Genomic DNA, 209,477 nt, shown 5'->3' with positions numbered 1-209,477 from the left:
GTATGGCACATATCACATTCACTGTTTATTGATGATGGAATGACATTTCCTAACATCACTCAAGACCCTCACAATTTTCCATAAACAAATGATCCACAACCATTAAACACCTACTAAAGCTCCAAATCTCTGCTGAAAGAACTATTGTTGTTGGTAATGTGGTAGTTTGACATAAATATCATCTTCCTCTGGAGAGCTTCACTAATACTTTGTATATTTTAATCATTAAATGAGGAAATTGTATCTTAAGTTTCAAAAAGTATGAGTAAACAAATTTTAAGGCAATCTCTTTGAAGCACCTTCTCAATGAGAACAGGGGCGATAAAACCATTATTATATATCATACATAAGTTGGCCTCATGGAGACCACAGTGCAGAATCCAAACCCAAAAATCACTCTCCTAGACCTTACCAGGACACACTGTTCAACTGATGATTGAACCTTCAAAGTTTGTCAGCAAATACTAAAAAAGGCAGATGTTTTGCATATGTGTTGTTGTCACTTGACATATGCACGTCTACCAATGTTTTTAAACTCAAAACCTATCCTATGCTCTGATTCTGTTTATCATGTTTATCATGTTATTATCATGATATTTGTTTCTGAACCACACAACTGGTTCAACAACAAGAGTTAAAAAGTTTACACATCCAGTCTAACACACCCACAGCTATAAACCCAAGAGGTTAAAGCTGTTCTGTTCATGCTACACCAGCTGTTCAAATGGAAAGTTTACTGTAAGCTAAGCCATGGACAAGGTGCTCTGACATTATAACTGCATAATCCAATCATGCCTTTTGGAGGTATAAGTAGCAGGTTTTATATGCAAATAAATCCATGTGGTAAAAACTGATGAGAAACATTTTATTGTCTGACAGTACAGAAGCTTACATAAAAAATAACAAGACATTATTATTTTAAAAGCATCATTAGTCCTGACTATCAAAATTTTCATATCATTTTATATTAAAAGTTGTATGAACATATATATAATTTTGGTTATGTTCTCATGCATCGCGGAGCAAAGAGGACACTAACAACGTGCTGAAAGACAAGATAGAGCAGGTTACTTTTGGTATAAAACTTTTTTTTTTCTTTTCTTTAAGGAAAATCGTTGTTTGTAAGAAATTTGTCGTGACAGATCGTTGTAGCGTCTCAGTTCAAGTAGCACTTGAACCCGCCATCTTTTTCTCTTTTAATAGTTATAGCACAAAATAAACATGAATGAACATCAAAAGTTAACTTGTTTCAACCACGTAAATATGTCAGTATTTTTTTTTTTTTCAAGTTCAAGTCCACAGACATTAATCTACTCTCCTGCCTGGTTTGGGTGTCAGACAAAATGGCAGATTCAGCTTTATGATTGGTCAGATTGTCAGTCAATCATTGATGCTCTCGAGAAGGATCCATTGTTCATGTAATTTGTTGACCTGTAAAAACTATTAAAATCTTGTCAAAAACAATTAGTACCAAAGCAGTGAAATTTATGTATCCAGTTCCATCACTTACAGTTAAAAGCAGATTAAAAAAAAAATAAAAGTGGTCTAAAACCACTCTTACTGCAAAGAGAAAACCAGACAAGCATTTACAGATACACTAGTCTAAAATTCAGAATAATAGTGTAATGTCTATAAATTATTCATGTCGTGCTTACAAATGGCTGCCTCAGGCGTTTAATTATCTAAATTGCTCATTTGCAAAAAAAAAGGTTTGATTATTTGTAGCTGAATATGTTTATTGTCCTATCCAGAAAGCGAAAAGGATTTCTTTTTAGGGCTGCCATGGTTGATCTAAAACCTGCTTTATAATCACAGTAATTAGCCCATGAAATTTGCTACTGAAAAGTTAAGCTTAGCGACACAGAGGCGCTATGTTGTCACGTTAACCAATGCTCCATGTCTGACCTTTCTGCTTGAGTGTTGAGAGAGTGTGAGAGGTTTAGGCTGCCTGCTAACAGCACACACAGATGGCTAAGGTCAGGCTTGGGGTCTCAGTGAAATAAACACAGGAAAGCCTTTTTTTATCACCCGTTTTTGGTTTACGTGAGCCCCATCACGTTAGCACATGCCTCCCACCCTGCAATTCCCCTGGTTGTAAAATGCTGAAAAGAAACATGATTGCATGGAAAGTTTGGGCAGCAGGGACAAAGTTTTATCTGGTTTAAAGCGTATTTTTTAAACACTTTTTTTAATACACAAATAATGTTGCTATGAGTGGATGACATATCTTACGTTTACTAAAATTGATTATAATACATGAACAATTTTTTTTTTTTTTTTTTGGTAACATTTTAAAATATGTCTGTGTGGAACATGTAGTTGTTCCAAAAACAGTAAAATGAGAAGAACGATTAATGAACAACAAAATGAGCAATTGTTGAGATTGGCTGCCTTGCACTGAACAAACTTTTCACCACTACCATGATTTGAACTGCAATTTCTTGCTATTTCTTGCTATTTGCTATTATTTAAACAGCAGCACCAAGTTAAGTGAACAGTATGACGCAATTTATTCATTGTGTTTCTTCTTGACAACTACGTCCAATGAGCGATCACGACACACACTTGACCACACATGAAAAAGTGCCAAAGACAGGGAAGTGAAAGAGAGGTGAATGCCTGCAAAGCCTTTAATTACAGGAAAAAGTAATTTCTCTCCATTCCCAGAACAACTGATCGGCCAGCCTGTCAGGTAATTTAGCCTTGGAAAAGGAGCAGAAGGGCACGGGCCACTGAAGGACTCTTTTGTTCAGGCTGTAAAGGTTTGAATTAATATTATCTGCTCAGATTGGCCCCTAAACTCATAAAAAAAGAGTTCAGTCATATAGTGTTCACTGCTTAACAATAAGATTTACAGTTTAAACATTTGAGGGTCTGTAAGATTTTTTAATGTTTTATAAAGATGTCTCTTATGCTCACGCTAAGGCTGCATTTATTTGATTATATATAAAAATTACTCTACCATCAGTTCTTGAAGACAGTCTTCTAAAAATATGTTCTACATAATATTACAGCATTATATTGTGATAAATTCTTAAGCAGCCTAGGGTGCCTGGGCCAGATCAAAGGTCACACACAATAAACAAAGCACTTTTCAGGGTCAATATTGGCATTGCCTGGTTTCTGGCCAGAGGGAGGTATGGTCCATTTTGAGTTCATGTACAGTGCTCTTAATAAAAATGGAGATGGACTTTGTAGATTCTCAAGAAGGAATACAAGAGGGCTTGAATAAAGAAAAGAAAGAAGAGTTTCTATTCAGGGGAAAGATAAGCACGACCCTGATTTTGAAGGATTTCAGAGCTAGGGGAATAAACACATTTCCAAATTCGGCTGAGCAAACTAGAGACAAAAAGCAGAAAAGTTGCCATCATGTCAAACAGGGGTTAGAGCTGCAAGCTCTCTGCAGAGAAGAGGAGGGTAGGAAGGGGAGAGTCTTCTAGCCCTAAGACTTAAAGATGCTGAGATATTCTGTCTGGGTATGGAGGGATGGTCCATGTCAATCACTCTCTACGTCACGTCGTTGACCAACGAAATTGGGTTATCGCTTCAATAGACCAATCAAGAGCAAGAACCACTTCAAGCAGTAGTTTGAGGATTACAGTGGTGGCAAACTCCACAGGGAACCAATCCTCTGGGGCCCTCACTCCTCTTGCATCTCCAGTCCAGTGTAGCAACCCACAGAACATGTCAACATGCTTCAAAGACCGTACCAGTGGATTCCAGTGGGCCTCCCCCTGACCAGATGTCAATCTCTGCTTCGGAGTGAGAGCTGTCCGATGAAGATTCGGCCACGCTGCTGCCCTCCGGGACTGTGGCAAAGCATGAATCAGATCCAGAGATGACCATCCCAAGCCCTGGAGGCGGGATGATTTGTTTATTGAGGTGGCTTGCGCAGGTACTCAGAGCCCCACCATGGTGCCTTTCTTTTCTAAAATGTATGTGCATGACGAGCTCACCAGAAACTGGTGAAACTGACAGTTTCTTACTGCCAAGAACTGGCCAGTGGGCTCCCCTTTAATGGAGGTGCAGCGAAGGGGTATTCAGTGATGTCCCCCAGTGTAGTGGGGAGTAGTGACGCAATTGTGTAGGGAGGCATTTGTCTGGTGCTATCCTTCTTGAATACATTCAAGGACAGGTCAGCGGTTCCACCGAAACTCTTTTACAGGCTCTTGGGCAGCTGCTTACACTGTTCCGCCTGTTACATATGAGACTGCTCCAGGACTGGCTTCAAGACCGAGTCCCGAGGTGGGCGTTGAAGCACGGCACTCACTGGGTCCAAGTTACTCACCGGGTCCAAGTTACATCGGCCTGTCGCCAAACCCTCACCCCATGGTCAGATCTTACATTTCTCCAGGCAGAGGTGCCCCTAGAACAGATCTCCCGGCATGCTGTGGTTTACATGGATGCATCCACCACTGGCAGGGGGTTAGACTGGCACGCAGCTGCACTGGCATATCAGTTGCCTAGAGTTGTTAGCAGTGTGCCTTGCCTTGAACCGTCTCAAAGATCACTTAAGAGGCAAGCACATACTGGTCCGGACAGACAACCCAGCGACCATTGCGTATCAGCCAACAAGGTGGTCTGCGCTCCTGTCGTATGTCACAACTCGCCCGCCACCTCCTCCTTTGGAGTCGGATGTTTCTGAGGTCACTTTGTACTGTTGACATTCCACTACACCCTTCAAAGACCAAGTGGTGAACCTGCAAGCACTGCCCCTGGAGGAGACAGACCCAGCCCTGGCTTTGCTCTGTCCCGTCTGAGCTTTGAGATGCTATGTAGACCAGACACAAAGCTTCATTGTTGGATTGTGGATGCCATAACCCTGGCTTATCAGGCACAGTCTGTGCCATGCCCATTCAGGTTGCTAGTTCACTCAGCTATAAGTGTTGCATCCTCCTGGGTGCTGGCTCGTGCTGCTTCGCTGGTAGATTTTTGTAGAGCTACAGGCTGGGCAACTCCTTACATGTTCGCTAGGTTCTATAGCCTTTGTGTTGAACCAGTTGTGCTGCTCCAGAGTGTCCGTACTGTAGACCCTGTTGAGATCATCCATTTCCCTAGGCAGCTGGACACGGCAGAACATCCGGTGCCATTGCCTTCATGATGAATCCGTACCATAGAAGGCTGGGTTCCATACTGAGTCCTAAGCGGTATTCATATGCGTATAGTCCCACCTCCTTAGAGCCCGTGTTTCCCTGGCAGACTTCTGCCTTCCCAAGAGGGTTTTAATCACCTCAAATTTCTCCATATACACTTAAAAGGATGCTATATGTGTATTTGTTCCCAAAAACTCTTTCGGGAAGGATGGGGCTTCCAGAGCGTCCCTGTTCCAAGCAGAACGGGTACGTTGTCCCAGTGTTATCCAATCTCAACCAGTGAGCTAGCATTTTGACAATGGAGAGTGGAGCTATTTGTTCCGAGCCTCGGCCTACACCTACTAGGGGCACAGGCGGCTCGCACAGGGCACTGGAAGGGGCAACACCCATGGCGCTTTGGTAGGGATGCCAATTTCTGAAATGGAACGTCTTGGTTATGTATGGTAACCCTCGTTCCCTGAAGGAACAGTTGCTGTACCACCGCTGAGCCGTGAAAACCTTGTATGCATTGCACCTGCTGCTTTCTTATATTCACGCTGTGATGAGTGGCAGCTGGATACAATAATTGCATGCCAATGTGCATTGGCTTGTTTAGTTTACAATCAAGGTTTGTCTATCGAAGCAATATCCCAATTTCGTTCGTCGCCGATGTGACGTCAGGGAACGAGGATCACCATACACCATATTTTAAAATATATCTTAGGCCAGGATCTTTTTGCACTGGCAAAAAAACAACAATATACAGTATGCAGAAATTGAGCTTGTATGGCTTTTTGCTCAACTTTAAGACAAACCATACTACTATTATTAGTATATACAAAATTTTAAGTATGATAATAGTTTAATGATAAAAGAATAATAATGTTAATATATACTAAATTCCCAAAACTATACAAATATCCCATGCATGTGCACACTTTTTATTTAGTGTATATGCATTATACTAATTTTGTATGCATTTTGTATGTACTACCAGCAAAATGAATGCTGTACTTTTAAACTCATTGAAAATGTATTTCCTAAATAAATAAATAAATAAATAAGCACAACTGTTTTAAACAGCAAATCAGCATATTACAATAGTTTCTGAAAGATCATTATGTGGCACTGAAGACTAGCATCACGCCAGCTGAAAAAAGAGCTTTGATGTCACGTGAATAAATCATTTTAGAATCATTTTAATAAGTAACAATTTTTGCATCAAATTGTAACAATATGTCACATTATTATTGTTTCGCGTTTGATCAAAAAAATTGAGCCTTGGTGAGCATTCAGTTGACTTCTTTCAAAAAAGAATAAAAAGAACAAAGAAATCCTGTTAAACCTTTGAATGCCAATGTGATATTTAGTGGGGCTACCTTGAGTTCAGCTTTCTCACTCAACTATTACCCTTGAGAGCTGTTACGCACCCACACATTCACTCAGAGTCAACACAAACAAACTCCAGGACCCATCATTCCTCCTCAGCAGTACTTTTATTGAGCCATCACTGTCCTTGCCAGTTCACCCAAGCAATTAATTCATTTGAACTCTCACTGTGTCGCTTTCCCATTCCCTTTGACTGTGGTGTTCTTCTCTGTTCCATTACTGTAGGTGTTACAGTGATGAAAAATGAGCACACATCATGTCATACATCACAGAGCCAAAAGGAATGGGACAGTAAAGCTGATACAGTATATTAAATATATCACGGGGGACAGTCTTGCTCCATTGACCAAGATGCACACATTCATGTGTCTTGGTAGCTCAAGATCACAGTGTTCAAGGCAATTTCCCTACAGGCCACAGAAATAAAACTCACTTCACTGATCTTAAGCTGCAAATAAAAATAGTACTGTACACAGTGCTGAAAATTTGTCTTCTGTTGTACATGGCTTATTATGAGGATCTTTACAGTCTTAAAATAAAGGGTTTAAAGGGTTTTTTTCAACATTAATAATAATGAGAAATGTTTTTTGAGCATCAAATCAGCATATAATAATGATTTATGTGACATCATGTGACACTGAGTAATGGCAGCTGAAAATTCAGCCAACACAATAATAAAGTACATTTAAAAATATATTAAAATAGAAAATAGATATTTTAATTTGTAATAATATTGAATAAAATGGCTTTTTACTATATTTTTGATCAAATACATGCAGCTTTGGTGAGCATATAAAATTTCTTTCAAAATTTTTTTTTTAAATCTCAATAAAATAAAATAAAATAAAATAAAAACTGAAACCCTTGAACAGTATTGCATAATTATAAAATTATAAAACAATTATAAAATTATAATTAATTGAATTTTCTTTTGATGCATGTAAATTAATTAATACAATGTTCAAAATGTATAGTATATGTAGAATTTACCTTTAACATATTGATTAACAAACTAATTAAAAGTAATGTTCATTGTTAGTTCATGTTAGCTATTGCATTAAAGGTATAGTTCACCCCAAAATTAAAAATTCTGTAATTTATTCAAACTCAGGTTGTTCCAAACCTGTATGACTTGTTATTCTTGTTGAACACAAAAGAACACACTTTAAAGAAAGTTGGTAATCAAACAGTTGACAGTAGACACTGACTGAAAAATATGAATGGCTACTGTCAAATTTGCTGTAGTTTTATGGTAACGTTTTAAAAATGTACCATAGCTAACCTACAAACCCTGCAAAACAATAAATACTTCTAATAATATAGTCTTTGTTGATCCTAAGGTGTTGCATGTACATGTTGTTACAAAATCAATATTTTATGAAAATATTGATGGTGGGGGTACCGGTACATACTGTAAACATATTATGAAAATATTTAAACAATACTGAAAAAGCATAAAGCTGTCTGTGTTGATTCAGTTTTATCAATGAGATAGATACCAAATATGAGAGGAGAGCTTCTTTGTGGCGCATGTTTAGAGATTTTTTTAAATGGGACACACTGTTCAGCATGGTCCCCTGTGGGGCAAGTGAAAACTCAACCCAGCTAGTTTCTCTGCCTATGGGAACCATTTTTTTTCCCTGCTGCCTCACATTTCTACTGACAAACTGACTCCACAGGCAATACATCCTGCCCATAATGATGCTACCATATGCTGATTCTCCTTTTACTTTAACCCTCTAGGTGAAGAGCCCACAGGCCCTTTATATTAATTATTTTTTTCCATCACCCATAAGTTTCAGTACTCCACCTCCAAGTGTTTAACCCTGTCTTCAGGGAATGGGTCTTTCTAGACTGTTCTAATTCTTTCATTTATCTGACACCTAAGAACCTGAATGGGAATAAAGCTGCTTTGATCTAGAAACATTTGTTTTGACACAGCAAGGCCAGTAAGGGGAGCTCCACTCACATAACTCACATAACAGTTACGACCAGTGATGTTGTCGAGACCAGCTCATTCGAGTTCGAGTCCAGATCGACTTCAGAGAGGGCCCGAGTCAAGACCGAGACCAGAGAGGGTTGAATCCGAGTCAAGACCGAGACCAGGGCTGAGTCCGAGTCAAGACCGACACCAGAGAGATTGGGTCTGATACAAGACCTAAAGAAATCTTCAAGAGTATGTAAAATGTTTGATGGAAACAATAAAATTGGTACCATACTCAAACAGTATATAAGATATAAAATGGCATGTACACTGTATTTTATTTACTTGATATAGGTATAAAGAATATTATCAGTTAAGGGTAAAAAGGCCACATATCACAGAATGTTTCTTTTTTAGTTTTTGAGTCTTACTGCACACAACTCTTTGTGGCTCTTATATGCAATCTAAATAATAGATGATGTAACAGACGTTTTAAAAGGTTAATTTGTTAAGTTCATGAGACATCCTGACCTGAGTTCTGCTGCCTCTGCACTAACATTACACTAACATCTCACGTCAGAAGAAAATCCCCAATCATTGAACGTGTCAATCATAGAGCCCTATGAAATCCGTTTTATTTTTTCCAAAATGCATTTTTTTTCTGTTTTAATATTTCTCAACTTCTTTTTAATGGTTAATTTAATTGTATTAATCAAAAAGCATGTCTAATTAATAAAAATCATAACACTTACACATTTTCACAACAATTTATTAAAAGTTTAACAAAAATTACATGTTTAGGGCCCTATGAAGTGTTTTATTTTTTTTCTTCACCATATATTTTATTGTTACCTAATTCTGTGTTTTAGCATGTCTAATTATTTAAATGCATAAAACAACTTAATTTATTCCTTTGTTTCTTCTTAAAATAGCATTATGAATTTTTTTACCCCTCAGAAATTCTGTTGTGTATTTACAAAATTTTCTGGTTATCAAATGAAGACATAAAACAGTCATTTAAAGGTGCTGTAGGGAACTTTTGTAAAAAAATATTTTTTACATATTTATTTAACCTGTCATTATGTCCTGACAGTAGAATATGAGACAGATAATCTGTGAAAAAAGTCAAGCTCCTCTGGCTCCTCCCAGTGGTCCTATTGCCATTTGCAGAAACTCCATCGCTCCCGGTAAAAAATAACCAATCAGAGCTGCGGTCCGTAACTTTGTTTGTGTTCAAAATGTAGAAAAATGTATATAATAAGCGAGTACACCATGAATTCATTTTCCAAACCGTGTTTTTGGCTTGTCCTGAATCACTAGGTGCACCTATAATAAGTGTTTATATTCGGACTATTTTAGATTGCTTCGGGGGTACCACGGCGGAGTAACCCAGTACCTTTGTGATTCTTCATAGACATAAACAGAGAGAAGTAGTTCCGGCTACGATGTTCTTCCGCAAGACGCAAGCAGTTCTGTTTATTAACTGCTAGAGTGTCAAAAGTTCCCTACTGCAGCTTTAACCTTTCTTTTAATTATTGAAAATTTTTTTACTATTAAAAATAAACACGGAAGAAAACATGGAAGAAATATTGTGTGATTATTCCTTAAAAAATAATGTTTGTTTCCATTTTATTAGTAGTAGTAGTAGGCTATGTACATTCTACTGAACAATAGTAATACATTATCCCGGACTTTTATTTTGACGAGTTGCCGTGAATACTTTTACAGTTCTGTGTATGTGATATGCTCTAGTTTTACTCAAATCAAATGGTCAAATGCTCATGAAGTGACTCTCAGTGCAGTTGTGGAGATGTTGTTCATGTGTTTACGTCCTCATTTAGTGAGATGCTTAAATCACCATGTCACGAAGGATTCATCCAATCAGAGTGCAGTTTATTAAGTGACCTCAGTCAGTGCCTAGTACTCAGCTAGAGACGAACTGTGAATTCTCCTACACCTAACTAATCTCTCCTTTGCCTTTATTAGTGGTCTTATGTGAGCGAGTTAATGCCTAGAAAGTAAGTTATTTATATCCAGTTATCATATGATCATTTCAGTGTGTTTGAAAGCAGTGTTGCTGTCTTTGCATTACAAGCTTGTTATCGCAGAAATCCGCGTTAGCACCTAAGCGCCAAAGTTTGTCTTTTACAATACGTATAACTAAGCCTGAGTACCACTATAATATGAGTAACATCTCTGAATGGCAATTTATAGTATAATTTGTTTATATTTGTGTTTATATTATATGACACTCAGTTTCCCTGACATGTTGCAATGACATCTGTCATATCTAATGCCATGAGTAAGCTCGCCACCTTGTGGACAACTGTGTACTGCAACAACTTTAATAATGTAACCTGTATTATTGCTTGTGTGAATGCTATTTAATCTGCTGTATACCTAATATTTCTTATTATTTTTTGATATTTTCAGACCACTCACTGTTACCACTCTACCTGATCAACAGTAAACTCCTAACTTTGATGAAATGAAATAATTTGAAACACATCATGAAATAATTTGTTTGGGACTTGAGTGGACTCGGAAATAAGTCAGATTCTTAATATGTTTAAGTCCGAGTCAATACCAAGTCAAAATGCACACGAGTCCATGACAAGACCAAGACCATTAAAATACGCACTCGAGACCGAGTCTGAGTCTCAAGTACTCAACACTTCTTACGACACAGCTCTTTCTGGATATCAGCTTTAAATAATGAGGTAACACTTGTCATTTGTTAAGGGCAGATATCTTGCAATGTTCTACATCCCTTGAGTTATATTTCACTTTAATCCTCGCCTAATCTAACATTTAGTCTCACAGCAATTTGTCTCTGTATCCTCGTGTCAAGAGAGAAGAAAAGCCAGGTTTATTCCACAGAATTTTAGAGTTGAATTTAAATTTGTGGGCATTTCTTACCATATCTAAAAGAGACACAGTGGAACAAATTGATTATGGCAGAACATTTAAAATGGTAAAGTTTGATTCTTTTTCATGTCAGTCCTTTTCTTTACTGTTTTATTCCACCAGAATGGGTACACTTATTCTTTGTTGGTTTTTTTTGTGACTTTTTGTAGGATGCAGATATTTTAAGGTCACCACAAAGCACTCAAATCTTCTCAGTGTGTGCTCAGTTCCCAAGTGCCCAGCTCCCCACTGGTTTGCTTTGTTCTCTTAAGCCAGCAGAGGGCACTATGCACGTTTCATTTAGTTTATTATGATCTGTTGGGAAGCAAGTGCTGCTCTTTTGATCAGATGTGTCTTCATCAGCACTTACAGCTAGATGTTTCAAGTACTTTCCGAGCTCAGTCGAGCATTTCATCAACTATGTGCTTAGCTTTCTCTTAATGTTTTTGAGGAAACCAAGATTTTTATCAAGATTTGTTGAAACTTTTTAAAGGCACATCATTAATTGTACAGCACTTTTCATCAATTTAATGCATCATTACAAAAAAAAAAATAGCAACTTTTTAAAAAACTTACTTGCCCAAACTTTCTAATGGTTTTCACAAGAATATAAAACAGCAGAAACATAAATATTGATAACGATATGTTTGTGTGTCTGTTCTCTCAAAATTATAGTTTGCGTTCACCTACGGAAAAGAAAATCACATCTGAAAAAAAGAGAAAATCTCTTGATTGTACTTATATATGTATATAAGCATAGTGAAGAGAGAGAGGTACTTTGCTGCTTTACCTAATGGTGCCACTATTCACTTCTCTTCAGAATCAAAATCTGAAGGGAGAGGAGGAGCAATTGAGGTCAGCTACTGTATGTGTTCACTGCAGCTCTCTGGCCTTGAATTATTGAGAAAGAGATAGAGAATAGAGAGAAGTGAGGAAAAAAAAGTGTCAGTTTCAGATGGCACAAACATATTTCTGACATAAAGACCGTTGCTACCCTCTTTCTGCCTATTTCAGTTTGGAGTGTCTACTTCACTTACATCTTACAGAAGTCTTGTGGTTTACACGGTATTGTCCCGATATCTGTTTAAAGGAATTGTTCACCTAATGAACAGAAAATTACCCCGTGATTTAGTCTCAAGCCATCGTAGGTGTATATGACTTTCTTTTTTCAAACGAATTCAGTCAGAGTTAAATCAAATAAAAATGTTCTGGCTCTTCCAATCTTTATAAATGGCAGAGAATGTTTTGCTCTCTCATTTGTGCTTATATATATATATATATATATATATATATATATATATATATATATATATATATATATATATTTTTTTTTTTTTTAAATGTTAAAGGGTGGGCAAGATTCAAATTAGATTCGATTCTTCACAGTTTAAAACACTAGAACAAGTGTTCTAAGAACCTACAGTATGGACCTACAGTATTTACTTAAGATGTGCAGTGAAAAATTAGTGCCGGAAAGGTGTGAACACAGTTATTTTTGCGACTAACCTTATAAAATATAAATGTGTAAGAGTTTCTGTTTTAGACACAAAATTTATGGTAGGATAACATTAAAATGAATTTGCACCATTATTTAAAGCACCCCCCCAAAAAAAAAAAAAAAAAAAAAAAAAAAAATGTCTTAAAGCAGACGCTAATTTGCAATGCTTTTGGTACGGTAGATTGTACTGGTCATTATGGAAATTATCTGGCTGTGTCTGTTTTCTTTAATTTGCGCATTGTCAGTAAATCAACCGCAGAAATTTCCACTCCCATTAGTGCTTTTTTTTAGGGTATTGCACTCTCATATTATTTGCCCTGTTTAATAAATCTGGCCCTAAATGACTTAAAAATGATTCAGAGCAATACCAGTGGACTGCATGGTTAAACTGAAAGAGCTTGCTGCAATTATTACAAAGTCACTTACTTTTAAACATTTTTTAAAGCAAAACTGTGAGTATTGATATAAATGTCACATGTGTGCTGGTGTGTAGAGTAACGCGCACGATCAAGATATCAAAAGAGTTCTTTTAATGCTCACGGGAGAATAAAGCACATCCAACACAAATCAAACATAGAATAATCACATTAATAGCGGCCAAGGAGGAAGTAAACAGACAGGGTTTTTAAACACCAGGAAAGTAATCAGGGGAATGGAAACAAGTGGGGATTAATCAATTAACAAAACGAGGAACGGAACATGACCAAAGAGAAACACAAAAGGAACAGAAAATCTATGATCTTGACAATAAATGACTGAACCTCAGTTTGTTTTGTCATTTCAGAAGTTTCAAGAACTATATGCTTTTCAATATAAAATCATAAATGTATTTGTAGTTATTAGTTATTGATTTAATAGTTGAGAAGTTATGCTTCCAGAAACAAGGTTAACTTACCTCATATACCCTGAACTCTCAATTGATTCAACAAAAACCTTGCTTACTTGAGGTATGCTGGTTCCAAAAATGTCAGAGTAAGTTCACGGTTGACACACAAGACATTCTCAACAGAGCAACGACACAACGAGTCACCATGGAAACTGATGCTAAGAAAAATAATGCAATGCTGCTTCATTCTTCTTCTTTCATTCATTGGTCCTTTACATACTTACTGTATATCCTCACCTAATTGATGGTTGTGAAATAATTTTTCAGTCATTTTATTTTAATCTTTTAATCACTGAGAATAAGAATTATATTGTTTGTTTGATGCTTCTAAGATATATCAAATGTGTATTTTTTCACAAATGTATTTTTGCATTGAACAAATGTATTTTTATAATAGAAATACATTATAGAAAATATATAATGCCTAATATAATTTGCCTTGTTGAACTGATTTCCTGTTTGTCACGCCTGTCTTCATGACTACAGAAGTGCCTTGTTATTTGGATTTGTTGTTGAGTGTTCTTAAACTTCCCAATATTGGATCTTACACTGCCTCCATATGTCTTACGCTCTGGAACAGGTTATGTTCAGAGAATAAGTAGCTATGGCTAATTAACTACCTTGAGAGTTACCACTTTGTTTTGGAACAGAAAGTAAGTTTATCTGCTTACTTACCAAATACCCAGGTATGACACATAACATGCTTTCTCGAATACCCCCAGCATTAAAACAAATATTTTACCAAAAAAATAAAAAATAAAATAAATAAATAAAACACACAAAATTTTAAACAAATGCCATGAGAAGTCAGAAATACTATAACAGATCAAGAAAAAAAAAGACTTGAATAAACTTCAGTCAATTATCATTTGGTTATTGAAGGCTTTTCAATATTACTTAGACTACAAACCATATACTGTAAAACAAACTTTCCTGTCAACACAATTTATCTCCTTAATCCAGAGAGTCAAAAAAAGCCTAAACAATCCATCTAGACAGAATCCTGCTGACTGCTGATAAAACTAAAAATGACTTTGCAAGGTCATATAATCAAACCTCAAAAAATGTATTTTAAAATTCAAGGCTGAGGAGAGAGAAACTAGTACATTTGCCTGAATTCAGAAATAAGGACTTAGAGGTCACAGGGATACACGGCTCTGCACTGTGTCATTAATTACAAGATGATGATGTAAACTCAGGCTGCATCAAATATGAATCACATGCTCTAAAATGGCATGGAGGCATGCTGGCTCCTGTGAAATCAAAATATAGTGTTATCCAATTAGAGCAAGGAAATTGAGGGAGACAGGTCAGGTGAGGGAAGGGCAAGGCATGCTTTGAATTATTTGCTTGTGTATATGTGTGTGTGAGTCTGTCTGCACCAGTGTGTGCTCTCATTAGATCATGCAGCACTTTGGGTAATGTTGCCAGAGAGGCTTATTGGTCTTCAGAAAGTAAACAACAGCAGGGCAGAGACTGCAGCAGGTGGGATGAGATATGCACAAGCATTATGCAGTCACACAACTTTGCCAACTTCTGTGCCTGTGTTTTAATTTATCTAACTGTGACTATGACAGTAACCAGTATTTGCACATTACAATGCTTTCATCCGAGCAATTAACGCAAGCAGGCATGTGATTTTCCTGCAACTTCAGAAAAGCCAAAAAATACTTTTTTGGGAACTGACTGAGAGATGACGTATCTGTTCACACTTTGGTTTGATTAAAACAAATTTTTGTCCAACTTTGGTTTCTGTGAATGTGACCGCTGACATCTGATCATTGATGCTCACCAAACAAGTAGGTTAAAATTATGTTTTTCAGCACTGTTATGGATATTTGGTATGTTCCATTGCAAAATATACATCACAAAAGCAGTCCGATCAGGGTCAGGTTGTGACCTTATCCTTATTCCTTTAATGTTGTATCTTTAGGTTTGGTGTTAAATATGTTATTGTGAATGCAAACCAAACCAGGACTAAATGTATAATTTTCTGTTTTTGTCCAGACCAAAAGAACCAAGAGAATCAAGAGAATGTGTGTCTCCAATGGGTTATCATATTTTGTCGTATAAGCCATACTACTTGCAATCTGTCAATACAAATATGTAATTATTGAGAGGAACTGAAGAATTACCTGCACACTACTTTCAGTATTTATAGATTCTTGTTATCTGTGGCTGACAGTTGCTTTATAGAATGAAGGGTATTTCCAAGATAGCTAGCTAACTTCTAGTTACTAGTTTGTGGATGGGAACATGTTAGGGTTTTATTTATTTATTTTATGAGCAGTGCATAACAGTGTCTGCCTCCCAGGGGAGCTAAAAAATGTGCTGAATACATGGGATCAAAACAAGTCAATGGAAGAGATGCCTCAGTATTCGGCATATACTGTGAAAATTGCTGTTTTATAAGGGAGGTCACAGACGATTTTACAACAGACAGGTTGCATTTTACAACACACATATATATATATATACACACACACACACACACACATTAATTTAAATGGAATAATCATTGATATCCTGTTGTAAATCTCTGGAAGCTATGAAATTACATCAAGGCTATAACGTGACTCTGACAGATGTTTTGTAATGTTCTGAGCTGGAATTTCTTATTATTTTATTGAATTAAAAAATATAAAAATAGAATATATAACATATAAATGTCCTTGCTTACCAGATTATATATGTCATTGTTTTAACATCGAATCTGCCTTGACATTATTATAATTACAGTCAATACTGAATGACGTATTCAATACCCCAGATTAATAATATTGCTTGCAATTCTTACCTTAACTTGATTCCAAGCCATGAGTCAACAAAACTGAAGATTTTTGTATGTGTGTTTGTCTCTTAGTGGGAATACAACCCCAAGATACACAATTAGTTTCAGTTATCTGTCCATCTGTCACTGCTCCACACATCCAACACCACACTGACTCATACTTGTATTTATTTATTTTTAACACATATAACACTTTAACTCTGAACATACACACACACGGGAACTTTTACAACTGGCTTTGATCATGGGGGTCCTCTAAATTGTAAGAATTCAGTGTAATGTGTGTTAAAGGGGGGTCATGCATACTGAGTTTTTTACACTGTTAAAGAGTTGGATTCCCATGCCAAACATGGACAAAGTTTCACAAATTAAGTTGTACGTTTGAAGGAGTATTTTTGTTCCAAAAAAAAACCTCTTCCGGTTTGTCACAAGTTTCGGAAAGTTTTTTTCGAGTATGGCTCTGTGTGACGTTAGATGGAGCGGAATTTCCTTATATGGGTCCTGAGGCACTTCTGCTGGAAGAGCGCGCGCTCCTGTATAGCGAGGCTGAGCACAAACATTTCACTGATCAGAGCGATTCACTGATCAGAGCGAAAGCGTCGCGAAAAGTCACAAAAGAAGTGTGTTTTTGGTTGCCAGGGCAAGACAACCCTGCACAGATTACCAAAAGAGAAACAGCATTAAGGGACAAGTGGATGGAGTTTATTTTTACAGAGCATCAACGGAGTTGTGCAAGTGTTTGTTTTGTTCCCTGCATTTCGAAGATGCTTGTGTCACGGTAGGAAATCCAGTGTTTCCTCCGTGTCATGTTTTGTTATTGTTTTTGTACTTACGTTGTCTCCATGTGTTCGTTTAGTTGATTGTCATCACCTGGGTGTTGATTGTCTCGCTCCAGCTGATCGTCATCATACCTCTGCTACTTATACTCACCTCGCTCTCTCTCTGTTGTCAGATCCTCTCTTATGTCTCCACGTACTAGCTGGATTACCGTCTTCCGTGTTTGTGTGCTGGTTGGATTCGTGTTGTCGTCCGCGTGTCAGTGTTCCGGTCTGTTCCTGGTTCTAACCATTGACCACCTTCACCTGCACCGCTGACTTCACCATCCCGCTCTTCGCACGCCACCGTAGACCTTCCTTGCCATTGCCAACACTCTGGACACTCCTTATCAATAAACAACATCTGATTGCCTGCAATTGCTTCCTCCTCTTTTATCTGTCGTTACAGTAGGATCTGACCATCATGGAAGCAGCAGGCGATCGCTCCCCATCTCATCTCGAAGAATTTCTGCAACGAGCTGTGGGTCGTATGGATCGCCAAGACAAGGCGATAGATGAGATGGGTCGAGCCTTCCAAGCAATGGTGACGAAGGTGTCCGAGCTCGTTCTCCAGACGCAACAACAACAACAATCGTCACCCGCTGCGCCTCCCACGCCACCCACACCGCCGATCGTCTCCGGGGGGATTTCCCAGCCCGATCCACGCCTCCCCATCCCGGAGAAATATGCGGGTGAGCCAGAGTTCTGTCGATCTTTTCTGTCTCATTGTTCTCTGCACTTCGCCCTGCAGCCCCGCACGTTCTACACCGAGGAAATGAAGGTGGCATTCGTCTTATCTCTACTTACGGGAAGGGCTGCCCTCTGGGGGACGGCGGTGTGGGAGAACCAAGACAGCTGCTGTGCCTCGTTCCACGCACTTTCGGAAGAGATGAGACGGGTCTTCGACCGCTCCGCCGCCGGGAGGGAAGCGGCTTGGCTTCTCACGGACTTACGTCAGGGGGAAAGGTCCGTTTCTGATTATTCGATTGAGTTCCGCACCCTGGCGGCGGAGTGTAAGTGGAACGAGGAGGCGCAGTGGGATCACTTCCTGCATGGGTTGGCTGACCGCATCCAACAGGAGATCCGCGCCGTCGAGCTCCCCACTTCTCTCAACAGTCTGATTGACCTAACCATCAGAGTGGAGAATCGACTCGATCAAGCCACCAGACGGAGGGGGAGAGCAGTTCTCACGAACAGACCGGAGGCTCAGTATCAGCGCTCAGATGTTGCGGTCAGCCCACCGGGAGATCTTGAACCCATGCAGGTGGGGCGAGCTCGGCTCTCCCGGGAGGAGAGGATCAGGCGGAGATCCCTGGGACTATGTTTATACTGCGGCAGTCAAGAACATCACATCCAGCGTTGTCCGGTAAAAGACCAAGCCCGATAGTAAGACGGAGGCTACTATCGGGTGGGATCTCTGCCAGAAAGACCTCTTCTACATCGACACTCCTTCCGGTGAGTCTACGGTGGTCCACCCACGCACTCGAGCATCACGCCTTGTTGGATTCTGGGGCAGAGGGTAATTTCATGGACTTCCAGTTCGCTAGTAAGCTTAACATTCCTCTCACCTCCCTCAAACACCCCATTGCACCCTTTGCTCTCAATGGACACAGACTACCAGTCATCACTCAGACCACCTTACCTGTTTCCCTCACCACATCTGGCAATCATACTGAGGAGATATCATTCTACATTACGGACTCACCTTCATCCCCCATCGTTCTCGGTCACACCTGGCTTCAGAAACACAACCCCAGCATCAATTGGCGCCTTGGATCTGTGGTTAGCTGGAGCGAGGAATGTCATTTGTCTTGTCTTTTGTCTGCTGGTGTTAATGTTTCTGAGTCTGTGTTTCAGGGGGAAGCAGTGGATTTGGCTAGCGTGCCCGCGGAGTACCACGACCTGAAGGAGGTGTTCAGTAAGTCTCGTGCTGATTCTCTTCCTCCTCATCGTCCCTATGACTGTGCGATAGAGTTATTGCCAGGTACTTCTCCGCCTAAGGGCAAGTTATATTCTTTGTCTGTTCCAGAGACGGCGGCCATGGAGAAATATATATCCAGTTCTCTAGCAACGGGGTTTATCCGCCCTTCCTCTTCTCCAGCGGGGGCGGGGTTCTTTTTTGTGGGAAAGAAGGACGGATCCTTGCGACCTTGCATTGACTACCGAGGGCTGAACAACATAACGGTAAAGAATACCTATCCTTTGCCGCTTATGTCTTCAGCTTTTGAGAGGTTGCAGGGAGCGTCCGTTTTCACTAAATTGGACTTACGTAATGCTTATCATTTGGTCCGCATCAGGGAGGGGGATGAGTGGAAGACTGCCTTTAACACCCCTAGAGGCCATTTTGAGTACTGCGTTATGCCGTTCGGGCTAACCAACTCGCCGGCAGTCTTTCAAGCACTCGTTAATGACGTGTTGCGAGACATGGTCGATCTGTTCATATATGTTTACCTGGATGACATATTGATCTTTTCTTCGTCTCTCCAGGAACACGTGCAACACGTACGACGAGTGCTTCTGCGGTTGCTAGAGAATGGATTGTTTGTCAAGGCGGAGAAATGCGTTTTTCATGCACAGTCTGTTTCTTTTCTAGGACACATCATTTCGACTGAGGGTGTTCGCATGGATCCTGAGAAGGTTAAGGCTGTGGTAAATTGGCCATCCCCAGAGTCTCGCAAGGCCCTGCAGAGATTTCTGGGGTTCGCCAATTTTTACCGGCGTTTCATTCGCAATTTCAGCCAACTAGCCGCTCCTCTGACCGCCTTGACCTCCCCTAGTTTGACGTTCAGGTGGTCAGACGCAGCTGAGGCTGCGTTTGCCAAACTGAAAAGCTGCTTTGTTTCAGCTCCCATTCTCGTCACCCCTGATCGCTCACGTCAATTCATAGTGGAGGTCGACGCGTCAGAGGTGGGGGTAGGAGCAGTGTTATCCCAACGCGCATCCTCAGACGGAAAGGTGCATCCGTGCGCGTATTATTCTCACCGTTTATCTCCTGCAGAAGTTAATTATGACATTGGCAATCGAGAGTTGTTGGCAGTCAAACTTGCACTGGAAGAATGGCGTCACTGGCTTGAAGGGTCGGGTGTACCTTTCATTGTATGGACGGACCATAAGAATCTCGAATACATTAGAACCGCCAAAAGACTTAACTCCAGGCAGGCTCGGTGGGCATTGTTTTTCGGTCGTTTCGATTTTACACTTTCTTACCGGCCGGGTTCCAAAAACATCAAACCCGATGCTTTATCCCGTCTTTTTGAGCGTTCCGATCGTACTGCTACTCCCGAGCCCATTTTACCGGGGACCATCATTATCTCCGCGCTCAGATGGGAGGTCGAATCGAAGGTGTTGACCGCCTTAGAAGGGGTAACGCCCCCGGCTCGTTGCCCACCGAACCGATTGTTTGTTCCGGAGAGGTTACGGTCAGACGTTCTCCAGTGGGGTCATTGTTCCAGTGTTGCTTGTCACCCAGGGGTTAGTAGAACTAGATTTCTGGTCAAGCAACGATTTTGGTGGCCTGGTATGGCTCGTGACGTCCACGATTTCGTCTTGGCTTGTTTAGTTTGCGCTATTGGTAAGACTTCCAATCGACCTCCAGATGGGTTACTCTTACCGCTGTCTGTCCCTTCAAGACCCTGGTCCCACATTTCGCTAGATTTTATCACCGCCCTCCCGCCCTCTAAAGGCAATACGGTGATTTTAACCGTAGTGGACCGGTTCTCGAAGGCGACTCATTTTATTCCCTTGCCCAAATTACCTTCAGCCAAGGAAACAGCGGTAGCTGTCATTGACCACGTCTTCCGCATACATGGCCTCCCGACAGACGTGGTTTCTGACAGGGGTCCCCAATTTGTGTCCAAATTTTGGCGAGAGTTTTGTAAATTGTTAGGAGCGACTGTTAGTCTTTCTTCCGGGTTCCATCCCCAGAGCAATGGTCAAACCGAACGAGCCAATCAGGATGTCGAGAGGGTTTTGCGATGTTTGGTTTCCAATAATCCTTCGTCCTGGTGTCAGCAACTCTCAGTTGTGGAGTACGCACACAATTCTTTGCCAGTGTCATCTACGGGCATGTCTCCATTTAAGTGTAGTTTAGGGTACCAACCACCTAATTTTGTTAGTACGGAATCCGAGGTTTCGGTCCCCTCCGCACACGCATTAGTCCAGAGGTGTCACCGCACCTGGACCAGAGCTCGCAGAGCTCTGCTCCAGGCTAGGTCGCGCACCAAGGCTAAGGCCGATCGCCACCGGTCGAAGCCTCCCCGTTACGTCGTCGGTCAAAGAGTGTGGCTTTCTACCCAGAATATTCCTATGCGGTCCGTTTCTAACAAACTTGCTCCCAAATTTATTGGCCCGTTTTCTATTACCAAGATTATTAATCCGGTTACCGTGCGTCTTAGCCTTCCTCCGGCGTACAGGAGGATTCATCCCGTGTTCCACGTCTCCAAAATTAAATCGGTGATTTCTTCCCGTCTTAATCCGCCTGCTCCGGTTCCCCCCCCGCCTCGTCTCGTTAATGGGGAAACCACCTATTTGGTTAATCGTATTCTGGACTCTAGACGGAGGGGACGCGGTTTTCAGTACTTGGTGGATTGGGAAGGTTACGGTCCGGAGGAGAGGAGTTGGGTTCCTGCTCGGGACATATTGGATCACCACCTTATAGATGATTACAATCTACAGGTAAAGCAGGCTGGGAACGTCAGGTGACGTCCTAGGGGAGAGGGTACTGTCACGGTAGGAAATCCAGTGTTTCCTCCGTGTCATGTTTTGTTATTGTTTTTGTACTTACGTTGTCTCCATGTGTTCGTTTAGTTGATTGTCATCACCTGGGTGTTGATTGTCTCGCTCCAGCTGATCGTCATCATACCTCTGCTACTTATACTCACCTCGCTCTCTCTCTGTTGTCAGATCCTCTCTTATGTCTCCACGTACTAGCTGGATTACCGTCTTCCGTGTTTGTGTGCTGGTTGGATTCGTGTTGTCGTCCGCGTGTCAGTGTTCCGGTCTGTTCCTGGTTCTAACCATTGACCACCTTCACCTGCACCGCTGACTTCACCATCCCGCTCTTCGCACGCCACCGTAGACCTTCCTTGCCATTGCCAACACTCTGGACACTCCTTATCAATAAACAACATCTGATTGCCTGCAATTGCTTCCTCCTCTTTTATCTGTCGTTACAGCTTGTTTACAAGGCCCAGTTTGACGACGGATTTGAACATCGTTTATTTCTTAAGGATAATGCAGTCCCAACGAAAAAGGGTCACGATCGTGTGTTGGAACCGCATGCGGTGAGTAAAACTGCTTCAAATCTCTGTGTTGTGAACTTAGCTATCGGCGCGTGAGCACATCAATCAATCACCTTTATTTATATAGTGCTTTAAACAAAATACATTGCGTCAAAGCACTGAACAACATTCATTTGGAAAACAGTGTCTCAATAATGCAAAATGATAGTTAAAGGCAGTTCATCATTGAATTCAGTTATGTCATCTCTGTTCAGTTGAAATAGTGTCTGTTTTTATTTGCAATCAAGTCAATGATATCGCTGTAGATGAAGTGACCCTAACTAAGCAAGCCAGAGGCGACAGCGGCAAGGAACCGAAACTCCATCGGTGACAGAATGGAGAAAAAAAACCTTGGGAGAAACCAGGCTCAGTTGGGGGGTCAGTTCTCCTCTGACCAGACGAAAACCAGTAGTTCAATTCCAGACTGCAGCAAAGTCAGATTGTGCAGAAGAATCATCTGTTTCCTGTGGTCTTGTCCTGGTGCTCAAAAAAAAAAGTAAACAACATGCGATGTTGTCATCAAACTGCACTTTCCACATGTACAGCTTAAAAAAAAAAACAAAAAAAAAAAGACGACATAAAGTGGAACTTAGTCATTTTCCAAAACCGCTTTACAGTTTCAGTACATACCAAATAGAGACGCATTTTGCTGATGCTGCTCTTGTTAAATTTCAGCATCTGGATCTGTGTCACAGCTTCCACATGCTCTCAACTCAAAAGCCTACTGGCGCTCGTGATTCTTTAGCTCCGCCCACACGTCACGCCTCTAGGCGCTCGTGTTTTTCCGGGAAAAATCGGTTCAGACTATCTTTCTCTTATAAATATAATAAAAATAAAGACTTTTTGGAGTTATGAAGGGTGCAGTACTACTCTATAGGTACTCAAGATTAACAGGATATTGAGTGAAAACTAGCATTTCACCCCCCCTTTAATTATTTATTTTTGTTTCTAGTTAATGTAACAATATGATTTTAATTATCAACTGATTACTTTTTAGATAGTGTTGTAATTTTCCTTAAAAAATAATTATATATGTACATCAGCTAATATATGTGCAATAGAGGTCTATAGAGGCTCGGGCTCTGGCTCATTAAGCTTCTCTCCTGTTATTGTGCCCATATACGTGCAGAGCACACATAGGCTACTGTATGAAATACTGTTACAATGATTAAAGGCTATTATAAATATTATTCATCGCCTACGCAACTCATATATACGCACACATTAGCATACAGGTGAAAGTTGACCATGCAGAGCATCAGGGAGAAGTTGGAGCGTGGGGGGGGGGGGGGGGGGGTTATTAAAATTTCCCAATGCTTCGGGAAAAGCTGCATTTTGAAAGAGTTTTGATTTGATTACCACGACAAACAATGAGCCAATTGGATCATCTATACGGATTATGATTATAATAAAATAGTTTTTGTTTTAGATATGTTTTATGTTAAGAACTCATTTAAAGCTTTCTATAGATATATTTATAATGTATGTGAAGCATATTCACTGGGTTTATTTTTGTGAAGCGCTCCTATTCAAGACCAGATTGCATAAAGCGCATCATGTTAGTTTTATTTATTTTATAAAAGCACAACGTTTTATTGATATTGTGAGCGAACAAAAATAAAAGTAGACCTTTTACAGTTATGAATGATGAATTACTCATTTTATGAGCAAAAATGATGGTGTATCCACGGAAAACAGGTGATCACGCTAGTGCTTCCATGTCCTGCAAAGCGCACATAGCTTCCACTCTCTGCACAAACCATTGGATGAGAGTGAGTCATTAATGACATAATTTAAAATTTTCAGTGAACTAACCCTTTAAGTGAATGTATATAGGTGGGTGAAACCAGATATGTATATATTACATCCATGCACCCGAGAATGCATGATTTTGGCAATCAGTAAATAATAATAATAATAAAATATCAATAAATTGATAAATTTGGTTACGACATGTATGCAGACTGTACGGTGATGTCACCAACATGGGTGGCCAGAGTTAATACATTGGTGGCCATGGCTCCCTTGGGGTGCCCCTGTCTTTGTGGGGTAATATATAAAGAGGTAGAAGGGATTAGTTGTTTCTTTTTATAATTTTATTCATTAATGTATTCCCACCCTGCTGTCATCAAAACTCTCGATGTTGTAATATCCTGATTACATATAATCCCTAATCTGAACAGAAAGTCTACACAGTTTTTTTTTTTTTTTCTCTGACATATGGACATACAGAGCTGAATCATCCATCACTGTAATGCACCCACTCAACACCAACAAATTGTATCTCACCAAAAAAAAAAAAAAAAAAAAAGAACATTGTTTGCTGCTAATGAAATGAACAGTTGGTCATGAATTAATTAAGTGATTTATGTGTGAATCTCACTTCTATGTTGAAAATGAGTCCTGTGAAACTGCTTGCTTTATTTAAACTGTTGTGAGGTACAGTAAAGTTTCACAAATAGGAAAAAAAAAAATACAGGGAGAATGCACAAAAAGGTAAGCAGGAAACCTAAACTTAATCGTCTTTACCATTTTTATAGTACTTATCTACTGCTAAAATTAAGTAGTTCATCTTAAAGACACATGGGACATCTGACATAATTTAATGCCACACTTTAATAGAAGTGACAAGGCATGCTGATGAAAATCATGGTGTGACATTTTTTTGACTTGGGGTACAATAATAAATCAGATTTCCCTTAAATCATTTTCATTTTAGTCTTCTTTTTCATTTTTTGATGTGACTTTGATACTATCCCAGTACTATCCAATTACTGGAAAACTGGAGGAGCCATTTAAGTCATTTTAATGTGGGAGCTTTCTGTTTGTCTTTGCCCATTATGAAAGTCCAATTCCTTAAACTACACTTCAGTCTAAAAGGTTAAAACCATGTTTTATGTAAATTTGCCCTTTAGATAGCTTGTTAGCTAGTTCTAGTGGTATGCTGACCCATTCACTATATTAATAATAAAATATGTATTTCTGAATACATGTAGTCAATAAAGTGAAGAAGAATATGCCAGGGCAGCAGGAAGAGAGATTTTGAATCACTAGATTCTAAATTTAGATAATTATTTAATAGATAATTATAACAGTTAAGATAATTATTCATTTTACTGATTACATTTACAGTACAATTAAAAGTTGTATTGAAAGGTTTTCCATTTTGCAAGTGATTATGCAAAAATTCAATATGCATGTCTGTGGAAGCAAAAGTTCTTTGAATCTAATATTTAGTTTTTTTTTTATCTGTAAAGTGACAAAGTTCTTTAGCTATTTAAAGTAGTATTGAAATGTGCAACATTTTAACAAACAGTATTACATATAATATGAATGCATCTCATCTGTATTTGCTCTATTAAAAAAAAAAAAAAAAGAAAGAAAGACAAATGCAAATTCACATTAGTTGTGAAAGTCGTGATATTTGCCAAGTATGGTAAGCCGTACCCGGAACTGGTGCTCTGCATTTGACTTATCCAAGTGCACACACACAGCAGTGAGTAGGGAACACACACCCAGAGCAGTGTCAGCTATATCCAGCACCCAGGGAGCAACTAGGGGTTCAGTGCCTTGCTCAAGGGCACTTCAGGGGTATTGAAGGTGGAAGAAAGCACTGTTCATCTACTCCCCCACACCTACAACTCCTGAGTGTTAATCTTTCTGTGAGCCTCCTTGGGTGCTGGCCTGATTAAAAATGTATTAGGCTTCCTCTTTCGCTTAAAGTCCTCCGTTGTTGAAAAGCTCAGGCCTATGATTGTGTTGCTATTGTAGGGTTGAGGACTCCTTTAGGTCTTTGAATAAGCTCAGCCAATAAATCACTAATCCTTTCATCAAGGTGGGTATACCATTCCCCATAGCGCCCTATAGGAGAGGCAGTGTGAGTTCCCATTCGAAAGGGAACATTTCAGATTAATCATGTTAGGGGAACATGATGATGTGTCGCTTTGCCATGCTTTAGGAATTCCTTAATGTCTCCTTCAGACAAGAAGTGGATAACATATGAAAACCGCTCAGTATTAGAATAGCACAGTGCAATAAACATTAAAACTATTTACACTGACTTGACAGATGTCCAAAAGACAACCACTGACACCTTGCACAAGGAGGGCAAGACACAAAAGGTCATTGCAAAAGAGGCTGGCTGTTCACAGAGCTCTGTGTCCAAGCACATTAATGGAGAGGCGAAGGGAAGCAATAGGGATAACTGCACCCTGGAGAGGATTGTGAAATAAAACCCATTCAAAAATGTGGGGAAGATTCAAAAAGAGTGGACTGCAGCTGGAGTCAGTGCTTCAAGAACCACTACGCACAGACGTATGCAAGACATGGGTTTCAGCTGTCGCACTCTTTGTGTCAAGCCACTCTAGAACAACAGATACCATCAGAAGCATATCGCTTCAAAAAGGACTGGAACTGATGCTGAGTGGTCCAAAGTTATGTTCTCTGATGAAAGTAAATTTGGCATTTCTTATGGATATCAGGGTCCCAGAGTCTGGAGGAGGAGAGGAGAGGCACACAATCCATGTTGCTTTAGGTATCATTCTTGCTCACACTAAAGAACTAGGAATAAGACTTAACGCTGAGAAAAGTGTGCTCCAGTACAGAGAACCACTTATATGGGTGTGGTGTGGGATTCGACCACAATAGCCGCATTTCCACTGTCGGGCCAGTGCGAGCCAGGGCATTAAGTGGGCTGGGCGGGGCTCATAGCCTCGGGCCAGTAGCACCGAGGCCAGAATAGCGCAGGGTTTCAACAGTGGAGCCTGAAGCTCCACTGCGCGTCACTAAAACACACCCTTTACACGCCTCTCAGAACAACGTCATGCAACCTCATCATTTCACCAACAAAGATAAGTAATCAGAAAACTAAGAAATAAGTCACTGGTACATGCGCGATCACAAAACGAAGATGATAAAAGCGGCCGTTTGTTTGCATGCTTTGTATATTCAAATTCAAAAGCATCAATGTAGAATAAGTGATACATTGATCATATTTATTTAATTTATCAGGACTTAAAATTAATCACACATAAATACACTTATTTCTATTTTATTTATTTATTTTTAACGCTTATGAAAATAGCCTGCTTATTCAGTCGAGTCTGTTTCTGTTTATTTGTAGCCACAGTAGCCTATACTTCACATTTAGAATGAATGATAATATCTCTATTTTTATAAAAGCTCCCGAACAAAAATCATTATTATATTTTGTTATGATAGGCAACGTGAGCTAAACTCTCGTGATGAGGCTTGTGACAGATAATATAATTTACCAAATAAATACACGATTGTGATAGAGAATAAGAAGCTGACATCTGATTTCTTCAAGCGGTCATATTTACCATGTTTACTATGGTAATGTTAATACCTAGCCAGCATACTTTTGCTTCGCTTATAAATATTTCTGCCTTGTATGGTGATTAAAATCCACATTGGATCAAGTTATAGATTAAGTGAGTTTTGAGCTCGACTTATAAAAAAAAAAGTGTTTAATGCTGGCGTTAAAGCTGTTATCTTTCTGAAATGATCCACACTGATGAGCTCTCCAGACACGGAGAAACTCCGCCTTTGTTCATAACCCCTCCTCTAGCCCCAGCTGGGCCGCTTTGGCCCAAGGTTTTCGTCGGGCCAAAAATCCTGGGCGTTAGCCCAGTGGAAGCCCCGGCGAGGGACGATCAAGCCCCGGAAGTGACAGTGGAAACGCGACTGGCCCTGGCACGCACTAGCATGCCCTGTTTAAGCTCGCCAGTGGAAACGCGGCTAATGAAGGCACAAATGTCTCCTGCACGGATCAAGTCGATCCTTAATGCAGTTACAAGAGTCAGAGAAGGCCAGTCACTCACTATCAAGCTGTTCCAGACTGCTGGGTCTCATGGCAGCTGCGTCCAATGTGAAAACTCTTGGCCTGCTATACATGAGACCCCTACAGTGGAGGCTCAACACCAAAGGGTTCTCCCTGAGGGGAAACCCTCTTTGCATGCTAAAGTTCATGTGGAGGTCCTACCTTATTATATGGAGGAGACCTTGGTCATTGTTTCAGGGCCTGGTGCTGGGAGCTCCTTGTTGCCGTCTAATGCAAGCAATGGACGCATCCCTCACCGGTTGGAGTGCGGTCATGAGTGGCCACCCTGAGGTGGTAAAGCAGATTGGAGAGTGTTTGGCCAGGCTCAGGTGGACCTGTTTGCGACTTGAGAGACATTGCACTGTCCCCTCTGGTTCACTCTCTAACTCTTCCAGCTACATTGGGGCTGGATGCCATGGTACAGAAGTGGCTGAGGCTTCGACTTTACACCTTTCTACTGATTTCTCTGCTCTGGGGACTTCTGGGGTTAGTCTCTCCATTCTGGCCGGGCCGATTGGTACAGTTCTGGAGTCCCTGCAGGCCCTTCTTTCTGCACTGTTGACCCACTCCACACTTCTAAATACAAAATACTTCTATAATGATTTATTCAAAGCAAGAAACTGTGACATTAATTGCATGGATGACCTATTAAGAAATTTGCCAAAGCTTACTGATCATCAGAGACAATCACTTGGCAGACATTCAATTAGACAAAATATCAGAGGCTGTCAAGCAACTCCTGACATCGATGGACTTCCCTCTGAGTTTCATGAGCAATTCTGAACTCTTTTAAAAGAAGATTTACTTGATGTTTTTAGAATTTCTCATAGGAACAATTAACTGCCAACAAGTTGTAGAAGAGTGGTTTTATCTTTACCTAAAAAGGAGACCTTCGAATGTCAACCCGAGTTGGCTGGTGCTGAGCCAGAGAGAGATGTGGACTGCTCTTGTAGTATTATCACAACTATGCAGTGTTATTAACCACATAATGCATATTTTAGGTTTCAGATATTTAAATACATATAAATACTAGTAAAATAATACATTTAGAGTTTGAAAAATACACATCTCTATGGAAGCAAAAATAACAATCCATTCAAATTTAATTTGAAAATGTGTTTTATTCATATCAGATACACATAGTGTAAGTAACTATAAAGTTCACTCTATTCTTCACCCAGTTCACCCGCCACTTATTACTTGTATTTCAGGAGAGATTGATAAATTTATATGCTGTAAATCTGACTGACAGGATGTGAACAAACATGGTGGCGCCCATCCCACATTACAGATCACGATTAAGATAATTTAGAAAGGTTTTTATATGACAAAACACACCCATTTACACATATTTATGAATTGGAATATCAGATTGTTCATGACATGGTATGCAAGTTTGTGAATATTTTTAATAAAATGTTGTGTATGTTTTTAAGGGTCTACTAAAAGTAAGTATAATTTTGGATTATTTATTTTACAAAAACTATGAAGAATATTGAATATTTTGAAAATGTATGGGATTACAAAAATATGTTACGCTCTGTTAAGGCTGGATAACAAATTTTTGCTAAGTGTCTTGAATGACATCTATGTTTGTTAATTGTTTTTAATGGTGAAAAATAAAGTGTTATAAAATCTCTCTCTCTCTCTCTCCCTCTCTCTCTCTCTCATACTCATGATAGTAGACTCATCACAGAAATGGAATGTGCTCCTACCATCACCATAGCTTCATCCTGCCAATTATCCAAATATATTTAACATTATTTTATATCTCATTATTATTTTATTTATTTAGTGATAAGCAATATATTTTACATGTATTATGCCTTGCTTGATTATTAGCCTGTTGTTTTGTGATTCTTGGAATTTGACATTGATATGACAAACAACACTGACCATTTTGGAACATCTCTATATTATTTATCCCCGCAATTAGATTCTGGAACACTGAAGGGGGTTATACAAATGTTCCTTCAAGGCAATATAGGCAGGCAATAAAACTCAATGAGCACAGCAGAAAGTACAATTATTAGCACAACAGTAGACCAACATTTAGCTGCCTCATTACAGCTATCAACTAGAGTCCTGCTTAGATTTAATACCACTTAATGATCCCACCTTTTCTTCAGGCATCACCCTGCTTTAAACTACTCATTAAACACCACATAAAAAAGACAAACTCCACACTTCACGTCTCCATACTTCAGATCAACGCCTTGGCAGTGGACAGTATCATACATTTTTGTGGGCCTTAAGCAGAGGTAGATATGTATCAGATGGCTGTTTGCTTGAAAATTTCAGCCAGGTTTGCTCATTGGCAAGGGCCAAGAAAAAGCTCTCGCAGATGAGTATGAATACACTCACAGCTGCGAAGGACAGATGTCATGTTTGGCTGTCAGCATAAGATGAGATCAGTTCAGACATGGAGGACTGCCATGTAACGCAGTTAGAGTAGCTAACGTCATATTTTCTGGACATAAATTGGAGGGAATTGTTTTAATATGAAATCACGGGGAAAGAGTGCAAACCACTGTCTCTCACCTTTCCTTCTTCTCATCAACATCTGCCTCTTCATACATCACTCATGTCTTTTCTTTCATGCATAGCATGTCAAGCTACCATGCGACATTCCAAGCTCAGACATGTCAAGTTAGACATAAAGACATTCCCAACACCTCTGACCTACAAGGCTCAGAACTGGTGAACCAATAAGTAATGATACCACCATTGTAACATGCTGTAACATGCATGTTGTGCAGAAGAGAGCCAAATTATTAATTCATAACTCTCAATCACAGCTGATGATATATATATATATATATATATATATATATATATATATATATATATATATATATATATATATATATATATATATATATATATATATATGAAGGAAAAGAGATATTTACTGTGCATTAGATGTCAGATTATATAGCTCTAAACACAATAAAACTGTGGCAGCACATGCTCCCCATCTTTATGATGCTTTCTTTCTCTGTTGTAGATTGTGGCAAAGATCTAAATCATTTAAATTATGATAGATCCTAATTAGAGTTCTCAGTAGGAGCTCACATGGCGCTGATTGCTCTTTGAGAGAGGTTCAACTTGGCTGATTTCAACGGTTCCTATACAGAAAGGGATTTGTGTGCATGCTTTTCTTTATGTCTCAAACAAACGACAGACGAATGAATCTGGCATTGCAATGAATTGGTTGGAGAGAGAGGGATGAGCTAATCAGAAAAGTTTGCTTAATGATTCAAAGATGGAGACAGACGTTACAAAAGCACTAAAAGAGTTGAAAAGAACTTGATGAGGATACACTAAAAATAAAGTTTATCTCACAAAGTCTAACTCTCTTTTATTTCCTATATAGATCACACACTTTATCAGTCGTGCAAGAACACTTTCTAATATGAAAATCTCTTAATGTTCTAATGGCTGAATTTTCTTTTAGCTGCAAAAGTAATTTTTTGACTGTCTGAATGATTTTGATGTAATACAATACAAACAATCACAGCAAAAAATAAGTAAATAAAACAAATAAATAAAGTGTACCTCAGGAACAAAAAAACAAACAAAAAAAAAAAAAAAGAAAAAGACAAAAAAAAAACACACACACACTTTACTGAGAATAGCTGTAAAAAAATTATCTCCTTATGTTTCATCTCTGTGAATATTCCATTATCTGCTACAATTGAAAATGTTCTCAAATTAAATGAATCACTTTTATAACCCCTCTTCCCACCACAGATTAGAGTACTTGAATCACAGGAGCTGTTTTATAAAACTTCAGAAGCCCTGGAAATGTTAGACATTAAACTTTGATGTGAGAGATTAGAGGAAGACAAATGGGAAGTGGGAGGTGGTTTCTGATGTGAGACACAGGCTCATTGCACATTTATATTCCTTTGTTGTGATCTCTGTCAAATAAAATGCCAAATATAGTGCTTATTTTGAAACCAGGTAACAGTTGTTTAGAGAATTTTTAGGCTTGTGTTTAAATAGTTTTGAATCCCCAGGAAGTGGTGGTCTGGTCCAGCTCTGCATATCACACTGTTGAATCCAAAAGGGCTTTTTATACTAAATTAATATTTCTGGGCTATCTTCTAAATGCTTATTGTGATTTTAAAATCGAACTGAGCCTAAGCAATCCCTAAGCAATCATTATCCTAACAAACATGAAGTATTCTTATTTTGCAGCCTCTTATTTTTTAAGCCTGCCACCAGGTTCTTTGAAGCAAACTCATTTGAGTATTACAAGTTCAGGTCTCCACACTAATTCATCCACTGTAAAGTACTTCCAGGCAGCCATTGGCTGCTGAAAATGGGGCCTTATAATGAGTTCTGGCTGGAAAGAGTGAGCGTTACTAGCCTCTGAGTACCTGCAGCTGGAGGGACAATTGGAAAACAGGGTCCTCCTAAGCAGGGAATATTACCATGAAAGCCTTTTAATTACACCTACTTAGAATGAGGTTTAGTGTAGAGAATTCCCTTCACGAGCAGTGCGGGTGGAATAACAGAGTGGGCATTGAGGAAGCTGAGAATGGATTGGCGGTGATATGGAAAGCGAGGGCACGAGAGCAAACAGGATGCAGAGCAGGAATCAGAGAGGAATCACAGCGACCAGGACAAACCTCTGTGCTCAGGCTTTTTCATTCTGTCACAGCAGGCCTCGAGGCCTGAGGTGATGTTGTTGTGCTGATGTATATATATATATATATATATATATATATATATATATATATATATATATATATATATATATATAATGAGCTTTGAAGCTAAATGATTATGCCTACATATCCAGAAGGTTTGAAAATGTAGCAGATGCACTGATGTAATTTCTCAAAATATTCTCTAATCTACTAGCTTTCATTAAAAACATGATTGTATAATACACATTTGTTGCATCTGTTTTAAATAAATAACAAATGTTAGTCAGGACTTGAACTGGAACCTTCTCACTAGAAGATGACAGTTGAACCACCCATCACAGCATTGTAATATCTCAAATTTATGCATTTTCTGGTTATAACTATATTTTGTAGACATCCATGGTCAGTTTTAATATACATTTATATTCAAAAGGATTTAAATTCAGACTGTGTCCAAGAATCTGCTGACACTGCCTGTCGAATTGCTAATAATGTCTTGATTATTCAGCTGTTTAAGATACTTTATTTCTGACATGTTATGTAGCTGGAAATTTGATTTATAAATTAGCATTTGCACTGTGAAAGTAATGAATGCACAAACAAGTAATATGAATTTGCAGCGAGACTTTGTTTGCAGAGCTTTATTGGCATAATATTAGACTTGATGTCTCTTTGACTTTGCATTTTATGCCTCATGATTTTTTCTGGAGTATCATTAAAACCATTTGATGTCCTTCGGCAGGCTGACAGTTGTAATTATTTTGTGATGCCATTGGTTCACAGTATGTAAATACCAAACCTCATCATTTATTTTACAATGTGCTGCACTCATAGATGCCACATTCAGTATCTCAAAATATAAATATATATAATGTGATTTTAATTGGTTCCAAAGAGAGCATGGAGCAGCATGCATGTCAATCGATGCATAGCATTTGATGCCGACAGGACAAAGGGCATTAATTTTTTTTTTTTTTTTTCTTCATATAAATGTTATGTGAGGTAGTTCTAGATCTCTGCTGGTGCCTTATTTTTGTTTTATTTTCTCAGTCAGTTCACGTTAATTAATATTTTTAATTGGATCAGTTATAACTTGTCCTCCTTAACTGTATCAGTTCAACATAGATCTGTACATTTACATTACATTTACATGTAGTCATTTAGCAGACACTTTAAGCCAAAGTGACTTAAAAATGAGGACAATGGAAGCAATCAAAATCAACAAAAGAGCAATGATATACAAGTGCTATAACAAGTCTCAGTTAGCTTAACGCAGTACACATAGCAAGGGCTTTTAAATAATATAATAAATAAAAACAGAAAACAGATATAATAGAAAAAGAATCGAACAAGCTAGTGTTAGAGGACTTTTTTTTTTTTTTGCTTTTGTGAATTGTATAATAAATGAAAAGAAAACAGATTGAATACTAAAATATTAGAAAGCTAGTTAGATTTTTTTTTTTTTTTACATTTTTTTTTTAAAGAATAGAATTAGAATAGTGAGTTCTAAAGTTATAGGGTCAAATAATGATGGAAGAGATGTGTTTTAAGCCGATTCTTGTAGATTGCTAAGGGCCCAGTTACTCGGAGTTGGGGAGGTCATTCCACCAGGAGGGAACATTTAATTTAAAAGTCCGTAAAAGTGACTTGTGCTTTTCTGGGATGGCACAATCAAGTGACATTCACTTGCAGAACGCAAGCATCTAGAAGGCACATAAGTCTGAGGTAATTCATTTAGGTAAAGGGGTGCAGAGCCAGTGGTGGTTTTGTAGGCAAACATTGAACATGCCCTGAAATTTATGCGAGCAGCTATTGGTATCCAGTGCAAATTGATAAACAGAGACGTGACATGCATTATTTTCAGCTCATTAAAAATTAATCTTGCTGGCGCATTCTAGATTAATTGTAAAGGTTTGATAGAACTGGCTGGAAGACCTGCCAAGAGAGCAATGCAATAGTTCAGCCTGGACAGAACCAGATCTTGAACAAGGAGTTGTGCAGCATGAAAGGAAGGGGATGATCTTCTTGATGTTGATTAAAGTAAATCTGCAGGAGTGGACAGTTTTAGCAAACGTGGTCTGAGAAAGCTGATCGTCAATCATAACTCCAAGGTTTCTGGCTGTTTATGGTGTAGGTGACCCTTACTGACTATCACATATTATATTTATAGTGCCTTGAATCCAAATAAATGGACAGTCAACGAGGGAGCTTCTCAAAAACATTGCACAAACTTAGACACTGAAGAATGAAATTATGTGTCTTTTGTGAAAATGTGAAATCTGCTCTAATACTGCATGTCACAGTATTTTCCCCCCCTTTTTTTTGCATTTATAACCCTTTTAAATTAACCTCTAAATTCAAGGACAGTAATTAAATGTGAAGCTAGAAGTGAGCTTTGAAATGAACATGCACTGCCAGCTCAGTGATTTAAAGGGTGATAATATTTCATTTATGAGGCAAAAGCTCAAGTTATTTTATTATACAGAAAACACAAAGATATAAATGACCCTACATTTTTTTTTACATTATATAAATGTTAGCAGAGGTGTTCCGAAGATGTTTTCACAATGGTGTGATTTGATTTTAGGTTGAAGGATGTTGAGGATGAGAATATTTGAGAGCAAATAAATGACAAAAACTGCATGCCATTTCATCCTATTGCATCGCACTTAACTACAGGTTGCTCCATAGGGGATTGTTTGTGCAATGTATTTTAAGTTGCTTTAGATAAAAGGCACATGCTAAATGTCAGCCAAAATCAAAATGCTCATTAATAGATGTTTTAATAATGTATCTTCTAGGACATCAAGGTTATTTTCATATGAAAGATTTCTCACTGCAGTAATTTCTCATTTGAAATAGGTCAAATCTTTTCATTAAGTGCATTCATCTAATCCTTGTGGAAAAACGATCTAAGAGTATATTGGTCAAGGAAAACCTCATTCAGTCTGAAAAAAAAGAGTTCACATTAGACCCACTTTCAATTTGTAAAAATACTGAAAAATGGCATTCAAATCTGCATTCTGTGTACAAAGTCAGCTTCATTCTGTCAGTGACTCCCGGAAGACAAGACAATTATATAATTGTCTTTCTATGTGCTTTGCTTGTTTTTCTGTTCATGAAGGCTTTAGCTCTCACAGTAATAATAAAAAATCTACAATATGAAAAGAGGCACACCACAAACAGTAGCACATCTCAGATTCAATTATTATGCAGTTTCAAGTTTCACAAAAACTGTAGGAGCACCTCACAATGAACTCATCTGTAAACATCAGGCAGGCTGTCACCGGAGATGGATGTGGAGGGAATTATCAGTGAGGTCCAGAGATATCTTAGTGTGCAACACACAAGGTACAAGCACATCACTCAAAATGATATATCTCATCTCAGTGATAGCTCTGAATATGTGAATAAGAAACCTCCAGGGGTTCTTTTGCATATGCCCTGAGATCTGTCTGCTGTTCACACAGACAGCATTTGTCTTGTATTAATAGTGCTGGTAAATGTAATATATATATATATATATATATATATATATATATATATATATATATATATATATATATATATATATATATATTACATTTACCTTTAGTAATTCATAAGATGTTTTATCCAAAAAACTTACAAATGAGGACAATGAGAATGACAATGAGAGAGGCGATTTCTGATTTCTTATTAATGTAGGGCAGGTTTGTAAAGAAGGATAGAAAAAATCTGGCAGAAATGTTTAAACTTCTAACATAACTTACAGCATCTTTAAAGATGATGAAAGAAGAAGAAAGATTAAACAACTTTTTCTTTTATTTTATTATTTCTCTTTTCAGCCATCTCCATGGAGACAAACTGTTTTTTTATTTTCTGTTAATTTAAGAAAGACTTTTCATGTTAAAATCATCATGTAAGCTTTGGCCTTTTTAAAAGATCATTGGAATGCAGAGGGAGAGATATGAAAAGAGAGAGAGAGCAGCTCAACAAATGTCATTGTGCTGATAAATGCCATTATTTACCCGACCTGAGACAGTGGGGTCAATTACTGAATTTGCCATATTGATCCTCTTGACATTCTCAGAAACTGTCCTTGAAGCTTCAATAATAAACTACTCCAGAGATAAGTTTATGGGGTCAGGGTTGCATTTATGATTCAACAAAGCTGTTTTCTGTTTATCATTTAGTTCCTCTTCCGCTTTGGGGAACGCGGCCAGCGTGCGCGACTCTGAATATTGTGTGAAATCAGACCAATGGAAGAGCGTGACGTCACCGGCGGAGTGACGTAAGCGACCAGGAAGCTATAAAAGCATGTGCCACGCAGCTGGCGTCAGCTTCGCGTCTTTCAGTAAGTGCTGTGTGTGAATGTCAAACTGTTTGTCTTGTGAGTCTTATTTACTGTTGTCTGTCCAGTTAAGAGCTCCTAGACATGCCAAAGAGCAAGGCGAAAGTTAAGCACAAAATGTGTAGACGTGGCTCTGGTCCCCCTGCGCATGCAGGGCATCCGCATTCTCAACTATATCAACGATTGGTTGATCTTACCTCAGTCAGAGCAGGTTGCAGTTCGGCATCGAGATGTCATCCTCGCACACATGGGGGAGCTGGGTTTGAGACTGAACACCAAGAAGAGTGTGCTTTCTCCGGTTTAGAGAACCACCTATCTAGGCGTAGTATGGGATTCGACCGCGATGCAGGCACGATTGTCCCCTGCTCGTATCGAGTCGATCCGCATCTCAGTCGAGAGAGTCAAAGAAGGCCAGTCACTCACTGTCAAACAATTTCAGAGATTGTTGGGTCTGATGGCAGCTGCGTCCAACGTGATACCTCTTGGCCTCCTGTACATGAGACCACTACAGTGGTGGCTCAAGACCAAGGGATTTTCCCCGAGGGGCAATCTACTTCGCACTATCAAGGTCACGCGGCGCTGCCTCCGTGCCTTAGACATGTGGAAGAAACCTTGGTTCTTGAAACAGGGCCCATTGTTGGGAGCTCCTTGTCGCCGTGTAACACTAGCGACGGACGCATCCCTCACCGGCTGGGGAGCAGTCATGAGTGGCCACCCTGCCCGTGGTCTATGGAGCGATCGCCATCTAACATGGCATATCAATTGTCTAGAAATGCTAGCAGTTTATCGTGCACTGAAGCACTTCCTCTCTGACCTAAGGAGTCACCATGTGTTGGTGTGCACCGACAACACATCGGTGGTCTCTTATATCAACCACCAGGGAGGTTTGCGTTCGCGCCCTTTGTACAAGCTGGCGCACCAGATCCTGGTGTGGTCCCAGAGCAAACTCCTCTCATTAAGAGCAGTATATATTCCTGGGAAACAAAATATGGGAGCAGACATACTGTCGAGGCAGGGGCGGAGGCTCTGGGAATGGAGACTTCACCCAGAAGTAGTGAAGCAGATATGGAGAGTATTTGGCAGGGCTCAAGTAGACCTATTTGCATCTCAAGAAACGTCACTATGACCCCTTTGGTTCTCTCTAGTTCATCCAGCTCCTCTGGGACTGGACGCCATGGTACAGACTTGGCCGAGGCTTCGTCTGTACTCATTTCCCCCTATCACTCTGCTCCCGGGAGTTCTGGCGAGAGTACGCCGGGACGGGGTCCGTCTGTTGTTAGTAGCCCCGTTCTGTCCGGGCCGAGTATGGTTCTCAGATCTAGTCTCGCTCCTCGACGGCTCTCTGTGGGAGATACTGATCAGGACAGACCTACTCTCGCAGGCGCAGGGTATGATAATTCACCCTCGCCCGGAGTTGTGGAATCTGTGGGTGTGGCCCCTGAGGGGTCACAACTGTTAGCAGCCGGTCTCTCAACCGATGTTGTTGAGACCCTTCTCCAATCCAGAGCTCCCTCAACGAGGAAACTGTACACCTCATGGTGCAGAGACCGCCAGTTAGACCCAGCAAACTGTCCGGTTGGTACAGTTCTGGAGTTTCTACAGGCTAGGCTCTCTGCAGGGTTGACCCACTCCACGTTGAAGGTCTACATGATGGCCAGTCTCTTGGGAAGACACCCCCTAGTTACACATTTCCTCCGCGGTGCGCTAATTTTACACTAAAATACTGTTAAAATAGCAGTTTTTGGAAGTGAAAAGAAAAAGTAATTGTATAATTTCCAGTGAAAAACCATTAAATTCTCTACATGACACTTAATTTTGTTTGTTGTTGTTGTTGTTGTAATAACGGTTGAAATAATCAAATGTTTTTAAATGAATGTTTATTGCATTATCTCAGTATTTTGTGTTTGACCATGGTGTTAAGTATTTTTCTGAATGACGCCGACACTCATATATTAGTATTTCCCTTATCAGCTTGTGAAAAATCTATTAAGTGATGAACTTTGATTCATCATGTGACTTTCTTATGACCACCTGATTTTGGTGGTTATCAGTGTATTACAATGGTTCAAAACAGATATTAGTACTTCAACTGTTTGTTTTATTAATACTAATAAAAATATGTTTTATTATTGTGAATACCAGTTAAGTCTGTAAAACCAAAAATGTTGCCATATTTTTTTTATGGTAAAGTTTTGGCAACCACAGTTGCCGGTACCATAAATGTAGGGTTTAATTAGTACCTGGGACATTCCAGAAGAAAGACCTCGACCAATGCCAAAACAGCATTAGGAGATTTTCCCTAATGCTTTCCTGTGGAATAATAAAAAGTTTTTTTGGAGCAGCAGATGCAGTTTGTCCACTGGTTTTGTACAAAATGCCTGCCACAAGCATTTAGTCAAATGTATTTTATTTTCAGTGTGGGTAGATGAACAGATGGCATTGTAATCAACATTGATACATGCAGAATTGCTCTCTGAAAGTCACTGCATAACTGTATACCTTTATGACAAACAATTGGATTGGAATAGTCTTTGTGCTGAGACTTTATGACATGGTGATGGGAGCACAAGCCTGAACATTCTTGGTGGTCTTTTTGGGATTGGTCTCACAAACCTTTTGAAAACCTCTAATAAAATCTGGCAAAAGTGAGCCTACCTTGGCAAAACTAAAATCTGTGGGAATAATTTATAAATATGAGAATAAAATGTAATAGCATCTTAATGACTTGACAAGGGTTACAGTATGAGTCCAATGCATTACAGCAATGCTTGGAAAAAGCTTTTGCAAACATTTATAAAATGCACCACTTATTGATCAAAAGCTGTAAATATGGATATAATTATTGATTTCTCAGTCTGTAATTATGGTAATTGCATCATCAGACTCTTTAGACCCAGTTTAGTGCATTGTGCACACTGATATTCTCATGCTCTGTAATTGCTGTTCACAGATATTATTTTGTTATGAAACCATGGTTGTGAATAAGTATATATATATATATATATATATATATATATATATATATATATATATATATATATATATATATATATATATATATATATATATATATATATATATATATATATATATATATATATATATAATACTTTTTGTTCATGAAGAAAACAAAAATAACTAGACCTCATGAAACAATAGTCCCATAAGATCAGGGTTGAGTTGTCCTGTTTCAGCTGATAAAACACAATAATATATGTTTCCCTATCAGATTTTCACGTTTTGCATCACCAGACAACACTCATGCCAGTAGTGTATTTGTAGATGTGGCAGCCAACAACTAAAAGAAAAAATATCTCATGCATTTAAGATTCACTGCGGGTCATGTCATTTAAACATGGCAATATACACTGAGGGGTGACCGTACCCTACATTATTAAGACTATTTTTATAGAAAACTATTATGAGTTCAGTCTTGATTTCATGTGAGTACAATGCACCAGTTAGATTACGTTGCACAAAACAGTTTATTTCTCAATGTGTAAAACTTTTTAAATGAGCACCAAACTATTGAATGCTCGTTTGAGATTTCCAAGACCTATGACTTATTGACTGAAGACTTTAATCTTCTGCCAGTATGTGATCTGCATGTGTAGCACACAGCTGTGTATCAATCTAGGATAAGACTGATTGTCTTTACTGAATGATGCCACAGGCAGAGGCAATCAGCTGTTACAACTGAATGCAATTCTAATTTACAAATGGAAAATCAAAATGGAGCAGGATAACCTTTATTATGGAAGAGATCCCAGCATGGTTGCTAATCACACACCCTCCATTTCTCTTAGCTTTTTGCTTGTGACACCATACCCACCTCCTGCCTTCTGCTGGTAAAGGAACGGTTTCCTAGCAATAGATTCATGCTAACATTAAAAGCCATTGTGCTCAGAAATGGGCTGATTGAGAATGCTGATTTTAGATTGCATGGGTTTCAAACCAAGACAGCTGTATAAAGTCATTGTCATTAAGTCATTAGAGGCATTGTCACAAAGATCCTAAAACAATTGTGTGCTTTCTGTTTATCCACATAATCTATTGCACTATTGCAATACAGCATATATTATGGAGGCCCAGTTGTGCACAACACAATGAAATCTCCACAACACATCAAAATCGCCACAACACATCGGAAACAAGCCTCAACACAACAAAATAGCCACAGCACAACAGAAATTAGCACAACACAACGGAAAAAAAAAGCCAGAAAGAAAATAACACAATACAATGGAAATGGTCTTATGCACATAAACACTACTTTTTAAAGCATGAGCTCCTCTTACAGTGCTTCTTCTTTTAAAGAGCTGTTACAGTTGAATGAACAGAGGGATGGTCCAATGATCTAGCATAATCCAAATGTTGATATCCAATATATTTTCACAAACCCTTACATTTTCTATTGGATATTTATATATACAAGCTATTTACAATGTAGAAAATATTCCAAAAGTGGAAATAATGTGCATAACAAGTGTTTAATAATTAAGTATATTTGGGGTTAGGGGTATAAGTGTATGGAGGACTTAATTGTTCCAATAATGGCATCCATTTGATATTTTTAAGAAATATAGGCCTAATAATTTACAATCCACATTACCATTGCATCCTGTTGTGCAACAAAACTGAAGTGCAAACATCTGCAACTGTGTAGCCTATAAATAATATCTAATGACTATTTACACTTATTGCAAAAAAGAAAGAAAGAAAAAAGTTATGTGCAAGATTTATAAAGTGGTAATGGACTAACCAAACCTTAATTTTGAAAAATTGACTAGACCAATACATACATGTACCAGTGTTTTTATGGACTCTTGCACATATTATTACTGTTGAATTCATTTAATAATAATGTTACTCACAGCTACGTAAACAATGCTTTAAAGCTCAAATTTGGGCTTCGTAATATAGTAAATGGTCTAAAAACATTACTGATTTTAAAGAGCTTTTACTGCACCAGGATTTTTAAATGACATTCTCATTCACATAACCATATAAATAACTTAAGCCAATGGTTTAAAAAAATAATAATAATAATAAAAAAAAAAAAAAAAAAAAAAAATATATATATATATATATATATATATATATATATATATATATATATATATATATATATATATATATATATATAAAATTGGTACTACGTAAAATGCCCAAAATGTATTAGACCATTACCTCTGGTATAGAGTCCTTAGTTTTAATGCATCCTCTAGAGTGGCCAAGAAAAGGAGCGGTAGCATTTCCATTGTGTTGCGGCAATTTCATTGTGTTGGGGAGATTTTGTTGTGTTGTGGCTTGTTTCTGTTGTGTTGTGCTAATTTAGTTGTTTTGTATATCTCACAATTTTGAGTTTATTTCTCACAGTTTTGAATTGCTAGACAAGAAGTCAGAATTGTGAAATAAAAAGTCACAAGTATCCTGTGGCAAAAAACATCTGTATAGTTCTTCTCAATTTCATGATTTATAATCTGTTGTGGCACAGAGCTTATAAATTCATTGCTGGACATCATTTTTTTTTCCTCACATGAAGTGCCATATGAATGATATCATGCAGTATATGATCTGACATCACATTGATAGGCTGTATCTCGTGCGATCCTGATCAGAGAATAGCTTGGGAGAAGGAGGAAAGCAATCAATGCAAGTAAAAAACACAAGCCACATACCAAATAATGTACTGGAACAAACATCAACTGGAGAGTCAAAAACAAAAATAGTAGTGAAGGAATAACAAGAAAAATTTGAAAAAACAATTTTTAACAGATGTGTTTTTATTTGTCAAACAAAAGAGCTGTCTATGTTAGCAATGGCTGTCCTCCTTTGTACACTTTGCTTTAACCAATAGTGGATGTTTTACCATATAGCACTTGCTTGACACGGTATGAATAAAAAATAAATATTTTGTAAAACATTTTAATTTTTTTTTGGAACAGCTGACAGCATAAATGCAAAACCAAAAGAATATGTGGCCCACTCATGACTTTCACTATACATGTTTTCAAACAATCAATATTCAAAGCACATTTAATGGAAATGCTGGACTATTGTGCCTGTAGACCTTATATTTCGATTTTTTTTTTCTTCTTAATACACAGTCACCTTCAAAAGGTCTGCACAAAACTGTTAAATGTGCACACAATTTATTTGAACAGTGTTAGAGAAGAATCTCATGGACACGGGGAAATTTTAGACAAGAATTATTGATATTACTTTATGTAGATAATCATAGTAAACATAAAAACATGATGCCAACATTTATATGTTAGTTAAAAATGATGATTCTGCTGTATGATATACGCGGAATTCTTCTTCTTTTTTTTTTCTTTTTTTTTTGACGTTCAATATTGTACAAATAGTGTTAACCCCCCACCCCCACCCCCCCGCCCACCACCAACACATGGATTGTTGTACACTGTAAAAAATGATTCACTTTATTTACTCAATAAAATTGTTTAAAATGTTACATTCAATATTATTAATTAAATTTAACACTTTATAATTAATTATTAATAATCAAATTAGATGGTTACAACCAACCATTCAAAATGAGTAGAATAACATGAAAAAATTAATTAAAATTTTCACAAAAATATTGATTTTATTGAAAACAAAGAAACAAAAAACACTATGCTAAAGAATACTATGTTATACATGCCAGGCCAGTAGTTGGGGATCATGAAACACTATACATGTTCACATTTTTGTTGCTTAAATAGATATGATACAGGCATCATGTTCAGAAGTTTGTGTCTTCAGTCCCCCAAAAGTTATTGAAGACACCTAAGGTTCACAAACAGAATCACTGAAGGAAAAAAAGATACATTTATAGGGTTACCATTATAGTGGTCAGTGTTTGCTTTAGTTGGGCTCTTGACCCTTGACTTTTTAATGTTACATTTTGTACTGCTGTTGTAACTGAATTATAACAGCTAGATTTGCTGACAGAATTGCGGTGGTCCTGGTTATAATCTAGCACAATCTTTGTTTGGCCTGAGCATTATAAATTGAGTCTGTTCTCGGAGACAAATTGACATTCATTAAAGCAACATCTGTAATTCTGCAATAGAAGACCTGGATTTTTATGTGAAATCCAGAGTTTAAGAATTCTGATTAAGAAAAAAAAAATGCGATGGAGAAGGGAAACTTTCTCTTTGGCACTAAGTGACATCAAGAAACAGCATATGATTCTCAAGAATGGTGACAGACAGCATGATGGGATCCATAAATTAGTTTTGATTGGTGGCACCCAGAATGCAGTGCAGCAAGATTTTTGATGGTCACCATTGTTGAGATTCTCAGGCTGATTCTTGATGTTTGTGTGCCTAAATAAAATTTCTTTTTTTTTTTTTTTTTTTTAAATGTCCAGACCTTATGCTGTTCAAACATAGGACAACTGAAATCCAGGCCAAATGCTGTCAAAACAAACAACACCACCTGATCTTACTCTTTATTGGCTTATCTAGCAGCAATCTCACAATTACAGCAACCAAAAAAAGTTTTGTTTGAAAGGTTAAGGGTAAAGTTCCCAACTACAGCAAACACGGGTTGGTGGGGCGCAGTGGATAAGACGCATGTCTTTGGTGTGAGAGACCCGGGTTCGAATCCACTGAGAGGCACCAATGTGTCCCTGAGCAAGACACTTAACCCCTAGTTGCTCCAGAGGCGTGTGACCTCTGACATATATAGCAATTGTAAGTCGCTTTGGATAAAAGCGTCAGCTAAATAAATAAATGTAAATGTAAATGTAACACTGACCACCGTAATGGTAACCAAAATTTAGATTATGCTCCCGCAGTGATTTTGTTTGTTAACATCAGGTGTCTCCAGTTTTGGTAGCTTGAAAACATGAGCTTTTGAACATGATGCCTGTATCATCTCCATGTAATCAACTAAAACATGACTTTGTAAATTACATTTTTGGGCTGTGTTTCTTAGTCGCCAACTACTGGCCTGGTATGCATAACATAATGTTCATAGTGTGTTGTTTTTCTTAAAGAAATGTTATTTTTTTGTTGTTGTTTCTATTTGTTTAAACTTAGCTTATTTTTTGTGCTATTTAACTCATTTTGAATGGTTAATTTCTAAGTATCTCATTTGATTAATTCTAATGAATTCTTATGTGTTAAATTTAATTAATAATATTGCTTGTAATCTGTTGCCACAATTTTATTAACTAAATATAATGTATTATTTTTAACAGTGTACACCAACTACACACGCATTTCCTATCATGTATGCCTATGAAAGATGGTCAAACCAATCACAGTAGGTATGGGGCGGGTTAATTTGTGCCACCCCGCCTCTATATGCAGGCTGCAGCTGGGTGCTTCTCGTTTTATCCAACAAAACCGATATTTTTAAATATATTTTAATTATTTTTTTCATGTTATTTTACTCATTTTGAATAATTTCTTTCAAGCATCTCATTTGATTAATTCCAATTAATTCTAATGTGTTAAATGTAATTAACAATATTGCTTGTAATCTGTTGCCACAATTTAATTGAGTAAATATAGAGTATCACTTTTTACAGTGTATATATATTACATGTATGTCATGAGCGCTGAAAATTTCCAGATGCAAAATGATGCAGTCACATAAAATGATTTCACAACCCACTGGTGCTGACCTTTGAAATAAGTTGATTTCCATGATTACCTAGCAGCTGTATAAACATCTGTATCTAATCTTTCCATACATGAAAACTGTTATTTATTGATGATTTTATTATATGCCAAAAAAAATGAAGGAACCCCACTTAGTGCAGTCAGTACAACACATTTTTTTGTATGTTAATATTCCTTCACATTTTCTAACAAGCACTCCAAAGTTTTAATTATAACATTGCAAGTACTAAAAAAAGGTGACATCTATCCTGAGGTTTTTACAATCAAGAAAATTAAATAAAAAGACAGTAGTACAGGTAGTTAACAGGTAAACAGACTGAAAAAACTGAGACGTCTGTAAATTAAACAGTAAATGTAAATTAAATTGCATACATTAAAATACCTCTAAATTATGAATTTCCCAAGGACATTATTTTCTTAAAACAAATATCCTGTTGTTGTTACAGACTGCCTACATAACCTTTAGGTAAATGTACCTTTACCTTCAAATTAGTTAAGATTAGTCTGTAATAGGTGCTTCCAGTACTGTAGTGTTGCTTTCATTATGGGATGTCATTATGTTATGGGGCATGTAACAGTGTCTTTAGAGAAGTATGAGAAAACTGATCATAAAAATGTGAAATGATTGAAAAAAAAAAAAAAAGATTTGCGAAATGGTTTAATTTGAACTTATACATCTTGTTGTCTTATACTTCTATTCACTTTTGAATCATGCAGTTAGTTTGCATTTTACATATAATACAATACCATCATATTTATTGTCTACACAACATCAGTGTCAGTGGAGATATAACTTCAGACAGGCCTGCTGTTAAAATGAAAGTAGAAAGATATTTTATACAGTATGTTAATGTTAGTCTTTTTTTGTCATGTGTTTGATTATGGCCCAATAAGCATTGCATGTCAAATTGTTGTTGTTTTTTTCTTTCTGATTTAAAGTGACACTGTACAGTGGCTATTGTTCAGCTGCATAAACCACAGTGAATTTTTAACCTCCATTTAGGTCTTTAAAAAAAGAGTAACAGACCATAAAAAGGAAAAACAAGCAGGACATAATAGATGACTGAACCCAACCTCTGTAGGGTAAAATAAAATAAAATAAAACAAATCATAATATTACAAAAATTGAAAATTCAGATGAAAACAATTTAAATTGTACATTTTTAAGCACAGTTTATATCGAATGTGGGCCAGAGAAAAGGGGTCTTCACTCTTCCTCCGTGCATCCCAGTAATTCTGCACGCAAAGTGATTCTTCCATACCACGACCATGGAAGAATTCGGATGAATCTGGTGTAGATGGGAGGATCTAACACATTCTTTCTGTGGGTGTCATTATCAAAATTTCCTTGAAAGACCTGTTGGAAAGAAAAATAAAAATTCCTTAATTATATACTGATTAATTTTCTTATTCTACAATGACAGGTTAGATTTTCGTGATTTTTTTAATAAAATGTCAAAAGGATTAATAATGCAGATTTATTTTCACACCCTTCTTTGATCATATTTACCAAGGGTACCAACAATTCTGACCATATGTGTATGTTAAGTGCGAAGAGTTCCGAGATGGGGGAAATTCAGCAAGAGAACCTGTGTGTCTAATCGCTGGTGTCGCAAGCATTACATAAATGTGTGACATATTCCCTCACTTTCTCTCTTCCACACTGAATCAGCATTCCCTTTTTGCACCATGGAACCAATCTTGTGCTTTGCAGCTCAACTCTCTCCAATGTACTCTGAGCCAGATCGGGGAGAAATGTCATAAAAAAAAAAAACTGATTTGGTAAAAGGGCAGCTCAAAACAAACCCATTTGCTGAACTTCTCATCTAATGCCCTGTGTGTTTGCAGGGAATCTACATACAGAAGAATGTTTTTTCAGTGCCAAGCTTTTCCCAACATGCTCTTATAATGATAAAGTCTGCATACTTTGGCTGTGAGCGTCGATAGATAGTATGGCAGGAAATACATGAGAGTTAAGCAAGATTTATTTGGCTACTCTTATGTCTTTCATTGACATTTTATAACCCTGATGACACCACAGGCGCCTGTGTGATTCTAATATGGCCAATTACAGTACAGTATATGCAAAATCAAACACGAGTGTATGTGCAGGCAGTGTTGTGGACGAACGCTGAATCTGTGGGAAAAAAAATCAAATATAAATCAAGTGGTTCACAAAGAGTCCATCAGAGCTATTTCTATTGACCAATTGATTTGAGACTTCGTACCAAAGTCACCCAACCCTCATTATTTGTGTTTGTAAAGATAAGCTGTATCATCTGATGGATAACTTAATTGCTGCTATTGAACTATACTTTAAATTATGAATACCTTTAGAATTTGCACAAATAGGTTATTTGATACTGTCTGTAACTGTAACAGGGCTGTAACAGCACACAAAAATCATGGTTTGGTACATATTTTAAGTCACAGTTTGGTATGTTTTTGGTACAGTGGGAGAAAAAAAAAAAACATTGCATAAAAAAGGGGGAAAAAAAGAAAGAAACTGATTTACTGTACAAACTATGCCACTATCTTTAAATAATAATACTAATAAATTGTCAATATTGCTGAAAACATGAATTTTATGGGAAACATAATTTGAAATGCTTTCACTTTTGAATGCAAATTATTTTAGCATTATTAATATCTAAGTAAGAATTATTATGCTTCCATGTCATTGCTCTCTGTCTGTTAGACATACATGCATGCACTCCGATACTCATTCTTCAAAAGATTTACTTGCTTGCTGTCAGGATGATCCTTAATGCAAAATGGAAATACTGGCATGACTTTCTAACATTTAGATAAGAATACAAATGTAGGATATAAGTCGTGCACTGAGGAAAAGACGTTTCAGATGCATTAAACAGCACACACATCTGGCACACAAGTGCAGCGGTTAAAAAAATGCTGTATTCAATTGGTATACAAATGTGCCAAACTGAAAGACTTGTACAGGAATTTTTTGGTATGATTATGTGTACCATTACATCCCTAAACTGTAAGGACTGAATTTACCTCTTAAACTGATTTGTAACAAGTCACAATACAGTGCCCATGATGCAATTATTACACACAGAAATAATTATAATAATGATGTATAAGCTGTTGCATTTAAAGGTAAATATTGCTATAACCAACATTGTAATGTTAAGCTGTACCATCTTAAATAAATAAAAGCAGTGACATATCCTTTGTCCTGTAATACGGTGAACAAGTGTTAACAGCTTATTGAAAATCTAGAATAACATCATGATTTTTCAATTAAATTATGAGAGTTTGAGCTGAAGATCTGCAAAATTAAAATGAACTCCACTAACTAGGTAAGGTTAATTACCTGAACAACAGATATTGTTGCTATTCAACTAGAAAAAGCTGCTAAATAAAAACAGACTCATAGAGGTGTAATGTAGTGAACATCTCTTTTATGGTACTTAATGCATTTTAGTCTTTCACGCAACAGTAAACACTAAAACTCAAGTGAAAGCTTTAGCTTTATGTGACCCTTTCCAAATGAGACATCTCACTCCTCTGATGTACCCCCCTGAAGAAATGATGGAAACAAGTCACTCTCAATTACCTTCTCTCCCTGCACACCCAAGAATATTTGGAACAATTATGCATAAAAGCTGAAAAGAAAACAAATCTCTAAGACATCCCATAAATCTGTGTCTGGTGTTTACTGCTTAATCTAATCCCCTCACTGCTCCTCTCATCACTGCAGAGCCATGCGACGAAAGTTGTCTTTAGAACACTTATGGCATGCAGAAACAAATGGAGGATTATCTAAGTAGGTCCATCAGGTATAACAGATATTCTGTTTAGAGGTGAGGGCTTTTGGAGTTTGATCACAAGGGAAGGACACTTTATCACTTCATAGAATCTGCAAACTGCAAGACTGCTCAATTAATAAACACGTCCTCTGAAGTGGGTCCCTTCTATGGAGCGGATCAGTGTAAAAATCCCTTGAGTGATACTCAAAGTGGCAAGGCAATCTCAAGTCCTTTTGCAGCATGGCAAAACAAGGTTGTCTGTAGAGAGATCTGAGTATTAAATCTAAGCAAGGATTTTGCAACTGATTCAATTCTGCCACTGACAGACAGACAGAGACAGATAGATAGATAGATACATCTGGAATGGCATAAGGGTGAGTAAAGCTTGTGCAGTCAGTAAATATAATACATAGACCATTAACAGCAAAATAATTAAACAGCCAAGCACTTTCTACCTTTCAGAATTGATCTCTGCTCAAACAGGTCCTTGAGGTCTAGTAATCGTGGTCTGCTTTTCATTACCAGAGCTCACATTTCTGCTTCTGTTCAGCACATTTTATGTGTGTAAAATGGAAGAAACTTAAACACAAAAATGTAATTTTCAAGTTAAAATTGTGAGGAGTAAAATGTAAAACAGATTTATTTTTTCTTAAGAAAAAGTAGTAACATAGTCAGTTCAAATAGCACATGAGTACATACGATATAAGATTATCATGTGAGCTGAGGGAAGATTTTGTGTTTATCTGTAGCCAAAATGTTTTGTTTTAGCTGTGGCTGTGAGCTGGGAATTCCTTTCTGTCGTGGGATAGAGCAATGTTTGTGTACAGGGCTCATCATTTCTGAAATGTGATTTGCTTTGATGTAGAATTTGACAATCATCAGTGCCACATAATTAACCCTTTTCAAAACCTGCCTCCCTTCCTACATAGGCTATTGCCTTCAAAAGCAGCATAACTGTCATGTTAACCTTATAAGTGACTGATTTGAAATGCTCCACATTCAGGCACCACAATAATACCAACTGAACTGATTTCAATAGAACATACACTACTGTAATGAAAGCATGTCATGATACTGTAAGTAGTATAAATACACAGCCAAAAACACCCTCTATGAAACTGAACATCTATTAAGTACAACAGCATCTTTTATATATTCCTAGATATATAATATTGTTTTATCTTATGTTCTAGCTTGCATTATCCATATAATTTGCTCATCTGAGCAAAACTCATATTTTGCACTGTTCCAGCCTCATCTGTAGAGCACTAGCTTGCTCAATTTAATGTTATTAACTAATGATGGGATATTGCATGAGCTTTCGCCTTTTCCTGACACTGTCTGCACTGTCTATAAAAGTAAGTGTTTATGAAGTGGCAGGCCACATTATTTACCCAGAGGGCTGACATCCCACACCCTGACAGGGACCAAAAGAGGACACAATCGCTTTTCATTTTCTCCTCTGAACTCAGTCTCCTTCCTTTGTTTAACTCATCCATCAAGTAACAGAGGAGTTGAACTTGCTGTGCTGTGCACAGCAAACAAATCTCAAACAATACTGTAGATCAAATGTGAGGGCTCCACAGGTACATTTGTTCTGTTTCCCCTGAGCGCTGATAAAACGGAGAAGCTCTGGTGTGACACAGCAGGAAAGCAATCCTATTAGGACCTGATCTGAATTTCTGTCATGACACAGATCTGTGCCAACCTTTCACAGCTTATTACCTGTAAATAAGCAAGCTTAGGGTGGCAGTTTTCAAATTATGGTTGTGTAATTTATGAAGCTGCAATTGATTATACTATTTATTCATGTTTAATACATAATTAATACATTACACATTTAGTATACATATTCTTAAGCAGTTTTAAGTTGTTTTAAATAAATTATACTAATACTATTTTATATATATATAATATTTCTGCTTTTTGTAATGTATTTTGACCAAATAAAAGTAACCTTGGTGATCTTAAAAAAAATTCTTACTGATACCAAACTTTTAAATGGGAGTATGTATTTGAGAATATTTAAAACTCCAATCAGTTTAAAAGGTTCTGATCAGTTTTTCTAGTAATACACGATTACAAATGGATAGTAAGGCAGACCACTATATATTCATATTTGGCCATTAAGCCACAGCACACAGTTCATTTAACTTATGACAATATAACACATTACCAAACTTTTTCCCACACGCATCAAGAGGCTTTTCAGCGATTCTAAATTGATTCTGTGTAAGAGAGGGAATCTCAGTGAATGCTAGTCAATATACTGGGCTAATGCAACTGCTGTTCTGGAGCTCATCTCACCTGAACACAGTAAATAGTAGGTTGCATTGTTTTCAATTTAATCTTCAAGGCCCATCACCCTCAGAACCCTATTGCCAACAACCAGATAAATAGCACTTTAAGACAACCATTAGATCAACTCCAAATCGGAAAGGTTAAAAAAGAGATATGATACAATCTGATATTGCATTTTCTCCCTTGAGTTGAAAGCAGCTGGGGATATGAGGGGGTGAAATAAGATCTCAGTAAAGCTTGAAAGCTGTATTTTTACTATGGAGTGATAAGAACAAGATCACGTGATATGTTTAGAAGAGTGACCAAAACATGCCCCTTCGCCAGCTATGAGGTCATCTTTACATTTTTCATGTTCAGAAATAAAATCTGTTCTCTGAATGTCAAATTTGCTATTTAAAACTCTTCATATGATTGTCTGCATGTTTAGGCAGTTTTTCAAAAATGTTTAGGGTCTATTGAATGAAAATGATCCCTGTGAGATGCTGAAGGAGTGAATGAGGCTTGAGAGAGTTTTGAGTTAGGGCGCGGGCGCAGCCTCTGCCGCGTTGCCAGATCCAGCAATATAATCAATACTTAATTTGACACTTTAGAAAGTTAACAAAGTGGGATATATTTATCTTATCTGAAAAGTATTTGAATTATATATATATATATATATATATATATATATATATATATATATATATATATCTTTGGCGGTATGGTTCCATATGGGGGTTCTTACTCCCAGAATAATTGACATACGAGAGCTTTAACATTAACCCCCCGGAACCATGAATTTTAGAAATACATAACAATTAAGTCTTTAAAGCAAACAGTGATAATCATGTGGATGTGGCAGTGATACGTCTATCCTGTAGCCTGTTTATGAAGATGGGTGACTCGCAGCGGTGAGGTCAATACCAGCTAAGATTTTTGGAAGCCTTAGTGATCTGAAACAAAGAAGACGACAGCCAGAAGGTGCGCAGTAATGTGCTCATGCTTATAATGGGGAGGGAGGGAGGGTTGCGAAAGGTTGAGCATACTTACCGAGCCATAGTGCCACGTATATATAGGTCCCGTGTCTAATAGGAGAGAGGTGGTGATTGGAGCGATTTGACAGCTGACCGCATCAGCTGTTCACAGCCTTGCCTCAATGGCCTGACTGAACTGACGCTGTTACATAGTTACATTTTCACAGAATCATGTTAAAAACATTCATAAGGGCACTAGATAAAGTTATTATATATTTCGCAATTGTTATTAATGAAAATTATAACTGTAACAATATACAAATCTCCATATTCATCGGGAAGAAGGAGGCGGGAACCGGCGCACAATCAAAACACAATTTTAATATTCAAAATAAACAAAACACAAAATAAATAAACACAAATAACACAAATAAAAAGCAAACACATAAAATATTGTCCAGGCCTGGTCCTCTCTCGTCCTTCACGGTCGTCAATCCAGTTTTATATCCTTCCATCTCCTACGTGGGACTCGATACTGGCGGTGGGGCGAAGGTGTAGCTCATCTCCAATCACTACACCTGGCCTCACTCCTCGTTCCCACGCCTCTCGGCCCCGCCCCACTCGCCACATACCCCCATCGCCCCTCGCAGGCCGGGGGGTACCCTCGAGACTGCGCTCTACTACCCCCCCCCCCCTTGCCTCCGGGGGGGACCGCTCACGGGGACCTGCGGGAACCTGGGGGTAGGACAGACGAGGCGAGAGAAAAGGAGATGGAAGGAGGAGCGACAGGGACGAGAGAGGGGAGAGAGAAAAAAACAAAAAAAAAACAAATTCCGGTTCCCAGACGCACTGCTGCTCGGCCCTCCACCGGCTGGGTGATCTCCTCCGCGGTGCCCGGCGGTGGCACTGGACGGCCCTCGGCGGACGGCACGACACTCCTCCGCCGCCCGGTGGACGGCGACGGCTCCTCCGATTTTGGGCAGCGGCAGGAGTCCCCCGTTCCCTGCCCCTCCGGATTCCATCGCGGAGGCGGCAGGCTCCGGCCCCCTGGCGAACGGCGCCAACTCCTCCGCTCCCTCACGGACGGCAGCCGCCCCTCCATATCGTGGGCGGCCGGCAGCGAGTTTTATATCCTTCCATCTCCTACGTGGGACTCGATACTGGCGGTGGGGCGTAGGTGTAGCTCATCTCCAATCACTACACCTGGCCTCACTCCTCGTTCCCACGCTTCTCGGCCCCGCCCCACTCGCCACAATAACATATGTGTATTGTTGCATGAATAATAAGCAACTGATAAAATTATCCACCCCAAACCTATATTAAGGTATAAACCAATTTTGATGCAAGAAATATGGTATAATTGTGGTACAATGTTCATCCCTCCAAAACACATGAAAATATCTTTCTGTCTCAAATGTGTTTATTACATAATGAGTTGTATTTGTAGGGGGTTAGTATAGCACAGTTCTAACCCCCCCCCCCCCCCCCCCCCAGACCCATTTTCAAACCCTGGTTAATGCCATGACGGAAACATGCCAAAAATCAAAAAACATTATTTTTTTTTCAACATAGAAAAAAGGAAGAAACTGCCGGTACTGTCCATCTATATCAAGTCTTCACAGATATTAATGAAGGTATTTCAGAGGAACACCTCTAAAATTCAGAAGGTGCTCTCCTTAATAATACCCACTATGCCCTTTGCGGTTCACTAAGCCTCACCTGAACTTCCTGCTCAGTGGCTGGAAATATAATTTTACTTTTCCCATCCAATCAGTTCTGGTCTGTGCCTTCTATTTAACCCATTGGGCAATGTTTCCACAGTATTGATTTCTGCAATGAGGACATTAAGAGCACCTTCTACCGAAAGACAAGGGAACTTGTGCCATTCCTGGTTGTAAGTCATGGTTTTGACACCGATACAAATGATACAATAGAAGATTCCATATATTGAAGAACCATATATTTCCTTCTGTTCTTACCCATCATGGGAATCCAATCACATATCTTTTCTTTCTTCATTCAAATGCTGATATGAATCTTCTAAGCCTATGCATTGCTGCTAATCAACTGCCATTTTCAAAATTTACAACACAATCAAAAATAACATAGAAGTCAATAAGTATGCATATACACAATGGGAATTTGTCTTGGCGACAGTAGCTTCCAGAGCAGAAGAAAGCACAGACATAGTGCAAACATACATGATACTGCAGACATACATGGGAATTACACCATAGAGATAAAATATAATATTAACATAAGAAAAAAAAAAAGAAAATTAAATGCAATATATACAGAATATTATTAGAGAGAGAAAAAAAATATGCTAATTACAAGTGTACATTTTATGTAGTTTACAAATGTAACATACATTTTCAGATGGTACGTATAAATATGTCAGTTATTATGGATATATAAGTTGAATATAGCTTTCAGAAAAAATAAAAAATAAAAAAAAATAAAAATTCTTGTGCCTGGATGTTCTGGTTAGTGCTTTGTAGGGCCAAATAGAGGGCAGCATTTGAAAGAGAGAGTGGGCTGGATGTGTGGGATCCAAAGTGATTTGCTTTACCCTTTTCCTCACTCTGGAGGTGTAAAGATCTTGGAGTTTGGGCAGTAATAAGAACAATAATCTTCTCAGTAGTCCTGACTGTACATTTTAGTCTCTTGATGTCTGAACCAAACCAGACTGTTATGGATGAACACAGGACAGACTCAATAATGATGTTTCAGCAGCTCATGTGGCATGTTGAATTTACTAAGTTGGCAAAGGAAGTACAACCTCTGCTGGGCCTTTTTAGCAGTAGAGTCTTTGTAAGTGTCCCTCTTTAGGTCCTAACAGATGGTGACCTTTAAGGTGCATTAAGCGATTTTTTGCCAAACAATGTTAAGATAGCTAGTTAAGATGATTAACTAAACGAGATGCACCAGTGCCAAATTGGATGATTATCTGATCGTTCATCAATGAGTTCATCTCTGGTAAAACCTTATATAATTATAATGATTAATCACAGAAAAAAAGATTAAAAAAAAAATGGCAGAAGAATTGCGGAGCTCAGCACCATGGTTGCCATTTGTGGCGGCATCTTGATATAGACCACAGAGCTTCATCTTCCTCTTTAGGACCACATCAATGGCACGTGGCTACATGCTTGTATGGGGGAAGGGAATCCACTGACAGCTAATCTTGGGACGCGATCTTATTTACTGCCATCTAATGTGCTATTGACCCCACTGCTTGTGAGGGAATAGTTCTATTCGCAGGCTAATTAACCCCTTGACGTTGACCACAGCTAATCAATGATGTCTTGCATGACTGTGCCAATCAGAGTTTCTTCACTGCCAACAGCTTCAGGTGGGCTGATTAATGTTGACAGAAAACAGGTAAAATCTGTTTTAAAGTTGTTGTTTGTCTAGAAAATATGGGGTTAGTAAGCATTATGTGAGTGTGTTACCAAAATGGCTTGTTTGAAATTATTTGGTGTGTGTCTCTTGAGGCTAAGCACATTTGGGTTTTGCCCAAAGGTAGAGTAAGATCTCAGGAGCAGACTACAAGAGATATTAGGCCACACGAGTACACAATGCAGCTACATTTGGTTGTCACTACTCTTCTGAATGCTTAATGCCATTCTTTACATACAGAGTGGGTTATATTGGGGAGTGACAGCCAGAGCAGAATCAGTTTTCATTAAATCCTTGTAGTGTTTACAGAGCCAAGATGAATGAGTTGTTAATGCACTGACGCCACTCTCTTGTGGACCATGAAAACTTGTCAATTTGTCTCTTTTTTTGACAGGTGCAAGGCAAGCAAAGCACAGGGAAACTGTTACATTTATTTACAAACTCTCTTGCCACTATCCTCGCTTCTAGACAGGGCCGGCGCTAGCCATTTGGGTGCCCTAAGCACAAATGCTTGGCGGTGCCCCCCCTCCCCAACCACCCACCCACCAAAGAAATAACTACCATTCAGAATTTCTTAGTTAGGTTCTCTTTACTTCCAAAATAACTGCTGCAAAGTAAACACAGAAAGTTAAAAGCGCAAAAAAAGTTTAGTGCAAATAACCGTATAAGTGTATTAATTGTATGAAGTATGAATTTTAAAGTGCACATTTTAAACTGCAAATAACCATGCATAACTGCACCGTATAAATTACTCAACAGAGGGACTACATATCTATAAAGAGACCATTCTGCTATTATATAGAACTATATTAAACATTTCCACTACCATCAGTTGTCAGAGGCCCTACAGAGGCACACGCCTACATTTCCTAGCTGCAAAATCAGCTATCAGCAGTGTTGGGAACGTTACTTTAAAAAAGTAGTTTTAGTTACTCACTACTTGTTCCAAAAAGTACTTGTTCAGTTAGTAACTGAATTACTCTATAATAAAAGTAACTCGTTACCAGGGTAAGTAACTATTTGCGTTACTGAAAAAAAAAGAAAAAAAAAAAGTTGCTACATGTCAGAGAATTTGTACCTTTTTTTTTTTTTTTTTTTTTTTTGCAGTTTTCACAAGTCATTTGAAATGAGTAGAACAGACAGGTACATAACTTTCAATATTTATTGCACGTCAACAGACAGTAAGAGTTTTATCCTACACTTCAAGTATTATCTTTGTAAGAAAGGGTGTTTTTGGCCACTAGCTTTGTAGATGCGTGTCACACATTACATGTACACATTACATGCACGTTCTTGCCTTTGACCAAAATGAATTTGAAGTAGTGCTTATATCTTAACCTTGAAAATGCCAACTTTTCATCAGATTGCTCCTGACTCGCCATCTCTTTTCCTTTAACATGACCCGATTCCAAGTTTTTGGCATAATGCTAGAATGTTGTAAGAGGTTGTAAGTTTAGAGTAGAATTCAGGGTGTTACTAAGTTTCTAAGGTGTTCTGGGTTGTTGCTATGGCATTACACAGTGAAAAAAAAAAATATTTTATATATATATATATATATAAAAAAATTTTTTTCACTGTGTAATGCCATAGCAACAACCCAGAACACCTTAGAAACTTAGTAACACCCTGAATTCTACTCTAAACTTACAACCTCTTACAACATTCTAGCATTATGCCAAAAACTTGGAATCGGGTCATGTTAAAGGCTATACTAAAATTTGTTTTATCCTCATAAGAACCATAAAAAGAAAAAAATTAGTATGGGAATTTTCGTGCTTACTGCTGCCTCCATTAAAAAAAAAAAAAAAAAAAAAATATATATATATATATATATATATGTATGTGATTTCTACACTTTATCCAGAAATTACAGTTTATTGCATCTTATAAGCAAGTATGATTAAACATTTTGTGAGATGTAGTTTTATGTCATAAAACTGGAGCTAAGAACTTTGGGAAAACTGAAAAAAAAAATCATTAAAGAAGAAGTGAGAAACACTGGGGTGCAGATCAGCTTTTAATCATCTCATTATAATCGAAGGAAGCTATCTCTGGCTTTTCACATTTTCATCTGAAGATCCATGCTGTGCTTTGCTTGCCAAGGTGTTGACCCTGTGCCAGCTAATATTCACCGGCTCTCTTCCAGCCATGGCACACATCTTTATAACATTAGCCAAATGCAGTGCAAATCTCAGTGCTGAATATGAACTAAAATAAGAGCTGTGACACAGGGCTGTGTGACAAACATTACAAATATTAAGGTCACAAAGAGACCTATGTCTACTGCTAAAAGCCATGTTTCAGTCAACTTTTAGCTTTTTCATTTAACAACCCTGACTCCCAGATAAAAGTGTATCTTTTTCAAAAACTAGCAAGTATATTCAACAATGTTTCCAGAACGTACATAGACAAACAAACCCTGCCGTTGCTAGGTTTAAATAACGCCAGAAGCCTCATAAGACAAGCTCAGGCAAATGGAATGGACGTTTGTAACCCACTAGAGCCTTGTAAACAAACATGTTTGGCACACTTTTCACTGAGACTGGGCAGATTGAACCATTATCTGGTTGTAGGCAGACCATAGAGAGAGAGAGAAAGAAAGACAGAGTCTGCCCTGGGACAGTGCAGAAGGGAGGGCATGGGATGAGAATATACAACCCTCATTCCAGACAAGGAGGTGCTTCTTTCATTGACTTTGGGATGTAAACTTATCCATGGAAGCCAGGTTTACGAAATAAACTAGAGTAGTGTTTAGGTTTAGCAAAAAATAAAAAAATAAAATACAACCTTTAGATCAAGGCAATTCAGATCAACCTTGAGATAAAAGTGCCTTTGATTAAAAGATAAATGTTCTTTTGGTCTTGCGATAAGTTTTTGAAATAATCCTACCTTGTCTGTCTTCTGTTTTTCATCTTGATATATAAGCCATCTCTCGCCATTATTGCTGTAAGCCAGCTTGTAGGAGCCGACAAACTGAACATGCCCAAAGTCTTTCGCCCCCTGGGTAATAACGCCTGTTATTTTTGTTGGCCGAAGCATGTCAACCTGAAACACAGAGAACGAGAGAGAGAGAAAGAGAGAATGAGAGCGTTCTTCTATCAAGCAAGAGATTTTATTGATTACTTGACTCCCCAAATAGCCTGAATCTTCCACTCTAATCTTCGACAATCACTTCTAAAGATACTGTACATTTGTTTGGAGGGTATCATCAATTATTCAAAGCAAAGTGGGCAATAAGAAGTAGCCTTTTATTTCAGCTCAGCAAAACTGTGATTGCTAGCCACAGCAATATGATAATTGCATTTGGTTAATATTTTATGCACTTGTATTTACTAAGATTTTTTTTTATTGCAAAACTGCAGAGCAACCCCCCCCCCCCTTTTTTTTGTTTTATTTACTTGTGCTTTGTGTGTGTGTGTGTGTGTGTATATGTGTTTGTGTGTATATATATATATATATATATATATGTGTGTGTATATGTATGTGTCCTTACTAAACTTGTTAGAGACCAGGGCCGCAGCAGTCTCAATAAAGTTTGACGTTTTAAGTCATTATTATTTCAACTGCATTTGAACTACACCACAAAAAAGAAGAAGAATGGATTAAACTACACCACAAAACAAAAGAAAACCACAGCTCATATGTACAGGTAGATATTCAGAATAGTGTTGGTTAAGAAAAAAAATAGACCCACTGCACTTCATGACAATAATAAATACACCAAACAGTCAAAAGCCATTGAGTTGTGGTTCAGTGAAATCCATTCTCAGTTGTCCATAGTTTTACAATGTATGAAGGTCAGCTAACACAGAAATCACTTATAAAACAACCAGATTTCTGTTGATCAGTGTGATGAATCTGTGCATGAACTTAAACTGTTGTGAAATTGGCATGGGGAAATCTTATCGTCTGGATTGCATTTGAAATGAAAATTTGCAGCGCAATGGTAAATGCGACTGGACTTTGTTTTTATTTATTTTTTATTTTCATTTTACATGCATAGTGTTCTAAAGCATGCTTACAAGGATTAGTGCCTTACAAATCAACACAACCAAGTCAAAGGTGACAATGGAAAAATAAAAGTTCGATACAATGATATGCAACCCATTCTCACTCCAAAGGCGTCAAAAACCGAAGCATGGTCAAGCGCCCCTAGCGTCACTTTTATGACGCCAAATGTGCCTCTCGGCGTCGACTATCGAAGCACTACGACCTTCATTGCTTTCAGTGGGAAACTTTTGGCGTCAGAATTCGACACGAGGACATGAGATGTTTATCGCTATGAAATCACTTCAAGAAGTCTCATTCACCACACATCGCGCGATACTTGCTATCAGTTCCACAGTTTGGGTGAGTAGTCGTATATACGCTCTTTTAATGCCTTTTATCAAATGTATTCTGTCTTCTTTATTAATCAGATTAGTGCCATATGTTTAATCGCTGTATTATATCGGTCATCCGCGGCTGTCTTTGAGTTTCATTGCGTTTAAATAAATGAACACAGCTGCTAATTAGTGTGATTAAACTCTATCTGTCACGTGACGTGCCATAGACCTTCGATCCGTTTTATATTATTATTAATTTCAGGATCAATGATGTAAGTTGTATTTGTAGTAAAATCATGGTAATCACGACACAATAGTAATAAATGAAATGTGAAGTTAAAACACAGTAAATGGGACATTAGTAACTGTAACTGTAGTTTTACTATGATATATTAATAATCAATACAACAATACAATAATCACCAAACCAGCTATGTTTGTATCACTGTAATGTTAGTGTTTTTATGTGCTTTTATATGACAGATATCACAGTAATCATGTGTTCTGTACCATGCTTTTAATACCTTTTAATGTGAATCCAAAAAAAAAAAAAAAAAATTAAAAATAAATAATAAAACATGTATTTTTCCATCTTGCAGTTCATTCATATCAGTTTATATATATATATATATATATATATATATATATATATATATATATATATATATATATATATATATATAAATATATAAATATTTTGCTCACAGATCATTATTAACATTCTGTATATAATTCATAATTTATTTTCTCTCCCCTTTTTTATTATTTTTATTTTTAGCTGAAAAGACATAAAGGCAGTCAGCCCAGTGGTGTTTCTGGAGAGGGATTCCTTCAGAAATGGAGAAGACAGAAAGCTGCGGAGGCAGATATTTGCAGCAGTAAGTCTGTGATAGTTTGTCTCTTTTATCAAAAATTCCTGCTGTTATAATTTGTACAGCATTTGTTGTTTCTTAAACTGTTGCACTGTCCAAATACCCACACTTGCCATCTTTTCACTTGACCACTTGATTACTTATTTGAAGTCTTTCCTGTATTTGGCCTAGTGTTCGAGTGAGCATGATGACCACGAGTGTGTGTCGAACTTTTCATGACCTGATGACTGTGTTTCCCAATCCTGATCCTGGAGAACCCCAGCACTGCACGGTTTTGGTGTCTCTCTTATCTGCCTTGGAGTCTTCACTGATGAGCTGATGAGTTGAATCAGGTGTGTTTGATCAGGGAGACATCTCAAATGTGCAGTGTTGGGGTTCTCCAGGACCAGGATTGGGAGCCACTGCCTTATGGGACACTTATGTGTTTAAAGAGATTTTTAATATCTAATTATCAATATTTCACATACTGTACATTGGACAGCTTTCCATGACCTCTTGTGAGATCTCGGCAAAAAGTCTGACGATTTATTCCAAAACATGATGCATGATGGGATACACTAAGCTTTGTATAGTGCTCCAGAGCAGTATTGGAGAGGTTTAGTGTGTGTTAAGGACGCTGTGCTTTGGCATTATTAAGACCGGGGACAGTCTTGTGCACACACTGTCACGTACACACACTCTCAAGTGGCCAAGACTGCAAGTGTGGTTATCTGGACAGGGTCAAAGTCTTAAAAATGATCCCTAAACACATCACAGTCTTAATAATCCAGTTTAACACTTGTATGATATTGTACAAGCCCCAGGACTGTCTCATCTGACACTATCAAAGAATTCATATGACTATAGCTTGTTATTAATTACTTGCTTTCAATAATGGATTCATTTAACATTTAATTATACAGCATCTTTACAGAGGTGTAATGTACAAGCTGCACGTAATTAATAATATGTCCTTCCTTCTGTCTTACAGGATTTTTTCCAGATAATGCTGTTCTTCTTTTTCAGGTCTAAAATATCGAGCTCAACAGCTATTTTAAGAGCCAACCCTCACAAACCTTCCTAAAACCTAAAAGAGCTATTACTGAGTCTCAGCGAATCTTGCCATGATCAGCTCTTCCCAGGTACATTTGTTTACTCCAAAAATGCTCTGGTCTGAATCTTACTTTAAATTAACTTAATTATGTTTAATGAGCAATATTAATTGCACAGAGAGTAAGTAGAGATTATCTTGTTTCACAGAAGAGAAGGAAGACCAAGGATATGATTTGCTCAGGATGAGGAATGAAGATGGCCATCTTGAGCTCAAACAAACAGAAGTCCTCTGGTATGTGTGTGTTGAAGCAATGTTATACAACATTTTATGATGATCTCTCACAGAACTGGTCATGTCAGCCTTGATTTCGTTTTATACTATTACAATTACAGCATGTTAGCAAAGTGTGACTGGACATTTTTAATATTATGTTTTTAAAAACACACCACCTGTTTTATTAGCAGACAAGTGTCATGAAATTGGTTTAGTTGATATAAACACCAATTGACATTATTTCATTGTTTTGTAAATGTTATGTTATTAATTGTGAATTGATAGTTGATTGGTTTGAAGCCAGGCATTACACTGCACAGACTAAAACACATTTGTGAGAGAAGTCAGGAACTTTGGAGAAAGATTCTAGAGGAAAAAAACACATTTACTGCAACAACAGATGAATTCTAGAGTCTCTGAGAACTACACATGCTAATGTCTCATGAGCAAGACCTTTGCTTCTGTAACTTTTTCTTAATTCTTGCAGAATGACATATTTATTGCAGTATTTTTATTTGTACAGATGATCTCATCAGCCAAATGAGGGGTTTTGACCAAGTGATGCTCTTGAAAGGAGTGAAAGAAGAGGATGTGGTAAATTGTCTTCAGAGAAAAGCTTCTCAAAAGATCTTAAAACAGCTTGAAGAATGGTAAGTGTACAGTACTACAAGGGTCATAGTTACTCACCCTGCTAAAACCACACAGAACATAAGCTGCGCTCTCTGTCCATTAAACAACTTCTTCTGCATTGTTTGTTTCACTTTGACCAGGTCTGGGATCTTAGGACTGAGAGATCCTCTGGCTGAGAACAAGCTACACCTCATCAGTGCTGGACATCAACCACAAACTGTTTCCAGACACGAGAGAAGAAGATCACGATGGGGAGATGAAACCAGTTTAGATGTGATGATGGGAATCATTATTTTCTGAAACAGTATCACATGTCTAATATGTATCACATGATCTGTATCACAGTTGACTGGATGGGACTGTGTGACTTTTAAGGACATTTCATCACTCATCTGTGTGAACTGATTTATATATGAGGTTAATGTATCTTTGATGATAATTATTTTCATTGAATCTTATTTGTCTTGATGCTACTTTATCAAGTTTATAGTCTATGCTTCAATAAAATGAAAATGGTGAATATTGTGTTCTGAAGATTCTTGGTAAATACATCATTTTACTAGGTAGGCTCATATGTGTTTATTTTAGACTTGGAAAAACGACATATTAATTATTGGGATTATTTTTTTATTTAAGACATGAACATTTTTGATCGGATTAATAACATCTGGGACATCAGTACACCAGAAAGTAATTTTTTTATATTTTAGTAACAAATATGCACATTTTTTGTGAAATACAGGGAGTTACAAGATTAATTATTCTGCATTACAAGATGGTGCCATGGGCTTTATTGTTACAAGCACTTGACGGATAACTGAGAATGTAGCAGGAATGATCAACGTGGATCTTGTACTGCATTAAAACCAAGAGCACGCACATTACTGATGTCCAGCACATGAGGAGCAAGATACGGGGGTGAGGAGGACATTTTTACACTGATTTCGGCTAATTAGTTATATATAATGCTAATATATATATATATATATATATATATATATATATATATATATATATATATATATATATATATATATATATAAATTAATATTCTTAGCACTGCATGAATTTGTCCTTGTGTAATAGTGAAGTATCACAATGTGTATACATTGTCCTTGATTACTGCTTTACAGTGGGGAATAGATAATGGCAAGTTGTTGCAGGTTCATCCATTATATTTCTTTACATTTACTTCAAAAATCAAAGAAATAATCTATTATTTTCATTATTAAATCATTTCTTTATAATTTTTCCATGTTTCATCAGATGGCCTCACAATGTCCTGTCAAAAGGTATAATAGCCATGATGAATAGAATAGAAAACAGAGGACTGTGAAAACTGTCAGATATAAATGTGACTCAGCTCAGTTTGTTGTTCATGATGAGGAGAATACATATATGTAGGTTTTACTGCCCTGCTACCCCCAGGGGCCCAGTAGCACCCCCCGGAAGAGCCCAAAACTGTACATTTCAAATGGCTGTAAATCAGAGTCCAATTAACATATCAAAGAGAAAATGGGCAGGATTATTACTTATGCTATGCTGATAAAATAATGTTGAGCTCAGTTTTCAGAAATAAGTGGAAAGCTGGCATAAAAGCATTTTAAATATTGCTCACTGTAAAATACCACATTCCAGCCTGCCTCTCAAATATATCATAGAGGTTTGCACAATAAACATATTTAGATATCCAGTTTACCTTAAAATAAATAATTTATTTAGTTTCGTTAATAAAAAGTTTTAAACTACATTACCCACAAGCCTCCGTCGTTCTATCTATAGAAAGGCAACACTAGGGGGCTGTTTTTTGTAGTTCATTGAAGTTATGCTTAGGGTTAGGATTAGGATCTCGCTAAAGATGTCATTTTTCTCAAGATAGCAACACTTCATTGTTGACTTAATATATTACTAATGTGATGATAGGAGCAAAACATACTTTTTAACATGATGCGCTGTTTAATATGGGTTAAAAGATAGTCCAACCACAGACTGTCCTGAAAAGTCATAGCCAATGGCATCTAAGCTGAGCAGCAGCGTCACACTTCCTTATCCATGTATGACAGATGTCTTTCGTTTTTCGGCTGAAGGGATAGATTCGGTTAACAATAGATTAAGCTTGCTACTTATTAGATTCTGTTTTATTAACGTCTTCACCTTCCTCCGTTGTTCAGCTTGACAAAAATTGGGCAATATTGATGTGCACATGCCCAGCAGTCGCAGTTGTATCCAACAGATAGATTCCTCTCATTAAATATAAGACACATTTTTAAGATTTGTATATTTTTTTTTTGACCAAAGACAAATATATTTACTAATCAAATGATGTGCTTCTAAAATTTACATTGTATATTACATTGTGTTTTAAAGTTAAAATTGTTCACATTTGTGTTTCTGTGATTTACCATTCTCTACCATTTGAACCCTAGGAATAAAAACAGAAATTATAAATTAATGAATGAATGAATGAACAAATAAATACATAAAGCATAATAAACATGCATATTTTTGTAAGGATCTTCCATTATTTATTGATATGTCAAACTCATTTAAAGTCAACATGCCCAAATTACTACACTGCATCCTCTGTCACCAAGCTCGTTTTTGCCACCATAAAGAATAAAAAGGCAGTTATGTTGTAAACATTAACTATTTTCAGTATGCAAATGAAAATGCTTTTGTTAAAAAACAAAACAGTAAATACAGTATGTCTTTCAGAGAACACTGGAAAAAGATCAATTTTATTAAAAAAATTAAATTGACCAAAATGTTATACAACACAATGTAAATGTTTCAAACTCACAAAAAAAACACCATGAAGACATGCATGTCAAGTGTGCAATATCATCTATAAAACTCAATCAGCACAGCATCAAATAAACACTGATTGTCTGAACAATGGAAGACAGAGAAAGTGTTCAGGAAAACAAACACCTGCTAGCTTTGACAATAACATCATGAATTCACTTCATGACTGGAGCTAGGGGATGACTGTGTATGAATATCTCCTTTACTAAAACTCTTAATTAAAGTCTAAAAAGTTCACTGTATGAAGCTTGAAAAAGAGAACAAAATGCTTTATCAATACGAAAAATACTATTTTTAACTATTGTTTTCATCACTGGTTCTGTAATGTATTCATTATGAGCTTATAAATAAAACAAAGTTACATCTTCTGCAAAAATCAAACCACTGCAAAGTCTAATCACAGGGGATTATATGATCCAGGGACCATATCTGTGTGTGGGGGGGATAAAGAGTTAACGAGGTGAGTCCTTGTGCATGATGGAGAACTGCAGTGTTATCCTCAAACAATCCTGTAAAACAGAAATATTACATTACATTCAACTTATACATTACACTGTGTTTTGTTTAGACCATAAAAGCAGCCTCTGTAAAGATGCTGTAAAATTAAATGTTAAATGAATCCATTATTGAAAGCAAGTAATTAAGCTATAGTCATATGAATTCTTTTGATAGTGTCAGATGAGACCGTCCTGGGGCTTGTACAATATCATACAAGTGTTAAACTGGATTATTAAGACTGTGATGTGTTTAGTACAGTATGTGAAATATTGATAATTAGATATTAAAAATCTCTTTAAACACATAAGTGTCCCATAAGGCAGTGGCTCCCAATCCTGGTCCTGGAGAACCCCAACACTGCACATTTGAGATGTCTCCCTGATCAAACACACCTGATTCAACTCATCAGCTCATCAGTGAAGACTCCAAGGCAGATAAGAGAGACACCAAAACCGTGCAGTGCTGGGGTTCTCCAGGATCAGGATTGGGAAACACAGTCATCAGGTCATGAAAAGTTCGACACACACTCGTGGTCATCATGCTCACTCGAACACTAGGCCAAATACAGGAAAGACTTCAAATAAGTAATCAAGTGGTCAAGTGAAAAGATGGCAAGTGTGGGTATTTGGACAGTGCAACAGTTTAAGAAACAACAAATGCTGTACAAATTATAACAGCAGGAATTTTTGATAAAAGAGACAAACTATCACAGACTTACTGCTGCAAATATCTGCCTCCGCAGCTTTCTGTCTTCTCCATTTCTGAAGGAATCCCTCTCCAGAAACACCACTGGGCTGACTGCCTTTACGTCTTTTCAGCTAAAAATATAAATAATAAAAAAGGGGAGAGAAAATAAAATTGAATTATATACAGAATGTTAATAATGATCTGTGAGCAAAATATTTATATATATATATATATATATATATATATATATATATATATATATATATATATATATATATATATATATATATATATATATATAAACTGATATGAATGAACTGCAAGATGGAAAAATACATGTTTTTTTATTTATTTTTAATTTGATTTTTTTTTTTTTTTGGATTCACATTAAAAGGTATTAAAAGCATGGTACAGAACACATGATTACTGTGATATCTGTCATATAAAAGCACATAAAAACACTAACATTACAGTGATACAAACATAGCTGGTTTGGTGATTATTGTATTGTTGTATTGATTATTAATATATCATAGTAAAACTACAGTTACAGTTACTAATGTCCCATTTACTGTGTTTTAACTTCACATTTCATTTATTACTATTGTGTCGTGATTACCATGATTTTACTACAAATACAACTTACATCATTGATCCTGAAATTAATAATAATATAAAACGGATCGAAGGTCTATGGCACGTCACGTGACAGATAGAGTTTAATCACACTAATTAGCAGCTGTGTTCATTTATTTAAACGCAATGAAACTCAAAGACAGCCGCGGATGACCGATATAATACAGCGATTAAACATATGGCACTAATCTGATTAATAAAGAAGACAGAATACATTTGATAAAAGGCATTAAAAGAGCGTATATACGACTACTCACCCAAACTGTGGAACTGATAGCAAGTATCGCGCGATGTGTGCTGAATGAGACTTCTTGAGTGATTTCATAGCGATAAACATCTCATGTCCTCGTGTCGAATTCTGACGCCAAAAGTTTCCCACTGAAAGCAATGAAGGTCGTAGTGCTTCGATAGTCGACGCCGAGAGGCACATTTGGCGTCATAAAAGTGACGCTAGGGGCGCTTGACAATGCTTCGGTTTTTGACGCCTTTGGAGTGAGAATGGGTTGTGATATGACAGATAAAACACTGGAAAGAACAGTCAACAGACAAAAGCTCAGGAGTCTGTGTGTACTGCTGCAAAGACTGTGGAAGAGGTTATTTTCTCAGTGGAATCAATGCTCATTTCAACAGTACACTAATAAAGTACTATGGTTTATGTTTCATATTTGTTGAATGTATACAATGTTTACACTGGCAGTCTCTGTATACTGTATAGGTTGAGGTTATTGTGTGCACTATTGTATAACGATGCCTTACTGTTGCATGGCATAGGCTAAGCTTCTCAACCAAGGTCACTTGAGAAACATTTTCTTTTATTACTCTATAACAGAAACAACAATAAACATTCACTTAACTTTTCTTTAATTACACTCAATAAACACACATATATATGAAGATAATGCCTGCTTTGAAGTATAGATTCATACCCTCTTCCACTATAAAACCGAGATCATTTCATTGACTTGACTCATAAAAATTTTATGTTTGCATATAACAATATATGTGACATTTCCAAAGTGATTGATGTGATAGCAGAAAGGGGAGTGAGTGGTCTGGAGTGAATGGACGTGCTTGACACACCTGCACGTCCTTGATTTCACAAAGAAGCTTGAACCCAAAGCTGATCTCACTCAATAAATCAAGCCATGAACGTCTGAACAAAGGAAGACCTTGATGTTGAGGCAGTAATTGCAGTTACTTATAAACCTGAGGGCACAATTTTTTATCTTTAATGTCAGCGAATGAATTCAGGTACGTTAGCTTGTGAACTGTAAAAAAAAAAAAAAAAAAAAAAAAACAGCCTGGAATTACCAACAATTAAAGAGATACTCCATCCCAAAATGAAAATGTTGTCATTAATCACTTACCCCGATGTCGTTCCAAACTAGGGATGCACCGAATCCAGGATTAGGATTCGGATTCGGCCGAATACTGGGCATTTTGACGGGTTTCGGTTTCGGCCGAACCTTAGTTTTTTTTTTCACCGAACCGAACCCTAGGCTTGCGCTACGCTGGTCGACGTCACGCGCCCGTTGATTGCGTGAGGGTGTTTATATGAGGAGGAACACGGCCCGACAGTTCGCTCTAAACTAAACGGTTCAGGAATCTTGAGCGGCTGGGACGATTTACCGTAGCAATACAGAGCCAGCCAGTCACATCGGGTGCTGACGTGGAGATAAGCGATTTTTCGGTGAGGCTTTTGATTCCTCTTAGAGAGGATCCTCTTCAGTGGTGGAAGACAAACCAGCAGCGATTTCCACTGCTGGCAAAAATGGCAAGTATCTACCTCTGTGCCCAGTGAAAGACTTTTCAGTACTGCTGGGGACATTAGTTCTCACACTTGCAACCCGCTGTCACCTGTTAATGCAGAGCGTCTTGTTTTTTATTTTTTTAATTTAATTAAACTCTCATTACATGTGAAAGATTAGAGGTTTTACGTTAATTTAATTATGATGCAGGAGATGTGTGTGATCTTCCGTAATATTTTTCGTAATATTTGGCTACTGTTCTAATTGTAGCCTACTGTTATAAACGAAAACTAAACAGCCTACTATCCATGTTTATTGAGTTAATGTTCAATTACATTCATTTCAGTTGAGTCAACAAACATATTCTGATTTTTAAAAAGAAAAGAAAACGCTAAGCTTGGTAATTGCATCCTGTCATAATGTTGCCTATTCTTTTTTTTTCTTTTTTTTTTTTACAGTTAAAATAAAATTAAATTAAAAATACATTGCTGTGGACGTTGTTTACTTCATTAATGTGTTTACTGTGTTAATGGAATAAGGATGCGAGTAGGATTCGGTATTCGGTTTCGGATTCAGCCGAATCTTAAAGAGTGGATTCGGTATTCGGGCGAACCCCAAAAATCTGGATTAGGTGCATCCCTATTCCAAACACGTCGCTTCATAATGTTACAGTTGAATCACTGATGGCAGATGAACTATTCTGACGATGCTTTTCATAGATACCTGGACCTTGACACTACACTGTTAATTATTTGCCAGTCTATGGGACAGTCTCAAGCCTACCGGTATTCATCCAAAACATCTTAAATTGTGTTCCGAAGACGAACAAAGCTTTTACTGGTTTGGAACGACATGGGGGTAAGTGATTAATGACAAAATTTTTGGGAGTACACTGTAAAAAATGATTCACTTTATTTACTCAATAAAATTGTTTAAAATGTTACATTCAATATTATTAATTAAATTTAACACTTTATAATTAATTATTAATAATCAAATTAGATGGTTACAACCAACCATTCAAAATGAGTAGAATAACATGAAAAAATTAATTAAAATTTTCACAAAAATATTGATTTTATTGAAAACAAAGAAACAAAAAACACTATGCTAAAGAATACTATGTTATACATGCCAGGCCAGTAGTTGGGGATCATGAAACACTATACATGTTCACATTTTTGTTGCTTAAATAGATATGATACAGGCATCATGTTCAGAAGTTTGTGTCTTCAGTCCCCCAAAAGTTATTGAAGACACCTAAGGTTCACAAACAGAATCACTGAAGGAAAAAAAGATACATTTATAGGGTTACCATTATAGTGGTCAGTGTTTGCTTTAGTTGGGCTCTTGACCCTTGACTTTTTAATGTTACATTTTGTACTGCTGTTGTAACTGAATTATAACAGCTAGATTTGCTGACAGAATTGCGGTGGTCCTGGTTATAATCTAGCACAATCTTTGTTTGGCCTGAGCATTATAAATTGAGTCTGTTCTCGGAGACAAATTGACATTCATTAAAGCAACATCTGTAATTCTGCAATAGAAGACCTGGATTTTTATGTGAAATCCAGAGTTTAAGAATTCTGATTAAGAAAAAAAAATGCGATGGAGAAGGGAAACTTTCTCTTTGGCACTAAGTGACATCAAGAAACAGCATATGATTCTCAAGAATGGTGACAGACAGCATGATGGGATCCATAAATTAGTTTTGATTGGTGGCACCCAGAATGCAGTGCAGCAAGATTTTTGATGGTCACCATTGTTGAGATTCTCAGGCTGATTCTTGATGTTTGTGTGCCTAAATAAAATTTCTTTTTTTTTTTTTTAAATGTCCAGACCTTATGCTGTTCAAACATAGGACAACTGAAATCCAAGCCAAATGCTGTCAAAACAAACAACACCACCTGATCTTACTCTTTATTGGCTTATCTAGCAGCAATCTCACAATTACAGCAACCAAAAAAAGTTTTGTTTGAAAGGTTAAGGGTAAAGTTCCCAACTACAGCAAACACTGACCACCGTAATGGTAACCAAAATTTAGATTATTCTCCCGCAGTGATTTTGTTTGTTAACATCAGGTGTCTCCAGTTTTGGTAGCTTGAAAACATGAGCTTTTGAACATGATGCCTGTATCATCTCCATGTAATCAACTAAAACATGACTTTGTAAATTACATTTTTGGGCTGTGTTTCTTAGTCGCCAACTACTGGCCTGGTATGCATAACATAATGTTCATAGTGTGTTGTTTTTCTTAAAGAAATGTTATTTTTTTGTTGTTGTTTCTATTTGTTTAAACTTAGCTTATTTTTTGTGCTATTTAACTCATTTTGAATGGTTAATTTCTAAGTATCTCATTTGATTAATTCTAATGAATTCTTATGTGTTAAATTTAATTAATAATATTGCTTGTAATCTGTTGCCACAATTTTATTAACTAAATATAATGTATTATTTTTAACAGTGTACACCAACTACACACGCATTTCCTATCATGTATGCCTATGAAAGATGGTCAAACCAATCACAGTAGGTATGGGGCGGGTTAATTTGTGCCACCCCGCCTCTATATGCAGGCTGCAGCTGGGTGCTTCTCGTTTTATCCAACAAAACCGATATTTTTAAATATATTTTAATTATTTTTTTCATGTTATTTTACTCATTTTGAATAATTTATTTCAAGCATCTCATTTGATTAATTCCAATTAATTCTAATGTGTTAAATGTAATTAACAATATTGCTTGTAATCTGTTGCCACAATTTAATTGAGTAAATATAGAGTATCACTTTTTACAGTGTAGTAACCCTTTGATTGCACTCTCTGATTGTGCTGTTTATTTCCACATGCTGTCTGCATTGTTTTTATGCTCAATTCACTAAAGAAATTATGCAAGTAAGGTAATGCTGTAAATTTGCCAGAATCACATGCACTGTAAAAAGTGATACTCTATATTTACTCAATTAAATTGTGGCAACAGATTACAAGCAATATTGTTAATTACATTTAACACATTAGAATTAATTGGAATTAATCAAATGAGATGCTTGAAAGAAATTATTCAAAATGAGTAAAATAACATGAAAAAAATAATTAAAATATATTTAAAAATATCGGTTTTGTTGGATAAAACGAGAAGCACCCAGCTGCAGCCTGCATATAGAGGCGGGGTGGCACAAATTAACCCGCCCCATACCTACTGTGATTGGTTTGACCATCTTTCATAGGCATACATGATAGGAAATGCGTGTGTAGTTGGTGTACACTGTTAAAAATAATACATTATATTTAGTTAATAAAATTGTGGCAACAGATTACAAGCAATATTATTAATTAAATTTAACACATAAGAATTCATTAGAATTAATCAAATGAGATACTTAGAAATTAACCATTCAAAATGAGTTAAATAGCACAAAAAATAAGCTAAGTTTAAACAAATAGAAACAACAACAAAAAAATAACATTTCTTTAAGAAAAACAACACACTATGAACATTATGTTATGCATACCAGGCCAGTAGTTGGCGACTAAGAAACACAGCCCAAAAATGTAATTTACAAAGTCATGTTTTAGTTGATTACATGGAGATGATACAGGCATCATGTTCAAAAGCTCATGTTTTCAAGCTACCAAAACTGGAGACACCTGATGTTAACAAACAAAATCACTGCGGGAGAATAATCTAAATTTTGGTTACCATTACGGTGGTCAGTGTTACATTTACATTTACATTTATTTATTTAGCTGACGCTTTTATCCAAAGCGACTTACAATTGCTATATATGTCAGAGGTCACACGCCTCTGGAGCAACTAGGGGTTAAGTGTCTTGCTCAGGGACACATTGGTGCCTCTCAGTGGATTCGAACCCGGGTCTCTCACACCAAAGACATGCGTCTTATCCACTGCGCCCCACCAACCCGTGTTTGCTGTAGTTGGGAACTTTACCCTTAACCTTTCAAACAAAACTTTTTTTGGTTGCTGTAATTGTGAGATTGCTGCTAGATAAGCCAATAAAGAGTAAGATCAGGTGGTGTTGTTTGTTTTGACAGCATTTGGCCTGGATTTCAGTTGTCCTATGTTTGAACAGCATAAGGTCTGGACATTTAAAAAAAAAAAAAAAAAAAGAAATTTTATTTAGGCACACAAACATCAAGAATCAGCCTGAGAATCTCAACAATGGTGACCATCAAAAATCTTGCTGCACTGCATTCTGGGTGCCACCAATCAAAACTAATTTATGGATCCCATCATGCTGTCTGTCACCATTCTTGAGAATCATATGCTGTTTCTTGATGTCACTTAGTGCCAAAGAGAAAGTTTCCCTTCTCCATCGCATTTTTTTTTCTTAATCAGAATTCTTAAACTCTGGATTTCACATAAAAATCCAGGTCTTCTATTGCAGAATTACAGATGTTGCTTTAATGAATGTCAATTTGTCTCCGAGAACAGACTCAATTTATAATGCTCAGGCCAAACAAAGATTGTGCTAGATTATAACCAGGACCACCGCAATTCTGTCAGCAAATCTAGCTGTTATAATTCAGTTACAACAGCAGTACAAAATGTAACATTAAAAAGTCAAGGGTCAAGAGCCCAACTAAAGCAAACACTGACCACTATAATGGTAACCCTATAAATGTATCTTTTTTTCCTTCAGTGATTCTGTTTGTGAACCTTAGGTGTCTTCAATAACTTTTGGGGGACTGAAGACACAAACTTCTGAACATGATGCCTGTATCATATCTATTTAAGCAACAAAAATGTGAACATGTATAGTGTTTCATGATCCCCAACTACTGGCCTGGCATGTATAACATAGTATTCTTTAGCATAGTGTTTTTTGTTTCTTTGTTTTCAATAAAATCAATATTTTTGTGAAAATTTTAATTAATTTTTTCATGTTATTCTACTCATTTTGAATGGTTGGTTGTAACCATCTAATTTGATTATTAATAATTAATTATAAAGTGTTAAATTTAATTAATAATATTGAATGTAACATTTTAAACAATTTTATTGAGTAAATAAAGTGAATCATTTTTTACAGTGTGGATCCGTTTTTAAAATGTCAAAAGTATGCTCGTCTACACCCTGCAAGATATATGACTGGCTATAATGCTCTTCTCTATCATTTAGTGAGTCAGTTCAATTCAGTTCAATTTCTATGATTGGTAAACAGCCCAATGTAAATTGCACCATTCAAATAGCACTGAATTTGTCAGCAAGACTCAAACTATAAGCACAATTAACATAGAAAGGCAAGTTTGTGCTGAAAAGAATGACAATAACTAATACAACACAGAACGTGTGGTTAAACGCTACATGGATATTGTGTTTTTGTGCTAAAATACGGCTCTCAAAAGTGGTGCAAATGTTTAATGCATTCACCCCAATGTGTTTAACCTTCACACAGACAGTGGGTTTGAAGTCATTCAGGCAAGACTGACTGAAGATTTGCTTTTGGGAAAGTGTAACAAACATTTGGCTGTTATTTATTTAAAATATTTTTCCTCAGGCAGATCTAGATTTTGAAAACACCTTCCACATTCCTAATGTATTTTATCGTCCATTCATTCTATTACAACCCCCACAAGCAAACATATTCATAAACAACGCACATTATTCTGACACATATACTACCTTTGCATAGCCCAGCCAGTTTACATTGAAATACTGCTTTTTTTGAAATTCTGGCACATTAAAGACATCAAATTAAACAGACTTCATGTGGTGACACCATTGCGATATTAGTGATCCTGTGGTTGGACTAACTTAGTTTTATACTGAAAACCCCTTTAATTTACAATTCCATTAATTCTCTGACCCACTTTCATGCCTACTGAAAAGGTACACATGGGGGTAAAGGAGGTATGTCTGCTCCACAAGAACATAAGTATAACATCCAATCAAAGCGACAGCAGTCCCTGTACTGTGTACAACAAACCTGAGATGTGCTCAGGCCATAGATTTACGTAGAAACACCAGACAGATTATTTACCTTCTATTTAATTTTTTTCTAACCTTTTCATTTTCAGCCTTGAATTAAGGCAGGTAACAAACAATGCAGCCGATGGCACCCTGTTGTATTTGTCTGAATGTTCTTATTTTTGCCTTCTCCCACTAATTACGCACAACATTTTCTGACAGTAAGGGGCACTATGATAAGCACACTTACATTTTTACTAATAACCCTAGAGGTATTAGGACTGCAAACAAATTGTCTTGTTTTTTCAAAAATAAAATAAAATAAAATAAAATAAATTAATTAATAAAAAAATGATTGGCTTTATTGGGTTATTGGCTGGCCCATACTGACTTGATCTGAATCTTTTCTGATGCTAGTGGGTGCTATAGCTAAAGAAAAACAAAATCATTAAATTTAGCCATTTGCCACCAAAACAACTACTGCAGCACTCTGGATCTGATCTGTCACATTTTTGAACAATTTTCCAAACTGACTGGATCCTGATGATTGCTTCTTGTGCTTTTTTGGATCTGAAATGTACAGTCAGTTCCAGCATTTCTACCTGTGGTCCTCTTTATAGGAATCAAATAAAGGGTTTTAAAGAAGTTGCTGAACAAGGTACATCAGAAGGGTTTTGGAAAACTTGCGGTCAGGCTCACTAATGGCTTTGCTTAAAGCATAACTCTGTCATATATCAAAGCCTTCACAGTTAGCAAATCCATTTTTTTAGAAAGCAACATCAAGCATTAGCAAGTCCTGAAACAGATGAGCAACTGCCATTGATGCAGAATGCAGACCTCTTTGATTTGGAACTAGTTACTTTCAAATATGTAACAATTTCATCATTATATCTGTGTCATCTACTTTGGATAAAAACACATATAAAAAAGCCCCACAAAACAGACTGATAGTCCCTTGTGTGAATATTTCATTGCTCCACTCAGTTCCTTCAAGGCTGCAACATTCTTTATCTGTACAAATTCCCTCTTGAATCACTTCTTTTCATCCCATTACATTAATTAGTTCAATTAATTCAATTGCTTAACAAATCAGACCTGGAAAATGGAATACCTTCAGTTGAGAGGGAGAAAGAGAGAGGTAAAAGGAAGGAAGGAAAAGAGAAAGACAACATTTTCATGAGTAAAAGCATCTCCAATTCATAGCAAGCTTCCCGATTCGAACAGACCTGACAGAATAAGAGAATCTGAGATAGACATTTCACACACAAAAAGTTTTTTTTTTTTTTTTTTTTTGAGAATAACAAAGATAAAGTGGATTCCATCAATTAAGAGCTCAAACAAAGGATGAGTTATGGTGAACATCTGCATGCAAATCGGACTGCTCTTGTATTAAGACTAACACAGCTATTAACATTTTTTGAGTGATTTTATTGATTAAAGAATCATGCAGATTTTGTTTCAATTATTTAAAAGATCCACAGATAAGTATGGAGTTTAGAAATGGAATGTTTAATGTTACAGAAAATTTGCAGTATTTCTAAAAGTACCACTGAGAGTTAACAGATAATTAATGGATAATGGATTAGTTTTTAAAATGTTAGGAAAATGTTGTCAACTCAACAAAATATTATTTTTATAATCAAATTCAGGTGAAGTTAGAATAATTTTTAACAGTGTTTGGATTGAATTTGTCTTTGCATAGTTTAAAATTAAAACCTACATAATTTCAGCAGAAATAAAAAGGTATTTAATTAATTTATTGTGAATATTTATGTGTTAACAGACTAGAGACTCAAGCCTCAAGCTAGAAAAATAATTTTCTGCCATTTCCAACAGGTGGGAAATACATAGGACTTAGTAAATAAGACCTTCAGCCCATTTTGCACACAAGTGAAGTGCACAAGGACCGAGTGATAATCCTTTTAAAACAGATAGATGAAATGGTTGAAGAATGTTAAGTGAATTGTGGTGTTAGATACATCTCCTCTCTTCCTGGAGTAACACCATTTTTTGACTAATCAAATTTATGCTGACACTCGAATTGAATAAAGGGAAAGTTTCATTGGCCTTCATCTTTCAGAGGGTCTGTGATGTGGATTATAAGCACTCATAAATTAGATTAGTTAATCTTTGGATAATTCGCAAACAACGAGGTTAACATTCACATGACTTTCTTTTCTGGAGGAGAGAGGACAGACAGTCCCCAAAGTACGTAAACAACCACCCACATACTTGAAGTTTGTCGAAACCACTCTGTAAAAAAAAAAAAAAAAAAAAAAAAACAGATCACAAATGTTGAAAACAGGCTAAACTGAAGCTTCCCAACATATTTTCTTCAGAGCTACTCAAGATAAATGTGGAATTGACACTTTTAAACACTGATCAGCATCACTCCAGTGCTTCCATGGAAAGGAGCAAAGAACCGTCACATGTCAAAAAAAAAAAAAAAACATGCTTGCTTTTAGATAGTACTTTAAAGGGATAGTTCACCCAAAAATCATAATTATGTCATTAATAACTCAAATAACATTAATAACTCGTTCCAAACCCGTGAGACCTCCATTTGAGGTATTTTAGATTTAGTCCGAGAGCTCTCAGTCCCTCCATTGAAGCTGTGTGTACGTCTACTGTCCATGTCCAGAAAGGTAAGAAAAACATCATAAAAGTAGTCCATGTGACATCAGAGGGTCATTTAGAATTTTTTGAAGCATCGAAAATACATTTTGGTCCAAAAATAGCAAAAACTATGACTTTATTCAGTATTGTCTTCTCTTCCATGTCTGTTGTGAGAGAGCGTTAAAAACAAAGCAGTTTGTGATATCCGGTTCGCGAATGAATCATTCGATGTAACTGGATCTTTTTGAACCAGTTCACCAAATCGAACTGAATCGTTTAAAACTGTTCGCGGCTCTAATGACTTTTTTTAATGTGACTGACACTCCCTCTGAGTCAGAATAAACCAATATCCCGGAGTAATTAATGTACTCAAACAGTACACTGACTGAACTGCTGTGAAGAGAGAACTGAAGATGAACACCGAGCCGAGCCAGATAACGAACAAAACATTGACTTGTCGGTTTTTGGATCACCAGTAGTTATTTCGGACAGTTTGATTCAATAATAATTCACCGGTTCTTTTGTGCTCAATGTAATGATGTCATTGGTGACGATTGCAAGCCTTCGGTTTACCCGCGCTCATAACACTAGCACAGAATCAGTTCAGAATCAATCACCAAAATAATCAGTTCAATTCAGGCGCTCTGTGTGTCGGTTTGCGTCACGCTGAATCACACATGCGCAGCATCATCAACTCCTTGGTTCTCGAATCGGACGCATCTGACAGAAACGGTTCTTGACCCGTGAACGAGTCAGTCTATTGTTCATTATCTGGCTCAGCTCGGTGTTCATCTGCAGTTCTCTCTTCACAGCAGTTCAGTCAGTGTACTGTTTGAGTAAATGAATTACTCCGGGATATTGGTTTGTTTTAACTCAGAGGGAGTGTCAGCCATATTAAAAAAGTTATCAGCTTAATTCATTTGTGGATTAATGCGTATTGGAGACACGAACCGTTTCAAATGATTCAGTTCGATTTGGTGAACTGGTTCAAAAAGATCCAGTTACATCGAATGATAGTAACAGCTACATAACACAATACTTCTACTTTTACTTTCAGTACTTGAGTAATACATTTTTAAATAGACTACTTGCAATACTTAAGTACAAAAAATGTTGAATACTTTAGTACTTCTACTTAAGTGTGGTACTTAAAGAGCACTTCTACTTCTACTCAAGTCACTTTTTTGATAGAGCACTTGTACTTTTACTCAAGTATGGTTCTCTAGTACTTTATACATCTCTGCTGCCAACTACCCTGCCTCTACACAGATTGCATCTGCTCCTTTAAAACCACTGGTTGACGTCTCACCTTTTAAGATCACACAAGTGCTTATCTTCACGTGAGAGTCACTTAACATTGAATGGTGAATTGTGTGACTTTAAGGAAATTTGAAAAAATTTCAAACACCCTATTGCTCCAAACATATAAGGAGCCATTTTTTAAAAAATCATGAAACTTTAAGGTGCCCTTTTAGCCAGTGTGGTTTTTGAAACACATCTGATTTCATCATCCAGTGGTCACAGAAGTCAAAATCATTGCAGCTTTTCCATTACAGACTTTAAAGCAAATATCATTATTCAAAATGCAGAACCAAAAGACAGCGAGCCACAAACTGTTGTTATGCACTAGAGCTGTAGTCAAGTCCGGCTTTGTCGAGTCCAAGTCAAGTCCAAGTCCAGGACTAGTCGAGACCGAGTCAAGACCGAGTCCAAAGAGGTTCGAGTCCAAGTCAAGTCAAAGTCCAAAAGTTTCGAGTCCAAGTCCAAGACCGAGTCCAAATGAAAGAAAAAAGGGTCCTCTTCAAGACCACATACTTAACTACTGATAATGTTTGTGATGCAAGAGAAAGCATATCTCCTATTCTAAGAAAATCATTTTACATTATTATTTGTAATGATCAAAAAGCATGTGCAAAGTAACAACTCTGAAAAGTTTAGCTCCAACTGGCCTTAAAACACCTGGAAGATTAGTGTGTCTAGTAAGAGCTTGATTAGGTTCAAGTGTGTATAATTAGGGTTAAAGCTAACAGGGGCGTTAAACAAGATCCTGGGCCCTATGCATAGGCAGTCCTGATGGGCCCCCTTGGCCCCCACCCATGAAAATATCCAGGTAAAAATTATATATTTCAGATTCATACTTTTCAAGGGCCCTCTCTTCCTTTGGGGCCTTGCTAATGAGTGGTTTTACCCCCAGTCCGACCCTGGGAGCTAAACTTGGATAAACAAAGTTTGGAACTGTAAGGTCAAATAATTTTTATGTACTTTATTTTTTGTTGACATTATATCTGTGGTCAAAAATGTATATGACTATGCCTAATTGGCACAGTGCACAGACACAGGCAAAGCTCGGGATATGACAAATGCGCGCAGCAAGGCTAGAATGGATATGTTTGGCTCTACTGGACATGCCCACATAAATACAGCGACATTTTTGTCATACTGTGCTAGTGCTTGCATAGACTAGTCGAGCTCTGTCGGAAACAATCGTCTACTCCAGCATGCATTAACCATGATGCATACAAAGTGTTTGCAAGTACGACGTGAATTTTAGAATTACAATATTGCGTGGAGCTGTTACTATATGACCTTATCTATGTTGCATGTAAAAATAAAATATGTAATGTAATAATTAGGGTTGTGCCTGAAGCCGAATACCTTATTCGGAATGGCACGGATAATGGCTTAAAAAACGAATAACGCTCAAGGAATAATTCTGCCTGAATACTCGGCTAAAGCTGACAGAGTCTGGTGTTTGCTAGATAACAGGTGAGCCAGGGGATCAGCGCCAGAAGTGAATGAATGTAAACTTTATGAGTGAAAAGAGAGCAAATCAAACACCGCATTGTTGTCGCCTCTCTGTTTATCTCTCAGAAATCAGAGCGTTGCAAGAGTAATTTTACCTATAATAATACATCATAGCTATACGTTATATTATTTGCATATATTTAAAAGGCAAATATTGAAAGCTTAGGCTACCATGATACGAATGAATGGAATAAGCATAGCGCGCTCACCAATCAAACAGCCGCGCTGCGCGTCTCAGTCTCTCAAAAACCAAATCAGTTCTCTCTCAAGAGTAGGCTAATAATCAGCTTCGATACGGATACATTGTCTACTTGTCCTACATGTTTGCATATTTACCTTTTGCTGGTTTGCGCGGAACACACACATCTGTTTAGTGAAGTTCATTAACATTAAGACTCGCTCAAAGTGTTCTGCGTAATGAGAATGTGTGCATTGAATAGATTCAGTCGTGTTCAAATGATCACTATGACACGTTTGTCATGACATCTCTCTGCTTGCATGATAAATATTATTTTAGAAATTAATAATTATTTCAGTTTAACACGACATACTTGTTCAGTGATAACTACGAAAAAATATATAAAAAGTCATAACAGTCTTATCAAGTAACTGTACGATGTTGTATCCGAATGCAGATAGGAAAACAATTGTGATTGTTACAGATACAAATACTGGCTGTTACATGAAAATGTAGATATGTAATGTCATATATAAAGTTTTTAAAATTTACATATGTAATTGTTGCATAAGGCTATACATTAATACGCGTTTATTGATAAAAAAAAAGGCTATCTAGGTGTAGACGTAAATAAAACACAATCTAACAGGTAGAAAATTAAATTAGAAACATCTAAACTTTTCAGGTCGCAGTAAGTGCACTGCTGGTCATGCACATCCTTTCCCGGAACAATACTGAAAGCTAAGGCAAGATGGAGAAACAGATGATAATAGTTGTACAAGGATAGCCATTTTTTAAATGAATCTATTAGCAGAGCTACTGCAAGTGATTTTAAGTGCTGGAATTCCATTTATTCTTTGCTGAAACTTCTGCGTCATCATGGAGAGCGGGTCATGGTTACCCAGCAACAGCAGACGCCACTGGAGCGCAAGCGCAGGCTACAGAGTGCTTTGGAAATAAGGAGAGCGGCGCGCCTAGCGTTTTCCACACGTTTTCAGTAGCGACATCATGCAAATGTGGTTTTGTTATGAAGGAGAAATTTTTTATTTTATTTTTTTGCTGGACTCGGTCAAGACCAACTAGAAGACTTGGCGAGTCCAATGGCCAAGTCCGAGACAAGTCCGAGTGCAAATTCAACGAGTCCGAGACAAGTCCGAGACGACAGAAAAATGTCTCGAGTCCGGACAGCCCTATTATGCACACACTTTTATCACCATTGCAGTTAATTTTATATTGCTTGTGATAGATATGGAGGACAGATATGGAAGCCAATACATTTTTGACTGGACCCGTTGTTATTTTTGCACATTATTTTGGACTTGAATTTTGTGATAGTTAATTTAATTGGGAAAGGATCAAATAAAAACTGTGTAGAAGTTTTTAATTTTGTAACTCAAATGTGACAAATAAGCTCTTAACTAGAAAAAAAACTTTCTATTGTAATTAATTTTATTGCGAATGAAATTACTTGATTTGGTTTGTGATTTTAAACTTGCTGTTCTACAAAAAAAAAAAAAAAAAAAAAAGTGATTCTGTCCATTTAAAGATTTTTTTGAAGACCAATGTTGTACTGAGTAGCATTTAACAAATGAATTCACTCATATTGGATTGGCAGTTTTGTGCTGAACTTTAAACTGCTTGAGAAAAACCTAAAGTTCTGAAGCTGCACTGTAAAAAAAAAAAAAAGTTGAGAGCTCAAAAACCATTTAAGTTTTTTCAATTTTTTCAATTTTTTTTTTTCAAAGCAACTTCAAATATCAGGTTTTGTAAACAACTAATTGACCTTTAAGTTGAGTAAACTCAAATCTGTTGAAGCTGGTAGCCTCAATCATAAGTTGGGCAAACTTAAAATTTTAAGGCAACAAACTTCAGCAGATTTTTGAGTTTGCGCAACTTAAAGGTTCGTTAGTTGTACAAACTTTTGTGCATGTTTAATCAACATAATATATTAAGTTAAGTGAACTTTTAGTTAAACTTTCAATTTTGTGTTTAGCTGACTTAAAATTTTAAGTTGGCCCAACTTGTGACTAAGTCAGCTAAACACAAAATTGAAAGTTTAACTAAAAGTTCACTTAACTTAATGCATGTCAACCAGCCATACTTATGAATCTAATAGCTTGAGGGAAGGGGAAAAAGGGTTTAAAAAGTGGCTACACTACAAGGATGCCATTTACTATCATATTTCAGACTTTTTTTGTGTGCCAGAATATATCTGTGGACTCTTTTGATCCCATGAAGGGTAAATCCCAAGGCATACTGTAGATCCTTCTTTCCATGAGCACTGATGGACGCTTGTTGAGCTTCATTTTTCATGTGTGACATTTAATCAAAACAGCAGTAGCCCCAGCCTTTATTTAGCTAGTCATCATTACTGCTCTAGGAGACAATTCCAATTCCTCTCAACTTCTGTCATGTACCTCATACTTCCATGGCAGCAGTTATCTCAGATATGTTGTCTTGGGCGGTGACACATTTTTTGAAGTGTGTACATAATAAATAACTGTGACAGAGCAGAAATTTAATCAACACGCAAGTAGCAGCTTAGAGCTGTGGACATGACAAGATGCACTAGCTGGTGTTGACTAAGGGAACCTGTTTTCATCGCTAGAAGCATCCACCAGGTTACATACCAAAACAGCCCTCCTAGCACAGAGCAATTATACCAGACCTTTTAATTAACACAAACACATGTTTCTGTTTGCAGAGAGCCTGACATTAATCAAGGTATTGCCTCTGAGTACGAATCAATCTTGCATTACTCCTAATTACTGTCCCACGCCCAGACTCCTCAACTCGAGCAATTTGTTCAAGCGTAGACAGATCACTAGTCTCTTTAGATTGGCCTCATGTTTATGTGGTATCAGTAAAACAGTTTGGCATTTATGGGCACTGGTTGTCTTAAGATATATTTACACTGCAGCATTGAAACTCTGCTCAGTGGCACTGACTTATTTTTGGAAGAGATATATATATATATATAGTATATCTTGCCTTGGTCTCATCCCCAGGATTTGGGATTTTAATTCAAGACTGTTCAAGACCACAACTGCAGGAATATCACTAAATTGCTGATGCATTGTCTAAAACATGTAAAACTTCTTGCTCCAAATGCAATCATTAACCTCATTCTAATTTCATTTATTTTGATACTGTTGTGTTAAAAAAGACAGCTGTTTTCACGAACATGGGCACAACTGCAAATGTGATATTGATTTTATACAAGCGTTCAACAAACAAGAATTTAAGTAAATCACATTTTAGTCAGTTTTAAAACTGAATATTTTACTATTTCAGCAATTAAAATAGTTCCAAACCAATTCATAGCAGAACTGTTGTGCTTTTCTGAGCAACATACAGAGATGTTTTTTTCCATCATATTTCTATATTTAAAATGATATCAATTAAACATCAATGTCTACAACAGTGGTGCATTTGTGATGGTACCAATTGAGATGCAGCTTCGGTGCCACCTCTTCAAACTATTATTAAGAGACTCATAAAAAAAAAAAAAAACACAACTTGACCCCAAAGAACTAGTTGATTACAGGTTGATGTCGAATCTTACTTTTCTGTCCAAGATACTAGAAAAGGTTGTATCCTCACAAGTTTATTCCTTCTTACAGAAAAAAAATAGTATCTTTGAGGGTTTTTATAGTAGCTTCTGATGCACAAGTAGGGTCAGCATAACATCTAGCATATGCTTGCATTGCTGTAATGATTCTGTAAAAGGAAAGTTCTAAAAAGAGCCAAGTGCACTCTGGCAGGCTCTCTGTGTTATGTGTTTAGCTTGTTAATGTGTATAATTAACCAATAAGCCTCTTCCAGCTGGAACCAAACATATTCATCGTTTGTTTTGTTTTTTCTAAAGATTTCACCAACTCATCTTCAAACATTTTCCAAAAGGGACAGAGCTTCTAAACTCAGGCCCATCTCTGCCACCGTGAAGCTTGGTCAGTTGCCAGGAAGGAAATAGGAAAGCTATAAGGTTTGTAATTCTCAAACAAGGCAGAGGTACATCAAATTCTCTGATTAAGAGATTTAGGAGGGAGTTAGCCAATTATGCCCGCTGATTACCCTGTTTATTTGCACATACAGACTGTGCTGTTTTAGCTCCCAAATCCCTAAAGGAATTATGTAAATCAAGTAACGTTGCTAAGAAAATGTTTGCTGTGTACAATTTGCACAGTGAAATTTCCCTTCTATCATACCGGTTTTGAGTGTGTGGTTGTAAAGGATACAGCATAGTAATGTGATTTGTTATACTTTACTGTACAGCATCACTCTCCATCATCCACTATCTAGACACTTGAATCAGTTCTTTAACATGAAACATAAAAATTGTCAGAAATCAAGAGTTAACTACAAACTCTTCACAGAAAAAGACTTTAATAAACAGCTATGGGATTGACACTGGCATGCAGGAACACACATAGCACAAATGCATTAGACATTTAATATCAAACAAAGAACTAAGTCCAGAGAAAGAACTAAGAACAGGAAACACTTTAAATGCAAAAGACATGACGAGGGGATGACGAGAAACACCTGGAACCAAAGAAACATAATAGTAACAGGAAACAGCAAGGACCAAATATGGGCATGGAGGGAGAAATTCAGAACAAAACACAAGACTATACAGGAACACAGGCTCTATGCACAGTGATATTTATACTATTGTCCTAAAATTTTGAGACAGTAAGATTTTTAATTATTATTATTATATATTTTTTTATATTTATATTTATATTTTTTTTTTGAGAGAGAGATAATTTTCTAATGCTCACCAAGGCTGTATCAAAAAGGAGTAAAAACAGTAATATTGTGAATATTATGAAAACTTAAAATACTGTTTTATTTTAATATACTGTATTTTAGAATGCCACTCATTCCTGTCATGGCAACTCTGAATTTCCATCAGTCATTACTCCAGTCTTCAGAAATCATTCTAATAGGTTGACTTGGTTCTCATGAAACATTTCTTATTATTACTAATAATTTTTTACCTTTTTTTTTCAGGAATAATAATAATAATAATAATAATAATAATAATAATAATAAAACATATGTGACCTAACAAAATTAACATGACATTAGCGTATTCCTACTTGACTTAAAACTAAAATTATTTTGCAATATGTCTGTGAAATGACACTTTCAAACTATAATTAACATATAAAGTCATGCTTCGTTTACATCTACGTTAGTATGAAGTCTTTCTACTGAAAAGAAAGACCCCTCTAGAAGATAACGATAGCAGGCCAATTAATGTTATAAATGCTTTTAAATAGAGTACAAAGAAGATGGCTCTAAATCTAATCCTGAGAGACTTACAACTGGCCTACCATGACTCAAAAACAAACAAAAAAAACATTAATGTTTTAATCAATAGTTTTCTACTGTATCATCATAGAAGATTTTAATATATGAGTACACAATCTTATACTGTTATCTTGTTCAAATTCTGTTTAAATTTGTCTTAAAACCAGATGTTTTTAGAGCCATGGGTTGGTTGAAGACTTACTGAACAATGTTCTGAAATGTCTATATCGGAAACTGGATCTCGCGAGCCAGATTTGAGGATCACTGGTCTATATGGAGAAAATGAATGGGAAAAATTATTCCAGAACCCAGGCTTCTGGAAAAGAGAACCATCTCGGCATTATATAATATGCTTTGCAGAAAAATATATGTTCACAATTAAAAAATTTCCCACAAACCCCCTGGCTATTTGAGATGAACCTCGGATTAGAGAAATGCTGACTGAGACAAAAGTTGCTATAAATTCTAGTCCTCATCTTTACTGAAGAAAACCACTGCTAAGGTTTCTCAAACTGTCCATGCATTAAGTCCATAATGAGTAGACTTAAGATCCATGATGAATGTAAGTGGTCTTTCTCATGCCTGCCTGATGAAGCCTAAAAGTTCTCTCTGTGGGACTGAGGTCACATCTCTGTTCGAGTAATGGTGAACACACAGGAAACCACAAATGAAGATACTAAATTGATTCATTACACACAGAGAGAAAGGAGAGGAAAGAGCTGAAAAGGCAATTTTTCAAACTCTGAGGGGAGAAAAGCTAGCGATAGACCCAGGAAGGCTCGACAGATGTAAGATAAGGAGGATGGGTGTCTCCTCGCTGTCTCTTGGTCAACTCAACATGTTTGGAAGCAATCAACAAAAACTTCAAAAGGCTTTCTTGCTGTGGAGTATGTCCAAACAGAGCAAAAAGAGCTGACATTCATTGTGTATGTAGGACTGGTGAGTGATTGTTTCATTCAAACAGCTCCAAAACCTGTCAATGGGATTTATATGCATTTTAATGTGAGTGGTTTGTTTGACTTTAGAAGTCCCTGGAGAAGCAGCATGATTTGTTTTTTGATTGGTTAATGGAGGGAAACTTTATGACAGATGTAAAAGATAATGTTGTTTTTGACTCAGTTTGACTCCTGCCTGTATTTTAATTCGCTAAAACAAATTGCCCGGAAATATAAGAATTTGTTTGCATCAGTTTGATGCAGTTCCTTAGCCAGCCTAATGAATATAGGCAAATTAACTTTTCACTTGGAGTCTCAGTCAGCATTGACGTGTGCATGCAGCATGTTAAATATCTGCTTGACTGAACATGTCAGCATAAACAAGCCAAAACATTTAAAAGACTGAAAGTACCAAGATCACTAAAAAGTTCCAAATAAACACTGGGAGTAACAGCAGCTTTGTTTTCACCAAAATCAATGGACATGCAAATAAACGACTCCCAATCGAAATGTGCACTTAAAAGCAACTGAACTACTGAGACACTGACAACCTGATGATTCTGATGCCGTTTGATTGAGCACATCACTGTGCTCCGTTCGGTCAAAATGTCTCTGATGTTACTGCAGTTTGGGAGGTAATTCTTGCCTCTGCAGCACTGCAATTGTCTTGATTAATTAGACTACTTAATTTGTCATTAAGCTTGATTAATTCCATCAATCTATTAAGCCTAAAATCATTCTTGGATGCCACTGGTATTGATTATTCCATTGGGGCAGCCACTGCAGAAGCTCACAGTTCACCATGGCGACTGATGTTTGAATTGTGCCAAACAGTGCCTCACATTCACTCAATTTCTGCGGTTGCACTGGAGCATTTATTCGGTAATCTAAGTATATTAATCATTTTTAGCACCTCATGAGCTAAAAAATTATTCAGATGTGATGACATTGCCTGCATCTCATGAACAACAGTCCATTTGCCCTGAAAGATGGCACAGTCCTGTCTATTACTAAGCTATCAAAGATAAGAAGAACATTTATATTTATGCTGGACCAAAACAATCAACAACAAAAACAATCCATGCGTATCCATATATATATATATATATATATATATATATATATATATATATATATATATATATATATATATATATATATTACTATAATAATACTATAACAGTTTTATTATGAGCCAGATTAATTCATGATGATGAATTTAAATGAAAAGAAAAGTTTGAGCCAGTTATTTCTACAGCCTGGCTTAAAGTGAAATATGGTTAAATATGATGCTTGGCTTGAATGATGGCAAATTGCTCTCGCCTGAAGCCAGAGGAAAGGTGGTCGGTTTCTTTAATGAATGCACTGACAAGAGAGACAAGGGATAACTGATTTTTGTTGCAACTTTGATTCTAGGAGCTAAATGGCAGGATTCACAATAAAGCTTTGATCTTTGTTGAGGTTCTGTGTTTGGGATCATCTGAACGATGCATGCTGTTTTATGTTAAACTTGGTGCAGCTGTGATGATTTTATGACAACACATTTCAGCATTACATTTAATCATTCAAAGGCATTCTGCGGAATTCTGTAGGATCAGAGCCAATAACAGACACAATAAAAGTAGTTTGTCCCTAAGCAGATGAGGACATTTATAATAAACCCTACCTGCAGCCACTGGGACTGGTCACTGTGTCCAGATGTCCAGGCATTGACCTTGCCTTGTTTATCCAGTCTTGCTTTCCCAGGTTCCCAGGTGAACATGTCCATGTTAAGAGTTCTGAATATGCTTGAGGCTGTGATTTGAAAGTCCTGAATATGCCCAGACTTCATGCCCATTGGCTCCGAACACCCTGAAGAATTCAAAGGCATGTCCTTAACCTAAAACCATATTACCCTAAAACCATTTTACATGCTGTAACACAATAATGTACGCTGGTTAGTATCTGAAGACCAGTCATGTTGAACTTCTTACTTCAACTAACAGACTGAAGCAAGACTAATTATCAAATATATAAATACCTCATATAAATGTATCATATAAATTAATTATAATATAAGCTTCTTCAGGGTTTAACAATAAGGATATCCAAGGTCAATGTGAAGGAGATTAAAGCCAGTTAATAACACTTTAACTTGCCCTAATAGGCCAGGACTAAGTTCTTATATCTATTGTTCATATTAAACACAAATATGAGTTTTTATGCATATTAAGATAAAAATGTGTGGCCATGTTCTGAACATTTAAATATGTCTTAATGGTAGTTGAAGCCGATGTTTTGTTGGAATTGGGTAACTTGTGGTAGTTTTGGTAGAAACAACATGCCATCATGGTCAATGAAAAGAGCATGTATGAATTTATAGTAGTCATGAAGTTATATCACAGCTGTAGGATTCCCACCTATAATTTTTATTAAAAATCCAATAACAACCTAATAAACAATTTGTCAATTTTTGGTTATAAATTTTTCTGTCAAATATCAAAATGCATAAATAATTGATAATTTTGCTATGGAAAAACGTGAAAAGATTGGCAGGGCAAGAACAAATTCAAACTACTTGCACAATCTGACCAACAGAAGAAGAAGAAGAAGAAGAAGAAGAAGAAGAAGAAGAAGAAGAAGAAGAAGAAGAAGAAGAAGAAGAAAAAAAAGGGGGGGGGGGGGTCCTTATTATTGAGCTGTATGAAAAAAATACCCTGAACTGGCAGGCTTCAACCATGTTGTGTTGTGCTTTATTGATAGTCTGGACAATGTTTCAGAGGTTATATCACACTTCTGAACACCCCTTTGGACTTCCATTCAGAATGATATATGCTGTCTATTGAGGTGACTCACCAGTGAGCTCACAACCCAGGAGCTCCATGCGAAGAGTGCAGTGTCTTCTGCACACCTGTGGGTAGATCCTCACATACTGAGCCTCAATAGGAGGGGTGAAGGAGTTGGCAAATGGAGTGTTGTTATCAATATTCCCACGGAAGATCTGGAGGGAGAACGTGGGGAGATTTCACAAGATGAGAGCACAAAGAAAGGTCAACGCTACTCCATCACACTCACCCCAATTTATTATACTGGTTTTTAATCAAAAGAGTATTTACTAACAACAAATCGAAGTCATTTGAGAAAAACGTTTGAAGTCAAAAAGGTCAAAACTAGATTAAAACTGGACTAGGTCTACATTTCTCATAGGAAATATCAGAGCTTACAAGATAGCAAAAGTAGAAATGTTTTAAGTTTAAGTAACCTTAGGTTCTGGATAAATGAAATGAAATACAAAAAATTTAACCAATCACAAATATGTATGCACACTGTAAAAAAAATTGCCGTTAAATAACAGTAATTTTCTGGCAGCAGGGGTGCCAGTAAAGTACTGTTAATTTACAGCTCTTAACCATTAATTTACCACTCTTATTTTTTAACAGTATTTTACTGTAGATTCTACCATGGAAATTAACTCCACTCCCACTGCTTCAAACAGTTCGAGTTTTTAAACTAGCATTCCCACGATGTTAGTACTATGAACTTATTTCATTTGAGTCCACTGAGAAGGACACTTAATGTGCAGTAATAAAGTAACTAAATACATGACTTTTACTCAAATCACTGCAGCTCATTGTCAGCTATAGCACACATGTATGTGCTGAAGTACTTAACACAGAGATCATCACTGTATCAGCGACTCCACATTTACTGCCTTTATATAAAGCAGCAGAAAATCAGAATTTGTGGCTCATCATTGACTGAAGCACCGGCTCTACTCTACAGCACAATGGTGAACAACAAAACTACATTAAACTAAACGATCTCTCTTGTGCAAACACACATTAATACAGTCAAGTTCAGTATTTACTCTCATTATCAGTGTATGACTTTGCCTTATTTTTTTTCTATGGATGTTCACAAATATTTTAGTTAAATTAACTTTTTTTTCATTTGGTAAATCTGACGTTTACATTTTACAGTATATTACTGTTTTTCCTTGACTTGACGGCAAAAAACTGTAGAAAAACACTTTTTTTTTTTGCTGGCAACCATTAATTTACGGCAAGAAACAGTAGAAAAACAGTTATTTACTGGCAGCAGGGGTGCCAGTAAATAACTGTTTTTCTACAGTTTGTTTCCTGTAAATTAATTACAGTTTATTACTGTTAAATTATGTTTCATTCTGTTTTTTCTTCATCTTAAATCTTTAACCCTTTAAACCCCACAAGAAAATCCTCAGTTTTAAATGAACACTTATAATGTGTGCACACTACAGAGTGTTAGAGTAACACTGAATCAGTGAAGTTAATGAGATAATTCTGTTATTAATTGATGATTGAGCATTAGTGATAAACACCTGCAGAATCACTGAAGGAAAGAGAAACACAAGAACTACAAATGACTTCAGCCACAGCCTTAGATGAAATCAACTGAATAAAAGAATACATCAAATCTCTCAAGATCTGATTAAACAACTCATAAAACAGCTTCACCAGATTCACATTACTAACCAGACTGACTTTATTTCTGTCAGATGTCTACAGAAGAACTTATGGAGAGTTAAATAGGTTTAGGTGTTTTTTCACTACCATGATGGAGATCAGTGTTTACTTTAGTTGGGCTCTTGAACGTGATTTTTCAACAAATAAGGTTTTTTTTTCATGCTGTAACAATGCGCCTTTGTAACTTGTTATAGCAAAACAAAAATACACAGAAGAAAAAAAATCTAGAAAAATCGATGTTGTTGTTTATAGATTGACAAGAACAAATACTATTATTTCTGATCTAATCCCGTGTCTCTTCTCTTATTGAATATTGATACTACAGCATGAGAAGGAACACTGCTGAGCCATAAGTTATGAAAGACTGTTAAGAAAATTTCACTCATAATAATAAAAAAAAACCTTTGATGAAATTTAGACAGAAACATCAAGAATCAGCGTATGAATCACAACAATGGTGACAATCCACAAAATAAATGAACATCAATTCTGAACATCACAACACATGCTACTAAAACTTAAAACAAATGCAAAATTATAAGCACATAAGAATTCAAGAAAATAAGTGAACAATTCAGGGGCATAATTTATTCATGCTGCAATGCATGCTGGGAATCATGGATGAGTTTTATCCTGTGCTGGTACCCAGCATGCATTGCATCATGAACCTTTTGATTGTCACCATTGTTGAGATTCATATGCTGATTGTTGATTTCTCTCTTTGAGTGTTGTGGGGACTGCTGCACGAAAATCTTTTTAACTAAAACTAGTCGTTAAATCCATAAATACTGGTTATCACACTACTTTTCAATCTTACAAAATTGAAGTGTCATTCACTCAAATATTTCAACACCAAATTAATATTTGATTATTATAGCAACACTTTAAGCCAGTCTAGTAGATCATGCCTGTTAGAAACAACCATAATCACTTGACTATCAAAATTAATACTGCTGTAACAGATGCATCATAAAGATACAAATACAGCAATAAAACAAAATTTAAAGTGCAAAAGTCAATGGTCAGGAGCCCAACTAATGCAAACACTGATCTCCACAATGGTGACGCTAAACGAAACAGTAACATTATCATATAAATCTCTTTAATTCTCAATAAGATCTTTTGATCTCTGTTCTCTGATTGGCAGAAATAAAGTCAGTCTGGTTAGTAATGTGTGAAGTTGGTGAAGCTGTTTGTTGATCATTTAAATCTTCAGTTGATTTCATCTAAGGCTGTGGCTGAAGTCAGTTGTATTTCATGTGTTTGTCTTGTTATGTTTTTTTTTCTTCAGTGATTCTACTCATTAACAGCAGCTGTTGATCAGTGTCTGAATTCACTCATTAGTGTTCATTCTCTCTGTCAGGTGGATTATATTAGTAAACTCATGTAAGGAATAGTGAATGAGGGTGTAGGGTGTGATTTGAAACACAGCCGCTGAGTGTCGACTTTGAACGTTGTTAATTTACGATATATAGCAGCAGGCTACTTCTCAAAAACGATGAATATTACCCAGAATGCACTGTTTTAATGAAAAACAGTATTTTACTGTCGAAATTTGGCCGTTTTTTTACAGCGATTTTTAACAGTGCACAATAGATTTAAAAGAGAATACTGATCACAATTTGATATGTAAATATTTAGATCTTAGGTGATGAACACCGTATGATTTTCTGAATCACCTCAAAATCCAGCATGAAAATGCATACATCAGAGAAGGAAGTGAAAGCTCATGCTGAGTGACTGATGTGAATTTTTATTTTTTTTGCTAATAAAAAAAAAAAAAAGTCTCACTATATCTTCATCCGTGCCCTTGACTTTGTATGTCCTCCAGGTCTTTCCGTCATCGCTGTAGGCCACTTTGTACGATTTAACATATTCTGGGCTCCCGATGCGCTTGGCTCCTTGGGTTATCACTCCTGTGACGCGCATCCTCCTCTGTAGGTTAATCTAAGAGAGAACAAAATATAGAGAGTGACAGATGCAGAGCGAAAAAGAGAGATTCATCTCTAGAATCTTCTTTACTGTTATCTAAGTATTATTTATTTAGGTTAGTAATTTTGTTATGTGCTGTTGTAACATAATTCCTACAAAATATATATAAATCCATGATACTTTATTTTTTTCTCAAAATGGAATAAATCCATTGAATCAATATGAAAGTTATTTTTCATATTGAAACTGATAAAAAAAAAACACAACATAGTAAGCTGATTCACATATGACAGCCTCTGAACTTGGTCAATACTAATCTTAGATAAACCCACTGTACTAAAAATACATTCATCATTCATCGCTTCCAAAATGAATTCAATGGGTCATCTTGTTATGAGTGTATAAACAAGAACATGAACAACAATATCACATTAGACCACAGAAATTCCAAAATTACATTTCCCTTACATTCAACTTCCAAAACTGCATTCATCTTTGCTATGTTACATTCATTCAGTTGATAAGTGCTATGTGCCGTATGAACCAAAACATAAATAGCATTAATAAAAACACTAACACTGACAAGCTACACCATATTGCGTTCATAAACGAATGTGATTAATCTAATTAACGCAATGTATTGTAGCTTGACAATGATCTTCAGCTGTGTATTAAATGCATCGGAATAATTTAGATCTGAAAGCACGTGATGAAGATTTACCGGTACTATTAATCACAGAACCGGCTTTACTGACAATATGTGCATGACAATCACATGCGATTTATCGTGTAGCCCTTGTTTGTTGAACACAAAGTACAAAGTAGATGAGGAAAACTAGGATGCCGTCTATAGTGCGTGGAACGGTGCGCTGTGATTGGCTGCGCAGATATATTGCATTCTGCAAAAACGGGAGACTGCGAATATCACATTTTGCGTAAAATTTAAAATTTACTTTTCAATACAATAAAGCAGATACAGATACAATACTGATTTTGGCGGAAACTCATTATTATTTTTTTCATGCCGTTTATCATGTTTTGGAACCAATATACAGTATATAATTTAAGGTTTAGTGAATTTAGTACTTTAGTACAAAATAGTACAGGCCAAGACATATAATGTAAAAATACACAACAATACCACAACATATTTTGTGTGTCATTGTTTTTATGTTTAAGTTTAATAGAAAAGGTTGTAAATAAGGAAAAATCAAGGAGTGGCCCAAAATAACTCATACCCATTCGAAACCACAGCTTGGTCAGTTTCTGAGAGGTTATTGGTGTAAAAATGAGGCAACGTGATATTAGTTTTAAATAACAGTACAATATACAAGAAGTTAACACTGAAAAGCTTATATTTTAGACACATGCTCAGTGACTTTGTCTGTTTTTGGTCTACTAAGCAAGCAGAACTGCCAATCACAAAGCATAACAGAATGAGTCAGCATTTTTAAAGGAACTCTGAATAAAACGATTTGCAGACTCCTCCGTAAAGAAAGTCATGTGTCGCCACCTATTGACATAATAAAGAAACTGCCACTGAAAACCCCTCATCAATTCACCTTTTAGGGGGTTCTTCTCAATTCTTATTTGTGCGTCCTTCATGGATTAATTGAATCAAGTGAAATTATATGTCATCGCTCCCTTTAGCGTCACTTCAAAGCCCCATTGGCTATGCTAAAGGGATCTGTCCTTATGTTGTTAAAGTTTTTATTTACAACATTCATAATAAATATTAATAAAGCAAGATGCCCTGTTTGAAATATATGACATGTATGGCTTATTTAAACTGCAAAGGTAAAATATAAATAACAATAATTACAACAGTTGTAAAGGGGGAGGATAATTTATACGTGCGTCAGGTTTTTCAATGAAAAGCACTTCTGCAAAGGATACACCTATGTATCCTTGCTCATAGCTTCTCTGGAAGTCTCCTCACTCCTCGATCCTTGCAGTGCAATTAAAGAATTGAGATGTCCTTCAAACTGGTTGAGAATGATTAGTTTGCGGGACATAGGATGGAGGAAGGAGGAATGAGGAATGAGAAAACGAAGAGGGATATTTAGCAGCACACAATGTGTCACATATAATCAGACATGGGCATACTTTATCTTTGTAAAATGTAAATATACAACACTTTTGCATTTACTTATATAATAACCACTTTGTGAATGTCTTCTGCACAGTTTGACATCTTTAAAATGTCAAATGCTGCATCCATACAAGCACAGTAAATGTGGAGTGTTTAAAAATGCATTTTAAATCGCAACTGCAATTTTTTATATCAGAAAATCAGTTTTTCCCCAAAATTGTGCAGCTCTACTTCAGTAGTCAACAGAAAGCATTTTAAAAAATCCTCTAACCATAAACTGTATTCCCATGTAGCTTGACATTAATATAGTGAAAATAAAGTGGACCCAAAACACTTTACACACACAAAGCACGTACACCAGGCAAGGAGTCATTTACAGCATTCAGACATAAGCCTAAATTCTTGCAAACAACCCTAAAACTAATCAAGTGTCGACTAGATGCAGACATAAAAGCAAGTAGGACATGACTGTTTTTGCACTGTTTAGGAGAACACAAATAGCATGAATCTGGTAATGGAGATATAATCCCTTTCAGTTCTTGGACATTCAGACATGTCTGATTTCACACAGCCTCTTCATCATCAGTGCAGAAACGATGGCAGAGATTGCTTAGATTGACTAGAGTCATTTATATAAGGTAAACAATGAGCAGCCGACTAGTCAACTGCTCTTCCAGACCAGTAGTTGTGGAAGCCCCAAAGACAGAATTTCCATTTAGACAACCTGCCAAAACTGTTTCCACTGGACTCTCCCAGTCTTTCTGAAGTACACCACTGGCTGTTGAAGCCAAGCCCTTGGCTTTTTACTTGAGATGCATTTTCTGTATTTTAGCAAGCACTTTCAGCTCTTCACAGTGAATAGCTACAAGCCTCTGGTTTTAAAGTAGGCCACCCAACCTGACAGCTTTCTGGGAGTTTCTTAGCTTTGTAGTTAGCCTGTAGCATATATATATATATATATATATATATATATATATATATATATCCACCACAGGTACAGTACAAACACAACATGAATGTACTGCTTTCAAAAACAGTTTTCAGTGGAAATAAATAAATAAATAAATAAACCTTTTTACTGTAAGATTTCTAGCAACTTTTACAAACAATAACAAAGAAACAACAAGCAAAACCTTGAATAAAACATGAACCGGAAACAGAAAAAAAAAAAAAAAAAAATGTCTTCAATTAACTTTTTAAAAACTTAACTAGCAATAAGTAGCAATGCTTCTAATGTGACTATTATCTGCAAAGCTACTAAAATAAATAAATAAATAATACATTTTAAAATATAGATATTTCCGGGTTTCAATGGACTAGTGTTTTTTTTTTTTTTTTTTTTTTTTTTTAAATCTTAGTCCAAGTGTTTTATATTAGTCTTAGTCTTTGTCCTGTGTCAAATGTAACTTTTAACTGTTATCATATTTATTAAACCTTGTCCTGTGTTTGACTAGTCAGGTTTTAGTTGACTAGCATTTTAGCATAGCTTTTGACATGCTGCATAGTGGTTCAACTGATAAAAATAGCAATATATATATATTTTGTTCAAAATTATAATCTCGATGATTGTTTTCATTTGAGAAATTTATTTGCACTTTATTGCACTTTCACCAGCACTAATTATGTGAACTCATTGACATGCCTTATATTATCTCTTCAAGTGTACTGACTATTATAGGCAATTTATTAAATAAATTAATACCAAAGCCTTAGATAAGAACATTCTCTACATTATGAAAAAAAAAATATATATATATATATATATATGTATATATATATATATATATATATATATATATATATATATATATTAATGCTCAATTCAGTTAAAATGTTTCTCTATTAAAACAAAAGTAACTTAGTAAGTGCAATTATTCAGCACTCACAATGGCAAACAAATAGCAGAGATCTCATGAAAGAACACAGGCTGGCTGAATTATACTTTCATTTAAACTCAATCTCACATGGAGATCGCTAAACTGCTGCTTACTTTTTTGTTGGTATTTTGAAATCATCGTCGGTGTTTCCACAATGTGCATGGTTGCCAGATTGCAGAAACTTAGCAAACATTGAGCAGAAAACATTTGCTCTTTGCAGAGAAGCTCTGATTTGGGGATTTGAACTCTATATACAGCAACCGGACACATGAAAGATCATGTAGAAGAGCATGTACAGCAGTATGCTTTTATTTGCCTCCTTTTTTATTGCTGTTGGGTTTATTTTTTTTAAATACATTTTAGTTTTGTCTTTTATTATCAACAATATTGCATGTGGATATAGTCACAGTTATCATTTAATGACCCTGTTGTCATCTCGCCATTGTCTCTTGGCTCATCAACTACTGTAACTTTTTTTTGTCATAGTTTTCTTTAACAAAATTAACACTACCTGGGACTGATGTATCTGATGGAGACTGACAATAATTATAATTTTGGGCAATTTGGACCTGTAAATAAAAGAAGAAAAAAAAAAGTGTACTTTTTTTAGAGCACTTTATTTTTTGTGTTTTTCTTTATTGTGAAAGAAAACAGACACACAGGCAAACGAGGCTATTCATTGCTGAGAAAGTAAACGTTTGTGTGTGTGACTCAACTCCAACCTGTCCTTCACATCACAGAAAAGCAGCTAGACTGACAAAGACCCCTACTTTGTCTTTCCACTGCTACTCTATCATATCAATCGACCTGCATCCTTTGTTCAGTCCACTGTGCACGCAAATCAATAATCAACATTCAAGTGTGTGATTGTTGTGCAAATACATTTATGTCGACTCTGTGCAGCATTTAACACTATGTGTCAATCGTTTGCCGCATTGATGCAGCTACTTTGCAGAATAAAATATCTCTAGAAAGACAAGTTTAACCATGAAATAACTGGCTCATAACTTCTCCCTGTCTTCACTTCATGCTACAATTGTCTGTTTGCTCTTCCACAGCTGGGCACATCCTCAATGTTATCATTAATCTGAATTACAACTGAACCTGCTGTGGGAGGGAGGACATGCCCACAGGGTCTGACACCATGCCAAGCCAAACTGTTGTGCAGGACACAAATCTCTGGTCCAACAAACAATATCAATCAAATTTAAGTGCTTAGTGGGAGAACATGAGAGAAAAGAAACAAAAATCTAAGATAATATGATGTAAAAATCATCTGCTTTTGCTACAGGGCCTAGAATTTTCTTTGGACATCAGGTGATTTTCTTCCCCATTTTTTTTCGCTGTCTTAACCATGCATGATTATATGGTTTGTTACATTTTATGTTTGGCAAACAGCATTGTTTCCTTTCCCTGTTGTCTGTGACCCTATATCAGAGCAAACCTGCCAGCATTTTTGGGGTCATGACCCACCATTTGAGAAGCACTGATGTAGCAAATACATGCAGTAGACTGCAAAAGGCTAAATTTAAATGAATAAGTTTCAAATCTTCTTCCTCCTACACACTCCACACGTCCAGCATGCACCAGAGAGAGACGCACTAATGTCCTTCTTTGCATGGCTTTATGACAGGGGGGAGGCCGAGGGCAATATGGAAATGAGCGCATACTGATGCTCAACTCACAGCCTGTGTTACTGCCATCTGAATGAATACACGTGTATTAATGCATACACTTGTGCACATATGGCACAACTCCATTCATCACACTCTACATATGTACACATAAACCGCCATCCTTGAGCAAAGAGGTGATCTGCATGTAATGAGCCTTTCAAAATAACTCCCACACTCTTTCCAAGCCTAACTCCTCTGTCTAACTAATGGAGAAACGCCTGGAGACCCAAGACTAAGTTAAGGCGTTTAGTCAGCCTTCAAACAGCGAGTGAGAGCAGTCAGTCAAGTCTTTGTTTTCCCCAGAGGTACATGTAAAAAGCTGTCTGAGAGGCTCCTAAGGGATGGGGCGCGGAGCAAAGCTGAGGGCTCAGAGTGTGAAAGGAAAGAGGAAGACAGCTCAAGCTCATAGACAGACAGCCATGAAATGGGGGAAAAGTAATAGTCATAATACAGGGTTTAAAATGATTTGTTATCGCTGAGTGGGGAGTGTGTGTGTGTGCGTGTGTGTTGCTTCACAGTCAGCTACACTTGATGACAGCTAATTCACTATCCTACTGTGTGTGAGCAATGGGTTGGGATCTTGAGGGGCCACACAAATCACTAGCTGAATTCGTTCTCCTAGCCTTTTCTCTGAAGATATATCAAAAACTCACTAGACCACTGACAGTGGCTACAGCACAAGCTGAGAGAACACGCCAGGTTTTGGCAAGAACAATCACTTTCTGAACATCATCATTTCCTTTGTAGAAGGCTTATAAATGTGTTCATAAATGACAAATTTACAAATGCATTATAAACTATTGATAAGCAGTTATAAATGCTCAGATAGAAGGGGGATTTTAATGCAATCCCTGCCTAACAGTGAGCTATTTAAATGTTATAAATGCTTAATAAATACAGTAATAATTATTTCATAATAATTTCAAAAAAAGACTATTGTAGTGAGACTGAAGGGTGTTGAGTTACTTTTCTTACTATGCTTAGCAGAAGCTACTCTATATCTTACCCTTTATACTCTGCAAAAGTTCATTATGCTTATCCACAGCAGTGATTAAACATCTTTTATTTATCAAGATGAAATTATCAAACTTTATTTCCCGGGTCTATATTAGTTACATGTTAACATGTTACATGTTAGTCCCTTAATGTAGGATGAACAGCTGTGAACCATTCATTAATGAGTAAATAAATAAATAAATAAATTGTTATCACCACATGGTCATATAATATGTGTTATTTTAGAAGAAGAATAAGAAAAATAAAATAAAATAAACTCCACACACTTGTTATGCTGATATAACTGTGAGCCTACTGTGATATAAAATTTTGGTCACATAGCCCCCTTCTAATGTTAACTATAGACCAATTAATCTCAATGTATCGTGTCATAGACTCGCACAAGACAAAAACAGGGGAAACCAATTAAAGCTGGGTGACTCAAAGGCCACAACTAAGTGATACTTCATGTTCATAATGGCCACAGATGCTGGAGTCACTTCATCTAATGGAGCAAACACTGGCGCCATGTGTGAAGGGGCCACTGGAAACATCTGGCATGGCAATATTTGTCAGTTTTGAGGAAATTGATTTGGTTGTGGATGGCGGACATAAAATGTCCATAATTCCCAAAAGCCATTTATCAGCCTGACACCCAGTCACCCAAGGTTTTTTTTTTTTTTACAATCATGATCTCAATTCTCCAACCACTGACAGGATTTTAAAGTTGTTGTGGTGTGTGGTAGGAGCACAAATATACACACAGTCATACACATACACCACTTCAGACTGCACTGATTTCAGTAATAAAACATCTCTCTTTTTTTTTTTCTGTGTAAATAGTCTGTAAATGACAGGTCTTGAGTCTTCCATTAGGTTTTTTTTTATTTTAATTTTTGGGTTCATTTTGTTTTAACCCAATGATTCATTTATTATGATTCATCTTATGCAGGAACATGCTTGTAGGAGTGAACTCCACCACTTCAAAAGTGGTTAACCAGCCTGTTAAGCATATACTATGACACAATCTGCTGAGTCAAGCAAAGCCATAATTATCCCACCTCAAACATTCAAGCTTTCTGCTGCTGTGAACACATTTTTAAAGATATCACAATGTGCTACCTTTTTTATTTTATTTTTTACCAACAGTATCATCCCTGCAGGATGCCGAGTCTGATTGAAACACCAATAGAGGAAGAAGAACTGAGACTAACTGGTAGTTAAGGCTGCGGTTATTCATGTCTGAATCCATATGACTCTTCACCAATTCATTATTAGTTAACTGTCAGGTAGTTGTGGTTTTAGGAAAGTGCACAAAGAAGGAGTGGAGATGAAGGAATCTTTTAGTGAACTTAAACACACGTCGACCATATAACATCAATCCAGGTCAAAGAACAGAATAAGACTGAAAACTTTAAAAGAAAGGAAAACAAAAGAGCAAACAAGATGACTAATATAACACAGGTGAAAACTAATGAATGAAGATTAAGTGATGAGAACAGGAAATTGACCAAGTGAGGACAGAGCAGAACTAAACAGAATCTAACACATGACATCAACACCTTTAATAATAATTAGTATATGATGAATTAAGTATTAATTTGGGCATTAGCACACAATTATTTGTGTACCCTTATTGTAAAGTGTACATCTCTGACTGTGACAGGCAAGTGGGTTAACTGACTGGAGTTATTGAATTTCTATTTTGGGCTGTTCAGCTAGGTTGAGTTTGGGTCAAACTCATAGACCAAAGCATGACAGAGGCCACATAAGGGCCAAAGCAGCTCTTTTCCATCCAGATTGATAGCTACAGAACATACTAGTAGTTTAGACAAAAAAAAAATAATAAAAAAAAAATAAATGTGAATTTTGTTCAAATAATCCTAACATCACTGCATGATATCATATTTCAGCGGTGTATGTGCACTACTGTTTAAAAGTTCATGATTGGTATTATTTTTTAAAGATGTTTTATGAGATGAAATCTCTTAAAAATGTAAAATACAGTAAAAACAGTAATGTTGTGAAATATTACTACAATTATTATTATTTTTTTTTTTATTCCAGTCTTCAGTGTCATGAGAACCTTTATAAATCATTCTAATATGCTAATTTAGTGTAATAAACATTTATTATTATTGAAATCAATGTTGAAATCAGTTGTGGAATTTAATATTTGTATAGAAACCGTGACCATTTTTTTTAATTATATGATGAATAGAATGTTCAAAATAACAACATTTATTTGAAATAGAAATCTTATGGAAATAGAAGTATTCTGTGTATAAAATTATAAAAGTATGTATTGCTACCATTGATCATAGTAAAGCAAGATAGCAAATATAAGCTTCTTAAAATAAATAAATATATAAATAAACAAATAAAAATCTAAAACAATATAAAACATCATTATGGTGACATTAAAAACAAACATTGGGTCATGATAACTGTTCCATGCTTTATAGTTTTGTATTACCTTTGGAATTTTCCTCTTATATTCACCATAAGACTTCCTGAAACTGTTGTATAATGTTGTATGTGCTTGGCTAACAATAATCTATAGAGCATTTATATTTAGTATACTTAATGAATTTTGAGAATAGGCACAGGGGTCTATTCATTTTCACCAAGGTGGCAACTTGCAGGTTTCTGGCATTGACACAGTTAAAGAAATGTGAGTGTTATTGGCAAAGTGATTAATAGACTCAGAATTGACAGCAGTCACAAATTTATACCTTGATATACTTGACGTAATCTGTGGCTGCAATATCTGTAAAGATAAACTGAGGATAAAGGACATAAATTGACTCTGACAGGTTACTCTAACATGTGCCTGGCAAGGATAAGTGCTGATATTTTCCAATGAAAGCCTTGGATGTTACAGTAAAGAACTTAAAATGAATGGTGAGATTCAAGATATTGAGGAGACGGGCCAAATTCTAATCCCCCTCAAGAAATGAAATAAATAAAAGAAAAAAGCATGCAGCTGTGTATTCCACGTCCTTCATGTCCAAAAGTGCCACTTCTTCAGTTATGAAATCTCACACTTTTGTCCACTATGGGCTTAAAGAAATTTCCCCAGTGTGTCACAAAGCAATTTCACACAACTGAGAAAGTTAAAGTGCTACTGACAAATCTGCTGCTCCTCAAAGAAATCCATGTTTAGCTCTAGCTCTTTTCCCTCATATTTTATAAACAAATTCACCTGTAAGAATTTTAATAAAGAAATTAATGCTTTCATTAAGCAAGGATGCACTACATTGATCAAAAGTGATAGTAAATAACATTACTGCATTACTTCATCCCTACATCTGCTTACTGTCAGTCTTGGGAATTTATAGCTCAGTAGATATGCATGGATCAACAGCTTAATCCTAATGATAAAACACTGGTTCACAGAGACCAAGCTCTTATTGAGAATTAACAGAGGTTTAAATGTGCATACTTGATTCATTTGAAGTCACCATTGTGGTGGAAAATGTTTGGTTTAGTTGGTATCTTGGTCCAGATACTTCTTATGTTCGCTTGTCTCTTGCTGCTATAACAATATATTTTAAAATGCTGTTTTTGTGGCGAAAAAAGACAAAGTTTAAAAGAGCTCAGGTGTTATCAGCTCTTTGTTGGTGTAAGCTTGTCTCTTGCTGCTGTAACTTGTGTGTTGTAAAACACTGTTACTGTGGCAAAGAGAGTTGAGATCTAACATACACATATCTTGCTTGTAATGGTGACTAATTATAGTAAAATAAAATGTATTGCTGCAACTATGGATATACTTTTATGGATATAAACTTTGTAGATAAAACAATGTACTTACTTTTAGAAAACCGATCACGTCGTCACAAACAGACATCAAGATTTTGGATATGCATCACATCAATGGTGACAATCAGAACAAAAAAGGCTGGAAAATAAGGAGGAGTTTGTGCTATGGAGCTCTTTTGTTTGTCACCATTATTGTGATGCATATGCTAAATGTAGAAGTCTGTGTGTGTGAGTACTTGATTGATTCTTTTACTCAAATTATTTCAAACGCATTCATTTCGTCCATCTTTAAAATAAGTATTTTACTCCTGGTGCCTGTTAAAAATATCAAACAAAACTTATTTTATGATCTCAAATACGTATTATGTGATGACTTTCTCAACAACAAAAAACATCAAATAACACCTGAGCTCATTTAAATTTGTCTTTTTTCACCACAAAAACAGCAGCAAGAGACAAATTAACCCAAGAAGTAACTGGACCAAGATCCCAACTAAACCAAACACTTTCCACCACAATGGTGACTTCAAATGAATCAAGTATCAACATTTAAACCTCTGAGGGATTTAGGTAGTCTACAAAACCGTCAAGTTAAATAAACTTAAAAATGTAAGTTTTGGGAGACTCCATTACTCAATTAAATTGAGGCAACAAGTTTACTCAATAAATTTAGTTCAGTCAACTTATTAGGGTTTTCAGTGTATGAGCCTTTGGTTTCTATTCCACTCTAACGTAATTGTATATAAAACAATTGGTGCGGACCTGTCCCCAACACCCCCACCCTAGATGACACTAGCATTTGCATTCTATTCACCATCACTGCACCTTATGTCTTATAGACAGTAAACATCTGAGGTAGAAATGACTGGAAAGGATGACAGTAAAGAAGAATGATGTTAATGAGAGACAGACAAAACTGGGTGTATGTCGCCTCTAATTTAAATGACTAGAGCTGAAGAAAGGTCATGTGGCAACTACCACAGCATTTCGCCTTAAACCAATCTGATGTTTATAACACAACTCTCTGTGTTCTAACCCAGCAGCTCCACAGCACCAAAAGCTTCATCCCAAGAGGCATCATTAAAGTCAAGCTAACTCCCTAAATACTTGGAGATTTCTCCCTTTTTTCTACTTTCCCCTCCCCGTCTCTCTTTCTAGCTCTCTCTCCATCCATAATCCTCACTCTTTACCTGCGAGAAGCTACTGGTGCGAACAGTGGTTAACTTGTTACACTCAAAAGTCTGCAGTCAGACTCTGCCTATCATTTATTTTTTTCAGCCGAATTTCATCTCAGCTCCTCACAGAGGTCAGAGTTTTAGACTACGCTTCTGCACAGACTACCCCGCTGAATATCAATTCAGTGAAGGATCCAATTCAGTTTCTCTTTCTTTTACAAGAAGGAAATTTAAAGAATAAATCTGAGGTTGACATGAGGCTACTCATCGTAAAACTAGAGGTAAATGGACTGAAACTTCCATCCACTGTGATTGTCTGCATTATCAATCAAATGTACTCTGCTGAAGAAACTGCATATGAATACTAATCCATCCACCAAAGAAGCTCAAATAAATGGATTGATACACAAAGATGTAAGCCTGCCATTCCCATCAATCATTGGTAATGGACTGACATGAAATGGTTCTGTGAATGGACAATGCTTTTGAAACTTTTCTAATTATTGACAGAGTTGCAGCCAAGGTGGGAATTTGTTAGAAAGACAACAGTTTTGATTTCTAGAGTGGATAAAGGAGGGATCTTAGTAAATTCAGAGCTTCCTTGCTGAATAAAACAAAAAACAACAACAACAGCAACCAAAACAGCATAAATTGTCACCAGCATGCGTTATGTTTTGGGGGCCCTAGGCAAGTGGTAAATGGTGGCCCACCTCAGTAGAAATCATGTTCCTCCGGGCCAGGGGAGTCATGCACATGTGCTGGTTGTGGTGGTGGGAGGGGGTCATGTGACACACAGCAGCCAAGTTAGAGCTGTATAACTGATGTAGGCCTCTTGGGTTTACTATTTTTTTTTTTTTTTATTCCCAAATGTGTTAACTATATCATGAAATATCAATTTGAATTGGGCAACTGATGATATTCACACTGGTCTGATCATATTAAACTTAAAGATATTATTAAGCTATTTTTTTGTCTTTTGGAAACTGCATTTAAAATCCACTTGGGTCAAAAATCTGAAGGGCATGTGTGGGTTTGAATGGGCATGATGCCTCTGCTCTTTGGCACCCCGGACCGCAGGGCCCCATGCAATCGAGTGGTTTGCGTGGTGCCTAAATACAATACTTGGGTGTGTTGGTATTTCAACAAGGCTTCTTGACTGGATTAATCACTTCTTTCAGCAGCCAGCTCCACCATAAACAGAGAGAGCGATGGAAAGAGAGAAAAAAAAAAAAAACATTCCATTCAACCAACCATAGCAGCTAAATGTTTCTTTTTCAACACCGATGCTGCTCGACCAGCACTAACCAGCATAAACTAACCAGAATATTTTGAAATGACATTTATTCCTGTGAAGGCAAAACTGAAATCATTACCAGTTTTCAGTTTCACATGATTGTTCAGAAATAATTTGATGATTTGGTGCTAAATTATTATCAAATATTAATGGTGTTCTATTATTCTTTTATTATTATTATTATTATTATTATTATTATTATTATTATTATTATTATTATTTTCTTCCTTTAAAGTTTTATACATGTATTTCTGCAATGCTTTGGCAATATGCACAAAAAAAAAAACACTCTATCAATGAACAACAAGTTAAGATAAACAGATTGACAGGAATAAATATTTCTGCAAACTACACTGTAAAAAATGATTCACTTTATTTACTCAATAAAATTGTTTAAAATGTTACATTCAATATTATTAATTAAATTTAACACTTTATAATTAATTATTAATAATCAAATTAGATGGTTACAACCAACCATTCAAAATGAGTAGAATAACATGAAAAAATTAATTAAAATTTTCACAAAAATATTGATTTTATTGAAAACAAAGAAACAAAAAACACTATGCTAAAGAATACTATGTTATACATGCCAGGCCAGTAGTTGGGGATCATGAAACACTATACATGTTCACATTTTTGTTGCTTAAATAGATATGATACAGGCATCATGTTCAGAAGTTTGTGTCTTCAGTCCCCCAAAAGTTATTGAAGACACCTAAGGTTCACAAACAGAATCACTGAAGGAAAAAAAGATACATTTATAGGGTTACCATTATAGTGGTCAGTGTTTGCTTTAGTTGGGCTCTTGACCCTTGACTTTTTAATGTTACATTTTGTACTGCTGTTGTAACTGAATTATAACAGCTAGATTTGCTGACAGAATTGCGGTGGTCCTGGTTATAATCTAGCACAATCTTTGTTTGGCCTGAGCATTATAAATTGAGTCTGTTCTCGGAGACAAATTGACATTCATTAAAGCAACATCTGTAATTCTGCAATAGAAGACCTGGATTTTTATGTGAAATCCAGAGTTTAAGAATTCTGATTAAGAAAAAAAAAATGCGATGGAGAAGGGAAACTTTCTCTTTGGCACTAAGTGACATCAAGAAACAGCATATGATTCTCAAGAATGGTGACAGACAGCATGATGGGATCCATAAATTAGTTTTGATTGGTGGCACCCAGAATGCAGTGCAGCAAGATTTTTGATGGTCACCATTGTTGAGATTCTCAGGCTGATTCTTGATGTTTGTGTGCCTAAATAAAATTTCTTTTTTTTTTTTTTTTTTTAAATGTCCAGACCTTATGCTGTTCAAACATAGGACAACTGAAATCCAGGCCAAATGCTGTCAAAACAAACAACACCACCTGATCTTACTCTTTATTGGCTTATCTAGCAGCAATCTCACAATTACAGCAACCAAAAAAAGTTTTGTTTGAAAGGTTAAGGGTAAAGTTCCCAACTACAGCAAACACGGGTTGGTGGGGCGCAGTGGATAAGACGCATGTCTTTGGTGTGAGAGACCCGGGTTCGAATCCACTGAGAGGCACCAATGTGTCCCTGAGCAAGACACTTAACCCCTAGTTGCTCCAGAGGCGTGTGACCTCTGACATATATAGCAATTGTAAGTCGCTTTGGATAAAAGCGTCAGCTAAATAAATAAATGTAAATGTAAATGTAACACTGACCACCGTAATGGTAACCAAAATTTAGATTATGCTCCCGCAGTGATTTTGTTTGTTAACATCAGGTGTCTCCAGTTTTGGTAGCTTGAAAACATGAGCTTTTGAACATGATGCCTGTATCATCTCCATGTAATCAACTAAAACATGACTTTGTAAATTACATTTTTGGGCTGTGTTTCTTAGTCGCCAACTACTGGCCTGGTATGCATAACATAATGTTCATAGTGTGTTGTTTTTCTTAAAGAAATGTTATTTTTTTGTTGTTGTTTCTATTTGTTTAAACTTAGCTTATTTTTTGTGCTATTTAACTCATTTTGAATGGTTAATTTCTAAGTATCTCATTTGATTAATTCTAATGAATTCTTATGTGTTAAATTTAATTAATAATATTGCTTGTAATCTGTTGCCACAATTTTATTAACTAAATATAATGTATTATTTTTAACAGTGTACACCAACTACACACGCATTTCCTATCATGTATGCCTATGAAAGATGGTCAAACCAATCACAGTAGGTATGGGGCGGGTTAATTTGTGCCACCCCGCCTCTATATGCAGGCTGCAGCTGGGTGCTTCTCGTTTTATCCAACAAAACCGATATTTTTAAATATATTTTAATTATTTTTTTCATGTTATTTTACTCATTTTGAATAATTTCTTTCAAGCATCTCATTTGATTAATTCCAATTAATTCTAATGTGTTAAATGTAATTAACAATATTGCTTGTAATCTGTTGCCACAATTTAATTGAGTAAATATAGAGTATCACTTTTTACAGTGTACAGGTTCATTCACTGATGATGGATCTTCACCCAAACTTAATCTGCCCGTGTCAATCTGTTACCTGAATCCAGGGCCATCTGTCATTCTCGGCTGAGGTCCAGGCATTCACAAGACCCTTCTTATTTAGCCGGGCAAAGTAAGGGTACCATTTCTGGAGGCCGAAGAGAGCTCGGTGAGTGGAGGAGGCCGTTATCTGCTGGTTGGAGATGATTCCACCCTCCATGCCTAGCGGACCGGAACATTCTGCTCAATACACAAAAAAATGACACACAAATGGTGAGGTTAGACTTACAGTGTACAGACGAACGCAATCATGGATCAATCAACAAATCACAAGTTTTTGACAAGTGACAACAGCTCTCAGTACAAAAGTGTTATTTGCACATGATTTTTATATTTTGTGTGAAGTAATCATATACTACTTGTTAAAAGTTTGAAATAACATTTTTTTTCAATTAAGTCTGCATTTATTTGATCAAACATACTGTTTACTGTTTATTGAATTATTTTTATACATTTTAAAATGTGATTTATTTCTGTGATGGAAAAGCTGAATTTTCAGCAGCCATTTGTCCACTTTAGCAGACACATCAAGTTAAACTGAAAGTGACAGTAAAGACATAATGTGACAAAAGATCACTGAGCACCAAATCAGCATATTAGATTGATTTCTGAAGGATCATGTGACACTGAAGAGTGGAGTAATGGCTGCTCATCTTAGTCAACACAGGAATAAATTATGTTTTAAAACTTATTCATAATATTAATAATAAAATTAAAATTAAAATTAAAACAGTGACATCTGCTGACGGGCACCAAGCTGTGTTGTCACAGGAACATGCCAGCTGAAGGTGAGGACACTCCCTTTACCAAGTGCATTCCAAACAATTAAATAATAGCACACACATGCCCTGCTCGCTCCATAGTCCCTACTCCAAGGTGATAGGGATGATAACTTCCAGTAAGAACTTGCCGGTGAACCGTATGGTACACAATACACATACCATTACACCCCTAATATTTAGATGTCTGTGGCCCATCATTCCAGAGTCTGTGTCCTTGATAGAATCACTCTGGGAATCACTAAGCTTGCTTGTATGCTCCTCCAAGGTCTCTCCAGTGGACACATTGTCTTCTTCCTCTTCTTTTTAAAAAAGTAATTCCTTTTATTCAGCATTTGAGCTGATTTCCAACGTAATGGGACACGATTCCACCCACAGGAATCCCCTTTGCACATTGTTTTAATTAAGGACAATATTGGTCTTGGCACTTTTTCAAAATACTAAAGCACACAACAAGCCGCACTGTAAGTGAACATGTTTCCATGCATTTATAATCTTCATCCTTGAAAGGTGTGATTTGATTCTTCTCAAGGCACTCAGGGACATGTCTCTTATTTATAAAGTCAGCATGGTGTTTTCACAGACTGCACACATAGCTGTGTGAACATTTAATTGGAGAAGCATGACTTCCATATGTAATGCAGTTGAAGCATTGCCAATGACGTCAATGACAAAACAGCTTTAACCAGAGCTTGTGCTTTTAATCGTCAGAGATAAAATGTGCAAACCGCTAAAATGCAATTGGGTCAACGACTAGGTTTCACCTAAATTTTGGCTAAAAAATGTTTTTAATAAATCAATATTTTTTAAACATAATTTGCATGCATGTTAAAATGTAGTTATATGCTAAAGATCAAAACAAAGGAAGATAAATACAGTGTTGTATGAAATATTGTACACCTGCTGCTATACAACCTACTGTTTTCCAGAGAGAGAAAATAAAAGGAAGCTCTTTCAAAGATGAACAGACAATCTATCCACCGTGTGGCTGCTAGTTCACTACAGAGCATTCTGTAACATACAGCTTAAAGACTTAAACATTTAAAAGTTGGTCTGTAAGTAATAATGTACAAATCTTATATCATCAGTCTGAAATTGATGGATGACTTAATGAATGAGAATGAGGAGTGTAAATCATGAATTTTTTAGACTGAACTTTTGACCAACAACTGCATATTTAAAACAGTGGCTAAAATGTACATCAGTATGAAGAAATTAATTCACTTTACTTTAAAACTGTTTATTAAATCTTTACTCCAGTAAAAAAAAAAAAAAAAAAAAAAATATATATATATATATATATATATATATATATATATATATATATATATATATATATATATATATATATATATATATATATATAATAAATACGTTGTATAGCAATTCAACACTATATATAATCATTCCGTATATGCAAACCTGGACCACAAAACCAGTCATAAGGGTAAATTTCTCTAAATTGAGATTTATAAGATATGAGATTTATATGAGATAAATAAGCTTTCCTTTCATGTATGGTTTGTTATGATAGTATTTGGCCAAGATACAACTATTGAAAATCTGGAATCTGAGGGTGCACAAAAATCGAAATATTGATAAAATTACCTTTGAAGTTGTCCAAATGAAGTTCTTAGCAATCCATATTAAGGACCAAACATTAGGTTTTCATATATTTATGGAAGAAAATGTACAAAATATCTTCATTAAACATGATCTTTACTTTTTGAAGTTCAGGGTCCACATTTACAATAATTATACTAAAAATAACTGACTAAAATATATATTATAATTATACTATTCATGGAGTACTGAGTCATCAGCATATCTCCATACTTCCCATACTGTCAGATTCAAACTTTCCACTATTAAAAAAAAAAGAAAAGAAAAAAGTCCCCAATCTGATCAAAACTGTTGTAAAAACCAAACAATAAACTGTTGAATGAGCATGATGACATCTTGTGTCCACCACCTACTACCTGTTCTAAATGCACAACATCACCATAGAATACCAACAAATGTGCCCTCATTTCCCACTCCATTTCTGTGCAATTTAACACTGTTGCTGGGGTTGTAACCCCACAAACGCATCAATTAATATTTTTCAGGATCTACCTTTTCCCATGTAGCAAATACCTCTGTAGTGTTGGACTGATTTGAAATGCACGTAGGACACAGTGTTGATAAACATCTTCAATTCCATTTGGGGTTTGACATTTCCAGTGCCTTTTCTTTACTCCGGGTGCTCAATCTTAATATTCACCAAGGCTTGGCACTCCACAGCTCCCGACTGATTCATCTCAATTGCCTGGTGCTCTTTGAAATACACAGAAGTTTCTCTTTTTCTTCTTACTTTTTCATCCCTCAATCACAAAGACAGTTTTGTGAGGAATCAAAGACAAGGCACATCACAAGAGTAAACGTATGACACCTACAGTCACAATGGATTTCTATTCGCTGAGAATCCGTGGATTCAGAGTTCAATTATGTCAAAACAAAAAGACTTTGCCTCTCTCCATGTCTCTCTCTCTCTCTCTCTCTCTCTCTCTTGCCATGTCTTTTTTTTATACCATTCTTATTTTCACAAGTTTAGCAGATTTAGTTTAGAGATATGTTTCACAAACGCCATACAGTTCTTTCATCATTGTGGATCTGCTGTTTCTCTGTGAGGTATTAATTTAAGCCCAGTGGAGACTGCAAGCACACAGTTACAGCACTGAACTAATATATAAGTGATTCCTCTGAGAAACAGCACATTTATTTTATATAATTTTATCTGCTTAATGGATAAAAATCTGAAGCTATCTATCCATCTATATGTGAAATATCCTTCCATACTTCAGTTCAAATAGCAATTTTAAATCCTGTTTGCAATTCAAATTTAAAAGGCATTCTCAATTAAATTCTAAAGGGCTGCTTCAGGTTTGAACGAGGGAGCAGATTTTCAGTGAATAGTGACATAAAATGTAATTTGTGAATCATACAGTAGGACTATTTTTATGACACTTTATGACCTGGATTTAAAGCTTCAAAGTTACAATCACCATTCTTTCATCCCTTGTCCATCAACTACAGACCAAACGTTTGGACACACCTTCTCATTCAAAGAGTTTTCTTTATTTTCATGACTATGGAAATTGTAGAGTCACACTGAAGGCATCAAGGGCTATTTGACCAAGAAGGAGAGTGATGGGGTGCTGCGCCAGATGACCTGGCCTCCACAGTCACCGGACCTGAACCCAATCCAGATGGTTTAGGGGTAAGCTGGACCGCAGACAGAAGGCAAAAGGGCCAACAAGTGCTAAGCATCTCTCGGGGAACTCCTTCATGACTGTTGGAAGACCATTTCAGGTGACTACCTCTTGAAGCTCATCGAGAGAATGCCGAGAGTGTGCAAAGCAGTAATCAAAGCAAAAGGTGGCTACTTTGAAGAACCTAGAATATGACATATTTTCAGCTGTTTCACACTTTTTTGTTATGTATATATTTCCATATATAATTCAACATGTGTTAATTCATAGTTTTGATGCCTTCAGTGTGACTCTACAATTTTCATAATCATGAAAACAAAGAAAACTCTTTGAATGAGAAGGTGTGTCCAAACATTTGGTCCGTACTGTATATAATATAACGTGTGTAGCAGGAGTAATCGGCTACATATATATACTGAAGAAGAAAAAAAACACCCTGTATTAGTCTTATTAAAACTGAGACATAACAGAATTTGTATCTGGCAGCATTGTGACTTGCACTGACACAAGGCTCAGCATGTGATCTGCCATCTTGAATGAATTGCCTACTAGCCACCCACCGCAGTAGCAGCAGCAGCATGCAGATCTTCAATACTGATCTTCCAGCATACATCAGCAGCCCAACAGACAGTGGCCATCACTAATGATACAGCCACAGCGGCACGGCAGATGAATCCATATCTCAGCAGGCCTACTTATATAATCCATATATTGAGTTGAATTCCACCTCAATCTTTGGTACCTGTGCTAATGAGGAAAAATGGGAATTTAGCTCCTATTTGTCAAGATTAAAGGAGATACAAGCTACAAGCACAGCATTATACATCAGTTCATTCATGGTTTTGTTTAAAACATGTAAAACAGGAGTTGCATTTTAATGTATAATTCTAAAAGGCTGAAGAAGAACCACAAAGCTTAACTCCTACAACTGGAGCTTGTGAAATTAAAAATAAAGCGGAATGTCTTTATAGAAGCTCATGAAGGTATTTTCTGAAAATGCACATTTATTATGTGATTTCAATTTGTAGCCGGTAAAGACTCCACTTCTGTCTGTAATGCCCTGCTGTGCTCTGAATTTATTATTTTGGCAATTCCAATTTGTGATATTTCTCTTATTGAAACTAGCAGGTGCTTTGAACACTGGATTTCCCATCTGTTACTTTCATAAAAAAAAAAAAAAAAAAAAAAAAAAAAAAAAAAAAAAAACTAGGTCTGTTGATTTATTTTAAATCTTTACATTTCTCTGCAAGAGGTAAAGCAATAACTTTATACAGCGCTGCATTTACTGTACATTCCTCTTTGTCTTCAGAAAGATCCCTTAATATATTGTTGTTTTTAAGATTTTATTTTTTAAAGATTACATTTTAATCAGATTGGCTCCTGCTGGACATTTGATTTTCTTTTTTTTTTTTCTTTTTTTGCAGTCCCTCTCAACACATACAAAAAGACACAAGTGTTCCTGTCCCATGTGCACATGTTGAGTATCCAAAGACCTTTCTAAAAACCTCTGCTAATCAGCCTACTAAATATCGAATGGCATAAATTAATACATTGATGACCATAAAACAAATTCATCATCTCTATCAAGTTCACATTTTCCTCTACAAATTTGTCATAGGTTGTCCTGGGCTCACTATGGTCCTCTCCGTTATAGTCCACTCATTAAGCCTGTGGAAATACGAACCCATCCATAAACATTTTGTCTCAGGCCCCATGAATTTTAGCGATGACCCTGTCGCTATGCATTCACTGGCACTCTGTACTGACTAATGGTTGGACAGAGAATAAATGTTTATGAAGCAGAAGGAGCTCCTTCAGGAATAAATAAGCTGCCAAATATTGATTTCAAAACTCTGATGAAAATTATGGATGTTCTTTCAAGAGATGGATTATCTGACTGCGCCCGTAGTCCACAAGAAACTTTTATTCATGTAACTGACAAGGTTTTTGTTGTTGTTGATGTTGTTGTTTGTTATTCAAACATTGTTATTCCATTGTCCTATTAAATTCGTATGAGACAGAGATATAACTTATTGGACCAAAAAGCAGTACCGTATTTTTTGGACTATAAGTCGCAACTGAGTATAAGTCGCATCAGTCCAAAAATACGTCATGATGAGGGAAAAAAACATATATAAGTCGCACTGGACTCTAAGTTACATTTATTTAGAACCAAGAGAAAACATTACAATCTACAGCTGCGAGAGGGCGCTATATACTGCTCAGTGTAGACTACAGGAGCACTGAGCAGCATTAGAGCGCCCTCTGGTGGCTGTAGACGGTAATGTTTTCTCTTGGTTCATTTCTCTTAGTTCATTTCTCTTGGTTCATGTCAAATTAATTTTGATAAATAAGTCGCACCTGATTATAAGTCGCAGGACTAGCCAAACTATGAAAAAAAGTGTGACTTATAGTCCGGAAAATACGGTACACAGAATCTCTTGGTTTCAATTTGCAAGATGGATGTACTGTTACCTCTTCTACAGTCCAAAATCTGGGTGTTATACTAGACAGCAACTTATCTTTTGAAAACCATATTTCCCATATTACAAAAACAGCATTTTTCCAACTTAGAAAAATTGCCAAAGCTACGAAACATTTTACTGTATCTGTTTCTGATGCAGAAAAGCTAGTTCATGGATTCATGTCCTCTAGACTGGACTATTGTAATGCACTTCTAGGTGATTGTCCTGCATCTTCAGTAAATAAGCTACAGGTAGTCCAAAATGCAGCGGCTAGAGTCCTTACCAGGTCAAGAAAATATTATCATATTACCCCACTTTTACAGTCTCTGCACTGGCCATCTATTAATTTCTGGATCAGTTACAAAATATTATTGCTTACCTATAAGGCCTTTAATGGTTTAGCTCGTGCGTACATAACTATCCTTCACTTGTACCACGCTAAAATCCATCATATTCCCTAAAGTTGCAAAACTCTGGGCTTTTGGTAGTACCTGTAGTAAAGTCCACTAAAGTAGGTAGAGCTTTTTCGAATCTGGCTTCCAAACTCTGGAATAGCCTTACTGATAAACTTCGGGGTTCAGACACATCTATCTATCTATCTATCTATCTATCTATCTATCTATCTATCTATCTATCTATCTATCTATCTATCTATCTATCTATCTATCTATCTATATTTTATTTTCTGTACCTATTATCTGATTTAGATAATACAGCAAAATAGGTGATGACAAATTGATGAAATATATTTTTAGCAAAATGTCTGATCATGCCTAAATCAAAGTGTTTCAGTCCTTTCATACAGCTTATGTTAAAACATCAGCCTGGTACATCAGCGTTGAGTATTGAAGTGAGGAGGCAGGTTAAATGAGATGTGATTCCAGTTTGAATAGTATGAGATCTGACAGATCGAAAGTTGCCACCTTTTCATTGTTGCATTAAAGGAAAACACCAAAATGAGAATTTGCTAAAAAATAAATAAAATACATTTACTCACCCTCAGGTAATCCAAGACGTAGATTAGTTTTTCTCTTCATTGGAGAAATTCAGCATTGCATCGCTTGCTTATCAATGGATCCTCTGCCGTGAATGGGTGCTGTTAGAATAAGAATGTGAAAAACTGTGATGTTTTTATCAGCTGTCTGAAATGTAATTTCGATGGCACCCATTGACTGCAGAGGATCCACTGATGAAGAATCAATACTAAATTTCTCAAAATCTACATCTTTAATGGCCTAAAGGGGAGATAATTATCATTTTTGGGTGATCAATTCCTTTAATTGCAAATGGTTCTTTAGACTCTTAGCTTGTGAATGAATGAGGGTATTCTTACAGGTCCAAGAAGGAAGTGACTAATGTTCCCAATGGACACTTTATCTTTTTATGGTGGTCAGGTCCCATGAAATGCCTTATCCTCTTTCATTATGTAACAGTTTTCCCAATGAACATTCAGTCTTATTTTTAATATTTACATTTTAATTCAAATAAACCTCTCTCTGAGTCCTGTCGCCACACCAACTGTAACCGTCTCTTCACCCTACCATACACTGTTAAAAATCGCTGTAAAAAAACGGCCAAATTTCGACAGTAACATACTGTTTTTCAGTAAAACAGTGCATTCTGGGTAATATTCATCGTTTTCGAGAAGGTACACTGTAAAAAATTTTGCCGTTAAATAACAGTAATTTTCTGGCAGCAGGGGCGCCAGTAAAGAACTGTTAATTTACAGCTCTTAACCATTAATTTACAGCTCTTATTTTTTAACAGTATTTTACCGTAAATTCTACCATGGAAATTAACTCCACTCCCACTGCTTCAAACAGTTCGAGTTTTTAAAACTAGCATTCCTACGATGTTAGTACTATGAACTTATTTCATTTGAGTCCACTGAGAAGGAATATTTCTTAATATAACGATGCAAACACTTAATGTGCAGTAATAAAGGTAACTAAATACATGACTTTTACTCAAATCACTGCAGCTCATTGTCAGCTATAGCACACATGTATGTGCTGAAGTACTTAACACAGAGATCATCACTGTATCAGCGACTCCACATTTACTGTGTTTATATAAAGCAGCAGAAAACCAGAATTTGTGGCTCATCATTGACTGAAGCAAAGGCTCTACTCTCCAGCACAATGGTGAACAACAAAACTACATTAAACTATTTCTCTTGTGCAAACACACATTAATACAGTCAAGTTCAGTATTTACTCTCATTATCAGTGTATGACTTTGCCTAGTTTTTTTTTCGATGGATGTTCACAAATATTTTAGTTAAATTAACTTTTTTTTCATTTGGTAAATCTGACGTTTACATTTTACAGTATATTACTGTTTTTCCTTGACTTAACGGCAACAAACTGTAGAAAAACACATTTTTTGCTGGCAACCATTAATTTACGGCAAGAAACAGTTGAAAAACAGTTTTTTACTGGCAGCAGGGGCGCCAGTAAATAACTGTTTTTCTACAGTTTGTTTCCTGTAAATTAATTACAGTTTATTACTGTTAAATTATGTTTCATGCTGTTTTTTCTTCATCTTAAATCTTTAACCCTTTAAACCCCACAAGAAAATCCTCAGTTTTAAATGAACACTTATAATGTGTGCACACTACAGAGTGTTAGAGTAACACTGAATCAGTGAAGTTAATGAGATAATTCGGTGATTAATTGATGATTGAGCATTAGTATAAACACCTGCAGAATCACTGAAGGAAAGAGAAACACAAGATCTACAAATGACTTCAGCCACAGCCTTAGATGAAATCAACTGAATAAAAGAATACATCAAATCTCTCAAGATCTGATTAAACAACTATTAAAACAGCTTCACCAGATTCACATTACTAACCAGACTGACTTTATTTCTGTCAGATGTCTACAGAAGAACTTATGGAGAGTTAAATAGGTTTAGGTGTTTTTTTCACTACCATGATGGAGATCAGTGTTTACTTTAGTTGGGCTCTTGAACATGACTTTTCAACAACTAAGTTTTTTTTTAACATGCTTTAACAATGCGTCTTTGGAACTTGTTATAGCAAAACAAAAGTACACAGAAGAAAAAAAAAATCTGATATTGTTGTTTATATATTGACAAGAACAAACACTATTATTTCTGATCTAATCCCGTGTCTCTTCTCTTATTGAATATTGATATTACAGCATAAGAATGAACACTTCTGAGCCATAAGTTATAAAAGACTGTTAAGATAATTTCACTCATAATAATAAAAAAAAAAACCTTTGCTGAAATTTAGACAGAAACATCAAGAATCAGCGTATGAATCACAACAATGGTGACAATCCACAAAATAAATGAACAGATCAGTTCTGAACATCACAACACATGCTACTAAAACTTAAAACAAATGCAAAATTATAAGCACATAAGAATTCAAGAAAATAAGTGAACAATTCAGGGGCATAATTTATTCATGCCCCAATGCATGCTGGGAGTCATGGATGAGTTTTATCCTGTGCTGGTACCCAGCATGCATTGCATCATAAACCTTTTGATTGTCACCATTGTTGAGATTAATATGCTGATTGTTGATGTCTCTCTTTCAGTGTTGTGAGGACTGCTGCCCAAAATATTTAAAGCTCAAAATTTCATTAAATCCATATCCAGATAATCACATTACCGTTCAATCTTATAAAATTGAAAAAACAAACAAAAGAAAAGTGTTATTCACTCATATAACTCAACACCAAATTATGAATTGACTATTATAGCAATAAGTCAGTCTAGTAGATCATGCCTGACAGAAACCGTCATAGTCACTTGACCATGAAGATTAATATTGCTGTAACAGATGTATCATAAAGATACAAATATAACAATGAAACAAAAGTTGAAGTACAAAAGTCAAGGGTCAGGAGCCCAACTAAAGCAAACACTGATCTCCACAATGGTGACGTCAGACGAAACAGTAACATTATCATCTAAATCTCTGTAATTCTCAATAAGATTTTTTGATCTCTGATCTCTGATCTGATAGAAATAAAGTCAGTCTGGTTAGTAATGTGTGAAGTTGGTGAAGCTGTTTGTTGATCGTTTAAATCTTCAGTTGATTTCATCTAAGGCTGTGGCTGAAGTCAGTTGTATTTCATGTGTTTGTCTTGTTATGTTTTTTTTTCTTCAGTGATTCTACTCATTAACAGCAGCTGTTGATCATTGTCTGAATTCACTCATTAGTGTTCATTCTCTCTGTCAGGTGGACTATATTAGTAAACTCATGTAGGGAATAGTGAATGAGGGTGTAGGGTGTGATTTGAAACACAGCCGCTGAGTGTCGAATTTGAACTTTGTTATTTTACGATATATAGCAGCAGGCTACTTCTCGAAAACGATTAATATTACCCAGAATGCACTGTTTAAATGAAAAACAGTATTTTACTGTCGAAATTTGGCCGTTTTTTTACAGCGATTTTTAACAGTGTAGCCTGCTGCTATATATCGTAAATTAACAACGTTCAAAGTTGACACTCAGCGGCTGTGTTTCAAATCACACCCTACACCCTCATTCACTATTCCACATGAGTTTACTAATATAGTCCACCTGACAGAGAGAATGAAAACTAATTAGTGAATTCAGACAATGATCAACAGCTGCTGTTAACGAGTAGAATCACTGAAGAAAAAAGAAACAAGACAAACACAAGAAATACAACTGACTTCAGCCACAGCTTTAGATGAAATCAACTGAAGATTTAAACAATCAACAAACAGCTTTATCAACTTCACTCATTACTAACCAGACTGACTTTATTTCTATCAGATCAGAGAACAGAGATCAAAAAATCTTATTGAGAATTACAGAGATTTAGATGATAATGTTACTGTTTCGTCTGACGTCACCATTTTGGAGATCAGTGTTTGCTTTAGTTGGGCTCCTGACCCTTGACTTTTGTACTTCAACTTTTGTTTCATTGTTATATTTGTATCTTTATGATACATCTGTTACAGCAATATTAATCTTCATGGTCAAGTGACTATGACGGTTTCTGTCAAGTATGATCTACTAGCCTGACTTGTTGCTATAATAGTCAATTCATAATTTGGTGTTGAAATATATGAGTGAATAACACTTTTCTTTTGTTTGTTTCTTCAATTTTATAAGATTGAACGGTAATGTGATTATCTGGATATGGATTTAATGAAATTTTGAGCTTTAAATATTTTGGGCAGCAGTCCTCACAACACTGAAAGAGAGACATCAACAATCAGCATATTAATCTCAACAATGGTGACAATCAAAAGGTTTATGATGCAATGCATGCTGGGTACCAGCACAGGATAAAACTCATCCATGACTCCCAGCATGCATTGGGGCATGAATAAATTATGCCCCTGAATTGTTCACTTATTTTCTTGAATTCTTATGTGCTTATAATTTTGCATTTGTTTTAAGTTTTAGTAGCATGTGTTGTGATGTTCAGAACTGATCTGTTCATTTATTTTATGGATTGTCACCATTGTTGTGATTCATACGCTGATTCTTGATGTTTCTGTCTAAATTTCAGCAAAGATTTTTTTTTTTTTTTTATTATGAGTGAAATTTTCTTAACAGTCTTTTATAACTTATGGCTCAGAAGTGTTCATTCTTATGCTGTAATATCAATATTCAATAAGAGAAGAGACACGGGATTAGATCAGAAATAATAGTATTTGTTCTTGTCAATCTATAAACAACAATATCAGATTTTTTTTTCTTCTGTGTACTTTTGTTTTGCTATAACAGGTTCCAAAGACGCATTGTTACAGCATGTTAAAAAAAACCTTAGTTGTTGAAAAGTCATGTTCAAGAGCCCAACTAAAGTAAACACTGATCTCCATCATGGTAGTGAAAAAAACATCTAAACCTATTTAACTCTCCATAAGTTCTTCTGTAGACATCTGACAGAAATAAAGTCAGTCTGGTTAGTAATGTGAATCTGGTGAAGCTGTTTTAATAGTTGTTTAATCAGATCTTGAGAGATTTGATGTATTCTTTTATTCAGTTGATTTCATCTAAGGCTGTGGCTGAAGTCATTTGTAGATCTTGTGTTTCTCTTTCCTTCAGTGATTCTGCAGGTGTTTATCACTAATGCTCAATCATCAATTAATCACCGAATTATCTCATTAACTTCACTGATTCAGTGTTACTCTAACACTCTGTAGTGTGCACACATTATAAGTGTTCATTTAAAACTGAGGATTTTCTTGTGGGGTTTAAAGTGTTAAAGATTTAAGATGAAGAAAAAACAGCATGAAACATAATTTAACAGTAATAAACTGTAATTAATTTACAGGAAACAAACTGTAGAAAAACAGTTATTTACTGGCGCCCCTGCTGCCAGTAAAAAACTGTTTTACAACTGTTTCTTGCCGTAAATTAATGGTTGCCAGCAAAAAAAGTGTTTTTCTACAGTTTGTTGCCGTTAAGTCAAGGAAAAACAGTAATATACTGTAAAATGTAAACGTCAGATTTACCAAATGAAAAAAAAATAATTTAACTAAAATATTTGTGAACATCCATAGAAAAAAATCTAGGCAAAGTCATACACTGATAATGAGAGTAAATACTGAACTTGACTGTATTAATGTGTGTTTGCACAAGAGAGATCGTTTAGTTTAATGTAGTTTTGTTGTTCACCATTGTGCTGGAGAGTAGAGCCTGTGCTTCAGCCAATGATGAGCCACAATTTCTGATTTTCTGCTGCTTTATATAAAGGCAGTAAATGTGGAGTCGCTGATACAGTGATGATCTCTGTGTTAAGTACTTCAGCATATACATGTGTGCTATAGCTGACAATGAGCTGCAGTGATTTGAGTAAAAGTCATGTATTTAGTTACTTTATTACTGCACATTAAGTGTTTGCATCGTTATATTAAGAAATATTCCTTCTCAGTGGACTCAAATGAAATAAGTTCATAGTGCTAACATCGTAGGAATGCTAGTTTTAAAAACTCGAACTGTTTGAAGCAGTGGGAGTGGAGTTAATTTCCATGGTAGAATTTACGGTAAAATACTCACTGTAAAAAATGTTGCCGTTAAATAACAGTAATTTTCTGGCAGCAGGGGTGCCAGTAAAGTACTGTTAATTTACAGCTCTTAACCATTAATTTACCACTCTTATTTTTTAACAGTATTTTACCGTAAATTCTACCATGGAAATTAACTCCACTCCCACTGCTTCAAACAGTTCGAGTTTTTAAACTAGCATTCCTACGATGTTAGTACTATGAACTTATTTCATTTGAGTCCACTGAGAAGGAATATTTCTTACACTTAATGTGCAGTAATAAAGTAACTAAATACATGACTTTTACTCAAATCACTGCAGCTCATTGTCAGCTGTATTACACATGTATGTGCTGAAGTACTTAACACAGAGATCACCACTGTATCAGCGACTCCACATTTACTGCCTTTATATAAAGCAGCAGAAAATCAGAATTTGTGGCTCATCATTGACTGAAGCACCGGCTCTACTCTACAGCACAATGGTGAACAACAAAACTACATTAAACTAAACGATCTCTCTTGTGCAAACACACATTAATACAGTCAAGTTCAGTATTTACTCTCATTATCAGTGTATGACTTTGCCTAATTTTTTTTTATGGATGTTCACAAATATTTTAGTTAAATAAACTTATTTTTCATTTGGTAAATCTGAAGTTTACATTTTACAGTATATTACTGTTTTTCCTTGACTTGACGGCAAAAAACTGTAGAAAAACACTTTTTTTTGCTGGCAACCATTAATTTACGGCAAGAAATAGTAGAAAAACAGTTATTTACTGGCAGCAGGGGTGCCAGTAAATAACTGTTTTTCTACAGTTTGTTTCCTGTAAATTTATTACAGTTTATTACTGTTAAATTATGTTTCATTCTGTTTTTTCTTCATCTTAAAACTTTAACCCTTTAAACCCCACAAGAAAATCCTCAGTTTTAAATGAACACTTATAATGTGTGCACACTACAGAGTGTTAGAGTAACACTGAATCAGTGAAGTTAATGAGATAATTCGGTGATTAATTGATGATTGAGCATTAGTGATAAACACCTGCAGAATCACTGAAGGAAAGAGAAACACAAGAACTACAAATGACTTCAGCCACAGCCTTAGAAGAAATCAACTGAATAAAAGAATACATCAAATCTCTCAAGATCTGATTAAACAACTATTAAAACAGCTTCACCAGATTCACATTACTAACCAGACTGACTTTATTTCTGTCAGATGTCTACAGAAGAACTTATGGAGAGTTAAATAGGTTTAGGTGTTTTTTTCACTACCATGATGGAGATCAGTGTTTACTTTAGTTGGGCTCTTGAACGTGACTTTCCAACAACTAAGGTTTTTTTTTTTTTCATGCTGTAACAATGCGCCTTTGGAACCTGTTATAGCTAAACAAAAGTACACAGAAGAAAAAAAATCAGATATTGTTGTTTATAGATTGACAAGAACAAATACTATTATTTCTGATCTAATCCCGTATCTCTTCTCTTATTGATTATTGATACTACAGCATGAGAAGGAACACTGTTGAGCCATAAGTTATGAAAGACTGTTAAGAAAATGTCACTCATAATAAATAAAAAAAACCTTTGCTGAAATTTAGACAGAAATATCAAGAATCAGCGTATGAATCACAACAATGGTGACAATCCACAAAATAAATGAACAGATCAGTTCTGAACATCACAACACATGCTACTAAAACTTAAAACAAATGCTAAATTATAAGCACATAAGAATTCAAGAAAATAATTGAACAATTCAGGGGCATAATTTATTCATGCCGCAATGCATGCTGGGAATCATGGATGAGTTTTATCCTGTGCTGGTACCCAGCATGCATTGCATCATGAACCTTTTGATTGTCACCATTGTTGAGATTCATATGCTGATTGTTGATTTCTCTCTTTGAGTGTTGTGGGGACTGCTGCCCGAAATACTTTTTAACTAAAACTAGTCGTCAAATCCATAAATACTGGTTATCACACTACTTTTCAATCTTACTAAATTGAAGTGTCATTCACTCAAATATTTCAACACCAAATTAATATTTGATTATTATAGCAACACTTTAAGTCAGTCTGTTAGAAACAACCATAATCACTTGACTATCAAAATTAATACTGCTGTAACAGATGCATCATAAAGATACAAATACAGCAATAAAACAAAATGTAAAGTGTAAAAGTCAATGGTCAGGAGCCCAACTAAAGCAAACACTGATCTCCACAATGGTGACGCTAAACGAAACAGTAACATTATCATCTAAATCTCTTTAATTCTCAATAAGATCTTTTGATCTCTGTTCTCTGATCTGACAGAAATAAAGTCAGTCTGGTTAGTAATGAGTGAAGTTGGTGAAGGTGTTTGTTGATTGTTTAAATCTTCAGTTGATTTCATCTAAGGCTGTGGCTGAAGTCAGTTGTATTTCATGTGTTTGTCTTGTTTCTTTTTTCTTCAGTGATTCTACTCATTAACAGCAGCTGTTGTTCAGTGTCTGAATACACTCATTAGTGTTCATTCTCTCTGTCAGGTGGACTATACTAGTAAACTCATGTAGGGAATAGTGAATGAGGGTGTAGGGTGTGATTTGAAACACAGCCGCTGAGTGTCGACTTTGAACGTTGTTATTTTACGATATATAGCAGCAGGCTACTTCTCGAAAACGATGAATATTACCCAGAATGCACTGTTTTAATGAAAAACAGTATTTTACTGTCGAAATTTGGCCGTTTTTTTACAGCGATTTTTAACAGTGCTGTTAAAAAATAAGAGTGGTAAATTAATGGTTAAGAGCTGTAAATTAACAGTACTTTACTGGCGCCCCTGCTGCCAGAAAATTACTGTTATTTAACGGCATTTTTTTTTACAGTGTACACTGTTAAAAATCGCTGTAAAAAAACGGCCAAATTTCGACAGTAAAATACTGTTTTTCATTAAAACAGTGCATTCTGGGTAATATTCATCGTTTTCGAGAAGTAGCCTGCTGCTATATATCGTAAATTAACAACGTTCAAAGTCGACACTCAGCGGCTGTGTTTCAAATCACACCCTACACCCTCATTCACTATTCCCTACATGAGTTTACTAATATAGTCCACCTGACAGAGAGAATGAACACTAATGAGTGAATTCAGACAATGATCAACAGCTGCTGTTAATGAGTAGAATCACTGAAGAAAAAAAAACATAACAAGACAAACACATGAAATACAACTGACTTCAGCCACAGCCTTAGATGAAATCAACTGAAGATTTAAACAATCAACAAACAGCTTCACCAACTTCACACATTACTAACCAGACTGACTTTATTTCTGTCAGATCAGAGAGCAGAGATCAAAAGATCTTATTGAGAATTAAAGAGATTTAGATGATAATGTTACTGTTACGTTTAGCGTCACCATTGTGGAGATCAGTGTTTGCTTTAGTTGGGCTCCTGACCATTGACTTTTACACTTTAAATTTTGTTTTATTGCTGTATTTGTATCTTTATGATGCATCTGTTACAGCAGTATTAATTTTGATAGTCAAGTGATTATGGTTGTTTCTAACAGGCATGATCTACTAGACTGACTTAGAGTGTTGCTATAATAATCAAATATTAATTTGGTGTTGAAATATTTGAGTGAATGACACTTCAATTTAGTAAGATTGAAAAGTAGTGAGATAACCAGTATTTATGGATTTAACGACTAGTTTTAGTTAAAAAGTATTTCGGGCAGCAGTCCCCACAACACTCAAAGAGAGAAATCAACAATCAGCATATGAATCTCAACAATGGTGACAATCAAAAGGTTCATGATGCAATGCATGCTGGGTACCAGCACAGGATAAAACTCATCCATGATTCCCAGCATGCATTGCGGCATGAATAAATTATGCCCCTGAATTGTTCAATTATTTTCTTGAATTCTTATGTGCTTATAATTTTGCATTTGTTTTAAGTTTTAGTAGCATGTGTTGTGATGTTCAGAACTGATCTGTTCATTTATTTTGTGGATTGTCACCATTGTTGTGATTCATACGCTGATTCTTGATATTTCTGTCTAAATCTCAGCAAAGGATTTTCTTAACAGTCTTTCATAACTTATGGCTCAGCAGTGTTCCTTCTCATGCTGTAGTATCAATATTCAATAAGAGAAGAGATACGGGATTAGATCAGAAATAATAGTATTTGTCCTTGTCAATCTATAAACAACAATATCAGATTTTTTTTTCTTCTGTGTACTTTTGTTTTGCTATAACAGGTTCCAAAGGCGAATTGTTACAGCATGAAAAAAAAAAAAACCCTTAGTTTTTGAAAAGTCACGTTCAAGAGCCCAACTAAAGTAAACACTGATCTCCATCATGGTAGTGAAAAAAACACCTAAACCTATTTAACTCTCCATAAGTTCTTCTGTAGACATCTGACAGAAATAAAGTCAGTCTGGTTAGTAATGTGAATCTGGTGAAGCTGTTTTAGTAGTTGTTTAATCAGATCTTGAGAGATTTGATGTATTCTTTTATTCAGTTGATTCCATCTAAGGCTGTGGCTGAAGTCATTTGTAGTTCTTGTGTTTCTCTTTCCTTCAGTGATTCCGCAGGTGTTTATCACTAATGCTCAATCATCAATTAATCACCGAATTATCTCATTAACTTCACTGATTCAGTGTTACTCTAACACTCTGTAGTGTGCACACATTATAAGTGTTAATTTAAAACTGAGGATTTTCTTGTGGGGTTTAAAGGGTTAAAGATTTAAGATGAAGAAAAAACAGAATGAAACATAATTTAACAGTAATAAACTGTAATTAATTTAAAGGAAACAAACTGTAGAAAAACAGTTATTTACTGGCACCCCTGCTGCCAGTAAATGACTGTTTTTCTACTGTTTCTTGCCGTAAATTAATGGTTGCCAGCAAAAAAAAGTGTTTTTCTACAGTTTTTTGCCGTCAAGGAAAAATAGTAATATACTGTAAAATGTAAACGTCAGATTTACCAAATGAAAAAAAAGTTAATTTAACTAAAATATTTGTGAGAATCCATAGAAAAAAAATTAGGCAAAGTCATACACTGATAATGAGAGTAAATACTGAACTTGACTGTGTTAATGTGTGTTTGCACAAGAGAGATCGTTTAGTTTAATGTAGTTTTGTTGTTCACCATTGTGCTGTAGAGTAGAGCCGGTGCTTCAGTCAATGATGAGCCACAAATTCTGATCTTCTGCTGCTTTATATAAACACAGTAAATGTGGAGTCGCTGATACAGTGATGATCTCTGTGTTAAGTACTTCAGCACATACATGTGTAATACAGCTGACAATGAGCTGCAGTGATTTGAGTAAAAGTCATGTATTTAGTTACTTTATTACTGCACATTAAGTGTAAGAAATATTCCTTCTCAGTGGACTCAAATGAAATAAGTTCATAGTACTAACATCGTAGGAATGCTAGTTTAAAAACTCGAACTGTTTGAAGCAGTGGGAGTGGAGTTAATTTCCATGGTAGAATTTACGGTAAAATACTGTTAAAAAATAAGAGTGGTAAATTAATGGTTAAGAGCTGTAAATTAACAGTACTTTACTGGCACCCCTGCTGCCAGAAAAATACTGTTATTTAACGGCAAATTTTTTTACAGTGTACTTACTGTACTGGCAGTTTCTTCCCATATATTCCCCTGGGCATTCACAGGAATAGTTTGCAACCAAATCCGTGCAGATCCCTCCATTTTTACAGGGGCTTCTTTCGCATTCATTAACATCTGCAAAAAAAAAAAAAAAGGGGGGGGGGGAAGGAATCAGTTATATCAGGCTTAAAGGCAATTACTGGAACGCCTCTCATTCAAATGCACTGGAAGTGGCTGTTCATTGGGTTACCACTCTTTGTTATTTTATAGGGATGCACGATAATATCGGCACAACATCGGTATCGGCCGATAAAAGCTTAAAATGACAATTATCGGTATCGGCCGATATGAATATTTCTGCCGATGAGCCAAACCGATATTCTCCAAGTGAAATAATTGACCTGTTTTTCAGATGTGAATGTCTGTCTACATTTGTAAAATAATACATTGATGGTAGAATCAGTACAGAAAAGATACATGGATTTCTCTTCAGTAAAATTAAAGTTTAAATATATCAGTATATATTTGTATATATATCGATATCGGTATCGGCATCGGCCAAAATTATTTAGAAAATATCGGCATATCGAATATCGGCCAAAATCCAATATCGTGCATCCCTATTATTTTATATTTGTTTTCTCATTTCACAGCTTAGAAAAACATTCCAGACATCAAATTATATTGATTGAAAATGGCAACTATTGATGATAAAGAAATAACACCCCCTCAAAAGCAAGTCTTTGATTAATTAAACATTTATAAATTCAAAGCTTTTTGTTGCATCTGAAACAGACAAAAGAGTAAAGAAAAGAAAATATTAAATAAAACTGAGGCAGAAAATGTAGGAATACACAAACACTTCAAATATTTACAAGACTCTTTTTTATTTATCGGACGTATATTATTATTATTATTATTATTATTTTGCCTTTATTAAGGATGAGGCATGACAAGGGGCAGTTTTGACAAGTTTATTTGACTCTTCCAGGATTTTTCCAACAACAACATTATTACAATTTAAAAACATCTTTTTTTCAATTTGAATACATTTTAACATGTAATTCATTCCTGTGATGACACAGCTGAATTTCCATCAGCCATTTCAGTCTTCAGTTTCAAATGATCCTTTAAAAATTATTATAATATGCCAGTTTTACTATGGGTGACTGGTAGCTCTGCAAAAACAATAAAGATAAGTGGATAGTGGGATTTGGAAATGATCCAAACCAGATTCAGACTTGTTTCACCCACACATAAGTCCAGGACCCAAACATCTTGTTTATTCTGAAAACACATTGATGAGAGGAATAGCAGCATTTAAACATACTGAGGTTAGGATCAACAATCGCAAAACTAATTCCAATAACCATTTGTACTGTTAACTTTTTGTTGGACTGTTTGTAGTTTATAGTCAAAGAAAACACCTGCCAAGAGAATCTATATAAATGTAAATAGGAATATAAATGAATGTAAAACCCCACACAACTCCACTGGTGAACACTGCTTTGTTAAAAGTCCATCTTTCTTTTAATAAGACATGTTTACACTGACACAATAAGCCACTAGACCTATGCATCAGCCCAGATCATGAGCCCTTTAGAGTGTTTGAACAGTGGAAAAGGAAAAGCTAGAAAAGTATCTGTTTCACGCACTTACTGCAGCACACACACAGAAGAAATACATTAAAATTCAACCCTATTATCTTGAGGTTTCACCAGGAATTAGCCTGATGAAAGGCACACCTCTGTCTTTATTCCATTGTGGTTAGACTAACAGGATATAGACAGCCGCTTGCTGAGAAAGAGCAGTCACAATAATCCAGCCGTGTGGTCTAGGGAAGCCCTTAGCTCTCCAAGACTGAATTCCAGGAGACCAAACTCATGTAAGTCTGCCCAAAGAAGAACGTTAGAGTGTGTGAAATTTTGCATATTAAAGTTCAATTATGTCATCATTTGCTCCCCCTCATGTCATTCCGAACCTGTATGACTTGTTTGGCATTTTTATATTTTGAATATATCCATACAAAGAAAGTCAGTGTGGCTCAGTGTTTGTTATTCTTTAAAATATAATGTTTTCTACCCCTTTTTCAGCTTTTCATATGCGGTGACACGTTAGCCCCTTTATCCTTATGGAATAGAAAAGTGTCCAATGGAAAATGACATTATTCAATACAAAAATTGTTGTATTAAACATGTACACAGCAAGTCACACTGCGAGTTTCCCCTTAGACACATCTATAGATTAAAGCTGTATGTAAATTATTATTGTTTTCTGGGAACTTCTAGTAATGTTGGCAGTCATATAATCATCTTTCAATACCATTCTGGTATCGTAAATGATGGTATTGTCTGATATTCTGAGCTAGTGGCTCAGAAAAGTTAGCTGTGAAATGCTAGTGGCTCAACAGAATAAACCATCAGAGCTAAGCTGAAGCAAACCACTCAACAAGTAAATGTATGTTGTGTGTGTTTGAGGACATGATCGTTTGGAAATAAGCCTTTATGTTGATCCTGAAAGATTTCACAGAACTGAATAAATCCGCAAAGGCGGAAAATGTTACAAGCAGCCATCACAGAGCTGAAGGACTTAACTTTGATGTTTAGAGGATTTGCTTCCATTCAACAGCAGCCTTGATTTGGCTAAACTTATCTGGCCTTAATAAATCAAAGACTTAAAATCCTGTTGGCATTTTGGGAGATTGAATGCAAATGTAAAATAAATCCAAATATATATATTTATATTTTAATATATATTTTTTTTACTTTATTTATTTATTTATTTATTTAATCTAGGTTTTGGATTGAGATTAATACTGTATATCCCTCGAAAAAAAAGTCAGTGCCTATGCTCGTGATTTATATAAATTTAATTCGTGCTCCTATATTAATTTAGTAATACCTTAATCTTCTCTAAGTAATGTTAAAACACAAAAAAACACTTTGCAAAATAGTAAGTTGGCCAGTAGACTGACACTTTTGAGTACTGCAGGTCCTACACACAAACTCTGTACCCCTTGTAATAAAAAAGGAAATTCCACAACAATTTAAACTTCTTAATTACCATGCAACTTCAAATTAGAAAGCTATGCTCTAAGCACTTCTCTCCGAAGTGCTTTATTAGCATGAGTGCACAAAGAAGCCCTTGTCAGACATAGTGCCATCGTCGTAGCAGGAGATTGTCACAATTACAAGGATTATGTTTTAATTAATTCAAGTGAGAGAGGCTTAACACTCTCATTAACTATCATTAACTTGACAAACAAGGACCCAAGAGCACACTGCTGACAACAACAAGGGCAAATTATCATTAAGTTAATAGCTACTTCAAAATCAAAATTGGCCACTAATGCTTGCTTTTGTATTTTACAAATCTGTTGATTAGTTTAAGGGGACATATTTTTCTTAAATCTTTACACGGTAGATAAGATGTCAGCCTACTATGAAAACATACTGTCACACTCAAAAATTCATTACAGGATGAAAAAACCTTTTTTTTTTTTTTTTTTAACTAAGCTGCAATTTTTTTATATATATTTTATATATTCATCTTTGTTCATATTTCTGACATAGGAAACCCGAAAATATTTAACTCTGCATGCCTTTGACAATATTAACGACACAATGGTTCCCAGCCATTGACAAGTTAGTCCAGCAATCTGTGTTTTCATTGTAGTACTGTAGAGGACAATGTTACAGAACTAACAATAGTACACCATCTCTAGATTCAAAGACATGCAAAGAAGATCTGTGGAACCAAAAAGAGTGGATAGAAGTTGTTTATGGATAAGTAAGCTAAAAACCCTCTTTTTTTTTTAAAACTACTTCCTAATCACAGTCGTACAGATATACAGCCATATTGCACGGCTACGGGTGTGATATTGCATTTTTATACCATGGTCTGTCTGAATACTTGATTCTGATTAGCAGTTTATGTATTAAAACCATTTAATTCACAGGTAGTTCCAAGTCAGTTTAATTAATCAAATTAATGCGATCTAACTGATGCACACAAACGCATAATGTAGTTTTAAGATGCAAAGGTGCAAATGTACATGTTTAGGATTCAAATTAGTGTTGTTTTTGGCAGCATGTTTCAATTTTAGTTTTAGTCTAGTCTTTGTGTGAAGCTTTAATTTTAGTTTTTTTATAACTTTTAGTCACATTCATATTCCTTTTAGTATAGTCAAGTTTCAGTCAACTAAAAGTCTGAGCATTTTAGTCTTGTTTTAGTCAGAATTATCCATGACTAATGTATTTTTAGTAATGCAATTCTATTTAAACCAGTCAGGATAGTATAAGTACATAGTAGTACAGACAAAACCAAAACTTTCTTTAAGCCAAACCCTTTTTAAACAAGGTTATCTTATTATAATATTGTTATCTTATCTTAGGAAACAGAAATACTGCAAAGTAATAATAATAATAATAATAATAATAATAATAATAATAATAATAATGTCACTAAACAAGACAAAATAACATTTTGTTTCGTCTTGTTTAGGTCAACGAAAATTAAGAGACATTTTAGCATAGTTTTTATTTTGTTAACCACACTTAGTCTTATTTTTATTCATCAACAGTATTGCATTAGACATTTAATTATGGTCATCATCACATGACCAGCATTTACGTTGCCTCTCGTCTCATTTTCGTCACGTGATAAAGGTTAATTGACGACGATATTTAGCCATAATTTTCATTGACAAAAGCAACACTAATTCAAATATGTGGTTTGTTAATAAAGTTAACATCTATTTGATTTTTTTTTTCAGCCCAAAACTGCACTGAGTCATTGGAAAGCACTATTAACATATGAAATGTAAAAGATATCGCTTTCCTCAGTGGACATTCATTATTGAGATGGAGCTCTAAAGTGATGTTTTCAAATTAGTAACAGAGGCTTGGGCTCAGCTGTTAAACTGTCAAACTGAGATTTGAATCCAAGGCTGGATGAAGTAGTTCTGCACACAAAAAAAGAAGAGTTTTTAAAGACAAGTTGTTGTTTCTTATGCATTTACACACTCATGCCATCAAACCGATGAATAAACACAATATCACACTCATAGCCATCCAATATGACTGTATATCAGCAAGCTGTAATCCCAACCACAGCCGTGATCGCCAATGAGATGACCGCTCATAAAGGTATAAATGATTAGTAAACATTTATAAACATTTGCACAGATGATTAGTTTCCACTTTAGACTGGGTACTGCAATAACATGAACATATAATATATTTAAATATAAATTATATTCAAATAATAGATTATTTATTAAGGTGTGTAAATGGAGGTCTACACAACAAAGACAAACACATGAAGATCATATGAACTGAAAATTTACTAACATTTAAGGATTTCAATTTACATTAAATAATCATATATTAATAATTGGGTAATGTTTAGTAGTATAGTAAACATTAAAAAGAACATTATATAATATTTCCAGCTATGTGAATATACATTAACTAATGTTCTGTTAAGCATTAATGAATGAATGAATGAATGAATGAATGAGGCATTTATATAGCACTTTATTTTGTATTGCTGTACACCCAAAGTGCTCTCCTCAACCTCAACCAGTGTGAAGCATCCACCTGGATGATTATATAATGTTTGTTAATGATTTATAAATTAAAGTTATTATAAAGTGTTACTGAATAATTCTTTCAAAGTACTGTAAGCCACTTGAATGACAAACTGGATAAAATGCTCTCTGATAAATAGCTAGGAACTAGCTATGAAAATATTTCGGACTTAACAGTGTAGTAAATAAGTGTTTTCAGAGCTCCCAAGCTCTGTGAATATGAATCAAGTGAATATGAATCCCTGTGCCTTTAGTTTTCTAACCATGACATACCAATACACTTATTTAAACTGTCAATGGCAGAGCATATTTTTATTATAAAAAAATAAAATAAAATAAAAAACACATTCAAATTATGGAACCTTCTTTCTCAGCAGAAAGCACTAAAAACCTTATCATTTGTTCAAATGAGTATGTGGGCATGGACTGCGCTTTGCACATTCACTGCAATTTGCTACAATTAGACCTTGCACCTGCAGTGGGCATTTAATGACAGAAGCGTCTCAGCTTATTCTTTATTTGAAGAACTCCTGCTCTTTGTTCCATTGTGTTCACTGGTCCAATGAAACAAATATAGATGATCAGGTGGCATTTGACACTTCAGGTGAACATGGAGACAAATTCAACCAGGCAAGAGTGGAGGTCTTTTTGAGATGGTGCAGCCACCCTGGACTGAGAGGCAGCTTAAGGACTGAGAATTTAGATCAGTGAGGGGCAATTAAATCTTTTGTGTGCATGTGTGAGTGTGAGAGTGTTAGCGAGCATGAGAGTGTGTGTGTGCGCATGCTTGTCAGAGCGAGAGAGAGAAGATTACCTCAGGGAAAAAAGTAGCTAATCCACACAGTCGGGAAGACACAGACACTGAGAGGCTCAAGGTCAGGTAAACAAAACTCTGCCATACCTGACATCAAGATCCCTCAACTAGAAGCCATCAGACTCAATGCTCTCTGACCAAAATACTCTCATGTGCACTGTGCTACCCCAAGACACGAGGAATACCAAAAGAAATATGATTATAAATATAATAAAACGTGTGCTGTTCCAGAATGAATGTAAGCTCTATTATGAAGACGTAATCCCTTAAGGAAAAACCTCATACATTTAACATTTGAATACTCCAATAGATGAGCACATGTGTGAACCTTAAATTCATGTTTTTCTTTTAACCCTCATGTTCTATTTGTGGTTTGGGAGACACAACGGGCTTGAAAACATACGTAAAATTTAAGCATAAAGGTGATTTTTCATTCCCAACCTTCCAATCTAACAATTGATTAATTATAAGCAAAACACAAAAATATGTGTGCTACAGTGCCTCCCAGATTGTTTTTATTCATTTATTTATTTATTTAATGTTGAGCTACAACACATGCACCCCCCCCCCCATCTTTTAGTTCAGGGCTTTCATATTTATCTGGGCTCCATAAAATGTTAACATTATTAATTTTTAAGAAACAACAACAACAACAACAACAAAACACATTCATGAATCCAGTGAATGACCATAAATAAATGCAATGAATTTGCACATTCTCAGACTGATGTACACACTCCAGCCAGCCAATTACTCCTGCTAAACACGTTGTATTACATATATTTAAAGCATCTAATCTCATTTGAGTGTGAGGGTTAATGAGGAACAACATTAACAGAATTGATTAGTTATTGTTTATTTATTTATTACTATGGTAAAACTGAAGGATAATGCTTTAACCCTTTAAAGCCTGACATATGCAACAATAATAAATGTTTGGTGTTGTTGTAGTTTTTTTTTTTTTTCATAACAGTATAGAAGGTATTTTTACATTTACCTAATTATATTTGCTAACAAAGAATGACCTATGAATCAGAGGGCAGACAGCTCGTTGTAGATTGTGTGCAACAAGTTTTTCAGCTATGTTTAAATCATGCTGATAATTTAAAGGACCGTGTCAAGTATAATACAGTAGGCTTTATAGGGTTAACAATATCTGCCTTCTGCATTTTGATCGGGACAGATGAATGTGTGTAATTGGGATTTCTAATATCCTAAACATACAGACATTAAAGTCAACATGAAAGTTACATCACATGCATTTTGACTGAATTAGAATTCAGGGATTGGCATGCAAAACAAAACCTTTTTTTCTGAACAAATATGTGAAATTCATTTCAAACCTGCACCAGGTGGATTTGTAAAGATCAAACAGAGACACAAAAATGTTGGAAGGATTTTACAGCTCATATCTATTAGTATGCACATGCAGAGGCAGACAGAGAGGAGGGATTGTCCTTTGCTGTGGCATTGACTGTGGCGTGTGAGTGATGAAGTGCTCTGCTAGCCGGGAGACAGTGGAGGCTTAACCTGATTTAGTGTTCAGAGCACATAGGGTCATTTCCACAGAGCAAGGGGATGGAGGTGAAGTATGTGTGTGTGTGTGTGTGTGTGTGTGTCTGTGTGACAATGGTGCATGTGTGCATACATGTCTCTTAAACTTCTGGCCTTCCCCCAATCCACATTCATTGCTGTGCCTCTCCCAAAACTGAAAATAACTCCAGAATCTTTCTCGCTTTCTCCACTATCAAAGGATAAAATATATATATATATATATATATATATATATATATATATATATATATATATATATATATATATATATATATATATATATATATATATATATCTTCCAAGTGTGCTATATTCCACTATAATTATCTCCTAACCCTTTATCAAGCCTTTAACAACATCTGTTGTTATAGTTAGTCTCAGTCCAAATTGGCCTCTGATTGGCTATGGCCGATGGTCTTGTGCTCTTTTCCTGTTCGCCTCAAAGCAGTTCTTAGTCAGGGGACAAAGAGAGAGACGTATAGCATGCCGGCATGAAGGGCTGTAGCGGTACGTGCTAAATTGGTTGCCATACATCGAGGGAATGCTGAGGGAAGGGGAAGTGGCCTTTCCAGTAGGCAGCAGTGACCCCTACTGCGTGGACACCTGATCTGGTGCTGCTCTGAGACACTCAGATGAGGAGTAACTGTGCAGTGGGAGACAGCAAGAGAGATGGGGAGCTGCAGAGGCCGGAGGGGGACGATAATAGAAGGACTGAACTATTTTTAGTGCAGTTCAATCTGTAACAGTACAAGAAATGGAAGTTGGATAAATGAGATTAATGGAAATACAGGAGACAACAGCTATTGCTAGATTGACAAGTCAATTATCAGGCAAAAATAATAATAATATCAATACTATGGCGTTTCAATATGTGGAGGGAGATTGCATCCAAACAATATTCCAGGTCTTCTATAATGTTTATATTGTGTCCACTACAACAACAAGCCTCATGCATATTTAACAATCCATTTTGAATTACCGTAAAAGAGAAATGAGCCTTATCAAAATTATTCAGAACTAATAGCTTGTTGGACTTCACCTCAGCACTCTTGTAATGTTGCCCATCCAGTCAAACTGAAAAATAGAACTCACTGTTGAATAAAACATTGTTTCGTTTATAAACTCAAAAACTCAATTCATATCAATATATTTAAATATTTAAATGTACACTAATGTTCTAAGGTTTATTTTTTTTATTTAACAAGAACACACTGAATCTATTAGAAATATTTAAGGAAATATATTTATGTTGACATAAATGTTGTTCTTTTGAACTTTCTATTCAGAAGTCATGAAAAATAATGTATTTATAAGTAATATAACAAATATATATTGAACACCAAATCAGCATATTAGAAGTATTGTGTGACATGAATAACTGGAGAAAATTTTGCTTTGCCATGACAGCAATAAGGAATCATAGACAGGAATCATAAAATGAAATAATATTTTATTAGATTACTGTTTTTACTGTTTATCAATTACTGTATTCAAATACACGAAGCATAAGAGACTTATTTTCAAAAACATAATATCTTAACCGACCTCAAACTTTTGAATGGGAACGTAAAACTACAAAATAACCATTTATTTGAAACACGCCATGTAGCTGAAATATGTTTGAGTCCCAGTGTTTCTGCCAGCCAATATTTCCACTGGCTCTTGAGGTTCCGATTGTTTAAATACTACTTGTTCTTATGTGTTTTATTGGCTATATTTCATCTAAATGGGGAAATATGTTGGAGATGTTTTACCAGAGTTAACTTCCTTGGCCTTCCTTTATTTCAAGTGGTGATCCTTTTGTACTTTTCAACTGAATGCACTTAATATGTCAGCAGTAGATGTGAAGCTATTGAAGGTCAGGTAGAGAATGCAATCCTTACAAATAAATATCTTTGTCAGAACTTCATAATGGTGGATCTTTAAATGCTTTTCAATTCCCCTTGCAGTATGAGAGCTAGTAGGAACTTCTCCAAGTGATGATTCAGTATCTCAAATGAAAATGTCATGGTCATAGGCATTGTATTAATTCATGCAATTCATATCTATAAAATAGGCTGATGAAAAAGTGATCATTTCTCAGAGGTCTCAATAAACAAGCTGTAAAAATACACAGCTCATTTTTACTGTTGCCCAGAGCATAGACAACTGCAATTTGTTTGCTGACAGAAACCATACTGAGAGTATATCATTAGTTTATCAGCTTATCTTCTGCTCAGCTCAGTGGGAAAGAAATAGCAGATGCTAAGCTGTGGCATTCTGGTTTAAGACATAAAAATGGCACTGTGTTAACAGTTTTATCTCAGCCCAAGCTGCTGTGATTTATTCAGTGACTGTTTAGAATAGTTTTTTGATATCTCCTTTGTGATAACTCAGTACTTGATTTTACCTGCATACAGCCCATATATTCACTACATCTATTAAACATAATTGAATGAACCTGAAACGTAAGAAGGTTAATTCAGATGTTCTAGTAAGTTCTTTTGAAAAATTAAATAATTTGGTTAGCTTGACATTTTTAATACAACCTGAAATATATTGATCCATTTAAATGACTGCTTAGGAGGTCTAAACTTATTACACACCCCATGAAATCAAAATGAGAGTCTCATGGCTTTTAGTCCATGGGCCCTATCTTGCACCCAGCGCAATTGACTTTGTACACCGACGCATGTGTCATTCCTATTTTGCACCCGCGCAAAGCGCGCTTTTCCCTCCACAGAGGCACGTCGCTAAACTAGTGAATGAACTTGCGCTCCCTGGGCGGTTCAGCGCAAAAAAGGAGGCGTGTTCCGGCGCAAACAATCCCTGGTGCTATTTTGCTGTTCCATTAAACAATTGCGCCACTGACCAGAAAAAACCTAGTCTAAAGTCAGTGGAGCGTTGCGCGTTGTTCATTATGCTATTTTAAGGGCGCATGCTTGACCATAATGTATAGCGTGCACAACGCGCATACACTTTGCTCATATAATCTACACAGATGCAACAGTTATTTTCGCAAATCATAAATTGTTACACTAAAAAAATATTAACACATGAGATGACGGAAATCATTGTGGTGTGCCACGAAGATGTGAACAAAATAGGCATAAATCTAGCTTACAAATTATTCAGGCTAATTATTCTCCCATCCCCATACAACACAACTTCTCTGTCTTTCACTGCTCTTACAAGAACAACAGTCTCCTCGGCTGTGAACCGCTCCTGGCGTGCGCCTGGTAAATACGCCATAATAATAGCAACCCAAAATTGCAACTTGCGCACCTGCTTTTAAAGGGAATGCTGGATGACGCTCTGATTGGTTTATTTCACGATACGCCCAAACCACACCTATGAATAATGAAGCTGCTTCAGACCAACCCACTTTAGATTTGCGCCGGGCGCAAGAGCCATTAATCCCGCCGGGAAAATAGCAACAGCGCCGAGACCCACCCACAAAGTTACTTGCGCTTCGCGCTTTGACACTTGCGTTTCAGATCGTTAAAATAGGGCCCCATGTCTGTTAAGGTTGAGTCCATCTATATGAGTTACTGCTATAAGAGCTCTCTGGATGGTGTGAGGAACTGAACGTGTTTTGACTTTGGTTTGTCAGTCATCTTTTGTTTAACAGGTGTCTAGAGCAGTTGGGGGTCGGGATCTTTCATGGCCCCCCGAGTTTAATTACATCCTGTGTGTCACACCAAACATCTGTCATGTTTGAAATTATCTTGAGGCAGGCCTGCTTCAGAATGAAAATTAGATAAGATGATGTAGTAAAGTGGAATATGTACAAGCAGAATTAGAATATTACATATGAATCTGTCTACATTAACACTGTTTAATGCATATCTATTTTGACACACACAATGTGTATAAATATGTGTGTGTGTGTGTGTGTGTGTGTGGTTCTGCTGCACGGAAACATCTGTTCAGCCAATGAAGCTGTCTACACTGCACAATGAATATCTTCACATTCATGAGTGTGCAGAACTTAGATGGCCTGAGTGGTAATGAGGGGATTCTGACTAACTTTAACATCTTTGATTGGTCACCTTTGATTGGCTCAAGTGCTCAAGGCTGCAAAATATTTGAACTGGAGGATTTGCCAAATCTGTTTCACCAATATTCCATTATTAGAGTTTAAACTAATGGTGCTCTTTCCTTCAATTGAAGGACCCTCATAGAACTGTTTGTCTTGACGTGTGATACTCAAGTAAAATTATCAAGTAAAATAACATATTTTTTTTATATTCCATATTTAATGTGAATAAATCTTTTTAAATACATCTATACTATAAAATATAAATCTATAAATAAATACATAATAATTATCTAAGATTTTGCACATTAATACAATACTGTTCTTGAGGTCAGTCTAGGTTATGCCATTTACTGTTTAAATTGTCTGTTAATTGTCGGGGAAATAAAGGATGTAGATTTAGTCTTTAAAAATCAAATCATGTTTTCACTGTGAATCTGGCTGTTTTACAATAAAAACATAAGATGTTCACAATCCATATTTTATCTGTGAAAATAAATTAGAAATATAAAAATCTATATGTATAAAGTACAATATATATATATATATATATATATATATATATATATATATATACAAAATAATATAATGTTTATAATTAAATTAAATACATTCACAAAACAAACAAACAAGAACAACTTGCACATGTACATTTGTTTTTAGCAAATAATGAATTATGCAAATTAGCTTTTGATCATCAACAGATGAATTACTTCCACCATGATCATTACAAAATGTTCACAACACCCAGGGGCAGATTAAGGTGGTCAGGGGCCCTTAGGCTACTCTTTGTGTTTATGTGCTCTTTCTAAGTAGTAGTAATTTATTTATTGTCTGCATAAATATGAATGTAAAGGTAGGGAAAAAAAAGTATACTATTTAAATTCTTATAAAATCTACAAATACCATTCGTCTTTTGTTGTTTGATTATCATTAATGCCAACACTTAACTCAAGACACAAGACGTGACACAAAATTTTTGTACATGTAAAAATAATAATAATAATAAAAATATATTAACACTGTTCACAAAGCAGTACTGCTGCTCATAAACGCTGCTTTATCGGGCATTACAGACATGATGAAATGGAAATGAGACCAATTGGACCGATAACCACAGTTTAGCATCACACAAAGAAGGGGTTTGGAAAAAAATAATAATCATTAAGAAAATCATTTGGGAGTCGTTGAGCAAGTAAGGTCAAAATAAATGCATATTATAAGACAATTAAAGTATTTTTGACCTTGCATGTATGCCATCCTGTTATTGGAGACTCACAAAACCAAAATATGAACCTTTCATTACCCATAATAGAATCACTTTAATTGTTTATTGCTCAAAATAAGCCAGCAGCTGCCATGGATTTCAGACCTTCAACCATCAGTCTGCAGGTCTGGCTACATGAGACTATCTCTGAGCTCTCTAAAGGCATCAGGGAAAACAAACACTAGGGATAAAGCCTGAATAAGAGTTTCATGGGTTAGTGACCCTGGTTTACAACATCAGTCCTCGTACAGAAGTCTTGTTCTGCCCAGCCGTCAAACACAGGTCCTGTAGATCACTGCTGACCTTTTTGTTTACCACATGAATATTTGGCAGGCTGGACAATGCAGGTGAACATCACTCATGCCATGCCACATTGTACATGTCAATCATGCTGGTGTGTTTGGAAGCTGAAAGTAACTCAAGCTTGGGAGGAGGAGGGGAGAAGATGGTGACCCCCCCCCCCCCCCCTTTTTTTTACTTACATTGACTGATAGTGCAGTAGAGGAAAATATATCATCTGGTTTGACATCCACATCTTAACATATTACATACATGGATGTAGATTTGAGATGTACTGTACACACCAGCAGTAAACTCGTCTCTCTGGCATGACCTATATATATTCAGGAACGTTATTGTCATATCACCTGGCAATTCTAGCTGCAATGGGTAACCAAGTTTTGTACGTAAAAAGTGTTTATTGGTTTTCCTCCCACTTTGAAAGGACACTATCCAAAACATCAGTTGATATTCAGTTGATATAAAGCCTCATTGAAGGAGCAAAGTGTAGAGACGTTGTATTGTTCTTCCCATTGTTCTACAATCCCATCGAGACAGAGATCCACTCTGTGTCCCGTGGTTCTGCAGCATTGTCTGCCTCTTGACGATTTTCCCTGTTTTCCTCTCTTCTTATTCTTATTCCTTTTCCTTCTTTTCCATCTGACCCAAGTACTCTTCTCATTTCTTTCTCTTTTTCTTGACTCCCCAATACTTCTCTCCCCACCCATTCCTCGGCTTTCTCTCTTTTCATCTCATCTCTGTCATTTTCTACCCTCTCTACTCTCCTGCCTCTGCTCCTTCACAGAAGGTTTATGTGCTTCTTTTGCCTCTTTGTGGTGCAGCTAAGCCTTCATCTCTGCTGCCAGAGCTCCATTGGCAGGCTGCCAAAGCCTGTTAGTAAAGAAACTTGCCCATTCCTCAAACACCATCCACTGCACTTGCATTAGGACTCAGCCCATCATTATAGCCAGGCCATCAGACTGGAGTTATCCCATCCGCTTTTTAAAACACTGAGGAGTAAATACACTGAATAGTTGTGACCCTAGGATTTCACCACAGAAGCCTGTGTTTCATTAACTAATCAACTGCAGTCCACACAATATTTACTCTTGTGTAGTACTGCAGCATGGGCTTTTAAATGGTATTTTATTTAAGAGAGTATAGTCAGGTGTGAATTAATGCACAGGCTTGCCTAGGCTGCAGCCTGGAGGCCCCACATGTGCAGGGGCCTTTGATTGGCCGGACTATTTTTTATTTTTATTATTTTAAATTTTCTTCAGTTCAGACAAAAAAGACCCTCATTGGCCCATAAGAAATATCAAAGGTGGATTTGTTGCAGTGTCAGTGTCTTATCAATTAACGAGGAAACCGCTAACTGCTACCTAATGGCCAAGAATTGATTTGCATTTTCATTAATCAAAAAGACCAACAAGTGGATGGGCAATATGCTAAAATCAATTTGAAATGGCTTGGGATTTTAAAAACTTCTTGTTTCAATGATTCAGTGTTGACTGTTTCTTTTTGAGAGATAATAACTTTATACATAGTACACTTTCAGCTTTAAAACTTTTCAGGATGTTTTCATTCACTTAGAGCTGTTTCACACTGCATGGAAGGTAATTTTCAAAAATCCATAATTGGGGAACTTAAACAGTCTCCTGCAAACTGTTTATACAATTTGTTTTAGCACATTATGGCACAGTAGTACTTTGATACTCTCTCTCTCTCTCTCTCTCTCTCTCTCTCTCTCTCTCTCTGATTTGTCAATTTGAATGTTGCACCACAGGGCTCTTTAGAAAAATTGCCATTTCAACCCCTTTATATACTTGTATAGACCTTATGTAGCTTCTCCCCTTTCCAGTGCTTCACTGGTCTTCTGTCTTCCATTTGTATTTCCACAGTGTAACAGTAAGACTGTACGAATTTATGAATGAACTGCTCATTTTTCAAATGTCCTGGTCTACTGACATTCATATCAGCTTTGAGCATTACAGTGCACACAATAACTTTTGTTAACTAGTTAATCCATTTAACCAGCTAAATACTCTACAGTGAAGCTATGGAGCTACCGCAATAACAAAAGTTCAAAGACAAAATTCTAAAGATGCACACTTTTTCTGACGCATAATGTTCATATGACTGCTGTGACAATGAAATCTTTTTTCAATGTTTAATTTCACATTTCACACTTGTTTGCTCAGGGTTTCTCTTTTCTTTTTTTTTCGTGAGGTAATCAGTGCCACAGTTTCATAAATCATATGATACCAAAGTCTGTATTCAAGTAAAAAAAAAAAAAAAAAAAATTATAAACAGTCCTAAACATATATTATATGTTATAACTTATATTGAACATATTATATCTTGAAAAAAACAAGCAAATTAAAACATGTAAATTTGTTTTCATGCATGTGCACAAACTGTTTTTCACACTCTTATTTGTTAGAAATATTCTCAACAGACTGCCTGAAGAACAAAACCCCTTTTGTGATGTTCTCTTTCTTCTTGTATTGCCACTAAGTGTAGCTGCAGGTTATTTTAAATAATTCATTTTCTTGGCTTGAGGGTGGAGATACAAAGTATTGCTGATCATTCACAGCAACCCCATTAAGCACTGGCTTCCAGCTACACTTTGTCAAGTCAAATAAACTTTCATTAGCAAGCTTCTCCTTAGAAGAAGAAAAAAAAAATGGAAGGAAAGGAAAGCACGACCGCAATAGGGCATCTTCGGGGCTCTTCTCAATGAGAAGAACACCACTCGACGAACAGATTCCACTTCAAGGTGTAAGCGTGTCTCGTAGACGGTGCTCTTGCCGAAGTGATGGTGTTCACTACCTCCTGGGGTGGGTCACCTAGAACCTCCGTGTAAACCACAGCATGCCTGGAGATCTGCTCTAGGGACACCCCTGCCCTGAGAAATGCAAGATCTGACCACGGGGTGAGGGTTAGCAACAGGCTGGTGTAACTTGGACCTGGTGAGTGTCGCGCTTCCACGCCCACCTCGGGACTCGGCCATAAAGCCAGTGCTGGAGTGGTCTCATTAGTAACAGGCCAAGCGGTGTACTGTAAGTGCTGCCGCAGCCGCCGCCATATGCCACAAGAGCCTCTGAAAACGTTTCAGTGGGACCGCTGTCCTGCCCTTGAATGTATTCAAGCAGGCTAGCACCGACCGTGCACGTTCCTCTGTCTGCATGCTGTCTGTTCGACCGAATCCAACTCCATACCGATAAAAGAGATCCTCTGCCTCAGCAAAACTTTGGTTTTCCCAGTTGACCCAAAGGCCCAACAGGCTCAGGTGCCAGAGCACCAAATCCCTGTGCTCGCACAGGGGAATTGGCCGCTTGCAACACGACAAGGGTAGTGCAGCCTGAAGTGTGCAATCCACTCGACACAGGAACAACCGCCGCTGAAGCGCCGTCTCGCCAACACACAAAGCTTCCGAGAGCGTGCTGAACTCGTAGTTGACAGCAGACACAGTTGAGCAGAACGATACTAACGCTCGGCTCCTCAGCGAAAACCTGGTATGCATTGCACCTGCTGCCTTATTATAATGACGCAATGATTAGCTGCAGCTGGATGCAATAATTGCATGCCAATATGCATTGGCTCGTTTAGTTTACACTCAACGTAGATTGGTCTATCGAAGCGATATCCCATTTTGCATCGGTCACTGACATGGCATCGAGAGTGACCAACTGAAAGGGAACTAAATATCAGAGTCATTGACATAGATACAGTAAAAGTATCAGTTCAGGCACTGGTACTGTTTTAAAAGTATCGATATGACACCGGTATTGTAAAAAACCCAACTGATACACCAACCATAGCCACATGTGTACAAACATCTGATAAAAGATGCTATTACAGTTTTTGCCCATTGCTTGAACACTATAGACCCATGCTTAGACTAAAGTAACACAACTTGAAGCTTTTGTTACCATACCTCCAACACATGTACCCTTACCTTAAACACAAACGCTGCTTTGGACTCTAGTTGCAATTCTGCAACACACTTACTCCTTTATGCAACACACTTGGTCCTGCATACTACACTCTATTTCATACATAAGACACTTTGTTCAAAAATGAAATCTCAGAGTGCCGTTTGGAAAACACGTGTCTCCAAAATACAATACACATCGGTAATTGCTACCACTCAAATACACAACTGAAGGCACTTACTTGCAAAACTGAACACCTATCAGCCAGCTACAAAAAGCTCTCAGTTTAGCCATTTCAAGAAATTTGCAAGCATTGATGGAGGGAGAGCAAGAGGCAGAGGAAGAGGAGGAGGAAGAGGAAGAGGAAGAGGAAGAGGAAGAGGAAGAGGAGGAGGAATAGGAAGAGGAGGAGGAGGAGGAGGAGGAGGAGGAGGAGGAGGAGGAGGAGGAAGAGGAATAGGAAGAGGAAGATGAGGATGAGGAAGAGGAAGAGGAGGAATAGGAAGAGGAGGAGGAGGAGGAGGAGGAAGAGGAGGAGGAGGAGGTTGAAGAGGCCATGCACGGACCCCAATTTCTGATGATATATGAGCAACTTTGGTGGACCATGTCATCAACCATGGCCTGACTGTGAAGGAAGCTGGGCAGAGAGTCCACCCACACTCCGCATGTCTCTTCTGCAGGCAATGGAACTGTGGTGACATTCAGGTGACAGCAATCAATGGATGGTTTCGACATGCAAGGGGATATTTTCCCTGGTGCAATTTTTTATTTTTTTTTTGCTTTATCTGAATTCATGTTACTGCAATGTACAGTGCTACAATGTACAATATTGAACAGGCCTATTTGCTTTTTTGGTTGTTTGAAAATGTGCCTCCTGAATAAACGGTGAAAGTTAAAGATTGCAGTGTTTCCTATAAAGTAGACTAGTGTGTTCCCCCTGATCTGAAAGTGTATGCATATGATGCAAGAATGTGTCATTTTGTCATCAGAGTTACATATTGACAAAGGAATGTTAGGTTTTGATAGCAGAGTTTAGGTTTTGATAGTAGAGCTTCAATTTGACACAGATGTGAATGGTATATTTCCGAGTGTTGTGTCATGTTTACTTGTGTGTAGAGTTTTGGCACAATGAGCGAAGTTTTGCAAAATGTGTTCAAGCAACGGGCAAAAACTGTAAACATCTGCTTCTCATTCTAATATTCACAGGCAAACCATTTTTAGTGATACAGTATTGTTCAAAATAATAGCAGTGTGACTAACCAGAATAATCAAGGTTTTTAGTATATTTTTTATTGCTACGTGGCAAACAAGTTACCAGTAGGTTCAGTAGATTGTAGAAAAAAAACAAGACCCAGCATTCATGATATGCACGCTCTTAAGGCTGTGCAATTGGGCAATTAGTTGAAAGGGGTGTGTTCAAAAAAATAGCAGTGTCTACCTTTGACTGTACAAACTCAAAACTATTTTGTACAAACATTTTTTTTTTCTGGGATTTAGCAATCCTGTGAATCACTAAACTAATATTTAGTTGTATGACCACAGTTTTTTAAAACTGCTTGACATCTGTGTGGCATGGAGTCAACCAACTTGTGGCACCTCTCAGCTGTTATTCCACTCCATGATTCTTTAACAACATTCCACAATTCATTCACATTTCTTGGTTTTGCTTCAGAAACAGCATTTTTGATATCACCCCACAAGTTCTCAATTGGATTAAGGTCTGGAGATTGGATATATATATTAGTGCTGTCAATCGATAAAAAAAAATTAACTAATTAATCGCACAATTTTTTAAAATTAATCGCGATTAATCGTGATTAATCGCAATTAAAAGACTGAAACTTTTTGGATATGTAAATGTAAAATGTAAATAATTAATGTAAACTCAAGACAAAGAAACTATTTAAATTCAAAATATGATTGTTTATTGGAATTTTTGTTTAACTTGTAACACAGATTTTCTCATGTAAACAACATACCTGCAATAAACCATCAATATCCTCCAAATTAACTGTTGGCTTGAAAGCCATATTTATTACAGAAATAAAAACACAGGCATGTAAGTACCATTTGAATTTCAAAACAATCAATGTCAATAAAAAACAAAAATGATTTGAAATGTACTATTTCTAAATTGTTTCTAAATATGCTACTGCTACACTTCATGGCAAAAATTGCACTGGTCTGCTAGACTTGGTTGAACAAAAATAAACAATATTTTGTTGCTTAAGCTTATGTATTCAGTCATTATTCAATGGCATACTATAAATCCATGTGAAAAAAAATTACTTCTCACTGTTCTCAGGTCAAATATTTATATGCGATTAAAATGCGATTAATTTCGATTAATTAATTACAAAGCCTCTAATTAATTAGATTAATTTTTTTAATCGAGTCCCGGCCCTAATATATAGTGCTGGGCAACGATTAAATATTTTAATCGCGATTAATCGCATGATTTTCTGCGATTAATCACGATTAATCGCAGCATGCGCAAAATTCAATAATGAAATCAAAAGTAGTGTATTGTGTAATTTTATTCTTTCAAAGTTCTGCTGTATGAATAAAAGTGCAATAAAATGTTGTTTGTCAAAACTTTAAACAAAATAAAGTGCTTTTTTACAGCAGTTAAAAGTTAGTAGCAGCTAACATTTCTTGTAAATCTTAACTTAAACATTAATGTAATGAAATTGAATATAACATTAACATATAAATAAAACATTAAAACATTAATGTTTTATTAAATAAAACATTAAAGTTTTATTTAGTTTGTAAAAAAAAAAAAAAATTATGTCCAGAACCTCGATCATAACATTTTAACTGGCCCCTTCCGAGCAACAACATCAATCTCCTTTAAGAGACTAAGAATCTCAGTCCAAAAAAAAAAAAAAAATCTTTCAGTGATGCAGGTTGAGTGGACAAAATTAACTTAATTTATCCATTCTTCCAACTTTACATTTACTTACTCATCTGCACCTAGCCAGTTGCTAAGACACACAAGGTTATTCACATTTTCAGATGATAAAGAGAGACATTTTGCTGAAACGTGCGCTAAACATTTTATTCATGTTGCACAGCAGTGGGACATTTCAAATAAAGTCAGCACACTTAGCACAGATAGTGCAAGAAATATGATCGCTGCTGCAAGACATCTGCATTTTGAACACGTCCCCTGCGTCGCGCGCAGTCTCCAGCGTTCTGTCATAGTATCTCTGCACAACAGCGCGTTTGACAACGTCCTGGCCAAATGCAGAAAGGTCGTGGGCCATTTTAAGCACAGTGCAGCGAGTGCTGCAGAATTAGAACAAAAACAAATTGAACTTGGACAAAAGAAGGAGTCGCTTATACAAGACATTGCAACCAGATGGAATTCGACTCTGGACATGATTTTCTGTTTTGCGCGCTAGCTCATCCCAAGCAGCCAGTAGCCTACTGATAAACATCCCACCCCTCCTGTGACCCATGGTTTCTGTTGTATTCGGTTGTTTTATTACAGTCTAGCTATGTGTATTGAAACGCAGTGAGTAACGGACTTTCAAAATAAAAAGTACGTTAACGCGCGATAAACTAATTGTCTGCGTTAATTAATTAATGCGTTAACGCGATAAAAACGCGTTAACTTGCCCAGCCCTAATATATATATACATATATATATATATATATATATATACATATATATATATATATATGTAGCAATTTCCACAAACAAGGCTAGTGATAGGCAGGAAGAAACTGCGATGACTTCTGTCAGCTCGCTTTCTGATTGGACATTGGAGATTAATAGAAAACAGGTGCATGTGATGGAGTGTGTGCAGGAAGGAACCAAGAGGGATTCAGGCAACTGTAGGGATGGAGAATGGGGATTGTGATAGAATTACCTCAGTCTTCGGTGTCACATGATCCGTCATAAATAATGTGAGACTGAAGACTGGAAAAATGGCAACTGAAAATGTCAATGATGCTTTGCCATCACAGGAACACATTATATTTAAAATTGTACTAAAAGTATTTCACAATATTGCTGTTTTTACTTTCCTTTTGATCAAATAAATGCAGCATTGGAGAGCATAAGAGACTTATTTAAAAAACATTAAAAACTAAATTATTATAAATGTATACTTTCCAAGAAATCTATAATCAGAAGCATCTGGGATCAACAGGAACTTTAGTATTCCTCTGTTTACACTTTAAGCACATACAGTATGTCACTGAGACATCTATTGTTAATTTGTTATCTAATAAGATGCTGTTCTTAGAATTTGTTAAAATGCTTTATGAGGTTTATAATTTTGAGTCTATGTAAACACTCCCTATTTAATGAGGTGTTTTTTTAGTCAAATATGACATGTAAAACGGTACCTAATGCTTTCCAGATAATATGCTTATTCATGTCTCAGCTGCAATTGTAGTCTTACATTATCTACACTTAGTACAGGACATAGGAAATATTCAGTTTCTCTGATCTGAATCTCCAGATGGTTTGGTTTTCCACATAATACTAGATCATTGAGCTCTGTGGGAAGGCCACCCAGATTGTGAGAAAGCTGGAGACTCATGGTGAGAATAAGGTTTGTTGGTGTACTGTTACTGTTTAAATAATAATAATAACAATAATAACAACAACAACAACAAGACTGTATTTATGTTAATATGACAAGTTTGTCAAGACTGAGCTCCCACTGTGGTAATCATTGTCCAAAGCTTGGATTCTTACAATAGAAGCTCACCGATGTCTAATTTCAGCACAGAAGCACACTTTAACCAAAAGGACTCTATGTATTAGTGGGAGAAAATAACATTAAGAATTTATTGACCAGAATATCAACTAGGAGATTGGGGAATAGGTGATTTTTTCTGTGAACATGAATAAAGTAAACATCATACCAAATCTAAAAAGTCATATAAACCCCTTATATAAATACTTTTATTATTATTATTATTATTATTATTATTATTATTATTATTATTATTTCACAATTAATGCAAATGTACCCCAGCCAATAAATACAAAAATTACTCTACAAAAACAGATCTTTTTTTTTTTTTTGAAAGGTTGAATAAGGTTCACTGCATAATATGTTCTGTCAGGTAACTTAAATGTACTTCATGTACTTCATATAAACTAACTTGTTTTATTCAAGTCTAAAATGTTCCTTAATATGGCAATAGTCAATTGCAATATATCAGGATACCAAAAAAATATTTTTATGCATTAAAAAAATAACAGGAAAAGAATAAAAAATGCTTGTAAAATGCTTATAAATCTTTTAGGACTTGTGAGCCAAAACCCAATGTAGAATGTTAATCACATCACAACTTAAAAAAAAAAAAAAAAAAGACAAAAACACAAAGTCTACTGACGTTCAGCTGTAAATCAAGGTTCAGGCAAATCAATTTAAAACTCTTCTCATTAGGCTGGGATCTGAGAAAGTATTTTACCTTCTAAAAAACTTGACACTTCACCTAGAAGAAAATCTAGTGATAATGGCAACCTTTAAGTTTTCAGAACAACCAGTGAGTAGTACACACAGTGGCACAGACAGACAGACACACATACACACATAGACCCCTCTCTCTTTCTCTCTCTCTCTCTCTCTCTCTCTCTCTCTCTCTGTCTGTCCCTCAGAGTGGTGCCTACAAGCATGATCCTATTTATTACCGGAGCAGTTTGTGTGGGGCTCTGAGAGGGTGATGAGCTAGAAGCTGAGCTAAGAGCTGTGTAAGGACAAACTCTCACCGACATGCCTGCATATCTCCACTCCGTATGCTCTCAGTCACAATCACAACAGAAATGTGGATCCAGGTAAACATTCTCACACATTCTGACAGATGCGCCTCTGAAAACCAACAGTACTGCATATGGCACAGTATAAACACAATATTGGAGCAATATAGGATATTAACTGATATAGACTGATACATTTTAATGAAGAGTTTAAAGAGATGTTTTGGTTGCATCTGCTTTACTTAAAGTGGGGAGCTCACAGCATGTATTTACAGAACATGTTGCTCATATTTGTGTAGGATTAGCCAAGATTGTTTTAATGCTTCTGAGCCTGAGAGGCAGCATGAAATGGTTCCCGTCACAACATCATCTGCAAACTTTATAAAAAACATATTCATTAGCATATCCCCTGCAGACACATTGCCATATTTCTTTTAAACCCACCAAGCGGCCAAGAAAACAAGCCTCACAAGCTCCTGTCAATATTTAATCAAATACAGATCAAGTTCAAAAACATTGCATATGTATCCTCAATCCAAATCAACCGCTGTAACAGCTGGAATATTTCATAAGAAACTGAAGATTGCTTATTGATCAAAGTACAAATGAAATTACCCAAAAGACTTCTTGCTCAGTCATAAAAGTCCTGGCATCTTTTGAGTATTAGCAAAAGCGTAATACAGCCCACAGAGACTAGAATCCAGTGGGACTCGGTCAGAAATCATGTTCATGGATGAGCTAATGATTTATTAACGTAGTAGAATGAAACAGGGTGATGCTGAAAGCCGTTGAAGCGAAATGAGGTCTCTGAACGAGTGTGACACATGGCTCGAAAGCAGCAGCGCTTTTAATATTCCACAGTCAATCACTTCCCCTCCTTCCTGTCGTGTGTATTTGGGGAAAAAAGCAGCCATGTTTCATACTAGATACACTGGAAAGTTATGTTATAATGCTACTCTGTGCGATCGTCACCAGTCTATTAAAACATATTAAGGGTGCTTTCACACTTGGTTCACTTGCCTGGTCCGAACCCGAGTTCGGTTGCTCCCCCCTCCCACTGCCCCCGCTGGACTGTGTTCATATCATAATATTTGAGTCCGAACCATGGTTCGCTTCCGTCATCAAGCCAGCAGCTGTTTACCCCGTTGCTTGGTAACGACAGCACAGGAGAAGGCGGCAAATGCATAACATTACTCTTTGCACGTTTATGTATTCCGTTTTTGAACTGTTCGTTTTTTTGATAAAGCTTCGGTACATAACGGCACTTGCGTCTGTCTTACGAATTTAGTGAAAATGCTCTAAAGAATGTTGAAGGTGAACATAAATAAGATGTACAGCTCTTGCAGCACGTCAGTCACGCTCATCAGGAAAGTGAGTGAAACACACACACAAACACACATTTTCATCAAATTATTTGTCATTAAAAGCCGTTCACTTCCGCGATTTGGTACGATTGCGTTCACATGAGCAGTGAACCATACCAGAGTTCACATGAAGTGTACCGCAGACCACCGTTTTTAAGCGGACTCGGGTACGGTTTGCGGGTGCGCATCCGAGTACGGAAGACAGTATTCACATCATCCAAACGAACCGAATTCTGACGTCAATCGACCCCGGGTGCGCACCAAAAGTGCTAGTGTGAAAGCACCCTAAAGCGTCTTTGGTGTTTCTATGTTTTCTACTGAACAAAACCAGAAATCGAGGGGTTATGATGTCATTGGCAGGCAACACAATGACATTATGCACACTATGTCATAAGTTAAAATTGCTTATTTCTCTGGATTCAGAACATTTGGGATAATGTTAGTACAGGAGCACAGAAATATATATAACGCTGTTGTAGTGTTTCTGGCTTGCATATTATGCCTTCAACTAAAAATAAGAACTAATACATGAAACGTGAAATGTGAACAAAGAGAGATTGCTTGTGGATTTTTGTCTCTTGCTTGGCCAACAGTACATAGATGAATGTTTAAACTATATTAATAATGTTTATTATGCCATTGTATCGTTTACTGTTCTAAACTGTTTAGGCTTGCACAAGTGAGAATGCAATTTGAATCCAAGGAGCTTTCACTGACAACGTGAACAATGCTATACATGGCTTTTCACATCAAAGGTTTCTAGTTATTGTGTTCCAAGACATGATCTCGGGCTTGTTAGTATTATAACAAATACCAGTAGTAGTAGCAAATGCACTCTGATTCCCCTCTCCTCTTTTTCCATCATGACAAAATCCACATGCTTCTCTGCTTGCCAATGGCTTGTCGTGACGTGCCATTATAATAATTGGCCATTCGCTCTCCACCCATGGTTGGCCTGCCAATAAGCCCATTGACACAGTGTGAGCATGGCAGCCCATCATTCCAGTAATGACAACACAGCAGAGATTCAAGCTGGATTTCACCAATAATGATGATGACGGTAATAGAGCTAACCACCAGTGGGCCTCATCATCCCAGAGAGGGCACAGAAAAAGGAAGCGAAATAAGTGCAAAGTTTAATAGAATTCATAAATTTATGAATGTGTATAAGTTTGGACAACATTTGAAATATTGTTAAAAGGGATAAATTAAAACTATTAAAATGGATAAATGGAAAATGTACACTCTAAAAAACGCTGGGTTGTTTTTTCAACCCAAATGCTGGGTTGAGGCCGTTGGATAGGACTTTGGGATGTTTTAACCCAAGTTTGGGTTGAAAATAACTCTCTTTTTTAACCCAGCGAGGCTGGGTTGAGGACGCGGACGTGAAGGAGAGCACGCACGTCACGTCAAAATCGTACGTCTCCAGTGCGAGCAGCCGCCATTTTCTCAGCGTGATAGAAGCGAGAAGCGAGTGAAAGACTATGGTAAGTAAATATTCAAAATGTAAAGTTATCTTTTATTGTTTACCCGGTTGTATGAAAGGCTGAAGGTTTTATGAAAGGCGGAAACAAAGGAGCTTAACGTTATATATATATATATATATATATATACAAAAAAAAAAAAAACGGACGCGGTTTTCGCCTCAGACACGGAGGTCTTAACTGCCTCATGTAACGTTACTGAACGGAGGATGTACTTTTAATATAACGTCCGTGAATGTATTTTGTCATATTTACATAAGATTTTACATTATCTGTTCTCTTTGAGGCGTTAACAGACGGTTATGGTCACAGTTACGCTCATGTGAATTTGTCTTTTTTTTCGCGGTTAAACTAAATGTGTGTTTGTCTCCTAAAGGAAACGGCATTGTGTAGTAAAGACTAGCATAATTATTTTGAGGCTGTTGAAGTGGTTACTGTTAAAAGTACGTTTTACATGTAATATTTCTTGTCGAGCTCCTGTCTTCATTGTCCTCGCGCTGAGCGTTAAAGACACAGAAGCTGTTTGTGTGAGGAGTCACACAGACCTGTGTGAGGATGAGGAGGAGGTGTTCTTCTGAAGAGAGGGACAGACGGTTTAAGGAGAGTAAACTTCAGAATAACATCAAGTTATCTTTATTTTTACTAAGACTAAAATGTTTTTTTTTTTTTTAGATGTTGAAATCCAGAGACAAGATAACTTCATTCTTCTGAGACTGATGTAAGTTAAAGTTATTATTACTTTTTTTTTTTTTTTTTTTTTTAGAAAATTAATGTTTCTGTTGTGTCCTGCCTGTTAACTTCACATTTCTGTCTGTGTGTGTGTGTGTGTGTGTGTGTGTGTGTGTGTGTGTGTGTGTGTGTGTGTATATATATATATATATATATATATATATATATGTATGTATGTATGTATGTATGTATGTATGTATGTATGTGTTAATATTTTATTGAAACCATTGATGTCCCTCTTTGCAGAACTCAAACTAACTGGAGTTAAGGACACACAAGTCTGCTTGTGTGAGGAGGTGGTTTTCTCAGCTTCTTCTGAAGAGAGGGAAAGATCGTTTAAGGCAAGTAAACTTCATAATTTCATGTTATCAGTTGTTGTTTTTTTACTAAGAGTAAAATAATATTTGTTTTTTGTTTTTGTAGATGTTAAAAGCAAGAGACATAGGAGAGCATCATTCCTTTGAGATTTTATGTAAGTTATTTTTAGAAAATAAATTTTTCTGTTGTCTCCTGCCAGTTTACTTCACATTTTGATGCAACAACAGTGTGATTACGTGCTCATTTCATTAAGACCATTGATGTCTGTGTTTTTTATTGCAGAACTCAAACCAACTTTGGAGTTGTCTGATTTGGAGAGTCATTATTCTTGGTCTTCGCTCTTAAAGGTAAAGTTCACACAAAAAATCATTTACTTGCCCTCAAGTCATTCCAAACCTATAAGACTTTTGTCTGTCTTTACAACATAAATTAATATATTTTTAGTTTTCTCATAATATTTGTTAATCCATTTATAGTTTAGATAAACAGTATTTTCAAGCTTCATAAATATAGAGTTATTGTAGAAGTAAATTCTGATATTTATATATGAATACATCTTAAATTATATGATAGCAAACATGTATGTTCAAAATAAAATACTGGTCTCCCAGACCAGCAATGGAGGACACAAAAAGAGAATATTAAATGTATTCATATGTTTTCCAAAAAATGATCAGATTTTGTCTGTAAAAACATGGGGAGAGTAAATTATGAACATTTTAATTATTTGGTGAACTAACGGTTTGAAGAGCAGCCCTCCATGTACATGAATATTGTGAGGTATGTGAATGTCATGTCTGTTTTTATGTTTCAGTAAAGAACCTTTCTGAAAGCGATATTTATTCAAACAATATCACCTGTCCTCACACTAGTGCTGCCATATAGCATTCTGGAGTGCTGTGGTGGACTGAGACATTAAACAACCACACAAAGTGTTGAAACTTTAAAACCGATTATTTACCTATCCTTACGGATGTGAATACACCTCTACCTGAAAATGGATAGTTTAATTAAATGTTTAATTTTTTCAAATGTGCTTCTCTTAGGCCACTGATGAAGAGCAGGCGGTGACTGGGATGAATCCTGGTCAGAGAGGAGAATCTTCTTTCCCCTAAACTGATGCAGCACTGGTTTTAAAGGAGGACGCTGCCCTGGATGATGTAGAAGATGTCACATGCTGTGCTGATGCGGTTTCTTCATGATTACATCAGTTATGCTAAAGAGATCATGAAAATTGACCGTGATGCATGATCTGTATTCATGGACTATGAAACAAACTGTAAGTGTATAATTTGTATAAAAAAAAAAAAAAGTTAAATGCTTTTTCTGTGTTGTTTAGTAGAAGAGTTTACACTCTGTCATTCATACACCTGCTCATATTCTTTCACACACACACACACACACACACATGCGTCTGTTAAATGTTATAATATCAAAGTTAATGTTGTGATTTATTTGTGTACTGTCATGCCAGAATAGTTGGAAAAAAAACTAACTAATTGTAAATTTATTGTATAAGTGTTTTCGTATATTTTTATACAATATATACAATTGAACAAAGTCCAATTTGATCTTAAGTTATATTCATCAAATGTTCAATGCTTTATGAACTCTGTAGCTGTTAATGCCATCCTTTTCTGCATTTCTTCTAACATGTTACTTTTTGACTTTTCTCTTGTTTTTAATAAATATTTTCCTTTTGATAATTATTATTTGTGTGTAAAAGTGATATTTAAAATGAACAACATTTGTAGGTTTAATGCCTAGCTCAATTTGGGTTAATTTTAACGTAGAAATGCATTGTTTCCCCACATGGCTGCACTCTGCGAGTTTATGTTCTGCCAGCAGGAGGCGCTAAGAGCGGGAGAGGTAGGTTTCTCCGGTAACGGCTGCAGAGCGGTGCTGAGCTCACAAACGCTGCCTTATCAAGCATATGCGAAATGATATCGAACATTTTCTAAATACAGTAGTTTTCCTTCTGAAATACAGTGATAAAAAACACCCGCTCTGGTTTTTGAAACCCTGCAATATAGTCATTTTAAACCATAAAAAAGGCAACCCAGCAGGCTGGGTTAAATATGATAACCCAACTGGTTGGGTTAAAACAACCCAGCACTGGGTTCGTCCCTTTTTGACCCAGCGCTGGGTTGTCAAAATAACCCAAATTGGGTTGTTTTCAACCCAGCAGTTTTTAGAGTGTAGTCACCCTCGTGTAGTTTCAAAACTGTATAACTTTGTGTGTGTCTAATATATATATATATATATATATATATATATATTTTTTTTTTTTCTGGTATCATTGTTTGTTTAGGTATTAGTATGTAACATTTACATGTACAAAACACTTTTGTTTTGTTTGATGTTGAAATTAATTATTTTTGACATGTTAAAACATCTAAAATATAAACACTAAATCATAAAGATATTTGAATAGATGCACTTAACCCTATAGAATAGTTAAGTGTGAGGAACAGAACAGAAGTTGTTAAATGCCGAAAATATTTTCCCGATCCACTCTGTGAAGGTGCACATTTGTCATTCTCAATCTATGAAGAAGCAGGCGAGAACCAGTAAGTGTTTCATTTCAGTTGTGTAAAACTTGTAAAAATTTGATTCTGCAATTTTTGAATGTTTAACGAGCATGAGGTCACTGCTGAGAATGGAGATGATCACTTAATAATGTCTACAGATAAACAATAGTTAAACAATTAGAGAAATTATATTCATTTTAAGGTTTTAAGGTCTAGTCTTGTTTAACATTATGCAAATCTTTAAAATTAATTGGTAGTAGATGTTACGCAGAACAGAATGAATTGTCATAATTTCATATTAAGTAAATAAGTAAGCTGCATTTAATAAATGTGATTGTGATATGATGAAAAGATAATGCTTTCAGTTATAATGGTAATGATTTCAGTATTCATAAGGATTCATTTGAATATCTGTAAAGTTGTTTACACATAATTTAGATGCTGTTTTAGATACTGTTTTAGATTGTTGTTTTTGGGATCTATGCAAATGTACGTGTGGTATTGTTGTTATTTTTTTATTTACTGATTGATTGATTTGTTTTCTTAATATTTTTTTTTTCTTTTTCTGAGAGGTTATTAAAATGATTTAAACTTTTTAAATCAATATTTCATGTCTATTTATTTATTTGGCAAAAAAAAAAAAAAAACCGTAATGAGTAATATATTGTACACTTCGCTGCATTGTCATTATCTCTAAGGTTTATCCATTCTACACTGAGCCTAAGAACACCCCTTATCCAAGATAAAATCACTATAACATAACACTGCAGGGCTAACTGTTTTAATAAACCCCTTTAGGATATTTTTTGTGATAATGACAGGCTGACTGTACAGTACATATAGGTACCATCCAGTAATTGAATCTGACCTTAACATTTCAATCCATTCTAATGCTCATGAAACAGGCATTATTATCTACTTTGTCCAGTACTGTTGGTTCTGACTGCTCTAAATAGCAAGGTTGCATTGTCAGGCCGTGCTAAATATAATGTGCACAGCTGTGAAATTGTTTTTGATGCTCACAGTTCAACCAAGTGGTGTACTAGATATAGGCTGAAACTACCTGTGACATGCTGGAAAAATGAAATTACATTAGTCAAAATTAGACCTTTAACAATTTCTGAGATCATTTTAACCATCAACAGAATGTGCAGAGGATGGGTTACAGCGAATAGAATGATAAATAACAAAGAATTGTATTTGTTCCATTGATGGTTCAGTTTATATATATAATTTTTTTTTTTTTTTTTTTTTTTACTACATTGAGTAGAATGTTGCTAAATGTGCACATGTGAATAATTAAATTAATTCTTCCAAAAAAAGCAAGAATTGTTCTAATGTTGTTCCTAATTGTTGCTTGGATCTACATTAGCAATGTTTCCACTGTCGGGCCAGAAGCTCAACTGCGCTTCACTAAAACCAACCGTTAACACACCTCTCAGAAATACCTCCACAAAACCCCATCATTACACCAACAAGAGAAGTTATCAGAAAACTAATAAAAAATAAGTCACTGCAACTAGCGCGATCACAAAACGAAAAAATTGCACGCTTTGTTAAATATTTAAATCCAAAAGCATGATGTTTTACTATAATATGTTTTACTATAATAAGTCACAGAAATAAAGCATTATCCTGCTTATTCAGTCGAGTCGGTTTCATTTGAGGTCACAATAGCCTATATACATCACATAATAATGATAATTTCTATATTTTTATAAAAGTTTCCAAAAAAAAAAAAAAAAAAACATTATTATATTTTTATGATAGGCTATGCGGAGCTAAACTTCCGAGACGAGACTTATGACGGATAAAATATGTTACTAAATAAATACACAATTGTGATAGAGAATAAGAACCTGACTTCCTGCCCTGGCATGCACTGGCATGCCCGCTTTTGGTCCGACAGTGGAAACGTGGCTATTGAATGTGTCTAAAAGTAAAAACTGACCACTAAGCCACAGTGCAGCACCAATATGTATTTTAGGGGAAAAGTTTTGGAGCTGTTCTTGGTTTTCTCTGCTGGCCAATTAAACTAGAGTAATATAGATTTATTTTCATGTTATATGCTTCACTAACAGTGCTTTTCCCATTTCCACACTGATTCCAAAGTCATTTCAAGTTCATAATAGAGTTCATAATAGAGAACTAACATTCAGCACAGGCTTTATTTTTGCTGATAAAATCCCTCTAACTCAATTTTATCAGTCTATTAAGCCTGTCAGCAATTACAAAGCCTGAAAACATGACTATGCTCAGTCACGTTGTGTCCGCCATGCATATTTTGTGTGCATTTGCAATGACATAAGGTGACTGCAAATGCACCTGGGTTTGATACAACTATTGAGTGTGAAAGCAGACCAACGCTGTGGGCGTTACCGGGAACAATCATGCTCGGGCTCAGACCACAGCACACGAGCCCAGTGTAAAAGCCCCTTCCTCAAATCTTGCCCTGGAGGTCCAATGTGCTACAGAGTTTGGCTCCAACCCTGGTCAAAATCACCTGCCTGTGATTTTCTAATGATCCCAAAGACATTGATTGCCATTGATTAGCATTGCTCAGGTGTGTTTGATTAAAGTTATAGCTAAACTCTGCAGGAAAGTGGATCTCGACGTCCAGATTTGAGGATCCCTGATCTAAAATGTGCAGAGGTCGGTAGTAACGAGTAACATTTACTTCATTACATTTACTTGAGTACACTTTTTGGGTAATACTTTTGGAGTATATTTAAAGATGGGTACTTTTATATTAAGTAATATTTTTTGGAAAAATCTGTACTTTTAATTCGTTATTGTGAGCGAAGCTCCTCCTTTAATTACAGCATCTGCAAGATTAATTACAAGCTGTCTTCTAATATATTTAAATTCAAATAAATAAATAATGTTCCCTGAAAAAAAACAACAATACTGACAACAGCAAAATGTTATATGATAATGTATGCTATTTGGTCCTGAATTTCTGAAAATTTGACAAGGCATGGCGAATAGCTATTATTCTCTATGATGGCACCACTGCACACAGCAAACACGGTAAATGGCATGAGGTTTGCACTTTTCTTAATGACACACTTACTGTTTTATTGTGACACTTTTGGGATTTGGGATTTCACTAATCTGTACATTTGAAATAAATGCAGAATAATATAAGGAAATAAACAAAGGAAAATATAAATGTATCTGTATCACTGACCTGAATTTTTATGAGCACTTGAACACTTGTTTTTTTAGGAAGTTTTCAACAGCGTATCTTATGAATCATGCCGACATTAACATATTTAAATCTAACTTCTACAGTCAAATGTATCGTTATGCTTAATTAACTACTGTAGGCATGCTAAATGACACTGTTGGGACATTTTATTTGCTAACAAAACACAACCCTAACAGTATAAAAAAAAAATATTTTGTGATCCACCCACAAGCAACGTTTCTCATTTTCATTTAGTTTAATGTCATGTACTAAAACAATTAAAACTAAAATTGAAATAGAAATGAATGAATAAATGATTGATTGAATGAATGAATAAATAAATGAATTAATATATATATATGATAAACAGAAATAAAAACAAATAAATAGATATAATTAAATTTTCATTATATCTATGATACTACAGAATTTAAAGGTTCCCAAACAATCCAACTAAAATCTCCCATATGCCTATTGATTGTAACGTACAGGAGACAATAGAAAGGAACCCCAGGTTAAAAAAATATTGAGATAATTTTAAGATTAATAAGATAGTAAGTAGTAGCCCTTTATTGTCACTAGTCACAAGTCAAAATTAGAGAGTAAGACTGTGATGTACAGTAGTAGAACAGTTAAGGAGCTTATATTCAAATCCCCTTCCATTGCTGCTTTATCCTCCAGCTTGTATCCAAACACAATCATAGACACACTTAATATGCAAAAGTAAATGTTGCCTTTTTTTCAAAAGTGGCAGTAGATCAGACTGCTTCTGACCATATGTTCAGCAGAGGAGTAAAAATAAATCATGCAATAACATCTGTCACTGTTTGCTATAATCAATGCAAAAACGCAATGTGTGTTCAGTTGCATTAACACAAACATAAATTAAATTAGGCCCTTAGACTCTCAAGTATGCCTCCATACTCCGTGAGCTACTGAAAAATCCTACCGTCTATATAGAAATAAAAAATAAAACTTAGATATATTATGTGCAAATTTGAAAAGTAGACTAAAGCCCTATTCGAACGGGACCAGTTTTACAGGGGGTCATTAGAGAAATCTGCATTTCACAGACGTACTTGGAGATTTTAATCCCGTCCGAATCTGCCACGTCTGTGTTTTTCTCACACAACCTCTGTGATAATTCCAGAGAAAATTACCTACCGTTTTTCAGCAAACTCAGTGATCCTCTGAGAAAACTAATCCCGTCCGAATGCGAATGTCTGTGATTGCCGGTGATATTTTATTTCACAACGCGTTTCCTTGTGTGTTTTGGCCAACGTGAATTACCGTAGATGCTCTTACCGCGTGGATTTTGATATATTTGCTTAGCGGCAAAGAAATAATAATACAAAAATAATACAAATAATAATATCAAGAGCAAGATCACGTAAACTGTTAATACCGGCTATTGTAATATCAGCATCAGGTAAGATTACTCACGTTCATTTATGTACTCAGTTACATAATGTTTTAATTACATTTAATAAAGAAAAAAAAAGGAAAACAAGTTAAACTAAAGGAACCACACATTAACATGGTTTTGCTATACTAGCCATTTAGTATTTATTGTGTAATAATACTAAGGCAATCATTCTGAATGAATGCAATGCACGCATACAGAGCGCGTGATCTCTGTGACGCCCAGATGCACAAATCAGACCCTCCCACCTCTGTAAAAAACACGGAGATACTAGCCCCGTCCGAATTGGTACATGAAAATCACAGACGTCAGGTGGTAAGAATCGAAACTCAAACGTAGTTTAGAAAACTAGTCCCGTCCGAATAGTGCTTAAGTATGTGTGTTAAATATATAAGTGTATGAGTTTATTAATAGTGTTGTGTGTTCCACAGTTAATGTCAAGTGTTGGATTGATGGATTGAAGATGGATTGCCTGAAGGAAGAAACTGTTCCTGTGTCTGGCTATTCTGGTGCTCAGTGCTCTGTAGCGCCGACCAGATGGCAACAGTTCAAAGAGGGAGTGTGCTGGTTGTGAGGGTTTGCTAGCCCTTTATCTCACTCTGGATGAGTACAGTTCTTGGAGAGAAGGGAGGGTTGTTCCAATGATTTTCAGCAGTGTGGACTATCCTATCCTCCTTCTGAGCTCAGATTTGGTAGTACAGCTGACCAGACAGTTATAGAAGTACAGAGGAAGCATTCAATGATGGTGGAGTAGAACTGTTTCAGCAGCTCCTGTGGCAGGTTGAACTTCCTCAGCTGGCGAAGGCTTTTTTTTTTTTCTTTTTTTTTTAACAATGGACTCGATGTGATTGTCCCACATCAGGTCCTGAGAGATAGTGGGGCCCAGGAACCCGAATGACTCCACTGTGCTGTCCATGATGCTGAGTGTGGGGAGAGCAGGGTTTTTTTTTTCCTGAAGTCCGTGATCATCTCCACTTTTTTGAGTGTGTTGAGCTCAAGATTGTTAAGACTGCAACAGACAGCCAACTCTTTAACCTCCTGTCTGTAGGCAGACTCTACGCCATCCTGAATGAGGCAGATGAGTGTGGTGCCATCTGCAAATTTCAGGAGCTTGACAGAGGGGTCTTTAGATGTGCAGTCTTTGGTGTAGAGGGAGAAGAGCAGTGGGGAGAGTTTATTCAAACCTGCAGTTAAACGTATTCAGATCATCTGCCAGTTGTTTATTCTCCACAGTGCTGGGGGATGGTGTCCTGTAGTTGGCGATTTCTTTCAGACCTTTCCACACTGATGCTGAGTTGACTCATGGGCGTAGGTTTGGTCTCAGCTTTGGTGGGGACCACCCCCATACACCCTGGAATTCTATTGTTGTAAGATACCAGTGATTTAATGGTGATTTCATTTTTTATTTCAGACTGTTGGCAATACAGAATATCACAATACAGAAGTGAATCTACTTCATCTCATTATATTGTATCCTGACCCTGATATACCATCCTGTATACTGTCCCTAAAGAGCTTGTATAACTATATAATCTCAAAAATGCACTCTCAAAAAATAAAAAATAAAAACTTGAGACTGTAATGCTGAACAACCAAACGTTTTATTAACATAGATTAATATGTACATTAGTATTTACACTAACAAAAGATACTCTGTCACAAGGAAACAACTCCGAATAAATAAATACAATAACCTTTTTCTATTATAAACACTATTTACCCTCCAGTACACTCACGTTTATGTTGACTGCAAGATTCTAAGTTAAGGTACAGACTAATTGACATTCAGTTACTTGCTAACGCAGCATTCTATCATCTTGGGTAACACATACTACTATCTATCACCAGTTAATACTATTTTCCACAGTAGAATCTGCATTTGAAAGCCTGGTCAGACACTACTGCTAGTTTATTTGTGTGGCTAGCTAGTTATTTTGCCTTCTTACACTCTGACTCTGCTTCATGAAAAAGCTTCTTATGTCCCCTTTCTTCTTCTTGTGTGGCATCTACAAAGTACAATAAGGGGAAAAAAAACCTGAATATTAAAATGTTTTTACCCTGGCCTTTGTATGTGGCATAGAGACAGCATTGGTAAATATTGGAGCTTGCTAAATATTGGTGGGGACAAATTAGTCATCTCAAAATATTGATAGGGACTATTACCTAGCATCCCCCCCCCCTAAACCTACGCCCATGCTGGAGGTGAACTGAGTCCTTAATTTCCAAGAATACTTTCTCTTTGCCACTCTGATCTCCTTTTCCAGCATGGCATTGCCCCCCTTCCTGTAAGCATCTTCTTTGGCTTGACAGAGCTGTCTGAGTTTTGCAGTGAACCACGGTTTGTCATTGTTGTAAGTTTGATGAGTCCTGGAAGGAATGCACTTATCCTCGCAGAAACTGATATAAAAAGTTACACAGTCTTTGTGAGCTTCAGAAACACTCCAATCAGTGAGGTCAAAACAAGCTTTTAAATTCTGCTCTGCTTCATTCGTCCATCTTTTTATGGTCTTTAATACAGGTTTAGCTAATTCCAGTTTCAAAGCATGTTCCACCACCACATGATTTCTCCATTGATTCTGTGTCATGATCCGTTATAAACAGCTGAAAGCTTGGCAGTTGGACCACGCTGTCCAGTATGGCATCATTCAGCCAGGTTTCCATGAAACACAGAGCAGCAGAGTGTTTGAAATCCTTATTTGTCTGGGAGAGCAAAATAAAATTGTCCGTTTTGTTGGTTAGAGAAAAGAGGTTTGCCAGATGGATGCTAGGCAATGGCGTTCGAAATTCGCGCTGCCTGAGCTTGACGAGGGTGCACCAGCTAGCTTTCCCCATCTGCATCTCCTGAAGTACTTAATCAGTGCTGCTGCTCCGCCAACTACTATGTCCAGCAAGACATCAGAATAGTCAAAAAACTGTAAAATATCGGGTGTTTTGTAGTGCTGAATGTCCAGCAATTAGTCTCTGGTGAAACTGATTGCAGGGACTTAACTAAAGACAAAAATAACTGTGGAGCATGGCATGGAGGCCGCCATCATCAGCGCAATAATCATGAATTAACCATCATATTTTCACCACTGTAATATTCTTAAGTAATTGTGTGAAAATTACGCTTTATTAATCGAAAATCTGTAAATGTCTTTTAAAAAGAACAAAAGGTGTCTGAGTTTTACCGACTCTAGTGTTAATTTATTTTGGAAACTGCAGTGATATGTGTACTTATTGGTACGTATTTTGCATCTTGTGAAAAACACACTCACTGCAGTATAAACACAGTGTTAGAGTGGTTTCAGATCCATCTAAAATCGGACAAGTTTACATGATATGCATTCATGTGTTCAAAAAAGTGAAGCACAATGAGTTTCAAATGAATGCAACTACAGTACTCATCCATCATCACATGCTTAATTAAAAATCAAGCAGAAACAGTTCTGTACAGCCACTGCATGAACTTACTGTGTTGGCAGTGGATTCCGTTGAAGCCTGATGGGCACTTGCAGATATATCCAATGAACGTGTCACCCCTGAACGTTTCGCTGATTTCACAGGTGCCTCCATTGTGACAAGGGTTTGGATGGCAGGGTCCTGTAATTTAGACAAAATAGAAATAAGCAAGTGGACTGAAGCGTTTTTGATGTACGTAAGTGTTCACAACCCACATGATGGTTTAGATAAATAGTGGCATAGAAGCAGACATCAGCAGTTTATAACATGGCCTGCATTGGAAGTGCTTGTATTGCTGTCTCCAGTGGTTTACGTAACAGCATCTGTGACTTAAAAATAATTTACAGAAAAATTAAATGAGAAATCAGAAAAAATAGAGATATTTAGAGAAATTTAAGTAAAAGCATCACTTGCTGAGGTCACCATGGGTCAGAATGAGGGATAAATAATATCATGTGCTCTGTGTTAGCTCTCCTGGCTCTCCTGCTATGTGTCAACATAGACATAGATAGAGATAGAGAGAGATAGAGAGAGAGAGAGACAGAGAGACAGAGAGAGAGAGTTCTGGCATTTCACGTAATTATTATAAACTGTCAGAGTTAAATCGGAGCAGAAATTAATAGATGAGTATGTTAAAAGGTCAATAGAAGGTTATGGGAGCAATGCTCTTTGACAGGATACTAGTTCAATGACATTTTAGTGAAAGATGGATTCAGAAAAGGTGTGACCGTTATGGCATTTATTATGTAACTAGATAATATATTTCATATGTACATTTATTGTAATTTGCCTTGGCAGGAAGATTGAAGTAACCTGGAGACGTTCCCCTTCAGGATCTCAAGCTGCATCTAAAACATTAAGGGAATGGGAATGTTCACGCTGTCACACTTTCAAATCCCTGTGTAGTGTGGAAGAGCACAGCTAAGACGAGAGAACACAAAAGCAGGGAGTGGCTCGCATATCTAGCCATAGAATCTGAAGAATGTAAGGGGCATAGACCATCCTGCTGACTTGCAGATGTCCTGCATAGACACATCTGCTAGGAAGGCCTTGAAGACCGCCATATTTTGGGTTGAGTGATCCTTGATCTCCATTGTCGAGGGGAGATCAGACTGTTGACTTCCTGTTCTAATACCAGAACCTGTTTGAAGCCCACGAGTGTGGGAAAGACCCTATTGAACAGTGGTGGAGGACCGCCGAACTGAATGCAATAGCCTTTCTTTACAGTGTGCAGAACCCAACGAGATACATTTGGTAGCAGTTTCCACGTTGCTAAATAGTCTACTAAGGGAACCAGTTTCCCGAGACTGGCTTCCAGTGTACTTGTAGCTGCTAATTCAGTGCCCGGTTCGCTGGAGACTGCTGTGTCCTGATGCATTGTTGATGGCAGGGTTGACAGAAAGAGCTCCCGAGGGCACTGAGGAGAGACAGGCAGGAGAGACAGTCACTGTATACTGTGGTGCACCCCACTCTTCCCCATTAGGGGCTCCCCCCAAAGGCCCTGAACCTCTCAGGTCAGGGCCTTTTTGCCGAGGACTTCCACTGAAGCAGGTCAGATCAGGCTTTGACTGTGAAGCCTTTGACCTAAAACACCGCTGATCTCGGTCCCTTTGCGGGGAAGCACGACAAACAACACTCTGCTTTTGAATCTGGATCTAGCAGGTGAGGAAAAATCCATATGCAAACCCCACAAATGCAACGCACAGACTGTGTGTATCCCCACTCGTGATGTACCAAGGGCAGGGAGGAACACACAGCCTAAAACGCTATTCACTTTCACCCTTATTTTTTTGTTTTTTTTCTGTGGCCTTGGACATTTTTTCTTATTTCTTTTAGACAGACAGCATCAAATAAGATAACAGAGATTTGACTGACAGAACACAAAGTGCTTCGCTAAATAACAGAAAGCTGGCACTGGTTCCACCTCATGTGCTTTTATAGCTTCCTGGTCATTATGTCACCTGCCTATAATGTCTCGCCCTTCCATTGGACTGATTACATATGATTCAGATCGTTGTCATGCTGGGGGCACTCCCATAGCATTTTCGATGCAGATCGAGTTTCTGAAGGGGAAACACTTTGATTTTATCTATCGCCTTGGAAAAAAATTTAATAAAATGAAAGTGTTGTGAAAAATATGCTGATTTCACTAACAGCTTTTAAACCAACATTCAGGCACTGGACTAACGGCTCTAAAGTACACTGTAAAAAATTCCTGTAAATTTACATGGAAATTTAACAGCAAATTGCTGTTTCCATGTAATAACAGCATTTTGCTTTTTTTTACAATGCATTATGGGAAGACTTGTTCACTTTGGGTTGCGTGGTCGATCAACAACAATTTGACACTGTTATTTAACAGTACTATACCCTATTTTCATCCAATGAGCACAAGGCGCCAGTTTGGAATATCAGATTGAGGTAGGTTTGCAACGATTTATTATTTTATTATCTTTAAATGACCTATTACTTTAAAATATAACATCTTAAACTTCTAATAAAGCTTCTGTGATTTAAATCAGATGCCTCAATTAAATGATGTGTTTTAACTAACGTTATAGGCAAATAATTGGTCAACCGATCCCAGACTGCCATCATACAGCCATCTTTATTACACAACACAGGTAAGAATCCCTAATTTTCATCCAACCTGCATATTTTACCAAACTTTATCCACGTAATATGAATGGGAATGAACGAAATCAATCTTTTTTTCTTTTGTGTTATGTGCACATTTCAGTCCATGAGAGACATAGACAATAATTTATCTGCCGGTATAACTTAATTTGCCGCTCCGCGCTTAATTTAATCGCCCTTTTAAGTAGCCTAGCCTACTTATAAAATAACAATATAAAGATCCAGTGCATCCGGTTAGTGAACGGTTTTGCAGGCACACTCATAACATGTGTGTAGGATAAGTTAGTCAAGCATACACATGAATAATGAAGTTTGAGTTTTGAGTGTTTATGAAACGGGCACATGTACAATTTATTTATTTATTGTCAGTAAATGGTAGTGAGGAACATTTTAAATTCTTGTAATTACTAGGTCAACAAACCGCTGCTGGCTTGATCGCAAAAAAATAAAAGCAGCAACAGCGTCTTGCACTGCATCTGTTTCAGACATTTTAACGAAAATCTATGGCTTCGGTAGTTATTAACTAGATAATTCAGTATTTTTTTTTTCTTGTGTCATAATGTTAACGTGCGCATTCAGTCCATGAGAGACATTTAGAGACATAGACAAATCTGCCGCTCCGCGCTTATTTTAATCGCCCTGTTATCAACTTAGGCTACTTATAATTAAAATAGCAATATCCAGTGAATCCGGTTAGTGAACAGGTAAGATTTGCATGCACATTCAAAACGCGTGTGTAGACTACTGCCAAGCATGCAAGTGACTTATGAAGTTTGAGTTTTACGAGTAAAACTCGAATTTAATTTCGAATTACGAGTGTTTATGAAACGGGCTTTTTTGTAAGTAAATGGTAAGTGAGGTATGAACAACATTTTAAATTCTTGTCTAATTAGCCACTGTAAAGGTGCCTTTTCAAACCGCTGCTGACTTTATTGCAGCTACTAATAGCAGCATAACAGCGTCTTGCACTGCATCTGTTTCAGCCATTTTATAACGTATTTTAACGAGAATCGATGGCTTCGGTAGTTATTATCTAGATCTGTTCTTTACAACATGTTTCATTGTCAGCTCATTGTCAAGTTCGACCAAACATGATAGTCCTCTCATCATTTACTCCCATCAAAATATAATATTTTTTTGAATATGTTCCTGTTCTGAGTACAAAAAGCCTTTTACCTCTGTAGAATATTATCAATGTTATCAGCAAGTATCACGTTAAGATTAGTCAGTTGTCTTAAATTGTTATCTTTGACAATAGATGTCTGCCACTCCTGCTGACCTCGAAAAGATGGGGAACCTGCCTGTGAGTCCTCGTTTGATCCTGCTTGGTAAGTATATCATATTAGACATGTCTGCAATTTATTTTACAAAAAAAGTTTTACTATTATGAAAGGATTCACATTTAAGTGCTTCATTCTAGAGTTTACTGTCTTTGAATCATGTTTTATTACACTGTGCTGGTTTGAATTTGAGGACATTTTTATTAATCAAAGACAAGTTTGAGTCTTTACAAAAAAATCACTACACTTTATTGTATTGTACACTTTTTTTCCCTCTCGGAGGCTGGCTTAGCATTATAGGAGAACTCCGGCGCAAAATCAAAAAAAAAAAAAAATCCCAGAGAACATTCGACTTGGTACCAATGTGTTACTACACCCGAGGTTCATCTTGCACCGGAGTTCTCCTTTAAGTTAAAAACAGACTAAAACAACCTTTCTTTTTCCTTTTTTTATTTTTATAGAGATATTGTAGGTTTTGTTAAATTGTAAGACATGACATTGTGTGCATTTTTTCAGGTTATAAAATAATGGACTATTTTCTAACTACCTTTTCTACACCAAACTCTCCAGAGATCATAGAATAACCATTAATTTATCCATTCCTTTATGATCCAGGTGTTAATCCGGGCCAATGGATGAAACAATGGATGATCAGCCTCGAAGGCCGAATAATCTGCGAGGGTGTGCAGCCAACCTTTATCTCTGGACTTGCTGCATTGTTCTCTTCGTATTACATTTTTAATTTGCAGTACCAAGAGGAAGCAGCATCCACACTAGAATTCCTTCAAAGGTAACAAGTTTGGACTTATTTTATTTATTTCTAATTAATATGTTAGTATTAGTATGGTGACAATAGAATCCTCAAGCCATCCTTACTTTCTTCTTTGAGCCGAACACAGTCGGAGTTATAAAGAGAAAATAATATTCTGGCTTCCCAGCTTTGCAATGGCATTGAATAGATCCCGAGTTTTTGAAGCTCCAAAAACCGCATCCATCCATCATAAAATCCATACGACTCCAGGGGGTTGATGAAGTGAAGCGATGGTTTTTTGTAAGAAAAATATCCATGTTTATAACTTTTATCAGCTATAATCACTGGCTTCCAGAAACAGCCGTACGCGAGTTCCAGATAGAGTCGAGTTCCGGCAGAAGAATGACCTTTGACCCAACATATGAAATCTTATATCAAAGTCCTATTCTTTCAAAACGTCTTAAGCCCTATTCGGACGGGACTAGCTTCACAGGGGGACGTTAGAGAAATTTATGCTTGACAGATGTACTTTGAGATTTGAATCCTGTCCGAATCTGCCATGTCTGTCTTTTTCTCACACGACCTCTGTAAAAATTCCAGAGCAAATGACCTACTGTTTTTCGTCAAACTCGAGGGTCCTCAGATTAATCTAATCCTGTCCGAATGCGAATGTCTGTGATTGCCAAAAAAGTTTTTTTTCCAAAACGCTTTTTCTTGTGTGTTTTAGTCAACGTGAACTACCATAAAATCTCTCGCCGGTATTCAAGTTTCTGCTTTTTGCGCACCGATAATGGATGTAGATGTGACACATTCGTCAGTTCAAACCTAAGCTTTCGCTACGTCTTCGCCATACGTCCTACGTCATGCGTCAGGTCAGAGGTCACCCTTCCGCCAGAACTCAACTCAATTATGAACACGCATATGGTCATGCCATGATTATATTTTATGAATTTATAAAATAAAGATATCTTTCTTAAAAAAGGCATGGCTTTCCTTATTAGACATTTATTAACCCCACTGGATACATATCGATAACTTTTATGCTTTATTGATGCGTTTATTGGAGCTTCACAAACTTTACAAATCTGGGAAGGATGTTATGCATTATGGCTGGAAGAAGAAAGCCATATACACTTATGGTTTGAGGGTGAGTAAATTATGGGATAAATTATTGTTTGGGATTAACTATTCCTTTTAAATCATTGTTCACTGAAGATATTATCCTCTTATTTTTCAGACATTTTTGCATTTTGATGGGTGTTTAATTGTATGCACTGAATAGTACTTGACTAGTATTTTTTTATTTGCCTATTTTAGTTTACAATAATTGAGCAGAATTTATCTGGTGTTGTATCAGAATAATAAAAAAAAATACTAACTTGTCTTTATTCCTTTTTTGTAATCCATGACAAAAATAATGTGCAGGGTTATAATAGCATTTAGAATCTAAATTATTGGGGTTTCATTGTAAAAACTAATACTGTAAAAAAACAGTTAACTACTGGCAGCTGTGGTTGCCATTATCATACTGTAAAAATACGGTGTGTTACTGTTTTTGAAATTAACAGCTAAATACTGTTTTGACAACTACAGCATCTAGCTGTTAAATACCAGGCTGTAAAATTACAGTTTTATACTGTAGTTGTCAAAACGGTATTTAGCTGTTAATTTCAAAAACAGTAACACACTGTATTTTAACAGTATGATAATGGCAACCACAGCTGCCAGTATTTTACTGTTTTTTTACAGGATTATTTTTTACAGTGTAGCTTCTAATCTCTTAGTCTTCTCAAATCCTGTATTTAAAAGCAAGTCAGCCTCATAAGAACCCCCGGAGGGTCCATATATCATGGCCTATCAATACCATTCTGATGTTTAAAACATTAGAGTGCCTGCATCAGGATGCATGCTGTCCAAAGTTGCTTGATAAAATTGCAGGGCAGTCAGTATAATCTTTCAAAATATCAGCAGCAAGTTCTAAAGGAGGACATGGGTGGAGTAGTGAGATGTATTACAGAGACATGATCAATGTGCTCTTAAGTGCAAAGACAGACTACGTAAATGTAGATTGGTTAATAATACTACTAATACTAATACTAATACTAATACTAATACTACCACTACTGCTACTACTACTACTACTACTACTTCAACTAACAATAATAAATGTTTGAGTATCAAATCACCAGTAAAATTATAACTAAACTAAAAGAGAATATAAAGTATAGAATCTAAAAAACCTTTGCTGAATTTTTTGCACTCCTAATAAAAAAAGAAAAGAAAAAAATGTAATGCCTGCAAAAAAATAATCTATGGAATGAATTAGATTTTAAAACAGAGAACTTTTATTTAAACTGTAATAATATTACACAATATTACTGCTTTTATTGTCTTTTGGTGAAATAAATGCAGCCTTGGTGATCATATGAGATGTAATATTCTACCATGGTTTTACAAATGGAAACATTACATGAACTCAATTTGTTACAAAAGTAAAAGATAATGGTGGTCTAGACAACATTAGTGTAATTTTTTATTTTATTTTATTTTTTTACAAAAATTTTATATTCGTCACTTATAGAAAAACTGAGGGTGCCACAGAGGGTAACCCTATCGACATTTGTGAATTCCATTACTGCATCTCAGCTTTAATGAGACTAGCATCTAATTAAAGGGACACACCATGTAATAACCTTTCCAGAACTCTATTAAAAGTCCTCTGCATCCCGAAGGAGAGGGTGACAGCTATGCCTGCATTCTGACATGACAATCTATAACTGCACAAAGCTTTGTGACAGTCCCTTCTCTACCTCCAGAGATATGGAAATCAGAAGACGGAGAGCAAGAGCAAGGGATGGAGAGAGACAGTAAAAGAAGGAGTAAAGGGAGTGGGAGAATGGAAGGAGGGGGGATGTATGCCACATTCTCACATGTTCCTGAGAGACATTGCCAGGCACTGTGGCTGATGAAACAAAGCTTTGTCCTCTGTGCTGTTCCCCTTTGTGGTGCAAGTCAGGGGGATCAACAATAATGTCAGCCGTTGTTTGGCTGTTTGTGATTGTGGATGGAAAGTGATTGATGTTGGCTGGCACATGCATTCTGATTTTCCAACAAGTCACAATAGAATCCAGTCTATCAGAAGAGCCTGGTTCCAATGCAGCATAGCAAAACCTAAGCAGTAGTTAATAAACACAGCAAATCGTCCAATGTTTCCTGTGCAATTAAACTCTTATATGGACGCTGCCAGCCAATTTCCAAAAGTGAATTATTTCGCTTATACATACCAACCTTAAACATCTCTGAAATGAGGCCGGTAAACAACCCAAATGTGATACACTTGCTAATGTATTCATTTTTTTGCAGATTGTGGGTAATGTGACTTGGATGGTATGGAATCGATTGATTGGATTACCTATATTTGACTTCTGCGAAGTCCATGTAAATAAAACTTTCACTAAATAAAGCAATCCATCCGTGATATTTACACACTACACAGTCTATAGAGCGTTGTATATAACAAATGTCTCAATGTACCATGGTAGCCAAGAAAGAACTGTAGGTGTTTTAATTACTGTTCCCTCAAATGATCTCCAGGTGGAGGTGATGGAGGTGAGAGGGGCTCAGACAGACTCTCTGTGTCTGAGTCATCATGAGCAGATTGAGTCGAGCTTTTGGGAGGTAGGGAGGTGAGCAAGTGGGCAGTTGGAGCTCAAATCACAATTCCTGTAAAGTAAAATCAAGCACAGCACCAGCGCAGAGCAACAGTGAGGTCATGTGCACATGACCTGTATGTATCTTATGAGTCTGGGGACTGCAGGATGCTTTTTTTCCACTACAGTCAGGTATTCACTTAAACAGTAAGGTTCAACAGACTGAGCACACATTAAAAAACAGAGATATATACAATCAATTATACAATTCAGATTTTTGCATAATCCTCAATATTCCCCAATAAAAAAAGGAACATACAATACTGATAATTTGGGTAATAAGACACTGATTATTCAAATTTGTCGATTATTGCCCTCCATTCAAGCCTTCAGCCTCATAATATTAGCACAGAATCAGTTCAGAATCAATCACCAAAAGAACCAGTTCGGTTCAGATGCAGTGTGTGTCAGTCAGTTTCATGCTGAATCATGTATGCACAGTATCATCAGCTCCTCGGTTCTCGAATCGGAAGCGTCCGACAGAAATGGTTCTCGGTTCAACCGTTCTTGACTCGAGAACGAGTCAATCTCTCTTTTGTTATCTGGCTTGGCTCGGTGTTCATCTTCAGTTCTATCTTCACAGCAGTTCAATCAGTGTACTGTTTGAGTAAATGAATTACTCTGGGATATTGGTTTATTTAGACTCAGAGGGAGTGATCAGTCATGTTAAAAAAGTTAACAGCTTAAGTAATTTGTGAATTAATGCTTATTGGAGACGCAAACCATTTCAAAGTATTCAGTTCAATTTGGTGAACTGGTTCAAGAAGAACCAGTTAAATTGAATCATTAATTCATGCACTGGATATCACTAAAGAGAAGAGAATGCTGAATAAAGTCGTCGTTTTTGTTATTTTTGGACCAAAATGTATTTTCGATGCTTCAACAAATTCTAACTGACCCACTGATGTCACATCAGTGACTAATTTGACTAATTTGATGATATTTGTATTACCTTTCTGGACATGGAGAGTATACCATACATACATTTCCAATGGAGGAACAAAAAGCTCTCAGAATAAATCTTAAATATCTTAAACTGTGTTCTGAAGATGAACGGAGTTATTACGGGTTTGGAACGACATGAGGGTGTCATTAATGACATAATGGCTCAAAATTACAGATTTTTCTTTTAATGCGAAAAAAGCTTCATTTTTGATTAGTGATATGCATTGCTAAGAACTTCATTTGGACAACTTTAAAGGCGATTTTCTTAATGTCTTATTCATTTTTTTTATTTATTTTTTATGCACCCTAGATTCCAGTTGTATCTCAGCCGACTAGTGTCCTATCCTTACAAACCAAACTTAGTTATTTAGCTTCCAGATGATGTATACATCTCAATATCAAAAAAAGTTACCTTTATTACTGGTTTTGTGGTCCAGGGTCACATTTTACTTGCCCCGGTAAAGTAATGTCAGTATGCTGTTTAAAGCACTGTATACATAATTGAGAATCACTGTACCACAGAAAAAAGAAAAAAAAAAACACTGACACATTAAAAGAGATGTTCAGCTCACAGAGATTGCAGGGTAAGAGATTACACAGCTCGTACGTGGCCTAATTCTGTCTTCATCCTTTACGGGAGTGCAGTATCAGCCTCCTTCCAGTTCCCTACTGCATGCCCAATACACTCGCCTCTCCCACTAAGAACTATGGCCCGCAGAGAAAAGCACTCACTGCTGGCTTTTAGAGCCGTCTGCCCTGTCTCTAAATCCCACTGTGCACACTATATGACAAGAAATGCTGACTAAGCTGAATAGATGCAACAACGAGTTAAAGTAAAAACAGAACAGAGGCAAAATAAATAAATCAGTGGCCATCCAGCACTCCGCCAAGGGAGAAAAATCTCTTAGGGCAGCCAAAGTATGTTTCAAGCTCACCTTGGAAAGTCTTTCAGATATGGAAGGTGAGGGTGTAAAAGGGAGGCAGGAAATGCCATGAAAATGTCACCATGATAGCAGACTGGCAGGAGAAGAACAGCCCGGAGATTCTCTCCTGTCAACTCACATCCATCCAAGAATGCACGGCTGATAAGAATAGACATGGCCAAATGAAAACTCCTTCAACAGTTTATTGTGAATAGACCAACTGATTCTTATTTTTATTATTGGGTTCTTATTTTGTAATCCTAATTGCATTTCTGAAGGACTTTCACAATTTAAGAACAAATAAGTCTGTTAAGTTGCATTTATTTGTATAGCGCTTTTCACAATACACACTGTTTCAAAGCAGCTTTGCAGAAAATAATTATATTATTGTTTATAATATCTTAATATTTTCAGGTCAGATTTTGCATATTAGAACTTGCCAATAATATAGTTTACATTTTGTAACAATAAAGACAACTTGCGTACTGCAAAATATACAGCAGTGAACACACACACTCCTGGAGCAGTGGGCAGCCATTTATACTGCAGCACCTGGAGAGCAGTTGGGGGTTCAGTGCCCTGCTCAAGGGCACATCAGTCGTGGTACTGCTGGCCTGAGACTCGAACCCACAACCTTAGGAATAGGAGTCAAACTCTCTAACCACTAGACCACAACTTACCTACCTATACTGTATATATGCATAAGGGTAAACTATACTATATATGAAGTGTTGAGTGATAAAGTTAAAATTTATGACAAAAATAAAAATCAGGCAGTTGAGATTTGCTACATTTGCTATTACATGAATGCACTGTACTATGTACAAAAAAAGTTGGAAATAATACCCATCTTACTTTATAAAGAAAGCTATGCAATAATACAGTTTACATTTTGTGGAGATACACATTATCAACAAGACAGATAAGATAAAGCAATGCTTAGTTAAATAATGAGTTTTAGTTTATTTTTTCCTCTCTAGTGTAAGATTAAAGCAAATGTAAAAGTCCTTCCTCATCAATTACCTGCTGTGTATGTTTTTTCATTGAAAATAAAATAGCCAGCTTATGTGTTTATTTTAATGTAGAAATGTTTATGTATGTTTCATAAAACACTTTGAAACTAATGTTTCAAATGTTTTCAGACACGTTTTTTATAATATACAGCAAATGCTGTGCTGGCAATCTGGTTACAGAAGTCTTTATTCTGAGATTGAACATGCTGAGCCTTTCAAAAGGCCACATTTATAATAAAGCTTTCAAATTATTGGCAGCCATTTGATGCAAACAACTACCAGGTAAAGCAGGACCTGCCTGAAAACAGAATTCACCTCTTTCCATTTCAAAGTTGAAATGCGCAACACAGCATATAGAAATAATATTTCTCGGATTACAAAAAAAGCTGCTCATGTCAAAAGCAGGGCAATTAGAAACGAGGGGTTTTTAGCATGTCAGTGTCTGATGGAGGGGTCATAATATTAGCCAGTGAACGCAGTCAAACCTTATATAATGGCATACTAATGTTTCTTCGGAAGAAGAAAGTGTATCATTCATGCAACATGTTCCTCCATAGCAACTACACTAATAAGGGCCCAGTGGGCTACGATGAATATTCCCCAGCTGTGTATAAAATATACATATCAGATCCATAATTGAACAAAGAGTAGAGAAAAGCACAGGGATGCAGTTAAGAAATAAAAGAGAACCAACCTAGACTGTGTATTTGTTGGACATTATCTCGATGGAAGTTCTTGTATACATGGATCTAATGTAAAAATGTCTTGGTTACATTTGGTAACCCTCATTCTCTGAAGGAGGGAACGGAGACGTCACAACGAAATTGGGATCCCTACCAAAGTGCCATGGGTGCTGCCCCTTCCTGTGCCTGTGTGAGCTGCCTGCACCTCTATTAGGTGTAGGCCGGGGCTCGGAACAAGTAGTTCCACTCATCATTTTCAAAGCAGTACCGTAGTGGGTGAGATTGGAGAACACTGGGAAAAAGTGCCCGTTCCGCTTTAAACAGGGATGCTGCGAAAGCCCCATCCTTCACGAAGGATTTTTCAGGAGCAAATAAACAAAGCATCCGTTTAGGAGTATATGGAGAAATTTGAGGTTATTAAAATTCTCTTGGAAAGGCAGAAGTAGGCCAGGGAAACACGGGCTCTAATGCTATAACATAGATAAACTATATGCATACGAGTACCGCTTAGGTCTCAATATGGCACCCAGCCATCCATGGTTCTCATGAATTCATCATGAAGGCCTGGCGCCAGACGTTCCGCCACGTCCAGCTACCTAGGTTGATGGAGGATCTAAACAGGGTCTACAGTACGGACCCTCTGGAGCAGTTTTAGCAAGCTGACACTAACCGGGGCCTCTCAGTGCCACTACCCATTTGAGGTTAGAACACAGGAGGATACCGGCTCTACACAAAATCTATAGAACCTAGTGAGCATGTCAGGGGTTGCCCAGCCTGCAGCTCTACAAATATCTGTCAGCGAGGCACCACGAGCCAGCGCACAGGAGGATGCAACACTTCTAGTTGAGTGAGCTCGCAATTTGAACGGACAGGGCACACCCTGTACCTGATAAGCCAGGGTTATGGCATCCACAATCCAGTGAGGCATCATCTGCTTAGAGATGGCATTCCCCTTCTGCTGGCCTCCGTAACAGACAAAGAGCTGGTCTGAGGCTCTGAAGCTTTGTGTCCGGTCTAGGTAGCATCTCAATGCAAAGCCAGGGCTGGGTCTGCCTCCTCCAGGGGTAGCGCTTGCAGGTTCACAACTTGGTCTTTGAAGGGTGTAATGGGAACATTGGGCACGTTGCTGGGCCGGGGCCTCTGGATTAACTAGGAGTCAGCCACCCCACCCCCTAGGCACGAATCGTTGACCCTACCCTCTTGATGGTGGCCAGTGCAAGCATGAGCAGAGTTTTCAATAAAATAAACTTTAGCTCAACTGAATGCAATGGCTCGAATGGGCCTGGCTGTAGTGATTTTAGCACTAGAGTCAGGTCCCAAGAGAGTATAGAGGGGGGACAGGAAGTATTTAACCTCCTCGCCCCTCTAAGGAACCTGATGACGAGGTCATGCTTACCTAAAGACTTCACATTCACAGGGTCAGGGTACGCAGCAATAGCGGCAACCTGGACATGGGTGGTGGGAGACAACCTTTGATAGAGCCCTTGCTGCAAAAAGGAAAGCACGACCGCAATCAGGCCTCTTCAGGGGTCTTCCGGGCAAGAAGAACACCACTCAATGAACAGTGTCTCAAAGACGGTGCTCTTGCCAAAGTGATGGTGTTCACTACCTCCTGAGTTATGTCACCTAGAACCTCCGTTTCCAAAGGTCTGGACGCGGGTGCCAGACAGTGCCCCATCTCTGAGTCAGTTGATCCTTCCTCTGAGGAATCGGCCAAGGAGGGGCTGTCACAAGGAGCACTAGCCAATACGGTGCCACTAGCAAGACTTGCTCCTCGTCCTCCCAGACTTTGTTAAGTGTCTGTGTGAGAAAGCTCACTGGGGGAAACACATATTTGCATAGTGCATTGCCCTGTAGCCAGCTGTGTACTAGTGCATCATTGGTCAGAGAGAGAACAGCTGGAAGTGAGAGTCCAAGAACCAGAAGTCTCCGGAGAACCAAACAGGTCTACCTGAGTGGCTCCGAACAGTCTCAAAACCAGCTGGACCGTCAGGGCATGGAGTCACCATTCTCCTGGGAATATTACTCGAGACAGCTCGTTACACGGCGAACAAGAGCTCCCAGCACTGGGCCCTGCTGCTTCCCATTTACCTCTTGCTCACAAACTGGGCAATTTAACATGCCAATAGCTTTGATAGGAATAATAAAGTGTAACAGGGTGCTGTAATACATGTAGGAATAAATGCATTTAGGGAATAAATGATTGCCTATTAATCATGCTTTTGGTACCGTTTAATCTAAATAATTATATCAAACAGGTGACATGATACTAAGCTAACAGCATGAGGTCTTGTTTGAACTGTACAGTATACTACAGGACAGTGTTAATTTCGTTGACTAAATATTTTCGTCATTATTTTCGTCACGAATATATTTTTGCCGACGAAAACGAAACGAAAACTAAAATAGAAGGCACTGATGGAGACTAAAACTATGACTAAATTGATTGACATTATCGTCAACGAATAAAGGACGAGACGAAAATAGACTGTGACGAAAATCAAATCAGCAGACGGGAGAGATGCGAGGAATGAGCAAAAGAACCGGCAAAACAGAACAGACTGCATGAGAGAAGAGAACCAATCAGAGCCTGACTTATTGAGACGTGAAGCGAAGGTTTTCAGTTTTTAAATGAGCTCCCGGGAAGACGGCATTCGAAGAGGTGATAGGGACTTTAAGCAACAGCCTCTGGTGGAACGGCAACGCCATTCTGGCATTGTATTGCGCCTGCGCGAATTTAACTGCTACTTTCTGACGTTCTAATTTAACGGTCTACTACGGGAGAACAGCTGATTTGCCAGAGTCGCTACAACGTGAGAGGTTAGGTAAATAAATGTTATGTTTTTAGACTTATTTACATCATACAATATTAAAAACTCCTCTTCTGACAAAAGATTGTCATTTAACGCCAAAAGCAATCCTTCTCTTGCTTTTTTAAATTATATATTTTTTTGGATCTCAATAAATGAATTAATGCTGCGTTGCGCTGTTCTGTTTTACCGTTGCTTAGTGACTTTTACGTTCTTGGCTACAGCGGTGTGACGGCAAACTTCCGGTCGCTGTAGCCGTTCTATTCGCAGCTGTTGCTTAAAGTCCCTACTGTCTAAAAGAGCGACAAAATGTCCACAGCTCACTTCACGTTTGACGACGAACAAAACAAAACAAAGTGTAAAGCACGCAGAGCGCTCATTCGTGGCAAGAACACAACCAATTTGAAAAGACATTTACAGACGAGCCACCCGGACATTTTCTCAAATGTAATTTCACAACGATGTTCTTTTGTTTATTGAGCTAAGCAAAATTGGAATAGTGCAGTGCGTAGATGTTGTAGCATTAAATATTACGAACTGAAAAGTACTGTAAAATAGCCCCTTCTTCAAATTAGATGCGAGCACAATACTAATACGTAATATCATGATAAATACATTTGATTAATACTAATGTTTAGTATATTTTATAATGTTCTACTTGTTGACAATATCACAAATATTTCTATATTAGTCATGTGAAACATGAATGTTCACATCCTATCATTATACATACAAATCTAGCAATATTGTAGTATTTAAAACATACAATATTGCTAGACAAATGAATACCTTATAAAATCTTGTTACTTTTTTTATCCACCTAGCTGCCAACTTATTAAATATTTACTTTAAATGTATGCACTTATTGTTCAGCTCAGCTGTAAGCTTTAAGGTCCTGGACCTAACCTTATTTTTCTTTTATTGATGGTCAATTGGCAGCTAGTTATTGTTTACATTATCATGACAGTGTTTGTTGCTGCATAAAAGCTTTTGAATCGAAATAAAGACACAGTTGTGTTGAAATAAAGTTGAATTTGTGTTTTATATATTTTGGTTAAGTTTGTTTCCTATACCAGCTGTAAAAAATTGTCTAGTAAATCTGTTATTGATTTTAGTCTTATTTTAGTCGACTAAAATACCAAGCAATTTTAGTCGACTAAAATAAGACTAAAATTAAAACAAATCAGATGACTAAAACTTGACTAAAACTAAAAAGAATTATAGTCAAAAGACTAAGACTAAAACTAAATTAAAATTTCGTGTCAAAATTAACACTGCTACAGGAGCCACTGATTCAAGTGTCACATGCCACATGTATACCAATAAATGAAATGATGATGCACACACACTCATGCATGAGTATTACTGCATGTACTTACCATCCCTATGAAATGTACAATTTTGGATTCGATAGGTCATAATTCTAGGTTTAAAATCTCAATTCAATGCTGAAATGCTTCAGGCCTAAAGAACCCAATGAGGTCATTGCTCTAACCTTTGTGGATTATGGAAAATGAAATAATGCAAAATAATTCCAGATTAAATGCGATCTTTAGATCTAAAACCAATCCAAACGATCCCAAACAACAATCTAAAGTTAATCCACTCTGTGGATTGCTTTTGATTGTGGTCCACATGCAGAGACTCATGGCAAATGAAGATGCATGTACACTTTTTATCTGTCAAAACAAATGTAAGCAAATCAGATTAATAACAAATTTCATAAAGCATTTTTGTTTTATCCATGACAACATTTTTCTTTGGGTGCAAGCCATACTTTTATCCACAATATATTACTCACAGTAGGACAGTTTCTCCCAACTTTATGTTTTCCTAAATTATAAAATATGAAATGGAAATTATCCACAATTAACTACTGTTAAACTATTATATTTTGGGATTTAACAAAGCAAGCAAGGTAAAAAAAAAAAACATCTTGTGGTTAAAAATAATTTATTTAGGACAGCAGCACACAGCATGGAAAAAAAAAAATAGAATAGGCTTAAAAAGCCACTTTGGATGCTAAACTAACATGCAATGACAGTTTTTTAGATAGGATATGACAGCTGCAATATATATAGTGTGGTTTTTAGAGAAAAGTCTGGTTGAGGTAGAGAAGATTCCTAACTCAATACAAATCTGAATGGGAGAAACCATAACACTAAATAAAGTTGCAGGAACATTGGCTTTTGATTATACCTGACTGAAAGGAAGAAGCTAAAGAAAAAAAAATTAAGGAATAGTGCACCTTCTATAGACACTCAAACTTTTCACAAGTTATCTAATGTTCCACAGAAGAAAAAAAGTCATAGAGGTTTGGAACAGCATTAGTAAATTATGATAATTTACATTTTTGAGAGAACTAACTCTTTAAATAAACTAAATTGTATTAAACTGTTGTTGCCAGATAAAATAAAATCTGAAATCTGATTGGATCTAAAACTTTCAGATGACACAAAGCTAAGTTGTCTGTCACTGTATGTTACCAAATGCATGAAAACTTGCAACACACGGTAGACATGTGTTTGTACAGTAGAGTGGCTCCTTCTCCAACCTGGTCTCATAAAAATACGAACCTCTATGCACTTTTTGTGCAACATCGTTTTTACGTACCTTACTGCACGTTTCGCCGCAGTTTCAAATAGAAATGTCCACTGAGTGACGCTGAAACACTGGTTCAATTTGTGAACCCTGACACGTTTTTATTACATTGAAATAAGTATTTATTGCCGTGTTTTTATTATGTTGCTTCTGGTACACATTGTGGCAGTTCAGAATTCTGTCATTAAAAGTTAATACTCTTATAGTTTTTGAAATATGCCCTACACCAAACCTAATCTTAACCCTACCCGATAGGGTTAACAAATGCAAAACTGATAGAAAAACACATTTGTTGATGCAACAGTGCCATTTGAACTTCCTTATATGCATATTTGAACTGCTCTGTCAAACCGTCGTTACACGGAATCCACACTCGAGATCCTCACCTCTCAAGTACATCTCCTTACTCCTTGAGCTACCTAACAAACCTTCCGTCCAAGAAAATCCATGGATATTAAGCTGATTATGTGCGATGCTTACATTCAAAAGCATCCGTTTTCAAATATCCCAGCATATTAATATTGTTTTGAAGTCATTACATGATATTTTTAAAGCAATTTTATGAAATGTACAATTTATTAATCAAAACTTTGTAAATTTGTGTGAAAAGGTATAAAAAGTGTCAGAGTTTTACTGCCTCTAGTGTTCATATCTTTTGGAAACTGCAGTGATGTGTACTTATTGGTACATTATATCACGTCTCGCTAAAAAGTGCACCCAGGTATAGTTTTCCAGTTGTGTTTCATTCTCACAGAGCAGTTTTTCCAAGAATGTGGTCGCGAATCCTTAAAATTTACGGGTGAGTTTGGTTCCAAAATGATGTTGCCTTGCCCGTAAATAACTGTACTGTGTGTAAATGTAACTGTAATAAGGACTCATATACAGGACTGACAACCGCATTCTGCTGCTGTGAGAACATAGCCCAAGAGAATCTGAATCATGATTAATGATTTACCTTTTAAAAATAAAAATTTATAGAAAAGACTATGTCTATGGTGACAGAGATTAATATATAGGCCTCTTGTTCACAATGTGAGAGGAACACCCAGGATCATGAAGACAGGAGGGCTGGAGTGTTTTATCAAAAGCTTGGAACCGGATAAAACAATGTGCCATGAGAGAAGAGTCTGAGCACTCTTGAAAGCAGCTGTGCTCAAAGAGACCAGTGGGCTTGAGAGTGAGTGCTGACCAGGTGCGATGAAAGGGATCAATGGGTGGGATACGAAGGAGCCAAGGAGGTCGAGTGGAGGTGGAGAAAAGCAAACACCTTAAATTATGGGAATGTGGGTCCGTGTATCTTTTGGTCATTCGATTTTCTATTTTAAAATAAATAAAGATAAATGAGAAACGGTTTGATTTTCATTTTTTCGTTTTGTTTAAGAAACGGAAAACGAAAATTTAGCTGGATTTTTCGTATTTTTGTTTGTGGGTAAAAAATGAGATTATGCTTTAATATTTGTTTGAATGTGTGGGCGGCGCTGAAACGCCCCTTTCATCCCTTCTGTACTGCACCGACAAGCGGCAACCGCGAGCTCAGTTCATTTTCACCAGGAGAGAAGCGGCAGACGGCAGAGTTTATTAATCCTGCCAATTCTTTGCTAGTGGTGCTTGCAGGCTTTATATATATATATATATATATATATATATATATATATATATATATATATATATATATATATATATATATATATATATATATATATTTATATATATATATATATATATATATATATATATATATATATATATATATATATATATATATATATATATATATATATATATATATATAATTTTTTTTTTTTTTTGACCAAACAGACATTAATTTATTCAATGACATTTGAATTTTACTGTAAGATCTACAATGACAAGAAATGTGCAGATTTTTGCCTACTAATTTTATTCTATGCCTATTTAAGAAAAACCTCACAGCCTAACATGTTTTCATTTGCTATACAAACAACAGAAACTGAAGCTTTATCTTGTAGAGTGTAGTCTGCTGCACTTCTCCGATCGGCGAATCCCGATCCACAGCTTCCATCCCGATAACAAGAGGAAAGAGCTTCAGCTCCATCAGTTTGGGTCGTAAGACACCCTAAATAACATGAAAACTCAACAGGATTTGCTTTCTGCAATCTCGGTCTACATTAACTTCTTTCTGAAACGTCAGAAATGAACCAGGCTCATGCATCAGACGAACCATGTCTTGCTGGACATGTCTACTTTTAAAATAAGCCATTTAAATAGAATAATAATAATAATAATTTTATATTTAGGCCTATGTAATTCAAATGAAACCAACGAGAGGTGCAGTGTTTCCCGTCTGAACTCATTATCTGTAATGATGTCACACCATCACTATATTCATACAGTCATCTACAGAATTCGTGAATTCAGTTCATAATTCTAAGTATATAGCCTATAATTAAAACATTTAAAGTAGACTAATTATGGGGAAAACTTAACTTATATTAATATAAATTTTATTATAAATGTGGGGTTGGATTTTTCCCATTTAATTTTTTTTTTTTTTTTATGAATGGCCTAGAATAAAATAAGTAGTCAAAAAAATTTGTAGTAGGCCTACATTTTATTCCATGTCGTTGTACATCACAGGCTAAAGTAAAATGCAAATGGTGTTTTATGAATAAAGTTGTCAAGTCTGCTTTGTCAATAACTGCAGCAGCAGGAAAAATATAATATTTTTATTTTATTTTATTATGAATTTAATTTATTATTATTATTATTATTGTTATTATTATTGTTATTATTATTATTATTATTATTATTATTATTATTATTATTATTTTATCTTGCAAGCACCACTAGCAAAGAATTGGCAGTATTAATAAACTCTGCCGTCTGCCGCTTCTCTCCTGGTGAAAATGAACTGAGCTCGCGGTTGCCGCTTGTCGGTGCAGTACAGAAGGGATGAAAGGGGCGTTTCAGCGCCGCCCACACATTCAAACAAATATTAAAGCATAATCTCATTTTTTACCCACAAACAAAAATACGAAAAATCCAGCTAAATTTTCCTTTTCCCTTTCCTAAACAAAACGAAAAAACGAAAATCAAACCGTTTCTCATTTATCTTTATTCATTTTTAAATAGAAAATCGAATGACCAAAAGATACACGGACCGAATGTGTGTCTGTGTGTGTGTGCCAAATGTGAAAAACTATCAACATGTAAAAAAGCAAAAAAAAATACGTCAACAGTGGCGGCAACCAAATTCAGCTGTGAACAAGCAATCTGAATAATAGCATTTGAAAATGAGACTTGGTGATAAATAATAAGCAGGGGATTTCTGTAGCAGGTTTTGAGATGCTCAATGCATCAACGTTATGGTGAGATGACAGAATAACACAGCAAGGATGATGTGACATCAGAACAGATCTTGAGAAGGTGTGAAGAAACAGGTAAGGAAAGAGCTCTGAAATAGACGTGTAAATTTCCTGCAGGGAAGGTCACATATGCCAAAACTGACAACAGTAGAAGGAAGTGTAACAAAGAGATACAGGAGCCAAATGACGGGAGCACAACAATTACCATATCTAGATATATCCCACCTGCTGAAGTTGGATCCTCACCATCTGCTGCTGTAGAGGGATATAAAGGAGGAGGAAGGAGAAAAACAGAGAGACATGGTCAATCCTCTGCCACATATCCTCTCTTTTAACACAAAAGCTATTTGCAGTTTAACAGGTGATGCATTAGAATCACACCACAACAATACTTTAATTAATCATTTTTTTTTTTTTTTTTTAAACAGCACAACACAGCAATATTTTTCTTTATTTCACACATCACATTGGCTACATACTGTACCCACAGTCAGTGTTTGGGACAGACAATCAGGTTGTTGTGACTCACCACCTACTGCCCTGTACATTGTGTAAACATCTGCAGAACAGTAAATATATGTATGATCACTTAACCAAATTCATGCTCCTTAACTAACTAATCTTGAGCAATGCCTGAAACCATCTTAACAGATAAAGACAGTTAATATATTTGTACGTCATTCTTTGTAAGTGGAATTGTCATCTCCAACTCGCAGCAAACATCGAATGCATATACAGAGAAAAAATGACATGTAAGTTGTAAATGAAAATTAAATTAACAGCATGCATCATTTAACTAAGTTATATATGTGCAACATGACAACCGTTGTATCCGGTGTAGACAGTGTAACCCAGAAAGCACATACCTATTTCATACATACAGTATATCAATCACATTGCCATTCTGTTAATAAAGCACATATCAGCTGAATTCACTCTCAAAATCCATTTGTGATAATCCAGAATATAAGAGGAATATATAATGCGCCAGTCATTTCCTTTCATACTCTTTACTCATTTTAGTTCTCCCAACTGGCCAGCTGACTGCTGCTTCTGTGTGAATGTAGCCGATGACCATTCTCATAATTGCCTGAAGGTAAGGCTCTTTGAAATTAGGACAGTCTCATAAGGTAAGTTTTAATACAATATCTAAACTTTGCTGTTGCGTCTGACCCTGCCGCTTGCTCAGCCGAAGTCCAACCTGTTTTTATCATTTAGCAGCAGCTCTCAGATTATTCTGTTGAGCATTCATGCATTTGAGTGTTAATTGTTGTGCTGTGAACATTAAAGGCAAGGATGACCCTAACCTGTCTCCAGCCATTGTCATTGACCTCCATCAACCTGATCATGCTACAACAGGAAGTTCCTCTGCAGGAACTCCAGCTGCATCGGAGGATGCTTTGGGAACACCCTTCAGCATGACTGGCTCTGAACAACGTGGGTAATCAGTCATTGGATGGGTGAGACGTCTCAGGTGGAGTGACATAAGCAACCAGGAAGATTAACCCTTTCGCACATGAGTTTAAAATATTCTAGCTGAGTTTGAGTGTGCGTTTTTTTTTAGATGACCGTTATTTTAGAATGTATCACCTTATTGTTTCCATGGCGACGCACCATGCTTGTCATAGATCTTGTAATAGATCTGTATGACACATGTATCACTTTTATTTTGTTTTTCCTGTTTTAATCAAAATGTTCCCAAAACATTATGAAATATCTGATATTCCGATTCTGAAATATGTGTGAGTAAATATATTTTGTAGTTTAAACCAGAGATGCTCACAAGTCTCTGAGCTAGAGTCCAAGTCAAGTCTCAAGTCTCTGAGCTAGAGTCCAAGTCAAGTCTCAAGTCTCTTTATTATATTAAGTCTCTGGTTATAATAAATGTTGCATCACGTACAGCGACCCATCCAAGCTGCTTAGAACACTGCATAGCTATATATAAGGAATTCAAAGCATGTAATGTTATTATGACAACTCTATTTATTAGCATACAATATCAACTTTGATTTTGGTATATAATCAGTGTAAACAGGCTATTGCAAGATGACAAAAACACCAAGAATGCTTTACTTTTAAGTTAATATCTGTATTTTGCATTTATGGATTCAGTAATGGCCTTCTGTCTGTCCTGGCTGTATAGCTGCACACCTCTTGTCTGGCTTAAGAATGAACAAAGCTACGCTGACTTATGTTATTCATACAATACCTACTCACAAATAAACATCAAAAACAAAGCCGGCTGCAATGAATTTCTGTGCAAAACAGCTTTTACTACAAACACTTCAACACAAGAACATTGTAATCACACAAGAACATTTTGATAGAGAACCAAAAATATTTAAAGTAGATAAAATTAGAATAAATAAAATGGAAATGTCTACATACTATTACTACTGTAAACTTTGCAAATAGGACATCAGCCCCTTCAAGTCAATGAACAATAACAAAGTGGACTGCAATGAATATCTGTGCAAAACATCATGGCTCCGCTCCTACCCAATGACAGAGGCACGCAGGTTTTTTTCCACTGGAGTACTCACGTGAAGGATGCGTGCACAACTAATAAATAATATCATCACGCTATAAAGGGTTGGCCTGCGCTGGATGCGCCCCTCCCCCTATAACTGTACTGTCTCGCGGAGGAGCTCATTTGTGTGCATCTGTGTGAAACACGCTCTGAAACACGCATAAGAAAAAAGAGCGACAGAAAGAACGGCTCCCCTCCAGCCGTGACTCGGCTCCCATCGTTCATGTTTATGAGCCGTTCAAAAGAATCGGTTCGTTCGCGAACGTCACAACTCTAACAGCGAGCTCATCTGACGTTTACTAAAAATTAACATTGTTCACGAGTCCCGGAGCTCGAGTCCGAGTCGAGTCTGAAGTCTTTCGAGGACGAGTCTCAAGTCGAGTCTGAAGTCACTGTTTGTGCGACTTAAGTCGCACTCGAGTCCGAGTCTCAAACTCGAGTCCCCATCTCTGGTTTAAACAACCTTTAAATTAACCGTGTAAGTTGATCTTTACCGGGTGACGGACGCCGCCATGTTAGTTCAGAATAAACTTTAGTTACCAACACAATCTGTATATGATATCAATAAAAACATGTCGTCAGATTATATTTGTTAGGATCATTTTTGCCTTTTCCACAGACATCAGCATATGTTTTACAAACTGTAAATGTATGTTTTTGGTAGTACTCATGTGTAATTAAATGTCTGAAACTTACTGAATGTCTGAAAATACTGAATGAGTGCAATAATATGACAAGCGCTCAGCGATCTGGCCCTTCACTAGCCAAAGAGCGAAAGTGGATTTAAATTCAGCAGTTGATGTGACACACTGAAAATTCTAATCACACCGGTGTGATCGAACACTTCAGGGACCAGCCAAGACTGATCACACCGGTGTGATCGTACGCGTCAAAGGGTTAAAAGCATGAGTGCTGAAACTGGCATCAGCTCTTTGTCATTCAGCAAGCGCTCTGTGTCAGTCTGATATTTGTTTGTGATTCTTATTTAGTGTTGTTTGTCTCAAAATCTCAAAAGCACAAGCCAAGACCAAACACTTAAAAAAGGGCGATGTCAGACTGCATTTCAGGCTTTTTGTTCCTCCCTGTCCGTGTTACATTACAGGCAGGGATACACAGTTTGTGTGTTGTCTGCCTGAGAGCGGAGCATGCTTCCCAGGAAGTCCCTCTTTAGGAACTCGAGCTGCATCGGAGGAATCTTTGGGAACACCCTTCAGCATGTCTGGCTGAGAGACTTAGGAGGAGTTTCTTCCACCATGCCATCTTGCTCCTAAACTCAAAACCAGTCTCCTAACCTTTAAATGACTTCACCTAATTATCAGTAAGATACTTAATATACTGACATTGTCACCAGCACACAGCATTTTTTTTACTACCTCTATTGCTGCTATGTAAATACTCTGTACAACCTTTTGCCTTTTGCATATTCTTCTCTTGTACATTGCTGCTCATTATATTTAATAAGTCTTCAGTATACTGTCTTGCACATTTTTTTATCTTACTTTTTCCATACCATATTTATATATTATTTTCTTGTGTTTGTATTCTTTAATACTTGCATTGTCCATGGAGCGGACCTGACTTACATCTCACTGCTGGTCATATGCTCTCCATATAACAATGTATTTTACAAATAAAAAAAAAAATGTGAATCTTGAACCTTAAATCTTCCCCTGCATGTTCTCCACTCACAATAGAGGCTCTCTCATCCTCCAAATTCAGAGCTCTCTCAACAGCTCGACCAGCTCGACCCAGTTAACTACCCAGTTGGTACAGTGCTGGTATTCCTGCAGGCCTGATTCTCAGCAGGGTTGAACCACTTTATTGTAAAGGTCTACACTGAAAACCCTAATAAGTTGACTGAACTAAATTTATTGAGTAAACTTGTTGCCTCAATTTAATTGAGTAATGGAGTCTCCCAAAACTTACATTTTTAAGTTTATTTAACTTGACGGTTTTGTAGACTACCTAAATCCCTCAGAGGTTTAAATGTTGATACTTGATTCATTTGAAGTCACCATTGTGGTGGAAAGTGTTTGGTTTAGTTGGGATCTTGGTCCAGTTACTTCTTGGGTTAATTTGTCTCTTGCTGCTGTATTGGTGTATTTTAAAACATAATACGTATTTGAGATCACAAAATAAGTTTTGTTTGATATTTTTAACAGGCACCAGGAGTAAAATACTTATTTTAAAGATGGACGAAATGAATGCGTTTGAAATAATTTGAGTAAAAGAATCAATCAAGTACTCACACACACAGACTTCTAGATTTAGCATATGCATCACAATAATGGTGACAAACAAAAGAGCTCCATAGCACAAACTCCTCCTTATTTTCCAGCCTTTTTTGTTCTGATTGTCACCATTGATGTGATGCATATCCAAAATCTTGATGTCTGTTTGTGACGACGTGATCGGTTTTCTAAAAGTAAGTACATTGTTTTATCTACAAAGTTTATATCCATAAAAGTATATCCATAGTTGCAGCAATACATTTTATTTTACTATAATTAGTCACCATTACAAGCAAGATATGTGTATGTTAGATCTCAAGTCTCTTTGCCACAGTAACAGTGTTTTACAACACACAAGTTACAGCAGCAAGAGACAAGCTTACACCAACAAAGAGCTGATAACACCTGAGCTCTTTTAAACTTTGTCTTTTTTCGCCACAAAAACAGCATTTTAAAATATACTGTTATAGCAGCAAGAGACAAGCGAACATAAGAAATATCTGGACCAAGATCCCAACTAAACCAAACATTTTCCACCACAATGTTGACTTCAAATCAATCAAGTATGCACATTTAAACCTCTGTTAATTCTCAATAAGAGCTTCTCTAGATGTCTGACAGAAATAAAGTCACAGAACCTTGTAAGGAGGATATGTGAACGTCTATATCGGATGTACAGAAGACATAAAAAACATTAAAAAAAGACGTCATAAAAACATTCTCTCCTCAGTGGATGTCTTTTCAATGTCTGCAAAGACATAAAAAGACTTTTTTTTTTTTGTTTGTTTTTTTTTTTACAGTGCAGTATAGGGTTTACTGTATTTTAATAAATATTGAGACAGTTTGTCAAAAGGTCAAAGTTTAAATATGCTGTTATTTGTTTTACTTCAGTGTGCTGTCAAAAATAAGAACATCATTTTCAGTTAAATTTACATGTTGAGTTAACTTAAATATATAAGTACACTTGAAATTAGTACCAAGTTAAGTGAACATAATTGTTTAAGTACGTTAAATTAGCATCAAGTTTGGTGAACTGATTGATTTAAGTACAATCTACAAAACCGTCAAGTTAAATAAACTTAAAAATGTAAGTTTTGGGAGACTCCATTACTCAATTAAATTGAGGCAACGAGTTTACTCAATCAATTTAGTTCATTCAACTTATTAGGGTTTTCTACAAAACCGTCAAGTTAAATAAACTTAAATATGTAAGTTTTGGGGGACTCCATTACTCAATTAAATTGAGGCAATGAGTTTACTCAATCAATTTAGTTCATTCAACTTATTAGGGTTTTCGATCTAACGAGTTAAGCAGAAACTTAACTATCATGTTCTTTCGCTCAAAGGAAACCGATTGGGCCACTTCATCAAATACTTAAGTTGTAATTTCAATAATCATCTCAAAATCACGTACCACAAGGATTTAAATTAACATATTTCACCAGTAGAAATCATGCAAAACAACTTTATATCTACATAATTTTAGTCACCGAACATAGTACACGAAGAAAAACTTCCTCTTGAATTGTAGTTCAGCAACCAAACAGACCAAAAGGACGAATTTTGTAATCCACCAATCAGTGCTTTTGTTCTCTTGTTGCTAGGCAGAATTTCTCCAATGGCCAATCACATTAAAGGAAGAACAGAGTGAAGTTGAGTTTTTCGAAAGGATTACTCATGATTTTGAGCTCACAACACTTGAAATCTTAAGTTTATGCATTTTGAAGGTACATTAGTTAAATTAACTCATATTTTTAAGTGACAGGGCCAAAATGCAAAATTTTAAGTAATGTTTAGTCAACATTACTTGATTTTTTAAGTCAAGGCAATATTAGGGTTTACAGTGTATCAATACTACCTTTCTCCTGCCGATATATTATTTCAAGAGAGTTGGGAATCTGCATGCTCTCTCAATGGCTCCTTCCTATTACGACTTTGCATCCGGTCTGGCAAAAGGATCTCTGTCCTCGAGCTGGGTATATTCCTAAATTCCCCTCCTCTACACCTCTGACTGTCGTACTCCAGGCCTTCAGTCCTCCTCCCTTCAGGGAGCCAGACCAGCAGGAGCTTAACTGTATGTGTCCAGTGCGAGCAGCGAGTGGAGAAGGGTGGACCTAATGCTTGTTTGCTATGGTCCCCCTAAGAGTGGTATGAAACAGACCCTCATTCGGTGGATATTAGATGCCATTTCTATTGCTTATGATTCCTTTGATCTCTCTTCACCTCCAGGGGTCAAGGCTCATTCTACTAGAAGTATGAAAACCTCTAAGGCCTTCTTGGCAGGTGTCTCAATACAGGACACCGGCTGTCCAGTCATGCTGAAGGGTGTGTGTGTGAAAAAAATATATAATGTGTTACATAAATTAAGCATAATACTGTTTCAATACTCAATTCAAGTCATCTAATATTGCACAAGTTTATTTCCTCTCCTCTGTGTACTCTCTTGTCAAGTTTAATAATGTATATATAAATATCTCTTTCATTTTCATATTGAATGTCACTCTAATTTATTTGGTATTTTCATACAGATGTGGCACTTATGTGTAGAAAGTCAAAACTCCAAAAATCGGGTTGAATAATCTATGTAAAAAAGCTGAAGACAGAGAAAAAGAGAGATCAGAGCTGTGTGGATGCAGGTGAGTGCCAATGTCTGCTCCTCTACAACATCCATAAGAGTGATTATATGAGCCAAGACAGAAGTTTGACTACAGAGACATGCACAGACACAATACTAAAGCTTCTGCATGCCAAACACAGCTTTGCCTGGCAAGTAAACACACATTCACACCATGGTACAAAGTATGCCTTTTATGTCAATAAAACAATTCAAATGCACAAGAACAAACACAATACACACCACACTGTAAACCCTAATATTGCCTTGACTTAAAAAATCAAGTAATGTTGACTAAACATTACTTAAAATTTTGCATTTTGGCCCTGTCACTTAAAAATATGAGTTAATTTAACTAATTTACCTTCAAAATGCATAAACTTAAGATTTCAAGTGTTGTGAGCTCAAAATCATGAGTAATCCTTTCGAAAAACTCAACTTCACTCTGTTCTTCCTTTAATGTGATTGGCCATTGGAGAAATTCTGCCTAGCAACAAGAGAACAAAAGCACTGATTGGTGGATTACAAAATTCGTCCTTTTGGTCTGTTTGGTTGCTGAACTACAATTCAAGAGGAAGTTTTTCTTCGTGTACTATGTTCGGTGACTAAAATTATGTAGATATAAAGTTGTTTTGCATGATTTCTACTGGTGAAATATGTTAATTTAAATCCTTGTGGTACGTGATTTTGAGATGATTATTGAAATTACAACTTAAGTATTTGATGAAGTGGCCCAATCGGTTTCCTTTGAGCGAAAGAACATGACAGTTAAGTTTCTGCTTAACTCGTTAGATCGAAAACCCTAATAAGTTGAATGAACTAAATTGATTGAGTAAACTCATTGCCTCAATTTAATTGAGTAATGGAGTCCCCCAAAACTTACATATTTAAGTTTATTTAACTTGACAGTTTTGTAGATTGTACTTAAATCAATCAGTTCACCAAACTTGATGCTAATTTAACGTACTTAAACAATTATGTTCACTTAACTTGGTACTAATTTCAAGTGTACTTATATATTTAAGTTAACTCAACATGTAAATTTAACTGAAAATGATGTTCTTATTTTTGACAGCACACTGAAGTAAAACAAATAACAGCATATTTAAACTTTGACCTTTTGACAAACTGTCTCAATATTTATTAAAATACAGTAAACCCTATACTGCACTGTAAAAAAAAAAAAAAAAAAAAAACCAAACAACAAAAAAAGTATTTTTATGTCTTTGCAGACATTGAAAAGACATCCACTGAGGAGAGAATGTTTTTATGACGTCTTTTTTTAATGTTTTTTATGTCTTCTGTACATCCGATATAGACGTTCACATATCCTCCTTACAAGGTTCTGTGACTTTATTTCTGTCAGACATCTAGAGAAGCTCTTATTGAGAATTAACAGAGGTTTAAATGTGCATACTTGATTGATTTGAAGTCAACATTGTGGTGGAAAATGTTTGGTTTAGTTGGGATCTTGGTCCAGATACTTCTTATGTTCGCTTGTCTCTTGCTGCTAGAACAGTATATTTTAAAATGCTGTTTTTGTGGCGAAAAAAGACAAAGTTTAAAAGAGCTCAGGTGTTATCAGCTCTTTGTTGGTGTAAGCTTGTCTCTTGCTGCTGTAACTTGTGTGTTGTAAAACACTGTTACTGTGGCAAAGAGACTTGAGATCTAACATACACATATCTTGCTTGTAATGGTGACTAATTATAGTAAAATAAAATGTATTGCTGCAACTATGGATATACTTTTATGGATATAAACTTTGTAGATAAAACAATGTACTTACTTTTAGAAAACCGATCACGTCGTCACAAACAGACATCAAGATTTTGGATATGCATCACATCAATGGTGACAATCAGAACAAAAAAGGCTGGAAAATAAGGAGGAGTTTGTGCTATGGAGCTCTTTTGTTTGTCACCATTATTGTGATGCATATGCTAAATCTAGAAGTTTGTGTGTGTGAGTACTTGATTGATTCTTTTACTCAAATTATTTCAAACGCACTCATTTCGTCCATCTTTAAAATAAGTATTTTACTCCTGGTGCCTGTTAAAAATATCAAACAAAACTTATTTTGTGATCTCAAATACGTATTATGTGATGACTCTCTCATCAACAAAAAACATCAAATAACACCTGAGCTCATTTAAATTTGTCTTTTTTCACCACAAAAACAGCGTTTTAAAATACACCAATACAGCAGCAAGAGACAAATTAACCCAAGAAGTAACTGGACCAAGATCCCAACTAAACCAAACACTTTCCACCACAATGGTGACTTCAAATGAATCAAGTATCAACATTTAAACCTCTGAGGGATTTAGGTACAAAACCGTCAAGTTAAATAAACTTAAAAATGTAAGTTTTGGGAGACTCCATTACTCAATTAAATTGAGGCAACAAGTTTACTCAATTAATTTAGTTCAGTCAACTTATTAGGGTTTTCAGTGCATTAATAGTCATAAAAGAGTTGTGTAGTCCTTTAAAGAGCTACATGAACAAAAACACAACATCACACATCTAAGCTCTTGAATCCATCCACTGTGAACTGTATCTTGTTGTGGTTTTCTTCTGTTTTGCCATTTCTATCTTTCTCTTACAGAGCATAGTGACAGCTCACAGACATAAAAGGGCCTGTCCCCATCTTCCTACTTTCTTGCTCTCCCTTTTTCAGCTGGGTCTGGTTTCTAGAACCTCCTTTGAGTTTTGAGTTATCTGCTCTCTGAAACGTTCTGCTGCACACTGGGGATTTGGCCCAGAGCCCCAGACATGAAAAACACATTTTTTTTAAGTGTGTGTGTTGGTGGCAGGAGGGTAGGGGGATATATGTGTATTTATGTGTGAGCTGGTCAGGTTGGTGTGTTTTTAGGGAGGAAAAACAAAAATCATATCCCATATATTTGAATAGTACTGTACGCATTTTGCACATGAACCATGATAATACCCTTATATCCTTATATTGCTTGGAGTATTCATGTAAATATCATGATTACTATATGGTAATCATTCAACACTAGGTCTGGGAAAGATTGGGGTAAAAATACATGTAATCGATTAGGAAGGTTTATTGGTTAATCTAGAGTTATCTAGTAACCGGCAGCACAAAAATTTGCCTTGTAAGCTTCAAAGCAGCAGTTTTCTAAAAAATCCCAAGTCCCGTCCCGTTTGAAAAAGAAACCTGTGCCTGTGTGAAGAGTGCATAAGAAATGTCCACTATCAGGCCAGGTTGACCCTAGTCTCAGCCTCAGAAGTCATGCCCAGGCGTCCACGTTGGCTGTACATCTGACACACACAAAATGGGAAATACTTTTGGAAGTCAAACAGTCTCTTGGACTGTCCTTGACCAATGACAGCTGCCATCAGTCTGAAGATCTGTCTACAGTAGATTAAGTGGACCTTAATTATACAGGCTCATTTAAGCCCTTAAGATTTTGTAAACAAGTAGTTCAGCACATCACCTCTCAGTACTTTAGTTTAACCCTATGATATCATCTCTGCATCATATCACAGCACTGCACTGCACTTTTATCAAAAGTATCGTGGCGTTTTGCATCAATGTGATAACGCCGTGCTTCCTTTGAAACACATAGGCACTGATATAAATCTGGGTTACATATTGGTGGAGTATTATGCAGCATCTTCCCCTGAAGCATCTCAAACAGCATCTGGGCCAAACAGTGGCACCGCACAGTCTCAAACACAGACTCACTAAACTGATTACAGGAAGAAAGACACTGCTGTCAGACGTCATAGACTCATTCAATTAGTGCTGGAACTGAGGTGTGTTTGGTCCACCCTATCCTTCTGACACTTTGATTAATTATGTATAACCATACGTAAAAGCTCATTCTTTATTTTAATCCAGCTATATTTAATGCCTGATAAATAGCTCATTCTGAAAATAAAATCTGACCATCTGCTTTATACACAGCCTTGGGTCTAAGAGAGAATTTGAAATATGAGCTATTTTATAATTACTGTGAAATGGTAGTTAGCCCGAGTGGTTGTTAGCAGCCGTCATTATATTCATCCCAGGCATGCTACTGTCGAGAGGAACCTTGCCTTACAAAGCAACTCTTTTAAGATTCAGCCATATAAATGTATGTCTATATCGTTCAGTTAATTAAAAATGTGAAATAAACACTTAATTGAAAAGATAAAGTAGAGGAGGTCAAAGAGAGCTACTCCTGAATGTCAGAAACTGAAAATGGATTTAGCTTTAAACATAACTGTGTACATAAACAAGACAACTCAGTCATCAATTAATCACCAGACAGACTCCAAGCTCCTCACTAGTGTTTCGTAACACTGTCATTTTGTGTGAGTTAATTAACATCACAGAGAAACAATATAAAACGTTTTGTGATGCAAAACTCTTCTACTTGGACAAAGACTTGAGATGTGTTTGAATCATCACCTGTTTGTTGCAGGCAAAAAAAAAAAACAAAAAAAAAAAAAACACCCTACCTATTCTTCAATATTTTGTGTTTTTGTAGGGATAAACCAGAACCACTGAACATTGTAAGTAATCTGAATAATATGTTTTCCTTACATAGAGATGCCTAACAGTACAACAGCACTAAGCAAACAAGATTTTACAATGCATGCAACTATGCAAAGTTCATGCATGCGATTAATGAAGTATACTTAACACATAAGCTGCCAATAAATGCTATGAGAGATAACCGATAAATGGCAGAAATTGAAATGATGTACCATTTTGTCTAAATAGATTAAAAACAACACACTATTATTTTTTTTTTAATGCTACAAAAGGAATTTAGGCATAGCAACATCTTAATGTACAGTATGAAAAATAGATATAATGATTTTGATATTGATAATATATATTAATGATCTTGAGATCTGCTAAAGATCACATTTAACATTTATCAGTTAATAAATTAGTCTAAGAAAGCAAGGGATGAAAAGATAAAAAAAAAGTTATAAAAATATAAATATGCAAATATTGCATAAACATTTTGATCAAATATATACTACAGCAAATACAGAATAAAAAAAAAAAGTTTATTATTTTGAAATATTATTACAATTTAAAATAACTTTTCTATTTTAACATATTTTAATTAAAATATTTTTTTATTATTATAATTTTATTATTATTCTTGTGAGGAAAAAGCTGAATTGTCCGTTAACATGGTCCATCATAAATTATGTAAATTTATGTTAATTTGCTAATCAAGAAACATTTCTTCTTATTATTATTATCATCATTAATGTTGAAAACAGCTATGCTGCTTAATATGTTTAAAGATCTACATCGAGAATATACACCATCATTCCAAAGTTGGAGGTCAGTGAGATTTTTGAAATAATAATAATATTTTTTTTTTTTTTTTTTTGAAACTTTTGAAAAATGTTTAAACATTTACTTGGTCAAAAACTGTATATGAAATTTTATTACAAACAACTCAAACATTTGAACAGCAGCATATGGGATGAAAAAGCCCTGCAGACATGTATAATCTTGATCACACAAAGCCAGACATGCACATTATCTCAGTACACATACAGCCCTAAGCCATTATGTCCAGCCACTGACTGCTACGTTTATGATGTTTATTATTTTGTTAAGCACTCGCAAGTCTCATTCCATCTGCTCTGATGATACACCTATAAAGCACATTCCTAAATAATAATTGTTCCTAAATAACAGATTGTTAATTACAGCCTTTTAAATGAGCACCAAGAGTCATAGTGCTATAATGCATGGTCCGGACAGATCTTCATACATTACCAGGGATTATATACATAACAATTCTTTCATACACTTTCAAAATATGGATTAGACTTTTTTGGAATTAGCCTTTTCAGAGTAACTACACAGACCATACTGACATTGTATGGCAGGTCTTTTCACCTGGTGGCCCGCAGGCCAGGTTAGGCCCGTCAATCATTTTACAGCTTTCAGACTGATTTTGATTACATGGCTCTGCAGCCTGACATATTAGAGAGCTCTTTGTGCAAAACTGCGACAAATCCAAATGCAGTCGGCAGACTGCAAATCAAGTTAATTTCTGAATGGTGCAAGCGCCACTAGCTTCCCCACACATGACCAGGCACAATTTCGACATACATGTTTGACTGTGTCTTATCTAAATGCATCTATGCACATAATATATCTGCAGACAATTCTCCAGATAGAAAAAGCCAAATAATCTCATAAAACAATACTGTATTTCAACATATGTACAATAAGACTTATTCAATGAAAGACAAACCTCATACCTCAGAAAACATTATATATATATATTTTAAATGGCTTTAGGAATATATCTTCATAAATTTACTACAAATTTGAAGTTAAAACTGCTTCATTCTTACAAAAAAAATCTTAAAACAAAATTTTATCAATATTGTTTTCATTTTGTAAATGGTAAACCTCAATAAATTGTATAAAGACATATTTGTTAACTGAAGCTGAGAAGTTATGCTAATACTCCTGCCAGTCCTTTTTGATGGAATTTATGGCTGAACCCTAAAAACTTAAATTAAATACCCCTGACAATTATGTTAAATAAACACTTAGTAGTATTGTTATTTTCTTTTGTTTCTTACATGCTACTTCCTATTAAACTACTAAAATCAAATAAATGCTTATATATTCATCAACCTACATATATCCATCTGGTTAATCAGGTCAATGCAATAGTTTATTTGTATTATAGGTTGAATATTATGTGTGTGTTGTTTTTGTGACATATCAGGACACAACTTTGTATAATGACATGGGTATGACACAGGTATTACAAGGAGAGGGTGACTTACGAGGACATAACCCATGTCCCCATTTTTCAAAACGCTTATAAATCATACAGATTTATAAAAAAAAATGTTTTTGAAAAAGTAAAGTGCACAAAGTTTCTTGTGAGGGTTAGGGTTAGGTGTAGGGTTGGTGTAGGGCAATAGATTATACAGTTTGTACAGTATAAAAACCATTACGCCTATGGGGTGTCCCCACTTTTCACAAAAGCAAACGTGTCTCTCTCTGTGTGTGTGTGTGTGTGTGTGTGTGTCTGTGTGTGTGTGTGAGAGAGAGTTAGTTTAGTCTGGTTTTCCAGAGCTGATTCTCAACATGTGTTCTGAACTACTGCTGTTTAATGAGTTTCCAAGCCTCCAACAGCACTGAGAGATTTACGGAATGAAAAAGAGCCGATCAGATTACACACAAAACCTTTCATCTCCCTTTAATCCCATTTCTCACTCATGCCAGCTCATTATGGAGGAAAATTGATAAAATGTTTTCCCAAACAAATGTAAGATTCTCTGCATCATGATCCAACTAAAACACACAATATCAGAGAGTGATCCACCCAATAACTTTATCTAACATGCAAAAGAATGATGGTGCAAAAGTTCTTAAAGCAAACACAATTGCTGAAATAGTGGAACACAGGCATCAAGACAACAAGTCAACACAATCACGCAGGCTGGCTATTGGCTATTTGAATCTCATTAAAAAAAATATATATATAATAATAATAATAATAATAATAATTAAAAAAAATTAAATTAAAAACAATTGTTTTCATTTCCTATGCATGTTCTATGAGTCTAAGTATAGAAAAGGCAAGAAGAAGTGAAACGTGATGGTGGTTTATTACAGATCACTTCCTACTCATTTACATAATCCCAGGTAATGATAAGGCAAAAGCCATGGGGCTGATTTGACTTAATTTTACTGAAACGGAGAAAGTAATATCCAAATATAATGTAACATGTATAGAAAGCACAAGGCTGATACCACCCTAAAGGTGCATGCTGGACATATGGTAGCGTGACATGCACAGAGGAACCATAAACGTTTGGGAATGCTGATGAATCATTATTGGTTAGGCTCTATAAAACAAACAAATAAATAAATAAATACATTTTTTAACAACTATCTATTGTATCCATTACAGTCTGCTTTAAATAATAAAGCATTAGTTTCAGACAGTTGTAGGAAGCACTGTGTGACCAGCAAGACACCTTTCAGTCACACCTTTAGTTTTTATAGCTGAAAATCTATTGTATATCAAAAGATCAAGCCTAAACCAAATATAAAAGCCTTTACTCATGGCTTGAACTCACTCACTAGAACAAATAAGTTATATAAATTCCAGGTGTGTTTGATAATTCAGGAGGAAAGCTAGAGGAAAGCTTGGGAAGGGTTTAGGTTAAGTGTGGATTTGAGGGCTTCAGGATCTTCATGGGATATGAAAGAGAGCTGTTGCCTCATGTCAGATATAATAAAGTCAAATGGGAGACAACCACAGTCAAGAAGAGGGGTGCTGCACATAAAAATCAAACTATACAAACAAAAACTGTTTTTAGCAGTAAATAAGAGACATTCATAAATGCTAAAACTTGATAACACATTAGTTTAGGGACACGTACTCACTTTTTCTGCATGACTATATATTAGATCCCTTAAGCCTACCCAATACCTAACTTTAACAACAGCATTAGGAGTATATTGAGTTTGTAGTTAATTGTTAGTTAATTGTGAGAATTTATCCCTAAACCAAAATGTGACCAAAAACATTAAAGTTGATCAAATGTGATAAAGACATTTATAATCTTACAAAAGATAAGAGTCTTCAAACAAAAAAAAAAACAAAAAAAACACATATACAATACATATGTATATTGTAAACACACACACACACACGCACACACACGCACACACACACACACACACACACACACACACACACACACATCTTGATTATATAATATTTAATCTTGATTAACTATTCAGCGTGACCATTTGGATGATTTATTTGTCATTACGAACTGTTGAAAAGCTGCACGCAGTGTGGAGTGCTGTGTGAGTCACAGACGCAGCATCCACATCGCTCTTCCAATAGATCGTGACAAGGTCAGAGCAGATTTGGGTAATGAATCTAATCGGCATTTAGCACAGTGGAATTCCAAGTGACGGGCCTGTCGCCTCCCACTAAACACCAGCTTCAGGCGGTGTATTCAGTCTGAGAGTGTCTTTGTCTATCGCAGATAGAGATATCGAGCCATTATTTTTAAGCAACATTTTTTCTGAGGCTGGTAAAGCATGATGCTAGCATCCATCCATCCATCCATCCATCTATCTCATGTCAGAAATTTTGAAAATAAACATCTTTTCACTTGGTTTAGAAAACTGAAATAGCAGGGGGTCAAACAGTATTAAGAACTCCAATATCGATCATAAATAAAATTACTTCTTTATTTGTTGACTCAAGAATCAGTGTAACATTTAAGACAGCATTTGAGATGCCTTCCAAAAATATGTATGAATGTAAAATGATATAGGATAACATAACTGTTTAAATTATCTACAGCAAAATAGAACGAGTTTTGGTGATAACTAAACGAATATGTAATTTCCATAATACTGATTTCTCGCTAGAAATAACATCAAAAGTACAACATTTTAGTCAGGAATACACATTTACACACAAACTGATCACCTAACACAACTTTCAGACACCATCTTTTTTTTTACCTCAACTATATCACGGAATGGAATGCATAGGATTGTGGGATATCAAAGGCAGCGAAGGATGCATCTATGCTGCCTTTAAGTTTAATTTGAGTAGAAGAAGGTACCTCCAAAGACAGGAACTAAAGCAGAATTAGGGTTTGGATGTGCCTTGATGCCTACCTGCCTTGGAATGCTCCCTCCAAAGGCAGCATTTAAGAGCTTTCAGACACAGCCAGGGACTACAAAAGCTGTTATTATATATAGCATTATTTTCTTCATTATGATATCAGGACATTATGGTTTATGCCAAAATACAGTGAACTGCATGTTATGTGTATATTTTAATCAATTAATTGAAAGGACAAAGGCTATTGTCAAAACATTGAATGATAATTAAAAATAACTAAAGTATAATAGCCTCATAACACCTCATAAGTGTCTTGTATGCCAGTTTCCAGTGCTTAACCTGAAATCTTCAAACAAAAGCAATCAAACAATATACACTAATCACTTTTACATTTGCTCTCTGCCTCTGGCACACACATAGTCATGTCCACAATGGAACTAAACCAATGCATAAATGAAACACAAACATGAATCATTAACTGCTTTTCAATCTACGTCCTAACTGTACTGCTCTGAGTTCGGGTCAATTCTCATTTTTTTTTCTGCCACGTGAGCATACAATGCATGCCTATATAAGTCACAGACAATAACACGCACCAATGTGGTGACTTGGGAGTTTAAAGGGCTTTCAAAAACATGCTCTGAGAACCTCCCACGTCTCATGTGGATAACATTGCAGGGCACACAATATTGCCTCAAAGTGTTCTTTATGAAAGAGAAAATGTGCAGTTTAATAAAACTCTTTATTTACCATAAAGTTACAAAATGAACATCATAATCTGTTGGGATCTGCTCTCTGAATAAAAAGCAACAACTAAGTGTTAAATGGCTCTTCCAGCCCAACCCATGCACAAAGGAAATCTTTATTGCTCAGACAAATGTTCATTTATGCCATGCCTTATGCACATTACCCAAAGCTATCTATGGCTACTGGTACCTTTTGCTCTGAATCAGTGTGTTTTACACATCTGTTTTCAAGTATCCTGCCAAATACCTATTGCTTATCAGCGGGATGGTACTCACTAGAGTTTTGGCATGCATAGCTCCACACACTCTGAGATCCAAATGACACTACCTAAGCATTTAACAGGGCACTGTGCACATCACAGACACTTGTAATGCTGTGTGATTGTGTTTTTATGCATGGCTTTTGTAAGGAACATAAATAAATAGATAAATAAATAATTAAATAAATAAATATATAAATACACACACACACACACACACACACACACACGTTTGTTTTTTGTGAAAAGTGGGGACATCCCATAGGCGTAATGGTTTTTATACTGTACAAACTGTATATTCTATGGCCTACACCAACCCTACACCTAACCCTAACCCTCACAGGAAACTTTGTGCATTTTTACTTTCTCAAAAAACTAATTCTGTTTGATTTATAAGCGTTTTGAAAAATGGGGACATGGGTTATGTCCTCATAAGTCACCCTCTCCTTGTAATACCTGTGTCATACCCATGTCATTATACAAAGTTGTTTCCTGATATGTCACAAAAACAAGAGCACACACACACACACACGCACACGCACATGTCTCAGATTAATTTGATAATCAATAGTTGGCTAAGGGATGTAGATCCAAATTTAGTTGTTACAAAAATAACATTTGTCCATTCAGTGGTGCAAATAATTGGTATGTACTGTGTGGTTCAGTGGGTAGCACTGTTTTGTTTTGCTTTTGGAGTGTTTGGCTTTTGATACTTGCATATGCACGAAGAAAATAATTTTAGTCACACGAATGCTGCTTTAAACAACATAGTTGCTATGACAGGAAAAAAAAGTTCTGAATCGTCTGGAACCCGAGATTATTATTATTATTTTATTTTTTTGACGGTAAATTATTATTATTATTATTATTATTATTATTATTTTATATGTGCGTGCGTGTGTGTAGGTAGAGAATAAGTCAACAAGGCATTACAATATTTTCATGTACAGTATGGAAAAATTATTTTTAGATTTGCTAAAATTAAATTTATGTTATTAAATTGTGAGTGTTTTGAAGATTAACTTTAAATTTGCATTAAATGACAGCAAAGGTATTGTAATATCGTATACGATCTGATAAATAAAATCTATATGATCGAGAACTGACAAGGTTCTAATATATCATGCAATGTACTTGTATTATATGTATAATATGTTTCAACCCATTCCTTTTCTGATTATGAACATAATTCATGGCGAACTTCAGGAAAAGATCATAACGCTCATAATGCAAACTGACACTCTCACTTTAGACAACAAAGAAAAATGAAAGAAACCATCCATGACCTTCAGTGTCGGAGTATGGATGATAATTTAATATTCTCAGGTACCAGAAGCAATGCAAGATAACCCAGAAGAAGCCATATAATAATTTATGCACTCTGCTTTTTAAACTCCCTAAGTCAATCATTAATACAAGCACCTTTTTATTGCATGCAAAACATTGGACTAAGGTGAAGTGATGATAAAAGACCAATTGCTCAAGAGCAAATCAAGAGAGCTACGAGGAACTTATTTTGGACAAAATGATCAGTTCCCTAAAGAAATTCAAGAATGCTGGAAAAAAACATTATCCAATAATGAAACAACAACAATGTAAGGAAGAAAAACAAATAAACCTCAATGTTGTGAACTGTACATAAACTCTACAGAGACACTGATATTACTTGGACTTAACACTCGTTAATGCTGGATCATTAGATCACCAATATTTTTTTGCATAAATACAAAGTGTCTGAAACTCGCTCTTAAAAACTATGCCCCTCACCAATGTAAATGCATGTTGTGTACTTTTTGTAATGTATATCACTTACTTTTCGTACTTTACATTTACTAATTTGTCTGTCTTAAGTTATTTATTACACATTATCAAATGACCTTGTACCTCACATACCTCGTCTAGGAAATTAGCAAACATTTACAGAAAATAATAGGGATGAAATGTGTTAGCAGGAATGTATGAGGCATTAATTCATCAATTAAAAGATCCAAAATATGAAATTACTTGCTGACAAATCAAATGCTGACATATGTCTATTACAAGAAACTCATCTACTAAAATCTGAACACAAGAAACTTCACAATCAATAAAACGATACATCATCATTAATTCTACCATTAACATTAAAGCTTTCACTATTGCAATTATGGAAAAAAAAAACATGGATGATGAAAACAATCACACTTTCTTCTAAATATTATCAGAATTTTCATAATCAGCTGCAATAATAGGGGAGACTTCAACACAGTTATTTATCCAAATCTAATGCTCCGAATCACATGAAAACCTGGTGCTCTGCAGAATTGATAAAACAGTATTTATAAGCAGACTTTGGTACTGGTACCCTGAATACAAAAAAAAACAACAACAACAACAACAATAATAACAATTCCAAGAGAATATACCTACTTCTCTTCTGTTCATAAATCATATTCCTGCATAGTTTTTTTTCCTTCTTTCTTTAAAAGGTGATTCTATTATGTCAGATATTTCAAACACAATATACTGAGTTAGCACTGCACAACTCTCTTGGGTAGCATTCAGTTGCTGCTGTGTTCACATTGCATGACTTTACAATAGGAAGAATCACCAACAACACTGTCTGGTCCGCAAACTACATTTCACAACCAAACACACATGAGAAGTGATAAGGAAATAACTCTTCTGTATCTTACTCTTCTATTGGCTGTAGGTCATCGTGATGTATTTTTTCAGTCAGAACTCATTCACAAAGCATTATTTTTTGAATCGCAGACAGGTCCAGATCTTTAGCATTCCAAATATTTCATGGGCATTGGTGATGCATCAGTGTTCCCAGTCTGTTTCTTTTTCTCTATTCCTTCCATCTGTCTCTATGAATCTTCTTTCTTTTCTCTTTTATAACAATGATATCGGTCTTCTTGTTTACTTGTTTCCTCTTGAAATATGTTTTACTTCCTCTTTTCTATTTGTAAGCTAGTATAATTGCATTCTACATGTATATACCGGATTTTTTTTCCCTTGTTTATATGTCTGTATTGATTTGTTTGCTTAATGAAAAAAAGTGTTTAACAAATTCTTTAGAATTTTGTACTGAAAGCGTTTGACTTTTTATCACCATATGCTGCATTTTATTATCTTTTTTTATGTTTTTTATTGTAGATTGTTTATCATGTAAAGTACTCTATTAACAATAAAAGGTGCTTTATAAAATAATATTTACTTACTAATAGGACAGCAAAAATAAAAAATTCTTCCATGGCTGTGGTTTTCCCGTCAGTTACTATCCACATGTTGGCATCAATATTCAGTGAGCCAAGCACCTCTATTCTTCACAAAGGTTCAGTTTGAAAAGAGGCTTTAGAGTGGAAAAGAGGCTTAGGAAACATTCAACACCAAAAAGTAGCTTATTTGGATGCTAGGGAATCAGTACTTTATGACTTACTAGTGACTAAAAGGCAGAACAGAACCACCTGCCTCAGAAAAGATATTCATTGCACTGTAGAGGCATTAATTTAAATAACATGCAAACTGCAATCCCCCACATTCTCATCTCAGCACTGAAATGACCTATTTGCTTCCTAAAATTCTAATTTCAAAGAGTTTTAGATGGTGAGAAACTAGGACATGATTCAAAACTAACCTATGGGAAACATGCAGTCAGTTACATGTTGCAGGCAATATTTTCTTATACTTTTTCCAAAGGCTCACAGCTCTGCACAGCACATTAATCATATAGAGGTTAAGTGGAACTGTGCGGGTTAGCTGTCATTTAATGTTCAGCAGCGTGAGTCAATGTGTCCAACTGTTTATACTGCATTCGAATATTTTGTTGCTGAATTGGGGTTTTTGGTATAGGCCATTTTGCATTTGCAATAAATGTGCAAAGCATTAAGTGTTATTTAGTGTTGTGTGTCCACTTATAAGCTCCATTATGTCAAAGCTTAAAAAAACAAAAAAAACAAGGAGCATTTGGGCAAGAGCATGTTGGGACCACCGCGTAGTTGAACCCATGAGTGCTGTCATTTTTGTTGCATATGAGAAACATCAAATGTCAAACGATACTGAAAGCATAACGAAACCACACTACTCATTTGCGCTGTGCAACGCTTCAAGTGTAGAGCCTGGTTTATACGAGTGCGAAGGTGCGCCATCCATTGGACTAATTACACACATGATTCAGAGCATGGTCACGCTGAAGGCATTCCCATTGCGTTTCGACACAGCGTTTCGTTCCCTCAGGGAACCATGGTTATATGAATAACCTGGAGATGTTTTCTTCCTATTTAAAACAACTCAGCGAAACACACACACACACACACAAAAAAAAACTGTCTGAAAAATCAAAACAATAATACTGGACCCCATTGACTAAATGGACAAAAATAGCATTTCAAAATATCTTATTTTGTGCTCCACTGAAGAAAGTAAATCATATAGATTT

The 209,477-nt window shown here is 36.3% G+C and overlaps 1 protein-coding gene and 1 long non-coding RNA gene across 2 annotated transcripts; one reads left to right on the top strand and one right to left on the bottom strand.

Annotated features, from left to right (window-relative positions):
* Nucleotides 1-46,117: 46,117 nt before the first annotated feature.
* On the bottom strand, nucleotides 46,118-194,137 carry LOC113091259 (EGF-like repeat and discoidin I-like domain-containing protein 3). Its single transcript, XM_026256667.1, has 11 exons — nucleotides 194,084-194,137; nucleotides 193,752-193,959; nucleotides 187,285-187,314; nucleotides 166,375-166,503; nucleotides 128,719-128,832; nucleotides 109,581-109,762; nucleotides 94,029-94,184; nucleotides 90,592-90,736; nucleotides 89,423-89,607; nucleotides 59,358-59,513; nucleotides 46,118-47,393 (listed from the first exon to the last, which is right to left on the bottom strand). The coding sequence occupies exons 1-11, from the start codon at nucleotides 194,135-194,137 to the stop codon at nucleotides 47,244-47,246; spliced, it is 1,509 nt and encodes a 502-aa protein (XP_026112452.1). The 3' UTR covers nucleotides 46,118-47,243.
* On the top strand, nucleotides 168,690-171,295 carry LOC113091255 (uncharacterized). The gene is made up of 4 exons (XR_003287320.1): nucleotides 168,690-168,783; nucleotides 168,924-168,986; nucleotides 170,258-170,327; nucleotides 170,895-171,295. It is a non-coding gene; the product is annotated as an uncharacterized LOC113091255 (long non-coding RNA).
* Nucleotides 194,138-209,477: the final 15,340 nt, after the last annotated feature.

This window comes from Carassius auratus, unplaced genomic scaffold, assembly GCF_003368295.1.
Source record: "Carassius auratus strain Wakin unplaced genomic scaffold, ASM336829v1 scaf_tig00214150, whole genome shotgun sequence".
Classification (NCBI taxonomy): Eukaryota; Metazoa; Chordata; class Actinopteri; order Cypriniformes; family Cyprinidae; genus Carassius; species Carassius auratus.
Note: the sequence above shows the minus strand (reverse complement) of the source record. Positions and strands in the feature narration are given on the sequence as shown.

Coding starts and splice junctions, on each gene's coding strand:
- LOC113091259 (XM_026256667.1), bottom strand. CDS start 194,137: ATGACTGGACAGCCGGTGTCCTGTATTGAGACACCTGCCAAGAAGGCC. Junction 109,763..128,718: donor GGGAAGAAACTGCCAGTACA/GTAAGTACACTG, acceptor TGTATTGAGCAG/AATGTTCCGGTCCGCTAGGC. Junction 89,608..90,591: donor CCTGGGTTGTGAGCTCACTG/GTGAGTCACCTC, acceptor TGAATTCTTCAG/GGTGTTCGGAGCCAATGGGC.